At 42.4% G+C, this 273456-nt stretch overlaps 1 protein-coding gene across 1 annotated transcript; it reads left to right on the forward strand.

The window, feature by feature from the left end:
• Positions 1-127618: 127618 nt before the first annotated feature.
• galnt9 (polypeptide N-acetylgalactosaminyltransferase 9) lies at positions 127619-241651 on the forward strand (the record flags this gene model as incomplete). Its single annotated transcript, XM_079516512.1, has 11 exons — positions 127619-127859; positions 142553-142736; positions 157342-157508; positions 166527-166701; positions 186579-186776; positions 196171-196288; positions 225487-225672; positions 230442-230579; positions 233418-233513; positions 240212-240379; positions 240985-241651. 11 exons carry the CDS (start codon positions 127619-127621, stop codon positions 241129-241131), a joined length of 1818 nt encoding a protein of 605 aa, XP_079372638.1. The 3' UTR covers positions 241132-241651.
• Between the last annotated feature and the right edge of the window lie 31805 nt (positions 241652-273456).

A 273456-nucleotide genomic window follows, 5' to 3' on the forward strand; every position in this document is an offset into this window, starting at 1 on the left:
TAATTCATAATAACAGGTTTGGCATATCAGGATTATTAAATCAAAGGGAAGCAGAGCTCTTTCTTAGAGACCAGACAAGCCATACTTGAATGCATATCTAGAGAAGAAGTGGGCAGTTAAAGGTATATTCAGTGATTTCACTAAATTCAAATATAACTTCTTTTTTTGTTTTGTTGTGATAGTCCTCCCTACTATAGAGTGTGCTGACCATAAAAGGAGTTCCTCCCTGTCCCCAGTTAAGCCCTGGGGTAAAAAAAGATACAGTAGGTTTCGTTTTTGGCTAGGTGGCCCAGCCTTCATCCAATCAGGATAGAGAGGGGCCTCCGCCAATCATGATCGAGCGGGGGCGGGCCTTGGTGTGCGTGTTGTTGGCCTGTCGCGTGTCCCCCCACTGTAGTGCGTGCATGTGCACATGTTGTTACCGGGGCGGACCGGGGGGTTTTCCAAATCACCCAAATAACTCAATGCTCCTTAATCCCAAGTAAAGCTATGTTAGTTTACAAGAGGTCTTAATCACCTGAACATTAATGTGCACCAAACAGGCTACAGGAGTTATATTAAGATGTTCGCCTTAAGAAAAACTTGCAACCTTCTTGGCCTTGAGAATTCCTCGAGAGGCATCCTACTGTGGCTTCCAACATGCAAATGCATGCATGCAAATGCAAATGCAAAGATCAGAGGTTAACTAGCCTTTATAAAAAACAACTGCAGCAACAACACGTAAAGCCCCTTGGGCTGGGTTAAGTGCTTTGTGTTATTTGTTCACTTCCCCCTATGGCATATATGCCAATAAAAACCTAGATGACTCATTGGTCGCTGCAGTTCATTGGGGCGACATGTATCACATGCACTGTAAGGTGGAAGTCAAGCAGAAGTGCGGAAGGCATGCTGCGTCGCTGCCACTCAAGTGACTACTGGCCGAGTGTCTGGCAAGTTCCAGCTTCTAGTTCCAGTTCCATCCGGTTGCTAATGCAGCCTCTTAAGAGCTGCGTACGAAAAGACCCGCCCCCACCAGGCTCTGATTGGCCTACTCCGCTCTGTGATGCAAGCAGAAGCTTCAATGACACTCAGAAGCTTCCACGTGCATCACAAAAGTGTACCTCCTGAGATACCCACGACCCAGAGTCGAAGGAGGCGTCTACCTTTCTATGTCTATGTCTATGATATATATTCTGAACTGGGGACTGAAACCAGTGACCTTAGGGTTACAAACAGTGTTAATTTGGACATATTTTAGTCTTAGTCATATTTTAGTCATCTTAAATGTTTTAGTTTTCTTCTAAATGCCATATCATAAGATTTTAGTTGACTAAATCGACAGTTGATTATGGCAGGCATCGTAATGCCTGATTTAAAAATTGCCGATCTATAAGCTGTGTGACACATTGTGATCTACTATTTTCAGAGCGCAACACTCAAGCACAAACCAAACATAAAATTACTTGTCTCCACTAGTCCCTCCCTAACATTTTAGTCTCTAGAAATTGTCAATATGTATTACGTTTTAGTCATCATAGCTTAGTTTTTGTTTTGTTTTTGTCTGTGAAACTTTAGTTTTAGTCTTCTTCACTTACTGTTCAGTATGTCTTTTTAGTGACTGGTCACAAACCTGCTTTTATCACCTCTGGTCTGCAGTACCATGGCCCCCTAAAAAACAACAAGCATTCAGGCATTCAGAAGTAATGAAGACACTTCCTCAAGTTACAGCTTGGTTATCATGTCTCTCAGCATGAACTGGCATCGGCACTTCGACCTTGTCAACTAGAATAGCTTTTACCTGCTGTTCAGGGACATTGTAGAGCTGTCTACCATGCTTTCCCTTTGAAAAGAAACGATGGATTGACTGAATTTTGGGAGGAAAGCAAAATACAATTTAGCGGCAACAACCCTCTCTAGCTTTGAACTCCACGTCAAAGTGAGATTTGGTGGAATGGAGAAGGTGTCTGTAATAGAATTTTACTTCTCTTAACCCACAAGGACAGAAGGGGAATGGCTGTTGAGAAACAGTATCTTAAATGCTGTAGCTACTAAACATAACTCAGACAGTTTTATCGCTAGTGTGGCTTTTGTCAGGTTCCGTTTACAGCGAGTCCTGGAGCAAGAATAGCAAGAATTCTTGGTTGAGGCTTTTTCTAGAAGCAATTCAATTGGAGTAATAACGCCAAGACTGAGGTTCTGCTCTGTGAAGGATTACTTCTTGCGATCACAAATACAACTTCTGGCATTTCAGATGCATTTTGACACTAGCCTCTGCCTCGGTATATTCTGCGCTGTTTAACGCCTGATTTGGTTGGGCACCATTGTCACACACACTGAAAATAACTCACGGTAGTTACATACGGTACTTTTCAGTATGCGACATGATGCAGAGTCAAATATAAAGCTGAGATAAAAATCACCAATAGGTCATGCAGAGTTGGTTAGAATTTGATGCAAATAATGAGGCGTATTCTCAGCCATGCCATCAGCATCACTTCCAGAGAGACTCGTGCTCTTTCCAAATTGTTTCTCATTGAACATTGAGGAAACCCCCAAAATAAGACATTTGACTGGATTGGACATTTGATTAATAATTACCGGTAGATCTTGAAATTTCCCCAGGGGCTCAATATACTATAATCTAAGCAATCTAGGCAATGATGAGCATTCATAACTAATATACATGGCCATTCCTGTGGGTTTAGCTGCCTCTGTTCCTCAACTGCTGTTATGAGCTTCCCCCCACCACCTCTCTCTCTCTCTCTCTCTCGCACACACACACTCCCACTTCTCTTTCTAAAATTAATTTCAAAGGGGCTTCAATGGCATGAGGAACAGTATGTTTACATTGCTACAGCAAGTGTGAAATAAAAACAATCAAACAATAAGAAATGTTAAATCCAAGCCCTACTAAATAAATGAGTTATGTAACATTGCAACTTTGCAATCAAGTAGGTACTGTATAATAGGTGCAGTACAAAACTCAATAACTTTTGTAAAAAAAATTACAAACCCCAAAAAACGCAAAAACATTGCTGTTGGAAAATACGTGTGTGTGTGTGTGTGTGCGTGCGTGCGTGCGTGCATGCGTGTGTGCATCAGGTTCCTTTTCATTGGCACCACCTCCCTAATCCCTGCCTGTCACTCCACGGTATTCACTGCTCTGCCCCCTACGCCTTCACACACTCACGCGGCGCGCGCTCACACACACGCACGCACGCACACACACACACACACACACACACACACACACACACACACACACACACACACACACACACACACACACACACACACACACACACACACACACACACACACACACACACACACACACACACACACACACACACACACACACACACGCCAGTTTAAAAGGGCTTCTCTCTGGGCTCTCTCTATTTCCCCCTCCTCTCTCGTTCCCTCTTTCTCTCCCATTGTGCGTCTTCACTCTGTCTTGAGTCTAACCTACAGCATAAGCGTACTCCATCGTAGGATGGTGTCGCTCATCACAAATAACAGATTTTCAAGCAACACTACATTATCTTGAAAATCTATTATTTTCATGAACAACGATGTCATGGTATGGAGCATGAATTATGACTATGAAAGATTATTGCTTTCTCTATAACTCCAACTCATGTCCCGGGTTGTCCCCTTTCTTTATCACTACTCGGTTACTTTCTCTCCCCTCTCCCTCCCTCTCTCTCTTTCTCTCTCCTCTCACTCTGTCTATCAGTGATATGGTAATGCACAGCAGCATTCTTACATTAGCTCAGCTACCATGACAACTCCCAGGGCTTTCTCCTGTGTGAGTGCGCGTGCGTGCGTGTGTGTGTGTGTACTGTATATGTGTGTGTGCATGTGGAGTGGGTTTCATTGGGGGGGAAATGCTATTCATTTATTCATTTGGCAGGCGAGAGGACCATTGTGTAATATGGACTCTAGTACTTTGTATGCATGTAGAATGAAATGTATCAGTGTACCAGTCCAGAGGGTGTGAAGTTCTTCTTGTTGAAACGTCTCCTTAGTTTTCCCTCTACATAATGTATTCATACTCTGTCATGATACTAAAATGTACAAGTTTGGAATGTTCTTTTTTATCCTGTTATTATGTATGTACTACAAAACACAGCATCATCTGCACAAAATATCATGATCAACTCCTCAGACAACTTGTTCCAGAGCCGAGAGCAGAGACGAAATGTTTTTATAATCGTCATGGGGGCCCGATCCGATCGTCCGTTCACACTAAACCCAAGCGTTTAGGTTCTAAACACTTATTTGTAACACTTTTTAAACGTGTCACAGTGTTTAGATTATAAACAGAAGAGCATGTTTAAATGCCATGATTACAGGCTAGTCCTGTCCGCCTCGGCAGGTTCTGTAGAACTGTCGCTGGGACGGCGGAGGGTTTCAACGGCAGGCTGGCATCGCTGTTGCCAGCCAGGGTGTTCTTGCTGGTGGTGGTTTCATATTGTGAACAAGTAGCCTAAGCAGAGTAGCCTACAGTACTGTATGCATGTATACCCATACCTGGTAGGTGAAAACAAGCACCCAGATTAGCATTTCAATGCCTGATCTGGATGTGTACAAGGGACAGGCAACACGGTCCACCCCCCACCCCCCCCCCCAGCCCCGTCCCGTCCCGTCCCGGACAGTGAGGAAAAAAGAGGTGTTAAGGTGCCAGCCTTGGATGGTTAGAGCGGCGCGATTACATACAAAGTCAATGCAAGATGAGAATTGCGTGAACGGGCGCGGCGCGACCTGGTGCGGTACAAACAGGACGAACCGAGGCGAATATAGGCTATATATTCAGGTCCAATTCCTCATGGGGGCCGAGATCCCTGGTCCAATTCCTCATGGGGGCCCTGGCCCCCCGGCCCCCACAGACTCTACGTCACTGGCCGAGAGCCCCTGACAGCAAAGGCACGATCATCTAGCCTGGCATGGCCAGCAGACTAATGGACAATTTTCTTTTCTCCAGGCTAACGATCACCCATTGTCTTGAGTCTTCCTTTGCTCAAGAACAACCGTCAGGTTCCTGCTGAAGACCTCAAGTTGCACACATAAGGGGTTAACAACTAACACATTTTATCATAAGTGTAGTAAAGGTAAAATAATATTCTCTTCTCCTGGATTCAGACAAAAGTCTACAGCAGCGTTCTGTACAGTTCTGTACAATAGGATTCTATTTATAGTCAAGGCATTCAATTTGTGGTGCCTTTAAAACAAAAAACAAAAATCCTGATCCTGGCTGGAGGTGATAAAAACGGTTTACTTACTATTTGGAATATGAATTATGCTATGTGTAAAGGGGTCCAATGCTGTTCTTTAGATAGGTTTGTCAAAACAGCCAAGGTGACTGTGGCTGAACACACAGAATGGAGCTGAGCTTTGACCCTTTAACTAGCTACAATAAATTGCTGACACTAGACTTCTACAGTTTTCTCTCTCTCTCTCTCTCTCTCTCTCTCTCTCTCTCTCGTGTGCGCGCGCATGCAATTGTTCTAATGCTTCTGTTTATCTCCCTTCTATCAACTGTCCATTTCCAATAACCATTCCATTCTTTAAACACTCAATTAAACCTGCAGTGTCGGCCCAAAATGACGCAGGCACAGGAACTGTTCATTTTTATAAAGTTAATAAATACCTTTCTTTTCAGCATTCCTTCTGGATAGACAAATACTGTAATAACATGAAACTACGATTAATAATAATAAACAACTGAAATGAATGTTACGTATGACTTTAAGTTACTGCTTATGACTGAGCTATCCACAACAGCTCCTTATGTTACCCTGATCAAGTTTGTTACTAGAATTAAGTTATATATATATTCCTTTAGGCCAATGAGAGACAGCATTGAGGAAACAGTAGGCTGACATTGCTTCCTATTTAAATTCAGTATTTCAGCCTTGACGTGAGCGCCCCCTCCAGAGATACTTCCGGGTCCTACTTTTGTGTCGCTTTTGTGTCCCCATAGAGTTATATTGTGTCCCGCCTTCGGACTAAATCTGAGACGAAAACAACCATGAAAGTCTCATTTTACTGCTTTCCAACAAAGCTACTGGTCTCCCAAATCTGGCTGTGACAGGCCGTCTGCCCCACACTGAAAACTATGGCCATTTTATTTAATTTCATTATATCCTCATTAAATGCAAACTAGATTCAACATACTCAACCCTGCACACATTCTAAATATGCCCCAGAAATATTGTACTGAGAAATGGACTGTTACCACCTTCAATAATAATGATAATAATAGTCTTTATTGTCTCCATATAGTATATTTTCTTCGTCATGGACACTTCAATGGCTGAAAAATAACGTCATTGTAAAAAGATTCACGCGATATTCTATTTACAATGAGACGCGGACGGGAGCTGGTGCCACTTGGACCCGGACGTAACGTAGGACTACAAAATGACGTCGGACTTAAATACAGAATAGACAAAGGCAACAGTGGGTGGAGCCTTAATGCAGACATGATCTATGCCATAGATGGCACCAATTGCATTAGGAGACATGTAAGTAAGAAAATCTATTATACTACTGCAGGGCTACGAGTAGTATTGTATGTACTGTATAGCATATTCTTCTATTATCAGACAAATGTCCACACTGCATTTAGCACTGTGCCAGACTGCCAGTACAGGAGAAAGATTGGACAGAGGTCATTATCATTCTGGACTATAGGTAAAGAAAACAGAATTCTGTGCTGTATTCTTAATATTAACTTTCTTTTATAATCTTTAAATGCATTTTCTTTCTTTTTTAGCTTGGCACATGAGGGCTATCTACATTGTCGGCACCAGGGTCTACTTGTTATGTTGTGCAATCAAGAGGATAATTCTAACAGAATTATTTGTAAATCTCCTGATGTTTTGTTACACAGTCGGCTATGGTTAGTCTCCTAAGTCTTTCTCAGCTAAATTGCTTAAGACAATACGGACATCAGTGGGAAAAATCCTTTATTCAACTAATTACTTCACTCGCCTGAACAATTTTCTTCTCTCATCTCAATTCTGTCTTCTCTGCTCGGGATTGTACTATTTCATCCAAAAGCGACTTGAGGTCACATGACGATCCACATTTTGTGAAATATGACATATGCTAGGGTAGGTGTCTGTGGGATCTTTTGGACAGTTAGCCGGTCTTACTTGTCTGACTTGTCTTGACTTTGTTGCAAAAGTGGATTGTTACAGTGTGGTATACATTTGTTTCACTCTCAGAGTAAAATGGACACAGGATTGTATCTCCCTGGTTGTCAATCTTCCGTTAGTAGAACATGCCAATGGCCAATACACCGGGGCCCTATCTTGTGTCACACCTTATACCCCTAAACATATTTGCCATATTTTACTATTTTGAAAAATCTTTTCAAATAGTTCAACTAGCCGATCTACATTAACACGTTGTGAGCTTGTAGATTGGCTAGTTGAACTATGTTAAAAGGTTTTTCAAAGTAGTAGAAAATGGCAAATACGTTTTGGGATAAGGAGTAAGGGTTGGCGCAAGATATAGCCCCAAGTGTTGAAGCTGCACACAATCTTCTTGTTAGGTCTAGCTCAAACAAGGTGTGTTTTCTCCTCCGAGTCATCAGCGCCCATACCCTAGGTGGGGTTGGGGAAAGGGCCTTTCTGTGTGGAGTTTGCATGTTCTCCCCATGTCCGCTAGGGTCACAAAAAACTTGCAGTAATCCTGGTCTCTATACATGATGGAGGGGAAAGGAACTGGTTGGAATAATGTGTTCCTTCCACACGCTACCTCTTACCAGGGAAACTCCCCCCTGTCAGGTGATAAAAAGCGGCCTGCTCACTCCTCATGCATTGAAGGAAGCATGAGTTCAATTGGGGACCCATTGAGCACCCAGCATTACAGCTTAGGCAATTGGCACCGGGTAAAAAATTAGCAGATCAGCAAATAGCAGATCTACAAGCTCATAGCGCGCCACCGTGTGGCGCGCTACAAGCTTGTAGGTCTGCTATTTACAAAATTCTGGGATAAAAAATAAATAAACACATGTTGTACAATTTAATGTTGTACATAACTACTTAAACCCTCTATTCGTAGTAAACAGAGTTGATCAAGTGGTTAAAGAGAAGACTTAAGATTTAAAGTGACTTAAAAGTCATTATAGCAAAAAGGGTCAATGGAAATGTGCTCTCTTGGCGAATCCTCCAAAAGTGCAAGGTCAGAAATTGCTATCTGAATACCAGCAGAGTTTATGCTATTTAGTCTCTCAAATTAAATATTGTAAAACGCACACTTAGAGATTCCTCTAAGTTCCTCTACTCTCCTTATTTCCAATCGATGGATTCAAATGGCACAATAAATAAGTGCAGGAAAGGAAATACAAAGAGATTTGTTTTATGTTGCTCAATGATGGCCAATGCATGTGTGCATGCAGCATACTGGTGTGCACTGTGCATGTGTGCTGTATAATTCACTCCTACAGCATGTGTCAGATAATTTTAGAGCTGTTTGGCGAGGCAGTGCATTTATCTGTGATTAACGGCTGTTCAGATGTTTTACAGCTGCCTTTTTACGCTGGGAATGAACTCCCGGTGTTTCTAATGAGCCCAAGTGTTGAGAACACCTCATCAACTAGACACCAGAACACATGACAAACATCACCTTAGTGAACTGAAGTGAAATGATCAGTAGTATTTGTATGTAGTTCAAGCAAACTTGTTGTTCTCCAGCCTGCTTCCTGCTGGTGTATTCAGATACGTAAAAGTATGGACAATGATCAATGACCAATTAAAGAAAATGGTAAAATGCACAGATTTTGATCACATCAACACTTTATAATGTACAGTGCATTTCATACACAGAAACCTGTCCTTCAGAGGAGGTACTGTATGCAAAGATGTACAAAAAAAGAAATAGTACAGACCTGAATGATTCAAGGTGCCATTGCAGAGAGCTTAGTGAGGATGTGTTGGTCCACATCAACGTTGGTGTTGGTGATATCTATCAGATCCCAAACGTGCTGATGAAGGCAAAGTAGAAGTATAAAATATAGCCATAACTCATACAATGAAATGAGGAGACAATCGACACATTACTGTACTATATATTTTGGATAGTCTAAAAGACAAGGGAACTTGTGAGTGTCTCTTCTGTGCTGTGGTTGGACACAAAGTTTATGTGGTACAATTGAATTAGTGTCAACCTTTCTTTGAGGAGCTCTAGGTTTGGACAGAGCTTTCTGGGGAAAACACTCACGGAAAATAGCAGATCTACAAGTTCATATAAATGTGTCACAATGCAACACAATGTGAGCTTATAATTTTGATTGGCTGTTGTTGGTAGAGAGAATTGGTGTAGGTGGAAAAAAAGCAGACCAGGTAGTATTATGTATGGTAAAGGTAACATCAATACAAATGAATACTTACATATCCGGATCAATGCTTTCCCAAGGAATGGGTGGTCCATTATCACATTGAAAGAACTTCAACATACTGAAGATGATTTGGGTACCTTAAAGGAAAAATAATCAGAAAGAGAAATTCATACTGTCAGCCATAATAATTAAACACTGAAAATTCTAACACACACACACACACACACACACACACACATAGTTCCTATAGGCTACCTGCCATATACTTGAAATGAGATATTACAGAAAACATTCAACAAAGCTAGCTAGTAACAAGGACCTTATTTATGGTGTGTGTGTGTGTGTGTGTGTGTGTGTGTGTGTGTGTGTGTGTGTGTGTGTGTGTGTGTGTGTGTGTGTGTGTGTGTGTGTGTGTGCGTGCCAATAAAGCTAATTTGAATTGAATTGGTTCTAATACTGTCTACCTCTAGTTAAAGTCTTTGTTTTTCACAAACTGGTCAGGCTCCTACTTGACCTAGCCCCCCGAACCCACCTCACCCCTGCCCACTTCGACAGGCTGGAATGGCTTAGGGTCGACGACAGAGTACAGCATCTTGCAATGGGTCTGGTCCACAAGATTCGATACACCACCAAGATACCCATGTACCTGTCTAGATACTTCCTTAATGTTAACGAAGTCCACACCCACAACACCAGAGGGAGTGCAACGAACCATGTACAACCCAGATTCGGCACAAACAAGGGACTAAATTCTTTTCGCTCCTATGCCACCAAAATGTGGAACGCCCTACCAACTGTCATTAAGACATGCGAATCCCTTGACTCTTTCAAAACCGCTCTCAAAGGGCACCTACGGACGGCTGCAATTCGAAACTGGCCCCTGTAAAATCGGAATCCCTCAAACACGAACGCAAGGACAACACAAGAGACGGTCGCGGCCACACAGCCAACTCAAGGTATGGCCACTGAGCCAACTTGGGGACCCAACGCAAGGACAACACAAGAGACGGTCACGGCCACACAGCCAACTCAAGGTACGGCCACGGAGCCGACTTGGGGACCCAACGCAGCTCCTCCAAGGAAAACAAACAAATGAACGGAGCTGAACGTGAATCCCCCCCACCGCCCACCCCTTTTTTCCCCCCTCACTGTATATGTTTCTTTTCCCTTTTTACCTCCTTTATGATGAATTCCTGTTCTGTCTATAGAAGTGTCTATTTGTACGTCTCTTAATGTTTTGATGATTTGAACATGGTGGACCCTATTGGAAACAAGTGTAATGCTTAATTGGGTCGTCCACTCACAGTTAACAGCCTTTGTATTGAGTTTGTGCTTGAAATGTACTGTAATTCTGCAAACTGTTAATAAATTCTTCAATCAATCAATCAAAACATGGGAGGCTCGTCAAACAGCTATCACCGTCTTCAATGCCCGCATAGCAGCATACACGACAAAACACGGTACAAAACAAAGAAAGAAATTCCACAATTAAAGTTTCCCCAGTAACGTCAAAAGCCACGCTTTGCCATTTAACACTCACTCAACAAGCTGGTTTCTTATTTTTCTTGATGAATCGTGACGCAGTATTATTTTCTTTTCAGAAGGACTCAGTCTCAAGGAGATAGTGTACCGTTTCGTTCTGCTCGTGAGGCTTTCGAATGGAAACTTGCGCGCTCTTGTCCAGTGAAGTGTACCTGTGTCGCTTGTCAAAAAGGAAAGATCTACAAGCTCACAACACGTCGCGTCGCAACGCTGTTGTGAGCTTGTAGATCTGTTCTTGGTACTTGGAGCCAACCAATAGGAAAGAACGAAGCTCTGTGAGTTTCCTGGTGATTCCAGGAGATACACCTAGGGGGTGCTATTCTAGGCTATTGATAAGCTTTATGATTAACTGTGTGTGTGTGTGTGTGTGTGTGTGTGTGTGTGTGTGTGTGTGTGTGTGTGTGTGTGTGTGTGTGTGTGTGTGTGTGTGTGTGTGTGTGTGTGTGTGTGGGTGTGGGTGTGTGTGCATGTGCATGTGCGTGCCGTGTGCATGTGTGTGTGTGTCTTCATGTCTGTGTATGTGATGTGCAGTCAATGGCAAGTCTGACCTTGAATCGTGTAACACACGCACGGACAAGATGCTCCAATGTGACTTACAAGTGTGATTATGTTTTAAAAAAGTGTCCGTGAGTTCTCTTTAGTACAAAGATAACAAGTCCTTGGAGTTCATGATGAGAAATACATTTCCCTTACGCTATATTCATATACCCACAGTTTATTCATATGCTATACCATATACCTCCTGTCCTCCTCTCAGGCCAAAGGGTAATGCCGTTGGGAGAATAGGGTCAATGCGAGACTCCACTTACATATATGTCAGTGAGCTAGGGAGGAGAGCTGGAGAGCAGAAGAGGTAGAGAGAGACAGACATTAAGAATGAGATTTGAGTGGCAAAGAGAGACAGTAGAGAGCCTGCCATAAGAGATGAGATGTGATTGAGAGAGATGGACAGTAGAGAGATCGACAGAAAAGACGAGATCTGATTAGTAGAGGGACAGTAGAGATGAGATACAGAGAAAGGGATAATAAAGAGAGACAGATACGAGAGCGGAAGATGGAGGAGGAAGGTCAGTAAATCTTCACCTCTCTCTGACATTTAGTTTGAGTTATTTCACTGCCTGTCTCTTTCTATTTGGCTGCTTGTTTTCTAATCTCTCTCTCTCCCTTCATACTCATATTCATACTTGCTCTCTTTCGACCTCTCCCCCTCCCCCCCATGTCTCTCTTTATACAAACCAAGAGGATACAATAATTCTTCCATTACCACCATTACGAAACATAACAGCAAGACATCTCTACCCAGAAGAACAAACAAGATTAACTGCTTCTCTTTGTCTCTCCCCCTCTATCTCTTCCTCTCAGACCTATAATTACCTGACAAGGTCAGCAGTTATCATTTCCCAGCAGTTAACAACACAACACCCACATTGTGTCTATTATAGTATCTCTACTGTACACATAGGCAAGTCTCGCTTTATGTAAAGCATGGTCACACTATATAATCTGTATGCGGTATGTACGCAGTCGGTGTATTACATCTTTGTGTAGAGAATAAACATACATGACCTTTAGTAATTCTGTCAGTTTTATAATGTTGAAACTGCCAATTACAATATTATATATTGTGCACTGTATCTAGAGTACTACCACAGACTCTGTAGTGTACTGTATAACAATGCAGTGTACTACCAAACATGTAGTGTACAGTATCTACAGTTTGTATACTACCCATTCCTGTATATAGTGTCTACACAGTTATTGTACTACTACAGCCTGTACTGTATCTCGATACAGTGTACTACTGTACCACAGCTTGTAAAATGTACTGTAGATCTCTCTACACAGTCTACAGAGTAGGCCTACTACCACAGCCTGTGTACTGTACGAAAGCCCCCAGCCTGTACACAGCGCAATGGCCTGTCTCACTATTTGGAAAGCAACAGTGAAACATGATGACTGTATTTGAAAAGGCTCTTTGGCTGGCCTTCCCATGCCTGTGCAGCGGCCCATGCAATATTCAGCAGTCCCAGATAGACAGCCCATTTATAGTAAATGAGCCGGGGCCGAGGAGCGTGTGTACCTACCCAAGGCCACAGACACACAACCATCTATTAGTGTACCCCAATACACAGACAGGACCTAATGGAACTATCACTTGTACTGTTTAACAAGGGTGAGATGCCTACTGCAGTACTACATAGTCAAATCATCAGTGTTAATTTAACTCAGAAAGTGTAAGTGGAAACAAATGGACACGTACAGGTGCATTTGCTATCAATTGTACACTCTCAGTGTTACATTGGCAATAGATTGCTCTGGCAGAGCGCATCATGGGAGGTGAGCTCCCTGCAATTCAGGTGTGTAGTCAGGGCACCATCAAGGACAATTAAGCACCACCCCAGCCACAAACAGTTCAAATCCCTACAATGACCGGGCAATGCTGCAGTATTAAAAGGGCAACCACCAGGTTCATGAACAGCATCCACCCGGCTACCATCAGACTGCATGATGATCACCGCCTGTCGCCAGGCTGGTCTTAGACTTTTGCTCCTACCTGTGGATTATACCAGTGTTAGTTACTTTATTTCAATGAAAGGAGAGATCAAGTTGTTGCAAATGAATAGTTTTTATTGTATGAAAGATAACATTTTGGCGATTAGACTCCATTTGCATTTATTGAATAAGATTAGCTTTTAATAGGGAGAACCCCCCCATTGCACTTGCAGTCTAGACAATGTGCATGGTGGCAGTGCAGATCAACCTCCTTCCTTCTCAACACTAGATGGACAAGGTGGAGTTGGGGGATGGAGGTGGGTTGCTTGTTGCAAACTGAAAAGAGAATGACAAGTGTCAGAGGCAGTGATATTTAAAGGCGGAATCCAATCAACTGATTGGCTGACTGCAGATTGGCTAGGTGTGCTGACCATAGATATAAAAAAAAATAGACGCCTCATTGGCCGCTGCAGTTCGTTGGAGCCATGTGTGTCGAAGGAGGGGCGGAACAATTTACACTGGGGGAGGAAGTACACCGGAAGAGTGGAAGGCACGTTACGTCACGCTGCCACTCAAGTGACTACTGGCCAATCACATCGCATCTTTTCCGGGACTTATCAGACCCGAACATGCACTCTGTGACGCACACTCATGCTTCCGCTATGCTTCGCAGGGAATCTCTGGAAAATGTTGCCCTCCCTTGAGCACATACGCTCCAGAGCCGGAAGGGGCGTCTACCGTTATATGTCTATGGTGCTGGCCTCTCAAGCTGTATGACAACAGAGATCTTCCTCATTGAACCTTCGCTAAAAGCTACATGTGGATCATGCGGCAGACACACGCTGACACTTTGTACATGTACAACGCAACTAATAGCATATCATATACAGTATATCTGCTGCTATGCTCACGCACCTTTATGTCTTACCTTAGGTACTATGTGTAAATATGTAGAACTTCTTCTTCCCTTTCATTTTTATGGAAATAACAAAAACGATGGAGTTTTAAACCTGTAAATTCTGTGATGTGATCCTGATTCTGATCGATAGATCAATAAGATAGATACACACATTCTTTATTATATTCATCATGCGACTGAACATGCTCCAACGACACAATTACATTCACCATGTACAACCAACCAGCTACTCCCCGTCAATCCTGCTATGCAAACATCTCCCGGCAAATGACCCCGATTAGCAACACAAAGGGCCCCGCTGGCCCCTCCGGCTGTGAGACAGACCACCAGTCCCTCTCTCTGTCCACATGTCTAAATGTCCCCTCCTCCTCAGACGGGGTCTCCTCCAAGGGACCCCGACACCCGTGCACGCGCTGCTGAGGGCCATAACAATGAGACGTGGGCTCTGCTTCTTTTTCCCAGTAGGCCAAGTCGCTGACAGCAGCAGACGCAGACCCCCCAAGCCCACCCGGGTCCCCTCTGGCCCTTCTGTTCTTCTCAGTGCATTGTGTGGTCATCATGACAGGGAGGGAGAATTGTGTGCGTGCGTGCGTGCGTGCGTGCGTGCGTGCGTGCGTGCGTGCGTTTCTGCTTGAGTGTTTATGAATAATGTGTGAGTCTGTGTGCACAAGTATATGTATACAGTATACACTATACAGTATGTGTGCTGGTGTGTACTCAAACCAGCCCAAGTGCATTTGAATATGTTGTACTGTGTGTGTGGGTGTGGGTGTGTGTGTGTGTGCATGTTGGCCATGCAGGGATGGGTGACTGCAGCATTCTCCCTACAATAGAACGCCTCTCCACTCCAGCCTCCTATAGAACATGTCCTAAGTGGGCACTTATAGCCGCCTTACTGGAGCATAGGAGCTTGATTAATGGTGTTTAGATAGACTAGCCTGGTGGCTCCGCGACACTAAATCATGACCCATATGCGTGTACGTGCGTATCTGTGTCATACATTTGTATGTCTGCGTTTATGTGTACGTGTGAATGTGAGCCTGTCTGCATGTTTACGCGCACACGTGCGTGCCGTGCGTGCGTGCGTGCGTGCGTGCGTGCGTGCGTGCGTGCGTGCGTGCGTGCGTGCGTGTGTGTGTGTGTTGTGTGTGTGTGTGTGAGAGAGAGAGACAGGGTTATTAGTGAAGATAAATGAAAACGCAGGTGTTGTGTGTTTTCTTGCCTAGCCGCCCTGGTAAAGTAACAATTTGTATTTAAGTGACCTTCCTGGCTAATAAAAGTTAAATAAAACACGACAAAACCATATTATATATCTTTTCGTTTTTCACGTAACATCTGAATCGGCAAACTTTGTCCAAAGTCTCCACTAGGCAAACAGCTGCCTTTTTGTTATGCAGCTCTTGAAACTCGCTCTGCAGGTGGTGCACAATGGCAGTATGAAAAAAACCCATCCAAAACTGACGACCAAGAGTTCTTTGAGGACACGGAGTATATGTAGGCCTATTATACAGCGCTGAGCAGCGAGGCTGAGTCTTTCTGGTCTTCCTCTCTGTTCTCTTCAATTATTCTCCTCTGATAAATGACTCTCACAGCTGCTCCCGATAAGAGCCATCCCTGCCTATTCATCAGTCCTCAATTCAAGGCTTTACAGGTTGGTGTGTGCACGTGTGTGCACGTGTGTGCGTGCGTGCGTGCGTGCGTGCGTGCGTGCGTGCGTGCGTGTGTTTGAGAGAGAGAGAGAGAGAGAGAGAAGAAAAAGAGCTAGCGTGAGTTAGTGACTCCCGGTTCAGTGTCAAGGAGAAAGGTATACATCCCCATACGCTGTATTCCTCACAATGGATTTCAATAAAGGAGTGATATATGAGCAGCACATCATTGTGCATTTGTTTATGTTGTGTATGCCAAGCTCAGGAGAACTGCTCCACTGCTGGCCCTGGTGATCGTATATCCAGGGGAAGGGAAGCAAACACACACACACACACACACACACACACACACACACACACACACACACACACACACACACACACACACACACACACACACACACACACACACACACACACACACACACACACACACACACACACACACACACACACACACACACACACACACACACTATACGCTTATTTGTAAAGCTCTACTCATGAGAGATTTTGGTATGTAAAACACGCCAAAACAGGTGAACATCATGTACATGAGTTTAGTGGTATGTTATTGGCTTGCACTGAATGAATGAATCCCGGGTGTTATACAGGGACACTTGGATTTCAAGATGGCCTCTTTATCCACTCAGCAACTGTACAACTTCTCCTACTTGCGGATGTGTGTTGTCATCTGAATTGAGTGTTTTGTCAGAGTGATTGTAATTTGGAGTGCTTTAACTCCCTCATGCTTGGCACATGGAGGGCTGTTAGCTCCTACTCTTCTCTATGGTGGATTGCATAACCTGAAAGAGTATTATAATGAAGCAAATTACATCTTTGCTCCCATGTCTGCCTCCGACTCTGTGATTTCAAGAAGGTGCTGTATTATTTACAATGCTGCGCATCATGATGTTGTGAGCTTGTAGATCGTCTATTTTCACTATACTTTTGCTTGATACTCGAACTTGTACGGCAAAGAAGGGCATTAAGTGACAACAAAACATAAAAATTAGTTAACAAGGTTTCTGACGCAGGGCCGTAGGAACCACGGGGGTCCCGGGGGTCTTGTCCCCGCGGCTCACGGGGCCGCCGGCCTCGGGGTCGGGGAAGAGAAAAGGAATAAAAAAGCCTCAAATGGGGCAGGCACTTGGACCATGCGGCCGCTGACTCGGAGGGGGAAGCGGTCCACATGACCCCCCCCCATCTGTGAAGTGCTGGATACGGCCCTGTTCTGACGGACAGACAGATCTTTTTTTTAAAGCGGATTCTTTCAGATTGGCCTAGAGTAATTTATGAGGTCACTGAATTGAATATGTGGACCCACAAACTGATCGTCATCAGCTGTGCAACTCTCAACTGGGTCGACCAACATCATATGATGTCCAACATTAGTAGGACATCATCTTTAACAGCCAGTGAAATTTACGTTTTTTACGTTTTCTGCTGTGATCAGCTCTGAGCAATAGCTAACAATGGCTAAATTACTCCAGACAGACAACCTCACATAGCTTACTAAATCTCATAGCCTGGAGGGACGATTCATCTCTGACGATCTAATTCGCTGTTGGGCCAATAGCGGATAGACGTTATCCCATAGTCTGGAGGGATGATTGCGCTATTTAAGGATTTTAATTTATGCCAGCTATGAAACTTCCAAATATTTTGAAGTTGTCTTAGTTGATGTCTTACCTGCAGCTACAGTTATATTTTCTTTACAGAGGGGATAGCGTTTTGCAGAAACCAAGAAGTGGAAGAGCCAATCAGTGTCAATTACAGGGATCTGAGTGCAGACGCTGATAACTATTCCACTTTTCGGTTTCCAAACCAGTGCTTCATGGGACCAGACCTGGGCCTGCATGCAGAAAACGCATGATAATTTGAATTCATGCGACTGGGATGCTTTACCAGGCTAGGGGATTACATCCATCAGAGTCTTTTTCCTGTTGAATCGACCGGAGAGGATGTCGTTCCCTTTCTTAAGTAGTCCTGACTCCTGCTGTCACACCGTTACTACGGAAACCTGCCTCCATAGAAAAACTTGAGCCATGAGGGGGGGAAAAAGAAAAATGAAAAAGCCTTTCTTTTCCAAAAGTGAATGTCTCCCAGCACATAAACATACAGTGGAGCGTGGAGAGAGTGGAGAGTGAGAGAGAGGGCCAAGTTATTTGAGCTTGGCTTACATCCAGTGCAGAGAAGCCAAAGAAGAAGTGAAGCCCTTCACGGCCTGGCTCACTAAAAGTCAAGGATCAAACTCTTATCTCTGTTTCTGTTGTTGTAAACTAACTACACAGTAAGTGTAGTTACTCTTACCTTGTAAGTGTTACTCTTACCTTGCGTCCAATTTTACACTTCCAGAGTAAAAGCAGCCTAACATGGCCTCAACGTTATTGTGATGACCCTAACTGCAGTGTGGATAATTGATTGTTATATTACAACATGCCATTTCTTCCCTTTTCATCACCAGTGAAACGTTGTGATGAAAGATTCCATGAATACTGGTAACACAATGCGGGTAAACCAATATTCAGTTAAAAGCCTTTGATGCACCACCAAAATAAAGGTGCAAGAATTTCAATTCAGCACCATGCATTGCAATACTGCACCATTTAACGAACGCTCACATTTGAAACAAATCAACTTCCATCAGATACACAGATTCGGTACATAAGGTGGGGTCCAGGGGTTAAGTAATTCAGGACAGGAATACATGGCAGTGATATTCTGTTTCGAGCCCTGTCACATCCCATTGCCCAGGCTTCACATCACTCCATTCACTGGAGAAACCGGGCTTTGATGTGCCTGAGTACGCCCTGGTAACACCGCAGCCGTCGTCTCTTTTTAAGCCGTTAAGTGGGTGGATGTTGCTGACACTTAATCTGTATATCTTACATGGCTTCCTTCTCTGTGATCGCGCAAGCTTGTGAAACTTCAAATGAAGCTGGGATGGGTGGGGGCGAGCCCACGGCGAGTGTGTTTGGCAATGGAAAGGCTTGGATTTATGAAGCATAATTACCCCTGCTAATAACCCCCAGGGCCTCGCAAGGTTTCTTTTCAACACTGCTTATGTAAATATTATCTTAAGGCCCTCTGTAAATTAAACAGCTCCTAGTTGTGTGTTGGCACAGCCCCATCTCTGTGCAGATCTACACGCTGAGGGCCAGCGAGGTAAGCCTGCAGTACTGAACAATATAATATGGAGCTATGTGAAGAGTTTAATTCTCCAAAATGAGATATACATCATTTGAAATACAGTATGTGACAGTGCAGGTGGTGCACAGTGTCAGCAGCGGGGGGAAACTGCCCAACACAGACTTCCTTCAGGTAGAGGATAGTTAGTCCTATAGTCTAAAAGGGGGGAAGTCTGCAGTAGCTCTGTTATTGCATGATACCAGAATACCAGAGTTTGGCTCCCAAAAACGAAATATGCATATGCAATAAGAGGTAACACCTGCCGCTTACAGAAGGAGTCGAAATGCATGGTGTTTTGATAATGGTAATTAGAGACATTTGTCTGAAAAAACCCTTTACAAACTGGAAGTAATCAAAAATAGATTGGAATGTCAGAATGTTACACACACACACACACACACACACACACACACACACACACACACACACACACACACACACACACACACACACACACACACACACACACACACACACACACACACACACACACACACACACACACACACACAGGGATATATATATATATATATATATATATACATACAGTATATAGATAGATAAGAGAATATGTATACACAGTACATGTATACAAAAGGTAGCTACTGTATAACGTATATTGCATTTGGGACATTAATTAATTATTATTGCCTGTGAACAGTAAGACATTTTCTATTCTATTTCTTAACATCCTTCAGCCAATGGTTGCTTGATTGGGCTCTGATCTTCAACTGTCATATTTCATTTGAGAGTGCAGAAAATCAATAAATCACTGTCTCTCTCCAAATTTCAATGTCTACCGCAGTGTGAGGCTGTGAGCGGTATCCATTTGGATGAATAAAGCCTACAATTTACAAATTAGGCATTCAGCAGACGCTAAAAGCCTAACCCCATGGGGTTGGGCTGTAACACCTGATAACAACCCTTGTACAGCATATTACTGATATAGAGGTATCATTATTGTCCACGCATGAACCATGTGTTGTCTGGCCAAGTGCCAAGAAGAGAGGGATCAATATACCACTTCCTCCTCAAGCATCTGGGGGTTTATGAATACTGCATTAATAAGAAATACATACATTGCTCCCTCTCCCCCTATACCCACTATTGATTTGAGACAATCAAAACGTCATTATGAGGAAGTCTGGTTTACTTTGAATGATCTTGCATGGCCGGTCAATTAGCCTAGTATTCACACCTTATTGGATGACTTATTATTGCTAAGAGGACAGTGATGATTTAATACAGCATATTGATGTAGAAGAAGATCTGCTCCACATGTTTATGGCACATCATTTTCATCTCATCGTCCTACAACCACAAAATGAATCGACAGAAACCTTTACCAACATCCTGACAGAGGAGGGTCATAAACAACCCATGGCCACATCATCATTGTGACATGATTATGCAAACCTGATGACTCATTGTGACATCATAATCAGCTCCATATATGGGCACAAAGGGGGGCATGCCAGCAGTGATTTCCATACATGGCCATAAAAGGTGCAAGGACTGACAGAAACAGAGATCTGGTTGTCCAGTTACAGATCCGACCACTATGCCCATATGTTCATGTTCAGTATATGGGACTGATATCCAGTTGTCCATTCCAACCAATATGCCCATGGTTATTCCAATAACATAGCATAACAACAGCGAAAAGGACAGAAACATACAGTATCTCCATATATGGGCACAAAGGGGACACAGACAGATGCCACCGGTATGCTGACAAAGCCCCAGCCACTATAACTAACTGACACATTTGTCAGATCGGTGATGCCACGTAGGTGTGACCTCCGCATAGCTTCCCGAACCTAGTCTAGACAAGTAAGACGCGCAAACGCGGGAAGCGAACGCAGCTCGTAAATTGCAATAACAACAATTAGAATAAATTACGTACTTTAAGATTTTTTTTTAAGTTACGTTTTTTTAAGTCGTTTTTTTTAAAGTTCTAGTGTGTGTATGTGTGTGTTTTTTAAAGTTTTTTTTAAGTTAAGTTTTTCTTTTAAGTTAAGTCTTTTTTAAGTTAAGTTTTTGTGTGTGTGTGTGTGTGTGTGTGTGTGTGTGTGTGTGTGTGTGTGTGTGTGTGTGTGTGTGTGTGTGTGTGTGTGTGTTTTGTGTGAATAGCTGCGCCCTCTGGTGGCGGACGGGTGGTGTTACAGCGTGACACACAGACACACACACACACACACACACACACACACACACACACACACACAGACAGACATGTTCTGCTAGGTCTCATAGTTAGTGCTCACTGCGTTCGCAATCACTGCGTTCGCAACTAGTAGTCCAAAACTGCTCTATAGCACCCGCTGCTGAAACATTATTTTATGTCCCCCCCCCCCTGTAAAAATAGCTACAATCATATTTTACTGTCTCTAATAACCTACAACATGAACCTTGGTTGAAAAAAACGTTAAGGTTACAGGGAACACACTCACTGGCACACAAAATCAACTTGAATGCTAAGAGAGAAAGACCCAACAGGGAAAACACAGCATATACCAGGAAATACAAAACAATTCAGAAATAGCCATGAGGGAAGACTAAGCCTACTGCTTCTGTTGTCTCAGTCTAGTGCCAGTGAGGAAATAGAGCATTTGTCTCAAAACAAAGCAATAAAACTAGCCAGCCAGGAGTTGTTAATTTCCTCTTTGCCTCAATTGACTCGATGTGCTTTTTCTCCCCATGGAGAGAGCCGCGCTATCAGCTCCAGAGGCAGCAGCAGCATCTGTAGTAGTAGTAGTAGTAGAGTAGAAGCTTTATAGGTGAAAAGGGGGTAATAGAGGGAGAGAGGAGGGATCAGATAGAAAGAGAATGGAGTAAAGAAGTGATAGAAAGAGATATAGAGCCAGAGGCAGAAAAGCTATTGCGAGCTTGACTTCCAAAATCGAAAAACATATAGTGCCGGAAGAAGTGAATCTGCTGTGGGAGTTTTTCATTAGCTTGGCAAGCTGTTCTTACAGAGGAGGTGTTAAGTTAAGTGATATCATTTAGCAGGGATCTAAGAGGCATCAGTGATAGAGGGATAGTTGCGTTATGATACATCATTCATATTAGAGTACCATTATACTCCCATGTTCAACTGTGTGGCGATGCATAGTTTGCGGACGACAATGAGATGGCATGCAGTCCTAATTTGTTGGTAGAGTAAAAGACTAAGGTGGTTAGTTGGGTGTATAGGGGTGGCAAGGTGCCTATAGACAGATAATACTGATAATTAGCTGTAATAAATAAGATAGCAAAATATGAATATCATAAACTGTAATAATGCATAATGTAAACTGTAATCATATTACAAATATATTCATAAATGGCAGTCAATGAGTTACGTATAGTCGTATATGTGCTTTAAATAAGATAGCAAAATATGAATATCATAAACTGTAATAATGCATAATGTAAACTGTAATCATATTACAAATATATTCATAAATGGCAGTCAATGAGTTACGTATAGTCGTATATGTGCTTTATGTCTCACTCATAGGATAAAACCTAAATTTTCGAGGTGAGAAATGCAAGTTTCCACTGCAGGCCCGGCTCAAATTGTAATCAGCTCGTAGCAGCAGGAAAGTCATCCTGTACTGCAGTTTAGTATGTTCTCTTGATCCTTGGCAACTTTTAATTAGTGTTTGTCCTTCAAGCCCCTGTTCCTCACAGCTATTAAGGCCCTTAAGCCCTGCACAAATTAATTATAAAAGCCTAAGCAATCACACTAATTCAATTTGGCCCCGGGGCTTCATAGCTGATCTTTGACCTAACCTCAGTGTGCTTTACTGAGGGGACTAAGAAAACTGTGCCGTGCTGTACCAAGCTGTGCCAGCAGTGCCTAACAAGTGTTTGAAAATGATACATAGTTAATTTGACCACATAGCAATGACCCTAATTCACCTTGCCTTGCACTGCAATTGCACTTACATTTTGCTGACCGAATTACAATTTCAATGGGTGAACTACCAATACAATAAGCGTAATAGTAGAGATAATAGTAAAGAATATAATTACTGTAAGTTACGACATTGTCAAGATAAAACTGCTGAGTAAAGAAATAACAGGAGCTCCAAGGTTGATGTTGGTTGGTCTTTCTGTCCATCCACCCCTTTGGTCCCAGAGAAGAGCGATTGACTGAATTGCTTGTTTGCTGTCAATCTAGTTTGCTGTAAACCTGCGTGCTCCCCAGGAGGATGACCCCTACTGATTGGTGACTCCATCTTTCTTCAAGCCTAGTGCCAGCCACAGTCCAAAATGTGAACGTTGCACACAAGATAGAATAATCTTTTAGGCAGACTGCAGGATAAAATCTTACACACGTAGAACACCTTTGGCCACGCTTCGACCAAAATGTCTGGTTGAGTTTAATGAGTGGTTGCTAGCAGGGCCTTTAGACTCGTTGCTAAGGAAGAGTATTCAGCCCACTCTCTTTTGTCTCTAGACGTACAAAAAAGTGTAAAAAAAAAAAAAGATTATGGCAGCTGGCAGGGCTTAATCAGAGCCCTAAGCAGAACCTCTAAAAATATCAATATATCCGACACGTGTTTCCCTGTTGAGGGATTTAGGTTAGAAAAGCCTAATTTGGAAAAAGAAAAAAACACTTATGTTGGTTACTGCCAGTTACAACTTAACCTGTGCTCACCCGTGGCTCCCGACTTGTGCGGCAGGTTAAAACTAACCCGTGGCTCCTGACATGCGTGGCAGGATACCACTAACCTGTGGCAGGTTTAAACTAACCCGTGTCTTCCTGTGAGGTTTGGTAGGGTTGGGTTCTGGATCGGGTGTCGGACTCATGACTGTAGGACTCGGACTGTTGGTATGTCTGACCAAACACATGCACCCATGTCTCCTTGGGGACCATCAACATCTTCTCTTATGATTTGCTATCTTATGTTACCTCATCCCATCTAATCTCGTATCATCATACCACCACTTACAGGTCTCCCACAGGAGTTGAACTACGCAGCATATCACACATCGGCCACAGCTGAAATCTAGCTGAGGTGTTAAAGTAGGCCAATTAGACTGTGGGGATTGGCTGGTCGGAGCCGGAGCTTCAGGAAAAGGAGGCCAAGACATCAGATGATGAGCATCTATTCTCCTCTGCTCTCTCCTGGCAAGACCTGCCTCCCTGGCCCTCTGATGTCAGAACATTTTCACACACATACAGTAGACAGATGTATGTGTAGTAGCTGGTAGTAATAATATGCCTGACTACGCCACCTCCTGCTTGTAAAGTGGGTAGGAGGAACCCTAAAGTGTAAACCGTATGCATAATCTGTTTAACTCTGTGAAATGTGATCAACTTCCCCTTAACAGGAACAATTTATGAGAGGCACTTTGTGGAAAAATAGAACATGACTTTATTTGTACAGTACCTACAAATCACATGATAAAAGTATCATGGCAATAGGTCAGTATATAAGGCAAGACTTATCTAATCAAGTGACAAGTTACAGTTACTGTAGGTTACTCTCCACTGGCTAAGGAAGGGCGGGTCAGCCTGTGCAAACGGTACTACAAAATTAACTATTGGGGAAAGGGAAGGCCTGGGCCCTGGCACCACACAACTCATGTAATATATTATATAATGTAATATTCAATACAAAAACATGCAGTGTCAACAGTCCTACAGTGCAGTCCCAAGAGAGAATGATTTCCATTATCTGTAGCAAAGTCAAAATGGCTCTCTACTGGGAGGAACTACAGTAGACTTTTATACTTCCTGGACATGTGACTATAGGTCAGGTGCAGTGGGTGTACCATTCACCTGGATTCCCACATACTGTATTCCCACATATGCACACATAGTCACACATGCATCTGTCCACGCACGCACGCACACACACACACACACACACACACACACACACACACACACACACACACACACGCACACGCACACGCACACGCCACCCCACCCCACTGAGTCCTGTTCCAGTTATGTCATTATATAATACAACGCCTAGTTTCAGCCATGCCCTCTGATAGGTCAAAGATGCATTCCAACTTTACTGTTAAGCCCGATAATGATTACGTTCATGGTGGCTTGTGGATCTTTCTTGTGCATATGACTAAAAACAACAATATTTCAGTCAGTATATAGTGTTAGTGTGGTCAGTGATTTGTATAAAAACAGTTATATGCAGTATTTGGCCTATTATGGAGCCAAATGAGCATGACTGTATGAGACATTATGTGTGTGATGTGTGTGTGCGTGCGTGCGTGTATTGTATGACAATAAACCTTTGCTGTGCTCACTTGAATAATCTTCAATCAATTGTGTTCCAGCTTGGATCGATGGAACCATCGTATTATTGCGACCGCAGGTATCACAGTGGAAACACATTCTTCATGGTTTTAAAGATAAAATGCCATGTCCTTGTTGAAACATTATTTTAAGAAAATATTAATGTTACACTATCATTAAAATCAAAGTGTTTGCCAATTATTTGGAGACACTTGCAATCCCCGGGGCTCAGGCCTGGGCCCACAGGTTGAGAATGGCTGCATTCTGTACTCTATGTACAATGTGGATGTGACAGGGGTGTGGAGGTCACTGCAGTAAATAGTAGTGGTCATGATGAATCCCCATGTCTGCTCTCTGTGTGCCTCTTTTGATTTATTCCCCCACAGGGCAAAAGGGGAAGGCAGAGAGAAAACACAGATAAATAATTCACAGGGACATTAACATCAAAGGGGACCATGGGGAAACAAAAAACATGGCTGCTGGGGTTGATATGGCTGTTAACCAGGCATGGTGTGTATGTGAACATGTGTGGGTCTTCACTGGTCTGTGGGTGGACTTCCTCGTGTGTGGAATATGATCTGGCAGACACGAGCGCAGTGCATTATGTTCGGAAGACACACAGAAAAGAAAATCCACACACACACAGTCACACACACACACACACACACACACACACACACACACACACACACACACACACACACACACACACACACACACACACACACACACACACACACACACACACACACACACACACACACACACACACACACACACACACACACACACACACACACACGTGTTGCATTCCAACGCATTGTTTGTACAGGTAAATCCAATTGTTAATTTTTGTCCGATCAGAAGTGGGTTAAAACATATTCACCCTGGTGATTATTGCGACTGTAGGTCGCAGATTACTATGAAAACCGGCAAAATCTGTCCGTCACTCAGGTCACACCTCCATACACATGGTTGTCAGTCCATTACGCCTCGTGACACGTCACACCACCATATATGGCCGTCAATCCATCACGCCTCGTGACACGCTCCATATATGGCCGTCTCCATATGAAGATCACGACACTGACCTCATCAAACCCTGGATAGCCATACATGGAGAAGACTGGATCATCACCTAGATCTGCAAATATGGAGCCGGCCAGCAACTCTACATCTGATCTCAAACCTCAAACCCTTAGATCTCCATATATGGATGGAGCTGACCTGTTCTGACATTCTATATGTTGATCCTTCCTCTTCGATGTCTCCCTTTTGACTGATACCTCCATTCAAACTCTAGACGCCCCAAAGTTATTAGTACAGCTGCACCCGGCAGCCGGCGAAAACTAGAGTTCTCATGAGGCCCGAAAATTAAGGCCCGGCCCTACCTGGGCCCTCATCAAACCCTGTACACTCAAGACACTGCCCCCGCTGCCACCCTTAGATCTCCATATATGGAGCTGACCTGTTCTGACATTCCATACATTGATCTGACCTCATCAAACCCTGTACACTCAAGACACTTCCCCCGCTGCCACCCTTAGATCTCCATGTATGGAGCTGACCTGTTCTGACATTCTATTATGTTGATCTGACCTCATCAAACCATGTACACTCAAGACACGCTCCATATATGGCCAGTACAGAATTTATTCTATATGTTGATCTGACCCCCCATGCCAAAGCACAAACAAACATGTGTGTGTTTGTTTGTGCACACATGTGGCTCTGGCTTAACACACCCTCTTCCCAATATACAGCAGTAAGGGGTGTCATTGTTAACTGCTGGCAGAAACAGAAGCATCATTCTACTAAATGGCTCCCACTTCCCTATGTCTGTGCAACACTTCGTAATGAGTGAGATTCCCCCCAGCCTGCAATGGTAACAATATCTAATTATGCTAGTATTTAGTGTACACAGTAATACAGTGCCAAACACACAGTAAAGGTTAACTGGTAATTAACTGGTGAAGGAGTTTATCTTTCATGTAGCATAAAAACTAATTATGTGTGTTATTTGAACTATAAATACTGTAAACATCTCGTAAAGCACAAAACGTTAAATAAAATGTTAAAAAATTTGAGGATTGTGGTGGGCAGCAGAATGCAAAAAGTTAACCTTGTATTAGAAACACAGAACTGTGGTCACTATAGAAACTCCAATGAGATGATGCTTCCTGTCCTGGGGAACAATAGGAAGTGAGGAGGAAGTGTGGGAAGTTGCAACTTAACAGCTGTGTTTATTCAGGAGGGAGCAACAGAAAGTGCTGCTACACGCACGCACGCACGCACGCACGCACGCACGCACACACACACGCACACACACACACACACACACACACACACACACACACACACACACACACACACAATAAGGACATCATGCTTCGTTACCTTTTGCACCTGTTCTGACTTCAGGTGAGGAAATTGCTTCAGTGCAGTGCAGTAGGTGTACATGATATGTATAGTGTGGGTGTCCATTCCTTGGTGGTTGATACTGTCTTTAAGCAAAGTGAGTGGAACGCTCACTTTCTTAATTCTCCTCGGTTCAATATACCGCCTAGATATATGTAAAGTAGGAAATAAAAAGGGAAGTGGACTGCGCACTCGTCCTAAAACAATATTTTCCATGAGACCGTGCCAAACGGTCTGTGTGTGTGTGTGTGTGTGTGTGTATGTGTGTGTGTGTGTGTGTGTGTGTGTGTGTGTGTGTGTGTGTGTGTGTGTGTGTGCGTGTGTGTGTGTGTGTGCACGTGTGCGTGTGCGTGTGCATGCATGTGTGCGTGCATGTGTGTGTTATACTCCTTAAAGCAGGCCACTAGACCAAAAGCATTGCGTCGTATTCACAGCAAAGTTTGAGGTAATAGTGAGATTTATTCACTTTAAAACTAAATGTTGATATAATTTCACTGCATTGTGATTGCTTTCCGTGGTGATTACCAAGGTTAAATGAGAGGGAGTATGAGTGTTTCTCTCTCCCTCCTCTGTCTGATGTCAGAGTTTTTCTAAATCTGATAACTTGGAGGCGAATGGCAGGTGGAATTTTCACTGCCGGTTCATTTCCGGTTGTATCTGTTGCTTAGCAACCGAGAACCATTCATACGTTGGCGAAGAGTGCGATCTATCATAGACTACTGAAAAGACCACATGACAGAGATCACCGGCATCGACGGTGAAGCATTGGATTAGACTTGACGGATATCTCAGTCAACGGCAGGGAATGTTTAACAGTCTGCACAATACAAGCAAATGCCTGGTGAAGTTAAACTCATAAAGATTGTGAAATGTGGATTATAGTTGATAATATATTAATGTATTTGCATATAAAACACTGGTATACTGTTGCAATTTTAAGTGAATAAAGATTGCTCTTTCCATTTGGCTGAACTCCGAAGGGGACATATTGACCGCCATCATGCTAGCCAACATGACCACAATCTGTCAGCCTGCAAGTGCGGCTTGTACAGGCTGCTTCGACTATACACATAGTAACCACTAGCTAAAAAAAACCGCATATAATATATTTAATTATATAATATAATTAAACCATTATGAAACTCTCTTGTTTTAATGGCTTAAACCCTATTTAATTAGTTGACCTGAGTTCCCCAGAGTTCTACACTAGGCCCCCTCCTGATTTCACTCGACACTAAATATCTCCACAGAAGATTGCCATGTTGTGCGTCACGTTACATGTTGGGAGCTTGTAGATCTGCTCCTATTTTCACCTAATGTTCACCACCAGTAATAAGTACGCTAGGTTTCATTCAGTGTTATCCACAGCATGTTTACTGTCTGTCACCTTGTTTGACTCTGACACAATTCCATTCATTCACACCTGAGAGCTCCCCAGGACTGTCTACTGAGCTCTGTTGAGCCGAAGGGATGAAATTGCCCATCTCAAGAGTCGCTGTTGTTGTTGAGGTCAGATATCTTCTCTTTTTTTGGCTGTCCTCTTTATGTTTCCACCACTGTAATTAGTATGAAGCAGTAAAAGTTTTAAATGCAGACAGTGTTCTCAAGTAGACCGCAGGGAAGTTGAATGAGGAACTGGAGAATGACAATGTGGACACTGTCACATCACTGTCCTCCCTTTTTTGTGCTCACTCACTTAATTCTCACACTCGCTCTCCATTCTTTCTTCACCACATTATTTGCTCCAGTGTCCTCTCTTTTCTTGTCTATTGTTTGGCTCGTTGGCCTCTATTACTCCCTCACTCCTGTCATTCCTGCACTCTCCCTTACCGTTTTTCCATACCCACTCACATGCACACAAATAAACAATGATGCATCCTACACATGCACACATGAACGCTCACACACAACTGAAGAGTACACATAAAGGGGACTAGCAGAAAATGCCTTGTCTGAATTAACCTCCCAGTCACACCGTCGTCTGGCCCTCGCCGATCTGCCTGCACGTCTTTCTAAACATTTCCATTTCCAGCAGGTCGATGTGCAGTGCTCAGGCTGTGGAGAAAGGATCGCTCAAAGGAGATGCTGTCCTAAAACGCCCCTGCTCCCGTTTCCATGACAACCAGAGACCGACACGCTAAAGCAGAAGCCCTAACCCGCTCCAAAACAACACCTCCTTTTGTTCGTACCTGACCACGAGTTCACGACACATCCTCCACTCCCCACCGCCATCAACAATGACAACTACAACAAGGCAACCCACGGGTGTGCATAGTTGAGCTGCATGGATCATTGTTGCTTTTCATGTAAGTCCAAGTTCGTTTTGACAATTTTAGTACCCTCTGGTGGACACATTTACAGACAGAGTGACATATAGACAACAGCCATAATTAAGGGACATTGACCATTACATTATGGACGTCTTAACGAAGCCCTTTTTTCTCAATTTAACACATTTAACATTGTTAATTAAATGTATTACTGAATTAATTTTCTCCATTGACTCCCATTCAAGTATTTTTTACTTGGAGACTGTAAGCGCTGGATTTACAAAACTTGGAGAGGATCGAGGTTCATAATAATAGAGCACCGAAGTCCTGATGTCACTGTCAGTAGAGGGCGTCAATCCACAGGTTCGTGTACTTTTTATTTGCATTGTAATCTCCATAGGGGGATTTTAGATCGCCTCATATAAGAACTGTGTTTGAAAAATAAACCGATCACCCCGGCCTTTTCACTCATATGGATATGAAGCATCGACTGAAGGTGGAAATGTACAAATATACCCAAAGAGTAACAAAATAAGCGTTAGAAACGACTCAAACAACCCAGAGACTACATTTCCGGTATAGGCGGGTGGCTGCATCTGCCCGTCGCACAACAGAAACTGGATGTTAATTACGTTTATTTTAATTTTAATTTTATTGATATTTAATGTTTCGTGGTTAGTACGAGTCGAGTCACCACCAGCTGAGCTTACGTCAACGAGGAATCTCAGGAACGCAATGTGATGACAGCTGGGCGTGACGTATATTAGCAGTGACATTGCCTTCATATGTAGTTTCAAGGCTTTTGCGGCCACATTAATTCCATTTTCTCCAGAAACTGGCTGTATCAAATATGAATGGACATCATTAACGACGCACAGCCACTCCCCTGACAGAAAGGCCGGGGTGGTCGGTTTATTTTTCAAACACAGTTCTTATATGAAGCGACCTAAAATCGCCCTATGGAGATTACAATGCAAATTAAAAAATCACACCCGTGTGAACTGAGTGGTGTAAGGTCTGTCTGACGTAATGAAATCATGTCTGACGTAATGAAATCACACCCGGGTGTGATTTCATTACCTGGCTTTGTTTGTGCAGAAAAAATGAGCATGGTTGCTATGTTCACCCTGTTCACCCGGGTGTGATTTCATTACGTCATTACAACAGGGTGAACATAGCAACCATGCTCATTTTTTCTGCACAAAAAAGCCAATTGTAGGAGTGGTTTACACCACTCAAAAATACATGAACCTTTGTATTGGCGCCCTCTACTGAAAGTGACTTCAGACTTCGGTGCTCTATTACGAAAATTTATTGAAAACGAATTACATCAGTCGGCCTCATGGTGGCACTATAACAGCCCACTTTACCTGTCCTATAACTGGACCGTAAGTCGTAAAATCAAACTTTATTTTTCTCTGGATTCCTTGGGCCATGACGCAGCTCCCCATATAAGTAGGTCACACCTAGTTCAAGGTTCAAGGTTCTTTATTATTTGTCTCCCGAGGAAGACATTTGTCTTAGACAAAGGGCCCGCATGAAAGCGTAGCCCTTATGCCCATGTCGCTGCAGAGGCAGAGCAGCGCCAATACATCTTTCTTGCAGCTATAGCCTGGGCACCATTTCATTTAGGGTATATGATCCTGTCGGGAGCGGATGATATCGTTACGTCATATTGTAGTATTGTTTTGTAGTCGACAGGCAGGAACAACGGGGCGGCAACTTCCTTTTCCCTCAAACCGATTTTTCTCAATAAAAGCTACAGGCTACGAGAGCTTTTATTGTTATTCTTCCGGTTTGAGGGAAAAGGTTTGATTGTTCCTGACTTTACATGACGTAACGATATCATCCGCTCCCGACCGGATCATATACAGACTTTTGAAACAGAGACCAGGCTTTCCTCCGAGGTGGTGGAAAGCCTGGTGAGGCGAGGTTAAGGTCACACCCATTTGCATCTAGACAGGTTTTCCACCATTTTCACCAATTTTCTTCAAAATGAAAAACATCCACCTACATTTTGTCCAAATCTCACAAAAATCTGTGCACATGATCTCTGGACCTATCCGATTAAAACACCAGAGGCAGAATATTTATAGTCCATATTGTTTGGCCGTAATCGGCTTCCAAAGTTAGTGGGAGGGGCCTATTTTACAAAAAATGCCACAAATCACGGAATGTCCAATCCAGCCCAAATTTTAATCACATGTTGAGGGTGGAGTAATCAACAGAGCCAAATGCAATTCCATCTTCATCCATATGGGGCATTTGTTGCAAAAACATGATTTTAGGGGGATAAATAACTCCAAAATACATACACATATTCACAGGGGTGATTTGACATTGTAATTGGCTAGTAAAATCAGTGGGAGGGGCCTATATTTCTGAAGGCATCGAGGCAACCACACTTTGCCATAGAGCGTCCCAGTCCCGCCCCCTTTCAAGATGACGACAGGCCCAGGAAATAATTCCCCATTCATTTTCCCCATAGACATTTCAAAAAGTATTTATTTAAAGATCTGTAAGCCTCGAACAAAGCCAACACTTTTTTATGTGGGCCGAACAAATAATTAGAAAGAAGAAAAAAATCACACCCGTGTGAAGTGAGTTGTGCAACTCCGTGTGTGTGTGTGGGGGGAAGTTCCAGACCCACAGCGGTTCCGGCGAGCCGCCCCGCGTCCAAACCGGTAGAGAAATTACAGAGTTACCATATGGGGGTCCCCGGAACATCCAGACCCCCAGGAACGCGCCCAGGGGGCTGGACCAGTTTCCGGCGTGCCGCCCCGCGTCCGAAACGGTTGAGAAATGACAGAGTTACCGTGTGGGGGTCCCTCTACTGTACCCTCTGCTGTACTGTACTGTCACTGTACTGTACTGGCACACCCGAAATCATCATATATACAGGTACACTTAATATGTGTGTGTGTTTGTGTGTGTGTTAGGTTGTGCACAGGTGGTGAAAAACAACCATGCTGTTTTCGTGCTCAGACCCAGCCAGCCACCCAGCCAGCCAGCCAGCCAGCCACCCACACACATAGCTCCGTAAGGGAAAAAAAGGGCAGGGTACAACACTTTTTGTTGTTGTTTTTCTTCTTTGTAATTATTTGTTTGGAGAAGAAAAGGGTCCGCACACGTACTGTCTTCACTTATAGAGCAGCAGTTTTATTCAGAGTGACCCGCACATTGTCTTCACTTATAGAGCAGCAGTTTTATTCAGAGTGACCCGCACATTGTCTTCACTTATAGAGCAGCAGTTTTATTCAGAGTGACCCGCACATTGTCTTCACTTATAGAGCAGCAGTTTTATTCAGAGTGACCCGCACATTGTCTTCACTTATAGAGCAGCAGTTTTATTCAGAGTGACCCGCACATTGTCTTCACTTATAGAGCAGCAGTTTTATTCAGAGTGACCCGCACATTGTCTTCACTTATAGAGCAGCAGTTTTATTCAGAGTGACCCGCACATTGTCTTCACTTATAGAGCAGCGGTTTTAAAGTGAAGACAGTGTGCAGGATCCTTTTCTTCTCATGATTCGCATTTGGTTGCCGGCTCCTACACACCTGTCCTTGTAGGTGTGCACAAGGCCTTTCTCTACATAATTACATGTGTTTGCCCCAAAATATTTTTTTATTAAAAAGTTTGTTGTCATGATTTGTCACGATTTGAGTTGGCTTTGTTCAAGGCTTACAGATCTTTAAATAAATACTTTTTGAAATGTCTATGGAAAAATTCATGGGGAATTATTTCCTGGGCCTGGCGTCGTCATGAAAGGGGGCAGAACTGCAACGCTCTATTTCCCCAGAATTGCACCTTTCCTATTACTTGCCCGACGGGCAAGTGCCTCTGAGACCACACTGATTAGTGATTACACCTCGAGTCAAAATACATACATCAATAATATTATCTATTAAATCACATTTCCCACACTGTACATCATTTGATCTGCATATATTCAAACGGGTAAGGACTATAGTTACAATAATCTTGCATTGCTTTATGGTTCATATAGATTATAGAATGTCAAGGATTGTTTCCCATGCTATAATACCCATCCACTGCGGACGTGTGGCAGACCAGGCAGACTCTTTCAACCTTCACAAGACATTTTCAGCAGCCGAATGGTTGAATTCTACAGGGAAATGATTGCACCATTTTAGAAGTGCATTTTGGTTCTTCCCAAACTGAAAATGTTTTCGAGCACTAATACCAACTTATCAACTGACTGGTTAAGTTAAGTAGGCTATAGTGGCTTGTAGTAGTAATGTGGCACAGCACAGGCCATTTTTCATGACTGAAAAAGTAAAGATTATCAACACCCTTCCTCAGTGGTTTGCCATAGCTAGCTTATAGCTACAGCTATTATACATTAACTCCATACCACAGCACAGAGGCATTCTTTGTTTTGTCAGGGAGGAAATGGCAATAATACTCCAATCCTTCCTGTTATTGTCACTTCCCCAACATGGTGGTGTGGCCCTCATAACCACATGTAATCGCTCTCTTAACACTTGGGCCTCTGTTCAATCTAGAGGCCTGTTAGCTTAACCAGCACAGTAATTAATGGTTTCACTCTTTAAACAAGCCCTACTCGGTTGTTTAACATCCATGTCAAGTGTGTGTGTGCGTGCGTGCGTGCGTGCGTGCGTGCGTGCGTGCGTGCGTGCGTGCGTGCGTGCGTGCGTGCGAGCATGTAGTGTATATGACTGTGTATTTGTGTGTCACTCTGTGTGCATTGTACTGTATTCTCGAATTCCCCACACACTTGTACTCTTGTCATTGCCCATACTATTACATGCCTCCTGAGTCTCTCTGATACATATGGAATCACCTGCTGTCTCTTTTAGGCTGCCAGCGTGTAGACACCCTTTTCACACCCCGGACACCCGAATCCTCATAGTTCAACCCTGCTGACAGCAGCCCTTGACGAACCCTCCCCTGCCCAGCTTCCCTCCCACTTGCCAATTGTGCCCGTATGGACACCGGTCTGGCCAAGCCAGGGTCATTACGGAGGTCTGGTCAAGCCAGGGTCACTACGGAGGATTCAAACCCCTAGTATCAGTGGTTGTGTGTATTTCTACATGTGTATGTTCACAGCGTGGCTACATGGACACTGAACCTTGACCGCAAAGCAAGCTGAAATCCTTTACTCCGAGCTTTAGGATGACATTTACTACAACGAACAGCCGAGCCAAGCAGCCAAGACAGGCCAGCACAATGCACTGGATCAATAGTAGTCAATTCACCTAGTGTGTTGCTTAATAACGAGCCTGATGCTGGGAAGAACATACCTGTATGCATCGTAAAGTCCTTTCATTTATCATAATAGAACGGTGGTCCCCAGCTAAATGATGGAGAGTTGGTAACCAAATGGACCCTTATTAGATATTTAACCTTCATACCTTTAACTCTTGAGTGTAAATGAAACCAAATGGACCCATTCATTTTACGCTCTCAAGAGTTAAACATCTGCATTACTTAATTTACAAGAAGTCTACACCATTAGAAAATGTACTGTAGAAGAATTGTTATTTTGCCAAACGTTTGCCTGTTCTGTAAAGCCTGGAATTGTGGACAAAATCGTATTCAACAAAAACAAATTATTCTTAGTTTTGGGTCTAAGAGGCTAGATCTCATCAAATGGTGGTTCGTGGCTCAAATGCAGAATATATAATGGGCCTTGATATGAAAAACTGTAATAGAAGACCAGCGGAAGCCGGAGCTCATCTACCTTACTGTGGGTGCACGTGGCAGCCGGAGCTCATCTACCTTACTGTGGGTGCACGTGGCAGCCGGAGCTCATCTACCTTACTGTGGGTGCACGTGGCAGCCGGAGCTCAGCTACCTTACTGTGGGTGCACGTGGCAGCCGGAGCTCATCTACCTTACTGTGGGTGCACGTGGAAGCCGGAGCTCATCTACCTTACTGTGGGTGCACGTGGCAGCCGGAGCTCATCTACCTTACTGTGGGTGCACGTGGCAGCCGGAGCTCATCTACCTTACTGTGGGTGCACGAGGCATCCGGAGCTCATCTACCTTACTGTGGGTGCACGAGGCATCCGGAGCTCATCTACCCTACTGTGGGTGCACGTGGAAGCAGGAGCTCATCTACCTTACTGTGGGTGCACGTGGAAGCCGGAGCTCATCTACCTTACTGTGGGTGCACGAGGCATCCGGAGCTCATCTACCCTACTGTGGGTGCACGTGGAAGCCGGAGCTCATCTACCTTACTGTGGGTGCACGTGGCAGCCGGAGCTCATCTACCTTACTGTGGGTGCACGTGGCAGCCGGAGCTCATCTACCTTACTGTGGGTGCACGTGGCAGCCGGAGCTCATCTACCTTACTGTGGGTGCACGTGGAAGCCGGAGCTCATCTACCCTACTGTGGGTGCACGTGGCAGCCAAGGCTCATCTACCTTACTGTGGGTGCACGTGGCTAATATTCCTCATCTGTGGCAGATGCCACAGGAACGATACCCAATTGAGGTGAGTCCCAAGATGTTCTGACAGCTTCAGGGATTAAAAGCAGTTTACTCTGTTCTTGACTGTATTCACCATAACATCCTGAGAGCTCATATAACTCTGAGATTGCACGGACCCTTTCGGGTCCATTTGTATAAACTCTCAGTTAAATGAACACTCAGTGTTTTCCTGTATGGGTCCCGACTTATGAGAGTAGGTACAATGTAGACTCAGGAATCTAGGGCTCAACCCCAGCCTAAGCAGCTGGATATTCTGTCAGAACAATGACAGGTGAGGATGGGATCAAAAGCCTCTACCCCCTGATTCTCAGCACATGAGCCCCTCAGGGATGTGTTCTGTTCTGATCTCCCTCCTCTACCCCCTGTAGGCCTACAATTGATCCTTGAACCTTGAATCTTCCAGCAAAACCAATTGAAATTCACTGATTTAAAGGAAGCAATGGATGCCAAAAAAACTCCATGATTAGGCACACGGGGCTTTTTTTTAGCAGCACCTTGTTTGACTCTGACACAATTACACTCATTCAAACCTGGCAGCTGCCCAGTACAGCCACTGTATCATGTTGGTCTACTGAGACATATGAGCTGAGATGCAGGGAAGAGGTGTCTGTCTTTTTGTCTTAAATTACTGATTACTGACTAATGGATCCCCTAGTCATTTTAACTAAACAAAAACTAAAATATCGCTCCATGATTATACTGCATTACCGTCATTAAATAACAACATATCAAAAACACGATCAGATCTACAATATTAAGGAGTGCTACATTTTGTTTAATCATTATCAAATATGTCGAACCAGGACCCCAGGAAGACTAGAGGATCAGTCATGTGTCTCTAATGGGGATCCTTCAATAAACATAAACATAAACATAATAAAATCATGGAAGAACACAGGTGGCGTGTTATATCTAAGTGCAATCGAGGATTTCACTTGGACATGACAATAAGGAAAAAACGATGACATGGGAATGTAATCATGTTGAAACATGTCCTCATAATTATTACAAACTATGATAGAATGTAGGAAAACACTACCAAAGCCTTGTCGGACCAACATGATGAATTGTTGAGGCAGAAGCAATACTTTAGCCCGGAGGTTGATGCCCCTAGATCTCAGATTAATAACTGTGTGAGTGTGTATGTGTGCACGTTTGTCAATTCTGAAAGTAGAGGCAATCCTTTAGAGCAGAGGTTTAGATCCCTGGCCCTTAACTGGGCCAGATCCTGCAATTTGATATAAATAACTAGGCTGAGGATGTATTGTTTCTGTGTATAGGGCTGTCTGTGCGTGCGTGCGTGCATGCGTGCATGCATGCGTGTGTGTGAGAGAGATATTGTGGACACTTTTACTTTCATTTTACAATGACAATGAACTGACATGACAGTTTACAATAATCAAATGAAATGAATAACCAAATAAAAAACAAACCAGCTTCACGCATGGCAGATTACATAATTATAATGATACAATATAAAATAAAATACAACATTGGGCCTGTTACTGTACCTCACATCATGCAGTTACTTTTCAAGTAACTATGTTCAAAATGGATCCAAATACTTTTCATTGGTTAAATATATTATAAAAACCCACAGGCAGACTTAACCACTTCCCACCTGGCATTATAGGCAAAATCTATCAAAATATTTTCTAAACTGCTCAGGTGGAGCAGTCCTTTTTTTTTTTTTTTTTTTTTTTTTTTTTTACTTTTGTGCGATACTGTCATGAAAACAAGTATCAAATCAAGTGCATTTATGGAAAAACAAAAATATGGAGATACAAGGTTTCTGACCGACAATGTATTTTTATGTATACGTGCTGTCTACTGTATGTATCTGTGTAGTCTGTGTGTAGATATCTAGTGTAACTATAAGTGTGGATGGAGGTTGTGAGGGCCTTAGCCTGTCATTCCACCCCCTGTGTGTAGATATCTAGTGTAACTAAGTGTGGATGGAGGTTGTGAGGGCCTTAGCCTGTCATTCCACCCCCTCTGTGTGTAGATATCTAGTGTAACTAAGTGTGGATGGAGGTTGTGAGGGCCTTAGCCTGTCATTCCACCCCCTCTGTGTGTAGATATCTAGTGTAACTAAGTGTGGATGGAGGTTGTGAGGGCCTTAGCCTGTCATTCCACCCCCTGTGTGTAGATATCTAGTGTAACTAAGTGTGGATGGAGGTTGTGAGGGCCTTAGCCTGTCATTCCACCCCCTGTGTGTAGATATCTAGTGTAACTAAGTGTGGATGGAGGTTGTGAGGGCCTTAGCCTGTCATTCCACCCCCTCTGTGTGTAGATATCTAGTGTAACTAAGTGTGGATGGAGGTTGTGAGGGCCTTAGCCTGTCATTCCACCCCCTCTGTGTAGTCTGTGTGTAGATATCTAGTGTAACTAAGTGTGGATGGAGGTTGTGAGGGCCTTAGCCTGTCATTCCACCCCCTCTGTGTAGTCTGTGTGTAGATATCTAGTGTAACTAAGTGTGGATGGAGGTTGTGAGGGCCTTAGCCTGTCATTCCACCCCCTCACACACCCAGAGTATAGGAGCTCTCTTGAACCTCCAGCGGTGCCAGAGAACAGAGAGTCTCATTAATCACAGCCAAAGGTCAGGAGCTAAAGCCAATTTATCCGCATGCACTCCATGTCACTCACAAGAGTAATGAATATGTTGCTACAGAGCAGAACCGTGTGTGTGCGTGTGTGTGTGTGTGTGTGTGTGTGCGCGCGCGCGTGCGTGCGTGCGTGCGTGCGTGCGTGCGTGCGTGCGTGCGTGAGGGTGTGTGCATGTGAGTATGAAACTGAGAGAAAATGTTCAAAGGGATTTAGTCCTTGTGAAAGATGTGACATGGTTGGTCTACTGCCTGAACCCAACAGAAATAGGAAAGAGAGGTGACCTTAAGGTGAATACCACAGTTAGTTATCTGCTCACAGAAAGGAAGTGGGCTTCATGTTTCACACTCATACACTAACATAACTAATGTGTGTCATCTATTCCTCTATTTCTCAACTGGTGGTCCCTCCCTGGACTTCTATGGTCAATTGCATAATTGCAAGTTGTCCATGGGAAAATGTTTTACATTTTACATTTTGTAAAATAAATAATAAAATATGTTTAAAAACACATTTAAAGAAAAAGAGACGGGTATAGTCTGCAAATATTGACTTTGTTGCAAGCAGTGTAGTGCACAGCCGTTCTACATGCTTGTAGATCGGATATGTTTGGTGGGTTGTCCCTGTCCTTGATGATTGTATGATATACACTAGTGGTGGCCCAGACTAAAAAAAACTAGGCATGGCAAGCAGTGTATTCACAAAAATAATGAAGAGATGTGAACTGAAACCTTGGCTGCAGTCTGTCCTTTGTTTATTACACACAGTGTAATAAACAATAGGTGGATTTTCTCAGATCCAAGAACTGAGAGTACAATAAGCGGATGGGAGGATCCAAACATCTACAGTCGTTCAGACCGATTAGAATCGGACTATTATTGAACAATTGTAGCAACAAAACCATTTGTGTTTATTCTACATCGAATCAAATGACTATATAGGATTGTATGTCAAAGTTGGGTTGAAAATTATTGGACCACATGATGAAGAAGAATACAACACAGGATCTCAATTCTTTAGGTTTGGAGTGCACCACACACAAACAAACTAAAAAGCAAGAGATGCTTGCTGGGAAAACAAATTAATTACTCCTAATTAAAGCAGTTGAACTGCACAGCACATCGTGTCCTTGTCCTCTCCCTCGTCCTTCAACCGTCTAGTGTTTGTCATGTGTCTGCAGTGCGTGCCGTCACTGATGTTGCTTCTTTCCCATCTCAGTGCCGCGAATCCAATGACTTTCCCCTCATCCATAATTGAGAAGCCAAGCTAGGTGCCTGGAGGGCCTGAAATGAATTAGCTGGAGGTATTAATAGCGGCCTAAAAATACTGCTGCTGGTCTATAAGCAAGGCCAGTTTTGGGGACACTGCTTTTAGAAGAGTTTTGGAATCATTGAATTTACAATGATGTTTTCCCTGTTGCTGTCTTCTTTTCCTTCCCACGATTTTGTAACCCATTTTTCACCCAGTGACAATATCTTATGTAATCGTGGGCTCTATACACTTCCTCTGCCAACCTGGGGAGAGCAACGGAATGTTACCCCGGTTGGATACATGCACGTGCAAGGAACACGTTATTCCAACCAGTTCCTTTCCCCTCCATCAGGTGCCCCGGCTGGCAGGGGGAGGCAGTTTAGAGGCCTTTCTGTGGAGTTTAGAAACTCCACACAGAAAGGCCCTTCCACCAACCCTGCTGTCTTCTTAAGGAGAGAGTGAGCAGGTGTCACCCTTTTTGCTCATTTCCCTTTATTTATCAGATAATTAGAAAACTGGCAGGGAGTGTTACGGATGTCACAGCAAGACAGCAGTGTTGTAATTTTATCCGTGGCCAGCTTGGTACACGAAAATAGCTTTGATCGTTGGATGTTGGTAGAAAAGAGACAGATGGGTGAGGGAAGGTATATCAATGAGATAATCGTGTTGTGCACACAACTTAACAGAGATAATTGATGAATTACAAACCAACAATTTAACAGGGATAATTGATGAATTACACAGCAAGAAAACCTGCATGTTAGGACATACTCCTGCCAGTGACTGCTCAGTGGCAACTGCTCCAAATTGTTAGGATGACGGGTTAAATGAAATAGATGAGTCCCTCACAGGGATCAATAATGTATACAAAGTCATTACAATATAGATGAATGTTGAAACACATTAATTGAATCTGTGCACCTTTTCCATTAATGTAACGTGAGTCGATGATAGAGAGGAAGAGCCCTAGGAATACTTGAAAACTGGAACAAATTTACATCACATAACTGTTATCAGCCATGTCAGCAGTCCTCATAATCCCATTAAATAATTTCAATAAATCATTCCACTGTTGATTAAATCTGCTTCTCTTTCCATTCATAATCCCTCAATCTACACCGTGCCATCAACAGCACCTCAGTAGAGACACAAAGAAGAGAGATCATCACTGTAATGTGGGTGCATGACTCTGACAAGCTAAGGCAGGCCAATTTTTGCTCTAAGGATTCAATAAACTGACTCTGATGCTCTCATTTTACTTAGAAGTATTACTAATAATAATAATTACTAATACTCTCTTTCACCCCCCCCCCCCCCCCCCCCCCGCTCCTCCCCTGCATGTCTACATCATTTATAATGCTTGAGGCATCACTTTAGGTTTTACTCCTGAGTCCTGGCTTATCAACATCTAATGCCAAAGCTGTAAAGTCATTCCTTTTCTGCTTATGCTGCATTCTTTTAAATCATGCCATGCCGTTCTGACTGTCCACTTTCTTTTTCCATTGTTCCATTGGCAAACAAAACAAACCTACACACAGAAAAACAGGAATCATAGTAATGTTCCAAGACTTTCACATCAACATACAGAATATCTGTTCACCTTAATGGACCTAGTTTAGGCTAGTTGGTACATTCTTATCTCCTGTCCTCAAGTAACAGTCTTCTGTTAAGCCAAACCATCTGTATAATAAGCATACACTCACCTGGTTTCCAAAAACCTCCGATCAGGCTCCAAATTGTATTAATAATGACTTAATTCACTTTCACCCACACGTTGAGCAAAAATGCTACAAATGTTCACCACCACCAAATACGCGTGTCATGTGACAATGACCGTTAAACAGGTTTTTCATACTCCATACCATTTGCTTGTATGGAATTCACAAACTGTGGCCTAGCTATTTCATTTAATCCCAAAATTGGAATCAGGGAGACTCTACAGAGCGCACCTCCAAAAGCATTTCTCCAGGCGAGCTCTAAGCAGCACAAATTTCTAGTATTTTCAGTTTTTTCACTGTCCCTTCCTCCATGCTTTGTTTTCCTTCCTCCCATTCTCCCTCTCCCCCACCATCTCCCTCCAACTCCCTGCCTCTGTCTCAGCAGTTGATCTGCTGTAATTACACCTTTCATTAGCCATTAACAGGGCTAGCCTCCTAACACTGGCAAGTAGATTGTCGCGGCACAGGAGCGCTGTTTAAAAGCCTGCAGGGAACACACAGAAAGGGACAGGAACAACATGGGCGCAGCTGATAAGAGCAACATATTTTGGGGACGATGGTACTAAAATAATGGAGGAACTCAGCTTGGAAGAGTTATTAGGTGTAGTAAATCAGATTTAATTGTGATTCCATAACGCTGACAGGAGAATGACACTGACTAATGATGTCAGTGCTTGTCCACAAATATCCACAAATCTCTGCATTACATTTTGTCCGTCTATCTGCCTGTGCCCCTTTTATGCCCAATGTTGCCCATATATGGAGATCCCTGAGGTCATCAATATGACATCACAGTACTGATGTCATAGACTAGTCATGATGAAGGATACTGCACTAAGTAGACAACGGGTAAAAAAGGTACAGTGGTTAATGCAGAAGGGCATACACTCCCAACATCATCGCCCTAGTATTATTATCTCTGGCTTATCGATTGGCATACAACGTACGTACCACTGAGGATTAAACTGTATAGACGTAATGGAAGTTATATTATTCCATGATGCAGGAATAACCAAGGGTGCCAAGAGGTGCTGATCAGCTTCAACTGGTTGCATGCATCAAGTAATTCTTTACTCTGCCAAAATGCATCCTGTGTGCTCTCCCTCTTCCCTTAACCAAAGCAGTCGGTTTGACTCGGTTACCGTGTGATACAATGACAGGCCTTCTCATTCAGCATCACTCCATTATCAATTCTCATTTCAGGGCAGCTAAAGCTCGTTTCAGGTTTTTGGAATGCAGCGCTTATAGTATAGGCGTAGATCACCTGTCAGCTGTCACTGCTTTATGTGGTGAAATGGAGGAGGATAGAAAGCATTGTGAAGCTCTGGGCAGTGTGCATGTAGCCGCCTGAGAAATGACTTCATTTTACATGGAGGAATTAGGGATTATAATGGAAGTGACAGGAGACAAAATGAGTCCTGTATGTTTAGTTCAGAATGGCAGCCGGTAGAGGTTTTGTGGGCTGGTGACAGTAACAGATACTGTGTGTCTGCAGAAAGGACTGCATATTGAAACATCAATCGTCTGCATTCTGAATGTCTTGGGTTTCTTTTCCTCAGCAACAAACATAATTGCTTTTGGGACATGCCTGTCGATTGCATATAGTGGTTAGATGCACAGAGAACCTTGCACAGTCCTGCTGTTCTAAGCGCCTGCTCAATACTGTCTCACTCTCAGGTTACCTCTAATACTGATAGCTGATCAACAAGCTTACAACTCTTTGTGTAGTGAGCTTGTAGATCAGCTATGCTCCTGCTCCTGTTACATAGGATGGGTTAAATGCAGATACCTAATTTCACTGTATATGCAAATATATGTGTGTGTGCGTGCGTGTGTGCGTGCGTGCGTGCGTGTGTGTGTGTGTGTGTGTGTGTGTGTGTGTGTGTGTGTGTGTGTGTGTGTGTGTGTGTGAATGTAATCACAATCTACTATGTAAAGTGCCTTGGAAAGGCGCTATATGAATGCACAATTTACCATTATAGTATCTCTAGGGGAAACATTAGAATTAGAAGTAATTGGCAGAGCAGACCACAGCACATTATAAGAATCCTGTGACTGCAAGATACCATCCAATCACATCAATACAATTAACTTGCATAGACTTGTATAGTGATAAGTCATTCATTCGCAGCACTTAAAGATGAGTGAAATACAGTGAAACCACTTGTGTTGTCCTTTAGCTGAGTAGAAAGCACAGAGAGCCCTAGTCTGGTCTGTGTTTCACATCCCATAATTGTCCAATTGAAGAGATGGGAGTTCATTTTCCTGGCAGTTTCAGACCGGATTGAAAGAAATGCTCACTACCACGTGCTTGCCACTCATCTGTGCTGATGGACACATCACATCTCTCACTCTACCTCTCTCTGTCTCTCTCATCTATCTTCATCCCCTTTTATGCCTCTGTCTTGTTTCTCTTATTTTCTTATTCTCTCCCTCCCCGATCTCTGATTTACTCCAACTCTCCTTTAATCGCTCTTTCTTCCAGTTCTTTCTGACAGTTCTTCTATTCTACTGGCTTACAGCTGTACATTTTCAGTTACTTGTCAGGGAAAAGAGCAATTTACCAATCTGCTGTAACCCTTGACAACCGACATGACAACTGCCAACTGTCACACACCTGGAGTGGAAAGACAAAGCAGTGACACAGATTCTCACCAGTGTTAATTGAACCATTTATAGTGATCTGGGTCAGTTTACTCCATGTTGGGTAAACATGGCTTGTTTTCCAAGTTTGTGAATGTGAATGGATGTGTTGATGCTGCCAAACATAAATTTGCTCAGTGTCCTGCTGAGAGCAGGATTGGCTATTATGGCTCTCTCTCTCTCACTCACTCTAAATGCCATATCTGCTCCACTTTGTGTTCAACCTTGCCCCTAATGTGAAAAAGAGTGGCCTCCTTTTATTTATTCATCTCTTTATGAGGGCCATGTTTTCATTTATCGCCACTGGAGGCGGTCGGTGGAATATTGATTGTGTGCTTTCTTGCAGGGTTTTTTGTGTGTGCGGGAATAGGGCATATATCACCACTACGCTGTAGCCCACCCATGTTATAGACAATAGGCTTTCACTGGACCCAGCCACCCCCACCCCCCCACCCCATAGGATTGTTAAGGCAAACGCTTTCCCTCTTCCCTGTCCCCAGCTGGACTATGAGTTGGAGAACGCCACAAAAACAGAAAAAACGGTCCTTAATCCTTCCTGACTTGGCTTAATGCCAGCATCCAACAATACAACCTCCACACTCAAACACAGAATAAAACAAATCCTGCTATTTCCATGAAAGCTCCCTCCCCGTGATTATAGCTCCCTGGAGGGGGGTTTGTCAGGCTTGTAGTTGGAGGAAGCAAGCAGATGGGAGGTCGAGAGGAGGCGATGATGCAGGAAAAACATGTGAACTACTAATCCATTTCTTCAATTGATATACTGTATGTATGGCAGTCTTAACAGAGATTTAAATAATTCAGTGCACTTGGAGTGCCAAAGCTCCATAATCAGCATGCCAGCAAAGGGAGGCCGTGTGATGGACTACACTGTGTTGTGTAGAGAGAAAGATTGCTCGGCCCACATGCATAATTAAGCAGAGGCGGCAATAAGGGATGGTGCTTGCGTGCGTGCGTGCGTGCGTGCGTGCGTGCGTGCGTGCGTGCGTGCGTGCGTGCGTGCGTGCGTGCGTGCAGGTTAATGACAACTATGAGGTCAGATGGCCAATGGGGGAGGCAAGTCTGCACTCCATCGGTTGCATAACGATCTGACAAGTGTGTCTATGAGGAGAACATTCCACAGAGTGTCTTATGAATGTTAAAGTAATGTAACGTATATGTGGTTTTCCACATCCAGTGTTTGCCTCCATATGGTTCATATTAATAGAAACTTGGTTGATGATCACAGCTGGTGTTGTTTAAAGCCTTATTAGTCAACAGCACAAGGCCTGCTGTACCGTACATGCTGAAACACTCAAACACACAAATACAAACAGACAGCCCACGGGTCAGGCTGCCAGATAAACAGTTAGCCAGCTAGTCAGTCTTTCAGAGCGCGGCTGGCCGGCCGATTGGCCAGTGTGTATGACCTTACCCAATGACCTTACCCAAAGTCCTCATGGCCCTCCCCTTCCCTTGCGGTAAGGGGAACACAGATGGCAGGGGGCTGTGGTGACCATGGCAGAGGCCTGTCTGTCTGACTGCAAAAAGGACAGCTCAGCACTGCAGTCTCATTACCATCCAACTGCAACAAGAGCATACTCTACTGCAGGGGTTCTCAACCCGTGGGTCGCGACCCCTCGGGGGGTCCCCAAAATATTTTATTTATTTTCAGTTTTTTTGCAACTGAATGGCTGGAAAATGTAAATTAAGAGTTTACATATAGTACACATAGTGCATGCATACACTTTCCTTAATGATTATATCTGGTTTCAGTATTCATTTATGATATATTTTCTCTGTTATTAAGGTTATTTTTGCTCTCAGTTTGTATTGGTGCATGGTGGGGAGGGGGGCGGGGCGGGGGTCGCGAGACATGGCCAAAGCATTTCCGGGGGTCCCCAGCCAAAAACATTGAGAACCCCTGCTCTACTGCACTCATAATGTCCTTGTTATGACTTCAAATAACTCCCCTTTTTATTCCTCTCCATAGCTTTATATTTATATATTTATATTTATATTTATATTTATATTTATATTTATATTTATATTTATATTTATATTTATATTTATATTTATATTTATATTTATATTTAGCTTTATATTTATATCTGCTTTATATTCTGTCCTGTCCTGATGCTTCTATCCCTGTATAACTTTAGGAGATTAAAACCTGTGATGTGACAATAAAGATGATTGATTGTGAATGTAGCCTACTCCTTACAATTATAGTTACGTGTAATATTGATAAATAAAGCTTATTTCAATGTTTTCTTATTTGAAGTTAAAACAAATGGTGTAAGGCACTATAGGGTGAAAACTAAAATAATAATAATAATAATAATAATAATAAGGTTAATAATAATAATAATAATAACTAGAACTGCACTCTGTTGAGTGCCTACTTGCGCTTTGCACACAAGTAGGCCATAAATGACCTACTAGTGCGCAAGCAGAGCGCGCAAGTACTGTCAACCGCAACGAACTTTCAAATCTCTGGCTCGCAATGGTGACGTAATAAAGATAGGTTTCAGATTACATATATGTATATGTAAGTTGTAAATAGCAGTATACTATACGAATGTCCATGATTGTTGCCACGCTCCTAGAATAACCCACCCCATCTGCTTTGATTGTCACTATGGGCTGATCAGAGTCACACTGCACTGTATGAACGTGTTATTGTAGGCCATCTTCCTATTAGATTCTATTATATTTAAGTATCTTCTTTGGGTTTATCTGTTAGACTGAAAGAAAATATTGCTTATTTGACAACTCTTGAATGAACCTTGAACCTTTTGAACCTTGTAAATGATCGATTTAAAAACTGACTGGTTACGTAATTAATAACAACCAATTAAGGTTGTTTTATGCGTATGCCGTGGCTGCGTATGACGTAATGAAGATATGTACCAATGCCAGGATATAACTGGCTCTCAATGGTGACGTAATAAAGATATGTTTCAGTGTCGGGTGGATTCAAGGAAATGCTTCTATGTATATATGTATATGTAATTTAAGTATATGTAAGTTGATTAGCAGTATACTGTGGTTACTTGGGTCGTTTGCTGCGTATGTCCCGTAGCAGCATATGACATGATGAAGATATGTACCAATGCCAGGGTATAACTTGCTCTCGATGGTGACGTAATAATGATATGTTTCAGTGTCGGTGTCGGGTGGATTAAAGGTAATGCCCCTATGTATACATGTATGTAATCTGACACCAATGCCATATCAAGCACAAATTAATCATTACGTCATATGCTGCCATGGGACATACGCATCGGAGCACCGGACAAAAAACATTACTTGCACGCTCTGCTTGCGCAAGTAATAATAATAATAATAGTCAAGACTTCAATGAGTCTTAATTATGAAGCCAAGGTACCGTGGGCTATGGCACCTTGAAGGTTGATATTGAAAGTACAGTAGTAGTGTTATTAGTTATATTCGTTGTGAATCACTCATTACTCAAATCTGATTTCTTGCCCGTCCAACCCAGGCTTTATAGTTGTGGCGTTCGCGTTGCTTGCCGTTGTCGTGGCAACAATAATGAAAACGAATGGAACCTAAGAAATAAATATCACACCCGTGTGAAGTGAGGGGCGCTAATATATTAAGTGCCAACAAAACATTAAATGCCATTAACAATAAAGAGACAATATGACGTAATGAGTTACAAAATGACGTCAATTGTCAATGGCGTTTATTAAACAAACATTGAACTAAAGACAAACATTAAACCTGTATATAGGAGGGGCTAGCGCCCCTCAAAAATAAGAAATGAAGCTGGTCTCTGTGACACTCGAGCCTGCTAATGAGGCTGCCATATTCACTTTCTAGTGCAAGGAAAGCATTACAGACAGCCATTCAATTACAGCCAGTCTTACTCCACACATTAATCTGGAGTTTAATTATGAGTCAAAATATAGCTGGGTAAAGCTGTTAGGCTTGAATGTAGTTGAACCACCAGCAACATACATACAGTCTAATTTATGATGTTTGAATGGCACTCACTTGTGTGTTTGTTTCTGCTCAATGTCAGCTCAAAATGACATTAAAAGTGCAGACAGTGTTGTAAAAATAATAACAATAATGATAATAATAATAACTTGAAATGTCAATAAGACTTATACATGTCACTGAAGAAGCTCAGCTTTGGTCCAATTTATTTGGGAGTTTGTTATCTCTTATACATTTTCTCTAATCATCTCCTGCTTTTATCCATGGCCATTCTGAAAAGCAGTTTGTGGCAAACATTGTCAAAACATTGCCTCATCATTGAATTTGCCTTAGATTGACTGGATAGGAGACAATTCTCGATAACAATATTTAAGCAGAGAGTAAGACAGGAAGCAGTGGTAGAAGAGAGAAGGGGCATATACGTTCATGTAGTAGGGGTCTTATTTTTAACCATTACATTATTATTATTATGTCTGACACACACACACACACACACTAAAACCAGTGATTGGTGCCTGAATGCTGGTATATGACAGACCTTTCCAAGAGACAGACACTTGTGCTCTACAGAGCATGTTATGAGGTCACAATATCACCAGCCAAACCAAAGTGCTCATGCACGCGCACACGCACACACAGAGCAATCTCTCTCTATACTCTCTCTCTCCAGTCAGACAGATCACAGCTGTGAGCCCTGCCCCTGACCACTGCTCAAGCCAGTAGCTGATTGACAAGACCAAAAGGCTCTCATGCCCCAAAAACATATTTTCATAATCATCTTAATTATACCTAATAATAACCTAGGGGGTAATTTGCGGCTGCATAGTGAGGTTAGCCAGCATACTTGAATGCGTCTGCTTGGACAGCCTAGTTGGAAAGGCCCGATTGCTTTAAGTGGAAAGCCTGTGGCCTAGTCAGACATAGACCATGGATGGCCAAATGCAGCCCAAGTACTGTAGTACTAAGTACTGTACTGTAGTAGTAAGTAGTCTGCCCTGCTTCACTGTCCTTCTCAACTAAGTATTTGTTTGTTCTTCTATTCTGTTTGTCTTATTGTGAGATAATATTGGTTTTGTTTTAATAATTATTATCAGCAGGACCTCACTTCTTCAATATTATTTATTCAAATCTGCCAAAGACAACTCTGTAATTTGACAAATGTATAATCACAGAGCAACCCTCTGGGTTATGGGATGAGCATCCTGCCAGGCTATAGACTGCAACTCATGTATACATATATAACAACTAGGCAATCGCAGCAGGCTATGGGATATGTAATAGTCGTGCCGTGTTATTGCTTCATAAACACAAACGTACCCTCCTACAATCCTTACAGCAACTATAACTACATTTGTGGTTGTCGACTACCTTATGTTTTATAATTTGCCCGATTTGAAACAGATTTAACAGATAATACTTGTTGTGCCTGCTTCAACACAGCGCCTACTGACGCAGACAGAGACGGAGAGAGAGGGACTCTTTATATATTTATTTACCTCAAAACATTTAAACATAATAAGAATCTTGTTTGAATAATAATGGACATATTATAGAGTGCTGTTTCACTCCAATACCTGAGATATTTCCCACCTGCCGCTTACCTGTTCCCAGACTTCCCACATAGCAGTGCCTTTCATCAAGGACAAAAGGAACAACATATCTTCTCCCTTTGGCTTTATATGTGGACATTAAAGACCAGAAAAGTCATGAGTGCTGCACCACAAAAAGGCCGCTGCGGGACAGTTCTTCCTCTGGAAATTTACAGAAGCGTTTGTGTGATCAGCAGGTCTTAATTAAGGGTCAGCCTTAGGGCCTATGTGCTGTGTTATGCACCAGACTAAAAGAAACCTATGAATATATTATATCTGTGGGCAGAAACCTTGTATCTCCATATTTATTTTATATATTTTTTTACAGAAGGGCTCTAAAAGAGGCTATAAACTGCCTATAAGACGCTCTGTCTGTCCGTCTGTGGGTCTGTCTGGAGTGTGTGTGTGGTGTGTGTGTGTGTGTGTGTGTGTGTGTGTGTGTGTGTGTGTGTGTGTGTGTGTGTGTGTGTGTGTGTGTGTGTGTGTGTGTGTGTGTGTGTGTGTGTGTGCGGGTGTGCGTGTGCGCGTGTGCGCGTGTGCGTGCGTGCGTGCGTGGTGTGTGAGTGTTGAGGGGACATTTTGCATGGGTAGGTGAAAAATACAGGAGCTCTCAGACACGCCAGCTCCACTTCAATGTGAATTTATGGGCAGATGGAATTCAGTCTGCTGCAGAAAACACACGTGGCAAGTTGGAGCGTGGTGGGGAAGCGTCCACGGGTATGATTCCTTGACAACCACAGAGTCTGTGCCCTGATGGTAGTCGGTTGCCACTAATAGTCCAACCCTTCCACTCCCCCCGCCCCTTTCTCCCTATTGCAAAGTCAACATCCAGCGTGGGTCTGGGAGTGAAATACCTCTACCATCGATGTCGTAAGTCTGTCAGGGTGGGCTTGAAATACAGCCCTCCACAGACCACCTCGGAGTCGCGCCCCTGAAGAAGTGCTGATGTTAGTTTTATGGTGCAGGGTAGCGGGGAGGGTGTGTGGATTGCCTCTTTTAATTCAGCGAACTCCCTCCTTTTTATTTACCTATTCTATTCTATTTTTTGTGGGCAATCCACTCCCTTATGTCTTTGTATTTCATCATTGAGACAGAAGGCAGAAAGGCTGAGTGTCAGACAGCGTTGAAGGGCCTGATGGCTGGGATGAGGATACGGTGTCTGTGAGAGTGTTTCAGGTGGTGGGCATCTCAACCAGTGTGATGCTAACCACTTAAACCAATGCTTCTCAAAATCGGGTGCATATCTTTGGTCCGACGTACTAATGTCCTACCCACATCACGCGGAAGCCACGCGTGAGTCTTAACCGGCCACGCATGTGTCTTTACCGGCTGCACGCATGTGTCTTAACCGGCCACGCATGTGTCTTAACCGGCTGCACGCATGTGTCTTAACCGGCCACGCATGTGTCTTAACCGGCCAATTAACGGTAATGTTTTTTTACCTGTGTACGGGACCCCCTCTAAAATGAGATGCCACATCTCAAGGGGCTATCCTTTCAATAAAGTCAAAGTCAAAAGCCACGCATGTGTCTTTACCGGCTGCACGCATGTGTCTTAACCGGCCACGCATGTGTCTTAACCGGCCACGCATGTGTCTTAACCGGCTGCACGCATGTGTCTTAACCGGCCTGGCATTTTTAAAACAAACATTGAACTAAAAACAAACATTAAACCTGTATATAGGAGGGGCGCCCCTCAAAAAAAATATATGTATCATATAAACAAATTTCCCACACTTTTTTGAGGGGTGCTAGCCCCTCCTATATACGTCATATGTAGACGAGCAAATCGGCGAACCAATCACATAAATTCAGTTGTTCATTAGATGATGATGTATAATGATAAGAGCGCCCCTCACTTCACACGGGTTTGATTTTTACCTTGTAAACCTGAGATGTGACAATAAAGCTTGACCAAGATTGACCAGAGTCCCCCAGGGGTTTACACTAGGCCCCCTCCTGTTTTAATGTTTGTTTAGAGCACTTATGACCTAAATCGTTTAACAGCCAAGTCTATGGACTTTAATGTTTGTTTATGGCACTAATGACAACGTAAGACGTCATGTGGCCGATATAAATACATCATGTAACTAATTTTGTTGGGTAAAGGAAAACAAAACGTGAAGTGTGAATGTTAGCCCCAGAATAGGCATGCTTGCGGCTAGCGGGCTCGGGCCAAGTCACCACCGGTCCGATACCACCTTTTCTGTCTTGTGTTCATTATCCTTTCCACTTGACTTCTCCCATTTCTACACCCACTTTCTCTTTCCACAGCACCTGCCCTCTCCTCGCCCGCAGCTCGGTGGATAGTTTGTACAGCAGTTAAGAAAGAGAAGCGTGGCAGCATGAAGAAATGACTGCACTGTACCAAAGCAGTTAACATATCAAAACAGTGGTATTGATTTCAGCCCGGTTGAGTTCTTCCTCATGTACCATCCAGTGGAACATGTCTACAAAATGAAGTCATAAAAACACATTTTGTAGACATTTTTTTTTCTTCTTTTGGACTGATTATTAACCGCATGAGCCCTAGCGTCCCTATTCTGGTGCACCCATTTGGCAAACATACCAGATCTACATGGTCTGCAGATGTTGATTTGCTGTAGAGAGAAGGGGGTAGGGGGGGGGGGGGGGGGGGTATACAGAGCAGTGGGGGACTCCAATCAAAGGAGTATAGGGTTTAACTGGTTGATACATGTGTGGAATATATTTCTTCTTCTTTTTTGCAGCGATAGCTTCAATCACTTCAACAATGGTTTTGTTCATGGTTGTGCTGTTTATGTTTCCTGTGGGTTTGGCGGTGATGGTTTGAACAGTCGGTATGCCTGGGAAATCTTGAAAAAAGAGCAGGAGCAGAAACACCCAGAGATTTCCAGGAGAAAGTTGGGACTGTGAGACTGACCGTCTGACATCAGCAAGCGTTTGATGCCCTTGTGGCCTTCGCTTCATCCTTTGCCAATCTTCTCTGTTCTAAGACAGAGACTCTCTTTGTAAGTTGTCAACACGTCTCACTGCAGCAGAACTTCCCATGCATTCACTGTACATGCGGTAGTGATTACTTAGAGCAGAGGAATGGAAATCATAAAGGGGGAAGACAAGAGCATAAATCCCCGAATGGGAATTCCCAGGAACTGTGCTGTGCTGCTATTTTGTGTGTCGTCATGCAGGGTTTGAAAAATTCAAAAATAGCTCAAATAGCAGATCTATAAGCTCACAACACGTCACAACACGTCACATCATGCACGCTGTCAGCTTGTAGAGAAAAGTCCTTGTTCTTTTACAAATCGAACCCTGGGCATATGACTTACACTGTAGAGCCTGATTTATGCCTCTGTGTTAACGTGCTGTACTGTACGTGTTGCTCCACAAAGATTATATATTTTCAGCTGAAAAAGTGATGCATCATGTGATGCACTTGGTCATGGAAGCACACTGTAAATCAAGCTTCACTGTTATATTTATGGTCCATGTACAGGATGTGTTCAATGTTGATTTATACTTTGCAGTGTGTCATTGTCACACGCCTAACATAGCAGTTCTACACATTGCATATAGCCTAATAGCCTATATACTTAAACTCTGTTGATTGATGGACCTCTACAACAGACCTCAACACAAATATGCCTTTACCTTGCTTAAACACGGTATGAAATGTTCATATGTCACATAGTACATACTCTGCATGCTTCTTCCTGTGCTTGTCTTTCAATGGCTCCCTCTCAGCTTTCTAAACAACCTATATAAAGTACACATACAAAGGGGAGCATCTATCTCTGTCGACCACACTCCCCATAGGGAAATTCATGAACTCTAGTACTCAGTTCTTTTATCAATATATTCCTGAATCAATGCCACCACAAGAAAGAAAATGTATTACAGAGCTTGGCAATTACTTGCATTCAGTTTTCAGCCAGAAAGCAAAGTCTTTCACATGGGTTTTATCATAAGCAGCAGACCCTCTTATAGCGACAAAGCCACAGCACGAACCTCTTTGCGACAATAAGGAACATTTCAGACCCCCTGACAGGAGTAGGGATAAGATCCTGACTGGCTGAGAAGTGCTTGACACATGCTGTTAGCTTGTTTTGTCACCCCCCTCTGTCAGGGAGGGCCCCTCAGCTGCTGTCACACTGAGGTTATCACTGCCATGAGCTAGTAAACACTAGGACCTTTTGACCCCTGGCAGAAGACCATCCTCTGGCTCACGAATTCCTCCCCTGCTGTGTCCCTGTTTCGCTTTCACCTGCAGGGTCACTGCCCTGTGCGTGTGTGTGTGTGTGTGTGTGTGTGTGTGTGTGTGTGTGTGTGTGTGTGTGTGTGTGTGTGTGTGTGTGTGTGTGTGTGTGTGTGTCTGCCCAAGTAAAAAGCCTACTGAGAGCTATAGCAATTTATGCAGTGTGCAGAATAATTAAACCACACTTTCTTCTTATCTGGCACACCCTGCACAGTCAAGTCAGCTTCTTGGATTTCATCACCACACGATCTGCAGCCACGCTCACCAACTTCTGTCACACCATCAGGTGTTTTATTCTAAGGCCGCCGGCGCCCACGCGTACAGTACACAGTACAGTACACAGTACAGTACACACTACACAGTACATCTCACATCTTTATTCTGCCAGTATGTACACTGTGTTTGTATGGGCAAGCCCTCGATCCACTCAAATAGGCGGTCGTTGCACCTCACTCCACACCCACCCACACACACACACACACACACACACACACACACACACACACACACACACACACACACACACACACACACACACACACACACACACACACACACACACACACACACACACACACACACACACACACACACACACACACACACACACACACACACACACACACACACACACACACACACACACACACACAGTACAGCAGATGGGTATTGGGTAGGGTTGGGAGGAAGGAGTTCTCTAAAAGACACTGAGGAATCCCACACCCAATTCTTATGATTATTATTTTGTTATACAGCTTAAAATAAGTTCCATGCACGCCATGTTGTCACTTGCCAGACAGCATGAGAGCCGGCAGAGAGACCGCAAAATGCAAGGAAGCTCTGCTTTGATTCTATCCGAGGGCTGTGGGTTTTCAAAGACCTTCTTCTGTGGGTATGAATAACTCTTTAGAACAGTAATGTTTATCTATAATAGCAATCACATGTTGGCCAAAATATCCCCCTTAGTGAATAATAATATCTATCACCTGAAAATGGGTACACTTACACTGTACATTTGCAACTGTAATGGGTAACGGTTAAGCAGTAATTGTTTGAAATTCCTCTTCATTTGCAGGATGTATGCTGTGACCTGAAGCAAATGCAATTTACTTAATGTTACAAGAGTTTCTGTGCCGTATTTAATTGCCATTATACCCTCTCACTCTCACATCATACAAAGTAATTTAGATGTGTAGTTTTAGGTAATTATAAAATTGCAGTTTGAAAGTAATATTGCATTAGTCAGATATTTTCTACCAGAGAAAATGGATGGATCAGTGATCAATATTAATATGACTAAGCAGCAGACATTCTCGGGAATGATGCAAGCCAGGGACGATGTCTTTTGCAAACGCATGCTCCTCCATCGCGGCCACGGAGCACGGGTGTAGGCAGTGCTTCTGCATGCTCAGCAAAGCATGCATCACGGCCTATGACTTGCCGAACTGAACTGCGCACAAAATGTTCGTGGACAACTTGTTACTGGCTCAAATGTACATACAGTATGCACTGTATTGCACTTGTTTGTTTTCCTCAACCACTGGTTGAGGAAGGTTCATGCCTCATACTCCAAACCTGCACTTTAAAAGACACTCAAGACAAGAGTGTCTGCTACTGAATGTCTAAATTGTAATGGTTAAGCACGATTCATAAACTAGATTTAGTTACGGCTAACGGCTCATACTGTGTATATACCTTCCTTCTCCCTTGATCTTCCCCATCTCTGTCACACTTTTCTAAGCCCCCCTTCTCTCACTTTTCTTTTCTTTCCGCTTTGCCCTCTCCTTTTCCCTTCCCCTTGCTGCCTTGTTCTCCCTGTCACCCCCAATCCCCACCCTTTCTCTCCTCCTGTCTCTGTGGTGTTGTTTAATGAGCTCTCTCTGAGCTGTTTAAGCTCATTAACCTTTGCGAGCTCTGGGCCCCACAGAGAGGGGAAAGCCACGATACACAGACAAGAGAGGGAGATTCTAGCACTTCTGACATAATGGAGATTTTCAGACAATTAACAGTTGGAGGGGGTGCTTAAATTCCTCCTGCTTTAAATACTGAGGGTAGCTATTGGTGATAATTGCTTTAGACTAATATTTATGTTATCTATACACATATATAGGGTAGCAATAGAGAGGTGCAAGAAAGTGACAGGGCTAAAGAGAAAGCGATAGACTCTGCCAATGGCATACAAGCCATGGACTGGACCTAATTTAAAAAGGGAATATGTCTGACAAATTACACCTGGGCTTGCCTTTTGAGTCATTACAGTGACTTTCTGTGATAATATATTATGCTGGGTGCAGAAAGAAATGTCAAATCTGTGGTCTTGAGTCATCCATTGTACTCTAGAGCTTATTACAACACCATTTGTCAACAACATACTGTATTGTGTGGTTGGGCGATATGGACAAAATCAAATATCACAATATTTCGGACCAAAAAAACACACCACGATGGGATGTGTATGTGTTATTTGTAACTTTTTAAAGTATATAACACTTACGACATATCACAATATGGTATACCCAAAATCCCAGATGATACATTTAGTGCATATCACAGGGAAATTTCACAAAAGAAAGAAAGAAGAACAGTCGGTCGGTCGGTCGGTCGGTCGGTCGCACGCACGCACGCACGCACGCACGCACGCACGCACGCACGCACGCACGCACGCACGCACGCACGCACACACACACACACACAATGTGTTAGCCTGAATACTGAGATTTATCAGGAGCAGGAAGAGCATGGTGGAAGTGAAGTGAAAATGGTGTCAACCCTACATTGTCACATACGCCTGTCTAGTCGTCTGCTTTTTGAACAGAGGAAGTAAGTGGCCATCATTCACTCCACATTCAGTCTGAGAAACCACATGCTCCCTGAGACAGTGACTAAGTATAAAGGGAGTTACAGCATTGTTTCCACCATGTATGTTATAATACTGTAGTGTAGGCTACAGTATATAATCTCTTAGACTCTTAGTCTGTAATCGAATCATATTATGTTATAATACTGTAGTGTAGGTACAGTATATAATCTCTTAGACTCTTAGTCTGTAATCTAATCTGATTGTGTGTTGTTCATGTGAATTTTTGCGTGAGTGTTTCTATTGCTTATCTTGAGGTGAAAGCTTTACATAAGTCATGTTTTAAAGATTTCATTCTTTAATCACATCTGCATTAATGTAAATGTAATTCGTTTATCATGTTTCTGTGTTTATTTTAGTTAGTAGGCTACTGGAGTTGAATATTTAGCATCTAATAATAATAATCAAAACAATGTATGAAGATATTGAATATGAAACAAAATGCACCACATGATCCAGCCTGAATGGTGCATTTATGTTCTTTAACACCTACACTCTATACTTTGATTGATTGATTGATTGATTGATTGATTGATTGATTGATTGAATACTTTATTTAGTTTATTAGACAGAAATGCAAACAGCACAAGGTCAGACATTTGGGCTAAAAGGTGGGACAAAAAAGTCCTTTGGACTTGTTTCCAATATGGTCCCATACGTACACAGAAACTGCTCGCCACAAACAGTCTGCTAGAGTTGCTGGAATAAGTACAGTACAGTACAGTACCCATTGTCCATTTGGTTACTTTTGTAGTAAACAAATGGATAAATTAACGCAGGTGATTTGACTGTGTAATTGAATCATTATTCCCACTGATGTTTTCTTTCCAGCCGGGCCTGGGATCTAAAACATGACTGTATGTGGGGTCAATCAAAACCCTGCATCCCTGGTCCAGTGCCTACTATCTTCCCATTGGTCCAAGCATCAATACCCTTTTATGACCTCTGAGCTTTGGCCAATGATTAGGGAGGTCATAAACAGTCACTTCACATCCCTCTCACACCAACAACCAAGTGAATTGCCACAGGTTCAAAGTCAGCTTCCTGCGTTATGTATGTTGTAAGCACTGCTGTTCCAATAGTAACTGACTGTTAGTCCTTTCAAAGAGATTTGAAAGGAAGTGATTGTTCGTTTGTTCTAAATGGAGACATGGCAGTTTGTCAGTCCACTCCCCCCTGTGTTTTTCTTTTCTTTTCGTTCAGTTGTCTTTCAGTTTCCGTTGTATAGGAGTGGACAGACAACACACTAGACTAGAGTGTCCATTGATGGTCTGATCTCGATAATATCTAGAGGCGAGCCACTTTATAACTGATGATTCATTCATGTTTTCCTCTAGAGCAGAGTAGGCTTTCTTTTTACTGACAGTAAGAAAACAGACAACTGGTGGGACAGCAGGTGTATATGGAAGCAGAGGCAAAACATTTAGTGATCCTGGTAATGTCAGTGTAACAGCTTGAAACAACAATGACTATTACGGTATGTTTATGGTGACACATTATTAGCAGCAAACAAAACACTGGACTATTAATGAAGAATAATACCATTTTTGTTTCATGGCCAGAAGGATATAGGCCTAATAATAATAAATAGTAAAGTAAACATGAATCAAGCTCATTCACATCAAATTAGAGTGACTCTGAAGCTATATGAGAAGCGTTGTGGAGTAGGCCTAAGTGGTACACACATTACATTTCTACACAGAATGACAAGGAAGTGATAAAACAAAGCTGGTCCCTCTCTTCACAGCACTAAGTCCCTAGAGACTTGTGGCAATGATGGCTCTATGTTTGTTGTAGTTCGTTCCATTCTCTGGTGGCTGTCTCGATTCCTCTCTCTTCCTCCCTCTCTCATCCTCCTCCCTCCCCCTTCCCCCTCTCTCTCATTGTCTTTTACGGGCGCCCTCTCCCAGGAGAGCCGTCATATTGTTTTCTCCCTCCAGCAGATGCTCTCCTCGCGCAGTAATCTGTCTGTGGCTGAGCCAATATTATCACACGCGTGGTTTTTTACAGGGAGGAGGAGGGGAAAGCTTGCATATCTACACACACCTCTACATGTGCGTGCCGTGGACTCCCGGTGACAGCCAGGGAAGGTTAAGAGCTAGCGAAACGGGAACCGGGGCAGAGGATTAGTGCAGAGTGAATTGCTTTTTATCACTCTTAAGGTCAGAGAGCCATATTTAAAATCCATGAGGCCGAGGGAGGGTGGTGGAAATGGGTGGGGGTGGACCGTGGCCGGTGGCGAGGTGCTCTAGCTGTGGCCAGAGGAAACATTACCAGTGATGAGTGATTACCACTGAGCCTCAGCCTGCGCCTGCGAACCGCTGCAGAAGCAAGCAGCAGCTGTGGCTTTGATTTCATTAAAGAGATGCCTCCTGCCTGCCGCAATGCTTCTTCTTTTATGAATATGAGATAACAGCAGCAGAGTAATCAGGGAGATAAACTACACAATGGTGCAGTGAGCAATCAGAGGAAAATCAAAGTAGGCCTACACTGACACAGCTGAAGTGTAGAGGAGGGGGGTGCATCATGCATGGCGGGGACCGACTCTGTTGGGTGATATTTATAACGGTCTGAAAAGGATTACGTCATTGCTTGGCAGTAACTGGGAGCATGTGGAGAGACAGAAGACAAGACCGCCACCTGGTGGCTGTAAGGTCAATTCAATTTTAAATGAGGAGATGCTGTGAGATCAGTAACACAGACCAGCAATGCTGGTCCAGCATGCCACCATTCTCAACATTTTTTTTTTTTTAAATGACGCCACTTTTGAATGCAACGACAGAAAACCTATACACCATGATCATCGCCGGTGGGGAGGGTGAGCAGTTTCAAGTACCACTGTGCCAGGCAGTGCCTGTACCACTGTCCACTGGCACATCACAAAATCAAGGTCTCCTGAATCCACACAGAATATTCTGACAGGGGCGATAACCGTCTAATAGTACAGGGAAAAAGAGTGATGCTCTTCGCCGGGCCAGTGCACCAGCGGCCCAGTTCCCACCTTCCCTGCACACCTCACTGTCAGGTGTTTGAGGGCAAACACCACTCCAGCAATTCATACTGTGTACAGTACGGTCAGGCAAGTGTCTACATGCGCTGTCACTCACAAGGTCATCACAGAGCCACACAGACCTTTCTTTCCTAAGGCTATCACAGCCATGAACAAGGACCAAACTGCCAGGTCTTCAACTTTTTGATCACAACAGGGCACACATGCTTTTCATTATTTGTTATTAATTCAACTTTTGTGTCAAACCTTCCAGCGCCAATTTCACGGCACATACTTGGTACTACCTGGTGTTGTTTCCAGATGTGTTTACACAGTTCCACCGAATAGATATAAGAGACTATACAGATCCAATTCACCGCCAAACCAAAATAAATATATTGCTCATTTTATATTCAATACAAATATTGTAATCAATTTGTGAGTTGACTGACTGAAATATTTTTGAATCTTTTTATTAATCAATTTCTCAAAAATCTCCGTTTTAATTACCTAAAACATCATTTGCATGTGGATGAGAGAGGCAAAAAACATGTGTTGTGGAAAATGTCCATGCTTGTTGAGCAGCGGGTTTAAGGAAAACATCACAGGTTTCACATTCTTAGATTACTCCATGGTTTTGGATGGCAGGGTAGCTCAGTCAGCGTTTAGAAAGCGATGGTCCAATAACTAAAAGGTCACAGGCTTAATCCTTGTGACAGGCATTGTGACCTTCAACAGCTGTGCTCTGTCAAGGGAGTCCTTAAGGAAGCCAAAAGACTATAAAGGGAAAAGCTATGAGAGAAGGAGCACAACAGTAGAGATGAGATATAAGAGTAAGCTCTTATAGTGTTTTGCTTTTCTATTTTGAGGGGCTCCTATGTCCAGCTTTTGGTGTATGTAACCCAATTTTTGTCCCAACGCAAACATTACATGCCATTGACAATGAACGGACAATTTTGAGTGTTTGTGTAAACACAAACATTGCGTAACACAAACATTGATGATTGGTCGGAATGAGATGCAAATTGTGATTGGTCGGAATGAGATGATGTATGATGATGTACGATGATAAGAGCGTCCCTCACTTCACACAGGTGTGATTTTTTGTAGATCAAACCAGTAGGACTACATCACAATATATGCACACTTACTCAAGTATGCCATTTCATCGGAACTTAAAGCATTACACGCTTCCTTCCTGCCTCTATGTATCACTCTGGGTGAAGCGTTTAGGAGAACCCTCTGGAGAGGGAACATGTTTGGTGGCACCAGTGTCATAACTGTCATTATTAGCGACACTATTGCCACCACCATGGTAGAGGCAGTCATTAGTCAGGGATTAGGGCTCATGTTTGAAGTTGTCTTTGAGAAGCTTTCTACACATCCCAGAGGGAGTGATCTGGCCTCCCTCCCTCGTCAGTTGATGACTCGACATGCAGGCTCTCTCTCTCTCTCTCTCTCTCTCTCTCTCTCTCTCTCTCTCCCTCTCTCTCTCCCTCTCTCCCTCCCTCTCTCTCTCTCTCTCTCTCTCTCTCTCTCTCATGTTTCCTCACACAACATTGATTTGTGCTTGTGTTTCATTTCCAAGCCTCGCATGGAGAGTGGCAAATCTCAAAAGAGGCTCTTAGTGGCGTTTTACAAAGCTAATCGAAAAACGGCTTAAAAATAATCTGGCTTCCCCTTCAATGCGATTCTGAGAGGCACTTTGCAATACTAACAGCATGGAGTCTGTTTCTCTACTACTTAATTAATGTGTGGTTCCTCTGACAGTATATACGCAGTCAAACCTCAGAGAACAAGGTGGCTCTTATAATTGATTGATTTGGAGATATACAATCTTTTCAGAGGCTTATATGCTATGTTAGTGAGTAGTACATCTGCTTGATAAAAGACATAAGACACCATGAGGGAAATCTACTGTATCCTTAGTTGCTGAATGGTGACTATGGCCTTCAGTGATGAAAACACACCTGCTGAGCCAGAGTCAGTGCCTTGCTAAAGGGCACATTAACAGAATTACTGCTTAGGGCTGGTGGAGCATCCCAACCTTCCTAGGTGGTTCAGAAGCCACTCTATCCATCACATGGACCACCAGGCCAGTTTGGGAGTTTTATCCCATTTATAATATACGGTAAGCAAACAGTAAGTAAGAACTTGCATTTAGCAGTCATATGAGGACACTGAATCAGGGAGCTGCAGGTCTATAACAGTTTATATAATGAATGTACGGTATACTGCATTGAGCCTGTCACATTCGAACATAAAAGTGAAACTGACTGCTGAGAACACAAGAGTGGGGTTTTATGTGATTTTCATCATTTTTACATTTTTCAAGGCATTCGCCTGGTTGAGAGATCCCGACAGCGGCAGTGGTGGCGGTGATGTAAAATATGTCATCTCAGGCCTCCTCTCCACTCGGCACTTGCTCATTCTATGAGAAAATGTAGCAGAACTAATAACTCTAAATATTAGTTCAATCATTCACAGCAGCTAACTCCCAGCTCCGCTGGCTTTCAGTACTCGAGTGGCGGAGAGATATTTCATCCATGCTGTATGATTTCACAGCTACATCGCAAAAAATGCAAGCTTATGATCTCATTTCACTTGCTAATGCATTCTCTCCCTTTTCCTTTCCTGCTTTGTTCTCAGGGAGGAAAAGTGTTTAGTGTGTCCGGGTAATGATTACTGAGTACAGTGTGTTTACAGAGTTTAACAGCAATGCCAAAAGCAGAGAGAGGGGGGGGGGGGGTCATGGGTGCCTTATGAGGCCATGTGTAAATTGAATTAGGTTTTCCATGCTGGTTGGTGTTTTCTGCCCCAGCCTCAGACCTCCAAATAGAGATGACAGCTGGACAATGTGTGTTTGCACAGTGAGCAAAGCCACAAGTCAAATCAACAGTTCAAACTGTATTCCCTTTTTTCTCTCTGTAGTCTATATTGTAGGAGTGCATAGAATTATAACGATATATAACTTTCTTATAAAAAATATTACACACACACACACACACACACACACACACACACACACACACACACACACACACACACACACACACGCGCGCGCGCGCACGCACACGCACACGTCACAATATACTGTATATTGCTGTTACTGTAAAAAGGCACACATTTGTCTTCGTTTACTTTTGGTTTGAGATTGCCATTGAAACTTTGTAAAAAATAAATAAAAATAAAGGTCAGACAAAGCCCTATGTAACAGCACAAATTGAGGGAACGCTAAAATTGTTATTCAGGTCAAGTGTACTACCATGCTATTGGATGAGCACATTTTAGCCCTGAGGCAACAGACTGAAATTCTAATTCCAAACACATTGCCATCATTTGCTGACCTTGAGGAGTCTTGCTTGTGCAAATTGAAATTAAACAGGGAGACAATTATTTTGTAGTTTAATTTCCCCCCGAAGAAGTAAACAGATCATGCTGTGTGTGGTTGAATATTGCTTTCCATCATAACTAAGATAATGAACATTAGCTGGGTGCTTATAAATAAAGTATAGAAAGACATTAAAGCGGCATCCATCAGATGGACAGATAAATGCACTCTGCGAGTGTAGTGGAATGCCTAATGAGTGCTGGGAGGCCAGAACATGTTTCAGAAAATGTTTTGTAGGCTATATACGACTCATATTATATATGTCACTGAAATAGAGGGGCTATGTCATGTGTGTGTGTGTGTGTGTGTGTGTGTGTGTGTGTGTGTGTGTGTGTGTTGGGTAGTGTCTCCAGAGCTACTATAGCTATTAAGACTGGATCCACAGGCCCCTGTATACTATGTCACTGAAGTGAAGTCCTGCATTACTCAGCTGCATGCCTGACCCCCCCCCCCCACACACACACACACACACACACACACACACACACACACACACACACACACACACACACACACACACACACACACACCCCTGGAAATGTCAGTGTGATAAACCCCCACCAATGGATTCCAATGTGCCGGACCCATCCGTGTCAAACGCCATTACTTTTAATCCTATCTGCGCTGAAATTGCTCTTGAAAGGTAACTGGATCTATAACTGTCTGGGGGCTGGAGCCCCCCGATCCCCATCTATAACTGTCTGGGGGCTGGAGCCCCCCGATCCCCATCCCATCTCTACCCAGCTCTGGATCTATAACTGTCTGGGGGCTGGAGCCCCCCGATCCCCATCCCATCTCTACCCAGCTCTGGATCTATAACTGTCTGGGGGCTGGAGCCCCCCGATCCCCATCCCATCTCTACCCAGGTAACTGGATCTATAACTGTCTGGGGGCTGGAGCCCCCCGATCCCCATCCCATCTCTACCCAGCTCCCACCCTTGGGGGCTCTGGCAATACTAAATCTCTCTGTGTGCTGACGCTTGGCCTCCTAAAGGTTTATAAGGCTAGAATGAGAGAAGCAGCCAGCAGAGCGGGCTGGGTGAAGGAGTGAATGTCGTGTGCCACACTTTAGGGCTAGTGCACTGTTAGCTCAGTTAATGGAGCCACTTGGCGGGCTGAGATGAGATTGTTTTTGTTTTTCTGAATGCCAACAGAATACAGAATACTCCATACACTGTAAATTAAATCCTAGAGTGTTAATTGTCTCCACCAGGCCGAAGGCATGGGGAGAGAGTATGTTTTGCACTCCGTCCGTGTGTCCGTCCTTCCTTCCTTCCTTCCTTCCGTCCTTCTGTCCGTCCGTTATCAGCTAATCTCCGGCACCGTTGGCCCGATCCATGCCAAACTTTGCACACACACTCCCTGGATGCCAACAACGAACCTCTGCCCCAAATATTCTTCAATGGCCTGTTATAGCGCCACCATGAGGCCGATTTAGGCAAAACACATTTCTGTGTTCGTACACATTTTATCCATACATCACACAATTCGGTATACACTATCTTCATAGTCATGTGATCAACACGGATCTGCACCATTTCCCATCTTCCATCCTGATTGGCTAAGATTGGCTTCCAAAGCTCACATGATTGGTCCGTTTCGAACAAAATGTCGCAAATCACAAACACAGTGTGCAATTTCCGTGAAATTATACACGCACATTTCCACTAGGCCGAGGACGACATGCCACTCATTCTTTTCCAAATCAGCCTCATGGTGGCGCTATAACAGGCCAATTCCTGTTTTTAGCTATAACTGCATCGATCTGTATACAACTTATGTATGCGCACTCCCTAGAGGCCATGGAAAAACATTGTCTCTGCATCCCTCCACATCTACCGGTTATAGCGCCACCATGAGGCCGATTTCTGCAAAACACATTGCTTATGTTAGTCGCACAGATTTCATCCAAATCTCACGCAAATCGGTACACATGATCTCTGTAGTCATGTGAACAAGACTGTCTGTATTTCTCAGATTCTACACTGATTGGCTAACATTGCCTTCCAAAGTTTTCAGGAGTGGCCCGTTTTGTTCAAAATGCTGCACATGTCCTGCTCATCCAGAATTCTATCCTCAGAGATGCTATGAGTGATCTGGCTCTGCATTTCCTCAACAAAAGAACATTGTTGCAAAAAACAAACAAACAAACAAACATGTTTATATTACTCCTAAACATTTTGCCAAACATCTCACACAGTCCTATCCTCCTGGTGGAGACCTGTGCCCGGAAGGGCACTTTTTCTAGTTTAATTCTTAAAGTGTATACATGGAACCAAATGGGCCAGTACTGTACACTCTGAGTTAAATTAATACTCTTACGACTTGCTGTACAGTATATGATGTGGCACATTGGAGCCTCTTATGGGATCAAATGGAATAGACAATCTCTTATGGGGGTCCATGGCACAATTATTTTGGGTGTCCTTGACATGAAAATGTTTGATAATTATTTACTTATCTAAACAAAAGTTTAGAAGCATAGAATATATCAAAACAGAACCGAACAGAACAGCTTGTTGTGCAACTTTACCCTGTAAAAGAACTTTGGGCTTCAGGGTACCGTACGTAGCTCCTATCACATTCTGTGCTCATAAAGTGGAGACCTAGTACCTCCTGACCTACTGTATCACATTCCGTGTTCATGAAGTGAAGACCTATCTCATTCTGGAGACTTTCAGTCATCCTGTAGCCTAGCAGGTCTGAGCTTGGGAGAAGGTATTTATTTACAGACACGTTTGTCTGTGTTTAGTCATTGTGCAGTCGCCACAAACTGCTATCTGGCCTCATTCTACTGTATGTCTGAACCACTTCCTGCCTGAGACACTTAAGCGGATGGGAGCTACTCTCCACTTCCCCTTTCTGTGAGGAATGTGGTTTTCCGGTGGCTGTCATGTGTGCACGTATAGCTCTTAACAGATTTGCACCCGCAATCGAGTACAGATGCATTCATACCAATAGTAAACAAATAAAGGATTTACAGAGGAAGTTATAAATGAGCCTAACTAAGCTAATGGATTTGTTAAGTTACAAATGTTGTTTACTGAGAATGCATAACAAACAGTAAAATCTTTATCTCTAGTATATATTTACTTTCTAGCACTTTATTGTTTTCTTTGCACTATATTTACGTGACCATTTATTTACCATGATTGTTAAGGTCCACACTTACTTGCACTTTACTCTAGAGCATTTGCTAAATGCCTAAAACCAACAAATGTGAAGTTTGTGGCAGAGAGACTTTATTCAAAGTTTTTTATTGAATGACTCACAGTCACAACAAGATGACCATACTGTACCATACAGTTGACATAATAAAAAATGAATGTATTTCCTAAGAAGATAAAGCAATTTGTAATGTCTGTGTCCACTTGACTTCTGCCTACCATTCCAAACAACATGCACGCACACACGCAGCATAACATCAAGAAGGCCACAGCTGCTGTCTGCATTGTATGGCTGACTTCACCATCCAACCAGACACGAGTAACCATGTTTGTGCTTCACCCTCTCGCTGCGGTTGCAGTGATTGCATTAAAGTGCTGGTGAATGGAACATCGGCCAGCGCAAGCCAACCTATGCCTCTTGCCTCTCTTTCCACCTCCCTGATGTCATATAAAGTCCTCTCAGACAGCACAGATGCTGCTCAGTGGGTGGGTGCAGGCTGCCAGGAAATCATCATTGACTGGGCATCACAACATGGGTTGAGTCTGTTCCCTTTGCGCTGTGTGTGTACTGTGCATGTGTGCAGACTGCACAAGCTTTCAGACACACAGTGTGTGTGTGTGTGTGTGTGTGTGTGTGTGTGTGTGTGTGTGTGTGTGTGTGTGTGTGTGTGTGTGTGTGTGTGTGTGTGTTGAAGTATACCGGTAGTAGAATTTGAGACATACTGTAGAAAGGATTGTCGTGATCCGATCACGTGATCGGAAATCGGGGCCAATCATGTCATTTTCAAATGATCGGAAGCATCGGGAGCAAAGAACTTCATCAGGACATCCCTAGTATCAACATTATATCCATATCATGATATTAGACTGGATATTGTCTGTGATTTTGGATATTGTATTGTACTATTGTGATGTGGCATAAGAGTTCTATAAAAATATAAATATCGGATAGGGATAAATCAGTATCGGCAGATACTCAAAATCAAATTATTGGAATCAGACCGGGAGCAAACAAACGTGATCGGGACATCCCTAGAACTTAGGACCATTTTCCTGGTTCTCGCAAGAGGTTGTTTTATGGTAAAATAAAGAAATGTGGTACTCGCAAAAGGTTGTTTTATGGTAAAATAAAGAAATTGAGTATACCTGATGAAGGCCACAAAGGCCGAAACGTGTGTTTTTTCCGCTTTTGGTAATACACTCCGCTTTTGGTAATACACACATAAATAGACTAAGATAGGATTTAGGTTGGGGTTATGATTAGGATGAGGCATTTAGAGGTTAGGTTTAGGGGTTGGGGTGAGAGCAATGCTTTGATTTATACTTACTGTAGTTGCATGCCATGTCGGTGTCACACATCGAAAATAGTGGATCAACAAGCTCAAAACGCACCACGATACGATGCGTTGTGAGCTTGTAGATCAGCATTTCTTCACACAAAAAAGTAAGTACCCCCAAAAAGTTTGAATTGCATTCATAAAATCGCCGTCCTAAAATGTTGACTTCCTCAAAAGTATAGTTATACAAGCGTACTGTGCGCGTGCGTTTGTGTGTGTGTGTGTGTGTGTGTGTGTGTGTGTGTGTGTGTGTGTGTGTGTGTGTGTGTGTGTTAGGCAGGGGTAACATAAGCCATTGGATATGTGGGCAGACACACCACATTCACTGGCCACAACTACACACACATAGGAATCATAGTAACGATTACTGAAGTCCTAATTTGGGACATGAAGGCTTTCTCCCAGCTGGTCTGAAGAGCAGATGGCCCTTCTAAAGCTCTGAGGTTTCCATATTGGACTCTGATTTGGTTTTGGAAACAAGCAGGCTTCACTGGTAAGTCTGTATAAGACCAGACAGGAAAGTATGTACACACAAGGGAATTTCCACTGTCCCAATATATTAAAGGCCCTTTTGCAGCATGTTGGTGACTTGGTGCTAGGTATAGGCAGTAAGGCAGTTTGCTATTCAACACTTCACCACATCAACCACTTGCCAATGCCAACTCAATTGAGCACAGCCAGCCTTCATCTGCCTTTGCAATGCATATTGCCCCTAGTATTAGTATTGCATGCACAAGGCTAATTGATTACCACAAGAGCTAAGAATACTGGCTTATGCAGTACACCAACTGAAACAGATCCACTACAAGATACTAAATGAGGGCATTTTAACGAGCGAGTTCAAGGGGAAATACTCCTACTTTATATATAAAATATATAAGATATGTGATCTTGTGTTCAAGTAAAAAAGGGAACTTGTTTAAAGAAGGTGGGCTGTTCGATGCAGTGGTTCTCAAACCTTTTTGTCTGGACGTGCACACCCATCTGAAAATATTTTCTGCGCTGGGGGATCCCCAGAAGAGAAGACTTGTCAATTAATTTCTTTCTACATTATTTAAACGTCTTCACATTTCAACATTATTTTCTTTCAAAAATAGCAGATCCACAAGCTCACAACATGTGGCATCACGACACATTGTGAGCTTGTAAAAAACAAAATATATTAGGTACTGGTACATTCATTTAGGCTGGTAGACTTTTTCAAAGTTTTGTCAAAGTCCAGTGTCCCTCTGTGATACAAAAACCTGGCTTGTCCATAGACAATTGGGAGTTGGTTGGGGCCAAATATAGGCACCAATCAATGGTTTCAGAAGTACTTTCCTGACAATCTATTTAAAGTCCTGGAACCCATTTCGATGGTTTAATCCTTGAGCAGAACTACGTGAGAGAGCTGATTGTGATTTGTTTGTTGTTTTCTTAATAAAGAACCTTAAAGTGTATAGTTTATTGTGTCTGTTTGTCCATACTACCCAACAAGTATGCACCATTGAAAAGAACATGTAAAGAACAAAACATGGACAGTGACAGTGTTTGGTCACAGTCGTCTAACCTCACTGTGTCGTCATGGCTTAGGTTCAAACAACTCAGTCAGCTCCATATAGAAGTATAGTCACAAAAGGGGCATGTGCATATAATGGGCGTATACTGATGACATCAGAAATCTCCATATATGGGCATAAATGGACACAGACAGACGGGTACAACGGGTACTCTGAAAATACACTGTGACTCAGACATATCGGATCGGCAGTGCGACATAGGTGCGAGGGTCGCATATAGCAGCCCAATTGCAAGATGTGAGCTCCGCATAGTGGCCCAAACCTCTAGTTTCCTAAGATAGCAAGCAAATAGCTGATCTATGAGCTAAAAGACTGGCTATTCAAGAATGTTTTGAAAATATATTCAAATTAATTAAATTAAATAAATTAATTAAATAATTTGCCTATAATATGCCCAATAAAACAGGGAAAGCTGAGAGGGCGACTCATGAGAAAAGGCTCTGGCAGGATTTGATCTGAGTCCAGGAAGGAATGCATACAGTGATTGTTTGTACATGCACATAACTGCCAAAGACTAAACGACCTGAACAGCAGGCTACTGCCAACACTCCAAAACAAGCTGCAACATTTCGTCGCTCTCGGGTGGAAACCTCTGTTATTTTTAAAACAGTGAAAATAGCAGATCTAAGATCTACAAGATATCAATACATCGCAATGTGACACGTTGAGATCTTATACACCTGCTATTTTCAATACTTTTGTGCAGCACTCACACTTGTATGAAGAAGTAGGACATAAATTTACAAAAAAAAAGTTGGAGAATATGGAGATACAAGGTTTCTTCCTGACAGTGACGTTTGCATTAGAGAGCAAACCCCGGGCCCTCACCCACCCCTACTAAATGTACAAATAAAATCCTTACACCTTGTAGTCTAATAAATCAATTGTGAAATAACACCCCAGCCCTTCTGGCAAGTTAAACAAACAACCATTCAAATGTAACACTAGGATAGATGAGAGAGTGAGAGAGAGGGAAAGAGTGCACCGCTTCAACAACAAATCACATTTAAACCATAATTCATTCAGATTGTGGTGTCAAATGTATTCAAATTCGACATTGGATATTCTTGCGGTTGCCAGCCTTCGTACATGATACTGAATAAAACATTTCCCACCGCCGCTTGTCTGGGTGGGCGGTGGAGGTGTGTGTGTGTGTGTGTGTGTGTGTGTGTGTGTGTGTGTGCGTGTGCGTGTGCGTGTGCGTGTGCGTGTGTGTGTGTGTGTTGGTTGATGGTTATGGTGGTATTGCATGAGGTTGAGTAGATACTTCCATAGTAATTTACTCAGGCCTTGGGAATGAAAAGAAGGGAAGGAGAAAAAAAACATTCAGCTGCAACCTCTTGTGGTCTCTCATCTGAAAAAACTCATATGGAAGCAAACAAATAGGAAAACAGGAGGGATGATTTGCTTTGGCTCCTCTGTGGTGTTTGTTTTGCAGTGTAGGCTCGTGACATTTTGCACTGTGCTGTTGTATGGTTCAACTGAATCTGTTGTGATGACAACTTATTTGGTATTTATGTGGTTCAGTGAAACGGCTAGGGACAAGGCTTCTGTTCCCCCAGAGAAAGCCAGCTTCTCGAGCATGACACATCACTAACACATCCAGGGTTTTCCATTTTCTTACCTTAATCTTTTAATATCCAATAACCGTACAGGCGCGCTGGGTCTTAGGCTAAATCGCTTATTTTGATCGCTCGAAAATAACTTATTTTGTCTCTACACAGATATCTTTCATAATGACCAAAGACGTTGCACATGCAGTGTTTTGTACCAAAGGGGCTTCTGTAAATAGGCGAACGAGCCTAAGACCCAGTGCACATGAGCTGGGTCCGCCTGGATGTTGTGTATCCCATAGATATAAAAAAATAGATGCCTCATTGGTCGCTGCAGTTCGTTTTAGCCATATGTGTGCAAGAGGGGGCGGAAGTGCGCAGGAAGAGTGCTGAAGGCACGCTGCGTCGCTGCCCAAGTGATGTCAGTCACGTCACTCATGCGACTCCTCCATGTCTCTCGCTGCCACTCTGGACTACTGGGCAATCACAGTGCGTCTTTTCCCGGGACTTACGTTACGCTCGCTTCCGCTATGCTTCGCAAGGAATCTCGGGCAAATGTCTATGGTGTATCCACTGATTGTTGGATATAATAAGATCAGATTACGGTAAGAAAAGCGATAATTCTCCTTTAATGGGGTAGAAATAGTGGTTCTCAAACCATTTATTTTCAAGGACCCCAGTTACAGACATAAAGTGTCCATTTAGACCTAGACCCCCCCCCCAGGAACGGTGATAGTAGAGCTCACTGGAGTAAGAGCATATGGCTCGAAACGGTAGGGGTTCCACTACTTGCACGGCTCAATGGGCAAAGCAATCACACACCTTAATTGTTCATAGGCTCTGGAGCAAGGCATCAGAGGCTCTGGAGCAAGGCATCAGAGCTCTGGAGCAAGGCATCAGAGCTCTGGAGCAAGGCATCAGAGCTCTGGAGCAAGGCATCAGAGCTCTGGAGCAAGGCATCAGAGCTCTGGAGCAAGGCATCAGAGCTCTGGAGCAAGGCATCAGAGGCTCTGGAGCAAGGCATCAGAGCTGATGATAACATTCCAAGTATTGCATTGTGATAAATTATTTGAGGAAACACTGCTCTCAAGTGTTTATTGAGGGAAGTACAACACATCAAAACCAACACTGCACAAACTGCTTTTCTCAATTTGCCAGACTCATGACTCAGACTCTCATGCCATGGCCTAGGGTGCATTAGGAGTTGCCATGGTGGATGCTGGGCAGTCATGGACTCATGGATCACCGCAACATAATCATTTGACCGGTGTTCTTTATACTGTATGTGTAGCTTCCTCTGTAGCACTTGTTTGTTCTCAACGTGAGGTCCGGGGAATATACCAGGGGTCCCCAGCGCCAGTGGTCCCCAGCTAGCCTATAACCAAATGTGTGTCTATAACTCGGACAGGATGTTCAAATGGAACCAGCGGGGTGTAGTGGGGGGGAGTGTGGGGAAGTGGCGTCCCCCCACTTCTAAAAGTAGCACTACAACACTGAGAACCACAATCCATTTGTACACCGTCAGAGTTAAATTAACACTGAGGTTACCAATTCTACCATACAAATCCATAGTAACTTTGTTTAGCGGCTCTGATAATAATCACATTATAACGACATTGACAAATTATATCAATAAATAGTAAATTAATTAGTTTTAAGTAAAAACTGTGAAATCCCATGGGGGCCTCTGTCAATCCAGGACCTGATATTATGATGTTGTCCCTGACTCCCTGCCTGTCCATAATAAAAGTATTATTGGTGCAAAATTTGACTTTCTAGCTGAAGCTACTTTGCGACCTTTGCGAGTCTTTCTGATTATCAAATATACTCTATACTATAGATAGATAGCAAATGATAATATCAAAAATTACTAGCCTATATTTAAAATATAGATACAGTACATGAAAAGTGCTCTAATTAAAATAAACACATAAAGGTAATACAATTCTTAAAATTCTATCTTGCCTCTCGCAGTGTTGACTATTTATTCACTGTGCTAAGTGGGGTCTGTGTAATGGAGAGTGAAGTGTGGAAATCAATATGCTCTCTGCTGGCTATGTGAAAGAGTCAGTGAGTTGTCACTTGTCAGCACATCAAGTAGATATGGCTCTAATATGATTCTATAACAATTGATACTGAATGAGGGGGAGAGAAGAGCGAATAAGACTAGAAGAGGGGATAAACTAGCTCATTAGTCTAGCTCTCCAGCTGCTAGACTTAAGTTCTATATCCAGTGCCAGCAGGGGGCAGTATCATCCTGTCTTCCATCTGCCATTCCAAAGTCTAACACTACAGTATGCATATGAATGAACCCTCTCCTCAGTCCTCACCGACTTAACATGTCCACAACACACCTGTGTGTTGGCTTCATTAATTTGCTCATTCTTGCACCGTCCCTCTCGCACGCACGCACGCACGCACGCACGCACGCACACACACACACACACACACACACACACACACACACACACACACACACACACACACACACACACACACACACACACACACACACACACACACACACACACACACACACACACACACACACACACACACACACACAAATTATGTGCTCAATTGATCAGCTGAACCATTTCCGCTCTGTCTTCATTAGTGGCTCATTAACAGACACCTATAAAAGTGGACAGATTGTCTGCTGTCACCGTGGTCCCTGGAGGAACACAGGAGATCGCTGCCCTTTAACACTGAAGCCCATGGCACTTTACATTTTAATTCTATATGGTAGGCCTACATTTGTGGTTAGAGACCTGTTTGCTTTTGCTCTGTGTGCATGTGTTCATGGGCTATAGATTAGCCATATCCACTGAATGTGTGTGTTGCATAAATGGCCCATCAGACAATTACTACCGTATTATTGCAGATTGATCAATCTGTATTTCCAGGTGCACTAATGAAACGTCTGGGACAGCCAATCACTGCACAACATAACACAGGGGCCCTGCTCCTCTTAAGGGAGTCAAGGAAAACATAGACATAAAGGTCTCCTCTGGGGCACAACCTTACAGTATAGGGCACAACTTGCAGCGTCGGTCAGAAAACCAGAAATGCTTTGCCCATGCTCCACCCAAGTTGCAGCGTGGGTGGAGCTTCATTTCCATGCACCAGCTGTTTAAAAACCAGGAAGTGACTCCTGCTCTAAGCTGCATCTTGCATCTTCGTGACGCGACTGTCTGGATGCAGGTTATCTCAGGCACCCTAGACAAGTCCTGGAAAGGACGCACTGTGTTATTGGCCAGTAGTCACTTTGAGTGGCACTGTGGCAGCGTGCCTCCCCAAGTATGGCAGCCACGATACAGGTCGCTCCAATGAACTGCAGCGATGAATGAGGTGCATATATATATGAAGGAGAAGAGTCTGCTTCAATTTCTTCTGTATTCAATACTTTTACTTCTACCTCACTTACACCTCAGAGGAAAATATTGTAGGCCTACTTTTACTCTACTACAATTTGTGAAAACCTTAGTTAGGCTACTGTTACTTGTAGAATAAAGATTTTGAGTATCATTACAAAACACGCTAACCACTTCAGCCGTAGGCCATTTGAAAATAGCAGATCGGCTATTTTCAAAAGATTTTTTTAATACATTTTGACAATTATGAAATGGGACACTCTGCGCAATGAGTGCTTTTACTTTTGGTACTTTAGGTATATTTTTTGCACTTTAGTAGGCTACTTTTAGTCAAGGTTCGACTCCCGATCCCGACAAAAAAAAACAGATTCTTCATCTTGATAATCTAATTGGTTTAAGAAGCATAAAGGAAGGGAATATTCCATTAGTGTCTCTTTGCCAATGAACAAATAGTACCCTCGAACTGGCCCCATCCAATCACGCCGGTCACCGTGTCCAATTTCCTGTAAACAGACGAGACTGTCAGGAATTTGCAGTGGTAGACGGTAATTAAAGTACATTTACTTGAGTACTCTTTTGAATACTTACGTTTTTTTTTAGCATGCACTTCTATAACAAAAAATGTGTGAACTGAGTTGTGTAAGGTCTTATATAGACTGAACAGCTGTGGTCTGACGTAATGTCTGACGTAATGAAATCACACCCTTGTGAACTGGGTGACCATAGCAACCGTGCTCAGTTTTTGAGCACAGACAGACAGACAGACAGACACGTAAACTAACAAAGCCAGTCGTAGGAGTGGTTTACACCACTCAAAAACATTGCATGGATGCACCTATGACGTATCCTCAGTGATGTATCCCAAGGTCATCGGGGTTTTGGGTCTGTCGAACATCATACCCCTCGCTCAGGCGACCCAGCCAGGGTGATCAAGTCCCGACTTACGTCCCAGTAGCTACCCTCGATCAGTCCCATTAGGGAAAGACCAGGGCCACACAATCCGTTGGAACTACTCCAGAACTACTCTGCCAGGGCTGGGAGGTACGTTTCTGGCGCATGGAAGGACTAGGCTCTGTGGGTTGACTCCTGTCCAGGCCCCTCTTACGTCTCACCAGGTCCACTCCTGCCCATACCAAGCCCAGGACCTGTGCGTTGCACCAGAGTCCCAGCACCAGGCACTTCATTCAGGAGTGGTGGATTCCTAAGCCGCAATGTAACACTTTGCAATTTTTCCAAAATTGCGACTTTTCTAGTTAAGATATGTCTCTACGCATCACACACCATAGGTATAACTATTATGCAGGCATGTTTGACTGACTGCAGGTGAAAAGAGTATACTCCTACCCCAGCGGTTATACTGGCTGGTCTCAGACCTCGCTGCCCTGTTTCATCGACAAGGTGGCATCGTTGCCGGAGGTGCTAAAGGTCCCTGACAGCCACCACTACCCACTGTTTGGTTCTGCCAACAAAGCGTCACTTAGGGAATGTGCCATATGTTAGCTGATTACAACAGAGATTGGCTTATAAGCCTAGTCTTATAGCACCTTTATTACCAAGGCACTTTACATAGATTGTGCATTACAGTACATTCACACATTGACACACACACACACACACACACACACACACACACACACACACACACACACACACACACACACACACACACACACACACACACACACACACACACACAAACACACACATATGGTAAATGGTGCATTTTATATAGCGCCTTTTATCCAAGGCGCTTTACATAGATTGTGCATTACATTCACCCATTCACACACACATTCATACACCGATGGTGGCGGAAACCATGCAAGGCACCAACTAGCACATCGGGAGCAATTAGGGGTTCAGTGTCTTGCTCAAGGACACTTCGACTGCAGTAACTCTGGGGGAGCCCGGGTTCGAACTGGCAACCTAGCGGTTGCCATCCAGGCACTCTACCCCTGAGCCACCGCCGCCGAGGAAATGGCAGAGGAAACCGTGCAAGGCACCAACCTGCTCATCGGGAGAAATATATGGGGTTCAGCGTCTTGCTCAAGGACACTTGGACTATAAACGCTGGGGAGCCCGGGATCGAACTGGGAACCTTCCTACCTCCTGACCTGTTTCCATAGATGAAGCCAGATGGAGAGGAGGAAAAGAGAGCGTATATGACAATATAATAATAATCTTTATGTCAAACCCATACTGTAGGTCCAAACTAATGAAAACAGACTGGCATTATAAGCCTATGTTCAAGCACTCTCCATCGTCTAAAATGTTAATCTGTTGGTTTCATAAGTATATGAATGTCAAAATTATTATAAACTGAAAAAATAAATGAGAGATTGCCAGAGTTGAGAAAACAGGATGAGAGAGAGAAGAGGAGACAAAAGTAAATTAGATCAGTGAAAGCATGCAAAACGAATTTAGCTCATTCGGCAAATGAAGCAGATGTAAAAAACACATTACAATTTAGGCTCTGCGGTAAGTTTAATTATAAGGTACACTAACTGTGTGTATTTGTGTGTGTGTGTGCATGCGTGTGCGCGTGCGTGTGAAATGTATTGGTTTTAACTTAAGATAGAAAGATATATAGATCGATCTCTTTCTACAGAATCTATCAAACCTGCATGTTGTATCTTCTGAGAAGACGGGAGTCGCCCTACGATATCATGGAATACTGAGCCTCCAACTGTCCATCTGACCATCTCTAAACACATAGGAGGCTATGTACACACACACACACACACACACACTTCACTTGGTGTATGTGTGTGTCCCCTCGTTTCAACCACCCGTGGCTGCACGCTGAGCTTGTTTCTATTGAGAGACGAGATGAGACAGAGAGAGAGGGAGAGAGGGCCCTGGGGTGGAGAGGTGAAGAGGTGGAATGGGGGTGAAAGAGTAGCAACTACTTAAGAACTACAGAAGAACTGAGACCATGTGAAGGAGGTGTGTGACTCCAACTGGCCCTGAAGTGTGATCGCTCGCACACACGTGCACGTGCGCGCGCACACACACATGCACGTGCACGCACGCACGCACGCACGCACGCACGCACGCACGCACGCACGCACGCACGCACGCACGTGCACACACACACACACACACACACACACACACACACACACACACACACACACACACACACACACACACACACACACACACACACACACACACACACACACACACACACAGACACACACACACACACACACACACACACACACACACACACACACACACACACACACACACACACACAGCCTTTATTGCGATTGCCCTTGCAGTATTGTGTCTGTGGACATACGCACTTTCCTCCTCTGTGTGACGCATTGCAGTTAGCGTGCCAGCACTGTCTACGAGAGTGTCTGTGTGTGATAGCCGGTGACAGAATAATAAAGTCACGCCAGCCCGTGTTTGAAGGTGAACACTGAGAGAGGAACACGTGGCTGGGAAAGGGAGGAGACACACTCTCCCACTTTGAAAAAAAGAGCAGTTAATGCCGGCCCTCTGTTTTATTGATCTGCAGGGACATCAGGAAGGCACACATTAATTAAAGCTGCACATGTGGGATTAATTCAAAGAAAGCGACGAGTCTCCTTCTGTCTTCATCACCAGCTAACGTCTCTCAAGAGGACACTAATTAATTCTGGTTCTTAAAACAAGCATCCTGATTGTATTAAGCAGATAAGTAAACAAGAAAAGAAGGGCAACCCAGACTCCCATAGTTCTGCAGATTTGAGCCATGTGGCTCATTGCACACCTAGACCGCATCATCCGCTGCAGCAGCATCCGTTTTTAAAGCTCAAACTATCAGGATGGAGTCTGAAAAATCTGAAAGACCCATTTTGTTGAATGGCTATAGAGTGACTGTGTATCAATTTGCGTGATGTTTGGACAACATCTGTAGGTGTAGGCCTACTGTCAAAGGCGGCCTCCTGCGGTGGTGCTATAACAGGCCAATTATACCGCATTATAACTGGGCTCTTTGTTGCACAATGACATTGAACACAACATAAATGCTCAGCCACGCAAAGGCCCCTAATAGCCTTCAATGTCTCTTCATTACATTCCAAGGTGTGTTGTTTACAGGTCAACCTGTATGCATTATTTTGGCTGTGTGTATATGTATATGTATGTGTGTGTGTGTGTCTGTGTCTGTGTCTGTGCGTGCGTACGTACGTACGTACGTGCGTGCGTGCGTGCGTACGTGTGTGCGTGCGTGCGTGTTGCCCATTCATTTTCAAAGGTGCTTGATTCCAGCATTTGCTGCAAAGAATTCTGATGCAATTCAGAGACATAACTCCTTCACAGCACTGCCTTGGATGTGATTAGTAATAAACAGTGTTGGAACTAACTTATTTTGAAATTTCACTAAAGGATACTCTTGAGTTGCAGCAACTCGTTTTCAAGGAGGTCCTCAAAACATGAAAGAAACTTTTTGCTGTAACTAGTAAGCTAACTACTTACCGTTTACCATTCAGTAAGGCCGTTATGTTCAGAGAAGAGGGCTACTCAATTAATACCAGCGTTGAAAGAACTGTCATATGAAGAAAGGTTAAGACACTTACAGTTACCGACGTTAGTGTATAGGAGGCACAGAGGAGATATGATCGAGGTCTATAAACTTGTTCACTGGATATATGACTTTACAGCCGAGCCTGTTGTCCAACAGGTATGAGTTGAGAGGGAATTCCCTTAAACTCTTACCACTAAACTGTCATTCAGAAAAGAGAAAGAATTTCTTTACACTTAAAAAAAATCCAGAGGAAGTGGTCCAGGCTCCTTCAGTACACACTTTTAAGAATAGATTTGACACATTTTGGACAACAAAAGTTTTTTTGTATAATCATAGGGCTGGCTTGTAAGGTCATGAACTGGTAAATATGGGATTTTTGTAACTGTATTAGGTATATGTATAAGAAAAAGAAAGAAAGAAAAAAAGAGTGTGTGGGTCCATATGAACTTACGTTTATTTTAGTACATACATCATTTAAATAAATGATGTATGTACTTGTGAATTTTAATAACATTGTGTTTACACATGAGTCTGGCGTAGAGGATTTTATCCTGTGCTGGAAACCTTTTTCAATAAATTTCAAATTCAATACATTTCAAATTCAATACATTTCAATTTATGATTGGATGGGCCCTAAACTAGCCCTCCTCTGATTGGCTGGGCCCTAAACCACCCATTACAATTTCTGATTAACACACACACACACACACACACACACACACACACACACACACACACACACACACACACACACACACACACACACACACACACACACACACACACACACACACACACACACACACACACACACACACACACACACACACACACACACACACACACACACACACACAGTAATACCGTAATACCGTAACACAGAAATCCTGGTCGAAGTGGTCGAAAGTAACATGGCATGGCCAAAGCATGTCCGGGGGTCCCCAGCCAAAAAGGTTGAGGACCCCTGGTCTAGGGGAACACATACACCCTGTAGTCCCTCTAGGTACCCTTAGGCCCTAGGGGTACACACAGTACCTCTAGGTACCTAGCCTGGGAAGCATTACTTTTCAGGAAACCACAAACCGGAATCAGAAGTACCCAAAATTCCCCGCGATCAAGGGCATCATCATTTTAAGGCCTACCCAATAAGCCTTGATGCAGGGTATGAATCCGACAAGTTCAAGTACTGTTTGGTATATCCATTTTATATTCCAAATCCTAGCGACTGGCGAAACTAAAATAAAATCACACCCGTGTGAACTGAGTGGTGTAAGGTCTTATATAGCCTGATCAGCTGTGGTCTGACGTAATGTCTGACGTAATGAAATCACACCCGGGTGAACTGGGTGACCGTAGCAACCATGCTCATTTTTTCTGCACAGACATTCATTTGATTGTTTGTTTCCCTATTTTGTACACCTTTTTTCACATCACTTGCCCATGCATATATTGAAATTGTATTTAATTTAGAGGATAGTAAGCGCCTTGAGAATGCATTATCTCGTTTTAGAGGGGGTCCTCTAAAACGAGTGAGATACCCGATAAATCGATGTTGTTGGGCAACATGATAAGTGAATGACATCACATATCCATATATGGAGATCCACAATTACGGAGAGAAGAGTAGGAAAGAGGGAGAGCGTCAGTCACACTGTAGGCCCTACAGGGGTGGTAATTAAGTGATGGTGGAGGGAGCGAGCTAATGAGAGGGAGAGAGAGAGTGAGAGGGTGTTGAGAGAGTGAGAAGAAAGGGAAGACCTTTTATCTGCAGTCTGAGCTTGTTTATGTTTTGTCAGGCTCAAGGTCATCCTTTACGTATCAAGAGTGTGATGAACAAACAATCTGAAACACTTACTGTAGTTTTTTGTTCCCCTCTTGCTTTTGACTTTATCAGCAAAGTTCAGTCTTTGCCCTCCAGGTATACAGTCTGGGAGTCGTGCTCCCTTAGATGTTCCACTTCAGAATCCAAGAAGAATTTTATTTTAGCAAATTTGATATAATAATAAAATCTGAGTGGTGTAAGGTTTTATATAGCATGATCAGCTGTGGTCTGACGTAATGTCTGACGTAATGAAATCACACGCGGATGTGATTTCACAACAGGCTTTTTTTGTGCAGAAAAAATGAGCATGGTTGCTACGGTCATCCAGTTCACCCGGGTGTGATTTAATTACATCAGAAATTATTTTGAACATAGCAACCATGCTCATTTTTTTCTGCACACAAAAGCCAGTTGTAGGAGTGGTTTACACCACTCAAAAAAGAAATCACACTCGTGTGAGTGAGCAGCACTCTTATCATCATACATCACATTCCGTGCTCAGCCAATCTGAGCACATTCCGTGCTCATACAGTATGTGTGCATAGGCCACTCAAAAAAGGACAACATATTTTAGGAGAATAATTACTATAATGAAATTGAGGATCTGAGCTGAGCTGATTGCTCCCCCCTCATCAAACAAAAATGTTTGGTCAAACCATGTGACTCCCATTGAAAATGAATTGGAGCAGCAATCAAACAGCAATCAGACATCACACACGGACCGAACATTTGTTGTGTAGGGCCTAGTTCACACCTACACAACAAATGTTCGGTCCGTGTGTGATGCCTGATTGCTTTTTGAGTGCTGCTCCAATTCATTTTCAATGGGAGTCACATGGTTTGACCAAACATTTTTGTTTGATGAGGGGGGAGCAATCAGCAATCAGCGATCAAACACAAATGTTTGATCAAACCATGTGACTCCCATTGGAAAAGCATTGTGGTGCCCCAAAAAAACAAAAAAACGACCAAACATTGCTTGATTGGTGTTTGGTACGTGTGAATGAGGCTAGGTGTGTACGAAGCCTTAGCAGACATTCTAATAATAGATCACAAAATTACATTTGATGTAGTCCTATATCATGTTTGTATAGTGTACTGTGCGTGTGCGTGTGTGTGTGCGTGTGCATGCATGCGTGCTTGTGTTTTCCGTCTGCCCTTGTGCCTATGCGTTATGTATATGCATGTGTTTTTATCCTGTGTTTGTGAGCATATTTTGTGTATCGGCACAAACACAGACACTGTGTATTAGATGTGTGTGTGGTACTGTGTACAGAACTGTTGGTTTCTATCTGTCTATGTCAGCCTGCTCTGCTCTGACACCCGAGGACCTCAGTGGGGACACCTGACCTTGAAAAGCATCTGAAAACTATGCCTGCCATCTCACACCAGCTTCCCATGGTGCACTGCTCACCCATGCATGAGGCCTTGAAGGACACCGGAAAATGTATGTGTGCAAGAGAGAGAGAGATAGAGAGAGAGAGAGAGAGAGAGAGAGAGAGAGAGAGAGAGAGAGAGAGAGAGACACGGGGGGATTGGGGACAGGAGGAGGGCAGTGAGGCAGAACAGGAGTTCTCTCAACTCAGCAAACCCACCGAACGTTCCATGTCTCTACCCCTTCCATGCACCGATCTCACCTTTGCCCCCTAATCACCAACACCACCACCAGCAGCTGGCCAGCGTTCTCAACGTTACCATGCCCTCCATCACCCCTCACATCCAAGCAGCGGAGAGACTGATCGAGAGAAGGGTGAAAAAGAAAACGCACAGTTCATGCAAAGCCCAGTGATTTTAATGGTCTGCTGATAGTGAGATGGAAGTTGAAGATGACTACCGCCTTCGCCTTCCCCTCCCTCTCTCTCTCTCGCTTTCTTTTTTCTCTCAGTCCCCCGCCCCCTTCCTGCTGGCTTGCAGCTTTGCTGTGATTGAATTCCGACGAGGGAGGATTTACAGTCGCAAGCCCAGCACCAATACAGAGCTCTATCTTAGAACTACACACCCTCCTCTGTGCCCCCCTACGCACTCTGTCAGCCTTTGTCCCCATTTCTTTCATCTCCAGATCTTTTCTATCTTTCTCAGTCTCTTTTCCTACATCTCTCGTCTTCACTCTCTGCATTTCACTCAATCTCTCTCTGTCTCCCTCCCTCCTTTGTACCTATATCCCAAGGAGGCAAAATGACACGCTGATGCACTCTGGGTAATGGGCAGAAGAGATGGAACAAGCTTTAGCTGTGTGCCCTTGAGATTCCAAATCAAATAGCTCCTTAACCCTTACACAAATTGATTTCTTAACCCCTCTCAGCCTGTAGCTCTTGAACCTGCCATTATGCCACTGAAGGCAGGAACACGTGAGAACAACGTTTTTGTTTTTCTATTCTGCAATACAATAATGTGGAAAGTTGAAGGAAGGGGAAATCAGTGTCTCGCTCCTCTTCAAACAGAGACTTTTTTGGTTTTTCTTTCCTTAAATAGCTGTCAAGGGAGCCTGCAGCCTCGAAATTATAGCTTTTGCAAACCCGCTGACACATTCACATTTTTGTTTTGTTTTTTAACGACTACATTATTATTCTGTTCGGTATGTCTTCTTTATTTAGTAAGAGAGAGACAAAAAATATGGGATAGAGAAAGAGAAAGGGATGCCATCCAGTAAAGAGCCTCTGGTGAGATTTCAAAGCTGGGTTGGCTGCGGTAAGGTCAATAGCCTTATTTATGGTATGCAGTATGCACTCTTACCATGAGCTTTCTTAAATGTGGGCAGTCCTTTTCTCTCTTTTATTCAGCATACAGTAGGCACAAATGGAAGACAGAGACAGCCCAGCAAGCTAAATGACGTCATGATGACGTTATGATGACGTTATGATGACGTCCTCCGGTGACTCCGGTGACGTTCCAGGTCTAGGCCAGATCACAGCCCATATGGGGATGATCTTTACGTCATTTCCAGGACGTCTTCACCAGTTTAAATAATATAGCTTATTCGGGGCCAGATCTGACTAGTTATGATATGACTTAAGATGATCTGGCCTCGATCAGACTCTCTCTGATTCATCCATGGACGTCCGTCTTAGTGGGTAAGATTTATGTTGGTTGAAATCAGGTGATATTCTGGGTCAGATGTGACTAGTCTTGGTTTGACTTGATCTGGCCCCAATCGAGACGTCACTAATTCGTCCAGGTCCTGACCGTGCTTGCTGGGAGTGATTAAGTCCTTTTGAGTGTTGATACAACAGGCCAATGTGACACAAAACCATTCATCAATCAGCAAACACTGAATTTGTCACTTTCCCAGTACATACACAATCACAACATTGTGGGTCGTGTGTAATATCTTTTGTTACAGGTCACTGTCTCTCCCGTCAAATATAATTTTGGTTTCCCTCCACTCGACAATCAAACACAGCAAGCATCTTGAGGGGGTATAGACAGAGGATAGACAGATAGTTTCCTTCAGTTTGAGGGATCTCAGTGTCAGCCCTCAACGGTGCAGAGAAATACAATTCCATTGCTCATTTACTCATGTAACCTAAACCCCCCTCCACCATGTGATGTGGTAGCCTACGCACCCCCCCCCACACACACACACCTCCCAAATGGACCTGCAGAGAAAACAGGATTTCCCCACCACATCAATAAGTTCAGGTTGATGCAGCAGTGTGGCCGGCTCCTGGGCTGCCCTTCCCATGACAGGGGCTTTATTAGAGCGAAGGGACGAGGAGTCAGAGAGATGGATGCTGGTGGGCTGACAGAGGACAAACCACAAATGGCTTATCACTGCTGCTTCATGGCTCTAGGGGAAAACCATGTAACATGACATTCAGGGTATTTTCTCTTCTTCTTTTTTTCTTGACTTGAAAGTTGACACGGTAATTTATATGGCTTAATGAGTTTCACCCCTAAGGGGTGTAATAAGTGTCAAAGCCCTCTTGTTTGATTTAATAACCTTTTCTTTTATTCTTTCCTTTAAAAAAACTTTTTCCCCCCTTTCCAGATACAAGCTTTCCATACGACAACAGTTCTTCCTTCTGAGCATGGTGGGACCTGGTGGGGCTAACTCCAACCTTACCCTACAACTCCCAGGTGACCCAACCTACTTACTTCCTGCTCCCTGCTGTTACCGGGGCAAATTAAGGCCTGTGCTGAGAGACACACAAAAACAAGACTGGGATGCTATTTAAAAACTCCTGATCCACATTTGAGGCCTTTTCACGACCTTCCAAGGGGAGCTGTGAAATGCAAAGTTCATTGCTGGAGGGGAAAAACTGCTGTACACAAGGGTCCCTCTGCCTTTATTTATCCTGGGAAAGTTGACTGAGCTTTGGATGCTCTTTTACAGGCAGCGATGCCTGGTTTCACAGACCATACAGTTCTACATGTCTACACACCTGGGAGCCGCCCAGTACAACCATATAGTCTTTTACTATTGGCCACAGTGCAGCTCCACTGGAGCATTTGGGAATTAAGCATCTTGCCCAAGGACAATTCAAAAGTAAGTAATCTGACAGAAGAGTATTCGTTTTTTTATTTACTCTACTACTCTAGACCTCTAGAAATATTACAATATTTGATGTATTACAAACTTACATCCTACACTTAGTTGATCAGATTCCCAAGGGCTCCCCTCCTGTTTTCACTCCACATGCAATATATCTTTGCCAAAAACAGCTGATCTACAGTGCAAGCTCGCAATGCATTTGCGATACGTTGTGAGCTTGTAGATCAGCTATTTTTTCAGTCAGGCGGTTATCCAGAGGGAGATGGCTGACTAGTGTTTGAGTTAACGTGTTTTGAGTTACATGAACCGCTGCAGAGATCCCTGCTGGCAGCCTCGAAATTATTAGTCAATGACGACACAAACTGAACCTGCTCAATGAACTCAACTCTGTCACTTCAATGGCCACTGAATTGAAGTTGGCAGGTATAGTGGCTACATTCAAACCCAAACACTGCGGGGACAGTGAGTGCTGGGGCATGTTTGTTCCAAATTTTAACACAGGTATTTTGAGAGGCTAACTGAGACATTTTTTCTCCCACTTGGTACGCAAACAATGGAGTTTTCAGCATTACTTCCCACTTTTTGACTTGCAGTCACAAAATACAAATAGATAAGGTAAGTAGTACAAAGTGAGATAAGTATTCAAGATTAAAATTGTTGGTTCATAATTAATATACCGGTAGGTTATTTCAATCGAGAAATGACAAATGCTACTCCTTGTAGTAATAAATACAGTATCATATCCATTACACAACTATTACACACTACATAGTCTAGACAACCAGGTCATTCACTACACTTGGCACGTGGCAACATTACCTCAGGAAAATGCCTTTGCCGTGATGAGGCAGAGCCATCAAAGAGCTTGTGCGATGGTCTTACCCAGAGCCATAGAGTAAGACAGAGTTACGCAAACTCCGTTCACTTCATGGGGCCAGTCCAATGGCGGCTCCTCTACATAGACTTCTATTGAATGGGGACAACGAATGGGGACAACCGGAAGCTTACGGAATGCATTGGATTCTATGGGCTCGCGTGAGTACATGAACCACGTGACCGGGCTGTTTTCTGCCCCCTCAATATCACAAATCTTCTATTAGATGGCTCTGGTCTTATTGCAGTGTCATAGCAGGGTGAATGCACCTGCAGCTAATACAATTAATTGTGGGTACATTTGATTTGGTGTTGGCAAGCAGTGACAATACTTTTAACTACTACACACATGCCTCCCTTTGGCACAACTAAATCGAACAGAGAGAGTCATTATCAATGCTATTTTATGCAGCTGTCTGTCTTTACCCTGCTGCAAAGGGTCCATTGTTTTGAATGATTGCCTTGCATTGTGTGATACTACACCCCAACAAAGGTAGGGAGCTGCATAGGTCTACTGGACAATGGACCTTTTCCCACAGACATGTGTAAACACAGGTGTGTACATATGATGTAAGTGTACCAAGCAGTTAGTGAGCATTGACTACCGGTATACTATTGACCACTGTCAGTTCATGCTCTTTGGCATACCTTAATCAAATATTTGCTTTTAACACTGTCGTAGTTTGCTTTAATTACCACAAACACTACATTGGTTACCCAGATGCTCTTGGATGATTCCAGAGTTCCACTACTACAGGCTGCTGCGTGGTTTGACCGAGGCTCATATCAGCATAGATGAAACCAAATACACCATCTAGTATATTGCAGCTCACTCATGCGCAACGTCAACATGGGCCAAATGTGCACCATTCTACCTCTGGGCTGAGTGGGCTCGATGATGTGGGTATACTGTAGGGAAGGCTATATGCTATTTACATGTAGTCAGGCGAAGCAAGTGGCTGTGTGGAGTATACTTTAATCATAATTCTTGCCTTTAGTTGTTGTTGTGGTATTTCCTACAGTACATTTGCACTTAGATAGAATGTTTCCTCTGAAGTCTGCACTTACAAATCCTAACTATTAGGGGCAATGTTTACTGAAAATATTGTGCCTGCATGGCTACCACCAACTTAGCATGTTCTTCTTCTAATATAAACAAACCTTTCCTTTATACCTGGATTGCTGAAATTAATGAAATATAAGCTAAAACTAGAACAGGTCTCCACCAGGGCAGGTCAGGTTGTGGCCTCCTGGTGGTGCTATAATAGGTCAATGTGAAAAGGGTGACATTTCTTCTTACGCCTTGGATGGTATTTTGTTCCAGAAATGTGTTTTGCAAAAATCCACCTGTTGGTGGCGCTATAACAGGCCAATGTGAAAAGGGTGGAATATATTCCTCAGCCTAGTAGGAAAGTCGGTGAAAGATTTCACGTAAATTGCACGCTCCATTCATGATTTGAGGCTTTTTATTCAAAACGGCCAATCCTGCTAACAATGTTAGCCAATTAGGATGGAATCTGAAATATCAGACAGATCCGTCTTGAACACATGACTATAGAGGTAGTGTGTAACAATTTGCGTGATTTTGGACAGAATCTGGAGGAGTAATATAATTTTTTTTTCTTCAAAAGTCGGCCTCCTGGTGGTGCTATAACAGGCCGTTCTGGAGATTTTAGGGCAGAGGTTCATCGTTGGCATCCAGGGAGTGTGTGTGCAAAATTTAGCTTTGACCGGGTTAACGGTGCCGGAGATTAGCTGTTAACAAACGGACGGACGGACGGACGGACACACACACGGACTCACACACACACACACACGGACGGAGTGCAAAACATACTCTCTCCCCATGCCTTCGGCCTGGTGGAGACAATCAGTAGGGCTTCAAGTGATTGGCCAAATGTACGGTATTATGCAGAGTGTGAATTAAAACATGGCATGTAAATATACAATTTATTGCAGTTCAAGCAATCATTTGTAGTGTGTGTGTGTGTGTGTGTGTGTGTGTGTGTGTGTGTGTGTGTGTGTGTACGTGCGTGCGTGCGTGCGTGCGTGCGAGAGTGAAAACATGAACAAAAAAAAATCATTGGGGAGAATTGTGTATTGGAAACAGATGCATAGAAACTCCTCATACACCATGACAGCTATGGCTGGAGCAGGGGTTTTAATGGGGCACTAAATCAGTGTTTCTCTTGGCTAAGCAGGCTAGTGTGTAAAGGTCAAAGCTTGATTACATCAGTTCCTGTTACCAGGAGCAACATTGTTGCAAGCAAAAGCTAGCCATATTTCATTCTGTATAGCAGCAAAGCACAACAGTATAATGAATTTTCTGAGGAGTTGATATAGGCTAGCACAATATATAATGTTTAATTATATGTTATAATATAACATAAAAATCACACCCGTGTGAAGTGAGGGGCGCTCTTATCATCGTACATCATCTCATTCCGGCCAATCAGAATTCGCGTCCTCACCTTCGTCATTTCTGTTACGCAACGTTTGTGTTTGGACGGTTTCTGAACTGCCCACAGCCCTCCTATGAGACACAGACTGAGTAGAAAAAAATTGCGCCATTTTTTCATGATTATTAGTGAGGACCTATTATATGAAGTGGTGAAGTGGTCCTTTAACATAAGTCTACGCCTACCAGGAGAAGTCAAATGACGCGTTTTAATTTATTTATTTTATTAGGGGCCAATCCCGAAGGGGCCCCTATTGTTTTTCTACCGTCTTTTCTGCCACTTTTTGCAGTTCTGGCAGTTATGTGCTGTCGTTTTCCACTATATGGTTCAAGGTTTCTTTATTTTGTCTCCCAAGGGAGAAATTTGTCTGAGTATGGTAGACTCACTAGAGGGTCATGGGACACGATCAAGAGGAGTCTGGACCCTGCTAATGTATAGTTGGCTGCGGGAGTACAGCATTCACAGATAGAGATAACCCCTTCAGCCAGTCAGCGTAACAAAGAAGGTCATGTCATGCAGTCTCCAATTATTGCTTTTATGGCTTGGCCCCGTTGCTTGGCTACTTGCACGTGTGTACAGAATTCAAACTGTAGGATTGGTTCTTTTCAAGGACATAAGTGATTCTTTCCTTTTCCAACTGATATTGACTTCTATGGTCACTATTTTGCAATTTCATGACTGCTTTGGCTTGATCATAATTATTCATATAAAATAACAAATGAGGTTTGAGGGCAATTCAAATTCCAACGCTGAATTCAGTTTCCAGTCTGCCCCTGCTGATCCATGTTTGCCTGGACTATGAATTGGCTGCTTTACACTATAATGTCATGTCATGTATGTCCTAGTGATGACAACATGCAACATAATGTTTAGATCTATTCAGTCTCCCAAATCCCCATTGCCCACATGCACACACACAATGCGAAAACATTGTCATCACATGTCCCAGACAGACAGAGGGAGGCAGGGCATGCCTCGTAGGGGAGCGCAATTATTTCCCCCCCCCATTAGCTCCCCAGCATAATGGTAAATGGTGCATTTATAGCACCTTTATTCATCCATCCTTCATCCCATTGACACCTGAGGTCAGAGGCAACCATGCATGACCCCAACATCAGGAGCAGTTAGCGGTTAAGTGTCTTGCTCAAGGACACCATCAAGTCAGAAGGAGCCGGGGATTGAACCAGGAACTTTCCAATACCAAATTTAAGTGTCTGGTCTACGTCCTGAGCCATTGCTCCACATACAGTTTGTTTGTTTGTGTTTGTTTGTCATGTTTATTTCGAATATGCCAATAAAAACAACCAATTCTTTGCATTTTTGAATCACAAAGAAAAACAATTAAAATACATAGATTAAAATATAGCACAAAGAAAGACAAAGAAAGAATTGTAAGCATATCTGAAAAGGAGTGAGAAGAAGTAAAACTTGTATACTCCCACCCCTCTGTAATTAAATAATTACTCGCCGACTTCTGTGCTTCATACAGTAGGCTAAATACATATCCCTGTGTGTGGTAAATACAGAGACTGCCTTTCCTGTCCAGCCTCACATGGTCAGACTCAGCACCAAACAATTTGAATGCTACATCGTATGCTAGCTATATACGTGTGTATTCAGGGAGTTTGTTTTCTCATCCTGACCAAGTTAGCATTTTTCATATTTCACATTCCTGTGTCAGGTAGTAGATAGGGAATAGGGGGCACAATGCTGAGAATATCTGCCCTTAAAGACAGTCAGTGGAGACAGACTAGCTCTAGATCTGTTGATTTAGGCATCCCTCATGAATTAAGCCTAGCAAGTTTATTGTTTTCCTTTTTTTAATTACCTTTTTTGTGAAACACTATTTTTTAACAACTTCCTTGCAAAAAGAAAAACAAATCTACATATTTGCAATCTTTGGTTGTCTATTCTGTACACCTAGCCCTCATCCAAAGGATGATGGTGTTCCCCACCAAATTACCTTGTGTGTAATTACTATAAATGGGCACAATATACCTAAGGGATAACTCAAAACCTTAACTCAAACAGTTAGTGCACATACCACTTTTGAGTTGCGATAGGGCTATACCCAAGTTTGAATCCCCCCCAGAGTGGCACACAGTATGGGCCATCGTGCTCTGGAATCTAACCTGCGCCTCGCTTTCATGCATTAGAGCCTATTGTATGTATGTACCTTAACCACTAGGCCATCTTTCTGCACCCTTGCATCTAAGTAAAGTAATGCAATATATTTTGATGATGGCATTTCACTCATTGTCCAGTATCTCAAACCACATTTAGTGCATAACATATGACATGTGGTGCAATGTGTGTGGAGTGTGGACCATAGACTGTAAAGGTGTGGACAAACGCTAGATATAAAGCCAGTCACAATTCTCAGGTGTCAACTCCCATGTCCAACTATATTGTTCTATCTGCGAGTTATCGATCCACCTCACCTGGCAACAACCTGACAGCAACCAAAGTAATTGCCTTCTCCTTGCAGAAAGTGGACCTTGCTGAATTTAAGATGATGGATTGTCTTTTTGCATTGGTGTGGACTATTTGATGTAGTTTCAAATAGAATAGGACAACATGAGGACAACAAAGTGACTTTGATGTGAGCATCTAATGGCAACCCCAGTGCACATAATCTCAAAGACAACTTAAGAAGCAAACTTTCTTTTTTCACATGCATATAGTTTATAGCTGAAAATAAAAAAAATTGATTTATCAGGCCCAATGAACACTAAAAGCTATCAACACAATGTATGTGTGTATTGTATACAGTGGTGGAGTACAGAATAAAGGTAGAGAGAGAATGTAAAATTCTAAAATGGAGAAGAGAGGGACTAATGAAGAAAGGAGGGGGTTGCTGTATCTGTCTCAGTGTTGCAGTCTTCAGTAACTAATGGTCCATAAACTATCATGTCATCTGATTGCAAATAGAATCAGGGAAGATTACATTTATCCAATTTAGTAATACAGTATAATTATTGCAATCCCTTTTAATGTAAGCATTCAAGATTCAAGATGTATTTATACTTATGAGAAGATTTTGTTTGATCCTTAACATTGTAACAATAATAAACCACATCAAAGACATAATGAAGGATAGCATCAATAGTTGCGACCGTATCGCAGATTACTATGAAAACCTGCAAAACCTGTTTGTTTTTTTCGTCCGTCCGTCACGTTCCATATATGTCCGTCAGTCAGTCACGCCTCGTGACACACTCCATATACGCACAGTATGGCCGTCTCCATTTTTGAAGATCACGACACTGACCTCATCAAACCCTGGATAGCCATACATGTAGAAGACTGGATCATCACTGTGATAATGCCAGCCGATGGTCGGAGGCTCCAAGGAGTAGACCTTTCAGGCATTTTATTGACCTCCAAAAGTGTCTTTAGACAGTGCAAATACAAAAATAAATAATAACTACTGGCCAAAACAACGTTCCAATAAAACAAAACAAACACTCGAACTACAATCAAGAGACAAGCAGGAACTGGTACAGGCTTTTCCCTGGCTGGCAGTTCTCCCCTCTCCCCTCAAGTGAGACTGAACTGCCTCCACCTGCAGCAATCCTGCTCTTAACCAGGTGGGGCAAACCATCCTCTAATCAGTAAGTGATAATTAACTCACCACACGGCTAACTAAAGCCTACAAGTAATCTTTCACATTACTATCTTTTAGAGGAATATACATTAAACTACGTTTCACACATTTCATTTACTATAGACAACATAATACAATGAAAATGCAACATAAAGGAACAAACACCCCTCCTCCTCCACAATACTTGGCACCCTCCAATCTAGAGGAGTGCCAGCCCTGCAGAGGGGAGACAGGTGACAAATAATGCAACCTCAGTGTCAATACAAATAAACATATTTAAACCTCTTGCAAGCATTGTGTGGAATAATAACAATGTCATTTGTACAATATATATATAGGGCACGGGCTGCCCCGTGACAATCACCTAGATCTGCATATTTGGAGCCGGCCAGCAACTCTACATTTGACCTCAAACCCTTAGATCTCCATGGAGCTGACCCGTCCTTCCTCTTCAATGTCTCCCTTTTGACTGATACCAGTCCATTCAAACTCTAGACGGGCCTGCATGCCCCAAAGTTATTGGCACAGCCACGCCCGGCAGCCGGCGTATCAGCCTTGAGAATGCCCCTCTCTCCATCCCGCAGTGATTTTTTTTTTAAAAGAAAGAATACTTCCTATTAAGAAGCCCTCCCATCAGAGCTAGCTGCCAAGAAATGCCTTTGTACATTTGGCACAAGTGAGGTACTTAAATAACGGTAATTTAGGTTTTACTCAGTACAGTACATTAGCAGCATTGTAGCAGTACAGTACATTACACTGCCAGTGCCACCACTACAAAGTGCAATTGATAATGACCTATTTTTTTTAAATCACAAACAGTGCTAAAGTATAATATCACTATAGTATGTATCTCACCATGAATGAATAAAGCATCACCATTAAACATGAATTACATTTCTATTGATGTAATGAATTTTTATATTCATCATGCTCTTTTTACTGAGATGAATGGATGGCAACTGGAGCAGCTGAACGCAATACTCTGTCTGTCTGTCTGTCTGTCTGTCTGTCTGTCTGTCTGTCTCACCCCCACAGCGCAATTTAAGACATTGCATATGGCGTGAAACCCAGTTATAAAGATCCTTTGAATGAACATCATTTCACCTGACAATGCAAATATGACAATACATTTTGTTTTACTTTGTTTTTACTGAAGGTTTACAAGCATGGATGATAAATAAAACAAAACAAAGACCGACTTTGTAGACACACAATAAAACACAGAAAATAAAATACAAAATAAATAAATCATATAAATAAAATGACAAAATAAATTATATTCAATTAAAACCTTTACAGGGGGGCACCTTTAACACTCTTAATGCCCAGCAGCATTTGGAACCATTAAATCAATGCACCCAGCGATTTGCAGCTTCAGAGGCTATTTCAAGGTGGCACAGCGCCATCTTGGATAGTGCTAGATATAATAGCATGTAGCCAAAAGACCCAATGGAGGAACGACAACCAACTGAGGTATGATTACGTCTAACGTGACTAGCAACGGGACCGCGATGGGCCGTCAAAAACACAATCTTTAGTTAGAATTGGAATCATTGATTTAGATTGAGTTATTCACGTTTTAAGATTTTTTATCCCATCCATTACATGTTGCTCAATAGACGCTCCCAGGCTGTAGACCGGTGCGCTGTGTTATGAAACGAGTAATGTTCCGTCTTTTGATTAATCTCTGCCCTGGGCGATGGGCGTAATTATTTGATAGGGCGGAGATCTCCGTCTTGGCTTCTCCATATTATTTCACAACTCTCCTCTTTTCCATTTATACATTAACCATTTTCACCATCGTTTTTCAAAGAGATCTTCCCTTATTCTTCAGTATTGTCCATGACGGTTCACCATTGCTTATAGTCCGGTATGACAGTCTTGAGCCAGTTCCTTGTGATCGCTTTTTTCTCAGCAGCTAGGAAGTTTTTGACCAAGTATTGGTCTCCTGGATGTACAGTTTCTTCCATATGACCCAGATATTGTACAAGACAAGAACGGGAATTTTGTATCCTACATGTGTAACCTTGAGTGATTGTACTATATCCCGGAAAGGCTGTATCTTTGTACAATTCCAGAAAACATGTGTGATTGGTCACACTTTCTCCAACATGGTTGTTGACTTTTAAGTTGTTTACTTTTTTTTTTTTTTTTTGAGCGTGATAAAATACAGAATTTGTTTTTTCCATGTGAATGTTTCCGCAACAAATTTACTACAAAGGACACCATGATCAGGCAGATGATGGTGAAGGCTCTCATCTTGATGCTTTTGTCCCTGTCACCCCTACCTGGACCGGGCACCTTGTCACCTGGACTGGGCCATTTCAGAGCCATCAGACCAGCCAGGTTTCACAAGAGAATCACTGAAGAATAGATCCAAATAAAGATAAAAGGAACAACTGCCATCAATCACTCTACAGAGATACAGCCCTGGAAGACTGGAAACCCAGTGAACAGGAAACCATTTGATAAGTGAGGACGAGGCGTAAATGATGAATACTCTTGAAATGAATGAGAAGATGCAAGCTGAAGACGATCTCAAGTGTGCTCAGATTAAGAGTGAAGAACTCTAAGGCCGTTGTACCAGCTGCTCTGGTAAACAGAATGCGTGTGTTGATGTGACGTTCCAGGACCACGTTGATTGTGTGCTGTCTATCTAAAATGTCCTCTCTGTTGCAGAGGGACGACTTCTTTGATTTTGGTTATTGTTCTGGGCTCTGGCAGTTTGATGACAGTGGAAGTCTATTGTACTGACAGACAAATGGACAGAAAAGGGACTCAAGGAGAGACAATGATAGTGTGGTTAAGTAGTGGTGCTGTAGTAGTAGTAGTAGTAGTACAAAGATCTTAATAGTGGTAAGATATACTTGAATAGTGAAAAACCCATAACATAATATTAACTAGAAAAAGTGCCCTTCTGGGCACAGGTCTCCACCAGGAGGATAGGAGTGTGTGTGATGTTTGGCAAAAATGTTTAGGAGTAATATAAACATGTTTTTTTGTTTGTTTGTTTCTTGCAACAATTTTCTTCATTTTGTTGAGGAAATGCAGAGCCAGATCACTCATAGCATCTCTGAGGATAGAATTCTGGATGAGCAGGACATGTGCAGCATTTTGTACAAAACGGGCTACTCCTGAGAACTTTGGAAGGCAATCTTAGCTAATCAGTGTAGAATCTGAGAAATCCAACAGGCTCGTCTTGATCACATGACATGACTACAGAGATCATGTGAACCGATTTGCGTGAGATTTGGATGAAATCTGTGCGACTAACATAAACAATGTGTTTTGCAGAAATCGGCCTCATGGTGGCGCTATAACCGGCAGATGTGGAGGGATGCAGGGAAAATGTTTTTCCATGGCCTCTAGGGAGTTCACATACATAAGTTGTCGATGCAGTTATAGGTAAAAACAGTAATTGGCCTGTTATAGCGCCACCATGAGGCTGATTTGGGAAAAAAATGTGGCATGTCGTCCTCGGCCTAGTGGAAATGTGCGTGTATAATTTCATGGAAATTGGACACTGTGTTTGTGATTTGTGGCATTTTGTTTGAAACGGACCAATAATGTGAGTTTTGGAAGCCAATCTTAGCCAATCAGGATGGAAGATGGAAGATAAATAGGCCTCATGGTGGCGCTATAACAGGCCGTTGAGGAATATTTGGGGCAGAGGTTCGTCGTTGGCATCCAGGGAGTGTGTGTGCAAAGTTTGGCATGGATCGGGCCAACGGTGCCGGAGATTAGCTGATAACGGACGGACGGAAGGAAGAAAGGACACACACACACACACACACACACACACACACACACACACACACACACACACACACACACACACACACACACACACACACACACACACACACACACACACACACACACACACACACACACACACACACACACACACACACACACACACACACACACGGACGGAGTGCAAAACATACTCTCTCCCCATGCCTTCGGCCTGGTGGAGACAATTAAAACACCCCTTAATATATATAAATTCTACAACATTGCTAATTAAAACACTCTACAATATAATACTAATTAATACTAATAAGTTACTACATTATGAGTTCCTATACACCATTTGTTCCCAACCTTTTTATACTGAAGTACCACCTAAGAAAATATTTGTCTCTCCATGTACCACCATAATAAATAACATGCATTATTTATTTATTTAAAAATACAGGAGCGTATACCTGCCCTTTTTGTTCCATTCCTAAGCCAATAATGCTGCTGCTCTAACCACCACTAATCAGCACAACTGATGATATTTATGTGATAATCCGTTCTCAAATCTTCTATTAGCGGCTAGATGTGCTGTCATGCCCATGTCAGCACGGCTGGATAGCTTATTTCAACCAATTGCATGGTTGGAACTACCTATATAAATATTTTAAATATTTTGTCTTTTTTCTCCTTTTTTGGGCGACTCCTGTGTACCACCACTCCTCTGTGTACCACCACCACTCCTCTGTGTACCACCACTCCTCTGTGTACCACCACCACTCCTCTGTGTACCACCACTCCTCTGTGTACCACCACCACTCCTCTGTGTACCACCACCACTCCTCTGTGTACCACCACTCCTCTGTGTACCACCACTCCTCTGTGTACCACCACCACTCCTCTGTGTACCACCACTCCTCTGTGTACCACCACCACTCCTCTGTGTACCACCACCACTCCTCTGTGTACCACCACTCCTCTGTGTACCACCACTCCTCTGTGTACCACCACCACTCCTCTGTGTACCACCACCACTCCTCTGTGTACCACCACTCCTCTGTGTACCACCACCACTCCTCTGTGTACCACCACTCCTCTGTGTACCACCACCACTCCTCTGTGTACCACCACTCCTCTGTGTACCACCACCACTCCTCTGTGTACCACCACCACTCCTCTGTGTACCACCACTCCTCTGTGTACCACCACTCCTCTGTGTACCACCACCACTCCTCTGTGTACCACCACCACTCCTCTGTGTACCACCACTCCTCTGTGTACCACCACCACTCCTCTGTGTACCACCACTCCTCTGTGTACCACCACCACTCCTCTGTGTACCACCACTCCTCTGTGTACCACAAGTGGTACAAGTACCAGTGGTTGGGAACCTCTGCTATACCACTGTAGTGCCTACAGATTCCATATTTGACATTACAATCATATATCATAAATTAGCTCACACGTTGCGGCGTTCAGAGTGTGCAGCAAATACGGCTTCACGTTGCGGCGTTTAGAGTAGGGTTTTATGCCGTTCAGACTATGGGTTTTATATGAGCAACAATATTATGTAGTTGTTGGTTCTTTTTATTCAAACAAGAGTATACGCATTCCCTGATTCCAACCCTGTTACCATGGTAGCACAACACGCACACACACACGCACAGACACACAGAAATCTAACTATTAGACAGTCTCTCTTTGAAACACCTTCAAATAGAATAACTAATGCCGCAGCCCACAGGAGGACGATTTATTGTGTGTGTAAAGGTTGTCTTAAGATAAGGAAAGGAACATATACCTTAGATTTTTGTATTTTTTATTTTGGGGGGACCGGGTAAAGGTGAAGGTATTTTTTTATGGTGGTCATATATTAATGCAGTATAAAATGACATTTGTAGTCAGCCGTAATAGCTCTATAAATTGATGATGAGTTATACCAGCCCCCTTGTGGTTACTGATGAGAGAGAGGCGGGGGAGGGGGGGGGGGGGGGGGGGGAAGAACCACATAGCGAGAGACAGAGGGTGAGAGCGCGGAGAGAGGACGGAGAGGGGATGAAAGCCAAGAGAAAGAGAGAAATTGGGAGAATGACAGAAAACACGAGTACCATACAGAGACAGACAAGAGACAGACAAGAAGAGTGTGAAATAAAGAGAGAGTGACAAACAGAGAAAGAATGAGATTCGTATAGGGTGAGAAATAAAGGAGGGGGGGGGGGGGGGTAAAAAAAGGGTAGGAGAGTTTTATGGGGTGAAAAGACAGACAACCAGCCCAGCACAACCAGATCTTCACATATCTCCAATTCAAATGGACTCGATTTCCAATAACTGTAAGTCATTACTGTATCAAACACACATTATAATAATATGAAAGATTTCATGTTTTGAGCACGCCAGCACTGTTTCATGCTGAGTTGCTGCATCATGCATAAGGCTCCACTATAAGGATTTGAGTGAGGGTACACATTGGCATTCGATAGCACCGCCGGTTTCTCCTAGATTGTTGGTAATAGGGTGTTTCTTTCCCCAGTGAGTGTTGTGGTTAAAGGGGAATTACACCAAAAACACTCTGCAAATGAAACACGACAACCAAATAATTGATTTAGATAAACTTAACTAAACATCATCATAGTCCCAGGCTTCCAGCCTTCAGTATAAATGGCAAAATCCAATTATACAGCACTTAACTTTGAGATACTTCATGGCCAAGTAAAAATGACAATGAAAGACTCCCTCTTAAAAAGATAAAGATGGGTGGGTGAAAAATACCCTTTTTGTCCCCCTCCCCCCTGCTGTGCTGAGTGGGCACACCAGCAGCTGAATCTGCACTCCGCAGCTTAAGGCCTTTTCTCTCTCTATCTGTAATATTTTAACACATTAAAGCTATTAGCTTACAACTCCCATCCCCTCCACCCCCTCTAGCTAGCCACACACCCTGATCTACAGTATGAACCCATACTGTAAAAAAAAAAAGAGGGGTTTTCTTTTGCTGCTGAGCTGAATCTGTCTTGAGAGATTATTACACACAATCACACATCCTGAAATGCACCTGCACCCAGTCTACTTGCACACATCCATGTGCACTTGCATGTTACACACGATACACCTGCACATACTCTGCCCTCCTGCTTCAAATCATCGACTACTTTCCCGGTGCAAAGCAAAAAAAGCAAAGTAACATGCTTAAAATGATTGCTGTCCTGTTGCCCACGCTTCAAGTGTGCAATTGCTTGAGAAGAATGTAAAGGAGCTAAGTAGCATGTTACTACCCACCCAGGATTCTCATTAATCTGCTTACTCGCAAAACAGATGCATGGAATATTGGAATAGCCATAGCCACAATTCTACTACTCTCACCCATCGGGAGAAGAGCGAGGGACTCTTATGTGAGAATGCTGTTTGTAGACTTCAGCCTTCCACACCATAATCCCACCCACAGACCTCTGTCTCAACCCCAGCCTGTGTAGCCTCTTTGACCCTTAACACAGGAGCCCCCTGCATGGCCAGTTGGCCACACACAGCTCCAACTTGGTGATTTAGTTCCCTGACAACACAACAGTGATAGACCTGTAATCAACAATGACAAGACGCAGACGACCTATCGGTGAGAGGTCAACAACCTGACATGTGGTGCCAGGAGAACATTTGGCATGTCAACGTCAACGAGACCAAGGAGCTGATCATGGACAACAAGGAGAGAGTGAGACTCCATTGCCAACAATGGGTCTGCTGGAGAGAGATTCAGAAGCTTCAAGTTTCTCTTCACATCACCATAGGATGAGCTCACCAGCTATGCAATGAAAGGCAGTACAGCAACGCCTCTTTCACCTCAAATGGCTTAAGAGGTTTGGCATGGGGCCCAAGATCCTACTGGCCTTCGACAGAGGCACCACTGAGAGCACTGGATGCATCAACGCCTGGCATGGGAACTGCAATGACCTCAACTGCAAACCACTGCAGAGGGTGGTACGGAAATCCCAGAGCATCAATGGATGTATAGCTTTCCTCCATCCAACGTGTATACAATGGCCGGTGTGACAGTAACTGTAGGATTGTCAAAGACTCCATTCTCTCTACATTCTCTCTAGAGGTGTAGAGAGAATGTATTAGGGGCACAAAAAGTGATTTGGCAGTGCCTGATTGCCATGCATATGGTAAAGATGCACTGGTGAGCTTCTCATCACAGCACTAAGCACCATGATTAAGCGTGCTCGACACCCAGCTTTTCTTGGCGAAAACAATATAGTTAAACATTTGTAGAGGAGCGCTGGTCATTTGATCCTCCTGATAGTGTCTGACAACCTCGTAATTCACAACCCGATTTTGAATCGTTACCGCAATCCACAACCAAGTCAATTTGTATGTTGTTTCAGTTATTTTGTGATAATAACACAGATGACAGGACATTCAAGCACAGCAACGGTTGGTCGGTTCGAACGTTGTGCGAATCAATAAAGGCTGTGTGTGAGTGCTCTGGACATGATATCCAAAGTGCTCCTCTGCTCAACAACACAGACATATTAGCCACTTATGTATTCGTTATTTTATTTTAGTACTATTCTTTTATTATTTATTTTAAGATGTTTTGGCAATGTCAAGCAATTATACACTATATTAACTGTATAATGGGATGTAACAATAACACACACACACACACACACACACACACACACACACACACACACACACACACACACACACACACACACACACACACACACACACACACACACACACACACACACACACACACACACACACACACACACACACACACACACACACACACACACACACACGTAGCCACACCAGCAAAATAAATGGATCAAATGACCACTACCAACATGGAGGCTTAGAGGAAATCCAATGGCTTTCTTGGGGCAATTGATTTTGACCCTCTAGAGCCAAAGTCTATCAATCTGTCTATGGCTCCAAGGCTTTTAACAACAGAAAGAGAAACTGACTGTATAGTCTACTGTTGTCTCCTTGACAGCAATGGAAAAAAGGACATTGATTCCAAATGAACCGCTTACCTCTTTAAGAGGTATAAATTGCTTAGTGATTATTGAGGCCTTATGCAAGGGTCTGCGAGTATGCCATGCCAGACGGCTGTGTGGGCAGCCGATAAACATTCTGCTCCACATGTTTCAATGTGATAATGGAAAATTGGAATTCTGTGCAACATGTTGTGTTTTCCTCTGCAGTGAATTTCCATTAGCATGAAATTAATATGTGTACGTCGATTGGAGGAAGAGGGAGGGAAAGAAAATGGCTGAGCACTCAAGTTAAACTCATTAGCAAGCCCAGCAGGAACATTTGTTCCACAGCTATCAGGGAATGCTCAGCAGCATTTCATTATGCATTCTCTTCCAACGCTTCCAGTCTGTGTTTGGTTGGATAAAGACCATTTAGCTGCAAGAGACGAGGAGAGAGAGAAGTGGGTGTGGGAGGTGTGAGCAACACTGCCTCTAAGCAACACTTTTTAAAACTCTATACACACACACACACGCACACGCACACGCACACACACACAATTATGTAACTTGATAGCTTCCATTAATTCCCCTCTTAACCTCTCCATCATCGGACCAGAAGAGTGTTCAGTACTTGTCATACCCTTGCTTCATGACATTCAGTTTTTCGTGCCATACATACGGTAGATTACTGTGTACTTATAAAGGTCACCTGGACAGAGGCAACCACCTAACATTCAGCACTTTACAAGAAGTGGCTCCAACTGGGCACTCTCCACTCATCAGTACTGCTGAGTCTGCTGCCATTTGACCAAGTTATATTTCATAATTTAGTAGGCCTAATTGAATGAGTTGAAAATCCCCACTATCTGAACAAGTTGTCCTAGTTCTTTATTTAGATAAATTGGGTGGAAATTGACATTCTAACCCCAATAATAGGATAGCCTAAAACGTTATAATGATGCGTTAGCCTGAGATTAGGACAGTATGCTACTGTATGGTTCATCTCTGTCTCTCTCTTTTTTCTCCTGCACTGAATATATTTTTCAGCCTGATTGGGTTTTTGTTATCTCACCAGCAGGTACCTAGCCTACAGTATTAATTATGTCTCTCATGTTATTTTCATCATTGCACAAATACATTAATCTACACTAAATTAAAAGCTTGTCTAGAGTGAAAAATGTAAGACCTGAGTTGCCACTCTGCATCTGAGTGCTGCTCAGAATGCATCTGCAAAAGTGTAAATGGTTTGACAAATGTCTTGGCAGACAGGCACTCCGGCACTCAGGCTCGCAGTGCGCACACATTCCTATAGCCCATACCCGTAAATACAATGTCACAGTGAGAATAGCCAAAGTGACGAGGCAAAGACACCCACTTCCTTATTTGTTGTGCTGCAGACGGTGATATTCAGGGGATCGATCAAGGACAAGCAGCCATATTTAGTTTGGTTGGCACTTCTCAGGGATCAATATTTACCTGTTTATGATGCCATGGAACAGTGTTTCACACGGCATCATCGTTAATGGTTCCTGAGGCCAACGAGTCAAGGACACAGTTGATTAGATTGATCAACTGTGTCAGTAAAATAGATTTTCAATACATGAATTACATGTTGATTATTTTCTGTATCTCTAATCTCCATAGTACAGTGTACTATCATCTGCATGGAGTAAAATAGGCTAGCCACATTGTGTTCTCATGGGAACCCACTGAGCATTTTTTTGATTAGATGCCGGAGCGGCAGGGGTGGTATTGCAGTCGCTGCACCGCACTGTTGTGACGAAAAGAGAGTTGAGCCAGAAGGCAAAGCTCTCTGTCTACCGAGCAATCTTCGTTCCTACTCTCACCTATGGTCATGAAGTGTGGGAAATGACCGAAAGAATAAGGTCGCGGATACAAGCGGCCGAAATGAGTTTTCTCCGACGGGTAGCTGGCATCTCCCATAAAGATAGGGTGAGAAGCCATGCGAGAGAGACTCGGAGTAGAGTCGCTGCTTCTTCGCTTGGAAAGGAGCCAGCTTAGGTGGTTCGAGTATCTGGTTAGGATGCCTCTCGAGCGTCAAAAATGGCTGTCTAAAATGGGTTATAAATGGTCTAGGTTTGAAACAACGTCTATATATGTAGACGTTTAAAAAACTGCTAATCAACGTCTAAGCTAAGACCGCTAAAAACCTTTCATTTTGAGACCAGTTATAACCCAATTTTAGACGGACGTAGCTGGTAGCCGACTATTGTTCAGTAGGAAGGGACAGTCAAAAAATAAACGTGGTGCACAAAATGCACTGTGTGTACCCATTTCGACTCCGAGTGTTTGCTGTGTCATTCCCTTGCTCCCTTTCCTGTTTCAGTGTTTCTGCTGAAATAAAGCAGAAACGCCAGACATCTCTAAGAAAGATGCAAGAATGAGAACTAGAAAATAATGTTCCTGAAGAAACAGTGTGCTCGAGTAGCTCCCCATTCGATGATGATGTATTGACCCACATGATGTCCCTCTGTCTTCCTATTGGTTCCACATGATGGCCCAGGAATAAAGATGTACGATGACGTTACAGCCTAGCAAGAAAACAGGCCTGGGAATAAAGATGTACGATAACAATAGTTGGCTCACTACTCATGCCCACAATTACTTAAAATATACAGTATCTATGCAGAATTTTCACACAGAGTAGAGGCCGAAACACAACCCCATGGTGGCCCAGCAAGGCTCAGCAATGCCTGCATTGCCTCCGCCACCGGAAGAAATTCAGAGTGAGTTCCCGCATCGTCAGGTTGCTTTACAACAGCAGCATCAAGAGCATTCTAACGGCATCAGCAAGCTGTATCACCCTCGACCGGAAGGTCAAGGGTGATACAGTCATAGGATACCACCCCAGGCACAATCTGTTCATGCCACTTGTGCGGCCACGGCCAGGCAGGCGATAAGTTGTAGCCAAAGCAATAACATCAGATTTCCAATGGAAAAAAGGACAAGCTCCAGAATGAATGAAGAATTGACTATTTTCTATGAGAATTTGCATTCACCTCCATTTGTGGTCTCCGAGCTAATAGATGATTATTCAGGCCAGTTTAGAAAGAAACCAGAATTGAGGATGTGGGCTCACCAATGAGCCATCAGTGGATTCATTTGTCAACACTTAGCCTACTGTGTCTGCTCAGTCTAATTTATTGTTGTGCTGTTTTTTTCTCTCCTTTCTTTTCCTTTCTGTATTATTATTGACTCCATATAATAAGTTAATCAACACTGTCCTCCTGGGTGGGTAGCAACACGTAATAGGTTCCCTGAGAATGTCAAGTTAATTTGCCTAAAACAGAGACAGGCAGTAGTGTCAAGGTTGTCAGCAATAAAAAGGAGAGGATATTGTGCGCGCGGGCACGCGCGTGCGTGTGTGTGTGCATGTAGTGTTGGGGGAGTGGGGGATGGAATTCAATTGCATGAGATGAGTTGCAACACTTAATGCGAGAAGTCAGCTCTGCTGATGAAATGGATTCATTGTGACGGCCGCAGATAATGAGCTTGACTCAATCAGCTAGAGAGTGCTTCCAAATGCCATCTTTGATAGTTACCGTAGCGACAGTATAGGCACACAGACGGTCACGATCAGGGTGCAGAGGCGGATTTAGCCATGTTTCAACCGTGTAAAGATAAAACCACCAGGGGACCACCCCCACCACCCACACACACACGCAGACACACGTCAATTACTCATCGCTATCTGCTTTGTATATAAAACCATATACTTAGTTTAGTGTTGCAGTCCAGGGGTTTCCAATAGGCCCCTTTATTTTTTCCCTCCACACTAAAATATATAGGATCAGAGGAGAATGGCCTGAATGTTTTCAGCTGAAGCCGTGAAGTAATTATTTACTATCACTACTGTTTTTTTAAACTATCAGTATCAGAAGGGGGAAACTGATTTAGTAAATTAAGTACACAAATCCACACGTCTAGCATACTAAAAGATTGTAGTATGGCCCGAGCAACACCTGCATTAGTGGCACACACCATGACAATTAAATGTCATCATACTGCACTGTAGATAAGTCTGCATTTGGTAGGATGTTATTAAATATGAACACACCACTGGTCCCTCGCCCATTGCATTACTGAACTTTTACATCATTCTTTTTTGTTTGGGAGGTGGGGGGTCCTAGGGACAAGGCTAGCAATGTCACAGAAGGAAGAGTTGGAACAAAAACATTTATGCTGGGCGAGTGAGGGAATAATTACCTGTGTGTGGTTTAGAAATGGAAACAGCAGACTAGAAAGGAGTGCATCCTCCAGCACCCATTAATCAAACACAATGGAATTAACTTTCAATTGACTTTCTTGCCCCTTGGGTATAAAATAGATGCCACGGCTGAAAAATTGAGTAAGCAAGCAATCTTAGGTTAGTCATGCTGGTGGAAAAGGGCAACAACAAAGGGAGCTTATGCTTTCATTTGGGCTTCAAAGAAACCATGTTCCAATCTGAGACTCTAATGGGTGCTTTCATTTGGTGTAGCCACACTTTTTCACATTATATTAAAGCACAGTCGGGGTATTCCTTTATTGATTGATTGAATACTGTAGACGATGATGTAAACAGCACGGAAGTAACACAGTGTTCACTTGGACTGAAATCATAATACAAAAAAGTACTGCAGACTTGTTTCCATTGTGGTCCTTTATATGTATTCAATTCATCAACAGAGCATAAAATATATTAACACATTAATACATGTCATAAAAACAATACACAGCTAGAGTTTCAGAGGAGGAAAAAGGAACAACGGGGGGCGGCCGTGGCAGTTTTTGTCCCTGAACAATCTGGGAACCGAGCTGAATCTGTTTTGAGAGATTATTCCCCTCATAACAAAGGGATGTAATATCAATCTCCACTTGTAATTTTCTGACATAGGCCATCCTTTTTCAGAAAGCGGCCAGTGTTTTGCATCCTTTAATGGATGATGTCAGGGAATTCCACAATTTGGTGGCAGAGTAGAAAAATGCATTTTTGCCCATGTTTTTGGTGGGGGTACCAGATTGTAATCCCTCCATCTGGTGTTATGACTGTTCGTCACTCTGGAGAAGGGGGATTTGAGGAAATTCCATTGGGAAGAACAGTGACAGAGAACAAAAGAAGAAGAAGATGGCAAAGAGAAGAGTGGCCGACCCATGGGCCGACCGGCCGACCCATGGGCCGACCGACCTATGGGTTGACCGGCCGACCCATGGGCCGGCACCCTGGGCGCGTTCCTGTGGGTCTGGAACTTCCGGGACCCCCGGGGACCCCCACACGGAGTTGCACCACTCACTTCCCACGGGTGTGATTTTTACAACAGAAGAAGACATCGCTGCATTGTTTTAATGGCTAACAACACAACAGGTGGTCAAAGTCAAAAAAGTCAAAAATCACTAAAGCAAAGACAGTGAACAGAGCGCTAAAATCAGTTACACGCACACTCAGATATAGATATTAATGTTTACTTTCTCACTTCTTCTTTCTTTCTTATTATAATATTTTGCCAATTCCTCAGCAAGCGGACAGCCACGCCTTCGGCCTGGCGGAGACAATAATTAGTGTGCAAGCCCACGTTCAATTCTCTTTGCCATCTTTGTTTCTTCTGTCACTGTTCATCCCAATCTAATTGTCGTCAAATCCCCCCCCCCCCCCCTCCCCCGCCCTTCTTTCTCTTTTTCTCTCTTAATCAATCTCAGCTTTAATCAGCCATCACCATTGGGACCATAGGGGTATCACGTGTATGTTTGCACGCAAGCGTGTGCGCTGCCAATGGCAGTGAGTAGAGATGAGCAGTGACATAGAAAGAGGTCTCCTATGATCCCCTGAACACGCACACACTAACTTTGTCTGTCCACCCTTCTACTTGTCACTCTACCAGAAGAGCACTTGCAGATACTCCCTCTGCACCTCTAAGGCCACTATTAGACTTGCAGCCCAAATCCAGCCTATAGCTATAGGCCTATATTATATAATTATAAATGTTTTAATCAGATTAGTGCAATTTGGTCCATGTTTTCGTTTGTTCCCGCAATGTGAAGGATGCACACTTAAGTGGGTGACAGAGGGTAAAGATTCATTTTAGTGAAGAGGCCGTTAGGTGCGCTATGCAAGTGTCAAAACCATTATGGGGTGTCATATCGTAAGGGGCCACATGTGGGTACAGTAGTTTGAAACTTTGTTAAAGTTCCAACAATGTATCTCTGAAAATCTCCTATTCATGTTGCATTATTTGCATTGTTTGCATGTGTTTTTAGTCTTAGTTTTTGGTCTTAGTGGAAACACAATGCAAACAATGCAAATAATGCAACATGAATAGGAGATTTTCAGAGTTACAAAGACCAGTGATGCCTGCCTGTACGATGCGTGAGGTGACTGCATGCCAGTAGATTTAGCATATTAAATATTTTGCATATTTTGCATGTCTCGCCAAATTGAGGTGCTTACCTGTCAGGCGGTTGCCCAGCGAGACTCCACAATATGGATCGGGCCAATAGGTTCTGCTCAATGATCTGTGGATAGGATGGTTAGGAGTTGGAGATTCTTAAAAGTAGAGTCTTGGTCGTGTTGGAGTATTGTTAGAAATTTGTGAACTGAAACAGAGCAGCAATCATTCATTTCATTAAGTTGTTCCAGGAAAAAAGTATGATACCTGTGTGCATCGCTAGGATGAATTATTCTCATGTTGACCAAATCAACAGCTCTGTGACTTATTTCAACTGTTTTTTGAATGGAGTTCTATGACTAACGGATATGAGCTATAGTTGGCTAGACCATATTGTTAGTACAAATGCATGTAGCTAGTTTGAGAGCAATAAGGAAAATGTTTTGATCCCCTGCTGAGAATTGAATAGTGGACAGTGGACACACAGAGCACATTGTACTATTTCCCATCTGTCATTTACCATAACATATAGTATTTCCAGACCATACAGACAGAGTGCAGTACAGTACAGTATGTGTCTTGTTGTTCGATCATACCATACGTGTAGTGGTATATTGGATATGACACTCTAGAGCCAAACACCCCTGCTGGCAACAGATTGAATGTACCGAAGCCTTCACTAGATTGAGATTTTTTTGTATTGTGGAATCAGAAATGTAAAAGGCAAGCAGTTCTCTTTGGCCATAAAGCATTGGGTTTCATTTCAATGGCCAAATGGTTTTGAGACAAGTATGTCTCAATACTGAGTGAACTCTTTCAAACCTCTTCACAGATCACAGCAGCAGTGGGTGTATGTGGATGCATGAGACTGTGTTTTTAGATCACAGCAGCAGTGGGTGTATGTGGATGCATGAGACTGTGTTTTTAGATCACAGCAGCAGTGGGTGTATGTGGATGCATGAGACTGTGTTTTTAGATCACAGCAGTGGGTGTATGTGGATGCATGAGACTGTGTTTTTTTGTTATTGCTTTGACATAAAATGCATTAAGTGACTGCACCATCAAAACATCATCTGTTATGTTACAAGACGACCACACATTGTCACCCAGACAGAGGGTTGAACCCCGTCGATTTCTCATAGTCTGCAAAAAGAAAATCTATTTTTAGCACAAAAATCCTATTTTTTGGACACCTCGTACCACATTAGGTTGGTGTATGGACAAACGGCAAGCTACAAGCATCTAGCCTGGCTTCCAGCCTGTCTTCCAGCCTGCTTCGCTGCGTTCCGTGTTTTGTCACTGCTGACAAAACAAAGCACGGAACGCAGCGAAGCAGGCTGGAAGCCAGGCTAACAAACTTTAGGTTCTTTATTCAAGCAAACATAACATATCACCATCAGCTCTCTCACCGTAACTCTGCTATGGGTCATTAAACAGTCAAAATGGGGTTCAAGAACAGGTTTGCCAGGATGTCAGGAAAGAGGAAACACACCTGCAACCACTGATTGGGGCCAAATTGGGCCAAACCATTTCCTCATCTGTGGACAAGGTTTTTGTGTCAAAGAGGGACACTTAAAACAAAGTGAAAGCAAAGTTAAATATCTACAACTCTAAATTAAGGACTGAACACCTTCCCCATGTTGTCAGTTTGCTGCAGCTTGGGTGTACTGAGGTGATCAGGAGCTGATAAGTCTCCAAGGAAGTGTGTTATTTTGATTTTTGTATTTATTTTATTATAATGCTTGATATTATACGTAAGAAGTATTTGAGTTTGATTATTGATGGAAATAAAATTCCGGCGACCCCAAGGATCGTATTAATGGATAAAAATAAATTATATCTATTCTGTAATGCTAATTAGAAAGGACTGTAATTATATATATCTTCAATAACCCAGCAGGGAGACCAAATACCGTGCTGTATTTACCTTAAAAATGAGTGAGTAGCCCTTTAAATCTTGAATGACAGTCACTCTACCATAAAAAATAGAAGGATACCTTAAAAACGAATTGGAGACAGACGAAATAAAGTTCTGAGAGGAAGTTTAAGGTTTTAACTGTAATTTTTAGTAGGTAATAAAGTCAATTTACATAGAGAATGTGCTACATGGTTCAGATAATAATAATAATAGTACAATACATCACTATAATTTAGAGTATTCAATTGTTCCAATATGGATCCGAACTGCCCCTCTTCACAGCATCTTCCTGGCTTATACTGCATCTGACGTCAGTTGTTGATAAACGTCCATTGGCTGAATAGATAGTTCATTTCCGCAATATCCACGGTGGTGCTGGTTGTCGAGTACTCATTGGACCAGCACATGGATGATGAGTCTGGTATCGTGACATCTTCCTTGGTTCCGTCATTGATAGCCATAGACCGGGAAAGCACAGAGGCTGGCGTTGCTATGGCAACCTGAAGATAACATTCTTTCCCGGCTAGCGGTGAACTCTTAACAGAGAGAAATACTCCCTGAGCAGCTATCTCTTTTCTCACTAGCCACCAAGGTCAAATACATGCAGTGTTTATCCAAATAGACCTCTCAATATGCCAGCTAACTTGACTGGGGAAAGACAGTATGGAGACCGAATAAGGAGTCAACAAGATATTAAATGGGACAGATGAAAACATATTTTGGCCATAAACATGGATGACATGACATTTATGATGATAAGAAGAACAACCCGGAGTAAACAGGCAGTAGGCTAAGAGTAAAATGATGATAAAAGGGCAAGATGACCAAATATGACCTATATGGAACACGGTCTGGGCCCAAGTTCTATCTGAGTTGACCAACAGAATATGATGGAGTGGCCAACTTGACATGACGTGTAAACAACATGTCAGAATTTATCTATCAACTCCGCCCTTAGTTTACAAATAATGTCAAGGTGGCAACAAAATAAACCTACTTAAAAATGGGAAAAGGTAAATTATAATTTATGGAATTTAGGATGTCCGAATGTGGAAAAAAAATAAAACAATTAAAACCTATTTTTTTTTTTTAATAAAAAATAATAATAATAGAAGCATAAGCTAAGCAACTAGCAACAAAATAATTATATAAATGTACCTAACAATTGAACAAGGTGTTGTAATGTAGAAAACCTCAAATGACTTTCCCTATACCACAACAATAGAACTGATTATTGATTGAATGGTGGATCTGAAAAATGAGAATGATTAAGAAAATAGGAAAGATAGAAGGGGGGAGAAAGATGTGCATGAGATTACAGCTAAAAATGGGATTGGGTGTTTAACAAATTGGGATGGTAAAATATATCTCCATTGAGGTAAGGGGCATTGAAGTTAAGGTAAACAGAAAAATACCATGTCATGGTCCACCCAAAAATGGGTCTTTATAAAATTAATGACCGAAACAACCTACAATTTGGAGCCAAGGTTCAAATGGACCACAGTACCTTCAACATGGGGGCTTTGTCAGCCAGGTGCACTAATCACATTCCTTCAGATCACATCAGTGGGTCACATTTCAGAGCTCTCAAACAGCAAACGACAGTAAACTTAAGAGAGGCTATCATTATGACAGGAGAAGTTAGTGAAAAGTCAAAGAATTTAGTCTAGGGTCCTGTGGAAACCTTACTAACATTATCACCCACAAAGGTGGGTTCTCGTAGCCAACAGGCCTGGATACAAGTCCATAGGATCTATGTCCATGTATCCTCAAAATAATTTAGACAAAACTCACATGAGATGGTATATTCCTCATTCCCTTTATTCAATACTTCCTGAGTCCTCGTCGGTCCTAATGGGGAGGCACACCAGTTCCTTGAGAATGGATGAACAGAATGAAAGGGGAAAAATTAAAACATGTTTTGGAGATATGAACTGGGAGATATGTGGAAGAATTATTGAATTCAGAATGGTAACTTAACTATGGAATAATGGCAATGGAATGCCACAGCAGAGGTTTGGTTCTGACTTCTTTGACTACCTGCGATATGAATATCAGAGGAGAGAAAGGAGAGAAAAATACTTTGGCCAAGGCCCAATATTAATATCAAATCAATAACAGTAATAACAAATTACATTAAGTGATTGAGACGGTGGATGTCCATGGTAAAAAATGGGAAAACACCCTAAAACTGAGAGTGTCAAAAACGGTATAAAATTAACCTTGAGTGTCATGAATGGACTACATTTAACCTTAAGTTGGGAAGGCTGCGTTCCCGATTGGAATGCACCCAAAACTGGGAGGGATGGTGATTAGATAGCTGTTTATATAACAAAGAAGCAAGTGTTCTCAAAACATAAAAACAAATGAAGAAAATAAGAAATGGAAGGACAATGGGTGAAGGGGGGAGGGGGTGGGGGGAAACAAAAAAACAACTGTACGAGTATGAGTGTGGTTGGTGCAAAAATAAAAATAATGATTGAATCAGGGTAATAAAAAATAAAAATAAAATAACCATTAGAGGCATGGTGAAATAAAATTAACCTTAAAGGCATGGTGAAGTAGAAAACATAACCAATAATCAAAATGAATAATGAACTGAGGCTGGGTTTCCAGTACTCACTATCACTGGGAAATACAGTACTCAAGGCTGAGGTTCAGAGAGAACAAGAGAGTGCACTATGACCAGCATATCACTCACCTCGATCCTCTGAAACCCCGCCCTTCACGTCAACGCCAGTGATAGTGGCCAGAAAATCCTGTGGGTGAACCATAAAGAAAACAAAATATCAGAATTATACAGGGAAAAATATCAGGTGAGAATGTATAATAACAATGTAACTGGGTGTTTAAAAAATTAAATAAAATACAAAATACAATACTTGAGGGTTTACTGTGTAGTTTGGCAGGCAGAATTCCATATAGGAAAACTATAACACATTGGTGAGACAGGTTAAATAGGGGCAAAAACATGACTAATAAATGATACATTTTGATAAATTTGATTGATAATAAGGATAATATATTTGTACTTAAGAGAGAGAGAGAGAGAGACCCAACGTTCTCACAGTATGCATTTCACAGAGATTAACCCTAGAGGGAGGATACTTAGAGAGGCAGGGAGAGAGAGAGAAAGATATCTCAAAGTATTCTAATTCTTTTCTATATTTTTTATATTCAATTGTTTTAATTGCAATGATTGATCCGTTAACACAGGAAATTACAGCTGATGATGACAGAAATAAACGCACAAGTCTATTTTGCCCTGCATTGCACTGGACTTTAAGACTATCATGCATAATATGGCATGGCAAATGCAACACGGACAGAAATAAACAAAAAAGTAGGTCATCACTCCTCAAAAAACACATGTATGCAAATGTACTTATCAAATACGCTATTAATGACGTAGCTAATGTCGCGTATAAGACGCCAAAAAAGAAATTGTGAGATCACAAGTTCTACCTGTCAGAGCCTTAAGTTACTCGTTCCAAGCAGAGAGAGATTTAAAGTACAAAAATAAATCATTAAAATAAATAAAGACCGGTATGAAAGTATTCAAATGACAGAAATTAAAATGGGCTCCATAATCTCCCTCCTGTAGTAAAAAGAGAGGAGAATGTACTTTAAAAAAAATGAATGGAAAGAACAGTGTGATCTGTTCACTTTGGAAAATGGTGAAATGTTCCTTTAAGGGGGAAAAATCTAAAAGGGAGAATAACTAAGAGTTTACACTATTGAGGGTCGTGGTCAAGATAAAATAAGTAAGAACTCTTTCTATTCTCGTGTCGACTCAAGGCAGGAAAGACATCTTGGAAAGGAAGAAAACAATAAATATATGCCCTAGGCTGACATACTCCAAAAGAGCTATGTCAAAGTCTATGTCACAAGATATGAAGTTAGGAGAGGTATAGCCAAACTAAAGAGATAGGACCTACGTATGTCCTGAAACGTTATAAAGTTGGATATAAGATAGACAACCTATTGTGACCATTCATTAGTTGGGGAAAATAAATAAATAAATAAATTGGACAAAATAAATGTAGTAATAAAAATGATAAATAGGGAGAATAAGTTCTGTCTTGAATGTTGAACTTTTATGACTGAAAATAATTAATTAAATTCAAAAAGGGAGTATTCCACACATATACAGGGAGAGAGAGAAAGAGACAGACCCAGCGTTATCCCCGTAAATCTCACCTGGAGGGAGGACAGACAGAGACAGACCGTTCTCACTGTGCATTTCACATGAGAGATATTACGCAGATAGACAGACAGGGCTGCTCTTTCAGGCATACAGACACAAAATAGGATACACTGAAATTTGTACCTAATGTTACATGTAATATTATGAAAAATATCCAGATGTAATCTTAAGGCAATGATAAAAAAATTGTAAATGCAGTAAAAACTGTAAAAAGAACTATTCCTAATACACTTCTGAAGTTATAAAACAAGATGGCGTTCCCACAGCACAGACTGGGAGGGGGACACGCACGCACACACACACACATCACATTCAGGAGGGCATGGATGGACAGGGAGGGAGAGACACGCACGCACACACGCACACTGAGACTGCACTGACATGCATTACAAAGTAAGCGCACGCTAACGGGAGTGTAATGGGAGACACAAAACAAATGTAGATAAGAAAAGCGTAAATTAAAACAGTCGGACAGGGAAAAAATCGCCTCAGCTGAGGAGGGGAACGAGATAAATGAATCATAATAATCATAAAACTATCTAGTACAAAGCAAAAGCTACGCTATGCCACAGCGCTAAAATAAAAAAGTACGAAAAGGGAAAAAGGTGTGTGGAGGGGGAGAGGGAACAGACGTCATATCTGACGTGGCCATGATAGCTCCGTCACATAATTAGTCTGCTTTTATTTACTAAAGACGTAAATAATTTCCATGATGTAAGTACTATATGGAGCACATTTTCTCTGTAAATCGATTCCTACCTTATATCGTTGTTCACGTTGAAGGAGTCAAGATGGAGAGCAGCTCTTCAAACGAGGCAACACAAAAATGTCTAATTAAAAAAGAATTATAATGGGTAAAAAAAATGGGGGAAAAAAAACTGTAAATTTGGAAAAAAACGGATTCTTTTTTCTGTCCCCCTGTCTAGTGATTAACACTTGCAGGGTTCTGAATCCGGCTCGATCGACCAATTGATGGAAATAAAATTCCGGCGACCCCAAGGATCGTATTAATGGATAAAAATAAATTATATCTATTCTGTAATGCTAATTAGAAAGGACTGTAATTATATATATCTTCAATAACCCAGCAGGGAGACCAAATACCGTGCTGTATTTACCTTAAAAATGAGTGAGTAGCCCTTTAAATCTTGAATGACAGTCACTCTACCATAAAAAATAGAAGGATACCTTAAAAACGAATTGGAGACAGACGAAATAAAGTTCTGAGAGGAAGTTTAAGGTTTTAACTGTAATTTTTAGTAGGTAATAAAGTCAATTTACATAGAGAATGTGCTACATGGTTCAGATAATAATAATAATAGTACAATACATCACTATAATTTAGAGTATTCAATTGTTCCAATATGGATCCGAACTGCCCCTCTTCACAGCATCTTCCTGGCTTATACTGCATCTGACGTCAGTTGTTGATAAACGTCCATTGGCTGAATAGATAGTTCATTTCCGCAATATCCACGGTGGTGCTGGTTGTCGAGTACTCATTGGACCAGCACATGGATGATGAGTCTGGTATCGTGACATCTTCCTTGGTTCCGTCATTGATAGCCATAGACCGGGAAAGCACAGAGGCTGGCGTTGCCATGGCAACCTGAAGATAACATTCTTTCCCGGCTAGCGGTGAACTCTTAACAGAGAGAAATACTCCCTGAGCAGCTATCTCTTTTCTCACTAGCCACCAAGGTCAAATACATGCAGTGTTTATCCAAATAGACCTCTCAATATGCCAGCTAACTTGACTGGGGAAAGACAGTATGGAGACCGAATAAGGAGTCAACAAGATATTAAATGGGACAGATGAAAACATATTTTGGCCATAAACATGGATGACATGACATTTATGATGATAAGAAGAACAACCCGGAGTAAACAGGCAGTAGGCTAAGAGTAAAATGATGATAAAAGGGCAAGATGACCAAATATGACCTATATGGAACACGGTCTGGGCCCAAGTTCTATCTGAGTTGACCAACAGAATATGATGGAGTGGCCAACTTGACATGACGTGTAAACAACATGTCAGAATTTATCTATCACTGTTGTTTCTATTTTCAGATATGGTCTCCTTTGTTTGTTTGATAAAAAGGATAAGAAAAAAAGGAGAGTAGCCATACACAAAGTGACATCATCATAACGTGCTATAAACATCATCATCATCATCGTCATCACCACTTTTCCTTTTTTCTTTCTACCTTCTTTCGGCAGCATTAGCTGCTCGGATCGAGGCAGGGACAAAAGAGATTTTGTACCTGTTTTTTGTTGTCCTAGGGACACACAAGCGAAGGCTAGATGGCAGCAGCATATACTCTGAACTGAGTGGGTGGGCACTATTTGAGTGGATGGACAGGGCTTTTTTGAGCAGCTGTCTATTGTAGAAGAAATCAAGGCTCTCAAATTGGATGCCAGTAATTTTAGAAACGGTTTTCACAATTCTCCCAAGGGAATTTCTATCTTTGATAACAAGGTTACCGTACCAACAGATACAGGATAATGAAATAACGGAATGTATGTAGTCACTATAGAACAGTTTCATTAGGCCTTTGTCCACATTAAACCTAGACAAATTTCTTAGGCAGTAAAGACGTTGCTGGCCCTTCTTGCGCATCATGTTAGTGTTTGCGTCAAATTTCAATTTATTATCGATGATCGTGCCAAGATACTTTACCAAGATTCTTTGGTACGATTTCCACTGGCTGGCCTTGGATGACACTGTTCAGGGTAGGACGGGGGGGGTGCTTCTAAAGTCGATACCGATCTCTTTCATTACAGAGCTAATATGTGCATCTGTGTTTAATTGAAAGGCTGTATACGACAGTAGAGGAGTTCCATGTGTGTATTTTAATTCACATGGGGAATTAATGTATTTGTGTGTGTATACTTGTAAATTTGTGTCTGCACATGTATGTGTCTGCACATGTATGTGCGTACATGTTTGGTGTGTATGGGTGTTTACAGTACATGTGTTTCATGTACAGTATGTGTGCTCTGAGCATGCAGGTGTGCTTGTGTGAGCCTGTAGATATGCTATTTTCACATGTTTGGGTCCAAAGGAATTTCTCTTTTGAGTCTCGAGCTAAAACGTTTGAGAACCACTGGTCTATAACTCCTGAGAAACTGTGTATACGTGACAAACATAGTGTACACTCACATGCACTAATCACGCACATTCTGTTGGGCCAAAAGTTACAGGGCATAAGGTCACAGACAGATAAATATTTCATTATGTAAGTTATAGTTATAACTTTTAGAAAACTTCCCACTAGGCTTTAATTTCCCCCTCTTAATCTTTGGGAGTGTTTACTGGCCATACACATCCAAGACTAAGGACGTCGGCAGAATAATGACTTTTGTTTGACAAAGAGTCCATTGCTGGTGCAGACCAGGGATTCAAAACAACAATCCTTCTGGCATAATGACTAGGCAATGTGGATAGTCTATTTATCTTTGATTACATTTTTTTTTCTGATGTGGGGATTGATTCCCTTGGCTAGCTGTTTCATCATTCTTTCTAATTACCTGCACCGATTCGCCCATCAAGCATCAGTACACTGGCGAAACCTAATTGCTTCTTCCATAAATCAAGAAACATTCAGGATGCGGTGACGGCCTGTGTGGTGGTGGTGGTGGGGGTGCTGGGGAAGGGAGGGGCGCATGGGAGTGGGGGTTCTGGGGAAGGGGGGGGGGGACTGTGAAGGGAAGTGGACCTCTTGCTCCATTAATTTAAACACATTTTGAGAAGCAAGCTATGTTGTATAAATCCTCATCTAAAAGTATAATTGATCATTTATGGTGGTAGATAGTACAATTTTGATGCTTGCAATGAAGGAATTCGGTTCACTTTGGTGACCCATCATCATATCTGCCTTCTGTTTTTAGTCAACTCTCTTCAAAAGGTTCAAGACTCAACCCTCCCACTTATTATTTAAAATATATGAATGGAAATGGAATTTATATACAAAGTACATTGTGGGCTCATGCCAGGGTTGAACACCAAGGTCAAGGAGCACATTACTTCTTAATGAGTCTTGAGAAAGGCACAGAGGTGGCTCGTGGTGAAATATAAGTTCAGTCAGACAACTCATGAATAGATTTAACCAATATTTATTATAGAATGAGAATACAAGTGTGCATATAATATATTATCTTGGCGTTCGGCTCTGCTGCATTTTCTCCCTGCTCGGCACAATCAAACACCATCATTAAACATTAAAGCTGCTATAAGCAATAATATGTCAAACTTTTAATGACCTTTTTGTTATTTGGTATTCAGACAGCCAGCAATAGGTAGAACGCTCCCAAAGAAAATGTAGTCTATGTGACACTGTAACAGAGTGGTCCTCTGTCCTATGTTGCACAGCATATTGGCACTTTATTAACTTGCACAGTTGTTTGCAGTCATGATTTTATTGTTTAATACTGTTTCCTGTTTAGCTGAGATGGCCACTCAGCCAACGAGTTCCACCTGGGGAAATGCTTGGTGATTAACAAACATGAGGGGCAAGTGCAATGTGGGTTATAGATGCAATATGTTTGTGAAGTGCAATAATGTGGAGTTCTATTGTTGAGGTTTGATTGAATGCCTAACAATTATTGCCTGTGATGTGTTTCAGTAGGATTGGGCTGGACCATGTCAGGATAGCAGGGGGGGTTAAGATGTGCTGTTGTGATTGCTTATTTATGTTGTAGTGTGAAGGACTTATTATATAACTTGTATAGTTCATGTAGTTCACAGAAACTTGTAACATTTGTATGGTTTAAGGTTATTTATATGTATTTATTGTATGCTTATTTATGGTATGTTCTCATTTGAAGACACCCCTGTAAATGGGATAGTCCATTCTCATTATCTCCAGCTGGGTAAAAAGGCTGCCATTTTGCCAGTGAACTGAAGTCTGTGCTGGGAGTAGAAAGCTTATTGTATTTATGCCGGTTTGGAATGCTCCTTTGGTGAATAAACATACCATTGGTTATCCTTTACCAATGCCTCTGTACTGTTTCTCCAGCTACTAACACGGTCATTCCTACAGACACATAGGGGCCACAATCTGCATTCAAAGATTTTTACTAAGAAGCTTTGTCATTGGTCTAAAAAAACCCAGTCGGACTAACCAATCAGGAAGTAGACAGGCAAATCGACCAATATGACAAAGCTTCTAGGAAAATCTTTGAATGCAGATTGCAGCCCCTAGATGTGTCACAGAGACTCAATTTTTTTGGGAGCGTTCTACCCATTGCTAGCTGTCTAAATACCAAAAAACAAAAAGGTCATTCAAATTTTGCCATATTATTGCTTATAGCAGCTTTAAGAGCAGGGAGATAGATATACAATGCGCAGGAAGCGCATGCTGTCTAGTGAGCTTAAGTAGCCCGCCCAATGGTCAGCTGACTGCCACATCAGCGAATGACATGTGGGTCTTGCACACACTACGTCCACATAGTAATGCAGAATATTAACCCCTTGAGTATATGTATGCGCCCTTGAGCACAGCATGAAACCCCTCGAGTATATCTGACTGAACTAACTCCGCAAGCTACGTATCATTTATATTAGGGCAGACAGAACTGGGTCTAGGTAAGCACCAGGGTCAACATGATAAAGTATAAACTATAAACAGAAACGCTATGGACTGACAAAGTCTCAGATAGACCTGGCACCAAGTCTGTATCAGCTGGCTACAGATATTAACTTGACAGCTTTTATTAATTCAACCATATCCACGGTTGAGGTCCAAAAACCAAGCCTGAAAGGTGAATCATTTTTTTGTTTCTCTGATCATTAGGAGAGGAAAAACTTGTATAACTTTAAAACTAACAACAATATTATTCTGGGCACAATGGACATTACCTGCTCTTCCTCTTTTATCTCAATCACCTTCCCTCTTTCGTTTTCTCTCATTCTCTTCATCTTGTCCTGTAAGTAAGTAAGTAAGTAAGTACATTTTATTTATAAAGCACCTTTCGAAGCAAAGCTACAAGGTGCTGAACAATAAATTGACACAGTAAAAACAAATAGAAACACAGTTGTGACAATATAAATGAGCAAAACAAAAACAAACAAGGCAGAACAAAGACATAGGGCTATAAAATGAATCAGGTCAAAGGCACATGCATGGGAGAAATATTTACGGAATAAATGAGTCTTTAGGAGTCTCTTAAAACAGTCAACTGATTCAGCAGTTGACTGTACCCTACAGTATCTCTTCCCTTCCCAAAGCTGGGCAACCCGTTTTGGGCTTTAAAAACAAACGATAACATTTTAAAATCACTTCTGAAGCTGACAGGGAGCCAATGGAGTGAGGCAAGGACTGGGGTGATTGCCAGTAAGGAGGCGAGCAGCAGCATTTTGAACAAAGCTGCAGACGCCTGCGAGCAGATTGATCAATGGCTACGAGCATTGCAGTAAGCCACAAAGAGATGAAAGCATGGACTACCCTCTCTAGGTCGGGTGCAGGTTGATAGGCCTTTATCATGGCCTGCAGCATCCTTAGTTGCAGGTAAAAGCTTGTAACACAAGGTTTTTGACTGACGGGCGGATATTGTAAAATATATTCTGGCACCAAAGTAAAGTTATTTTAGTCTATATCTACAACTAATTTTTTTTTAATGTTTTTTTTTGTGGCTTTCGCCTTTATTTTATGTTTTTATGGAGGGACAGACAGTAGGCTGACAGGAAATGGGGAGAGAGATGGGGGGAAGGCATGCAGTAAAGGCCATCGGGAGTCGAACCCGCGGCACACTGCCAGACTGGATTACCAGCCAAGGTGCCTGGACCACTGAGCCATGGCCCAGGCCTATATCTACAACTCTTATTATACAGATCAGAAAATGGTGAGTATGGGCATGTCAAATGTTCTTGTTACTTTGCTTTGTCATAATTACAGTGGTCAAACTGACCTTCATGGCTAGTGGGGAATTGTGAAAAAGTGTTTGTGCCAGAATAATAATTATATATGCATGCTAGACCCGTTGAACAATAATAGAGGTCACAGGGTTGTTCTGGCAGAAAATCAACAGCTTAGTTTTTTCCCAATGGTGATTGGTGTCTCCATTTGGTAAATTGTATAGTGTTTTCATAATTTGCTTTTAGCTATTATATTTCTGTAAATAATTTCGTAGTTATTCTGTGTATATTTCTGTGTATCTTATTTTATTCAGAACAAACCTCATTCTATTCAAATTGTCATGAACTGTATACTTTTATTGTGTAGTTATTATGTTCGCTAGTGTTTCCTGTCTGCTCTATTGTTTGCTACCTGTCTTGTCTCACAGTTGAGACGAATAACTCCACACTAATTATCCATAATGTATACATTATGGATGAGGGGCCAAGACAGCTAGGCCTTTTCGGGGAGGGGTCAGAATAAATTATGGACATAGACTGTTATTTGTCTCTGCTTTATTGTAATTGTATATTTCACCTGTGTCCAGTTCAGTTAGCCAATCATCATCAATCAAGTACACCCCCTGGACATGATGTACAAGTACACCCCCTGGACATGATGCTGGTATGTCGCAGGGACTTATACCCTTGATGCTGAGTGCCAAGCAGGGCACTGGGTCTCATTTTTCTTTGGTATGACCGGCCTGGGATTGAACCGAAACCCTCCAGTCTCAGACAGGGAGTTTGTTGTAAGCTCAAATTCCCTTAGTATATTTCCATTGTAACTCAATGGTAGTCTTAAATCACTACGGATACAGTACCTTGCTCGGCCAGTGTGTATACAGGTATATGTCTATGGTAAGTCTGTGGTGCCGGGAGCTCGCTCTGTCGAGTCTGCCAGCCACTCACAGCCACTCACAGGGCCAGCTCCGCTTTGAGAAGCAGCCACCTTGCCTTTGATTTTGTGCAGACAAGAAATCAAATAGGTGAATGAGTTTTTATTTAACGATAGAACGCAAAAGTGCACTTCTAAACACGTATGACATAAATTAGTATGAGATGTAGTAAATTAGCGTAAATTCGAAACGGATTTCCAATTTGCTTTCGGTTTGCATATCCTTTCTAGACTAGAGCGGATACGGAAATAGGCTTCTGTATTCATTCAATTACTGGATACAGTAGGCGGGGCTCTAGACCGGACTAAACTGTAGATATAAGCATCCGCCATCCTAGGATTTTATTAGACAGGGGGAAAACGGTATTAGAATAGTATTGTCAAACTGACAGTCTGTTTAGTTTAGTCAGCATGAGGTTTTAGCATTTTATTTTGTATTTCATTACATTAAATAGTTTTTGGTATTGTGTTGTATTGGACAGTATTAAGATGTTGATATTGATTTTGAATTCATCCTTAGCACCCAAAATCACACCTTAGAAAGCACGAGTGTCTATTTCAAACAAACGTTTTTTTATCTGGGGAGTCATACCTCCAGGGACAGCCCTCCATGTTTACGCACGACAGACATACAGAATATTCTACTGCAGTGGTTTTTATGTGTTTCCTTAAGCAATAGATTAATGTGCTCGTCCTCATATTTCGATGAGGGCTTCGGTCTCCTTATTTGACCACGTCACATGGTAACCTAACGGGACATCTTTGAACTGCGCGTAAAATTAATATCCCTTCTCCGTCTGTGTTTAGCTCCTTATCCGCCACATAGTTTGCTTAATTTGCTACGGATTGCATTCCCACCTGCAATCGAAATCAAGTTCGATTGGAAGCGAAGCGAAACCCCCGTTTTTGAGTAGAATGCGGTTCTTTGATGCGCACTTTCCGACAATGTGCAGCAGGATTCGTTTTATTCGCAAGTAAAGCTTGCTGGTGTGAAGACGTCCTAAGGTACGCTTCAAATAGTCAATAATGGGTCTAAAGGATTTAGAACAGCAGTTGTAATAGACATTAGTTAGTAGCAGTAGTAAGTTGGCACCTCCACAGAGTGCATTTCTAGTTTATTTATTATATTCTGTTGCTATACAAATCTTTCTGTATGCATGAGGAGGCTATATGATCAATAATTTTGAGTGCATGTGACACTAAATACCTTGAACAATAGTCAACACTATAATACTTGGCACATTGGCACAACTAAATCTGAACTGTCATTCATTTACACAACTGCAGCTGTGTTACTTAAAATGTCCACCAACACATTAAACCACGTTGTCCAAAGTCAAACCAAGCCCTTAGTGCATTTTCACAAACTTTATACAAAAGTTCCCATAAGGATTCCGTTCCCCTTTAGATAACATAAGCAAAGTTTGTCTCAGGAAATGTATTGTTATAAACTGTATGTATCACTTATGACTTATTAGAAGCAGTATGCAAGACAGACATTTCTCTTCAATTTGCTGGCTGTACCAGGCTGTGATTCATGCAACTAGTCAATTTTTCTTAGACTCCATGCCAAATCTCTTTGGTGTGTGGAATAGCAGCCGTTGTCACATGGCCTTGATGATGGTGATGTCTGCATGTGATTGTGACCCTGAAGAACTTGAAACTGCTTACTCTCCCCACTGCCCAGTTTCTATGAAAGGAGTCACGTGTTCCCTGCAGCCTCCTGTTGTTATCCTGACACTGGGCTCATCATGTAGTCTGTCTTGTCTGTGATCAGACTGATAATGGTTATCGTAGTGGTGTCATCAGCAGACGTTCTAATTATAATGTAGTTTGAGCTGTACATGGCATATAATAGAGAACAGAATGGGGCTTAGCACACTTTCTTGGGAGGCACCACTGCTAAGAGTCAGTGTGGAGGAGGTGCTGTGCCGTTCCACACTATACCTGGGGTCTGGCTATCAGCAGGAAGTCCAGGATATTTAGAAATCTACTGTTTGGATTGCCATGAGGTTTGCTACATCTTCATGCTCGGTATGGCCCTACTGAGTTTGTGACCCATGCAGTTGCCTTTCCTCTTGCCTTTTCTCATTAAGCCAGAGTTTCCACTTGTAATCAAGTTCTCTCCAACTCTAATGGACAGATTGCTGGAAGAACCATGCAGAATTTGGTGGAACAATGGCCTGCCCCTCTTTTTCCTCCTGTAGTCGTGTTCGGCAGAAAGCTAATTGCCTTGAGTTATAGTTATAGTTACCCTTTAAATTCTCCCACAAGCCTTTTTCTTACATGCACTAAATGTTTTCATGATATATTACTTTTATCAGTTATATTAATCCTTCATACTTTATTTTTGTGTTGTGTTTTTGTGTCAAATCCAATTGTGGTGTATGAGGTGAATGCTATGATATATTGTCAATAAAAAGAATGAAAAACGTATGGTTCGCATCATGCCCTTGTGTTCCCACTAAATCAAACAAACGTTTTAAGAGGCTTATATAAATGGATATGGATACACTTGCTGAAGGAGTAAGGTTCAGGCTGGCACTCACCCAGGTTAATATGTTTAAAACACTTAAGTGCCAATGTCTTCCATAGCAGAGGAGCAAGAGCACTGTGGGTGCTGAATAAAACAAAACACAACATCCGCTCTGGGATATCCAAAGCTGGGATCACACATAATCTGTATTGCATTGATGCTGTTCTAAGCTAGTACTGTATGTCTGAAGTGCTATGCAAGGATATTGTGCTGGAGATTTAATGAGCTTAAATAGATCACGCTTGGTTATTTATTTCTATAGTTCACTGATTAAATGCTTTTAGTATGAAAATCTACCAGAAATACAGCAATAACATTAAGTAAACCACTTCATTTTAGTTTAGATATGCATTGCAGATGCATACAAAATCCAATGCATGTGACACCTATATACAATGATGCATCAGTAATGGGTTCTTTGATTTGAAATGAGTCATCTTCGATTGGAGAGCAACACATTATTTTGCCGCACAATGGAGAGACAGAGCGAGAGAGATTATGTGTGTGTGTGCGTGCATGCGTGCGTGCGTGCGTGCGTGCGTGCGTGCGTGCGTGCGTGCGGAGGGGACTAATGACAGCATGAATCCAGTGGAGGTGTGATGGTGACTGAGGTGGCTATAACTGTGATTTCCCTGTAGTACTCTTTTCATTTATTTATTTATGACTCAAACCAAATCAGCGTATTTTTGGAAATGGATCCATGTGCATGAGGAAAACCTAATTAAGCCCTTGCATACAAAGCCAAACACGGCCTAACTGTTTGCTGTAGGGAGCAGGGGAGCAGAGGAGATACAGATGCACATGGATGTCTGCTGCAGGCACCACAGGCCAAATCAAACAGACAGAAGACCTAATTTGTCCTACCACGTCTCCTAAACTCAGCATAATCGCACAGATACTATGAGGTGTATTTGAGTATTTTTGTGAGCAAGTTATGTATGTTTTGACAGAGGCGAATATGGAAGTGCAGTATACAGAATGCATGTTTTCAGAGACCGTCACAGCTCTTTCTCCACACGAATAACACTGCTGCTGGACTAAAGAATATCTGCAAATAGTAGACCTATATATTATTGGATGGAGGAAATGACAACCCTTTTATTAGCCCCTCTAGTCTTGAAGATGGAGATGTTGGTCGTAATGGTTGTCTGTTCATCCATCCGTCCACCACTTTAGTCGTAAACAATATATCTAAAAAAAAAAGCTGGCTGAATTGCCATAGAAATTGAGAAATTAGGGGATAGACACCCTCTGTGTTCAGTTGATAGCAATGATAACCCACTCCAACCAACTTACTACTGTATAATTGGCATTTTGCCATTAAACTTTAGCAAGAATGAATCATACTCATTTTGGTGACCCCATGAACTTTCTTCTTAGCACCACCACCCTTAGGCCAACTTTCCCCACTTGCACACAAGTTAACTCAAATCTAAAAGAATCGCTGAGCACATTCTTATACTCCCTGGAGGAAGAACTATTTGAGTAACCCAATGACCTTTTCTCCAGTGCCCCCTCTGGCCAAAATATAAACTTTGCACAAATTGAATCAGACTACATGAGGTACCCTACATATCTTTGGTGACCCCATGACCTTTCCTCTAGTGTCTGCCAATACTTCCAGCTGTTTTAGTCTTGTTGAAATCAGCATGGACGTTTCATAGAAGAAATCCTAGAGAGAGACAGGGGGTGGGGGGTTGTATGTGGAGCTGTCAAATAAAGCACTTTATGGGCTGCTGACCTACTGTCATATCCAGCCTGGATCAACTCTGTCCTTACCTGCCCTCTGCTTTCCAGCTCTTAAGTAGCTGGACAAAAGGCCTCTCAGAGGTGTCAAAAAGATTTGTGTTTGAATGCTACAGCTTTGACTAGTGTAGTAGAGTGCATATGAGCGTATAGAGGATACTGTCTTCACTCTTTCACTTCACGTTCTTTTCCTTTTTTTGTTGTTGATGGATACAGATACTGTACATGCCGATACAATGGATAGGTTTACACAAATAGGCCACAATACTATATTTGAATATGTTACTCCTTGCCTATAGTATTCAGAGCAATGTCAAATTCTGGTGAAGTAGGCCTATAGTCGTGTGATGTTGATTATAGTAGCCTACTAATCAGTCTGGAACATGTGCAAGTTGGCAGGCCCCTGCCTCCCAGGGGCAAAACAATAATTATGCAAATAGAAAGCCAATGCATTAGGTTGTTCACTGCATGTAGGATATACCTGCATGTGATGAGTTGCCGTTGCTGGGATATCTATCACAATAGAAAGAATATGAAGAGTGTGGAATATTTAGCCTACATATTTTGTGTGAATTGTGTCCAGTGGGTTATATCTTAGGTTATGCATTGTAAAATAAATGTCAAATTTAGAAAACATACTTAGTTATGCAGCACTATTTTATGCTCAAAACGTGCGTATAAGAAGCTCATACCATTTTCATTATCAACGATTATTTTATCCCTCTGCGCTCGAGACAGCTCGTGCATATTCATGATTTGCCTCTTAAAAACGTCACAGCGCAGCAAGGCTTTCTCCTCTCTCCCATACCCTCTGTCTTCCTCCGCGAGAGCCTGAAAGAGGGAGCGCGCGAGAGATGGGAGAGGAGGAGAGGGCGGAATGAGAGACAGAGACAACACGCGAGAGAGCATGCAGTTGGTCGTGCACTGTGTAGAAGAGCGGGAGCATCGGATTCGTTTGACAGCATTTGAGGACAAACCTCCGCTCTCTCAACTTCTAACCCGTCGTGCCCCGTCGAATTAACACGACGACACTGCGGATCGATGGTGGTGAACTGACAGCAGCAATAACAACCGCCGCTTGTTTATTTGAAGTCATGTGCATAATTTGTCTGGATTCTGGAACAGGACCAGTCGTATAGCACCACAACGCCTTTGAGAAAGGAGATGTCAGAGCGAGGCTGTGATAAAAGAGGAGACTTGGTAGAAAACGGGCTGGCGCAGCAGTAGGCAGGCTAGGATGGACGAGAAATAACCTGGACTGCATGGGATTTCGGCGACTTATCACGCCGCAGAGACGAGATGCTTTGCCACTGCCAAGATTCCCCCGTTTGGCAATTCAAGAGGGCGAATGCCTTCCCTGGCATAATTCGAGGCTACATGTAGTGGAAACGAGGCTTGTTTTGAACAGCCGTTCGAAGCCCATGAAACATATCTTTCCGAAGCCAGTCAACACATCTTACCGCGTTGCTTATGATCTTGGGGAGGAGAACAAAGCACGGCGTCCGTCAAGCGTCAACATCCGTTTCCACCTTGAACTTCCACCGCGGCTCTCTCTCTCTCTCCTCCGGTATGTGATGCTTGTTGTAAACTGTGCGCTGCCTGCTGAGCTGTCCGTGGTGCTGAAAGGATAGCACTGGACTGGAGGTCTCCTGAAGTTCACACAGCATCACAAACCCTCTCACCGCTGCCTACACGTAGGTGATAGGCTAAAGGAAGCCGGCTTGCATGCATGGATAGCAATTTGGCTTGACTGCGTCAGCCTTTTCCTCTTATATTTAATGGCTGTGGCACGCAAAATAAAAACTTTGCTGACCGTCAACATATTAGTTTTTGTGGGGATTATTTTGTTCTCGGTCTACTGCAGAATTCAAGACCGCTCAGAGGAACTCATTCAGATAAGTCGGGTTTCTGACCAGAGACTGCGAGCCAGAAATGGCAAAGTTTCCAACTTGGTCGACAGACAGTCGATTCTACAGCGGCTGGAGCGGCTGGAGGATGTGGTCTACAATCAGCTGAACGGTAGGTCATTATGGGTTCCCTGCATCTTGACAATGAATGACATCATTCATTTCATCCACATGACATATAGTTTAACTCCCTATAAACAGCTTGTAAATCTTGTTTTAGCACATATAACGTCTATAGCGAAAAGTGAGCTGTATACGTGTTCATTATCCCCTTTCATTCTCAGGAATAGGCTATTCACTGACTGTGGGCCCTCATTTCCACTGATGACGATAAAACATAATAGAAACCCAAAACAATATAATGGCAAACGTCAGGGATGATCATGGTTTTAAATTGTCCATATACTATAAGCAAAGCTTTTTCATTTTTCCTTATTTGTTGCTGTTGTTGAAGATCATTCCAAGAGATTGTGGCACTTAAATGAAATGGTTAGAAAGGGTCCAAACTTCCAAGAATCCATTGCAATACCATTCTGAAAAATGGCCATTATTATATAGATAAACAGGTATAGCTGCAGTGTTTATTTAATGATTAGCCTTTCTGCCAGAGAAGACAACCCACCTTATCATACAGGATACAGTGATGAGTATTGAGTGCCATAGCTATCACCAGTAATACATCATGTATAGAAGGATACACAGTGTCTTGGATGTGGACGGAAGGAACATAATTCTACGATTATGTTCTAAAATTACCTCCCCATAATCCAATACTGCAAATCCATGTGTAAAAAGATCCAATTGTGTATGAAAACACAGGATGAAAACTGTTGGCTCTATAGGCCTACAATACAATATGTGCAAATAAAATACAAATAATGAAAAAGTAATTATAACAATAACAATTTGGCTACCGATTTAGAGCAGCCGGGATTGACCTCCACATCACATGTGACCTCCACACATCAATGCACAATTATAAAACAGTAAATAATCATGTTCTTTAATTATGATTGAGTTGGAGGTGGCTTGATTTCTGCTAAGAAAAATCACAGCTTGCGTATAATTGCATTGCAAAAATATTGCATTGATCTAACACTGCTCTGACTCAATGAGCTGTCTGAGACTTTGAAGGAGTGTCCTATACAGTATGTAATAGTGATATAACACAATGCCAAAGACTTGAATTTTATTATGTGGCTATTAGTCTGTGAAACGTACAGTATTGGGGAGGGGTTGGCCTCCCCTGCATGGCAGCACCCTTTAAATCAGGTTAAATATGACTTGTCTTCAGCTGACTCATGGTCTAATTAATTCCCCAGGGATGCAAGATCCACAAGGCCAAAAATATAACCTGGGATTTCTTTGCCAAAGTTAATGCGTATGAGAGCTTTGTCTGGAATGAGAGGAATATATATGCCTTTTGTTAAACCTTTACAGTATAACAGTAACATTAATTCAAAACCCATACATATATTGCCAGTCTCTAAACTAAATGTCAGTTAGATTAAGAGTGAAAATATGCCCTTGATCCAGATAAATCAAGACGTAAACAGAACCAGTATATACTGTAGGTAACAGCGGCCTGTTTAGTGTTTAAATGAGAGGGTGTTATTGTGAAATAAGACTGTATGCATGCATACACTATATTAGCATGGGAATAAAATAAACAGCTGCTGTTATATTTCATTGGTAAATATTGACATAATGCATGATATATCTTGTCTGTACCGTTTCATAATCAACATACTGTAGTAGGGCCCAATGACAGTATCTTTCTTATACTTACCTTCAATCCATGCCAGCTAATCTTATCTAATGGTGATCTGTGAATAAAGAATCTATATTCAACACGAGATAATAGTCCAGGAGAGGTATAAACAGCCAGCTAGACATCTCATAATGATCTTTCTGAGTCTCATTAACTCTCCCTCTGTCACAGTGAGCAACTTGGAATTTTCTTTCCATTTTTTTACTCAAAATGAAAGTTTAGGGGGGCACGGTGGCTCGGTAGCACTGTCCCCTCACAGCTAGAAGGTCCTGGGTTCGATTTCCGCTGGGGACGCTGGGGGCGTGTTGTCTCCTCCACGCCAACAGTGACCATGTGGGTGGGTTTGGCAAAAGGTGTCTGTGTGGAGTTTGCATGTTCACCCCGTGTCCCCTATGGTAGGTACCCTCATAAAAACAATCCAGTAATCCTGTTCTCTATACTGCATCCCCCTGGCCAACTGGGGCGCCTGCTGGAGGGGACATGACATAACATGTTCCTTTCCATGTGCTACGTCCAACCGGGGGAACTCCCCCCTGTCAGGTGAAAAGAAGCAGCTTGGACTCCTCATGCATAGAAGGAAGTATGAGGTCAGTCCGTTGCTCTCCCCAGGTTGGCAGAGGGTGTGTATAGTGTCCAGGATTCTATTGATAATTGAGTGAAAAAATGGTGGGATAAAAAAAAAGAAAGAAAAAAAAGTGAAAGTTTACATGATCAGGTTACTGTGTCCTTTGTGTCCTTTGTAACCTATTAAACCTCGTCTCAAGTATTGTGAAATCGGCATCAATGAGAAAATAACCATTCATCATTCAGTCCAGAGTTCCATGGCAACATGGCAGGGAAACATAACTCTTGGCCAGTCCTGTGTGATCTTGTTATTGTGCCTGAGATTTGGCATCATGTCTGGAGCTTAGTCAGCAGCCTTCATAAAAAAATACTTCCTGTTGGTGTCCTGCTTACACTAACAGTACCATGCAGGCACTGCACCTGTAACAGTAGCCTACAGGCTCAAAACCACTCCTCTTTCCTGTACTGCCCAAAGCAATCTACCTGCACCACCCCTCTTGCGTGTACTGCCCAAAACAATCTTCCAACCAATATGCCCATATATAGGCATTCCAATATATGGGCATCAGGGATGACATCAGGGGTCTCAATATGGGCATAAAAGGGACACAGACAGACGGGTACAGCGGGTACTCTGACAAAGCCCCGACACTATAACCCAGACTTAGTCAGATCGGTGGTGTGACGTAGGTATTCAATGGCCTAAAAAATACACCATACATTTATGAATTCATCAACCACTTTAAATGTAAGTGTATGAAGGGGAAAAAAGATAATTACTTGCGCGAGTACTGTTTTTGGCTGCGTATGTCTGTGACTCCTTCGGCCAATCTGGGATTGTGTATTTTTGGTGGCGTCGCTCAGCCAATCAGAGCGCAGGTTGGCAGATTGCTGCGTATGTCGGTGGCCCCTCGACCGATTAGATTGGGTCCGTATGTTGGTGGCGTCGCTTGGCCAATCGTATGTATGTTTATCTAAAAACGGACGTAACCAATTTGAGTATAAGTTGCACGCTCAACTCGCGCACAAGTAGGCCATTCATGGCCAACTTGTGTGCAAAGCGCAAGTTGTCACCTCGACAGAGTGCTTTTCCAGTTGTCAATGCATTCCATGTTTGTGTTTGCACAAACACTCAAAGCTGGCCATTCATTGTCAATGGCATTCAATGTTTGTGTTTGCACAAACACTCAAAGCTCTATTCATTGTCAATGGCATTCAATGTTTGTGTTTGCACAAACACTCAAAGCTGGCCATTCATTATCAATGTTAGGACAGCTGGACATAGGAGGGGCTAGCGCCCCTCAAAAAATGATTCAATTGGATTTCAGCGCAGTGTCAATGATTTCAAATTGTCATGCTTTCAACTCAAGTAACTCCATTATCTCGTTTTAGCCTTTTATTGGTGTACTTAATCATACACTCACATCGCAAGTCTTTGGCCCTTTTTTAAAGTGTGCAGTCTACAAATTGCACTCTATAGCCACTGCGAAGCACTATAGTAGGTTGGAGAGAGAACTCACTCAGTGACAATAACTATTACAATGTCTGGCAGAAACATGAAGTAATGTTCCTATGTTGTTTATTGTCTAACGGTGGCATGTCAGGGGACTTATAGGGAAGTCCAATTTGATTTGAAGGACATGGAAAGTCGGGAAACAAAATAAACAAACAAATAGATAAATAATATACTGTATACGTTGTTTTGACATCAGGTGGATGGTCACATGACTCCCAAAAAGAAACAACAGTAAGGATTATTGTCAGCACACCATTCTTTGCAGAAATGAATGACACACAAGGGTTATCAGTGGGTCTCACTCTCCACTGCTTAAGGCTCTGCCATGTGGATAAGGTTGTTGTTTTAACAGGCTTATTAATAAGCCAGGATTTTGACCTTCAGCAGTGTAGAGCTGTCAGAAGTATAGACAATATTAAGGCCATTTAACCATATAGGAGCTGTGAATAGCTGAAACAAAGAATGTACCATATTAAAATAATATTATACATGCAAATTAGTATAGAGTTAGTGTTATAATTGTACAGTAATGTATTATTGTGAATTATAATATTATTAAAGGTAGGACAGATAATGCTAAATGCTAATAGCCCTTCTATTATAATTTGGCATTCTCATGAACAATGTTTCATACATTTTGGTAATTGGTGTTAAATCTTCCTCCACCCCTAACATTCCAAAATCATGCAGTTGAGCAGTTTTGGAGTGGAAGAAGTCCACCCAAGCAAATTTATCTGGTTTTGAATGCTAGACATTTACAAATGATGTACATATTTATAGGCCATATATATATGTTATAACAAATAGTCAATACAGTATGTATAGTCTCGGGTGCCAGACACTTTTCAAACGCCTCCGTCATACAGTATATGAGACAGATATCTTTATCTTCTGTCTGTATCTGTCTGTGTCCCCTTTATGGATACCCTGAGACTTCAATATGACATCATAGACTGCAGGCCTTTATAGATAATGATAAAGTACTGCATATAAGTACTCTGACAATGGGTACAACATTTCAAATAAAATTCACACCACCGCACCCTGCTGAATTTATGTTATGAAAGGTGCTATTTAAATAAAGTTTTTTTTATTATTATTATTACTATCCCCACTGGCATTTATTGGGGTCCAACTTATCTAGGCTTGCCTGGACTTGTTAAATTTTCAGATGAGCTATTTAGATGCAGATCGCATGTAAAATGAATTTGTAATTGGTGCAGACTCAAAATAAACATTTCACTATCCCATGAAGGAAATAGTGTTACTTTACAGTTTGCTTCTCTGACCGGCCCTGTTCATGAGGTTTTAATTTAACCATTGACACTAGGCACAGACAGTACATCAGACAGTGGGACTATTATCATATCATATGTTTATGATTCCTATAAGGTCAAAGTTGTTATCGCTGCTAAGAAAAAACAAACTACCAAATTAAAACATTCTGATGAATAATTAATTATACTCTCTATGTATTAAACATAATGAGTGCGCACCGGGAGCGCACTCACCTATTAGTTTGCATTGGCAGTGCGCTCAGTGTGCCTACTGGCTACTGTATATCCGAACGTACCCAAAATGGCTCATCTGTTCGATAGAAATGCATCATCATCATCAGTGCAACATTAAGGCCAAACATTAATTATTGATGCACAACGCTCACCGAATATTATTTATGTTCAATTGAGAACCGTTATGTGTCAACATAAATTAGGCTTTAGGCCAGCTGTTTGTCCTTTACCAATAAGATATATTTTGTGCAATAAACAGTAAGACTAGTAACAACCTATTTTGATATATGTAATGAGAGTCCTGGCCCCCTCCTGCTGAGGAGACAGCAGCCTCACAGGCCCAGCTGCAGCTCCAGATAGGCCTCTTATCTATAATGCCCAATGATGTCAAAGAAACCATCTATGTTTGCATGCCAAACCCACAGGGCTGTTGATGAGGAATATGTCTTCATACATCTCTTCAGCATTTTTTACAATCAAAACACTCTTGATTCTCTGTCAGTGTCAGTGAAACGGTGTGTGTGTGTGTGTGTGTGTGTGTGTGTGTGTGTGTGTGTGTGTGTGTGTGTGTGTGTGTGTGTGTGTGTGTGTGTGTGTATGTGTGTGTGTGTGTGTGTGTGTGTGTGCCAGCACACCACAGCAGATTGTGCTGCGGCTATAGCGAGGGATGGATGGAGCGCTGATGAAATGAAATCTATTCAAATAATGATATGTAGATGAGCCAGTGGTCGACAAAACAGTTTCAGAAACAGATGAGAATCAATTCTGCTCAGCCTTTAGGTAATCGCAGTAATGCATTTGCCGGCTCACCTGACAATCTGCATTCAGTTCTTTCCCATAATGAAATGCCAGAGAAGGTTGCAGGGTTGAGATGGATATCTCACGTTGCTGGTATGATTACATAGGCCTGCAGACTTGGGGAAAGGTCTTAGTATGTGATTAGGACATCCTTTGAAGGTTGGCCATGTGTTTTGTACAATTTAAAATTGAAATATCCATATCCAAGTGCGGCTGCATAACTGTAATTTCACGTAACAGATATTCCCAACTCAGATTCCTGAACAAAGTGTTCTGTGGCTGAGCAGAATACTCAAATCGAGTCACACATCATAGAAAAACAAATGGTCCTATCTGACACACTGGGCAAAATGGCATAAGCCTAGTACAAGTGTCATTACTATAGTTTACAACCAACACATTGTCATTTTCACATCACCCACACTGTTTAGAGAGCGTATTATCCCAATTAAGATGCACACCTACATTCACAATGTGCGTATACACCATACAGTGCTTGAGATTCTATTTCAACACAACTCTCACATTCAGCATGGCAGATGGCATTGCTGAGAGACTCAGCATTGAGGTTATAAAAATAATTAATGATCTGAGCTATATTATCCATACATTGCACTGGGAAAGTGCCTGTTGCCAATTTGTCGTGCTGGGAGGTACCAAAAACGTTAATCGTTTTTGTGCTACGAAACGACAGATAAACCACGTTTCAAGCACTTGATTTTTCATTATTTATGTAAATAAGAAAATAAGCATGTGTCTTGAATAATAATGAGAAGGTCTTGGTGCGTCTTTGCATGGAGAGGAGAGAGACGGGTTCATTTCAATAAAAGCAGACAATGTATTGCTGATAAAAATGTTCAAATTAGCACACCTAACCTAACCTTAACCCTCTCCCAACCCTTAACGCACCCCTCACCAACCTTAATCCGGTCATTTTAACGCACCCCTCACCAACCTTAATCCGGTCGTTTTAACGCACCCCTCACCAACCTTAATCCGGTCATTTTAACGCACCCCTCACCAACCATGTCTTACCAATGACTAGTCTAAACTAAGTATGCACCCCCATCTCACCATGTAAATCCATAGCACGCTTGTTGAGATTAATGACGTGCCGTCATCTGTTTATCGTATTTATAAAATAAATCACAACATTGAGGATTCTTTTTTTTATTTATTTTTTATGCTACTATATCTGCATTCTGCGACCTTCTGATTAGAATAGTCTGCCAAAAAGCTTTTCACCCAGTGCTTTACACCTGTAAGACTGTAATGTGGCAAATTAAACTGATTCTGATTCTGCTCTTTTATGGCTTCGTAGTACATCATCGGGATAATAATTTATTAACAAAATGAACTGTTGACATCCCAATATTCGTCAAGATTGGCAAATAAAGCATTCTGCAGCTCTTGTCTGTCAGCAATCTTTTAGCGATATTTGTTTTTGCCTTGAAAAGCTCTCTAAAATGTGTTATTTTCCTCTTCTCGAGCATACCACTAGACCTTTCCATTATCATCAATATTTAGATATCACTTTGTTCGTACAAATCTACTCTTGCTCTTAAATCATTCACCAATTGTACCAAAAAGTGTCTTAGAAAAATAAGACACTTTCAGATGGTTGCTCCATTATTTAAGTCCTTTATGGACTTAATGCATTGGGTCAAAATAACGTGGCCAAATGGATTTTTGAGTGGCCAGTTGTAGGGAGATGTTATGGATTTGGACACAATACAAAACAAGAATTGATTCAATATGAATAATAACCAGCTTCCGTATAGATGTGTTTAATATAAGGGGGGTCCCTGCGGAGGTTGGTGCGGTGGTCCGCGGCAATGTTCCCTATAATTTGTTTTCGGTCTCAAACCTCCTGAGCAGACAATAGCAACTGCTGAGCAAACATACATCACCTTGACACCAACTAGCCCAACATGAGAGAATGCGAAGTTTTTGCCAAATGGATTTTGGGAGTGAATCAATGAATAGTTAGATAAGGCAACAAGTTACAATTTTTTTTTTGTAATATCAAGGTGGTAGGCTAGCAATTTTAGGAGCCTTTTCAGGCTGTGACCCGCCAAAGTAATCATATTTGAACTGGGGACCCCCCACCCAGACAAGCAACAGAATGGTTCCACAGATAAATGTTGTGAAATTCAGATGTCCAAGGTCGTTGTGAACTTGTGGATTGGCTATTTGCAGTACCACAGACGAATAACAGTCTAAGTCCACACTATTGATCCATAATATATAAATGATAAATAAGGGTTCAGGACAACGAGGCCTTTTCATGGAGGGGTCAGTCTGAAATTTGGACTTAGACTGTTTTTCGTCTGTGGTACTCAATTGTTGCCTCTGTCATATAATAATAGGGCTGTCAATCGATTAAAATATGTAATCGCGATTAATCACATGATTGTCCATAGTTAATCGCAAATTAATCGCATATTTTTATCCGTTCGAAATATACCTTAAATCAGTGGTTGTCAAGATTTTTCATATCAAGGCCCATTATTTATTCTGCATTTGAGCCACGGACCACCATTTGCTGACATTTAGCCTTCCAGACCCAAACTAAAGAACTGTATTGATGTTGGTACCATTAGGAGAGATAACAGGCCAATGTTGATCAAATTAATTTTGCTACATTCTGAAATTGTGTAGAAGTAATGCAGATGTTTAACAATTTTTCAACTGTTGAGAGTGTGAAATTGAACCAAATGGACCCACTTGGTTTAATAAGCCTATCTCACAGAATTTCCCCGCCCCCCTAAATACGCCCCCTTTCGGGGTTAGTGGTGATAGCGTGACGTCACTCCATAGACGCTCCATGTTAACAGAGGTAATTTAAGAAGTCTACAACTTTTGTTTTCTCAAGGTAAGGTTTGTTCTATCTGTTCGACCTGATTTACCATCTTGTTTGCTTCATAATAATATTGGTCTGTCACATTTTTACATTAGAAAATGTACTTAGATTCTCCAGAGAAAAAAACGTGTAAATGCTCATGTTAAAGACACCACTATTTACCGGAAGTGGGCGTGGAAAGCGGGCTGTGAGATAGGCCTATTGTACTCGCAAGAGTTAAAGATCTCTAAGGGTTCATTTGATTACCAAGTCTCCATCATGTAGCTGGGGACCACCTGGAACCCCCTCAAGGACCACTGGTGGTCCCCAGACCACAGGTTCAGAACCACTGCTTTAGTGCTTTTCAAAATACTCTTATCAACATGGGAGAATGCTTTTTTTTTTGCAAATGCCATGGAAGAGGGCAGAAATTCTCAAAGCATAAACTCCACACACACGCTGGGGCTGTGGTAGTTAGCGATAGGGTCAATTCATAGAGACTGGGGTGATGAATAATTTAGGGTACAGTCACACATACAGAACACGAACGCACATGCAGGATTGACTATCGCCTGCCAAGGCAACATCCGTCATAGTTCACCAAAGTTGATTTCCACAAAAGAGAGGAAGAGAATGAAAGTGAACGGGATGGAGGCAAATCAATTCTGCAAGGGACTGTAGCCTAATGGTGCGCATGCACACAGACCATCAGGACAAGGCGGTGCACATGTGCACTATTAACCCTTCTCCTTCTGTATGCTTTGCTTGAGGTATTTTTGGCGAGACAAATTGACAGTCCTTCACGTCTGTGTTCCAGATTAAGGTTTTTAACAAAATCACGTTGCTTATATTAGGTCATGTGGAGGGGTTGGCCATTGAGATTGGATACGTCACCAAATCACGTGGCTACTGTAGGTCACAGTCACATTGATTGTATATGGACTCTTGTTTTTCTTTTCTGGCCATAGAATCGAGAACCCGTTAAGACCTAGTAAATAGGCTGAAAAGCAATGAACTACTTTACTAGACAATTGCAAGGATGTAGAAAGGATTGTGGACTGAGTTTAAACTAAACTAAAACATGTAGGCAGCCCATGTGAAAACAGACAGAAAACTATTTTTTTTGTTGTTGACCAAGTTGTCAGTTTTAGAACCATGGAGGTGCAACATTTAGAGTTGATATTGGACCAGGTTTGATTCTGAAAGATATACAAGTGTCAGGTGGGGGCCCATACATAGTCTATGGAATATATATAGCTGTGGGTGCAGACTATATGTTGCCAGGGCTACAGAGGCATTTGCTTTTTGTTCTTTATCATCATCCCCTTTTCTGCATTCACTGTATATTAGGGAATCCAGTGTTTACAATAGAAGGGGAAGCAGATGTCCTGTAATTGGCTCATACTAGGATAATAAAGATGTTTTGCTAATGTTTTGCTAATTCCAGATATGAAAGATACTGTACTGCAGTAGGTTGAATGATACCTTCCTAGAATAAGGATTGTTTAATTGTAAACACAGCAGGTATTCCAGATAGGCTTTTGTTTTGTGTGATTACTAATTGTCCCAACCCATGATGAAGAGCACAGCTTGTATTCAGTCTACCTAATGAGCTGCACTGAATAGAGTTCTGTTTGTACCATTCTTCTTTTTCTTCTTCTCCTTCTCCTTCTTCTTCTTTTGATTAGCTACATTTATAATTCAGTGGTTTGTTGGTATTCATATTCGAAATGTACACAACTATTTGTACATTTTAACATTGCATTAAAAAATGCAACATTGAAACTCTGGATAAACTACAAAGCATATGCAGTAATATAAATGCATGGATTAGCTGCAGCTTGGGTCCAAATCTAGAACCTACAACACATCTCAAAGCTTATGTACAAGTGCTCATCTTGATTTTTCTAAGCAGCCGGTGGAAAAAGAAAGAAGCATAGAGGGGAGGCAGGAGATAAAAGGTAAAAAAAATTAAAAAAAACAACAACAAACATGGTGACCAGAAAAATTGTCAGGGCTTAACTCACAGAGAGTCTCTAAGACACACAAATAGGGACACCGTCACCGGCTTACACAGCAGCACACACAAAGAGACGGATGGACGGATATAGACTTTACTGTACAAACACACAGATACAGACTGACAACAATGAAATGGATGTGATGACTTGTAAAAAAAGAAAGATGTAAAAAGAAAATCCTTCTGTCTCTCTCACTCCTCTGCCTAAAACCCCCTAATCTTGTCTCCCCCCCCCCTCTATCTCCTAATTTCTAAAGAGCATGTCTCTGACTGTCAATGTGTGGCAAAAGTGCCTACTGGAAGGTGGCAGATGGCCGTCCATGCTTTGAACCCCGCCCATGCTCCTCACTAAATGCCACCACATCAACCAGTTAGCTCGTGCAAGGGCCAAGGGGTAGGGTAGGCAGAGCCAAATCCATCCCTCTAGTGGGAGGTGGCAGTTTGGAGCCAATTACAAATCTACAGTAGAACCCTAGGATTTGTGGCCATCCTAACATGGTGATTAGTTTTTGCTATATATTTTGCTAGTCATTGCTATACACTGTCTTCCTCACAGATTTTCTATCTATCTAGAAAAAGTGCAAAGGCACATGAAAAACAGGAAACCTAATTAAATGGATAGAATTAAGACCACCAGTGGCAGTTTACTTACTGTCTGTGTCCATCTCTGTATAAAGGACACAAAACGGTAGTTCAATTCATATTTTTATGAGCTTCTGCTGCAACCTATCTTATCTGTCAGTCTGTGTGTGTGTCTGTCTGTGTTTCAAGACCTAATCATGCAAACTGCTGTCCCAATCAGCACAAACTTTATTGTGCACACTACCAGCAGGCCACAGAAGTACCTCCACGTTTTTCAAATGGGCCTATGTTTTATATGTTTTGAAATATGTAACATAATTGTATAATGTAAGTCAATGGGGCTGTTATTGGGCTGAAACGTCAAATGTGGTGCCATATCATATATCATAGAGTAGGCAACTCAAAGAAAAAAGGAACGCACATCGTCCGTTTCTTGGTGCTGAGCCAAACTGCAAAAAACAAATCATGAGAAACAAAGCCGGGGCTCGCAACTCACTTGTGAATGCTCGAAAAAGTTTTATTTTATTATAGCGACAAATAGCTGATGATAGTATACAACGTTTGGACCCTTCGGTCTTTTTCAAGTATTAGCCTATAACGGCTTATGACTGATAACCACATGGAGATCCACATCTAGCTATCTCGTTCCATTGTGGATCCCAAGAGCCACATCTAGCTATCTCGTTCCATTGTGGATCCCAAGAGCCACATCTAGCTATCTCGTTCCATTGTGGATCCCAAGAGCCACAGCCGCATGATTCAATATTTTCCTTTAAATTTGGAAGCTTCAGCAGAAGGTCAGAGACATTCTCAGACCAGTGATTCTAAAGATAGAGCCAAGGACCAGCAATTCCAAAGGCAGAGGCGAGTAGACATTGCCGGGGAGCCACAGGCCCAAAAGCTCAACGGTTAAGGATTAACCTGTGATGTCATGCCGTACTTTTTTTTGTGTTTTCTCTATTCACTTGGTCATTAAGGTCCACAGAATGAGAGGCCTGCTCTGCCGAAAACATCGCGAAAAAAAGTTATGGCCATTTTTGTATACCACACCATAGACAACCAATCTAAGGCAAAATTTCCCAAATTTCAAGTAGCATGTGACAATTGTGACATGTCAAACTAAGGGGTTTTCATGATTCCATTCGTTTTGCACGAAAAACACTCCTTGGCCTAAAAACGGCATAGCCGTCATCACAAATGTGATGAGGTCAGCACATTTGGGCACATTTTGGCAAGTGGCTATGGCCGAATTTAGGCCAAGAAGTGTTTTTCATGCAAAACGAATGCTTGGAATGGATTCAGAATCATGAAAACCCCCTAGTTTGACATGTCACAATTGTCACATGCTATTTAAAGCATGATGAAATTTGGGAAATGTTGCCTTGTATTGGTTGTCTACAGTATGGTGTGGTATACAAATATGGCCGTAACTTTTTTTCGCGATGTTTCCGGCAGAGCAGGCATCTCATTCTGTGGACCTTAATGACCAAATTAATAGAAAAAAGTAAAAAGTACGACATGACACCACAGGTCCTGTCCAATTTTGGGCCTGTGGCTCCCCGGCTAACAGCAACATGATGATGAGACCAGCCAACAAATCCCCATTGTCCGTCATGGCTTATGCCTTCGATATTATGTCAGAAGTTACTCATTTGAAGACTGAATACAGCATGTCCTTTGAGATTTCACTTCTGACAGAATCATCTTTGCCTTTTTGAAAATGCCATTGTCATGCTAAACGGCATGAGAGTCTGTTCGGAATCACATTACTGACATACGCCTTTTTAATAAGAGCAGCGATGGTAATTTAAGTCTGTGACATTAATGCCATTAATGGCAGACTCTAGGGTCCTCTTCAAAGTACATGACAATGTGAGCTGTTGCAGGTGAGATATCATAAAGTGGGTTAACTTAGACACGTGAAGTAGTAAATTATCAGGCGGTATTTATTTTGATGATGGAAACATTGTCTGTTTGTCTCCACAATGGTTGTTTTGGTGTAGTAATGTCTTACTTACAGTTTAGCAGCTAAAGCTATAGTGACTGCTGCAAAGGCCCCTCTGTTTTGTGAAGAATTAATTTATTGCAACTCACTGTAATATAGTATATACTATTTTATATTTGTTTAAAAGAGATTTGTGTTTAAATGATATGGACTCCACTCATTCCGTCATTGAAGTGTGTAACATACATTACATAAAATGTAAAAATTGTTTGCACTCAACATATTTTGTCATCTTCAATGCGGTTCAGACAGGCAAAACCTAAACGAATTATTGCCACTGCATGCTGACTGTGTTCCTATTCTTTTGAGCATATTTTTGGACAGACTAGAGTAGACCAAAAGCAGTTGCCTATTTATGAACAAATCTCCAGGGTCTTCTTGAACAAGACAGGGATGGCTGACATTTGACTGCATGTCACTCAAAGCAAAGCTACAGCACAACACACAAAGGCCCCTGTCTATGTTTGGATGATTGATTGTTATGTGTGTGGTAAAAAAAATAGGAAAGGGCTCTTTAAAGGGAAATTTCACACGTGATTTCACACAGGAATTTTAGGCTTGATATTGCGTAATTGACCTTAGACCTTAGGCCTATAGTATAGATTCAGAAAATCAACAATGGCATATTCATCCACACATATGCGTATTGCGTACACGCACGCACGCACACACAGACGCACGCACGCACGCACGCACGCACGCACGCACGCACGCACGCATGCACACCAGCGTCTTTTTGCTTCTGTCTTGCTGATGTGCTGTAAAATGGCAAGCAATGTCAGGAGGTTTGGGGTGGCTGTTTTGCTGCTCTTTCGTTGACAGACAGTGTAATGATGCCCTACAGAGGAGTCCCACTAGGTCTCAGAGCTGCCATACACTCTCCCTCACACAGCCCATGAATGCCAATCAGCTGACACTCTCCAAGCACTGGCTTCTCACCTGTCTCTCCTTGTGTGTGTGCGTGTGTGTGTGTGTGTGTGTGTGTGTGTGTGTGTGTGTGTGTGTGTGTGTGTGTGTGTGTGTGTGTGTGTGTGTGTGTGTGTGTGGGGTGGGGGGGGGGGGGGGTGTACGTGTCTGTGTACACACCCATGCATATATATGGCTTACTGTGTGCATTTGACTGTATGTTTTCTGCCTGTCTGTGTGCTGCATGCGTACAGCCGTTTGATTGATTTATCTTTCTGTTTTTTTGGCAGGCCTTGCTAAGCCAATGGGGCTGGTGGAGGGTCCTGGGGGTTTGGGCCAGGGCGGAGCGGCAGCCACTCTGGGCGAGGACAGTGTGAACGACGGTGAGGGGAAATACGAGGAGTACGGCTACAACGCCCAGCTCAGTGATCGAATTTCCCTCGACCGGAGCATCCCAGACTACAGGCCCAAGAAGTAGGTTCACTATATTGCCGTTTTCTCTATGTGAAGCTCTTCTCTTTAACCATTAAGGACTGGAACACATCTGTGTCATCTTAGCTTTTCACCACTTTAATGAATAATGAATGGCATTTTTATAGCGCTTTTCCAAGTGCTCAAAGCACTTTACAATGGTTCATTCATTCATACATTGGGAGGTGAAATGGCGAACAGTCGACGCCAGCGTCAACACTTCACACATTCACACACCAATGGTGGCAAGCTCACACGGACCAACTCATTGGAGGCAATGTAGGGTTCAGTGTCTTGCCCAAGGACACTTCGACATGTGGATAGGAGGAGCCTGGATTCGAACCGCCGACCCAGGGATCATTGGACGACCTGCAGTATACCTCCTGAGCCACAGCCGCACTTTAACCATTATTTGAAACTTTAGCTGTTGAAAAATAACAGATCTACAAGTCGCTTTTAGATCTGCTATTTTTTTTTTATCTTGAAAATGTGGAGCAAATCTTTGAATATATATTCTTTCACAGGGTGCAAAACATTTTCAGATGGGGGTTGGTGGCCGAATATATATAATTTTGGGGGTCCTTGACATGAAAAGGTTTGAGAACCACTGACATCAAGTTTTTCCAGAAAACTGTCATGAATTAGAAGACATTTTGTAGAATCTGGTCTCAGGTCTTCATGGGTTAAGGTGCTTGTATATAAACATCAATTGAATTGAATCCACCAGAGACCTCTTTCTGTTCGTGTCCCTGCTACATTGTCTTCCTCCCACCTTCTTGAAAAAGTGCTCATTTGGGCCGTGAACTACTCATGCCACCAAAAAAATTATAATAATCGAATGAAATGGATAGAATTAAGACTCATGCACATGCACTTTGGGTGGCCTATAGCAATGGTTCCCAAACTTTCTTTTTTTTTAATCAATATATTTATTGACATTTTTTTCTAATTATATAAAACATTACAGTTATAGCTCTCTTGTTAATAAAATATCCAGAAAAAACACAAACATACACAACTTCAATAACAAAACAAAAACAAAGAAATCATAACAAACACGGTTCCCAAACCTTTTAGCTCAAGATCCAAAAGAGATCTCCCCGGGACCCAAACTAGTGAAAATAGACGATCTACAAGCACACAACGTGTCACATCTCTTTGATTTCATGTTTTATTTTATTCATGAAATTCCTTTTTAAAACCCATTTCCCGCCTCCATTAACTAATCCCTCGATCGCGTATTGCCATGGTTTAATCGCGTGTAACACTTACTTTGAAGAGCCAAATATCCGTAACCGGATGTTACAATGACAAACTGCTGTGTTGGGTCATGACCGGTTGTTGTTGTCTCGCTAGGCGGTGGAAAAACCCGACCGCGAGTGTCAGCGTGCCTGCTACCATAGATATATATCTATGCCTGCTACAGCCTGTTGAAAAACCTTGTTTTCACCAGAAACGGCCCCCTCAATGTCGTTTCTGAGATACAGGCCTTTGAATGCAGGGCTTAGAATTGAGGTGGATGCGCGCGCATCTTCAAAAGGGCCGCGGCCACTGTCCCACTTGATGTTGTTGGGTTAGCAATAGTAGCTAACGATGCGATTAAAACATGGATTAAAGAATACATCGCTGTTAAAACGAGAATTCCGGGTTTGGCGCGGTAGGGTACTAATTTAACCATACGTTTTCTATGTTTCTGGTGGGCTTCGTGTTTTAAAATGGGTTATTTTGGGTTAACATTTTATAAATAAATAAAAATATGTTAGGCCATGAGGGAAACAGTGGACTACACAGCATCTACAGCATCTAATCCTATCAGATCCTTATCCCTTTACTTGTAACTTTCCAGTAGATACATTTAAGCATTTAATGCTTCGATTCCCTCCATACTTTTACTTTCCTTTCTGCATGTTTGTGCATTCTTCATACCTTGGAAAGGTGGACAAAGGTCATAGTTTTGATCAATGCCTGGTCCACCAATGTCTTTTAGCCACATACTGAATCTGTGGCACTTCCAACCTCTCTTTCCACATTTTACTTTCACTCAGATAATATTGGTTATTACATATCAGGAAGTATGCAAAGCCATAGACTGGCAATATATGAGTCATTCCAGAACTAACATTTTCATTTCACTGATAGGGCTAGTCTGCAGTGTTTATCCACTATCAGCGTGCAGTGCAGACCGGTATTATTGAAATGCAGGCTCAAACTACAGCCTGTTAACTCGCTGTTTACAGTACATTATGTGGTCCCCAGTTTTATTCTGTAAATAATATCTAAATATGCTTCGATGGGGATATTCTGAAGGCTTCTTTATATTTTATTATCCCATCTTATTGTTTTCATTTTTTTATTATTATTATTATTATTATTGCATATTGCCATGGTTTATTATTATTATTATTAGTATTATTATTATTAATAATAATAATACTAATACAATTATTATTGAATGTTGTTGCATCCAGTACATTGAGGATCTCACAAAATGTGAATAGTGAGAAATAAACCTTCTTGATTCTTGACTCAAATAACTTCCATTATTGTTTAATAATATCGCTGCTCATTTTCACGTTGTCGCCAGGCGTCTCAGCCGTCCATATCACTCAGTGTAGGCTAGCTGCTATTGGAAATGAATGATGCTTTGCCGCTTGTTGTCGCTGCCGATGTGATTGTGGGGTTATTCCATTTGCCTCTCCTGTTGCCTTTCTTCCGTCAGTCCAGCTCAGTGCAAAAGGCCAGAGGGAAGTAGGCCTATATCTCAGGGTGCCTCGCCTACTCAGCCAGAGGGAAGTCTATATCTAGGGTGCCTCGCCTCCTCAGCCAGAGGGAGCTGCACAAAAAAAGAAATTGCTTCAGACACGCATAATCCTGTCATGAAATGACTGTCAGTCCCGGACTGCCATGGTGACAGCGATAGTCGCAGAGCACAAGCTCATAATGTAATGGGAAAAACAAAAGTGTCCTGGAAATTGTTTTCCTTTTCATGAGAGACAACCCAATGGATTCCCACAAAGAATCGTAATGGTCTTTTTAAATACATTTTATATTTAGGACTCACTGTGATACAGTGACTTGGGGGAGGAGTGCTGTAGGAGTCAGGGCGTAGGGGGCTAATCAGGCTGCCAGTGGTGCTTAAATCAAGGTGTAAAGAGAATAATGCTGAAAGGCAGAGAAAGCCAAGCAGAGGTAACATTGATGGGCCAGGGAGAGAGAGGGTTTCTGTACAGGTTTTCGGTGGTCGGTAACAGGTTAATTTCATCCCACATCACTTTGTTCTCTGCTGTTGCCTTTTTTGAAATGTGGGAAATGTTATTCTTTTGAACAGAGACAAGGGAGGAGGAAGGAAGAGAGAGTAAAAAAGAAGCACTACTAATTAATAACGTCAGCTCAGAGCCAAGGCACTGCTACTGGAACGGACGTGCATGAAGGAGGGGTGGGGTTAGCCAAATGACCCTTTATTCAATTGACTAATTCAACAGGAAATGGAAGCTGTTAAAGGAAAAGTCAGTACCCAGTGTGCCCTTTGATGGTCGAGGGGTTGAGAGACCTCTGCTTGCAGGCCTACAAAATCAACTCTTAAACTGCCTTCGGATTGAATCGTGCATTCGAGCATCTCTCCACCTGTGGTTAAAATCGCTCAAGCTGGCTACCTAATTAAAGAAACAAATTATATAAAAGACAATTGCGAGGACTGCCCAATCTCTCTTTAAATATATAAAGGAGGAGATGCGCATGTGTCAGCAGGTTTGCATCTAATATACAGTATGAAACTAGTGTTGAACTAGTGTTTCTGTGGACACATTTGGCACTTATTTCACAGGGCTGTGACCACATAGTATGCCATCCCTTTTTCTCATACTGCTGTGGTTTTTATTATGTTTCCTACTGCTCAGTTTGTGTGTGTGTGTGTGCGTGCGTGCGTGCGTGCGTGCATCTCGCCTCTGTTCCACAAACTGAATTGTTTACGCTCCCATAACCAAGCACACGCATGCTGAGGTGTGCGTATGTAAACAGAACATGGAAGCAAGTCATTTCTGACAGTAAATAAATAAATAAAAACATCTTACTATAGGAACAACCTCTATGGCAGGATTCAGGAACATTTGTCATGGAACACAAATATATAATACACCTCAAAGAGAAACTAGAGAGTCTCTTTTTCTATCTCTATATGAGTAGATTTGTGTCCACACTCCACAGAAACCGTTTGAGTTTCCAGCGCCTTTCCATGGTAAAGATAAAGATGCACTGGAGCCCTCCTCTCCCAGTGCCACATTTTAGCTCTCTCTGCGTCCAACATTTTCTGTAGAAAATAGTCTGTACAATTTGACCTGTGCATTTTATTTGTATTTGCATAAAAAGTATGTAATTTAATATTTTCATTGAGAACTTGCACATACTTTTCCCACTGACTACCGGTAAGTCAGAGAATAAGAGATGACAGCAGTTTGTGACACCATCCTGTAACTGGACATTACAGTATAAGACAGAAACACCTTAACCTAACCCATATCTGTCACATGTTATGTTACTGTGGATACTGTGGATGGAAATTGTCATTCTGATTCAGGAAATACATTTCTTGTATCTATAATTTTAGAAACATGTGATGGTCTTATGCAGAGTGACTTTCAGAGAGTAAAATAGCAGCTCAAGAACTGACAGGTCTGAAAAATATGACCTGATACACACAGTTAGATGATACAGTAGATTACAATGCCGTATTCAGTACAATGGGAGGTTCTGTAATCTGTAGGCAGTTGCAACGTACTGTAGAGGTGCAGTCTAATGGGCTTTTAATTGAAATGTGTGAGTCATTGAACAGAGAGGTCTTTGATGACCGTAGGGCAGGCAAGGCCTCACTGCCATGATGGAAGATCTTCTCTTTTGGGGCCCTACTTTCTGCCCTGGCGCAATGCGGTGCTGGGCACAGCGCAACTGTCATATCATTGCTATGTCCCAAGCGATCCAGTTGTCATCTTTACAGTACACCCAGCGCTGATGTTGTCTAAATACCAAATGATCCTGCGCATATTTAGTGCCCATGGCGTTCTGGTCCTAAATGAGGTGTGGTGTCGTCAGGGCGTACTGCTATCTTTGCACCAAGACCAGCTTCAAGGTGTTGTTATCATCCAAATTCAACACAATAACACTGAATGTTCAGCACTGATGACATTTCTGAGGGACTCCGCATTGAGATAAAATTAATTAATGATCTGGATCAGATTATCAATATGAATATGAATATGAATATTAGTATTATTATTAATAATATTAATATTAATATTAATATTATTGTCAATATTATTGTCAATATTATTGTCAATATTATTAATAGTAATAATAATACCAGTAATAATAATACCAGTCATAATAATAATAATAATAAACAACACACAGGACGTATGGCTATAGGCTTAGTCATGGTTTAATTGGTGGTTTAAATAAAATTTGTTGATAGCTAGTAGTTTACATTTTAGTTGGTTCAATTGGCCTTGTGACATTAAAATACATATCTCCAAGTCAGAGAAGTTTCTCTTCTTGGCCTTATTCTGCTTATAATGTCCTAAACTTGAGGGCCTTGAGGTCTCTGGAATGAGAATATTTAAGGGTGCGATATTTTAAATTGTCATAAATCACACGTGAGCTCTGTTGTGAGATGATTCCTGTGGTTGGATCTGCGTTGGTTTCTATGTTAGATTGATGAATGAGTGTGTGTCTCTCTCTCTCTCTCCTCTCCTCTCTCAGTCACTAGATAAGATATTGATTGCATGCCCCCCCCACCTTCCTTGCAGTGGAGGGCTTCCCCCTCCACTGCACATTACTGTGGAACCTAATCATACTAATTACAGTTGCTATCAGCTTTTGCTGCGGTTTGGATTTGTCAAGAGACCGTTTGAGGTTCTATATATAAACCTATTATCCCCATTCACTGCCTGCTGCCTCACCAGTAACTTCCAGTGGTTGACCTTCTTACCTGATATATGGAGGATAATAATCTGACTGAGGCTAACATGACCATGGCTCACCCAAGACACTCTGGTCATGAGGATAGCATGGTCCCATCTGCGGCATTGACATCTCAGTGATATCTGATGTTTGTCCATCAGATATATGGCTTGAGCAAGACACTGACTGAAGCCATTCCTGCACACTTGCTGTAAGTCACCCTGGAGAAGAGTGACAAATGACTCAATGAAAATGGTGTAATTTGTGTCCTGGTGGCTCAAATCCAGCTCTTGACCTCTTTATGTCCCATCCCATGTCCCTTCACTCATTGCTGTCTTTCCTGTATCTCTACACTGCTCTGTTAAAGGAGGCAAAAAATAAAATAGAATCATAATGTACCTAATCATAATGTACCTGCTATGTTTGTGAGGAGGCATTGGATCAAAGTAGGTGGAGGAATGCCATCAACATGTATTGGTTTGATTAACAGTTTGACTCCATAAAACGCTTTACCCGCATTTTAATCAAATATTCTACGCTGCCGAGATTGTTCTATTACCTGTGCAGCATACGCCAAAGAATTTGCGCTTTAGATCCGTGAAAATCCGCTAGTAAACAATGCCCGCATTGGTTATTGAGCCGACAAAAAAGCCACTTCCTTGATCCGGGTCAAAGACAAAGAGCAAAGCGAGCCAAGATTGTCTCTCCCCTCTCGTTCACTTGCATTGGCCTCAATTTCCCAGAAGCCCTAGCAGCCCAGATGATGACTTGATTTCCGGTTTCGTCATCATAACGTGACGGCCTCGTCATCAGCTACCGGATAAATCCGCTGTTTCTTTTTAATTATTTTAAAACGGCGAATTAAACAACGCATTAAACAAATGTCGGGTATAGCGTTTTACGCGCGGTGGAACACTGGATTAAACAATTAGTGGCCGTCAAACTGTTAAAGAAATGTGGACTATCCTCGCCTGAGCTTATGGCTTACTTTTTATTTCCACTTATGTAGCCTAATATCAACGCCATAGATGTTTGTGATTTGTATTTTGTCAAAATTGTGTTTGAACCCCCAAATCTATTGAAGCATGAAGGATGATGTGCTTCCCAGAGGGGTGGGGTGGGGTGGATGGTATTTGTCTATCTGTTGAAGTGCGTTAACCAAATACGAGGAGTGCAGGTGTTGGACCTGAGAAGTAGGCCTACCTCATTTCCTAAGCCTCTGATACCCCGAAATGGGATCGACGAGGTCACAATGGCGGAGAAGCAGGACATTTATAAACAAAAGTATCTCTCTTTCAATCCCCTTCTCTCTCCCTCTTGCCACAAATTGTTGCTCTTTTCCGACATCTGCATTTATCACTCTGGACGGGGAGCCGCAAAAATGACAAGCCAAACGATTATCTTTTTGAGAGGAGCGCTTCCCCTGATTCGAAAGTAGCTTCGGTCTTTCTTGTAGCCATGCAGGTTATAGGAGGTTAATGTGAAATTTCAGTGAGTAACAGTGCCCAGTAGAGTGGGGCGAAAGGCGGATGGGAATGGTTGGGCTTTATAGCAGACCGGCCACGGAAAGGAGGAGGAGCAGCAGGAGAAGGAGGAGGTGTGATGGGGATATGTCTTAATCTAGCGCTCTGTTTCTGTCAAAGCTTGTTCCAGGTCAAATTATGAGCACTGGCCGGTGAGCTCAGTCCCATTACAAACAGATGAGCCGATCGCTCATCCTGTTACGGCCTTACAAGGTTCCACCACGCTCCCGCAGACAGGTACAAATTTAAGGTTGAGCGATGTCCCAAATTGGATCCAGTAACTAGGGCAATGGAACAGCAATATCACTTTACGATCTCGACACTGAAATCCGGGGGCTGGAGAACCACAGCTCAACTAGGAGCGATGAGAGGGCTGCCAAGTGCCCGTTCTCTGATTCTCACAAGACATTACTATGGTAATATTCATTAAACATGGGCTTGTGGACGCAACTTATAACCAAACGGGAGCGAAACATACATCATTCTTTTGCAGCACACTTGTCGTATAGCCACAATGGGAAAGATGCAGCGCCCACAAAAAGAGGGGGAACAATCCCCCCTCCTCAGTACTTGCTGCCAGATTTGTCATCGTATTTATAGAGCTGGCAAGCCTGATTGAGAGAGGCAATAGAAAATGCCATGAGCGGGAACAAAGGAACGTTGCTGAGGGAGAGGCAGGGAGACATGGGAAGGGATTGAAGTGATACAGTGAAAGGGGTATCAATCAAAACACTTGTGTGTCTACTCTCATGTATACAGAAAAGTGGCAATGGGCTCAATAGACAGACCTGAACAGTATTCTCCAGTATGCACTGTACAAGCACTGTGGTTCAACAGTTCTTTCATGAACTCTAGGTCAGATTTATGTATTTCTATTATGTAATGTAGGCTACACTTGTGCTCAAGAGGAACTTGACTACATGTAGAAACAGCTTAATATGGAAACAGACTTGTAGAAAGTGGTGCTCCACAGAGCACATAACTCCACCAGTCTAGCAGTCGCCAGGACCAGAGGAAGCTGCAGAGGGAAATAACTGTCATAATGTCTATGACACACAGTGAAACCTTTCACATTTAATCTGTACTCGATATAAATATAGATTACAAGCTGAAGCGACATGTTGATCAGCTTGTCTAATTGGTAGCCGTTTGGAGGTGAGTTTATGACTCCAGGCCAGGCACGCTGGAAGCTGTAGGGTGGCTATAGGGCTGGGATTGGCGGTTCTGGCGAACCAGATCTCCATTATGCCTATCACGCATGCACGTGCTTTTCTCTCCTGTTCAGCGCTGAGTACGGGTCTTCTCAGATCCACTGGCACTGGGGTAGATAAACAGACCTGGGACCCGAGGTAATGAAATCTGAACCAACACAGACCTGATTGACCATGGACCAAAGAATGTTGTCCCAGGTTGGATAATGAGGGCAATGTAGATTCTTGATTCTTGAAAATTGGATGATAATTTCGACAGATTTACCATTTGATCAGCACATGTCAACAAGGAACTGCAATGGCAAGCAGACAGAATATCTTGTAATATGTAATATGTAATCTTGCCAATAACATTTATTGTAACATGTTGCATTGTAAGACAGTTTTGTTGTCCATTTCACTATAGTTGAATCATGCTCTTCTCTTTTTCCTTCATAATTGTAACGTTTGCTCTTACCAAGTCTCATTGTTTGAAGATGAAAACCTGCTTACATGGGCCACACATTATTACAAACACAACACACATGCATGCATGACAGGGATCAACAATATAAATAGCCTGCTGGCCCGAAGTACTATTTAAGCAGAACAGACTTTGCACTTGCCCGCTTGGGCCAGTAGAAATAATGCTTTAAAAATGTTCCCAGAGGGCCAGTGCCAAATTTCCCTTAATGTCAACCCCAGCTCACACACACACATGCACACAAACACACAGGCATGCACACAAACACACAGGCATGCACACAAACACACAGGCACGCACGCACGCACGCACGCACGCACGCACGCACGCACGCACGCACGCACGCACGCACGCACGCACGCACACACACACACACACACACGCGCACACGCACACGCACACGCCCACGTGCACGCACACGCACACTCACACGCACACGCACACGCACACACACTACAACTCCCATCTGAACCACCTAAGCCTCCGGGGGGTTGAGATGGAAGGATGTAACATTAGCACCACACTGGGATCCATCTGCTGTGAGGCTGTCATGTACCACCTCCTGTCCCCCGCCCCCCTCTGTCTCCACTCATGTCTTCGGATGCTGCAGACACAAGCTCATATCTTGCTCCACCATGCAGGGCACCAGGCCACTACACACACTCAGAGCATGGTGCCAGGCCAGCTCCTCCCAGATGGCTCATAGACAGAGAGATAGAGAGAGAGAGGGAGAGAGACCTGCATACTTGTTACTTTGACCTCACCACTCACTTTACATTGGGAAGATTGAATGGGACTGACAGCTTTGTATTTGTCTGGGAACCATTTGCAAGCATATGCCTCTTGTTCATGCTGGCATGTTGAGCGCAGTCATGCAGTAGTAGCCATTATAATAGTCCCTTATCCTATCCTACATCTCCTGCCTCTATCCTAGGCGCCACCAGTGGGGCAGCAGCCACCACGGTCTATTCTCTCTGTTGCAGATGGAGGCGAATACGTGCACGGTTTCATAAAACACTCAATCTTTCAAACTCCTAATAGCAGAGCATTCAAAGAGGCAACAGTTTAGAGTAGCCTAGATGAAGATCAGAAGAATCAGAACCATTAAATAATAAATCAGAGAATCATTAAATAATACATTATTTAATGCAATAAAGTGTAATCCACTTTGTAGATGTGCATTGGATGAGTTCGGAGAATTGGTAATGAAACACTACTAAAGTATCACAAAAATTGTAAATAAGTAAATATACAGTATAATTGCTTCATTGTAATTCATGGCAAAACACTGAATAAGATGAGGTGAAAATATGCAGAGACACATAGTGTGTATGTGCGGAAGCGTTAGTCATAGCAAATTAGCATGGTGTGGAACATTGAACATGTGTGTTCATGGTTACCATGGTAATCAGCCAGGCGGTTCTCTACATCCAAGGCCATAATGTTCTTAAACTTCAAAGCTACAATATGCCTCTTGGAAAAGAATAACAGAAACCAAAACAAAATAATGGTACATGACTGAACTTAAAGGACCACTTCACCACTTTTCAACTTCTCTTCCTATAATTGGTCCTAACTAATGTTTAGGATAAAATACCAAAAAAATTTCCTACTCAGTCTGTGTCTCATAGGAAGGCTGTGGGCAGTTCAGAAACCCGTCCACCAGTGACATCATCGATGGTGAATCCAAGCTAATAGAAACGGCAGGCTTTCTTTTCCTGAAAAGTTGCAATGCAAAAGTTGAAGCCATCGTTCTCACGATAATAAAAATCTAAATATATTTTAAAACAAATCTTGTTTAAAAAAAATCTGCCTAATGATGATGTCACTGGTGGACGGGTGTCCGAACTGTGGTGAAGTGGTCCTTTAACACAGAGAATTCCCAACGATAGGGAGATTAGGTAGGCTATTATTATCAACAGAAATCATTTACATGATCACATGTGTTTATGATTACATGCATGCTCATGCATGAGTTTGCATATGTGTGTGCGTGGGATGGAGAGAGAGAGAGAGAGAGAGAGTAAGAACGTATATTTATTCATTTCTGTGGTTGTGTGTGTGATTTTTTTCATTAACTGGGTCATTGAAAATGGCATCATAAAATTGCATTCCAATCAACAAAGCAGTTACCATGACATTCTGGCATGAGGAGAAAGTGTGACACAACGAGAGAGAGAGAGAGAGAGAGAAGGCAGATACAATATTTTAAGTGAATGGCAGACGATGAGAGCCTACAGTGGAGAGAGAGAGAGAGAGAGAGAGAGAGAGAGTAGGGGTAGAGGGAGGTAGAGAAGCAGAATGAGAGTGGTAGAGAGGCCATTAGCAAATTAGAGTTATAGAGAAAGAGAGTAAAGGTAGAGAGCCACTGAGCCAGAGAGAGGTAAACAGAGTGAGCGAGGCAGAGGTAGAGAGAAACCGAACAGCCTTCTAATCAGTGGTTACAGTCTGTTTTCCGCTTGGGAGCAGATTTCTCCTGCTGGCTTCCTGGATTGTGAAGGGAGACTACGACAAAGAGAAGAGATTTTTCCTCTACACAGCTCGTCTGCCTCTGACATCCTCGTCTCTCAGACAGTCATTTAACCATAAGCTCTAGGGGTCTCATTTCTGAAAGGCTTCTGCACTAGGTCCGTTTGGAACCTCAATATCTACGCTTTTAGCTCCGAGATGAGGTTCTGTGGCAGGATATCCCTGCACAGGTCGAAATGGGATCGAGCCGTCCACAAACAGTGGCGAAAACCCTTTTCGCAGTATCGTTTCCAAAAAGTAAAGGTATCTGAACCGAGATACAGTTGATAAACTTAACACAGGAACGTAACATTTTAAGTCAGGGGTGAAACAACTGCTTAAATCAGGCTTAATTAAAATGTAGTCCAGTCAACCCCGTCCGCATGCGCAGTACTGCTTCTGTAAGATTACATTGGGAAAACATGGTACTCGCTGACAAACAACCGCTCTGTAATCGGTTGTTTCACCCCTGACTTAAAATGTTACGTGCCTGTGTTTATCAACTGTATCTCGGTTCTGATATCTTTACTTTTTGGAAACGATACTGCAAAAAGGGTTTTCGCAACTGTTTATGGACGGCTCAACCCCATTTGGACCTGTGCATGGATATCCTGCCACGGAACCTCATCTCGGAGCTAAAGCATACTGTAGATATTGAGGTTCCAAACAGAGCTACTTCTGCACATACATTTTTGGTGCTTGCGGTCAAATCCAGACAAAGTTGTGACTTATGGAACATTGATTTTTGTGGCAAAATCAACACATTTTTTTATGATATCAAAGGACAAAACTATGGTATTCTCTTTGGAATAACGCCTCAAGTGAAAGAATATTTATGTATATAAATGAGCCCTATAGGCTCCTACTTTAGCTATCGTAGCTTGCATGTCTAATGCTACTACAGTATAGTGTGTGTGTGTGTGTGTGTGTGTGTGTGTGTGTGTGTGTGTGTGTGTGTGTGTGTGTGTGTGTGTGTGTGTGTGTGTGTGTGTGTGTGTGCGTGCGTGCGTGCGTGCGTGCGTGCGTGCGTGCGTGCGTGCGTGCGTGCGTGCGTGCGTGCGTGCGTGCGTGCGTGCGTGCGTGCGTGCGTGCGTGCGTGCGCGTTTATTTATCCAATTAAACTTCAATCTTCGTGTGATTAATCTATTGAGAATGAGCTTTAAGATCCCTGATCAGAGCCCTCTAAATGCATACTGATCATATCATAATACATAATCTCCACATAGTTTATGCAAAGATTGATTATACTCTCTGATACTGCAATGTGAAGTACTATCCCCATACCATGCATTGGTACAGTATGTTCTTACTCAACCATGCATATCAATATACCCCCGTAACAGTGTCCCCAAGATAAATGCATGTACATGTACTGAGCTTTTCAGAAGAAAGCTTGTGATTTACAAAAAGAGAACTGATGGTGTAATTTTAAAACATATGCCTCAATGAGAAATTAAGCATTCTACTCCAGAGTTAGTGTCGAAGTGTCCTTGAGCAAGACACTGGACCCCTAATTGCTCCTGATGAGCAGGTTGCTGAATGTGTGTGTGAATGGGTGAATGTATGTAAAGCACTTTGGATAAGTGCTATATAAATGCACCATTTACCATTTTTACTCTTTAGTACCTACTACTTACTTCCTGCAAAGGAACTTTTGTGAAAGTGTATGTACAGTATGTCACATACTGTATGTGGTGTGATAACACACAGTTCTCCCATCTTCCAAGAGTCACAGTGCAGCCAAGGCTGGGAGCTGGGGCATCCGGGTAGTGCAGGCCAGGGGTAAAGCTCCTTCCCACTATGGTGGACATTGGTGTTTGATTCCTCCATGGTGCTTGGCTGGGCACTCAACAAAACACAACAAACACAATTGGCTACTTTTGCGGGTGAGAATCTGGCAGGGGAGGGTGACCTCTGTCGCTGCACTAGCACCTGATACAGGTTGGTTGGGTTGCATGTTCAGCAAGGGAGCAGAATTGGGAGGGATAGCATGTTCCTCCTGGTGAAACTACTCACTGTAAGGTGAAAATAAGCCGACTCCATGTATATCAGAGGAGACGTGGTTGTCTCTACACCCTCCCAAAAACCAATATAGTACAGCATGTGTTGGCACGGCAGTAACAGGGACTATGGCCTATGGGGGAATTGGCAATGACTAAATTGGGGAGAAAGAAGAAGAAGAAGAAAAAGGACTGGGAGCTATTGCTTATTTATGAAATGGAAGTGGGTCTTCAAACTAAATCTTAGGAGAGTGCTGTACGTGCTTTTGCCCTGAGGGCTTTGTTTCCGTGAAACAAAATGATGTTGGACACATTAAATCAAAAATTCAAAAGCTACCCACATTGAGCTGGAATACCATTTATTTTTTTCATGTGTGATTTATGTGCCCTTCTCTCATCGTGTATAAATGCAAATGATTTTGTTCTCTCATATTTTTAGAATTTGAATGATTTCACTTTCATAAGTTGGCTTAATTTTGTGGATGTCCTCATCAATTTATTTTCAAAGTAATGTAAGATGTGTTCACACAACTTGCTGCAGAGCTGCAGTAAGGCAGTGTCTGCAAAACGACTTCCCCACTGCAGATATTATGGCCTGCTTTTCATTTCAACCATATGCCTCATTGCACTAAGTGGTATTGGTTTTTTTTCCTAACTGAAGGAACAAGGTACTGATCTACTGTACTGCTGTCCCTAACCAAATAAACCCTAGTGACCCTATTCTGGGTGTATCATAAATAGGCCAACATTCAGCAAAAATAAGCAAACATTCAGCGACAATGACAGATCTACAAGCTCACAGATCAGCTATTTTCCGAAAACATCACAATTTTGTTTGGAGGGGAAAAAGTAGGGGACCATGTATAGTGTTTTGGGGGAGCCCCAGTCAGTGAAGTACTGTATATGTAGTTGAAGTGCCTAATATTCATTTCTTAATCTCAATCCTCACAGATGTAAACAGTTGACGTATCCGGAGGACCTGCCGCAGATCTCTGTGGTCTTCATCTTTGTGAACGAGGCTCTGTCAGTCATCCTTCGCTCTGTTCACAGCGTGGTCAACCACACTCCTGCCCACCTCCTCAAGGAGATCATCCTGGTGGATGACAATAGTGACAGTGGTAAGAGACATCTTCAATTCATAATCGGAATACATATCATTGCTGTCGGACAAAACGGATACTTTGACAACCTACAGTATAGCAAAATGTTCAAAATGTAATTATGCTTTAAGTAGCATGTGACGTGTCAAACTAGGGGGTTTTCATGATTCTGAATCCATTCCAAGCATTAGTTTTGCATGAAAAACACTCCTTGGGCTAAAAACGGCCATAACCGACCGGCATCACATCGGGCACATTTGGGCAAGTGGCTATAGCAGTTTTTACTTTTGTGCCAAATGGGAGTGTTATTTTCTGCACAGGACAAACAAACTTCCAACAAATACTGTAAGGACTGCTGGAGTAGTGTTCTGATAACCTGTTTGTATTGCATATGATGTTAGAAGGATTATCTGGGTGGCACAGTCGGTAGTGCTGTCGCCTCACAGCTAGAAGGCCCTGGGTTCGATTCCCGCTGGGGACGCTGTCGTTGGATAAAATAAAATAAATAAATAAAATAAATAAAATAAAAAAGAAGGATTCTCTGAATTAAACAAGATACAGAGAGCAGTAGGATGCTTTTAAAACAGACATGAAAGTTTTGAGCAAAATATTTGTAAGTTTTATACCATTACGCTATCATATTGTATCATAATGTTCAAATAACGTCAAGAACCTTTACGTTTTTAAAACAAATGCTGAATTGAAGCTGATTGGCACAAATATAATTCTAAAAGTTCTTATCTCTGAATCCAGATGTGTGTGTGCCGTGTGCGTGTGTGCATTTAGGGAGTGCGTAGCATCTTTGCTATGGCACATCTTTGCTAAAGATGTGCCATTTGAGAATTTCACACGTCATGCCATTGGCAAGACAGTGAATTGTTAGTAAATTGTCAGAACATTGCCAGTGCACAAGGAGAGCATTTGCAAAGGTGTTGTTATGCAGTGTTTCCCCTATATGCATTATTGTGTGGCGGGCCACCACACAGATAAAGACAAGAAAATACTCGCACACTGTGGGCTCCGATCGTCGTGAAGTGCCTTTATTTGCACAAAAAATTGACTGTGACGTTTCGAGCGCAATGCTCTTCCTCAGACAACCACACAATCATGACCAACCACCACAATATGTAGTAGGCGGCCGCGAATAGGCCAAAAAAGTCAAATGACCGCAAAAGACCACAAACGACCACAAAAAAATGCCAAAAACCCACAAACAATTTACACACTCCCCCACTATCTCCCCCATATCAGCTTCTGGCTGTTATGTAAAAGATATTCAGATTCTTTTTTTACAATGAAAAGAAGTGTCGAAAAGGGACAAAAGAGAAGAATTAGCAAAGCTAAACAGTGAAAAGAACTTTGGGAAAACATGTATTTCCAGAAGAAAATGGAATAGTACAGGAAAGCCTGATGTGTTGGAATGGCATATCTGTGTACATTGATTTGAACCAGCAACCTTTTCCTTCACAAGTTCTCTCTATTCAATCATAATGTAGTTTTTCATGAAAGGCATCATACACAGCTTCACATGATGCGTTTGGCAGATTTCCAAAGCTGCCAATAAAGTCAGTATCTATGAAGCCTTGATCCACCTACAGGTAGTACAGTATTGTGGTTTGAGCACAAATGTGTACGAGTGTGTACGAGTGTGTAATGGTGTGTGTGTGTGTGTGTGTGTGTGTGTGTGTGTGTGTGTGTGTGTGTGTGTGTGTGAGTGTGAGTGTGTGTGTGTGTGTGTGTGCGTGTGTCTCTGTGTGTGCGTGTGTCTCTGTGTGTGCGTGCATGCGTGTGTGTCTGTGTGTGCGTGCATGCATGTGTGTGTGTGTATCTCTGTGTGCGTGTGCGCGTGCGCGTGCGTGCGTGCGTGTGTGCGTGCATGTGCATTAACTGTTGAGAGAGAGCTAAGACAGGGAAGTGAAAGGATATAGAGAGCCCCTAGGGGCATGCTCTTAATGTAAAAATAGCTGGGGGAAAAAAGACAAAGGGAAGAGGAGATTCTTCTTCTTGTCCTTTGCCCCTACTGGTGCCTGCCTACAACAGTCTCCATGGTGATGTAGGCAAAGACGGTTTGAGTTTGCCTCCACACCTGCGGGGCCCATGGCTGTTGACAATGCTAGCTAGCATCCTCGTCCAAACAGCCTGACTGTTTGGAGAGGCATGGGACTACAGTATGAGCAAGATTCCAGATAACACTTGGCCCCTCCATTACTTGGCATGGAGCACTGGCCCCTGCCTCCCTCAGGCTGCCAGTAGACAAAGAGCGCATAAATAACATACTGAAAGAGGACTGAGCAAGAGTCAACATTGGCCCACCAACCACTCTCCCCTTTGAGGCTCTTAAATTGCCAGCCATTTAAAACCAACGAGCAGGCGAAAATGGCAGCTGAACGCCTCCCCTAATAATGCTGCTCCAACCCGCTCCCTGGCAGGCCTCCTCCCATCCAAGGTTGGTATAAAGAGGTGAACAATGATGATTAATGGGACGTGAGAGTACATGGGGGGCTACAGTGTCATCATCAATTATTTTCCATTATTGTTTCCATGTTGAAGAATGCCCAAATAAAAAAGAAGTTCTACAAACGTACAAAGCGCCACTTCGTGATGTGTTGTAAGCTTGTAGATCAGCTATTTCCGCTATTTTGTTATGTTTTCTTGTATATAACATTATTAAATGTCAGTCATTTCTTTGTATATTTAAGTTATTTGTCATATCTGCCTGCCCTGTGCAATTTCTAATTAAGAAGCATAAAGGCAAACTGAAATTAAAATTGTATTCATATTTTCCAAAGTTCACAATTAAATCGTTAATCACAATTATTTGTGTGATAATTAATCGTCAACTTAAATTTGTAATCGTGACCGCTCTTTCATCAATATGTTTTAAGGCGACCTGAACCAAATCTACAGTATGCATTGTTTGCTCAATTTTATTTACTTAGCATTGTTGCTGCCATGCGTGTATAACTGTGCCTTCTGTATTTTATATTTGTATTCTGTAAAATATATATTTAAGGGACCAAGAAGTCACAAAGTGTGTTTGGTCACTTATTGTTCTTGTGTTTTTTTCTCTTCTCCTTCTTCTTCTTCTCCTTCCGCCAAAAATAGCTGTTCTGGCTGAACCGTGCAGTCGGTTTTCGCGAAACACTGTAATCTGGTAGAGGGCCATGCCAAATGGTGACTATGCGAAGCCCATGACCATTGGCCAAATGGTGGCGCTGTAGCACTCAATTGAAAATGCAAACTTTGAACGTGCATAGCTCATGAACCGTTTGACCGTTGGCAATGACACTTTGATACACATATGTGTCTCCTCATGCCGAACAACTTTCGTGTTCTGACTTTTGACCTCTGACCTTTAGATCACCCGCCATTTTTAATTATATGTAAAACAGTTAAAATGTATCTCCTCCCAGAATCTTTGATCAAAATGCACGAAAACTGAAGTTTTTATGAGCCAATGAAAATTGCTGGTTTGTGAAAATTCTTCTTTTGTCCCTAATACATACATGCAGTATCATATGCTGCAACTGTACAGTATGGTAGAGGGTCATGCCAAATAGCACTGAAAGCAGTCTTACTCCAATAGGTCAAAGGGGGGCGCTATGGCAATTCTTTGAAAATGAAACCTTTGAACAGGCATAACTCATGCCTCATTTGGCCAAAAGTGGTGGCACTTGTTTCCACATGTTCCTTGACTCATGGGGAACACATCTGTCACTTTGACAAGTAAGCTCTGCCCTCAGATTTTCCGCAGTTTAAAAAATGCTCTGCCTGGATTTTTGAGCAATTTGCGTGAAACACCCTACACACAATCTATGGACCATTACCTGAAATCCCGGTTGAAGAGAAGTTTGTATGTGAAAACATGAACAACAAACACACTGTAGAAATGGATAATGACATGCCCAAAATCAGGACACACATACTACCAAAACACTGAATGTTACTGTTTAAAATGTAGTAACTGATTGTCTCTGTGTAGCTCAGTCAGTAGAGCTCTTGCATACGGACCACAAGGTTGTGTGTTCAAATCCGGGTCCTGACAACTATGCTCGTCAGTCTTAATTGTGCATATTGTTCTTATTGCGTGTTGTCTTCTTTCTTGGTCCCGCCTTATCGCTGCTTGCAGCTATATTTTTCTCATTCTATTTTACTTAGCATTAACTACTTGAGCCATATGTACTTAGTCGTACGATAAATTGCAGCAACGCTGATGCTTCCAGTGTGTTCCAGGTGTTAGCCATGAATCGTGAAACCCCAAATGATATTATCACCAAATTACCCCGATGATTAACGACTAGCTCACTTATATGCACTTTCACCAGCATTAGATTTGCATACCAAACACCCTGTGAAGCAAATAATTCTCAGGTACTGCATGCATCTTTATTAACCACTTAAGCTCTATTCAAGATTTGGGGGGGGGGCGGCCCCTCCTATGTCCAGCTTTGAGTGTTTGTGTAAACACAAACTTTGAAGACTAAAGTGTGTAAACACAAACATTGTGTAAACACAAACATTGAAGACAAAAGTATGTAAACACAAACATTGAAGATGAGAATGAGGACTGTCTCAAAGTGTGATTGGCAGGCGTGATTGGGTGGGGGATGTGCCATTGGTTGAGAATGAGATGATGTATGATGACGTATGATGGTAAAAGCGCCCCTCACTTCACACAGGTGTGATTTTTGAGGGCAGCTTTTGACCCCACACGTCTCAATATTTGCCATTGACAATGAAATGAGAAATTAGGTCAAATGTCCGCCAAATATGACGTAAATGTGTGACAACAGGCATTCTGATTGGCCAGTATGAGATGATGCATGATGATGTACGATGATAAGAGCACACCTCACTTCACACGGGTGTGATTTTTTAGGGGCGCTAGCCCCCCCTATATACAGGTTTAATGTTTGTTTTTAGTTCTTAGTTCAATGTTTGTTTTAAAAACGCCATTGACAATGAAGGGAAAATTTACGTCATCTTGTCCCTAACACAAACATTAAATGCCATTAACAATAAAGAGAATTTAATGTTTGTTTTGTCACCGTTTGTTTTATATCACCATTACATCACCTAATCTAGCAACATGAGTTAGACTTTAATATATTAGCGCCCCATATTAGCGCCCCTCACTTCACACATATTAGCGCCCCTCACTTCACACGGGTGTGATTTTCAATAATAGCTGCTCACGTGCCACGTTGTGAAAGTATGGTTAAAATCCACTCCGAGCTGTGCTGTGTTTTTTTCATTCATTTTTTTCCAATGGGGTAATGCTAACCATAGATTAATGATTTTCCATTATTTATGTTAAAGGAGAATTCCATGCTAGAAGGCTTTCTTACCTTTCTTTGTAGTCGTTACGTCCCCACCAAAGAGGTCCAGGTGTTTTTTTGTGCAAAAACTGCTTATTGGCTATTTCCCCTACCATAAGCCCTCAATGAATTGCATTGCATTGAATGGGAATTGAATGGGGCTATGGGGTGTTGTGCTAATTCGCTTATTTCCATCGAAATAAGTAGTAAAGTGTGCCGCTTGGGATATTATTTACATTATGAAGAGAGGATATATACAAAAAAATTATACTTTTGAGCGATGGAAATAAGCGAATTAGCACAACACCCCATAGCCCCATTCAATTCCCATTCAATGCAATTCATTTAGGGCTTATGGTAGGGGAAATAGCCAATAAGGAGCTTTTGCACAAAATAACACCTGGACCTCTTTGGTGGGGACGTAACAACTACAAAGAAAGGTAAGAAAGCCTTTTAGTATGGAATTCTCCTTTAACCTCTATGGGAAATAAATAAAAGCATTGGGAACACGTTTTAGAACTAAAAAGGGTGGCATTCTTCTATATCCTTCACTTCAGAATACTGCTGTATGATGTTGCCCTTACTCATTGTATTGGCTGATGTTAATGCGTGCAGATGTGTGAGTTTGTTGCTGAGGGAGCGGTGTTGCTTTGCTCTGACATTAGACAATAATTATTAACATGCAGGCTGCTGGATCGCTTGACCTTTTCCGGACGCTTCTCACCTGTCCCCTCTTGTTTAAACAAGGGCTCCACGATATGACTTGAAGGAACTAGCCGAGCTCCTTCTCAGGCATAATGAATCACACTGTTGGAATCATGTTTGCCTTGTCGCCATGACACATATCCTTTTCCGGGGCAGCCTGTGATATTTATTGGTGGCTAAGGGGTTTATTTATTAGATCGTCTCTGCCGGCGTTGAGTTAGATTCACGCTCCCTGTTGATAAGCTTTAGCTCTCTGTCTATCACACAGGATAACTGCGGGTTCATTGTTGTTCCAGTATTAGCAAGCAAAAAGGGGAAGGCTTAATGAGCCTCGCAGAATTCGATTCTTGCAAATACCGCTATCAACTTGATAACCTAATGGTTCACATAATGAAAACAGGGTATAAACCGAAGCCCAGCAGAGATCCCAGCTTGTAATATTAATTTCAAATGGAGCTGAATTACTGTAAACATTGTATATTAAAATCTTATTAAAAACTCTACAGTATGTGTAGGATTTCCCCTATTACCATATCATTGGGAAGATGTTATGATACATTATAATGATTGCTAGAACATGTTTCTGTTACTGTTACTGTACAAATGCAGCGTGAGTTGTGAGCTTGCCCACCTGCTGCAGGTGGGCACCATCGTTCAGTATATATCATGCTTAAGGTCTCCTAAAAAAAGATTGCATCTAACAATCTCTGCACTGTTGCCAAAGAAACCTTACATCCTTATGTCATTAGCGTGTGCGTTTCAATTGACATGTAGGCTGAATGGTGCTGCAATTATAGGTGTGTTAGACCTCCCCTTTGTATGAGCACCCTCCCTGACCTGTCATGACAGCCAATTATCTCTTCATCGTCAAGGTCTTAGCACTCATACAGACGATTACAAATCTCTCATTTATGGCATTGCGATTTAGAGGATAGCTTTTGCTAGATATTTTGAGACTATTTTGTTTACGCATGGGGATGATGGAATGTCAGGCATTTTGATTTTAAACAATGAACTCAATTTAGTTTTCTATGAATATTGCATGCGCATCCCATTACTCGCTTCGGGCAGAGTCAAACCGACACGTTCTCCAGTGTCAGTCGACTCGTCGGTGTGATTTATTGATTCAATGGGTTTCCGACCTGTTTCAACATATGATTATCACAACATATGTGAAGACAAAGATTATCATCGTTATTTGCTTCATTATGGTTTATACAGAACTGTGTAAATGTGCATAGTCCTCTTGCACACATGGCTTCCTACATATTGTTTCTGTCAGATTTGCATGGTGAATTACTTACAGCAATGTAGGGATTCACACAGTGTCTTGCCTTAGGGCATTTAAATAGGAAACACTGGGGATTTAATTTGTGAATTTCTGATTACAAGGTCAAATATTGCATGTCACCCCCCCCCCCCCCCCCCCTCTCTCTCTCTCTCTCTCTCTCTCTCTCTCCGCTCCCCCATGCATGAATCCTGCCAGTTTCACTCCACAAGGCATCCATAATCTTCCATTTGATTGTTAGTCTGTGTGTGTGTGTGTGTGTGTGTGTGTGTGTGTGTGTGTGTGTGTGTGTGTGTGTGTGTGTGTGTGTGTGTGTGTGTGTGTGTGTGTGTGTGTGTGTGTGTGTGTGTGTGTGCGTGCGTGCGTGCGTGCGTGCGTGCGTGCGTGCGTGCGTGCGTGCGTGCGTGCGTGCGTGCGTGCGTGCGTGCGTGCGTGCGTGCGTGCGTGTTATTTTATTTTGGGGGGGGGGGGGGGGGGGGGGGTATGGGGCATTGTAGTTAGTAATTCATATCCTTCGTGGTCTGTAACTCTGCAGTAGTACTGCCAACTATTTGTTTGCTGAATATCAAAGAGTGTCCTTATTTTTACGGTTTCTCAGCAAAGCCCAGCAATTGCTGCACTCTTGGCTTTCATCATATTTCAGTAGCCACAGGGCTTTTTGGTTAGAGAGACCATCCTGTGCCTCTCAGAGGGATATGCAAATTTATTTTGATTCCTAAATACATTCCGGTTAATTACGTGGCTACAATTCTTCTGATATAGCCTTCATAACATGCAGGCATCACAGCAACTACACCTATCCTGTCAGCATACCCACAGTAGTACCTCAATAGAAATGTAAACAGCAGCCCAGCAGAGAGATAGGCCTACATCTGCTTTTTAAGGGTTTTAACGGTTGTTATACACACCAAACATAGCAGATCTACAAGCTCCCAATGTGTTGCAGTGTGGCGTGTTGTGAGTATGCAGATCTACTATTTTTGGTACACGACACAATGAAGAACCATGTATAATTGAGGCAATGCTAGTTGCGCGACAGTAAAGCAGATCTACATAAGCTGCCACGTGCTGATCTGCAAGTCGAGCTTGTAGATTGTGTGACACGATGCACAGCGAGCATAAATCACGCATTGGACTGACAGAGGCCGCCCTCTCATGACTCACTGGTTGCCCAATGGCGGTGTCATGCCATTGATGCCAAACATTCCCTCCTCTGAGCTGTTATAGCTAAAAAGAGTAAAGAGTAAAGACCCTCGGTCAGACGTGCACGCACGCACGCACGCACGCACGCACGCACGCACGCACGCACGCACGCACGCACGCACGCACGCACGCACGCACACACACACATACACACACGCACACACACAATCTATTGACAGATGATCCTTCCAATGACAGGTTTTTCTATGTCGCTGGCACAGGGATTGTGCTGCATTTTTTCCCCCCACTGACTGATGTCTGCTTCAAAGCCAAAGTCAGGGCAAGCCAGAGCTCTGATGCAGAAGTCTACACCACAAGCATCATTTCGTTCTGTACTTGTATGGAATGACAATAAACTCCTTGATCACGTACCCCTCCCCCAGTGTAAAAAATCTGTTAATTCTATTGAGTGTTTCAAAATGATAGAACCTCTCAATTGCTCGCAATATTAAAGAGCGTCTCTTTCATTTCTCATTTTTGCAGTGGAGATTTTATTCTATTGTATTGTTTTCTGCATTACAGTTGAGCTGAAGTTTAATCTGGACCAGTATGTGAACAAGCGCTACCCAGGCCTGGTGAAGATTGTGAGGAACAGCAAGAGAGAGGGTCTGATTCGAGCACGGATTCACGGCTGGAACGCGGCCACTGCCCCCGTCGTGGGTTTCTTTGATGCGCACGTCGAATTCAACTCTGTCTGGTAAGAGAAAGGTCGTGTGTTTTACAACACTGGGTTTCACCTTTTTTTCCACAACCACTCCTTACCTTGGCTGTTGACTGTGGGGATTTTCATGTTTTCAAACGCAGCACATGTCATCATTAATGAATAACTGTGAAATATGCACTGTGTTGTCTTGCCTAAGCGTTTTGATGTAGCGCCAGGCCTGGTGGTGAATATATTCCCTGGTAAATTCTACCTGAGGCAGCACTTTTCAACAGAATGACCCCTATTATGAACAAGCTAATAAACTCTCTCCCCCTCGATCACCCTCTACACCTCCCTTTCTAATCTGTGAATAATGGCCAATGGGTCGGACTGGGCGAAAAGACATCTTGTTTAATGGCACGTCCTGTCCAGCAATATACTGTAGACCACTGAGAAAGAAAAACATTGCATCTTATGTGTGGGAAATAATTAGACAGAGCGAAAGTGTGAGACTGGGGAAGGGGGAGAAACAAACATGCTTTTATTACATTGTTTTTCCTCTGTGATTCCTGGCTTTCAGGCTTTCTGGCATGTTATGAAATTACTTCTGGGGGTCTCAGCCCAATGTCTGGGCTGCCACTTAGGTGTTGCCACCAAAACAAGTTGCTCAAATGTGTGTAATTGGCACCTAATTTGAGCCTGTCACCCAAAACCTGTCTGCATTTGAAGATGGAGCAGGAAGCTGCCTGGCGGTGGAAGGCAGATGGGGTTGTGCATTGATTGTGCGTGGTGTGGTGTGTACGTGCAATGGGGGCGTCTTATAGTTAAACGTTTGTTGGCTTATAAATTGTTTACTGCTATGCGTATGAAGCAAGGGGGAAGGGATTGCCAAAAAGATTTCGCCAAAGATTTCAGCACTTTATAACATGTGATGAGAATATAAAAAAAAAATAAGTAGGCTATAGTACAGTACATGAAGGTACAGGAATGCCAGGCGTACACATGCCAGCACAAATGCCAACAAAATGTAAATTATAAAACAGATAGTTCTGGTCCTTGATTTGAGCGGTGTTCAAAGCCATTGTAAACTGTTATATAACAAATAACGGGGCGGCGGTGGCTCAGGGGTAGAGTTTCCGGATGGTAACAGCAAGGTCGCCAGTTCGAACCTGGGCTCCCTCAGAGTTAGTGTCGAAGTGTCCTTGAGCAAGACACTGAACCCCTAATTGCTCCTGATGTGCTGGTTGGTGCCTTGCATGGTTTCCGCCGCCATTGGTGTGTGAATGGGTGAATGTAATGCACAATCTATGTAAAGCGCCTTGGATAAAGGCGCTATATAAATGCACCATTTACAAACACACACCTGAGACCACATTAGATCAGTATTATCGTGCCAAACAAACGGTTTCAAAATGTCAAAAAAAAAATTGTTCATTTTGATTTAGAAAAATGCCATGCAATTGCTCAATATTGATTAATTAAAAGTTGCAATGGTTCTAACATCACTGACTTGAACATTTGTATATAATTTTCATGTTTTGATTGATGAATTTATTTAATACCTTGTCAGTAAAAACAAAAAGGAAACGGCATTGGGCATTTGGTAACTATTTTTGAATGAACGCAGGAGCCTAGACTGTGGTTTCACATCACGTTTACAGGTGTAAAGAAGTGCACATGGTTGAAATGAGGTTTTGTGCAAGCTCCATCATCTTTGTTGTTTTCAGGAAGAGAAAAAGAAAAAGAAGAGGGGGGAGGGCAGGGAGAGCAAGGAGAAAGCAAATCAAACAGCTTCTACAATCACTGTTAACCGTGACCTTTTGGGGCCTAATATTAGCCAAACGGGCACACGGCCAAGTTCAAACCTGGCGTCCGCTGTGCAGCCGAGCAGGTCAGTCATAACACCATGAACTTTGACACCCTTTGTTAAAGGGCATGCTTGTATGCGCCATGTGCCTTGATCCTCGCCTGTCTGTGCTGTGGGGTATGTGATAGGCTCAGTGGAAACAGCAGAATCAAGCAAAGCCAGGCAGCAAACAGGCAGCAACACCGAGAGAGGATTGCATTATTGGCCCAAGCATCATGCGCTGGTGCTGCTGATGGTAATTGATACCCCGATGGTTCCCTCATCTGTTCCCCCATCTGCTCTTTGTTCGGAAAACGGAAGTACATCTTTGCCTCTCTGCCATGCACACACACACACACACAACACACACACACACACACACACACACACACACACACACACACACACACACACACACACACACACACACACACACACACACACACACACACACACACACACACACACACACACACACACACACACACACACGTGCGAGTGCACCCCTGTTGCCTCAATATGGATGAATACATCCTCCTTTTCCTGTGTGTGTGTGTGTGTGTGTGTGTGTGTGTGTGTGTGTGTGTGTGTGTGTGTGTGTGTGTGTGTGCATACAGTACATTATCTGTATGCATGCACGTATAATATGGGGCAGCTCCTGTGTTTGCAGAATCTACAGATATAAAATGCATCATGTTGCCCTTTCGTAATATACAACTGTCCCAACATGTGCAAGTTGTATGGCTGCCCTTATTGAAATAGATTCACTAGTGGTATCTACCACGTCCCTTTGTTACAGCAAGGAAGTCAACCTATTTATCATTATAGGATTATTCACTGTATGGCACATGCAGTGATAAGTGAGATGGATGAGGCCTCAGGCTCTTCATGGTCCTGAGCCATCCTGAATGACCTTGTACACACAGTCAGCGGTGGAAAAAACGTACTCGCATGTTTTACTTAGGTAAAAGTACCAATACTGCAATATAGTTACGACTCACGAGTATATAGTATCGGCATCAAAATGTGCTTAAAGTACCAAAAGTAAAAGTATTCATTATGCAGTGCTGTCACGATTGTGACATTTTTATTTGATGATTAATTGTCACAGAAATACAATTGTGATGAACTATTTAATGGTGAATTTGTCATTAAACATTAGAACATTTCAGCATGAGGTCTAAATGGAAACAAGACCGCAAGGACTTGATCGCAGTTAATGGCCTAAATGGAAACAAGACTGCAAAGGCCAATGAATGAATGAATGAATGAATCAATCAATCAATCAATCAATCAATCAATCAATCAATCAAACAAACAAACAATGGCTCGGTTTCCCAAAGGACACATGGTGTAAGAGGTATGGTGTATTTCATTGGCTGAATTTAATAATATTTGGACTGCTGGACAGCTGACAGTAGGCTCTCTTTACTCTTAAAAAAAATAGTAAAGGAAACATGCCTGGGTTCTGTGTGCTCTGTGAGAGCCTACAGTCAGCTGTCCATCAGTCCAAATATTATTTGGACTGCTGGACAGTCCTGAGGCCTGAGGTAGACCTGAGACCTGAGGCCTGATGCCTACCATTGCGTGGCACATCTATGCACGGAATGTCTATGTTCAGGCTTCTTTGTGCGGCCTAGAGGGCATCTGAGCATGTTCTACACCTGGTTTGGGAAACCAGGCCAATGGCTATAGGCTCAACAAAAGTTGCACAGCACAGGGTAGATATGACAAAATAAATGGCATATTTAATAACTTGATACTTTCTAAATGTGCGTGCGTGCGTGCATCTGTGCGTGCATGCGTGCGCGTGGGTGAGTACAGTAAAATCCCCAAACTTAATTTAACATATGAAAGTGTACACTCTCATATTAACTCTGAGGTGCAAATGCACAAATAATGGATTGTGCTCGCTAATAGAATCATGAATTGCATATAAATTTCCCCCATCTAAAGATCCGATTCACAAAAGATGTTGTGCTAATGACATGCGGTTAGAAACATGCCCATGAAGAGTGCAGTTTGGCCTCATTTTGTGAAAGTTTGGGTGAAACAACCCTTATGAATTTGCTTCAGTTACCACTACCTCTCTAGTGGTAGCTGGTGGTGACCTAATAGCTTCCACTGCATGTGGCTATTAGCGCTGTTGTTTGTGAATTGGAAATTGTTTTGCTCATTTTCCTAGAAATAGGCTGACGTTGTGCCAAATGTGTGGCTAATTATTAGCTAATTTAAATACGGTATGTGCAAATAGCACTGGAGCACAGAGACACTACTTGCTTGCCAGCGTAATTAGTGTTGCATTTCACATTTTGCGGGTTCTTTGAGAATTACACAGTTTCTATATTTTTGCGTAGGTTTAGTGGGCGCAAAAGCTGTGCAATGCCTTTGTGAATTTTCTCCTGATGATTTTACTGTGTGAATGTGTTGCAGTCGCTATATTCCTATGGTCGTTTGTTGCATTTGCAGTAGAATTGTTGATTTGCATTGCTGTTAATACAGACATAATTTCATCATACTGTACAGTGCACTTTACAACTGCTTCAGTTTTCTATGAGAGGCTCCCACTTCTCGCATAATTTGGTGCCCAAGCAGTGAAGCACTGTCAGTTTTTAAGGTGTTATACAGAGATACAGATATGCAGTTATGTACAGTAAGTAATAGGAAACCCACACACTATCACAAATTAAGCTTGGGAGAGGCCTGGCTCACAATGTTTTTCAGTTGAAAATAAGATACTTTCGTTGCTGAGTGCATGGTTCTGCAGCACATTATGCATGAGGCCATATACTCCTATTTTGAAGATTATTTAAATAAATTTTGGCTTGATTATATAGTAATGTCAATGTGTAACGGTATCAAAGTGATAGTATAAGAACCGCTCTGAAATTTTACTCAGGTTGCGAAACAGATTTTAACCCATGAGCTTATGTATCACATATGTTTTTCTTATAAATTATATTAGAATGTTTGGGCACAAATGAATAAATAAGGGTTAAAGGAGGATTCCGGACCAACTCTTTTCTTACCTTAATCTGATGTTATAATATCCAAAAACGGTTGGGTTTTAATGGCAGATCACCATTTTACGGCAGCCACAGGACAAAACACTGGAGCGTATCTAGTCATTATGAAAGACAGATGTCATTAAAAAAAGAGGAGGGAGTTATGTCATTTTTCACCTGTACCACTTGTTCTTGGATATAACATCAGATTAAGATAAGAAAAGGCTATTGGTCCGGAATTCTCCCTTAAGTCTTTGACTGAGTTGAATACTCATTGATATTTGATAGATTGTTTATGATTTATTTGTCTTCTATCGTATTGTTTATCTCCGGCATCCAAAGGATTATGTTTCAGCCCTGTCAGTGAGTGTGTGTGTTTGTGCATGCATGCGTGCGTGCGTGCGTGCGTGCGTGCGTGCGTGCGTGCGTGCACTCACTCATGCGAGTCCAGAGCTGAATCAGACCTATCAGCGCCAAACATTTTGAGCTGCCAGTAGGAAAAGGAAGACACTCCCTGAATTCTTCCAATCCGTCAGTAACAACTGTTATATATTCACAGTAGACGTACCGCCATAGCACAATTATGAAGGAGTGAGCAATAGTAGAGGCCCGTTCATAAGGAAATGTTTCTCTCAAGATCTGGTTAAACGTAGAGGGGATATCTTTGACATTCTTTTATTTAGAGTTATAAACTGTTTGGTCCAACAGTGGTTGTATAATTCCTCGCACAGTTCACTATGATGCACATGGGTACGCGCTCCAACACACAAAGATACATCGTGACACATGCTGTGTATGTGCATGCCTTCAATTGAGGGTGAGAGAGAGACACGAGGCAGAGGGAGAGAGACAGTGAGTTGTTGTGACAGGAAAAGGATGTCCAATGAAACCCTAAAGACCATCAATCATAAGTGTATTTCGGCACTATAGGTTTGCACCATAGTGATCTCTGTGTGTGTGTGTGTGTGTGTGTGTGTGTGTGTGTGTGTGTGTGTGTGTGTGTGTGTGTGTGTGTGTGTGTGTGTGTGTGTGTGTTTGTGTGTGCGCGTGCGTGCGTGCGTAAGTGTATTTCGGCACTATAGGTTTGCACCATAGTGATCTGTGTGTGTGTGTGTGTTTGTGTTTGTGTGCGTGCGTGCGTGCGTGCGTGCGTGCGTGCGTGCGTGCGTGCGTGCGTGCGTGCGTGCATGCGTGCATGCGTGCGTGCGTGCGATATACTACAGCAGCAGGCCTATATTCAACTGCGGGCCAAATGCGGCCCGAAGGGCGCCCCCTTGTGGAACCCTTTTTTTAGGGCTAATATACAGGTATTGTAGTGTGTGTGCGCGCGGTCGGCTGGTGCTCGTTGACGCTCGTTAATGTCATGTCAATTATGTTTATGCACTGTCAAATAGGTCTACATGTTAACATGCGTGCGTTGGTGCGTGCGTGTTTAGCCACACCGCCGATCCGACCATCAAGTCTGAGTCAGTGTTCGGCAATTAAGCATGTTCATGATTTGAGCATGGCTGGCCAGTCAATTTGGACCAGTCCTAATCATGTTTGGCCAGAACTCGATAATAGGATTTTTGACACGTGAATCCCTATTATGGTAACTTTTCTGGTGTGCAATGCAGCAAATTCCACAACCATTTTAGTTCATGAGGGGGTAACGAGCAGTGCAGCAGTGGAGTGACAGTGGAGTCTCATTTCCAAGATCGGCTTTGCCTTAATACGAGGATATGAGATCATTGCTTATGGTTAATGTGATATTGCATCAACTAAATGTGTGCAATTTATCTCCTCCGCCACCCACACAGACACACATGTGCATGCACACACGCACACACACATCGATGGCTGTGACATGTGCTCGTCCATTTTAGCTGTTCTCTCTCTCTCTCTCTCTCTCTCTCTCTCTCTCTCTCTCTCACATTGTCACACTCTCTCTCTGTTGGTTGAAATGAATAGCATTAAACGAATGGCAGTGATTGTAATGAGAGACCAACTGTTCACAGGTGCATGGATGGGGAGCTAGATAAATGCAAATACATTTATATTGTTTCGTTTTTTTTTTTCTTCTTCCCTAAATTCTGCTGTAGGCCTATTGCAATCCGCCGCTTTATTCATGATTACTGATTAGCAGTGTAGCCAGAAGCGACTACCCACTGAGTGTGTGCTGCAGATAAGAGAGCTTCTCTCGTCACGGCGAGGCTTATAATGAAATACGTGGTTCAGAGAGCGGCTCCTTGATGACTTGAATGGTGGGCAAATTGCTCAGCTACTTTGTGACCTATTGAGCTTTGGCTTTGATTTAGAGTGAGTCATAGAATGAAGAAAGAAAGAAAGAAAGAAAGAAAGAAAGAAAGAAAGAAAGAAAGAAAGAAAGAAAGAAAGAAAGAAAGAAAGAAAGAAAGAAAACTCAACAAAGTTCCTCTCAATCATTAAGGATTATCGTTTTTATTCTTAATCCGTTTTTGAATCTTTTTTTAACCCATTTAGACATGAGACCGATTCTAAATCCTGACCTGAAAAACTCATTTTATTAAAAAATTACAAAACATATATGTTGCTATATACTGTACATAGCAACAACAGCCCCAAAAGGGGTTACATAATATTATAGGTTCCTGGTCTAAATGGGTTCACTTCATATACACAATATTTGTCAAACAAGACTTAACAGTTTTCAACACTGGTTCCAATAAATCATGGATGTTGAGTGTATCTGTGCTATCTATATTTATCCTGGCCGATGTCAACTGTGCTATTGTTTTAAACTCTGCATCAAGGAGATTTCCTTCTGTCCTCGAGAGCTGGGAAATATCTATATTTTTTAGCTAAAGTGAAACTCTAGCTCACTGCGGTTGACTGGCTGTAGCTCTAGTATGGTTTCCATCCGTCTAGGAAAGCGGGGGAGGATGCAACGGCTTACACGGTGAGTGTGTGCTTCACAGAGCACACAGAACCCAGGCATGTTTCCAAAAACAGTGAAAAACGATGACACATATTTATGGTGCCTTTACAGTGGTATCACACAAAGAGCAAATGCATTTAGCGGTAGTATGAAATCTTAGCTCGACACAGGATAAACCTTTTTCATGCCTCTACATCACAGAGGTAGTCAACTTCAAAAAGGCACCATAGTGGAAGTGGTATCCTGTATAATAATATACAGAATATCAATTATTATTATTCCGTACCTCTACCATCTTTGCATTCTTTTTTTTATGGTGGCGGCTGGGGATTGGGCAATTCTAACATACCGGTATGCTCCTGTATAGTCTTGCCGATACAGTATAGTCAAAGAAGGCAGAATGCATAGCTGACTGGATGGCGTCAGATCTGTAAAATCATTAATGCGCTTGAAAATGGCTATAGGCGATGGAGGCTTAGCTGTTCCACAAAGGCTTGTCTCTCACACGCTCCTATATGTGTGTATGGCGGTGCTCGTATGCACATGCAGTGTACATCCCATAGCATTTTGGTCGCAGAGGCACACATGTGGCATCATGTTGAGTTGACACGTGTATCCTTGAAGCTCATACATGGAAGCTACAGCATAGCATGTCAAAATGAAATCTCCACCCTTCTGCGTCGTGCGACGGACAGCTCACATGTTCACGGCGAATCCAGTGAAAGGCAGAATTACTAAAGAGGATCTATTTTCATCACTCTAGGGGCATGATGGTCTCAGGGCATGGTTGTGAATGCAGCTAGATCCCATTATTTGATAGTTTCTATGTTTGAGAAGCTTTCCCCAATTCAAGATGAGTCACAAGGTAATTCCATTATTCTAGAGGGGGTAAGTAAATAAAAATTGGAGTTGTAATCTCAAAGGCGATGTGCGGCTGAGCACTCTGAAGGTAGAGGACAAAGGTAGGGCAGATAGCAAAGCGTCCTCAGACACCATGTTGAATGGAGTACACAGGTGCTGAGATCACAGGGATGTTTATCTTGGCGTACTGTATGATGTGCTTCTATGAGATGACCATGTGTTTGTTTAAAGGTAGGGGGAAGTGTGTGCTCAGCTTGATTTAAAGCCATCCTAAGATACATGCCATTAAACATGATATTCAGTGAGATAGAAGGAGTTCATATTTCAAGACATGATAGAATAGGATAACATATTAATCCAAATCCAGGGTGTTAACAGCAGCAAAGAGTAAACTAGTGTGAAATAAAACATACATCAATAGCTACAGGAATAACCTACAGTATATTCACTTGCAGACACACACTTTTACTCCCCCCCCCCACCCCCTCATATGTTATGCAAAACATTCCCAGGGGGGGATGCACCATTGTGCATTCTGATCCAGTCTATGATTCTGATAGCCTTTGGGCTAATACACTTTTTACCGAGATCTGATCAGGCTCACAGTTTCAAAAAGGTTTCAGCCATGGCGTTTGAAATGGAAGTCTCCCACACCATGCTCCTCTTCCTATAGAGCACTGAAGTCTGACATTATTTTACACATCCTACCTGGGTCGTGTTTTTTTTCCCCCATTCTGAACTCCCATAGATTTTTTTCTAATTGCGTCAAATAAGAACTGTGTTCCAAAATAAACAAAATTATCCTGTAGGTTTGACTCGTATTGAAATGAAGAATCAACTGACTGCGAGAAGACGCTGATGTTACTTCCGCCAAATTTGTTAAAGTTTGGCCAGAAACAGATTGTATTAAATACATGTATGAGTGACTGACTGAAGGCATGTGCACAGCCTCACATTGAGATCAGGCCAAAGGGAGATGCAATGATTGCTCCTCCCTTAGTCAAGTGACTACGTCCCACCTCTTTAATATAACCCCCTCCTTTTTTCCCCCAACCTGTACATATATTACAGTTACACGATATTACAATATATTTGTGTTTATGTTTCATGTCATGATTATGAATTGAATACCCAGGACCGAAAGGACTTTTTTTTTGGTGATATCCATTTGGACTAAGTGTCTGTCTGACTGATCAATCAATCAATCAATCAATCAGATAAGACTCTTCAAACTCACACTCACATTTGCATTCATTCTACCCTTCTAGTATTGGCATTTGCAGTAATATTAATACACAAAACACAACCAGTTAGGTTAGTAAATGTTTATTGAGAATATGCACTGACTAATGCTTTGCTCTTTGTTCCTGGAAGGGCAAAAGATGGTGTTGAGGGTGGAGCCAGCTTTATGCAGATTACCATACCAAGAGGCTTGATTGATGGGGGGATTAGGAAATGTGTGGTTGATTTTACTAAATTCAGAGTGCTGTCCTCCCCTTTATTGGTTTGGTCCACCACTATACGTCTCCCGCATGTGTCATTGTCTGTTAGTTGAGTTCACTTCCTGTTGTGTTATTATTACGTTATTTTAATTTCATTTTCATTCATGTTCTGCTGACCTCTTAATGACCATATGACTTGTTTTGTTTTTGTAATAATTTGTTACTTTTTAAAATTAAACAAACCTTGAGTTTGAAAACCTGTGTTACCTTATGCTTTGACTGCTTGGCCCCTCACACTGACTATCGTAAACAATACAGAACCACCTCCCCGACAGTATCGACAATATTGTTTATTTTTGGACCGATTTTAAGATTTTAAGATGACAAAACTTCCATGACCCAGAGGATGAACAAGTGACGTCAGGACTTCGGTACTACAGTATATACACACAAACCTGTTTGTGATTGAATGTGATGGCCTTGAAGATTGATCCACTTGGTTACCACTGCTTTTCTAGACCAGTGGTTCTCAACCTTTTCAGGCCAAAGCATTTGCGGGGATCCCCAGACAAAAAGGTTGAGAACCCCTGCTCTAGAATAACAATAATACTGGCCTTCCTCAACAGCTTGTTGAGTGGTCCGACAACGACAATCTACCTCAAACCCTAACCATAACCGCAAGCACGGAGCAGCGCATGTTCTTAATCCGGTCGCCAACCTTAACGCATGTTCGCCAACCTTAATCCGGTCGTTTCCCGCATGTCGGACTATTGACATGTCGGAAAAGTGTACGCACCCCGATATTTTAAGATTAAGCGCAGCGACCTATGATTCATTGGTTGCTATGCCAGCTCTTCTGATTTAAAGGGAGCTAGTGACCTTTTCTGTTTTCTCCGTTTCTTTCTCATTTCTTATGTATATTTATTCATTAGGCATAAAGTGCATTGGTAACATTGCATAAAGGGGTTGAATCATAGGGTTTAGAATCGGAGTGAGCTGATAGATTATATTTTGTACAGATATTTAATTACAGTAAATGCATACAAAATAAGTTTAATAAAATAACTTAATTACAAAAAGCATGTTCCCTGCAGGCACTAAACTAGACACACAAGGGAACCGATGCATGTCATAAACGTAGATCAACAGAGGAACTATCAAATCAGCGACAATAATTTGCCACACTAACAATCGGCCGATGCTTAGCATAAGTCCTAATATCCCTGCAGAATTCTTTATTGTGGTTATTATGTGAAATTCAGTTCTGCCAAAGGTACTGCTTCATTCCTATTGTACCAGTTTGTATCTATAATTACAGTATAGAAATCCTCTCTGGTATTTCCTCTCTGGTATTATGAAAAAAATAATAGTTCAGATTTAAGGCTTTATTTTGGAAATTTGGAAATTTGCATAAAACACAATGCATACTCAAGTATGGTATTATGAAAGTAGGGGACATGAAAAAGAGTATGTCTTTCATGTTTTTCGAAATGAGAGAGAGATGGCAACTTGACATAATGTAGAAGGAGATCAGCCGGAGAATCAGAGAAGCAGGGGCGGTATAGAGTGTCGCAGTCCCGCCCGCTTTCATGATGACGACAGACCCGAAAAAGAATGTCCCATGCATTTTTCCCATAGACTTTTCAAAAAGTATTAATTTAAAGATCTGTAAGCCTCGGACAAAGCCAACTCGGATCGTGACAAATCTTGACAATAAACACAATATCTTGGGCCGAACAAATAATTACAAAGAAGAAAAACAACAACAATTGAAGTATTGTACAATTGAGCAATTGAAAGGGTTTCATTTCAGTGTATAATCCATTAGTTATTCATAATTTGGGGTGTTTTTGCTAGTCCATGTATAGAGGCATTTACGGGTTCATCGTTGGTTTTGTCATTGTGTATGCGTTGCGTAAATATATACACTATACACATAGTGTTATTATACACCTGAGGTACTGTATATGAAGGTCCTTCTATCTATTCTGTAGTAACAGCTACAGTATTTAGCCTATCTCTTAATTACTGTGTTGCTGAAGTGTGAGTGTCTGTATTACTGTATTATAGCACACGGCTCAAGTACTTTTATCATATGCTGAAGAAATCCTGCATCATCCATGACAACATAAAGCTGCATACCGTTGGAGGCCATCGATATTGTCCTTTTCTTTTTGCTGAGGTTTGCGTGATCTGCGCAAAAGGACAGTTAACCCATTTTGGGCGGGAACCCCTTTTGGTGCTTTAAACATTGTTATAATTTAGCTATTGAAAAATAGCAGATCTACAAGCTCATAGCGCGCCACTGAGTGGCGCGCTACGAGCTTGTAGGTCTGCTATTTTTGAAAAATCGTGAAAATATTTATTTCAGAAAACTGGAGGATTTAGAAGGATTTTTTAAAATTTTGAGGTCAGGCCTAAATGGGTCAAATGATAAGGGACAATATCGGTGGCACCCAACTGTATCTTTCCATACAATCCCACCATTCTAGCTATGGAGTTTTCTCTATCAGAATCTACACGGTGGGGAGATAAAGTTTTGCTTTCCTTCCCGAGTCCTCCTTGTGCCTTGTTGTCAACAGACACATTGGGGTGATGTCTTCGGAAATAAGGAATCATTTTGGAAGTATTGCTGCTAGCATAAGACGTGTGTGTTGCGCAGTGCTTTAACACAGTCACTGTTTTATCCACACTTTTGGTCATTCTTAAAGGGGAATTCCACTAATTTTCAACATTTTACTATGTCATTAATATACCTTAGAGCTGTTGTGTGGAAATAATAAAAAGTCCCCCCATTCTGTGTTTCCTAGAACTGGAGGTCTGGAAAAAAACATTAACATGGTGAAACACATCTTGATGATGTCATCAAGATGTGTTTCACCATGTTAATGGTTTTTTTCATAATTACAGTTCTAGGAAAAACAGAATGGGGGGACCTTTTTATTATTTCCACACAACAGCTCTAAGGTATATTAATGACATAGTAAAATGTTGAAAATGAGTGGAATTCTCCTTTAAGTAACACTATCCGTAATGCTCCCATACAGCAGACTGAAGGGATGCTGGGGGATCCACTTGCTGTTCCATTAACAAGAATGACTGACAGCCATTGCCAACTGAGAAGTTTCATTGGGATACTGGTGCAATTTCAGAGAGCTGTTTAACACTATGGAATATCATTGGGAGAATACATTCAAACTAGACCGGTGCCCGGCTGTAGAGCACCGAGTCGGTAATGATGGAAGCACCACCCAGCTATGCAATACCCGTTGTACCCGTGTCAGAGTACCTGTTCCACCCATTTGTCTGTATCCCTTTTATGCCCATATATGGAGATTTCTGTATCTGTCTCTCTGTGTCCCTTTATTCCTATGGAGTTCTAAATGTCAGGCATGAAGTTGTGATGTCAGAACAGGCCAGCTCCATATTTGAAGCATGGCCCTGTCCAGAGCCCGGACAGAGGCCTTTTGTGGTGGTTCTGGACACCGTGGGACCGACCAACTCGACACCGGGCACTGCACTCCTTGTGGGGGTGTGTAACGTGTGTGTCGACTTTGAAGTAGGTGGGGCTAACGGTTCTCGAGTTACGTGCATTACAGCCGTACACACGTACGTACGTACGCACGTACGTACAGACAGACAGAGACATGGTGCATTTATACTGTAGTCATAGATAGATGACTGAATGTTCTGAGTCAAATTACTAAAACTGAACTAAGAAACTAAACAATTGTAATGAAAATAATTGCAGGTGTTAATTCAAGTCATGACTAATTGCTAAAAAGGTTAACATTCAAATTTTTGCCACAGAATTGATGTCATCAAAATTATATATTTTAGCCCATTTGCAATGTCAGAAATGAATGGCAGATGACAGTGTAAATCAATCTCAGATGGATATCATAGCTATTATACCAACGAGGTAAAGAGGAGACGGGGTCTTTCATCTGCCAATCTTTAAGAACAGTGATGGTGATGTACTTTTACTAAGCACTCCTGCTGTTATTAAATTATATTTTTTCTAAAGTACTGCTTCTCAGGGCCATATTTTACTGGCATTGCTACTTACAGTTCCATTTGGACCCATTCCCTCTGTAACCCCTGTCCTCTACCTTTATAGTGTGATAAGGAAAATAGAAGAAAATGCTTTTAGAAGATAAATGGCCCAGTCTTTACGAGGGAGAAAGTAGGAGGAAGAGGAAGAGAGCAGAGAAGACAGTGGGCAGAGAGATACAGTGGTGGTTGAAAGTATAGGCGAATATGATACAGAGAAGATGGAGTGTGGGTATAGATTTATCACATAAAACACGCAAATGCAGCTTCCATTTTTCCCTAAGCAATTTGGATTCAGCACGATGTAAGTGTGCCCTCCAGACATTTACGCTTACATGATTTTTTAAGCTTGTATCCAGAGCGACTTGCTGTAGACTGTAGAGAGTAACCATCATTTCCTATAGATTTCCATCATTACAAGCAACCAATTGCAAGGAGTACAACTTACAAGGGTCAGACACATAATTATACTAGTTTCCCCCGGCCAATATCACAGTGAATCTGGAGTGATCATATATACTGTGAAAGAGGGAAAGCTGGAAGAGGAAGCATGTGCAAAGGAGATGGGTGGATATGCTGTCTTTCCTCAGTCCAGATGGTCACATATAGAGGAGGAAGGTGTGTGAGTGAGTAGCCAGACGATCAGAGACCACTCCCTTACGGAGCTATGTGGGTGGTGCAATATTATAACAATATTCAGAGAGACGCCGGTTCTGGTGTTATCAGTCAGCCATCTTTATTTCAGTATCCCCTGCCTCCCCGCAGGGGGGCAGTCTTATCACAACATCTCCCCTCTCAAAAAAAACAAAAACAAAAACTAGTGTAACAACAAAGTCATCAACTTTGGGATAAAAAGGCTAACAGTGGGCACACCTTGAGATCACTCGAAATAGAGAACAAACACTCATAACAACACCTGCATCAATCAGTACAATGTTGTCTTTTTCTTTTTTTCTTCTTGAGTGCCTTCAGTCTTCTGCTCATCAGCATTTGAGCAGGAGAGCCACAGCTGCCTATGGGGGTATTGCGGTATTCAAGGAACCCTATGTGTGGGTCAGAACCCTCCATGTGAGCCTTCTCCAGTATGCGTTTAACGATCTGAACACTCTTCTCCACTAGGCCGTTGGCTTGAGGGTGCCTTGGTGACAACGTGGTGTGCTTGAAGCCCCACTCTCTGCTGAATCTCTTGTACTCCTGTGTGTACTGGGGCCCGTTTTTTACGAGATCGGGAACGCCATGTCTCGCCAGTATGGTCTTTGTCTTCCGAATCACTGTCGCTGCCGCTTCTGACACCATGCAATATTATAACAATATTCAGAGAGACGCCGGTTCTGGTGTTATCAGTCAGCCATCTTTATTTCAGTATCCCCTGCCTCCCCACAGGGGGGCAGTCTTATCACAACAGGTGAGTGGCTGGGTGGGTGGCTGGGTGCCTCTGAGCACGAAAACAGCATGGTTGTTTTTCACCACCTGTGTGCAACCTAACACACACACAAATACACACGCACATATTAACTGTATATATGATGATTTCAGGTGTGCCAGTACAGTACAGTACAGTACAGTACAGTACAGTACAGTACAGTACAGTACAGTACAGTACAGTACAGTACAGTACAGTACAGTACAGTACAGTAGAGGGACCCCCACATGGTAACTCTGTCATTTCTCAACCGTTTCAGACGTGGGGCGGCTCGCCAGGGGTCTGGATATTCCGGGGACTCCCCGGGGACCCCCACACGGTAACTTGGTCATTTCTCGATCCCCACGCGGAGTTGCACCACTCACTTCATGCAGTGTGATTTTTCATTTTTGTCTCCACCAGGCCGAGGGCATGGGGAGAGTATATGTTTGGCAAATTGGTCTGTCCATCCGTGTGTCCATGGGTCTCTGTAGACAGCTAATCTCTGGCACCGTTGGCTTAGCCAAACTCTGCACACACACTCCCATGGATGCCAGAGCTGAACCTCTGCCCCAATTTTTTCACATGGGCCTGTCTGCGCCACCAGGAGACTTATTTTGCAAAACACATTTTTTGACAGTACACCTACAGACATCATGTAGCCATTACACGAAATGGGTCTTTCAGATTTTTCATAATCCATCCTGCTTGGCTAAAATTGGCTTCCAGTTCACAGGACTGCTCCGTTTGAACGAAATGACGCAAATTATAAACACATGGAAGGAAGAAATGCCACTTGAAATGTCTCAAATCAGCCTAATGGTGGCACTATAACTGGCCTATTTCCTGTTTTTACCTATAACTGCACCGAACTGTGTACAGTAAAACTTTGTATGCACACTCCCTAGAGGCCAAGGAAAAACCTTTGCCTTGTATTTTTCACATCTGCGCCACCAAGAGGCCGACTTATGTAAATCAATGTTTTTGATATTTCTCCTCCAAATTTCACGCTAATCGGTACACATGATCTCTAGTCATGTGATCAAGATGGGTCTGTTTGATTTCTCATATTCCATCGTGATTGGCTAAGATTGGCTTCCAAATTTTCAGGAGTGGCCCGTTTTGTACAAAATGCCGCAAAACACGAACACAGCATCCGATTGCGGTGAAACTGTGCATGCCACTTGACATTTTTCTAAAAACGCTCCTATCCTGGAGACCTGTGCCTTTTTCTAGTTTAATCTCTGAATTGTTTCCATCCATCGAATTTAGATGTAGACGTATCAGTAGGCAGTAGGCAGAGATCTCTGATCGTTTGGATATGGGAGACACGTGTGTGTGTGTGTGTGTGTGTGTGTGTGTGTGTGTGTGTGTGTGTGTGTGTGTGTGTGTGTGTGTGTGTGTGTGTGTGTGCGCGTGCGCGCTGGTGAAGGGGGTATAAGTCAAACGGTTCATCAATCACAGAAAAATAACACCTGGGTACTGACAATATTGTCACAGTGACTGTGTCCCTCTTTGTGTGTCTTGTACACCTGTGGATCTGAACCACCTGAATGCTTCAGGCACACGGCTAGAGAAACAAAGTGTTACAACCCTGAGGACGTATGTTTACATTTGTGGCTGTTCATTGTCTTGTCTGATTTCAAGTATAGGTTGTGTGATTGGTGAACTGTGTGTATGATGGGTTCCAGTTTTATTGTGTGATGAATGGTGGACTGTGATTGAGTAGGAGGTGACCTGGTTGCTGATTGGCCTGGAGATGACAGCTTCTAGCATATAAGTAATAAATCATCTTTGGACTGTTAACCAGCATGTTGGTTATCCTTGGGTCATCCTTTGAAGGTTCCCCTAGGCTGGGGAATAATAAAAGGGAACAAGCTTGTGTGATATGACGAGCGAGGTCATTCCACAGCTTGGCAGCCTGGAGGAAAAAGAGTCTACAATAGGTTGCTTGGAGCATTGTTCAGGGTGTTGTAGGGAAGGCAGGGACAGATGTCCTGATCAAAGTGTGCAGAAAGGGTTGCAAAGCTGGATCATTTCCGACTGGGAATGCCATGCCCTGGGTTGATTTTCAGTCATAACCTGCAGTGTTTTGGTTGCTGTTTTGGAGCCATTGGAATGAGCACAGAAGTGTGCTCATTTTTTGCAGCTAAATAGCATTTTTGACGTTTTTCAATCTGGGTTTAAAGCGTTTCACAGCACGGAGTCAGCATTGTTGAGGGTTTTCAATGACATTCTATTGACCACTGACTAGTGATTCTGTGATTCTGCTGCTCCTGGATCTAAGCTCTGCATTCGACACTCTTGATCACAATACTCATATCTCTCGTTTAGAGCTTTGTGTTGGTGTCAGAGATACCGCTTTAGCCTGGTTCTCATCCTATTTATCGGAGAGATGCTTCTCTGTTAAATTTGGTGACTTTGTATCGTCCTCCACCCCCCTGTCCTCTGGAGTCCCCCAGGGCTCAATCCTTGGGACAATTCTCTTCTCCCTATATCTCCTTTCCATTGGCATATTTTTAAGAAGCATGGTATTTCTTATCACCTTTATGCGGATGATTTGCAAATCTATATGCCCCTTAAAAAGGACAGAAACGGCTCCCTGACACCTCTGCTTGATTGTCTAAGTGACATCAAGGCGTGGATGGCTCTAAACTTTCTAAGTGTCAAAGAAAGTAAAACTGAGGTTATAGTGTTTGGACCTAGTGGTCCTGGTATCGTTCCCACTGACCAAGGTTCCATGCAGCCTTATGTGAAACCTGTGGTCTCTAACCTTGGCGTCAAATTAGATAACGCCCTTAAACTTGATAAACAGGTTAATGCGGTGGTTAGTTTTTATCACCTAAGGCTGCTTGCAAAAATCAAGTCTGTGCTATCCTTTAGCGATTTTGAGCGGGTTATCCATGCCTTTATGTTGGTTTAAATCAAGCCTCCCTTGCTCGACTCCAGCTAGTCCAAAACTCTGTCTACTAAGAGGAAGTCGCAGGCGTGAGCATATCACACCTGTTTTGGCCTCCCTTCACTGGCTCCCTGTCCGTTTTAGAGTTGATTTTAAAATGTAATTGTTTGTTTTTAAATCAATTAATGGTTTGGCTCCTCTATATCTGTCTGACCTTATTAAGGTTTATACTCCTCCAAGGTCACTGCGGTCTGAGGGCCAGCTAAATCTCAGGCTCACTAAAGAAGACCCGCTTAAAGACCAGAGGCGACCAAGCCTTCTCTGTTGTAGCCCCCAAATTATGGAACGCGCTCCTCCCACGTCAAATTGGCCCCTTCCATCGAGACTTTTAAATCTCGCCTTAAGACCCACCTTTACCTTGGCTTTTAACCCCGCTTGAGTGTCTTCGGTCCATGTTAATGTTTTATTTCACTGTCTAACGCTGCTGCGTTTTGTACATTTCAGTGGTGTCTCAGTTGTTTCACTGTTTGTACTTTGTATTCTTGCTGTAGTTTGTTCTGTGTGGTAGCTATAGTGTATTTGATTTTATTTCTCCTGTACAGCACTTTGTAAACCCTGAGTTTTGAAACGTGCTATATAAATAAAGTGGATTGGATTGGATTGGGGAGAATGTTTTGGTAGGTTGGAGAGCAAGTGCATGTGTTGTGCATTCTGGATCAGTAGGTCTAAAATAGACGCACATGGCCTAAATTATAGCCTGAAACTGTCCACCCCAGAAACATTATGCATACAAATAACAGTGAGTTGTGAAGCTGAAGTCCACTGCCTCCAGACCCACATGTACTGTACTGTTAGCTGCCCTTTGATGGAATCCCAGCAGAGCCATTCTCCTCTGTCTGCCTCTCATCTCTGTAAACTATTTGGACAAAGCTCAAATGGGAATAGACTGGACACATACCATCATAAAGATTATGATTACTTTATTCAGTAACTCAAATCCTTGACTTGTTTTTGATAGATTTCCAGACCTCAGCTCACCTTGATGGAGGTTAATTAAGTATTATTAATACTTACTAATGCTCTCTCTCTAAAATTAAAACAAACATGCATTTAGCTGGGAATTGCCACAGCTCAGCTGCTGCACAAGTGTCAGCTTTTGGTACTTTTGGAAAACGGGATGCTGATATTAGGAACTAGGAATCAGAAACCTTTGAACATAGATGTAATTTCCTGAATTCTGCTGCATCTAGACAACCTCACAATACGTTGTGAGCTTGTACATCTGCTATCGTCAAAGAAGTCTTGACATTAACTATTTTTCTAACAGAAATTTTGTTTGGGACAAAATATGTTCAGATGGTGGTCCACGGTAAAATGCATAATAATTAGGTACTTGACATGAAAAGGTTAGAGAACTACTGCTCTATATGCTGTACCTGAACTTGATGGAAGTCACACATGCCTTACGTGCAGGCAAGCACATTTTTAACTCCTTGTCTCCATGCCCTTTTTCTCGTGTCTGTATAGGGCAGAGCCCATTCTGACCAGGGTGAAGGAGGACCACACCCGCATCATCCTCCCCGCCATCGACAACATCAAGTACAACACGTTTGAGGTGCAGCAGTACGCCAACGCAGCCCATGGCTACAACTGGGGTCTGTGGTGCATGTACATCATCCCTCCGCAGGAGTGGCTGGACAAGGGCGACGAGACAGCACCTATCAGGTGAGTTGCAGGATAGAGATAGTAGATGAGAGAGAACTGAGCAGGTCAACTGGTGTGTATCATTATTGATGACATCGGTATGTGCAATCATGCAGCTGACTTGTCCCAATTTGTAACCACTTTCAACCTGGCGTCCCTGTTTTGAAAAGTTTGAACGTTTAGCTTTAGCAGATTGGCTATTTTTGAAAATGTTTGAATAGGGGTAAAATTAAAAAAAAAAAAAGTTTCAGTTTATGTGTCTATTTCTGTCATAGGGGCGTTATAATGGATCCCACCTCGGTTCTATGAAAGCCCTGCTGTGATTGGCCAGTAGTCACTGTGATTGACAGTTCTTGTTTTTGCAACTATGCTTAAACCCCAAACCTCAGTAAAACTATGACTAAACCTAACCCTAACCTTAAACCTAAACTCATTAAAACTATGCCTGACCGGGAGCCAATCAGACACATGGCAAGGTGGGTCTATATACTGTATGTTGGTGGGATTCATAATCACGCGTCAGAGAGGCTTATTGTCGGTATCCACCAGAGTGCGGGAGTCTATCCCCGTTTCACTATACGCTATAGAGCGTCGCAGTCCCGCCCCTTACCATGGACCAGGAAATGATTCTCCGTTCATTTTCCTCATAGACATTTCAGAAAGTATTTATTTAAAGACGTTTACGCCGCGGACAAAGCCAACTCGAGTCGTGACAAATCATGACAACAAACACAATTTTTGGGGCCGAAAAAATAATTAGAAAGAAGAAAAAAACGGCAGGTTACAACACTTTTTGTTGTTTTTCTTCTTTGTAATTATTTGTTTGGTCCAAAATATTGTTTGTGTTGTCATGAGTTGTCACGACTCGAGTTGGCTTTGTCCGCGGCGTAACCGTCTTTAAATAAATACTAATAGAAATGTCTATGGGAAAAATGCATTGGGATTCATTTCCTGGTCCATGGTAGCGGGACTGCGACGCTCTATAGACCCCTGGGAGATGGACTGCAGAGGTGGAGTGCAACACCTCAGCTCCCAGTATATTGCATGATTTGGAGGACCAGTCGTACTACTCATGCATTGAGTTGCAGGCTGCGCCTGGCATAGAACCCATTATCTTGTGGTCGAAAGGCCACACAAATATTTAATATTTACTTGCTTGAAGATCAAAATCGTGATCGGCATCGGTCCCAAACATCATTCATCATTGATTGGGCCATCCATAATGGATGAGGGTGTGTGAAGAAATATGCAGAAGCTGCCATCAAAACTAAAAACAACTCAGTACAAACACACTCATATACATACAGTACATGCGTATTGACGCACACACACACACACACACACACACACACACACACACACACACACACACACACACACACACACACACACACACACACACACACACACACACACACACACACACACACACACACACACAACACATGTGCATACTCTCAGAAATGTACACAACCTGGGACCAAGCGGGCCTTCCACCGAAAGCTGAGTCTAATTCCAGTGATATATTCATTGTTTGATGGTAGCACACATGAGGTATGCCATAGCCATGTTATTAGGATAATTATGTGGTACATTACTAGCAACGTGTTCCTTTAACACAACAGCATGGACAGAAGCACTGACTGTCATCATAAAGATTCTTCATGATTTATTATTGTTTCTGTAAAACAAAAAAAACAAAAAAGCATAAATGGGCATATAGGCTAGCATGTCAATTATTATTGGATTTGAAAATATTCAGCAGTTTGAGTAGTTTTATCCAAATTATTGCAGATATCCAGTGTTCCATTTGAGATATAGACGTAGGTTTGGCTGGGGCAAGGTCAGGGCAACACTTACAGTACTATGAAGGCCATTGCAAAGATCCTATATATTATTCATGAAGAGGGGAACGCGGTACGAGAGGGACCAGAGGTTACTATTTGAGCTTATGGAGCGTTTTAGTTGAGCATTAAACAATATTAGCCTGTGATTGAAATTTCACACATTGTTGGGTTTTTCAATCAGGCGGCTGTGGCACTTCACTTGTCTGCTCATTGCTCTCTGTCTGCACAGAATGATACAGACTGGCCCAGAGATTTAGCAATATAGCGGCATAATCACGATGTCAAAGGTTCTCCTCAACAGCCAGTATATCCATCCATGCTTAAACGCAACAAATTCACCTGTTTGTTCGATGGGTACCATCCCGGCTGTCATTTGCACTTTGGTGTGTGTGTGTGTGTGTGTGTGTGTGTGTGTGTGTGTGTGTGTGTGTGTGTGTGTGTGTGTGTGTGTGTGTGTGTGTGTGTGTGTGTGTGTGTGTGTGTGTGTGTGTGTGTGTGTGTGTGTGTGTGTGTGTGTGTGTGTGTGTGTGTGTGTGTCATCAGGTTATGTACAGTTAACACGTTCCTAGTACAGTACATTGATCAAAAGTATTGTTACATTCTTAAAGGTTTCATGACATGCTGGTTTTACAAAACAAATGAAGTCTTTACCATGGTTCTTCAAACGTGTATTAAAAGGTTTTAACTGATAAATCCACTCCAGTGAGCCATGGCAGGTTTGTTTCTCTTTGTGTTCTTAGGCCTTTTCAGCTGCAATGAATACAAAATCGATATGCCTGCGGGTGTTGCTGTTGAGGGATTTTGCATGTCAATCATCTCCTCTTATTTATCCTGCTTTACCTAGTAGGAAGAACTCCGTATCCACACTGAAATTGGGAGGTCGGGGTTCAATTCCCGGTTGGGTCATACCGAAGACTATAAAGCCTCCCTGCTTGGCACTGCAGGGTTGGATTGGGGGTGATTCACTGCAACATACTAGCGTCATGTCCAGGGGGTGTACTTCACTTCATTGTCAGTATGAATGTCTGTTTCCCTTGGGCATTCACACACTCGAGAGATGTTCAATAGACAATGGCAGAAAACTATAATGCTGGGCAGGGCGATGCAAACTGAAAAAAAAAGATAAAAAGGGGAGAGCATGCACGCTCAGCAAAGCTATTTCCTGGGTAAATATTAAAACCGAGTAAATTGGTGTCTGAGAGGAGCTACACAGGACCAAAGGTGCTTACTAAAGATATACCAAAGTCGGCTATTTATGCGAAGAAATTTGGTGAATATGGAAAAAAGCGGTCCAAGTACTGCTGTAACTCACGTTTTACTAAGAATACAGGGTTTAAGTGTTTAAGGTGCAAAGAAAGAAGAAAGAAAGAAAGACAATGCTTCAAGTTCACACCACAAATGGGACAAAAGAGATTGTTTCATTGGACATGCATGTCTTTAGAAGGTGATTTGTGTGGGATCCTGGGGTCTACATATTTGTAATGTTCCAGCCAGAGGGCATGTTGTCTAGATAGGGTTCTTAAAAGCAGACTGGGTCAGTTTACAATTCCAAAGTCTTTGGAGCTTAAACTTATGTAAATAGTTTGTTGACTATTGGACTGAAGGTGAGGTAAAATGAATTCATCTGATCATCACTGTACGTTGCCCAGCATTGGGAAATCAATAATTATTATTATGAATAAATAATCAGATCAGGTGTAATCATTTGGAGGAAAGTAGCCTGATATTATCAGACACCTTTCCCTATCGTAGTATTGAAGTACTACGAAAGTCTGGATGTTTTCTTGAATATCAATCCCTTGGCTGAGATGGAGGCAAAAGATAAGAGAGCGGTTGCAGACAGCAGTGCTGTTTTCTGTTCTGTCTCAGTATTGACACTTTGCTGCAGATGGACAGAATGCCTCAAGGGCCAAGTGAAGTGTGTCGGCTTTGTGGATTGCTATTGGAAATCATTTCTCCACTTGTTTCCCCAGCTTTCTGGCCATCAGCAACCAAAGTCCTGTGTTGTTGTGCTCCATTCAAAAGCCTTTTCTGGTTGCTTGGATGCAGCCAGCGAAAGGGTATAAGAAGTTGCATAACAGTGTTTTTATTGAATCAAGCCCCCCTCCCCAAGATGTTCCTAAATATGTATACAGACCACCGACTTTTTTGATGAAAGAAAGCAAGTATGCTACAAACATCCTTAAGGAGTGTTTGTTCCTGGTTCGCTTTCCTACTACCTTACTGCTGTTGCGGGAATCACGAACTATGTGTGCTGCCCTAGCAAATGTGTAATTGTTCTGTTATTTTTGTTCTGTTCTGTTTGAATTGAAAATTCAGATGTCCAAATAATCTCTATAACCAAAAAGTTATCCTCCTAAATTTCATCAAATATGCTCTCTATTAGATATGTATTTATTTAAAGCAGTGGCTCTCAAAGGTGTGATCCAGGGACCCTCAGGCAGGGTTCCTTGAGGGGGTTCCAAATGGACCCTTACAGGTCTGTAACTCTGAGAGTGTACAAATGGAACCAAATGGACCCTTACAAGGTCTGTAATTCTGAGAGTGTACAAATGGAACCAAATGGACCCTTACAGGCCTGTAACTCTGAGAGTGTACAAATGGAACCAAATGGACCCTTACAGGTCTGTAACTCTGGGAGTGTACAAATGGAACCAAATGGACCCTTACAGGTCTGTAATTCTGAGAGTGTACAAATGGACCCTTACAGGTCTGTAATTCTGAGAGTGTACAAATGGAACCAAATGGACCCTTACAGGTCTGTAACTCTGAGAGTATACAAATTGAACCAAACGGAGGGTGAGACCCAGACCCTGTAGGCTAAGGGTGAGGGTCTGTGAAGGAGGTACTATAGGGAGCTGCCATACTGTGACTCAACATGTCAGTTTGTCACCTCCCCCTTCACATTCAGTAGATCCTGTGATCTTTTGTGACCAGATGTACATTTCTGGGGTCTAGTAGGACTATAGTAAATAATAAAACAAAAAATTGCTATAAAATGTTGTAAAAAAAGAATACATATTTCGAATGCCCCCGCCCCTCTGTAAAAATAGCTACAATCGCTAAAAAGAAAGAAAGCAGCAAATGAAAAAAAACAACTAATACTCATCTTTTGCTTTCTCTAATAACAACCTAAAACATGAACCTTGGTTGAAAAAAACTAAAGTTGTACTCTAACATAATTACAGCATGCAGGAAATAGTATACTTATTAAAGGGTTTGTTTGAAAACATGCAATACGAGCAAGGAAGGGGATGTGTTAATAGAGTGGTGAGGAGAGGACAAAGACAACAGGAAAGTTACTCAAAGGGCTTCCTGTTATCAAGTCACAATTCACAAACAAGGCTGCATACAGTACACTTATCAGGCAGCAAACATTTAATTTACAGTACACTATGTGGGGGGGAATCTATATATAGTTCTGTTGAGTATATAGAAGGCACAATGCCTTCTCTGAACTATAATTAAAATTGATGATACCGTCATTAGCTGTGACGTCTTGAGGTAGTTGAATTAGCTCTTGCAGTAATATACTGTAGGTAGGGGTTGAAAACTGCATTGAGGCTGTTCCATGTGTTTGTCCGTGTGCATGCGTCTGTGACAGAAATTTAAATATATAAATATTTATCTGCTATACAGTATGGCGGACGGTGTCTGTGCAAGTCAACCTCAGTGATGATGACCAGTCATGTCGGCAGTGGTGGGGACTCCCTCCGGGAGGTTGGTGGTGTTAACCTCCAAAGGGGGGTAAAAGCTGTAGGTCTACAGCTCATCTGGGAGGCAGGCAGCGTGTTAGCTGCACAGACAGGTTTTCCTTTCATGCCCGATATTGTGTGTCGTCCCTGCCACGTATTATGGGGGTCATTATCGCTTATCAGTGTCTTAATCTTCTTGCTGTAGTCCCGTTGGACTGCCATGATTGCTCTGCAGAGATCATAACAGGCTCTTCCCCCCCCCCCCCTCTGCTTCGTCTCCTCTCATTGTATGTCGGCTTGTGGCAGGAATGGATGTACACAGCTTACAACATAAGCCGTGAATTCCCTGGGCAGCCAGAATGGCAAAAAAAAACAAGAGTGTGAGATATTACCGGTCCATGGAACAGACATTCTTGAGGGAATAAGGGTTCCTATAGGATCACATCAAGTATTTTGTTGACCATGAAACATACCTGTACAACATGGCACGCGCGCCCTCCCTTTCCTTTACACTTTTGAAATGTAAGTGTCGGGTTCTTGTTCTTGCTGCCCCACAGTCCAAGTGACATTACAAGTAAGCTCTGTAATGCCATTGACATTATGACTACACAAGCTGACATTCAATTGTACATGGAACTGAAAAGGAATGTCATAGGATGAGATGTACACAGTTACTGTATATCTGAAAGGTGGCAGACTATGTCAGTATACTCTCAGAGCTGTGTGTGTGTGTGTGTGTGTGTGTGTGTGTGTGTGTGTGTGTGTGTGTGTGTGTGTGTGTGTGTGTGTGTGTGTGCGTGTGCGTGTGCGTGCGCGTGCGTGCGTGTCCAAGCGAGAATGTGGGGACTACGGATGTAAATTAGCATCACTGCTAAATCCGAAAAGTGTATTTACGCTATACATTTATATGTACTGTTCATTAATATGCTCATTAATATGCTCTGCAATATGCTCTGCAAATAAAGTAAAGTAAAGCGAGAATGTAGGCGTGCGTGGTGACGATCGTCTGAAAAGCCTAACCTCTGACAACGGGCTAAGTACTGACTTAAGACAGTGTGTTTGTCGTATTCCTAAGCCAATAATTGACTGGTGGGAGACTCAGGGGGATTTTGGCATGTTTATGAATGTAAATTTCAGTGTTAATCTACCATTGATTTGTGCCGGCATATTTTGCAGTTGGTTAGTACCACTACAGTATCCCATAGGCCAGATAAGGACCGGAGCCTGATTGGCTAGTTCCAGACTATAGCCTCACAGAACACATATCCTATAGCCAGAACAATTATAGAGGGCATGTGCGTGACATCATCATTATACCCGGAAGTTATGCGGGAACACCTACTGAGTGGCAAAACACTACTTTCTGGCCTTGACAGCCCATACATCCACACAGAAAAGAATCTGATTGCATTGAACAACGTTAAATTCACTTTGCCACTCATTTATGCATGCGCAATTGCGCATACCCTCTATTAGTTCACAAAGATTCAACATAGCATAGTTGTCATTGACCTATTTGAAAAATATGGCCTGCTGTGAGGGTGCAAAAGAAATATGATTCTGATCAGTCAAATAGTATGCGAGTATTAGAGTATAGTATTTGCTTAAGTTATTACATGCAATGAATAAAAACATGGGACAAGGTATGCGGATGATTATGGGTCAAAGATCGACTACATTGTTAATTTGTTTCACATCAAGTTAAAAGCACATTTCTCTACAGACTCAATGACCCATAATGGAGGTCCCCACTTTAGCTCCTACTGTAACACCTCTTCAACACAAGTGTTTGGGATCTTCTGGACTGCGTGCGTGCGTGCGTGCGTGCGTGCGTGCGTGCGTGCGTGCGTGCGTGCGTGCGTGCGTGCGTGCGTGCGTGCGTGCGTGCGTGCGTGCGTGCCGTATGCATGCCCTGGCCTATGTGATAGCATTATGGGGAACTATTACTGCAGGCATCATTCCAGAATTCAGCACAGAGCCTCTATGTGGTCATAATGAATTGAACCTTTTAATTCAGCTCACCATAGCAGCTCACTGCAGTATGAATGTAATGTTTATGGATCTTTGACCCACAGTACTTTACACACTGCAGTTGCAGTAAGAACCGGCCCAAGGTGAAATTGACCAAAGAAGAAACTTGGCCATGGAATGTAGTACAATGTATAGTGAAGTATTTTATGGGAGCTGGTCCACTGGGAGCTGGTCCACTGGAGATAAACAGAGGAGGGTGTGTACATTTTAGTCCGAGGGAGTTTTTCATATGAGTCCAGGAGAGGGTCATACAAGATCAATTAAAAAATAATATAGTACACCCGCACGCACGCACGCACACACGCACGCACGCACGCACGCACGCACGCACGCACGCACGCACGCACGCACGCACGCACGCACGCACGCACGCGCACGCACGCACACACGCACGCACGCACACATGTACACACACACACACACACACACACACACACACACACACACACACACACACACACACACACACAAATAACCCAAATAAACTATTTTTTTTACTTTGGGAGAGTAAAAAAAAAATCTAATGTGTGAAGTGAGCGGTGCAACTGTACCGTGTGGGGGTCCCGGGGGGATCCCTGCAACATCTAGACACCCATGAACGCGCCCAGGGGGGCGGCCCGGTTCCGGCGAGCCGCGTCCGAAACGGTTGAGAAATGACAGAGTTACCGTGTGGGGGTCCCTGGAACATCCAGACCCCCAGGAACACGCCCAGGGGGCTGGCCCAGCCTTCCCGCGTCCAAAACAGTCGAGAAATTACAGAGTTACCTTGTTGAAGCTTTCCGTGCTCGGACACCGAGACAGACACACACATACGTATAGGGACACACATAGCTGTGTAATGGAGCGGAGGCACTGCTCAAAAACAGATCCATTATTTCAGAGCACTTTTCGTTCAGTGCCTGGTCTCTTAGGAGCCTTTTTTATATCCATTCTATTTATTTCAAGAGGGAGATAGCACGGGGGAGATGCAGCTGGTTTTTGGTTTGATTCTTGGCCCACATGTGGGTTTGAAACACTACTACAATATACTGTATGTGGGCACTCAGTGTACCATTATGCATTCCTCAAGCGGGCATATATGACACATACCATACAAAAATGTATTATTGAAACCTACGCTTGCCATGTTGAATAATATATAATTTTCATGTAATACTTCAAAAGAACCATCACACTGGATTTCTTACCTGCCAACCTGCCTGTATGGGCTGTAAATCCCAGAAATGTCTTGTATAGTACTGTGTGTGTGTGTGTGTGTGTGTGTGTGTGTGTGTGTGTGTGTGTGTGTGTGTGTGTGTGTGTGTGTGTGTGTGTGTGTGTGTGAGAGAGATTCTGACTACAGCTGATTCTGAAAAGCCTTCTAATATTGTTCTGAATCAAATATTTTGTAAGGCCTAACCCAATGTGCTAACCATCTTGTATATGCAGTAAATGTTCTCTGTCTTGCATTTTGCCGTTTTTTTCTTTTCTTTTGTTAACGATGATGAACAAGATTATCCGTGCATGCAGGGCTTCTAAAAGATCAGTGGTACCATGGGAATATCCTTCAGAAGCTCTCCATTCTCCATTCCTCTACCCTTCTCTCTTTACTCCCCCTCTGTCTACTTCTTTCTCTCTGCCTCTTGGTCTCCATCTGCCCATATCATTTTCCATCACTCCGACTTTTCTCTTTTTGACCAGTCCCAATGATCTATATTCTCTCACCTCACCCATGATTTCAACACCTCCCTTCCGGCATGTCTTTCTCCTCAACCCCCTCCTTCTCTCTGTCTCTTACTTTGATATCTCTCCATGTGTTACTCTAACCCTCCCCCAACCCTCTTTCTGTCTCTCCTTATTCAGAACGCCGGCTATGATTGGGTGCTCCTTTGTTGTTGACCGTGAATACTTTGGAGAGATTGGCCTGCTGGACCCTGGAATGGAGGTGTATGGTGGGGAGAACATTGAGCTCGGCATGCGGGTAAGGACTGCTTTGTAATTCCTTAAACACGTTCGCTTTCCACTGTTAGATTCATGATGACTATTATTATGTATTTGATGTATTACCATGTTTTTAGTTCTTGCTTACTGTAAATCACGCTGGTCTGCTAAATGCCTAAATTGCAAATTGTAAGTTAGTTGATACAGTAATTACGCACTGGCAAAATCCCTTTGCCTAATTTGTTATTGTTGTTGCTCTGTTGGTGTTGAACTGTGGTGTAAAATTGGCTGAGCGCTGAGGAGCTCTCCATGGTCCTGGAACGGACACTGTGGAGACGCAGGTTTTTTCTTTTCCTCACACAGTTGAGGTGATTGTTGTTTTCTGTATGGATGACGACTTTATGATTGTGTTTAAAGTTTGAAGTAAGCCAACATATAATAATACCACTTTGCACCTCGACTTGTCTGCTAAGGTTTGCGCTTATACCTCATTCTTTTCCCCCTCCCCATTATTAAGTGTTTGCACATTATCAGCCCACCTCTTCAAATCCATTTTATCCATTTATTTATTCATTCTTAAACTTTATCACAGGGAGTTTCATTGAGCATGAATGATCTTTTTCAGCTGCTCTCTACTTCACACACAGACATTACAACCTGGCAACTGCCCAGTATAACCACAGACATTACAACCTGGCAACTGCCCAGTATAACCACAGACATTACAACCTGGCAACTGCCCAGTATAACCACAGGCATTACAACCTGGCAACTGCCCAGTATAACCACAGACATTACAACCTGGCAACTGCCCAGTATAACCACAGACATTACAACCTGGCAACTGCCCAGTATAACCACAGACATTACAACCTGGCAACTGCCCAGTATAACCACAGACATTACAACCTGGCAACTGCCCAGTATAACCAAAGTCTTATACGCTACTGTTGGAAACTGTGCTCAGGGCACAGAGAGGAGTAAGTGTTGGTTTTTCTCACACAGATGTTTTTCTGCCACTCCAGGGAATTTACTGGGAACACTTTAAGCTGTGGCCCTCAAATAATATATTATAAGTAAGGCCAAACGGAATCTGAGGGTTTTTTTCTGTTTTTCTGCAGTGATTCCGGAAGAAAATCTGTGGGAGTGTTTGTTTTTCTTCTTTTAAGGTTTTATCCAGGACTATAATCAATGTGTTTAGAGCGAAAATAACTCTAAATATGCTAAATAAACCTTAAAGTACCACAACAAAGTAATTAAGATCTATTAGTCAAACCTTTGGCTTCATCCATTTTTATTCAATAATAATTCACTCCTTCATGAACATTCTTTAGTACAATTCAAATAACAAATGTGAAATGAAATTACAATGGGTCCAACAAGAACATACATATACTTAGCCAGCCAGCCAGTGGCTTTCCGTCAGTCAGTCATTATACCTGTGAGTGGGGAGTGTTGGCTGGGAGGAGGAGTAGGACTAAGGCCCTATACATCCTCTCTGGGGGGGGGGGGGGGGGGGGGGGGGGTAACTACCTGTCAGTGGGGAGTGTTGGCTGGGAGGAGGAGTAGGACTAAGGCCCTATACGTCCTCTCTGGGGGGGGGGGGGTAACTACCTGTCAGTGGGGAGTGTTGGCTGGGAGGAGGAGTAGGACTAAGGCCCTATATGTCCTCTCTGGACGTATAGGTATAGTTCCCAAACCACTCGCACTCCTGTTGCTTCAGAATGCTCGACATTTCTGTTAGGTAATCCATGGGCAAACAACACGGGCGAATAAAAGTAATTGAATGACAACGAAGTCACTCAGCTCCTCTGCAGTAAATCCGACAGGACTTCCGACAGCTTTTGATAAAGTTTAGTTATATTAAATATTCTCGTCCAGAGCCTCCAGACCAGCACAACATATTAGTCAGCAGTAGAGAATGAGGGGAGGCCGCATATTCCGTTCGGGCCTGAGTAAGCCAATGTTTCCACAATGGCGCAGTTTCTTTGTCACTAAATTAGTCTCTGCCAGGTCTCCTCTTGTTTCAACACATACACTGGGTCAGATAAATGATGATGTGTCATGCTTTGTAAACAACATTTTTTTTTGTGTGAAAACGACAGTGAAATCTGATCTCCCTGTGTTTCTGGTCGGTCATTCTTTTTGCAGGGTATTAGATTGTTTTGTATTTATGTTCAACTATAGCAGCCACAAGATGTTGTACTAAATGTGAGTGTCTCTACTGCAAACAACACACTACCACCGAGTCACCTACAGGATGTCTCCAATGTGCATCGTGTCTCATGATGACGATTTCCGTTTCAGTCGGTACACATACAATATGTACAATCAAACTGGTTTAAGCTCATATACGCCAAACGCATGAATTCCGTTTGTGTCCGAGCATACTCAGCATAGGCTAACCTCGCCTCACCAGGCTTTCCACCACCTCGGAGGAAAGCCTGGTCTCTGTTTCAAAAGTCTGTATGATCCTGTCGGGAGGCAACTTCCCGACAGGATAAACTTCTTCCGATTTTTCTCAATAAAAGCTCTCGTAGCCTGTAGCTTTTATTGAGAAAAATCGGAAGAAGTTGCCGCCTGTTGTTCCTGCCTGTTGAACTACAAAACAATACTACAACATGACGTAACGATATCATCCGCTCCCGACAGGATCATATACCCTAAATGAAATGGTGCCCAGGCTAGCATAGCCATGGCTGAGGTATGGTAACGCCCCGCCTGCCTGTGATTGGTCTACTGACACTGCCCGTCTTGACTGTCCTCCGAGATGCAGGTTACTCCGTGGTGAGATTGAGAAATAAATAATAGGCTACAAGAGAATGACAGCTTGACACGTGCGACACGAGCCTTGTAACTAACTTGTAAGTTTTATTTTTGTAGAAGAGGCAAACTTATTGTTTATGCCGTTTGCTTTGATACTGTTGATTATCGTGTATTAATCTAATTATAGTAAACTAATACTATTACACTAAAAAGGATAAAGATGAAGGGAAAATAGACCTTTTTATAGTACAATAATGTTTCAAGTTTACACATACAAACAAATTACACAACACAAACACTTTATTTTAGAACACACCCAAATCAAATCATATTATGGCATCCATGTTCAATCAATTATTCCATCAAAGCAAACGGCATAAACATACTATCCCACCACCCTCGCATCAGACTATGCAGTCATCAGCATATCCACCTCAGAGGACAATCCACCTCAGAGGCCAATCACAGGCAGGCGGGGCGTTACCATGCCTATGCTCGGACACAAACGGAATTCACGCACATCAAACCGGGCAATACAATTCTGAGAAATTAAGACCACCAAAGAGCTTGCACAGGCATTCAAAACCATGAATTAATTACATAATCTTGCGATAAATGCAAAGTGCGTAGGGTTGTGAATTAAAATCTCAACCACATTTAGATAGGTCAACTTCAAGTACATCTGTTCTGAGTCAACCAGTCGAGATGCATGCTGCATCAGCAAAACTGCATTTAAACCCCTTTAGGATCCAGGTAAAATAAAGGCTTTCCTTTTTTCTCCAAGTTCAAATAGACCACCATAAGCAGAAAATTAAATGGCTGAGAGAATTGCTGGGAGAATAGATGCAGGTTTCTTAAAAAGACATTCCTCCACACGCTGGAGGGCTCCAGATGCCGTTTTAAACCACAAAGAAACCAACATAATTCAATATTTGGGTAGGGTAATATTCAGATGAACACACAGTAGTGATGGAAAACAACTTGAAATGAAATCTATATTCAGAGTTTGTAACAGCTTATGATGAACCTTCCTTATGTTTTCTACCCTGAGGCAGATGCGGCTTAAGATACAAAACCCAGGGGCGTCAACAGAAGCCATTATTAAACTTCTAAAAGTCAGAAAGTCTTAGATGGGAGTGGAGGAAAAGAGAGGGTATGATGGTGGGGTTAGGGGTGGTGGGGCAAAGCTGCCTTAATGCAAATCTTCATCCAACCCAAAGGCTCTAAAGCCTCTATAAGGAAAATGTAAATCTGTCTTTGCCAGCGTTTGAGTTGAATTTAACGCTTCGCGTGAGCGGAGGGGCTGTCTGAAGAATCAGTAAGTGTTTAAATTCAGAAAATGTTTCTCTCCAGCCGAGCGGAACTTCTCTGAATCTAACCCCCCCCCCCCCACACACACACACACACACACACACACACACACACACACACACACACACACACACACACACACACACACACACACACACACACACACACACACACACACGCACACACGCACGCACACACACTCCTTGGGCTTATAGGAATGAGAAATGCTTGAGAGATCGCCACTGCTTCATTTAACGGTGTCCCCGCATCCATTTAATCAGATCTGGAGATGGCTCTGAACGAAATCTCAGAGACGTGTCACAGCACCTTTTCGAAACAGCAGTTGAGGTGACGGCAGTGACTGCAACTAGAGAATTGATCTCAGTTGCACACACTGCTTTATTGGCGCACACGACAGTTATAGTTGTTGATGGCCATTTCAGAGCTCTCCCGTGACTCCAAATGGACTGGAGTAGCACCCACATACACCCCCCAGCACCACCCCCCACACCAGCCTCATCAAAAGCAAGTTCCTTTTTCTGCCATTAGTAAGCATCATCTAGCCTCTAGTGTCTTTATCTAGAGCTTGTTCTTGCATTACTACATTGTTGTGAGTCATCACTAGAGGGAATGCTCTCCACCTCGATTGCTCACACTCAAGGTTACTCAGTGTTTTCTTATTCAAGAGGTTTGCTTTTGCTGTATAGTATGTGTGCCTAACAAATCGCAGAGGTGAGTTAGAGGTGGCTTATATACTGTAGGAGAGATTTATCCATCCGCAACTATATGAATGAAGTCAGAAACAAACCTATTGAACTTTGATATAGTATAATATTGCTAGGATTTACATTCTGGCACAATCACACAATTACTTCCCATCGAGCCTCTGGCATTTACACTATGGAATATTTATCTCTTTAATTTGTTTACGGCATTTCACTGAGCGAATATGCCCGTGAACACGAATGCAATTACCTTCTGTCCTGTTCGGCCTTAGAATCATGTGTGCAGGAAATTAGGCACACAGCGTCCCAAAAAAGGGGGTCATTCAGCACGGGCACAAGCTTGAATAGATCCATAGTTAACAGCCTGGCTTCAACGTTCAACCCATTCATGTACAGCTACTAATGGAATGGAGATGGGCCCCTGCCTGACGGAGGGCAATTATTCCTCTAAGACGATTCTACGGCCCACGCTCAAGCTCAATGTGGTGTCAGCTTGAGGGAGTTGCCATTTGGGACACGGATGATTGACAGGAACATGTTTAACAATTAGCCCGGTGCCGCTCTCAATAGCCGAGGCTGCCCAGCTCCGTTTCACTGCAGGGGGCCGATGAAAGGAGAGGTTATGCCGTTATTTATCATTTATGCTCGTTCTGCCTTCTGCAGAACACTCTCTGAGTACTAACCATTGAACCCTATAGTGTCCCTATTCTGGGGCGAACCATCGGCAAAAATAGACAATCTACAAGCTCACAAGCTTGTAGATATTTAGCGTGGATCGAAAACAGGAGGGGGCCTGATATAGAGTCCTGGGGGACTCCAGTCAACAAAGTATAGGGTTTAAGTGGTTTTAAAGAGCTTCCTGAAGCCTGGGCACTGGTCTCCTTATACACAAGCTTCTAATTTATTAGAAAATATAATGGGTGGTTGGAAGTACATAGCACTGTGTGGTGGTGGTTGGATGTGCATAGCACTGTGTGGTGGTGGTTGGATGTACATAGCACTGTGTGGTGGTGGTGGTTGGATGTACATAGCACTGTGTGGTGGTGGTTGGATGTGCATAGCACTGTGTGGTGGTGGTTGGATGTACATAGCACTGTGTGGTGGTGGTGGTTGGATGTGCATAGCACTGTGTGGTGGTGGTTGGATGTACATAGCACTGTGTGGTGGTGGTTGGATGTACATAGCACTGTGTGGTGGTGGTGGTTGGATGTACATAGCACTGTGTGGTGGTGGTGGTTGGATGTACATAGCACCGTGTGGTGGTGGTTGGATGTACATAGCACTGTGTGGTGGTGGTTGGATGTACATAGCACTGTGTGGTGGTGGTGGTTGGATGTACATAGCACTGTGTGGTGGTGGTGGTTGGATGTACATAGCACTGTGTGGTGGTGGTGGTGGTTGGATGTACATAGCACTGTGTGGTGGTGGTTGGATGTGCATAGCACTGTGTGGTGGTGGTTGGATGTACATAGCACTGTGTGGTGGTGGTGGTTGGATGTACATAGCACTGTGTGGTGGTGGTGGTTGGATGTACATAGCACTGTGTGGTGGTGGTTGGATGTGCATAGCACTGTGTGGTGGTGGTGGTTGGATGTGCATAGCACTGTGTGGTGGTGGTTGGATGTACATAGCACTGTGTGGTGGTGGTGGTTGGATGTACATAGCACTGTGTGGTGGTGGTGGTTGGATGTACATAGCACTGTGTGGTGGTGGTGGTTGGATGTACATAGCACTGTGTGGTGGTGGTGGTTGGATGTACATAGCACTGTGTGGTGGTGGTGGTTGGATGTACATAGCACCGTGTGGTGGTGGTGGTGGTTGGATGTACATAGCACTGTGTGGTGGTGGTTGGATGTACATAGCACTGTGTGGTGGTGGTTGGATGTACATAGCACTGTGTGGTGGTGGTGGTGGTTGGATGTACATAGCACTGTGTGGTGGTGGTGGTTGGATGTACATAGCACTGTGTGGTGGTGGTGGTTGGATGTACATAGCACTGTGTGGTGGTGGTGGTTGGATGTACATAGCACTGTGTGGTGGTGGTTGGATGTGCATAGCACTGTGTGGTGGTGGTTGGATGTACATAGCACTGTGTGGTGGTGGTGGTTGGATGTGCATAGCACTGTGTGGTGGTGGTTGGATGTGCATAGCACTGTGTGGTGGTGGTTGGATGTACATAGCACTGTGTGGTGGTGGTGGTTGGATGTACATAGCACTGTGTGGTGGTGGTGGTTGGATGTACATAGCACCGTGTGGTGGTGGTTGGATGTACATAGCACTGTGTGGTGGTGGTTGGATGTACATAGCACTGTGTGGTGGTGGTTGGATGTACATAGCACTGTGTGGTGGTGGTGGTTGGATGTACATAGCACTGTGTGGTGGTGGTTGGATGTGCATAGCACTGTGTGGTGGTGGTTGGATGTACATAGCACTGTGTGGTGGTGGTGGTTGGATGTGCATAGCACTGTGTGGTGGTGGTTGGATGTGCATAGCACTGTGTGGTGGTGGTTGGATGTACATAGCACTGTGTGGTGGTGGTGGTTGGATGTACATAGCACTGTGTGGTGGTGGTTGGATGTACATAGCACTGTGTGGTGGTGGTTGGATGTACATAGCACTGTGTGGTGGTGGTGGTTGGATGTACATAGCACCGTGTGGTGGTGGTGGTTGGATGTACATAGCACTGTGTGGTGGTGGTTGGATGTACATAGCACTGTGTGGTGGTGGTGGTTGGATGTACATAGCACTGTGTGGTGGTGGTGGTTGGATGTACATAGCACCGTGTGGTGGTGGTGGTTGGATGTACATAGCACTGTGTGGTGGTGGTTGGATGTACATAGCACTGTGTGGTGGTGGTTGGATGTACATAGCACTGTGTGGTGGTGGTGGTGGTTGGATGTACATAGCACTGTGTGGTGGTGGTGGTTGGATGTACATAGCACTGTGTGGTGGTGGTGGTTGGATGTACATAGCACTGTGTGGTGGTGGTGGTTGGATGTACATAGCACTGTGTGGTGGTGGTTGGATGTACATAGCACTGTGTGGTGGTGGTGGTTGGATGTACATAGCACTGTGTGGTGGTGGTGGTGGTTGGATGTACATAGCACTGTGTGGTGGTGGTTGGATGTACATAGTACTGTGTGGTGGTGGTGGTTGGATGTACATAGCACTGTGTGGTGGTTGGATGTACATAGCACTGTGTGGTGGTGGTGGTTGGATGTACATAGCACTGTGTGGTGGTGGTGGTTGGATGTACATAGCACTGTGTGGTGGTGGTGGTGGTGGTTGGATGTACATAGCACTGTGTGGTGGTGGTGGTGGTGGTTGGATGTACACAACAGTTCTACAAGCTTGCGATGCGACGCACTGTGGGCTTGTTGATTGGCTATTTTCAAATAGCCTACGTTTAAATAGGGCTGAAGTGGTTAATGTATGTTTTGAAATAATAATTCAAATAGTAACTAATGTTCAAATAGTTGCAGTGGAGTAAAAGTAAAGGTATTGAAATTTGGAAATACTCAAGTAAAGTAAAACTACTCCAAAATTGTACTTAAGTACAGTACTTGAGTAAATGTAATTAGTTACTTTCCACCGGTGGTACATAGCACTGTGAAGTGTGGTGGTTGTCAATTTTGAGTAATGATGTAAGAGAATAGTACACAGCTGCGAGGAGGGAAACTAGATCAGACAGCTCTCGCTGGAGTTTTATTTTTCTTTCTTTAGAAAGGGACAATTTACTGGGCAGGATGTGAAAGAGAAGTGATGAGCACAGAGAAGTATGGCAAGACTATACTACAAAGGCTAGTGGTGGAAAAATAATTACTGTAAGCACATTACTGAAGTACTGTAAAGTATAATTTTGAGGTACGTTTACTTTACTTTAGAGATTTACATGTATTTTATGTACATATCTTTATGTATATGTATATTTATTTATACAATCTGATAAGGTCAATATTACACTTTTTACTCCACTACTATTTATTTCGGTAGAGTATCTGCTATCTGGTGGTCTCGGCCAAATGTCAATGCTGAATTTCTGACCCAGTCCAGCCCTGAATGCTACTTGTACTTGACTAATACATCACTGTGCCTACAGTAGCTCACTGAGATGTAACAGAGTGCAATTCATTGTGTTGGGCAGACACATGTAGTGACTATATTCCATCAAGATGACGTCTGTATAGATTGCAGGCTGCCAAATAACTGTTAAAATATGAGCCAGACTCTTCTCCATTATACAGTATTTATCTCAGTTGCAGGTGCATCTTGTTTTCTATAGCAAGACAGTATTAAAGCAGCTTATTTTGCCGCATGTCCCAATGGCATGCGATTTGGGATTATTATGAAAACATTTAGCTCCCCCTTCAAAACCTTTTTCACAACCTACATGTCTGGAAATTAAAATTCTGCTTACCACGAGGATGAGTTTAGAAACAGGGCAACAGCCAAGGATGGAGATGATGATTTCTGCCAGAACTGTCAATACACATTTGTCGCATCATGCGTCTCTCACCTCACCCTTCTCTGTCTCGCTGTGGCTTTGCTGATATAGCAACCGCAGGAGAGCAGAACATTGCCTTTTATTTCCATGTCCCTTCAGGCAGTACTGTACAGTGGGAAGTTGGAACTCTCTAGCACCACATGCATGTAAATATACTCTATCAAAGGTTAACGCTACCATTCCAAGTAAAACTGAATTACACTGTGGAATTAAACATATTTATTTATTGTGTTCAGAAAACACAGACTGTGAAGAATGATGAAATGTGACAAAGATGACACTTGGCTGCATTCACCATCAGGGCATATGCACTGTGGTTAAAGCCTGCATGCACCTGACCGACAGGTCTCACAGACAGTTCTTGTGGACTATTCCCATAAACAAGTCTCATGTAGACAGAAAAATGACCACAGAGGACACATACTGTAACTTTGTGGCAACTATATGCAATGACTACTTGTGACTCTACTTGCAATGATCTGCTCACAAAGCAAGATCATTTCACATATTAGGGAATGAGGCCCATTTTGAGCACAAGGAATGAGCCCCATAACCATAAGTTCTCTGAGCCACCCAGGCCCACCATCCATCCGTTTAATACAACCTAATGAGCTTTGGGGTGTAACGATATAGTAACTGCATCGGAAAATCGATTTTAATTTCATGAATCGAAGTATATCGAAATGAAAACAGCAACATTGATTTTGTATCGTATCGTTTTGCGATGCAAATAATCGGTATCGAATCGTTTTGCTATGCAAATAATCGATTGTATCAATACTACATTTTTGGTACATTTGGTATTTAGCAATTTTTAGAAGATAAAAGAGGGGATTAATTACTTAGTTTAAAATAATGTCAATGTATTTTAAATAGTTACTGTATCGATTTCAAATCATTAAATCGGATCGGATCGCCATAATGAACCAATATCGTCCATGTATCGTATCGTCAACCATGTATCGTGATACGTATCGTATCGCTGTTAAAATGTATCGTTACACCCCTAATCATAATATTTCAATAATCAATATGAACCTCAACTTCCACAGCACAAGATGGCCCACCTTCCTGCTGGAGAACCCTTAACAAAGTTCTTAGTTTTGGCATAATGGTGTCATAGAGTCCTCTGAGGTTGACACCCTTGACACACCACATGTGCAGTTACAGTATACTTCTTTAAGCAAGTAGAAGTCTTTTGCACAGTAATTAATAAACACCTTGTTTTAAGGCCTGTGTTTTTAACCTCATGGGCTGTGCCTCCAGGCGCCTGTGCTTATAATCTGTCCACAGTGAAGAGAATAAAGCTAATTAAAATCTGCTGTAGCCGGAACACAAGGTACCACAGAGGAGGATTGTAATTAAATTTCACTTACACAGAGCATCTAAGGTTTATTACAGTTTGAAACAGTTTTTTGTAACCATCAGAACTGATTTCCATTTCAGTTTCATTTTATTTGTCAAAGGTCAAAGGGCTTTGATACTAATTATATAATATATATTTGATCAATTTATTATTGGAGGGAGATCTTGCTGTTTTAATTTCATAATTCTTTTCACAAGTTTATACTTAGTTTTATGCTTAGTTAGGATGTGTTTAACACACAAACATTGAGACAATTTTCCAGGCCGACACACCACACTCATTTTTAAATGCTTCTGGCCTGAAATTAATGTGGACTTGAGTCCATATTAATTTCAGGCCAGAAGTCCATTTAGCTAACCATTATTTCTGTGTAATTCTTAACAGGTGCTGCTTCAAAACAGAAAAACGTTGGTCAGATGCTATCTGATTCTGATGTTGCTCTTAGGTTGTTGTGACATCTGCTTCACATCTGGATCTGCTGAGCTCATGCAATATGATAAGGAGATGCAGATGGTTTACTGCTGTTGTACAGTAGGGAGAATGGGGTAGGTGAGCCATTGGACAACCCTACGTTTCAAGGAATCAAAAAACAATATGTAGTATGCAGTACCAAAGGAACATTCACAGCAGCCATGTCATGGTTTGGATCATGTAGTTTGTAAAATAGAGCCAAAATGTGCTTTTTGCAAACTAAAGTGTTTTTATTGAACTCTCGATATACAGTAATGATTCATGTGTCTGAGGGGAGTAGATGTAAGTAAGGTTGATCAGGTAGTGTTTATGCTAGTTGCAACTTTAGATTATAGATCAGAGGTGATATTTGCTCTGTCCTGCTAACAACTTCTTTCTTCTACAAAGACTGTGTCTATAGCAGGGATGGGCAACATTGATGATGGAGAGGGCCTCTATAGTTCCACACTCACTCCAGACTCCAGAGGGCCACATTGCATACTGTCGTAGCAAAGATAGCCGATCTAGTCATTAAGCTCCATATTTAGACTGAAGTAATTAAAGTGGCTCATGTTTGCATGTTTGGAATTGTAACAGCCGAAATCAGTAATTTATCAGTATTCTGATATTAACCTGCGGGCCACATTAAGTGATGGTGGGGGCTGCATGTGGCCCACGGGCCGCCAGCTTCCCATGTAAGGTTCTATAGGGTTAGATTAGTAACTTGGTTTGAAGTAAATTGAGCCTATATTAAATCAATTACAATCTTAAAATATATACTGTAGCCTACGTGAATAATTACGTATTACATATAGTTTATGAAGACAGATAAAAGCAATGTTTTTCTTTCATTTTGACTTATTCTATGATGAATAGCATGTATTTTATTATTGTTTTGAAAGTTGTATTTTCTGGCCACAGTAATGGAAACTGCAAAAGAATGGCTCATCTTACCGCACTCTCCCACATTGTGATTTCTTAAACACAAGTTAAACACAATCTCAAAAACATGTTGGTATTTTAGTACAGAGTCGGTAAACATAGAGAGACTTGAATAACTACAATACTAAAGTATGAAACAAACAACATGTGGGGGTGCCTAGTTGCACAGCGAGTTACCGCAATGACCATATGCTACTTGTGAGTTGTGAGTCACAAGGACCTGAGTTCAAACACAGCTCCTGTGACGTCTTGCATGTCGCTTTCCATCTTTGTAGCCATTTCCTGACTCACTACACTGTCCTAATGCAAAACAAAACTTTGAAGATAAAAAGAAAAGAAAACTAGAAAAAGTGCCCCTCGGGGCACAGGTCTCCACCAGGGCAGGTCAGGTTGTGGCCTCCTGGTGGCGCTATAATAGGCCAATGTGAAAAGGGTGCCATTTCTTCATACGCCTTTGATGGCAATTGGATGATTTGAGGCATTTTGTTCCAAAAATGTGTTTTGCAAAAATCAACCTGTTGGTGGCGCTATAACAGGCCAATGTGAAAAGGGTGGGATATCATATATTCCTCAGCCTAGTAAGAAAATGTGTGAAAGATTTCACGTAAATTGCACGCTGCGTTCATGATTTGAGGCTTTTGTTCAAAACGGGGCAATCTTGCAAACTGTGAAAGCCAATTATAGCCAATTAGGATGGAATATGAAATATGGGACAGATCCGACTTGCGCACATGACCATAGAGATACTGTGTAACGATTTGTGAGATTTTTGGACAGAATCTGGAGGAGCAATATCAAAAAATGTGTTTTACAAAAGTCGGCCTCCTGGTGGCGCTATAAAAGGCAGATGCGGAAAATGCAGGTCAAAGGTTTGTCCTTGGCCTCTAGGGAGTGTGCATGCAACGTTTCACGCAGATCGGTGCAGTTTTAGGTAAAACATGTGAAAAGCTGCCTCATGGTGGCGCTATAACAGGCCGTTCTGGAAAATGTGGGGCAGAGGTTCATCGTTGGCATCCAGGGAGTGTGTGTGCAAAGTTTGGCATCGACCGGGTTAACGGTGCCGGAGATTAGCTGTACACAGATGGACAGAAGGACGGACACACACACACACGGACGGAGTGCAAAACATACTCTCTCCCCATGCCTTCGGCCTGGTGGAGACAACAACAACACTGTGAATACACACACAAATGTAGTTAAAAGAAAAAAAGAGATTTCTCCTGTCACCTTGGAAAGGGCAGCTATGTCATTAGGACCCGACATTAAGTCCCAACCATCTGTGGACACCAACCATTTGGACAGCTGCAAACTCACCACCACATACTGTACAGTACGCATCTAGTGAGCAGCAGATGATGGAGGGGGCCCGGGCTATACCTGGGCCTTTTCTAACAAACAGAGCCATTCCTGAAGATCGGTACAAATCTCAGGCTGCTGAGCAATTTGGCTATAGAAGTTCATCAGACTGCAACGATGGAAGCGGAGAGTTATTGGATAAATGCCATGATGAGGAATGCTAGTGGATCCTCTGCATGGGAGGGGTCATTCTAGCAGAAAACCTGGTCGTTTCCATAAATCAATTATTGACTTCTTGCTGTATGTAACTGTAATGTGAATTCCCTCTATTGGCCACTGTCTTACTGGCCTGGTGCATGACCAATTACATTTTTCCAGAATACTTTCCTTCATATAGCTGGAACATGGGAGGAGCTTTTCGTCAATTCACTCCTGTGTACAGGTAACAATAAGGGAGAACATCGGCTATTGATCAATCATTTGTCTTTTTCAATGCCTGCATTATTTAGTGGCTTGGATCAATCCACCGGGGCTTAATGGAGTGAGAGTTACTTACTCCTGGTTCAATACTATATGCCTTTCAGCTTGCAGCTCTGAAACTGATGATAGACAGGAAGAACAGATACAAATATGAAAACTGAGTGTTCAGAACAACTGGATATCTTCTCATTGCAAATTAAATTAGGTGTTGCATAGTTTTGTACTCTATCCATTCTCGGAGTGTTCGAAAGTTGTTTTTCCACATAAATCTACCATAGGCTTGCAATTCTAAAACACTGTGAATCTGCAGGCAATGTGCTTGGATAACTCAATCAGATACAGTATGCTTGTTGTTTGTTGTAGTGGCTTCAGATTGCGCTTTTGCAGGAATGTGCCATTGCATTTGGAAAGTGCAGTGATGGGTAGCACATTCCTTCGACTTTTTATCCAACTGAATTACTGTTGTATGACATGACTTCCTTAAGCTATACCGTTACCTCAAAGACAGGTTCCAGTGGTGATTGGGCCCAGAGGGACAACTACTGTAATTAGACAGACCTTGTCAGTGGACCTACTATCTGGCATGAATCATAAACTTAATTAAGGACCTCTTTCGAGTGTGACTGCATGTATTTCCCACCTAAGGTATCTTTAAACACACACTCGTGAGGTAATTAACATGATCTCAAATGGATTGTGCATTTTCCTTTTAAATGAATAGTAATTCACCATATTCACATGGCGCCAATCTTGCCATTAAGTTAACGAAATACCACCCCGTTGCCAGCCTACTATTTAAATGCAAAATGTCAAGACCGCCGTGTGAATATGGTCTATTTCGAAGCATCAGCCTCTCTCTCTCTCTCTCTCTCTCTCTCTCTCTCCCTCCCTCTCTCAGAGCATGAACACCAGGAAATAAACTTTTGACAAGGGCAAATAGTTTATTAGCTCGTTACAATTATTATATAATTGTTTTAATCTGTATGCTTAATTGGCACTGTAGATGTCTTAGTTTTATTTGGCAGAATCCAACAAAAGGGCCAAAAATGTGAGGACCTGCCGCGAGATGCACTGATTCAGCTGCAATTTCACAGGCCCTTCTGTTACAAGCAGCTTTTAGGAATATGGGGCACTATGATAGAATTGGCTCTCTGTGTCTTTCCATCTTGCCCTTTCTCCCTCTATATCTGTCTGTCAACACAACCCAGCTGGCTAACACTGGTGTTTAGATGGAGGCTGGCTCCTTGAGCCTAATCATTTGGAGTGTACGTGCTACAGATGGAGGGAGTAGCGGGGCAGCCTAACATCGCAGCACTGCCTTCTGCAAGAAATGAATCAAGCCAAAATCAAAACTTTTGTGGGAAAAGAACTGACACAAATTCTTATAAAATTATTGCTAGCATGAATTAAGAGAATATTCCTTTGTACTTGTCGCTGTTAGAAGGGCGGCAAGATCATGATATAGCAGACTGAAGCCCTTCGTTTTGTTTTTTTTTTTTTTTTTTACCTCTACTTGTTCACACAAGAATTTTGACTGACTTTAACTGACTGTAACTGTGAATGCTACAGAAATCTTAGCCAACTGTGAATGGTAAATGTTATTCACAGACTTGTGGAAAAGAATATCAATCAAAAGGGAAATGAGAATTAGTGTGAATGAAGGGACAATACACAGATAGTACACCTAGGTTTATAGTACAGCAAGGACATACTGTAGGTCTTTCTCTGTAATGTCAAAAAGATGGATGAAGGTAGACGTGCATGCACATCATCTATGCAGCTTGGATATTCCATGCTTTTAATGAGCATTTCTTGGTGTGCCATTGAAACAGAGTAGTTCTGCGTAGAGAAGTCCCTTGGGCACAAAAATAATCATTTATATTAAAATGAGGGAAGTGTTAAACTCCCCAGACACAAGTGAGCGCACACTCATTAGCTCAAGTGTGGCTACAACCAGCCTGTGGATGTGAAGCTATTCTTTATTTCTTTCTGCTAATTGTAGCTTCAAGTAAATCCTCTAGCTTGGGTTTGCTTAAAGATTTGTCCACCTTAGTTTGGAATAAGGATTTGGAATTCCCATGTAATCCACTGGGATCCACGCAGTTATTATCTTACAATGACAATGTGCAGATAATGTGCATCTGTGAAGCTCAATGTGTAAAACTTGCCAGGGTTAGACCTTGATCGAGCCTGTCTCTATTGTTTAGAATGGTTTTGGTCATGGTGGCAGTCTTGTGTCTCCTCCAGCAGTGTGTTTTTGAGGGTCTGGGTTTTAGGGGCCTTCTAAGTTGAAAAAGTCTCGACTTTAGCTGTGCCATATGCCACATCACCCTCTGGTTGAACGAAGAATCCAATCAATAGCAAAACATCGTGATCAGGGCCGAGATCAATTTAATATCAGTTGGTGAAGGTCAACATACATACAGTACAAAAATGTTGTATTGTATAGCAGCAAAGATGTTGTACTACTGTAAATACTGTAACATTCAACTATTTTAGTTGACTACCACATTGCACGGCACTCACTGAAGCAGTAGGCTACTACACTCCAAGAGAAGCTAAAGCAGCAAACCTGCACAACAAAACAGATCAACACTGAGGAGTTCTCTGCATGTAACTGAGGATTTATGTACAGTAATACTAGTAACTGCTAAAGGGATTTATGAAAGGGACACAGAACTATTTGTGGGTTTATTTTAGCTTTTTGATTGATTGATTGATTGATTGATTGATTGATTGATTGATTGATTGTGGGGGTTGTTTGAATAGGACCAGCACGTGCCGTTTTTTCCCCACAACATGCACTGCATAAACTTGAGGAAAATGACCAGTGGTGTAAAGTAACCAAGTACATTTACTCAAGTACTGTATAATGCTGAGGTATTTGTACTTTACTTGAGTATTTCCAATTTCCAATACTTTTACTTCAACTCCACTACATCTCAGAGCCAAAATGTTCTCCACTTTTGCTCCACTACAATTATTTGAAAACTTTAGTTACAGGTACAATAGTTACTTTGGAGATTTAAATTTTGATTAGAAAACATACATTGCCGACGATTAAAGTCAATTGACGCCTAATTTTGATACTGACGCTTACCGCCATTGCCGACAGCCTTCGGCAATTGCGCTTTTATGGCGCGTTCGATTGCTCGAGCCATAATGCTACTCACGTTAGCCGGTTAGCTAGCTGTGTTGTTAGCACAGCACTGGATCGCCCATCTTAGATCGTCGTCGCCATAATAATCCATTCTATCCATTTCTTTCAATCGCCTGTATCTCCTATTCCTTGTCCCAGATGGCATTTTGGTCAAAACAGCGTTTCTTTGACGGCACAGATATGACGATCTGGAGCTCTGCAGAGCTCCGGTCTGGCTTCAGATGGTAAACAAGGCCTGTCCGCTCCGTGTAGCTTCCGAGGTTATGACTACTGCTCATGGACCGGAAATGGCGGCTTTTCAAAATAAGAGCTCAAATAAAAAAAATGCTGGCGTGAATTAGATCCTAATTTTTCAATAAATGATAGCGGCCTAAGTGTTAACCACTTCAACCCTATATACATTTTGGCCATTTGAAACTAGCCGATCTTGTAGATTGGCTATTTTCAAAAGATTTTGTATACATTTTGAACTTGGGTGTACTCATATTGCCATTCTGCAATATGAGTACTTTTAACCGTAGTACTTTAAGTACATTTTGATGCCGAATGTCGATACTTTTGTACTTTTACTTGAGTACATTTTTAATACGGGACTTCTACCTGTAACGGAGTACATCTACATTGCAGTATTTACACTTTTACTTAAGTAAAACATTTTACTTAAGTACTTTTTCCACCACTGAAAATGACTAGCCAACCTTATCAAGACTACGGGAGATGTTCCTGATGGCATGCCAAGAAACCCAACAGTGATTAATGTGACCTTATTGAGAAATAGTGACCTTGACTTAGACTGCTTAATGGAGAATCATGTCTGCCATAACTATACCCATAGCATTGGCTACATCTTCATTGATTTGTGCATGTGTCAAGAGCATATGGGTCCATAATGCCAATTATCTGATGTGTGTGATGGCTCATATGAAGAAGCTGTTAGCTCAGCCATTGATTTTCATAGCAGTATGACAAAATGTCAAATGTGTTTGGGTGTGCATACATATGAGTAACCTTGCATGGACAGCGCATGAGCATGTTCATTGATATACTTTTACCAAATCAATGTTCAGAACAATGCATAATGTATTACAATAACTCTCATGAGGGCAGCACTAGACAGAGGCTAACCTGCATTTTGAATTTCTGCTTTATTTTTTGTTTGTTTGTATGTTTTCAGATGGACTTCTGCCATCTTCATTTCAAAGACAAACTAGAAAAAGGAGACCTGTGCCCTTCTGGGCACAGGTCTCCACCAGGAGGATAGGAGTGTGTGTGTGTGTGTGTGTGTGTGTGTGTGTGTGTGTGTGTGTGTGTGTGTGTGTGTGTGTGTGTGTGTGTGTGTGTGTGTGTGTGTGTGTGTGTGTGTGTGTGTGTGTGTGTGTGTGTGTGTGTGTGTGTGTGTGTGTGTGTGAGACGCGGCTTGGCCTGTTGTAGCGCCACCATGAGGCTGATTTACAAAACGGGTACAAAGCGGGCTACTCCTGAAAAGTTTAGAAGCCAATCGTAGCCAATGAGGGTGGATTATGAGAAATCAAAAAAACCCGTCTTGATCACATGACTATGAAGAGAATGTGTACCGATTTGCGTGAAATTTGGATAAAATCTGAAGGAGTAATATTACAAAATGTGTTTTACATATGTCGGCCTCCTGGTGGCGCTATAAAGAGCAGATGTGAAAAATTCCAGGCAAAGGTTTTTCCTTGGCCTCTAGGGAGTTGGCATACAAAGTTATCCACAGATCCGTGCAGTTAGAGGTAAAAACACTTTTCGGCCAGTTATAGCACCACCATGAGGCTGAGTTGAAAATGTTCATGTGGCATTTCCTCCTCGGCCTAGTGGGAATGTGCGTGCACAATTTCACGTAAATCACACGATGTGTTCATGATTTGCAGTATTTTGTTTGAAACTGAGCACTCCTGCGAACTTTGGAAGCCAATCTTAGCCAATCAGGATGGAGTCTGAGAAATCTGAAAGACCTGTTTCGTTGAATGGCGCTAAAGAGACTGTGTACCAATTTGCGTGATGTTTGGACAAAATCTGTAGGTGTACTGTCCAAAAACTTGTTTTGCACAAAGCGGCCTCCTGGTGGCGCTATAACAGGCCGTTCTGGAAATTTTGGGGCAGAGGTTCAAAATTGGGCATCGACCGGGTTAACGGTGCTGGAGATTAGCTGTTCACAGACGGAAGGACGGACGGACGGACACACACACGGACACACACACACACACACACACGGACACACGGACGGACGGACGGAGTGCAAAACATACTCTCTCCCCATGCCTTCGGCCTGGTGGAGACAATAATATCAGACAAGCTATACTTCATTGCCATTCAACATCACTAGCCACCATGACAAGTTTTGTATTTATTCGTGGGTGCTTTGCGGTCACTTCCCCAATCCCAAGTCTGTTGCCCTTGACGTCAGTCATGCATAGAGAACAGGCAATAAAAGCAGAGATAAACTCTGTGCGACCCCCTGGCGACAGATCCAGTGTCACTCAGACACATCTGAGGCCTCTCCCCTCTGTTCATTCCTGCAGGACATTGTTCCACCCTGTCTGTCAAATCACTCAGCAGCCTCGCAGAGTGAGGTGAAATATTAAGACCATGTGATGTGACCCTGGAGCAGCTCTCTCTCTCATCATCCAGGCCAGGGTCCCACAAGCCGCTTCTTTCCTTTCACCGCTGCCTCCTTTCTACCTTGACTGACAAAAGGACTCGATAGCTACTTTTTATTTTGGAAAGTACCACTAGGCAGGTGACGTGTGCTTAAGCATGACTCCTGTTGCTCAAAAGAGTGAGCATGACACCAATATTACCAGGATCAGGGGTTCCTAGGACAGTACTTCAGTGAAAAGCACATACGGCACAAATACATCCAGAGTTAATAGGTTCTACTCCCATTGGGACCACCCAAGCTGAAAATGTTTGCACTCACAGGTACTACAAGGCAGGCACAATGGATAAAAATGTGCCTCAATGATATGTTCATTGCAACTAGTGGAGCAGGATGCCCTTGGGGGACCTCAAGCTGTAAGAAGCTGCTCAGAGAGGTGAGGAGAAACCCTATTACTGCACTAATACTGACAGACTGGGGTGAATTTTTAAAGAGGGGCGGTGGAGGGACTTCCTGTAGACTGGCCCAGATCCAGCGACGGCTCGAGAATGTTTTGACTGGGGGTGCTATGGGGGTCCTGGCTATTTAGAGGGCGGGCTAATGCATCTTGGTTTACATCGAAGTCAGTCAATTGGGCTTGTTTGGAGGGGAGACTTAAGGGTGGGGGCTAAGCCTCCACCAGAGGGGGCTAAAGCCCCCCCTTGCCCGCCTGGAGCTGTCCCTGCACAGATCATATGCTGTACTTTACAGTGAGCAGGGAGATAGGTCGGTGCATGCGACTCAGTTGACATGTGCTGAATAGTACTGCAGTGCTGAATAGCTCAATAATGAATGAATTCATTCATTCATTAATGTGAAGAACTCAGGTTGACGTCGGAACTTGATTGTTTAGGTTATTGTGTTGTGTTTTTTGTACACTTTGTGGGCCAATCTTGTGTGGTTTTTTTGGTTACTTTTACTGGTCAGACTTTTGAACTCCCATATGTGTCCCTCTGGGGATTGTATTCAGATTTAGGTCATACGATCATTTGCATTGCTATGTGCACAACATGTTACCAATAAGTCTCACAGCAGTGATACAGGCCAAAATGTGCCTTTCCATTCACAGATCCCTACTGACTGAATGACTGTAAGTCAGCCTCGGTATTGATTATTACTGTGTTAACTAATTGAAGCCTGTTTACCTCTGTTAACAGCACTTTGTGCTTTCTTTACAGCTCATGTTTTCTGCAGTCGACGTGGAGCATATCACCCAAATGGCCCTGTTCCCAATTAAGTAACTGTGTACAGTGGCAATCAAATTAAATTAGCAATTACATTACCAGTACATCAAAGTGAATGCTCTCTTATTAAGTGCTTGCCTTTTAATGATGTGCTCTGCAGTTTTATCTGGGGTCAAAGCCAAATGGGCTTTTCTAAAAATATATACCACCAATGACCTACAGTGCAGGATGTCAAAAGAGTAAGTTATTATTTGGTATTTAGACTTTATGATGTGCCTTTGATGCTAATGCAGTGCATGTGGTGCTCAACTGTTGCCCGTCAAGTGGCTTTTATTTCCTATGCAAGCCCATTTCCACCAATGTGATGCAAAAATACATTTTATCGAAATAATGACATAGTATCTCAAAATAATGAGACATGTCTCAAAAGAACGAGTTAGTGTCTCAAAAATGAGATAACTCAAAAATAGTGACTTAGTGGGAAATTCTTTATTTTTTCATACAAAGTCATCATTTTTACATACTAGGCCATTATTTTGAGAAAGTTTCTCATTATTTTTGAGATATGTGTAATTATTTTGAGATAGTTATGTCATTGTGCGTGTGTGTGTGCGTGCGTGAGAGTGTGTGTGTTAATCTCGCAAAACAATCAGTCCCCGTTTGTGCAATCATGTCCAATCATGCCCCGTTTGCAGTGCATGCTGTGCCAGTAGGCCAAGAAAGACTCTCCCTAGATATGTTTTTCCAAACTATCAATGATAACTATGTTTTTTATTTTTATTTTATGAATGCATTACCACATACTGTACCTACATTTCTTTTTCTAGGGATGATTTGGCTACAAATACAGTACAGGTGTGTGTATGTTACTAGACAGCTGGAGAGATGAGGGGACCTCTGTTACTGAGTGAGCAAACAATGATTGCTATCGGAATATAGATTTTCTTTCTTTTTTATTTCCAAAAACAAATCACTTGCTGTATACCCCCTATATAGAAGAGGCACAGGTCTTGGCAGAATAAAAGACTGACATCACAATAAAGAAAATGTTTTTTATACAATAAAATGTTTCAACTGAAAACCTTTCTTCAAAACCACAATGAAAGATATCACAGACCCTTGCTTAAGTGAAGTAACTGATAGTTTAACTCAGCATACTCAATATAAAACGTGATGTCAGTTTGTGAATGCCACTTCATTTTGCAGTGACTGGTTTAATTAATACAGAACAAACATGCTGTAATGTGACTTGTCAGCTTAGATAATTGCACCTTCAGATCAATGATTTACCATGCGAGTGTACAAGGCGGGAGAGACACAGCGGTAAAGGTGCTGTCAGCAGGGAGTCAATGTGTTTTCCAGCAGAAGGAGTATCAGGAGCAATCATTGCATTATCATGATGTCTTTTGTGCCCAGAAAAAAAGGACATCAGCCATTTGGTCTGATTTGTTTTGCTAATAGCTTGGCGGGCTGGAACCACACTGTGCGTGCGTGCGTGCGTGCGTGCGTGCGTGCGTGCGTGCGTGCGTGTGCATGGAGTAGAGTGATAAGATAACTCTGGAGCGTGACATGCACGGTGTGAAGCCAGTATTGTGCTGCATGCCACCTGTTTCTCCTTCCAAATCTCCAGCTAATGCCTTGTGGTTTCGGAGAAAGGTCGGATCAGAGTTCATGAATGTTCAAATGTGGGTTTTCCACAGACACCGTGTTCCAGGATGTTGGCTGTATTGTCAGTAAACTTAATTTAGCAACTACCGGTATATGGTTCTCTTCTCTTCCCTCCTTATTAAGTGCCACTTGCCCCATTTCCTCCTTATACTGTGAAGAGCTCCTTTTTCTATACAATTTGCAACGAGGAGCGTCTTCTCCATCCAGGAGGCGCATGCTTACACATCATACACATCCTGCAGGCTAATGTGGTACTGTATTTGGTGGAATGATGTTCTTTTGCTCGGTTTGCTTTCTCTCTATCCCTTTATATATTTCTCTCTCTCTCTCTCTCTCTCTCTCGCTCTCTCTCTCTCTCTCTCTCTCTCTCTCTCTCTCTCTCTCTCTCTCACACACATGCGTGCATGTGCATGTATTACACCGAGCCACTCACATCCTCACACTTGGTATCACTGCCGATCAACAGCAAACAGCATAAGATGAAAGCCACACATAGATGACTTACAGTACTTACACACAGACTCTTAAAGTCTGTTCTGCTCCCTGATGTAAACAGGTTTTAGCACATCAGACAGTACAGCAGCAAACTGACCCTTATGCCCCTGTTTTTAATGAGGAGTAAATGGATGCATTATTTTAATATAGAGAATAGTTTGCTCATTTTGGATAAAGGTAAGCCTACATTCATAATGTCATCTGTTAAAGCTGGTTGCTTTGTGACCTTGTGAGAGAGAGAGACCCCTTGGCCCTTACTTGTAATAATATGTTTTTTTATTATAGTGCCATGGTTGGGATGTGCCAATCCTTTTCAGGGAATTAGGATTTATACAGTACCAGCCTGAGGGGAAGTGAAGTGATACTGCACCTGAACTGCATGGCCGGCGGGCGCTGAGTTGTCTCTGTGTTCTGCCAATGGAATTGTGTTGAATTTGGTTTCTCGCGCTGTTGCAACAGAGGAAGGTGATTCATGAGGAAAGGATTGAATGCAGGAATTACTGCTCATGGCAAACAAGACATGTTACTGTGCCAAACTTGCAAACTTGTATACCGTAGTATTGCTTTAAAGATTGACATGGTGTTCAGTCAAAGAGCATTCCTGAAATGCTTGGTTTTGCTAGATACTGTGGGTTCTTTGTGTCTAGCAACCTGGCATCCATGCTTCTTCTATAATGTCATGCAGGGAAATTGTAGCTCACACAGACCCAGCTAGGTATCTGACCTTCTGGAAATGTGCATAGGGCAATTATTGATATTCAATCTGCTTTTAGTGCTTGGCTGCCTGCAATTACTCAATTATCTATAAAAGAAATTCACCTATATTCAAGGCCACATGCACCTTCGCACACAGATATGTGCACATACATGTATGCGTACACAATAAAGAGTATTGATTTTTAAACAAAGACCTGGATAATGAAACCCAAGAGATAACACATTGCCAAATGTATGTCTCAGCCATCAAGGCATAGGCCAATAGCTGAATTTACAAGAGGCTAGTTGTTTTCAACCCTGACACACATGTTTAGCATTGATAAGTACGTTATGGAGCATACTTATACTGTACAGTAGCCTGTACAGTATTGTAGCCTGTATGGCAAAACCTTTTGTTTCCCCACTCGATCCCATCCAGTGGTTTTGAAACGCATTTGTTGAAGCAAAAATGGAGGAAGTCTGATAACGCTTTCTACTAGGAATCTTAGAAGGTCACTGTGAATCATCAGTGGGGAATATGGGAGGTTGGTGGCTGAGGTTACTGTTAGCAAACAGCAGTACTCAATGACTGAATGAAATGACTCAAATTAAAAGCACTAAAATTCAAAGATCTGGTTGACCTAAAAACATGTACAAAGCAGAACACAAATCATTACCGGAAAACATCCAGAAGTTGTTCCAAAAGAGAGAAATGATCGGAATCAGATCGGGAGCCAATAAACGTGATCGGGACATCCCTACTATCAATGTTATATCCATTTATTACATGGCTTGGTTGAATGCTTGATTCTGATTGGTCAATCGCTTAATTCAGCAGTGAATTATGTGTCAATAATGACCACTCCGCTGTATAACAGACCGCTGCCTAATCAAACCCTCTGAGCACCAGCTGCGCGGCTGCGCCCCGCTTGATTTACTGCTGTTTCCAACATGACAGCCATGTAAACACACACACACACACACTAGTGACACACAATGTCATTTACAGCTAAACATTGCTCTTAAAAATGTTTTTGAAAAGATTTGAGCGAGAAATAGACGAAGCAGGACCCGAAAATGGATTCTATTTGATCAACTCACTTCCTTGTTTTCCGACAGTGCTGCAGCCCTGCAGCTGCACACACAGCCAGCGCAAACTTATGGAATACTTTTTTTGTTGTGTTTTGGGTCAATGTATTAATTTATGTTAGTTACCCATGTAATAAGCGGGATAATATCTGGCTAGGTGGTCATTGTCGGGATATAATTCACCTTCAGGGAGTGTAACTCCCTGTCGGTGAATTATCTCCCGACAATGACCACCTAGCCAGATATTATCCCTTACATCATGATATTAGACTGGATATTGTCTGTGATTTGGGATATTGTACTATTGTGATATGGCATAAACATGTTCTAAATATAAATATCTGGAAGAATCTGTATCGGCAGATGCTCAAAATCAAATGATCGGAATCGGATCGGAAGCAAAAAAACGTGATCGGGACATCCCTAGTCATTACTATTACTATGATTATACATTGTAGTGTATTCATATATTTAGTTGTATTATCTTATATCCTTGATTGTTTTTGTTTGTATTTTTTCTATTTCCGCTTTGTTATTAATTGTGAGTGTGTAAACACTAGGGCGGAAAGCCAAAAAATCTATCTGAAGATCATTATGATGTATTGAGATACACAAAGAAGAGTATAGGACATGATACGTTTTTCCCTAAACTTCTTCCTATACTCCTTTTTCGAACATAAACATAAACTAGAAAAAGTGCCCTTCTGGGCACATGTCTCCACCAGGAGAATAGGAGTGTGTGTGTGTGTGTGTGTGTGTGTGTGTGTGTGTGTGTGTGTGTGTGTGTGTGTGTGTGTGTGTGTGTGTGTGTGTGTGTGTGTGTGTGTGTGTGTGTGTGTGTGTGTGTGTGAGACACAGCTTGGCCTGTTGTAGCGCCACCATGAGGCTGATTTGAAAACTGTCAAGTGGCATTTCTTCCTCAGCCTAGTGGGAATATGCATGCACAGTTTCACCGAAATCGGACGCTGCGTTGAGTAGTTGTGGCGATTTGTACAAAGCGGGTACAAAGCGGGCTACTCCTGAAAAGTTTTGAAGCCAATCGTAGGCAATGAAGGTGGATTATGAGAAATCAAACAAACCCGTCTTGATCACATGACTATGGAGAGCACGTGTACCGATTTGCGTGAAATTTGGATAACATCTGAAGGAGTAATATTAGAAAATGTGTTTTACATATGTCGGCCTCCTGGTGGCGCTATAAAGAGCAGATGTGAAAAATTCCAGGCAAAGGTTTTTCCTTGGCCTCTAGGGAGTTGGCATACAAAGTTATCCACAAATCCATGCAGTTGGAGGTAAAAACACTTTTCGGCCAGTTATAGCGCCACCATGAGGCTGAGTTGAAAATGTTCACGTGGCATTTCTTCCTCGGCCTAGTGGGAATGTGCGTGCGCAATTTCACGGAAATCACACGATGTGTTCATGATTTGCAGCATTTTGTTTGAAACTAAGCACTCCTGCGAACTTTGGGAGCCAATTTTAGCCAATCAGGATGGAGTCTGAGAAATCTGAAAGACGCGTTTCGTTGAATGGCTCTAGAGAGACTGTGTACCAATTTGCGTGATGTTTGGACAAAATCTGTAGGTGTACTGTCCAAAAACTTGTTTTGCACAAAGCGGCCTCCTGGTGGCGCTATAACAGGCCGTTCTGGAAATTTTGGGGCAGAGGTTCATCGTTGGCATTCAGGGAGTGTGTGTGCAAAATGTGGCATCGCCCGGGTTAACAGTGCCGGAGATTAGTTGATCACAGACGGACACACGGACGGACGGACGGACACACGGACGGACGGACGGACGGAGTGCAAAACATACTCTCTCCCCATGCCTTCGGCCTGGTGGAGACAATTAACTATGTACAATATTCTTTGGCGCTATTTTTTTTTTAAATAATCTAATTTTCCTTTTATTTCCTTTGTCTTTCCTCACTTATATTTTAATATGTTCGGAATAAATAAATAAATAAAATTAAATGATGCAAAATCACACATTTCTACTTGAGCATTGTTGTAATCGATATACTATAATTTACCAAGTGTGTGTGTGTGTGTGTGTGTGTGTGTGTGTGTGTGTGTGTGTGTGTGTGTGTGTGTGTGTGTGTGTGTGTGTGTGTGTGTGTGTGTGTGTGCGTGTGTGTGCGCGCATGTGTGCCAGCCTGCCTGCCCTCTGTCCCGGGCATAACTCGACCAATCGGTCTCAAACTTGGCGTGTGTCTCAGACCCCGAGGTCATAAATCAGATACTGTACAAATGTAAACAAATACATAAATAAAGGGCACATTTCGTTACATTTGTATTCTCTCAACACCCAGGATTTTACAGTAACTGTAACATACCATGAAACTCACTTCACAAAATGCCACTAGTTACAATGGCATGCACTACAACACCACTGCATCACATTCTACTGGTGTGAATTCTCCATTTACATCATGTCATCACACCGTGTTGCCATTTGAAACAACACAGTACAAACAAAACACATACAGTATACCACACCACATACTTATCACACAATGAGACTGATTTGAATCCACAAGCTGTCCACCGTATGCCGTTTATCCTAATCCATGAGGAGGTATATTTACTTGTCGGTCGTTAAATAAACATGGCCGACACAGCAACGACTTCCCCCTTGCTCTTGACTTAATTGAGAGTCTGTGGTTTTGCAGCGCTTTCTTCCCACACATTAACGTCAAGCTTCGGGTACAGTTTTTAGGTTCAGAGAAATGTTAATTGTCAGAGCATCTGTTAGGCATTGTGGTGATTGTCATTGAGAGACCGCCGTTGGTGGAGATTCAGCAGTTAATTTGTAAGGCTGGGAGGATATTACCATATGCTGTCCTATTCTTATAGTTGTTCTGTTTGCCACTATAGGTGCTAAGCCTCTTTCACACAGTGTGGGATGTTTGCCAAATTTGCATACTCTACCTGTAATGTTTTTGCCCTCAGCTATTGCAACACAATTTTAAGGGTGTGGAAATATATTTTTAGAGAATGCAGAGAGAATCCACTCAATCAGCTGACGTCGTGCCTGCCACTATTTACAAACCTTCGGTATCAAACCTGTCACAGTCAGATCAGATGTCACACTGCCTCTGAGTCTAGAGTCAATCAATACCTTGGTGGATCTATTTTGGCCAAAATGGCAAGAGTATATTACTTCCCTTTTTACACTCTGGGGGTATTCCACACTTTCTCTACATGCATGTATCTCATTCAAATGTTTTTTTATTTCTATTTTGCAGTACTGCCGTTACTATACAGGTTGCATATAGAATAATGAACAGTCCACTAGTGTTGATAAATATTTTAACAAATCAGATGGAGACTGTAATAGTGACACAGGACTTATGCGTTTTTTTTGGTGTACTGACCACGAAGATTAAACCAAAATATGACTTCATACATATTACCCCAAAGGTTTAGGTGTTGTTTTAATGTACTGTAGTTTATTTCTTTTTTCTGGCTTGTCACTGAACGACTCTCAGGGGACACTCGTATTTACAGGCCATTGGTTTACAGAATCATTTGTCATGCGCTTTTTCACTCACTTCAGCAGAAAATAATGGGCTGTAACACCTAATTGCTGTATCAAGCAAATGTGTGCCGTGGTAAAGATAAACATAGGAGGGAGACTAAAAAGGGAAACACCTGACAATACAGAATAGTGACAGCGTTAAAGTGGAGTCTGCAGATTTTCTCTCTTCTTAATGTGTCAATCTGTTTGGTAGTGCAACCTTATTGCTGTGTGTGTGTAGTGTACGCAATAATATACAGTGGTCTTCTTCATACATTTATCCTGCGTCTATCAATGCTGAAGGTCTAAATAGTTCAGACGAAGAACAATCTAAGTCCATAATAATTATCCATAATGTATATAAATTATAGATAAGGGGTCAGAACACATAAAACCTTTCGGGGAGGGATCAGAATTAATTATGGTCTTATATAGTTATTTGTCTCAACTGTATGATGATGATGATGCATGCTATGTTTAGTCTGCTGTTCTGATACATGCTGCTGTACACCTGCTGGTGCTAACAGCACAACAACAAAAAGATGTGTCTAACAGAGTTCTGGGTAAAGATATCTCACCTGTCCACATGGCGCCTACTCTTCCGAAAGCAAATAACCAACATTGCTGTGAACTCATTTTCAGTTACAGTATGTGTGCAGTGTGATGCACTGTGCAAAGGTAACCTCGCATCACCAGGCTTTCCGGCCTGTTCCGGCCGCCTGATGACATAAAGTTATTTCAGCTCCGACCGAATCAGAAACCCGGAAACGGTATTGATCCCAGGCTAGTGCAAAGGAGAATCTCTGAGCGTTCTTCTCATTACGTCTCGAACATCTTTGTTCTTTAAACACTAGGTCAAGCAGTAACAGTCCATATTGGCTTGTCATTTGTGAGCTCAAGCTGAAACCTTGTGTTGTTTTTCTGTTTGTGTGGTGTAGGTGTGGCAGTGCGGGGGCAGTATGGAGGTCCTGCCGTGTGCCAGGGTGGCCCACATCGAGCGCACCAAGAAGCCATACAACAACGACATCGATTACTATGCAAAGCGAAATGCCCTGCGCGCTGCCGAGGTCTGGATGGACGAGTACAAGTCCCACGTCTACATGGCCTGGAACATTCCCATGAACGTAAGTTCTTCCATTTAGCGAAGATCTCTCCATTCCTTTCAATGCATGGCTTCTCAAAGTGGGGACCCAGGGGACCTTGAGTAAAATCAGTCGCCAACTAAATTTGTTAATGCATTAAATCAAAATCAGTTGAACCACTTTATCTGTTCTGTATACATCGGCCATCTATAGTCGATATAACAATAGCCGATCTACAAGCTCACAGCGCATTGCAAACTCTCTCTCCCTCCATTGATTTTTCCTTCCCTTACTGCAATCCCTACCTTCAATCCATCTCTACCTCCATCCATTCCTTGACTCTCTTTCTTCATCCCTTCATCCCTCTTTCTGTCTTGACATTACCTTCCCTCTCCCTCCTTCCCTGTCTTCTTTTCATTGCTCTCTCTCTGATTCACCTCCATCTGTGTTCTCACTTGTTCATTCAGACAAGCAACTCAGGACTCCAGTCAATAGGAATTGAGAATTCAGATTTCATCCGACTCAACCTTCAGACTGCATGGGGTGTAAAGCAGAGCAGAGTGGCAAGTTTGAAGTCTCCCGTGCAGATTGTGTCTCGAATGTACTAGAATTCGGCTCCCACCCACACTTAGTAGGCTTTGTGTTTTATATGCATCAGTCGAGAATAATTGGTTTCTAGGGATCATTGTCTGATGCCCCGCCAGATATAAATATATAGTATACTTTCCTTAATAAACAGAGTTTAACATTGAATACAAATTGCTTCTTGAACCGCATGCCAAATAGGAGGATTTTCAGTAAGGGACATGTGGCGTGAAAAGTCTTATAAAACCCCAGGATGATAAATACAGTAGGGGTTAATTATTCCAAAAACTAAGTTTCTGCCAATTTTAGAATTCATGAAAAAAGCCTGTGTCTAATAGAATTAGATAACCTTAAAATAGTCCAGCGATGCCATTGCATTATTTATTCTGCTACAAACTGTGGCAGTCGCTCCTTTGGTCCCACACATCTGTGAATACTTAGAAAAGCACTATATCAATCCCAGATAGTATTGTTATTAATAATAATTAGCTTTCATTATTGATCACAAAACAATCTTTGATTCCTCACTTTCAAAATGATTGTTTCCACGCCACCCAATGTTCTCTGAATGTCCCCCTTTGAGAAACACTTGAACAATGCTGTTGTTCTTTAACTTCTAGCCACTGAAGTGGAAGTGCACAGTCAAATCTTCAGTGTTCATTTAACTTTGATGCCCCTTTTTTGAGGCAGGTATTACCATACATATATCGACACACCAGGCCACGGACTCCGCTTCGCGTCTGTCTGTTTCAATATCAGAGGCGTGTGGTTATATTGGACAGCTCCCAGGTGTGAATGGAATTGTACTATAGTGTTTTACCAGAGGACAGTTGTACAACAGCATTTGTGCTGTTGGCAATTTTGTCAAATAAGAAGGGGTTAATATGGAGAATATGAAGAGCATACCCAAAAGGGGGAAATGAAAACATCGTAATGTCTAAAGTGTCACTGTGGCATCGGCCAGCTATATTCAGTCGCAGTACCATCACCATCTCTCGTCCAATGTAATTACAAACACAGCATCGGCCGCGCTAGCATGCTATTACCTCGGCTGTCCTGCAGTGCAGAGTTATTTGGTGTACAGTACAAAGAGCTAATGCTACCACTAATCTGTCTCCCATCTCCTCTCCTCCATGCACAAAATCATGGAGTCGTGTTATTGGTTTGCGGGCGCCTGCTGAGAACTCAATTATTGTGCGTGCGTGCGTGCGTGCGTGTGTGCGTGCGTGCGTGCGTGCGTGCGTGCGTGCGCATATGATGGTTGTGTCTGTGTTTGTGTGTGTGTAACAGGGTTTATGACTCTCCACATGGAGCAGCAGGTCCCCCCCCCCCCCCCCCTGAAATTGAATGCATTTGTTAGCAGTGTTACTCTGCGGTCATAAGCACCAGTGGACAATGGGTGAATAGCGTTCATTATTCACAGATGCTGAAAGGAGCGTTGGCAGCTGGCTGCACACTCTGACAGATAGAGGCGAAGAAAGAGATGAGAGGTATCTAGGTTGGAAATGCTGGGGCCATTAATGAAATGATGCGCCGTGTGCGTGCTTTTTCTTCACCCTGTGTCAGATTAACCTCCTTTGTACGTATAATTCTTTGTGATATCGGAGGACAGTAGCGATTCTCAACCTTTTTCATTTCAAGGACCCCCAGTTTGATATGCGTTAGGCCACGGACCTCCATTTTGTACAATTGTCATCACTGTGACCCCATACACAGTAATAGAGAGGGTTTTACATGCTCAAATTGTTTGATTTGTGTTTGGGTGTTGGCCTAAGAGAGCAGAATTGTTTCCCCCTTTCAATTCTATCTCAAAGAGATTTGTTTGCATCCTTACTTCTGCACACTGTAAAATTCTTAGTGTTAACTCTGAGAGTGTACAAATGGAACCAAATGTGGGTCTATTTGTACATTCTCAGTTACTGTAGTTACAGACCTTTAAGGGTCCATTTGGTTCCATTTGTACACTCACAATCCCATAAATAGCAAGGCTTTTGCACACCTACAGGCGACAGGTGCGTAATGTAAAGTTTTCAACTGCATTTGAAGATAGTGTGTAGGAGTTTTTTCCTTTTTCAGTACACTCACAAACCGATAGGGTCTATTTGGTTCCTGACTATCAATCATTTAGCTGGGAACCCGCTGGAACTCCCTCAAGACCCCTGGGGGTCACCGGGCTGCACTTTGACAACCTCTGGGAGGTTGAGGGGAGGCACGAGAGGAACAAACAGACGTGATTCAATCATAGATTATAAGGGAACATGTGGTGCCAGAGGCAAGTCTTAACTACTGCACCATTAATAGGCACTGTGTCTTTGCATTTCTGTATGCACATTAATGTATCTTTATGTCTCTCCACGGTATTGCCGCAAAGTGTTTATGTGCTGTGCATAAAGTATGTACAATATGTTTGCATATCAATGCACAAGTATATGAACATACAGTATGTGATAATTGTCTGTCTGTGTGTGTGTGTGTGTGTGTGCATGCACGTGTGCGTGCGTATGTGTATGTGTTGTCTTTTTGTTAAGAATTATTCATGGCCCAGCTACATGTTTGTGCGTGCGTGCGTGTGTATGTGCAAGCGCGAATAATTTGTGTATGCATGTGCAATACAATTTGTCTATAATCCATGTGTCTGTGTGAAAGCATGGCTCAACATGGCTCGGGGGGTGTGCGTCTGTGTGTGTGTGTGTGTGTGTGTGTGTGTGTGTGTGTGTGTGTGTGTGTGTGTGTGTGTGTGTGTGTGTGTGTGTGTGTGTGTGTGTGTGTGTGTGTGTGTGTGTGTGCGCGTGCGTGCGTGCGTGCGTGCGTGCGTGCGTGCGTGCGTGCGTGTGCATAAATGGGACTGCAATGCAAGTATGCATATGTATGTCACGGCTGGGCCACAGCGTTGCCAGGCAGTGAGGGCTATTAGGCATTCCCCTCCCATCAATCAGGGAAGGCTTCCTCCATATCGCCAACAGTGAGGCTGTGAGGGCTCATAATTAAGCAGCTGATTAGAATTTGCTCAGCACAAGGATCATGTGTAATGAAAGAACAATGAAGGTCCCACACGACAGACACATCTATCCATCTCTAAACCAAACACTATCAGCACTCTCAGCCCCCCCTCCCTCTCTCTATACCCGTCCCTTTCTCCTAAGCCTCTAAAGCCTTCCCGCCCACCCCTCCTTCTCTGCTACTCATCCTTCAGGGTCTTCCATTTTTCTAACAACTAGCATTGGTTAGTTTGAGTAAAGTTCCCAATGGCTAAGTAGGTTTACTTTTACATTTCATGGCAGTTTCCCCCCCCGGATTCTATTCTATTCTATTCTATTCTATTCTATTCTTCACTTAACATAACAAAGTGGATGACTTCCTTAGGGCATAGTTTGTTGATTACCTTTGACTCAATTATTTTTTTTTCTTTCAGTGGTATAAAAAAGTCTTAGAAGTTAAGATACCCTGTATGTATATGTTGGCGAGCCACAAGTTGTACCGACCCACAAGTTGTGAACCACTTCCTTAGGGCATGATCACACTGACACTGAGACGAATCACTACAGGCGCAGACGCTTCAGAATTGGCTCGGCAAACAGGTGCTGTGTCCACAGAAAGCATGTTTTAGCTACCAGTGCTGCCACTGTACTTGGCACTCTTGGTTAAATGCACTGTTATGTGACGAGCGCTGTGTGTGAGTATTACATGTTCATGCACTAAAACTGTCTAAAACTGCTAGACAAACGGGACGCACAATGCGAAGGGAGGAGGAGCCCATGCCACGCCAGACATAAGTAACCATTAGGAAAACGATGTTTGGCAAAACATTTTGTTGGTGACATATATATCGTTGCCTACGTGTTTCTAGTGTCTCGCTGTGATCGCCCCCCTATCCTAACCTAGTCAAAAACAACTAGTGTTGGGATGCCGCAATGACCATAATGCTGTGTGAGTTGTGAATAACTAATTTCAAATACAGCTCCTTTCATGTCTTGCATGCCTCTTCCCATTCATTAAGATTTCTGTTTATCATTGCTGCTACAAGGTCAAGGAACCAAAATCAAATCATTTTACTCTTGTCTACTTGTATATAAGATGTAACAATATGAATATTATATCACCACCTCTCTCCTGTCTCACTACTGTCTTACACTAAATGCTGCAAAGAGGCGCTACACTTTGTATTGTCACATGATAGATAACCTACTGGCTAAATAGGGATTTGCCTTTGCTGTTTTGCTTAACAGAACCCAGGGGTGGACTTCGGGGACGTGTCGGAGCGCGTGGCTCTCAGGAAGAGGCTGCAGTGTCAAAGCTTCCGGTGGTATCTGGAACATGTGTACCCAGAGATGAGAATCTACAATAACACCATCACGTATGGCGAGGTGAGATACTATAAATCCCTTTGCATTATGTGATGTAAAGTATGTACGGTCGGTTATAGGTATATCTAACTCACTATTTCGCATGAGCAACTACGGAGACACATATTAGAACGTTACGTGTATTGTAGAACATTAGAGGAAAGTACGTATATTGTACAGACACGTACCTTCGAGCATAACGCATCACCACACATCACTCACGGGGAAACAAACTGAGCTGTGCCATAGCAAAAGTAGGCTAAATAGACAACCTTTTCTATCCTCATCACTTCAACATTATTATGAATTCTATTCATAATTATATTATTCAATATTATTTAAGAATTACTTGAGTAGTCTATTCCCTCAATAGAGTACATTGAAAGATTGAACATTGTTGAAGAAAATGCCTTTATAATAGATAGGACACTAGGCTGACAGGAAATGGGGAGAGAGATGGCGAGTGGCACGCAGAAAAGGCTGTCGGGATCGGGACCCAAACCCGCGACATGCTGTCGGCTACATTGTAGCCTATAGGTGCCCGGAACGTTACGCCAGCAGTCTGGGCCTAACTACAGTATTTTCATCAGTGTGCAGTACTATACTGTAACAATATCTCTGGGATAAACATCAACCCAGATTATGTCATTTGAAATGTTAAAAGCGTTTTAAATAGCACAGCTCTATGTAATTGGTTGAAACAGAATCAGATCATATGAACTGTATGAAAATACGATGACAAAATTGGGGTTTTTAATTTTGCAAAAGCAATTATCATCATTATTATTATTATTTTTGAATGATTCTATCCAACAATATATCCGTATTGGTTTCTCCAGCAACACATAGATAGTACAGCAGACGGTCATGCAGACTTTTGACAAGCCCAGAGGCGTTTCTAGGAAATACATGTTGGGCAGGCAAGATGTGTTGTTGTCGTCGTTGTCCACCCACAATCAGAAGCACTCAAAGAGATATACCTGCCAGACAAGTACAAAGGCTGAATTCAGCCTTTGTACTGCATTCCAATGGGTGATTGAGGGTCGTGCTCTACGCGCAACGGCCAATCAGCTGCCCAATAATAGTTCTCAGGTCTGGTGTTTGTCCTCTCTTTTTTCTCAGTATATGGATTTTGGCCAGGCATAAATGGATTTGGACAGGCGGCCGCCTGTACTGGCCTTATTGTAGATACGCCACTGGACAAGCCCCATGTTATAGAAATGTTTCATGGCCGTCTGTTCAAGGTCCACAGACGCCCGTCTATTGTAGGTCTGTGCAGCTGTCACTTTGCGGACGTCTGTCCATGTAGTTTATTTGGTGAATAGGAATTGCAGGCTTATATGAACCCAGCTTTGCACAGAGAGATGCTTCTCAGAGGACCGGTGCCAGATGTAACTGCATTGTTAACTTATTTCCTCCCAAGATAACTTTACATCAAATAAAATAAAATAAATAAGGTATGATTTAATTTTTTAATTACAGAACGCAGTCATGCAGTTTTATGCTGTAATGGTTTGTGGTTTGTGATGGTTAATTCAAAATGGGGAATCGGGATTTAAAGAGCACCCGTGTGTACACATGCATATGCAGTTAATTTGATTCCACAGCTGAGTAAAATTAGCTGCAGAGAGCTTATTAATTCATGAGACACATCTTATTTTTGTATTATTTAAATGTTTTCCATACCAGACTTGTATTGAATTATTCGAAGGCTGTTTGTGGAAAAAAAAGCAGCAGCAGATATCTGCCTTGCTATGTATTACAACCATTTATTTGAACAGAGGGAATGTTGTGCAGTGTTCTCATGCAGCACTGAACTGTGTGTGTGTGTGTGCGTGCGTGCGTGCGTGCGTGCGTGCGTGCGTGCGTGCGTGCGTGCGTGCGTGCGTGCGTGCGTGCGTGCGTGCGTGCGTGCGTGTATATATTCACTCCAGTCAGCCTGCAACTTAAAAGTATCCTGTTGTTGTAGTGTCATGACATGATGTGACTGACAGCAACTTGACACAATGTGGGCATACTCACAATTACAGTAGGTGCAGTTTCTTTAAAGATAAATGTATAAATAAGTTAAATAGATTTGTTTTCCTTGCCGACTATAGGTTCATTAGAGCTCAGCTGTGTGATTTCTTTGCACGATGGTGGGAGAAGAAAGTAGCAAAGGTTTTAATAACAGGTTGAGAAATGATAAGCCAAACATGACATTAAAATGTTTGTTGAAATATAGAATCTCTTCTTCAGCCCCCCTCCCCCAATCCACCCATCTTGCACTCTTGTCAACCCCGGTGGTGCCTATTGCGGTGGCACCGTTTCAAACTGTCCCATCCTGACAAGTGTGCGACAAACCTTTGCCTTTGTTGTCGGCTTGGCAGAGGAGCAGTGGCTGCAGCAGCCCGAAGAGCCGTGAGGCTCATCTGTCAGCCGCCACCACACAGCTGTGGCTCTTTACTTTCTTCCAGCACTGACCGGCCCCGGCCGCACGGAACACCCTCTCTCTGACAAGCCTTGCATGATAGATGGCACTCACAACCTGGAAATGAAGTCATATGTATTCAAATCACACCGCAGAGACATCTGAAAGCGTGGCCCCGTGCTCCCTCTTGTTCGCTGCACTGCCGCTGTGCCACGCTGCCACCATCTGGGCCCTGGAGGAGATGAAGAAACAAAGAGGGATAGATAGAATGGGGATCTGGCCACTGAGAGATGGTTCTGTACTCTCTGATAGTCTAAAATGACTACTTGTGGAGACATAGTAACTGGGAAACAAGCTGCATCAAATCCTGTAGTGTAGACACGAGACGGATAATACTAAACAACGAGAGGTGTTTATCTTCCTATCTGTCTGTCTGGTGTGTGTTTCAGGTCAGAAACAGCAAGGCCAGTGGATACTGTCTGGACCAGGGCTCCGAAGAGGACGACAGAGCCATCTTATACCCCTGCCACGGCATGTCCTCGCAGGTACTTTGAAACTTTAAAGATTATGCAGAGGCATTCTCTGCTATGACAGTATAATGAATAGACCAGAAAGAAAGAGAATGTTACTATTACCCAAAACCAAATATATATTCAAATGTATGCTACGGATAGTTTCATTTCAATTTACTTACTGTATAAGCTAGACCATTGTGATGCAATGCCTCAATGCTGCTAGTAATGATGATTAAAGATTAAATTAAATTCCCTCTGACCAATCAGTAGTCTGCAGTGTTTTCGCGTCACCTTTTGGTATCACGTACCTTAGTTCAATTGGAAGCTCTATGTAGGTAACTTTTGCTGGATGGAAAAACTAAAAAGGGTAGCATAGTTGAGTATATTCGATCTGAGCCGGTATCATCCTGCAGTGAAAAAGGGGCATACATCTGCACATGCAATTACGTTTTGGATTCTTGGTGAGATATAATATTGTGCTCAGGCAAGTAGAAATGCTGTTGAGCTGTTGTGAGTTGTGGTAATTCATTATTCTTGCTCTCTGGTCTCATTAGTTTTTTGTTGTGTTTTAATCTACTCCGCTGCTCAGAGCACCTTGGAAGGTTCATTAGACCATGTCCAATAGGTTGTAGTTGTAGCCTGAAGGTTCAGGTAGTGATCTAGAGAGAATGGAAGATTGCCAGTTCAAATCCCCAGTAGGAAAATAATAAGAGGAGAAATCTACAGGACCTCATGGAGTAAATTAGATTGAATAATGCTCTGCCCTCCCTCAGCAACTATGATGTGCCTCACAGGGGCATTTGAGTGTTGCACTTACATTCATATTGCCCCTGTGGAGTTGCACAGTGGCCAACAGAGAGGACAGTGGTTGCATGCTGCCGACGCTGGGCAGCTAATTGTAACGAATGTGAAGCGGGACAGTGCTGATTGATAGCATGTATGCTTAAAGTAGGTCTAGTAAGACTTCCTTGCAATTTACAATTTACAATTTAGGCATTTAGCAGATGTTCTTAATCCAGAGAGATTTACATTAAGCAAGAACAAAAAGCATGGCAATACTTGGATGAAGAAACTATGTATAAAATATAGCTGCATGGCTGCCAAAATGACAAAATAATGTTATGAATGTATGGATGAGTTACTGGATAGAATACAGGAGATTCACAACAACAACAACAATAATAATAATAATAATAATAATAATAATAATAATAATAATAATAATAATAACTAGAAAAAGTGCCCCTCGGGGCACAGGTCTCCACCAGGGCAGGTCAGGTTGTGGCCCCCTGGTGGCGCTATAATAAGCCAATTTGAAAAGGGTGCCATTTCTTCTTACGCCTTGGATGGCAATTGGATGATTTGAGGCATTTTGTTCCAAAAATGTGTTTTGCAAAAATCCACCTGTTGGTGGCGCTGTGACAGGCCAATGTGAAAAGGGTTTCAGAAAAAGTTTTCCTGCTTCGCAGCGGAACCCTAAAAGGTATTGGTGCTAAGCTGTGCACACCAGAGCAAAGGGGATATGTTCATGTGTGGGTGGAAAATATGGCAAGGGAGGGGGGTGTATTTATTTGTGGATATTTTAGTTAGTGTGCAAAAGAGCTTGCCATAGTCAGCATGCAAATGTCACCATGGCAGATTCTTCTCATCCTCTTTTTAGGATTGTGAGTGACATATTTATTGTAATCACAGTATAAATCAACAGTCCACCAGCTCACCTTATGTAAAGCTACACCGACTCTTAACACTGTGCCTTCTGCAGTGGAGGACAAAAAAGCCAAACCAAGATGAACTTTATTCCATTGTAATATTAAATTACAAAGACGAGTGACATTACCTGCACGGACCCAATTCAATTTGGTTGAGACCCAGCCAATTTTGCATTCCTAGCAGCATCCCTTTCTTTGCATGAAAAGCAGTAATTGTATGGAATGAATATTTATTGTGCTTCTGACGAATGAGGCTTTTCTCTTTGTCGGTGTGGGAGCTCGAGTAGAAATCGAAATCATGGTGAATGTATCGCCTTTGTCCTGAAGCCTAATGCGCTACACAAAATAGCTCAAACATACAGCACTCTCACAAGCAAGCACATACTGATAAATAAACGTTTGTACTCTCTTACCGGCAGGACTCTCAGCTATGTATGGTGTTTATTACCATGTGTAGCAACACTGGACTTCCCTTTAGCAACTCTTACGCTCTGGGGCCTCTTAAGTTGCTTATGGTGAATGTGTAATTTCTGATGGTTGGACACTCACATACAGTAGGTCGCACCATAGAGCACCGACGTCCTGACGTCACTGTCAGTAGAGGGCGTAAATCCCCAGGTTCGTCTACTTTTTATTTGCATTGTAATCTCCATAGGGGGATTTTAGATCGCCTCATATAAGAACTGTGTTTGAAAAATAAATCGATCACCCCGGCCTTTTCACTCATATGGATATGAAGCATCGACTGGAGGTGGAAATGTACAAATATACCCAAAGAGTAACAAAAAAAACGTTAGAAACGAGCCAAACAACCCAGAGACTACATTTCCGGGTTGGTGGGTGGCTGCATCTGCCCGTCGCACAACAGAAACTGAATGTTAATTACGTTTATTTTTATTTTTATTTTATTGATATTTAATGTTTCGTGGTTAGTACGAGTCGAGTCACCACCAGCTGAGCTTACGTCAACGAGGAATCTCAGGAACGCAATGTGTTGACAGCTGGGCGTGACGTATATTAGCAGCGACATTGCCTTCATATGTAGTTTCAAGGCTTTTGCGGCCACATTAATTCCATTTTCTCCAGAAACTGGCTGTATCAAATATGAATGAACATCATTAACGACGCACAGCCACTCCCCTGACAGAAAGGCCGGGGTGGTCGGTTTATTTTTCAAACACGTTCTTATATGACGCGACCTGAAATCGCCCGATGGAGATTTCACTGCAAATAAAAAAATACATGAACCTGTGTATTGGCGCCCTCTACTGAAAGTGACGTCAGACTTCGGTGCTCTATACAGTACCACTCTCCTTAGGTAACACGGGTCTCTGACAAAATAGTATTAAACAAGGCCGGCTTAAGGCATAAATGCCATAATCTATAGAGTAACACAATGCCGTGCCATCGGTTCATGGTGGAGCAAGGCCCTGGGGAGAAAGAGAGAGAGACAGAGAGATTACTGCCAGGGCAAAGGGCTCTCTTTACAAATAATTCTGCAGTAGTTCAAAAACACTCACATCCAGAACAACAGGATGCCAGCTGTCCTACTGCATCCTACCAGTTTGCTTTAAATAAAGGAGAGTGGATTCACCTTAAACTTGAAGAAAAACACACACAAGGACAGATGGACAGGGACAAAATCGTAGTCTCTCTGCCACGCTTTCGGCATGGCAGAGACAATAAAGAGACGAGAGTTATTCATAAAGCAACAGTGACTGTTTTCCACTGTGCAAAATTCCACTGTGTTTGTTCACCTTGATTCCTGTCACTGTGAAAATGTGACTGTGGCATAACAGGCTATTTGTAGTGCACAGCTGTGGGTACTTAACACCTAGGAGGGAGTATACCTTGAGCATATTCCAGCCCAATGCACAACACGCTGCATCACATACAATACCCCATCAAGTTACCGCTCCATTAACAAGGTAATTAGGAAACTTGTGATTAAGTTGACCCTCAGAAAGTGTCTCTGAAACTTTTTTACGATGCCAGGAATGCAATGGAGCGTCTAATGGCTCTGCAGAAGGAACAGGTTAATTGGCTTGGTAGAGTCATTTCCTTGTGTTAATTATTTGTTATAGTCCCATTTTCTACATATTAGCATGTAAAGAGGCTCCCGGACTGAACCGTGAACAGGTCATAGTAGGGGATTATATAAGGGTGATTTCCCTGTATCCGGCCCCAGTATACACCACATAAATCTGCTTACACATACTATATCTAGCCCCAAAAGGCCCAAATCAGTTTAAGGCGGCCATTGAGATCCTTGTGGTTGGGATCCCATGTGACGTTGCCTGTTATTGAAACCAGGTTTATATGCTTAGAGAATTGGTGTAATAGTCGACTGCTTTGGCACTTACACTTACCCCTCGGTAAGTGTAAGTGCGGTACTGCTGATCAAGGATGATTGAAATGGAACAAGAGCCAGAGTCGACAGAGAGAAGGATGTCATTGTGAACTTTCACTAGGGAAGACTATAGAGCTCTAAAACCACAGGACAAGGCTGTTGTAGTGCATTCATTCAATTCAATCAGGTTTTTTTTAAAAGGTAGCAATTGAGCAAATAGAATATTGCTCATGTGAAAGCCTTCATTCTCAGTTATTTTTAAAAACTTAGATAGGACTGCTTTGTCATGTCAGTGTTTTTTCAGTAATAGCATTTGGCAAGCACCATCCAAACACTTCTCTTGTTGCCATATGAATTATATTCATAATTTGGCGCAATTGAAAATAATGGCATTGACCTTCATCAAGGTCAAAATCATTACAAAAACAAGGGCCCTGAATGCCCTCTCAGTGTGTAATTGATGTTTTAGTTTCTTAAGGGCAGAACTGTGCTTAAAAGCCTCTATGTTCTTTTCTCATTGTACCCACACAGACCACTGAAAGCTTGTTTGGTTTCTGTGCCTTATGCAAAACAAAAGAGGCACACATAATAATTACACTAATTGTTACACTTACACAGAATATAGTGACAGCAGATTGCAGAGAGGTGATTTGATTTGAGTGTAAGGCCTAATGTTACAGTATAGAATTATGTCTCAAAGCTCCAAACGCTTTGTTTGCATCGTGATTCTGTACACTGTAAAGTGTCGATTTAACGGAGGGTGTACAAATGGAACCAAATGGACCCTAAATGAACGCAGAGGATTTTACTGTGTAGACAGCTGGGAACAGGGCCCACGTTGAGGAGAATGTGAAACCTGTAAAAAGCTAATTTGCCATCTCGTATTTCCTTTCCTTTCCTCCCCATCAAACCATTTGAGAATCCAAAGCATGTTTACGGTTGATTGAAATACTCCGTTGTTCCATTTCATTGAGCTCCGACACATGTATATACAGTATGTCTGTTTACCAGTGGTCTGGGTCTAGAGCTATTCAGTTACACTACATTGATCCTGATCCTTCAAATTCCCTGCATTATACAGATACCAGCCTTTGGCTTTTATGGATTATTGTGTGAGTGTGTGCAGTATGTGTGTCTGTGCATGCATATGAATGCTTGTCTTTTAGCATTTTGTCTGTTTGCTTATATGTGTACAGTAGATTTGTGTGTGTGTGTGTGTGTGTGTGTGTGTGTGTGTGTGTGTGTGTGTGTGTGTGTGTGTGTGTGTGTGTGTGTGTGTGTGTGTGTGTGCGTGTGCGTGTGCGTGTGCGTGTGCGCGTGCGTGTGCGCGTGCGTGAGTGTGTGCGTGTGCATGCATCCCCATCACCACCACCACCTCCATTCCCTATCTTTGGCATCTCATTTTTCAGAGAGGATCACTGCTATGAATAATAGATGTTATCTGTACTGTATCCTTACGTAATAGATACACATAGCCTTTCATGTACAGGATTAAACGGTGAGGGATCAAGTTTTAGTTGGGGGGGGGGGGGGTCTGTAGCATTAATAAACTATACACTTTTTTTTTTTTTTTACACGCTGTCCTCCCTGCAACTGTATTCTAGAAAGTGTAATATAAAAGTCAGCAGCAAAATGGCATGGCAGCGCATTGAATTATACCGAGGGATAATACGATTCCAACAGGGGCTCTCCTGTGATGCTGCAGTCACACTGACACATTGTCTAAAAAGTAGTGGATACAGTAGATACAGTCCTTCTGCTCTAAAGTTGCACACATTTCCTCTTTCTTGGCCCCATTAACATTATTATCCTCATTTGCCTATAGGACCGAATCGTGGCAGATTCCGCTTGCTAATTCCCTTTTTGGCTTTCCCACTGTGTTTGAGTGGACTAATTAAGTGTCCTTTTAAGGAGGAAGTATTGGATTTTTGAGCATGCTATTGTTGTTGTGACTGCACTATTGTAGCTTGGAGAAAAACAATAACTGGATACATGCCAGTGTCCTGGTGTGAAAACGCTGGATTGCTTTACATTTTAAACTATACAGAAAGTTGTGACTCTAGCTCAGTACAGTAGCAACCATAATGGAAACTCTTAAATATTGTTAATATACTTTTACACCAGCGAATGTAAAATTGATAAAGCCTGAGCCTTATTAATTTGAGCATGGCCTATTTGTCAGCTAAAATTTAATAAAACAATGTTTTTGTTGGACTGTCGTCTAAAATGTCATAAAAATATGTTTTTGTTAGATTGTAGTTAAGATGGTTTCTATTGTTCTTAGGATGTTTTAATCCCATATCTTGGAGGGCCACCCAGTGCTGTAACTTCATTACTCAGTCTATGTATCCGTGGTGCATGGTGCATGTTATGGAAAGTCAGTCATCCAAAAAGAAGGATATGCACATTCTCCACGGTTCTTGGAAAACGGTGCTGGACCAAAAATACACCACATGATATACTATGATGTCAGGTTCGAACTTGATTAAGCCCTTAAGGGGCGAAACGTTGTTCTTGTTTGTTAATTAAATAAAGCATGGGCAGAGCACGTAGTATGTGGACATTTATTTATAATATTTATTTCCTATGCTTTTCATGTAATGGTTAATGCATGTGCATTTATTTCTTTTGGGTTTTCATGCTATTGATTTAACTTCTGTGTTTCACAGCTGGCCCGCTACTCCACCGAGGGACTGCTTCAGCTAGGACCCTTAGGGTCGACCACCTTTCTGCCCGACACAAAATGTCTAGTTGATGACGGCAGAGGGCGCACGCCCAGCCTGAAAAAATGTGATGCTGTTTCACGGGTTTCCCAGAGACTCTGGGACTTCACACAGGTAAAAACAAGCATAAGAAACAAGCATAATAATCCTTGATAAGTGTGAGCAGCTACAGTACCAGTTTGTGTTTGAAAAGGCCCAAACTGAATGACTTGCCTTATATTATACTATTTCTGTGGTTGTAGAAGGAATGAAGGAAGAAAGGAAGGCAAATCTCTCTCGAATACTGATCTGAATGAAGTGGCTAGCATTAGAATGTTTTCACACAATGACATATTTCACACTTCCATCAGAATAATGGTATTCCGATTTAAACGAGGCTGAATTTAGATATGGCACATGCATTGATTTGTCTTTATTGAATGATAAGAGCCACTATGCTGTAAAAGCAGGCCTGAGCATTCAAGGTTTATGGTGAGAATAAGGGCAGTTTTATTTTACTGTATCCATCTGCTGTTGCTTTAAGTGCTTACTGCTTACGATCTTTCCATCAGCAATCTTCTCTCTCTTGCATGTTTATTCTGGGAGCCCAGGGAATTGTCTTGGCAATAATGGCTGGTGATCATCAAGGACGATGTTGAAAGTTATTCTACAGAAGGGCCCATCGTAAGTCACTATGGATGAAATGTAAAATGTTAATCACGATTCTGGCTTTGTTGCAGAATGGTCCGATCATTAGCCGGGATACTGGCCGGTGCCTGGAAGTAGAGATGTCCAAAGATGCCAACTTTGGCCTCCGGTTGGTGGTCCAGAGGTGCTCCGGTCAGAAGTGGATGATTCGAAACTGGATCAAGCACCCCAGACACTGAAAACTATACCAATAGACTTTGACAAAGAGTTCCAGATTGAGTCATGGTTTGGATGGTTAGACTTTGGATGCATCAGAGTATGATACTGAGGATCTATAGTTTCTGGCTTGAAGCTCACATCACTCAGTTCAAACCACAGACACACAGAGACTCCCTCACTTTCGGGGCAGAGAGATTTCAAGCACAGAGTTTTAAAGAAGACTGTGATGAATGATTATGTTCTGAATTCTACTGTGCACTCCCAGAGACCATACCATACTGCACTGTTTGAAACATAATGCATTTCTTAGGCCCAGCTACAAATACACTATGTACAGAAAGAGGAAACAAGACACCCGAGTGCAGCCACCCAAAAGTGGTTAGAGAACTCTACCAAACGGAGATTGTCTTTCTGCTGTAAAACCAATTAAACTGTTTGTTGCAGAAAATGAAGGATTTTCTTTTTTCTTTTTTGAGGTATCTGAGCAAAAAAAAAGATAATATTGCAATCAGTTGCCGCATCAGCGTTTAATTACTTCAACCTGGGATTTCAAAAATGACTTTGGACATTTTTTGCTACCCTGACTGGAGACTTAATGGGTTTCAAAGAGGCTGCTTATGGTCTGAACAGGACGTGATTGGCCTAAACTCACACAGAACCACCACAGCTCTTTATTTGTTTCTTTTAAACTGTATTGCTCACTGGAATGGGAGCAATCATGTGCCTTTTTACTTCCATCTCTCTGCTTTCATCTGACCAGGGAATGTTCAGTCCCAAACAAGCATGTACAAAATGATTTCAAAAGTGATTAATATATGAAATATGATGTATAAAACAGTCTAATGATAGTAATATATTGTAAAAAGAAAGAAAATTGGTATTTGTCCTGAAGACAATTAAGATAATAAAACTGTTTTTATGATGATAAGCCCTGTGTTTCTCTTTCACTCATTTGTAGCCTGCTCTTCCAAAAATCTGTGTCAATGAAACAGAAACTCTTTTGGAGACAAAAACACCTCTGTATCAACATGTTTGGTTCTTTGATATAGCACCATCTAGGCTTTCATAATAAAAATATGTTCTCATCCAATTTGGATGAGAACATGTGTACATGTAGTAGAATGTATTCTAGCAGAACATAATAAAACTAGAAAAAGTGCCCCTCAGGGCACAGGTCTCCACCAGGGCAGGTCAGGTTGTGGTCTCCTGGCAATTGGATGATTTGAGGCATTTTGTTCCAAAAATGTTTTGCAAAAATCCTGTTGGTGGATGTGAAAAGGGTGGGATATATTCCTTCTCAAAACCTTTTCAAGTCAAGGACTCCAAACATTATATGTATTTGGCTGCGGACCCATATATCAAAATATTTTGTTCCAGGAGGGACCCCCAGATTTGAGTAAAAAATGTTTGCACAAATGTTCTAGATTTTTCAAACAATTGCAGATCTAAAAGTGAGCTTGTACTGTATACAGTCAGGTATCTGCTATTTTTGAATAGCCAACTAAATCTAAAATGACACAGATGCTTTCCCGGTTTTAACGAGTTAAAGGCTTGTGGCTTCATCATCAAATCAAATCAAATCAAACTTTATTTGTATAGCACCTTTACAACAGCCAAAGCTGACCAAAGTGTTGAACAGAGTGAAACAAGACAGTAGTATCCACTGAAGAATCATGGATACTGTATACAGTATACTATACAGCCTGTTATAGTATAAACATCATGAGCTGCTCCTTCCTTGTTTTGTAACATCAAATTGATTCTGGTAGAGCGCCAAGCGGGTCACAAACGTGTTTGTCTACTATAACAAAATCACGTCTAACACTTCATGCACCCTTGCACCCCATGTGTGTTACATAAAATCTATCCACTTTCTTTTGTTACTTTTGTGAAATCCAGTTGCTACCAACAGACGTACAATTACACCCCTTTTGTTGCCGGCTGCTCTTACAGCCTCCTCTTGTACTCCTACAGAGTCCGAGCTCTATATGGTCTAATTGTGCCAAACCACACACAGGACAACCCGCCTTCACAATGCTTTCCGATTTACTACAGTCAGCAAGAAACAACAAAATGTTCAGCTCGTGAAACTGGTTAACTTAGATTTCTTTTACCCATTCCTTTCGATTGTTGAAAGTGATGTGAGCTTGACATGGCTCACATCAGGTTACATTGTACTAATGTTTACATAGACATAAGAAAGTGCTGAGTGCTGACATCATGCTTGACGTGACGTCACAGTGCTGATACCATGATGACATCACAGTACCGATGTCATCGGTACTGTGCTGACTTACACTTACTGTACTGACTTACAGCTTATTGAGTGATGGTTTGAGGCCTGTCTATGATGTAAGTCATAGACAGGCCTCAAACCATCACTCAATAAGCTGGACAACACCTATTCTGACAATGGGTACCTGGACTGCTGTGGGACGGGTGCAGGCTGCAATGCCATCCACCTGTAGGCTACAGGAGTGTATTGTTCTTTATACCAATCGGCAGTCGGCACTGGCACTCACTTGGCTAAAGTCTTGCTCGCGTGAATCTCATGGAGCTCAAGCCAGCTTCTGATGCCACGCTTGCCTTTTCACCTTGTTTTCAATCTTTGTAATGGCAACATTGCTTTGATTTCAATACGGCCTGGCTACAATCTGTTGTGTGTCACGTGATTTACCAGAAGTTAGGCTTGTCAATATGTTGGCTGTGGAAGGGACCACTCTAATAATATTATGATTTCCAGCTGCTTTACCCTGCTGAGAGATTGCTCATGCCCACATAGGTCATTATCCTTTGCCTTTAATCATTTTATTATATAAACAATGCATCATCTCTGTGTCCTCTAAACGAAGAGCATCCCATGGAAATATCTTACTCTTGCTCTCAGACGAGGTGTATAAACACAGCACCAGATCGAGCAATGTCTCACTGCACCAGAGTCACTGTAAAATTAATGATTCAAATAAAAAAATATAAAATTAATTGATTAATCTATCTATACGAGAATTCCCCTACACAGAATAATCCTAGGCCTACAGTACCTACTGCTACTGTGGTTTCATTTATACCTACTGGTTTGTGTGTGAGTGCATGCGTGCTGTATTCGTTGCATCCACAGCATATGTGTGCATATATCGCAACTTTGCAAGCCTGTGTGGAATGGATTAGCATTTTGTGCACCTGAGCATCAAACAGAAGCTATTGTGCCCCTCTATTGGGGATAGACAGACAGGAAAGGTCAGTGTGCATTACAGGCTTTGTGCGTGCGTGCGTGTGTGTGTTGGCTTGTATGTGTGCATATGTGCATACGTTGGCTTGTATGTGTGCGGACTGTGCGCGGGCGAGCACACACACAAGCCTGTGGGTGACAGAGAGATGGTAGTGATGAACCCAATGTTTGAGAGGTGGTTAGGTTGGGGGTGCACCGTGGGTGGGAGGGGTATCGGTGGCATAAAGAGGGAGGGGGTGATGCCTTATGGACAAGGACACATGCACGTATCCTTCTCTCAGGCATGCGACCCAGGGTACTTTCTCATTGTCATGCTGACAATGGTATTTTTAAGCCTGGGTCTCGGCCAAGAGGGAGAGGTGACTTCATTATTCCGACAGCTGCAGGGAAAGAGAGAGAGAGAGAGAGAGAGAGAGAGAGAGAGAGAGAGAGAGAGAGAGAGAGGACAGTGGGTGTGAGGGAGTGGTTGGGGTTGAGATAGAGATTCATCAGAAAAGTGTTATGGGATGCATTTCCTCCACGGTATGAGTGAAAGATGGTACGGTATGAGATGGTGGAGGGCTGCGTGCGACAACAGAATCTGACAGGAAGGTTTTCAGAGCAAGCCTATACGAATTCCACATTTTACATGTAGACAGTATACAGTATCAGTTCTTTGCACAGCAATGTGTAAGGATGAGAGAGTCAGAAGGGGGAAGTCTGAGTTGTTCTGTAGAATGCACTGTCAGCAATTACGGGAATGTGTTGGTAAAGCAGAGTGGGGGAGAAAGAGAGAGAGAGAGAGACAGAGAGGCGGGGGGAGACACAGGCACGCACGCACGCACGCACGCACGCACGCACGCATGCACGCACACACACACACACACACACACACACACACACACACACACACACACATCTGGACAGGCAAAAAAGTGAACATTTTAATGAGCAAAGTTTGATAAGGGCCAAATGCAGACACAAGCTACGCATAGTGATTAGTGACTGCAATGTGTCAAAAATAAATACATAAAAACATTCTCATGTGTGCACCTCCACACACGGCACAGCTGGAGGCTATGTAGGCTATGTGATTGTCTGCCTGTTATGAAGAAAAGACGCTGCCTAAAGCACTTTTTCGGCTGGAAATGAAAATAAGGGGATTGAGCAATGCACATTTTACAGAACAACATTGCTTACACAATTTAACGACTATCGGATAGTGATATGTTAGCTTAATACTTTTTCCTATATCGCTGTGTCCAGATAACAATTAAGAGGAGAAAATGTGCACAATATTTTACTTTTTTAAGGCAGAAGAGGAGCAGGAAAGTGCTGGTGGTAGAAGGGTGTGGGTGCATAATTGCGGTATTGGGCATATCACAACATCTGTCTGAATGAAGCTCATTTTAACTGAAACACTGTCACAGTCTGTCTCTCCACAGACCGTCTCAACCCTGGCCACTCCCAAATTCCATTCCACGACACTACAGTCCCCAGCGTCGCAGTCCGGCCCCTTACCATGGACCAGGAAATGAATCCCAATGCATTTTTCCCATAGACATTTCGAAAAGTATTTATTTAAAGACCTTTTAAGCGTCGTACGAAGCCAACTCGAGTCGTGACAAATCATGACAACACACACAATATTTTGGACAAAACTAATAATTACAAAGAAGAAAAACAACAAAAAAAGTGTTGTAACCTGCCGTTTTTTTCTTCTTTCTAATTATTTTTTCGGCCCCAAAAATTGTGTTTGTTGTCATGATTTGTCACGACTCGAGTTGGCTTTGTCCACGGCGTAAACGTCTTTAAATAAATACTTTCTGAAATGTCTATGAGTAAAATGAACGGAGAATCATTTCCTGGTCCATGGTAGAGGGCGGGACTGCGACGCTCTATAGCTCTTTATGTGAGCTGTAGCAAAACATAGAAATTACTAGAAGTTTGAAGGGGGGTGGGGGGGGGGGGACTTCACCACAAGCCAGCATGGCGATGTCCGCTGAGCTATGAAGAGAACACCAAAAACCACACACACACATGTTGCTGCTGATTTTCGCCAAATGTGCAATCTTGAACAGGAGAGCAGCAACATGGGAGCACGACTCTCCCAATCCAGCCTGCATTTGGGTTCTACCTAGCTCTGGTCCATAGCTCTAAATGCTGTTGCAATGTTGGCCAACGGCATTGCAACGGCATTAGAGCTATGGAATCAGATCAAACACACAGCGGAAAGCCTGGTTTTCGTTCTGAACAGCCTACTCTGTCATAGCAGCACTATATTATTAAACTAGAAAAAGTGCCCTTCTGGGCACAGGTCTCCACCAGGAGGATAGGAGTGTGTGTGATGTTTGGAAAAATGTTTAGGAGTAATATAATCGTGTGTGTGTGTGTGTGTGTGTGTGTGTGTGTGTCACGGCTTGGCCTGTTGTAGCGCCACCATGAGGCTGATTTGAAAACTGTCAAGTGGCATTTCTTCCTCAGCCTAGTGGGAATATGCATGCACAGTTTCACCGCAATCGGACGCTGCGTTGAGTTGTTGTGGCGATTTGTACAAAACGGGTACAAAGCGGGCTACTCCTGAAAAGTTTAGAAGCCAATCGTAGGCAATGAAGGTGGATTATGAGAAATCAAGCAAACCCGTCTTGATCACATGACTATGGAGAGCATGTGTACCGATTTGCGTGAAATTTGGATAACATCTGAAGGAGTAATATTAGAAAATGTGTTTTACATATGTCGGCCTCCTGGTGGCGCTATAAAGAGCAGATGTGAAAAATTCCAGGCAAAGGTTTTTCCTTGGCCTCTAGGGAGTTGGCATACAAAGTTATCCACAAATCCGTGCAGTTGGAGGTAAAAACACTTTTCGGCCAGTTATAGCGCCACCATGAGGCTGAGTTGAAAATGTTCATGTGGCATTTCTTCCTCGGCCTAGTGGGAATGTGCGTGCGCAATTTCACGGAAATCACACGATGTGTTCATGATTTGCAGCATTTTGTTTGAAACTGAGCACTCCTGCGAACTTTGGAAGCCAATCTTAGCCAATCAGGATGGAGTCAGAGAAATCTGAAAAACCCGTTTTGTTGAATGGCTCTAGATAGACTGTGTACCAATTTGCGTGATGTTTGGACAAAATCTGTAGGTGTACTGTCCAAAAACTTGTTTTGCACAAAGCGGCCTCCTGGTGGCGCTATAACAGGTCGTTCATCGTTGGCATCCAGGGAGTGTGTGTGCAAAATTTGGCATCGACCGGGTTAACGGTGCCGGAGATTAGCTGTTCACAGACGGACACACGGACGGACGGACGGACGGACGGACGGACGGACGGACGGACGGACGGACGGACGGACGGACGGAGTGCAAAACATACTCTCTCCCCATGCCTTCGGCCTGGTGGAGACAATAAGCGTCAGACAGAGACCGGACATCTTCAGCAGCTCAACATATTTATTCTGCTTCCACATTACAATAACTCCCACTAGGCGGCGTCATATCCCCAGATTCTCCACACAACTCTCACAACACATCCTTCTAGTCAGGGAATATTATCAGTATAATGTCAAATCTGGGAATACATTTCTTACCAAGAATTTTCTTCACCAATGTGTTTGAAAAGGTGTCTACTAACATATCCCACATTGATTTCTATTCAACCACCCTAGGGGAAGTTTTGACAGCTGCTGAAAGTTGGGGTGCCATACAACCATTAGCCTATAAGGCAAAATTATTTAAATTTCATTATGCTTTAAGTAGCATGTGACGTGTCAAACTAGGGTGTTTTCATGATTCTGAATCCATTCCAAGCATTAGTTTTGCACGAAAAACACTCCTTGGGCTAAACATGGTCGATGAGGTCAACATATTTGGGCAAGTGGCTATGGCCAGACTAAACTAAGGGGTTTTCATGATTCTGAATGTTGTCCATTGTCCTGGACATTGACTCTTAATTGACTAATTGGATCATTAACAGGCCATCACCACTTAACGATGATTGACACCTGGCAATCTCCCTACTCAGGATAAAGTTGCCACAGGTGTGTCACTCGGTGTGGGAGAAACAGTTTGCATGCTGGCAGCAGCTCTGAAAGACAGTGTCCAGCACTCTCTCTGCATTTTCTCTACCTGTTTGTTATTTTGATCATTTAAGTAGCTCGAGTTGGAGCATGTTTTAGAAACAAATTCACTCACTGCATAAGAAGGCCTGCCGAGATTGTTCCAACTCCACTGTGCTGAAATCCAGGGAGGAGAAGTAAAACTGAGGAGGTGATTTGCTGCAGGAGGATTGTTTCCCTATTTTTGAGTTGACCTAGTGGGTCCAAAACCACTCAAGGTAACCCAGACACTGACAACAGGCGAAATATGCACACTTTAACATTTGGATGAAAAACACTTAACAGCAAGAGGATCTTTTCTTAACCACTCCCTACAGCAGGAGGATCTGTGTCCCTTTTATTTTGTGTAAACTGAACTCTCAAGGACCAATTTTGCTTTATTTCAAAGTGGTGAATTTAATTAATAACCCCATTTGTGCCCAAGATTTTGAGTTGAACATTTATTACATTATTTTGTTGGTTTTGTTATTTGTTTTTCGTTTGAATATTGAATGCCATTTGATGCTTTTGTTTTCCGTAAAGTAAATAATGTTGTAACCTAACCCATGCACCCTGGTTTCAATAAATACTGTTCCAATCCAACATTTAAGGGTTATTTATCTTTTATTGAGTCTTTGTTCGTTTTCCTTGACACCACCTGGCTATACAGAAAAAGGAGAGGCTAAGTTCCTCTCTGGTAGGTACACGCCTGCCTGGCACCCCAAATAAGCTACTGAGGAAACCATGGCATGGAGATGGTTAATCAGCTTGTGGAAATAAAACAAAATCATGCCCTCCGTGGAGTTTCTGACTAAGTGACACAATGTATTTTGGCTGGTAGGCTCTTTTGAGGTCTAAAGTGTACAAAAAATAGCATTTTGTAAACTTCCAAACTCTGCTGTAGACGTAATTTGTCTTCCTGGCACTTGTTCTGAGATGTACAGTACAATAACATTTACTGAATTAGGCCTCACATTTATTGAAGGGCTATCATTACTGCTGAACAAAATGATCCATTCAATGTGAGAAAATGTAACTCCATGTCTATGACAGCGTGCTACTGCATACAGTAGAAAGGAATATGAGAGGGAAAATAAAAAGGTGTAGGGCTTATATTGTAGATACGGATAGATATAATTACTGTAATGTGAATTATGAATAAGTAATATTGCGCCTTTGGAAGTAATCTGCCTCCTGACATCACACATCTACAAAATATATGAGCCACCATGATGAATGGTAAAAGTAGGCCTACAAATATTATAAACCCTGGTGCAACCTCCACCACTCTGTCAGGGCTATATGGAAACAAAACAAACTTTCTCTGGTACAATGGTTAGACCTGGTGCATTCCATTGGACAAAAGTTTCACGGGTTGAAAGACCACGCTGTCCTCGGGTAGCTAAACTGCAATAGTGGCTAGTGGCACAAAATCAAATAAACTTCAGCTTGTGGCTTATGTCTTTGTGTTTCTGCCTCTCTCTTTAGGTGCTGTGGCACAATTTCCTAATCAACAATTATTGCTTTATTCTATCAATACCACATAGGGCCGGGGCAATGGAGATTTCAAATGGTTCTGCCGTACAAGCTGACGGGATGAGAGATTGAAGAGAGCTGGTACGTGCCTGAACAGCTTGTGGATCTTATAATGAGATCTCCAGAGATGAACAGCGCACTATAGCTCCAAGACACAATTAGGCCCTGCGTTTCTCTACCTCCAAGATAGAACTGTGTGGAAGCAGCACTCTTTGCTTTACTCTGCTGCCACTGCTTCTGCTGTTTTTGGGTGTGTGCACGTGTCCACGTGTGTGTACTGTGTGCGTGCGTGCTACCCGTTTGCGCGTGTCAGACAAAGAGTTTGGATATGTGCATGCCTGTGCCCGTGCCCGCACTGAGGAAATCTGTGTGATATTTGAGCAGTGCGTCTGTTGTTTAGTTTTGGCTGGAATGCAACGTTGGGGACAATCCCCCCCCCCCCCCCCCCCCCATAGACCCCCTGGGATGGTATATTAAATGGTTAATTGCAGAAAATAAATTATTTGTGTTCAAGTGTGTTCAACAGTCATTCTCTCTGTTTTTGGCTTATAGATGATGTTATGGAGCAAAACAAAGGCTTTTGTCCTTGAAGTCACCAAGAAGAGAAACTGTTATGTTACTCTGGAGGACACTCATGGGCTCTGTGCTGGAAGAAATGTACGCTGTGCAGCCTGATCTGTACAGCTGTGGGCAGGAAGGCAGCAGTGGTGAGACTAGAGTTTTAGACTTGATGAGATAAACATTGCAAGTATTCTATATAATGGTGGATGGTTAAAGGCCTATTCCCTGCTGGGCTGATACTGTGTTGTTTAACCCATTTAAGACCTGAGGTCGATTCTAAAAATGTCTTCTAAATTATTTGTTTTCAGAAGAAAAATAAAACGCATGTTGCTATATCAGTGCATGGTTCTCAAACCTTTTCATGTCAAGGACTGAATGAGCTGTTGTTGCTGTTGTGTGAGATGTTCAAACATGTTGATGTCGGGTACAGAACTTTACATACTGACCTCATGCATCCATGTTTCATTATTTCAGAGGTAGGTGTTGGGTGGTGGTGGTTTCTGCATCATGGAGCAGCACATCAGTATTTGAATGTCACACACAGATCAGTGAAATACGCAACCAGCTCTATGAAAACAAGACCAAAAGGTGTGATTATAGGGGCTACATGGACTATAAAGCTATCCATCGGATATTTAAAAATAGCAGATAGTTTTCAAAAAACTATTGGAGAAAAACATTTTTGAATATTTTTTTGAAACATTTGAACAACACATTATGGTTCTCAAACATTTTATTTTTGAGAGTCGACCCAAGAAGAGAAACTTGGTGTCTCCTGGGACCCAAACTTACAAAAATACACCACAAAATAAGCAACTTAATCCCTATTTAAAAGAAGCTTTCGAGAAATAATGGAAATAGCATTTTTCTTATCTTCTGAAATAATTGCATGAGTCCCAAGATGTGTTACGGGGCAATGGGTGTGTAATAAACAAATTATCGCTGCATTGTTGTTGCCCTTGGTTATTCCAACCAAAGGCAAAGTTTGCATATAGTGACCGGGTAATTAAATACATAAAAAAGGGAAAAGTGCAGTGTACAACAAGCAGTGCAGAGGAAGGATTTGGAGGGAAGAGGGAATGGTTGAGGAAGCGAAGTAGACATTTGCAGTACGTATCGTGCTATCAGGAAGAGAGTGACTGAAGAAAATACTTCACCTAAACACCTCAGAGATCTGAGACACTCTGCAAAATGTGAGACCACTTTAACCTTGTTGTGTCCATTGTCCTTTAGAATAGTTTTTTTTCTTTTTTTTCCAGAACACAAGAGTTGTTTAAGATGTTTAGTTGTATCATGTTACATTCAGATTAATTTACATTCAGTTAACCAGTGGTGGAAAGAAGTAGATCTACCAAGTACCAATTAGTAATGTAATGTATATACCAATTTTCTATACTTTTTCTCCACTACATCTTAGAGTCAAATATTGTTAGTTTTTGTAGATTTGGATTATTATTACAAAACACACATTGGCAACTTCAGCCCTATTTAAACTTTGTCTATTAGACAATAGCCAATCTACCAGCTCTCAACGCGTTAAGAGTTTGTAGATCTGCTGTTTTCAAAATATTTGTATTCTTTTTATACATTTGAAAGCTGTGAAATGGGACATTCTGGGGTACTATTACTTTTGGTACTTTAAGTATATTTTTATTTCAATACCTTTGTACTTTTACTCAAGTAAATGTAAAATTCTAGACTTTTACTTGTAACAGAGTATTTCTACATTGCAGTATTGATACTTTTACATATTTTGTATTTATTTTAGTACCTTTACCACCACTGCTGTTAACTGCACTCAAATCTATCCATTATGTTTTCCTCTTCTGAACCATTTTTTTTGCATATATCCTCTCTTCATAATGTAAATAGTATCCCAAGCGGCACACTTTACTACTTATTTCGATGGAAATAAGTGAATTAGCACAAAAACCCAACCCACATTGAGGGCTTATATTAGGGAAAATAGCCAATAATGCACTTTTGCACAAAATAACACCTGGACCTCTTTGGTGGGGACATAACAACTACAAAAAAGGTAAGAAAGCCTTCTAGCATGGAATTCTCCTTTAAAGGACCACTTAACCACTTTTCAACCTATCTTCATATAATAGGTCCTCAGTAATAATCATGATAAAATGGCACAATTTCTTTCTACTCAGTCTGTGTCTCATAGGAGGGCTGTGGGCAGTTCAGAAACCCGTCCACCAGTGACATCATCATTAGGCAGATTATTTTTTAAACAAGATTTATTTTTACAAACATGTTTAGATTTGTATTATCTTGAGAACGATGGCTTCCATTTTTGCATTGCAACTTTTCAGGAATAGAAAGCCTGCAGTTTCTATTAGCTTGGATTACCCATCGATGAGGTCACTGGTGGACGGGTTTCTGAACTGTCCACAGCCCTCCTATGAGACACAGACAGAGTGGATTTTTTTCTTTGCTATTTTATCATGATCATTAGTGAGGACCAATTAGGTTGAAAAGTGGTCCTTTAATGTTGCTCCATTAAGGTCTGCCAGTCTTTTCATTGTTTCCCTGCAAATCTCTGTTCTCTACATCATAGACAGTGATGATTTATGGTGCCATTTCCCAAAACAGACCGGTGACTTAGGGAGAATGCATTTAGAAGGATTTTGCATTTGAGGTTTGCCATAGTAAGGCCTCCCTCAGCCCTGAACTTTTCATCATTCAGAGACTTCATAAATGTGCTTCTGGTTCTATTGGTACGTACATGTACATTAGTGTACAGCCTTGGTACAGTAGGGTGGCCTTTCTTTTGTTATCGGCTTATTTATATTTTTGTTATAGTTTATCTTGGGTCAGATATCTGTATATTCTTTGACTGACTGTTTTGGGCTATTGGAAAGGAGGGAGACCATTATGTTTGCGTGGTGACCCTACAATTAACAATTAACCACAGTCAAGGAAGTGCTACGGTTGGGATTTGGGAAGCTATATTTGTGAAAGCATTTTTCTGCTGGCGTATCAAAAAGTGTTTATTCACTTTTTGTTGGTTTAGCGTCTTTTGTTTGTTGTTTTGTCCATGTCCACCTTGACATCTACACTTCTGGGTTAGGGTTTTTAATAATTAGCAAAATCTGGTGAGTGGATGAAACTTTCTGAGCACATTCATAATTTTGTTTCAGCCACACATGTATACAGTACTAATGTTAATTGGTTCAACTTTTAGAAATTCTGTCTTCTCTTGTTTTAACATGCAGACCCAGCGTCCCTATTCTGGGCATGTCAGAATTGGTGAACATTCACAGACCACAGCAAATCATGTACCTTATTCACCTACTGTATGCATTCATAGCTTAGTCTAGTATAATATAATGCTGATGTGACCATCAGCATGATATCACAAGCTTATTAGACTACTATCTCCAGTCCAACTTGCACCTCAAGTCTTCTGTAAAAGACAGAGGTGAATATTCAGTAATATAGGCTGAGCTGTCCTAGGGCACTGTAATAAAACATAAAAAAATAAATGATATTCAGCTGTCTTCCCCTTTTTAATGTGATGGGAACATGCAGATAACTAGGAACTAGGATGAAGAAATTCACCCAGTCAGCCTATATAGTAAAAACGTAAGTGTAAGATAAGCGGCGCATTCAATTACAACAGGAATGATCAATTTCCACTTCTTCTGGATGGCAATAAAAGGCCATGATTTAATTATAGCGGTTACAAATTACCTGGTTGCATTCAATGATGGCTGTAAGTAGACATTTATGTTTTCTCCACAGCCCAAATAGGAACTTGAATTCCTTTGTATGTGCAAAATACCTTTTATATTGGCGAAAATAAAGACTTCTGGTAATCTTTGTGGATTTCTTAAAATTAGGTTTACTGTTCTCGTAACATCATAGACTAAAGTAGTTTTGATTATCATCTATTTTCTTTACACAAATAAATAATACATCTTGCTTGATAACCGTTGATTCTAATTACTGCTTACAGATGAGTTGATGGTGGTGTAAAGATGGAGGCAGCTAATTGAATTGTCACATACGGCCCTCTGTGCCATACAGTACTGCCTGGCTACCCTCCAGGCCTCTAATAACACGGATGACTGGAATCAATCTCAGCATACCGTGATCTGGTAATGGGGTGATCATACATCTGGGGGTGTGCAATGGGCTGTAGTGAAGCCAGGAAAATGCCCAGTGCAGTTTGTCTAGGTATCCAATGTCATAACTCTACGCCATATTAGAAATAAGAGGATCAAGAGTCACTTCACCTTTCTTTTTTTCTTTTTTTGAGAAACCTTTACCATTAAAAGGTGGTTTCTGGGCAGGTCACTCTCTTTTTCTGCTTTAATGCAGCCGATATAGCATGGAAGCAAAGCACTTGGAATTGTACAAGAGTCCAGGTGTGTGTGGTAGATACGCAAATCACCCCTACACCATCATTGGGCTCTTCAAAGGCTTAATTCATACCTTTGTTGTACTACCGCATCTACAATTACACATTTATTATTACATTTATGACGCGTCATTTTATATATCGTCATATAGATTTGCCCATAGTTGCTTTTGGATGTTAAAGATAGAATGCCATGATTTTGTTCCCCCCTTAAAGCATGATCATCAGGTACTATATGATACTAGGAGAAAGATTTCTTTCAAAAAAAGTGTACAGAAAGTGTTAAAATTATGATTTAATTAGTTCATTAAGTATGCCTGGTTTGCCTGGTGGGTGGAAATGGGTGGTGAAGTGAAGCTGCACCCACAGCTGTTGTTGTATGATAAAGGGGAGGGGATGATATTGTGATGTCACTATATCACTTATTTTCGTGTTTTTCATTCAAAAATCACAGCACTCCATCTTTAAATGTACTATGAGAGGTGCAGTTCTTTCTTTGATAGCTATTTATCAGTGAAATGTTTTTTGTGAGGACACACTCTTTTTCAGCAACACCCTAACCCACACAGTGACATTGTAGTGCTTGTTGTAGGATAAAGGGCAAACAGTCTTCTAACCCAGACAGTGACATTGTAGTGCTTGTTGTAGGATAAAGGGCAAACAGTCTTCTAACCCAGACAGTGACATTGTAGTGCTTGTTGTAGGATAACGGGCAAACAGTCTTCTAACCCAGACAGTGACATTGTAGTGCTTGTTGTAGGATAACGGGCAAACAGTCTTCTAACCCAGACAGTGACATTGTAGTGCTTGTTGTAGGATAAAGGGCAAACAGTCTTCTAACCCAGACAGTGACATTGTAGTGCTTGTTGTAGGATAAAGGGCAAACAGTCTTCTAACCCAGACAGTGACATTGTAGTGCTTGTTGTAGGATAACGGGCAAACAGTCTTCTAACCCAGACAGTGACATTGTAGTGCTTGTTGTAGGATAAAGGGCAAACAGTCTTCTAACCCAGACAGTGACATTGTAGTGCTTGTTGTAGGATAAAGGGCAAACAGTCTTCTAACCCAGACAGTGACATTGTAGTGCTTGTTGTAGGATTAATGGCAAACAGTCTTCTAACCCAGACAGTGACATTGTAGTGCTTGTTGTAGGATAAAGGGCAAACAGTCTTCTAACCCAGACAGTGACATTGTAGTGCTTGTTGTAGGATAAAGGGCAAACAGTCTTCTAACCCAGACAGTGACATTGTAGTGCTTGTTGTAGGATAAAGGGCAAACAGTCTTCTAACCCACACAGTGACATTGTAGTGCTTATAGGGCAGTGCCATATAAGTCCTCACATGGCTTTTTCAGAAAAACAAGAAATGATATTAAAAAAAATGTTCTGCTTAAGATCGTAGCAGTGAATACAAATATTGAGATACAGGAAGCCAAGGGTAGCGAGGGGAAAGACTTGCAACACATGGTGCCTGCTGGAATTGAACCAGAGAGACTGTAACCAGTCTTCATACCATGGATGTCATGCAGGCTATATGCAGTCCCAGTTGATCAAAATGACTAGCAGGAAATAAGTTGCAAATATTGTCCACCGACACAGAGATTCGGTGCGTCCGCCACAGACTCGCTGACAGAGGCTTGACTTAATGAACACTCGGCACTGCACCCCAGGTCATCAGCAACACACATGTCAGGTTTGAGGTTGAATGGTCAGACAGTGACTGAGTTAGATAAATGTACTGTTCGTATACACACACATACACACACACACACACACACACACACACACACACACACACACACACACACACACACACACACACACACACACACACACACACACACACACACACACACACACACACACACACACACACACACACAATTTATAGACAGATTACTGTCATTTCATAACTAGAATTTGCCAGGACCTGAAGTGGGAAACTGACATTGTCTCCATCACAAAAAAGGCTCAGCAGAGGATGTACTTTCTATGTCAACTGAGGAAGTTGAACATATACCTCAGAAAATGGTTTTACTCAGCTGTGATTGAGTCTGTCCTCTCCACCTCCATAGCAGTATGGTTGGCACTGTAGGACACACCGGCTGCAGTTTTGCAGAAAGGATTATTGAACCAAAACGGCCTTCACTCCGAGATCTCTTCACCACCAGAGCCAGGAAGAGGGCGGGGAAGAGCATTGCCTACGCCTCGCATCCTGTCCTGCCCACCACGTCTTTGAATTCCTCTTCGAAAGGCGCCTCACAGCACCTGCATAGAACAGGACAGACACAGGAATAGCTTCTTCCCACGCGCCATCTCTCTAATACATAAATAAACCACCCTGACTGTTATTGCCTGTCCTCAGAGACTGCCTTTCAATAATATACCGCCCCACACAGCCATGTATTTATGTATACATTTCTTATAATAAGCACAAATTCACTTTGTATGATATTATTGTTTACTGTATAGGCTCTTGAGAGTAAAAATCACACCCGTGTGAAGTGAGGGGCGCTCTTATTATCTTACAACATCGAGGAGGGAATTTTATCCAAAAAATAAGAAAAAATAAGTGATAAATAAGTGATATTCAGTGAAATCACTGAATATCCCTTTAATGGCATTTAATGCTTGTGTTATGGACAAGATGACGTAAATTTTCCCTTCATTGTCAATGGCGTTTTTAAAACAAACATTGAACTAAAAACAAACATTACACCTGTATATAGGAGGGGCTAGCGCCCCTCAAAAATATACTCTTGCTGTCATTGCTGACTAAGATCCTTCGGTGCTAGTAGACGGATTCTTCTTTTGTTTTTTGTCTCCACCAGGCCGAAGGCATGGGGAGAGAGTATGTTGTTTTGCACTCCGTCCGTCCGTCCGTGTGTCCGTGTGTGCGTGTGTGTGTGTCCTTCCGTGCCGAGGAAGAAATGCCACATGAACATTTTCAACTCAGCCTCATGGTGGCGCTATAAGTGTTTTTACCTCTAACTGCACGGATCTGTGGATAACTTTGTATGCCAACTCCCTAGAGGCCAAGGAAAAACCTTTGCCTGGAATTTTTCACATATGCTCTTTATAGCGCCACCAGGAGGCCGACATATGTAAAACACATTTTCTAATATTACTCCTTCAGACAAATCGGTACACATGCTCTCCATAGTCATGTGATCAAGACGGGTTTGTTTGATTTCTCATAATCCACCCTCATTGGCTACAATTGGCTTTTCAGGAGTAGCCCGCTTTGTACCCGTTTTGTACAAATCGCCACAACTACTCAACGCTGCGTCCGATTGTGGTGAAACTGTGCATGCATATTCCCACTAGGCTTTGGAAGAAATGCCACTTGACAGTTTACAAATCAGCCTCATGGTGGCGCTACAACAGGCCAAGCCGCCTCTCTCACACACACACACACACACACACAAACACACACACTCTAAACATTTTGCCAAACATCACACACACACTCCTATCCTCCTGGTGGAGACCTGTGCCCATAAGGGCACTTTTTCTAGTCACTTCTGTTATTATGAGTGTTCTTCAGTACTGTAGTACCACCTGGTATGGATGTTTGTCTGCAGCCCTAAAGTCACAAATGCTGCAACAACTGAACATTTGTTCAAAGATTGTTGGACAACAACTTCCGAAACTTTATACATCCACGTATGATAACGGCATCCTAAGGTTAGCAAAGAATATCACCTCTAATACTAAGCATGTGTTGTATGGAGAATATAGGTTGCAACCTTCAGGAAGGAGATATGGTGTACCAGCATACAATAAGGTCAGACTAAAGAGGTCCTTTGTCCACCAGTCGACCTTGAGGCTTAATCAGGAGTCGTAGTAGCCACAGGATAATCTAAGCGGTGGATATTGCTCTTGTCTTCATGTCTTTATGTATGTAAATTGTCTTGTTCTTTGTGTTATGTCAAATGTGTGTATATGTGTTCTGCATACTTGGCTGCTGTGTCGCAAGACAAATTTCAGTGTGAACTGACAATAAAGTACTATATCATATCATATCAAGTACAGTGTGAGTCACTATGAACCAGAGTCAAATTCCTTACTGAACAACAAACCCTATTCTGATTCTAAAATATGTTTTTTTTTTCACATAATGTTTTCCCTTCCCAGTATCTATTACGTACCTGCCTGCTCACCGTGAAAGGAGGCCCCCTCGTTTGTGATCTTCCCAGAGGTTATTTTATTTCCTTGCCAGATTGAGGTCTAAGAAGGTGTTGTTTTGAAAGGGTTTGAAAAGCCCTTTGAGACTATAGCAATGATTAAGAGCTATACAAATAAATTGTAGTTTAAGTTTAGGAAAAAGCTAACAATCTCAGTATTAAGATGTAGTAACTTTATCCTTCAATCAGAGATGCATCAATAACTTGTGGTGGTGTTTGATATTGAAAGTGACACTTCTGAAATCTGATAATGATAGGGTATTGATTTGACCCATGGGTTGTTTTCAATTGCAAGTAGACCGTATATCTATCCTTGACTCAAGGCCATGAGATGTGTTAACTTCTCTACCTCCCCCTTTCTCTCTCCTTATTCATCTTTGAATACAAATGAGTGTGCCTTTTATCTATCCAAAGTATCGCCCCTGTTTACTCAGATGCAAGTAGCTGCTGATGTCCTTGATGTAGTGTATATCCGTACAAAAACTGCAGTGTAAAGTAGAGGGGACATCTGCACCACAAACAACAACTATATATTTATCTATCTATCTATCTATCTATCTATCTATCTATCTATCTATCTATCTACAGTATCTATCTATCTATCTATCTATCTATCTATCTATCTATCTATCTATCTATCTATCTATCTATCTATCTATAAATGCACCACGTCTCTGTCTGTCTGTTCTGTCTTTTACTTTTTACTCCACTACACTTATTTGAAAACATTTGGTTAGTTACAATCACAGACTTTGCATGTTCTTGTTCTAGTTGTTATGGTTCTATGTTCATGTCTTCTCCAGGTGTTTCTCATGTGTAATCAGCCCTCCTGTGTATATTAGTCTTGTTCCCCAGTCAGTCCTTGTCGGTTCATTGTTTGGTGTCACTGCATCGGTTAGTTAGTCAGTATTTGTGATTTTTGTTCCGGTCAATCATTGTTTATTAAAACACCCAAGGGTTTTGATCACTACCTGCCTGGCTGTCCTGCTTTTGGGGCGATGTGTCCTCATCACCACACCAGTACGTGACAAGTTACTTTGTTGATTATTATTATTATTATTATTATTATTATTATTATTATAAAATAGTGAAAATACATGATCCCAATTGATCCCAACTGAATTGAAAAAGGTGTACCCTTTTGTAAACAAGTGTAATGCTTTAATAATCACGGTTCGTCCACAAAGTAACAGTTTTTGTATTGACTTTTGTCTGAAATGTACCCATTCGGCATACTGTGAAATACAAATATAAATGTCAATAAATCAATCAATCAATCCAACCCTGTTTAATACTTATTTGAAATTAGCCAATCTGCACGTCACATTGCAATACAATGCATGCATCTTCTATATGTGCTATTAAGAGTTGCATACAGAACTTGTGAAAAAAATGTTACTTATGGCATGCTCTAACTGTGTGCCAAATTTCATACATTTAAAGTGTAAGTAAAGTGCACGATTCCATCAAAGGCCTGTAGGGCCTCCGCTATACCTCTCTGATGGAAAATCAACATTTAATCACAATTCCTGTGTGCTCTACCGGCAAGATGATTATAATCATTGTTTCAAACTGTCTTATCATCTAAACAGGGACAAACACTAAAGAGTAGGCTACAAATCTAAGATCTCCATTCTCTGCAGGGGAACAACAGGAAAGGACAAATAATAAATAAAATACAAATCTTTGGGGTTAGGAAAAGGTAATGAATATCACATATTATATATTTTATAGAAAGCTGCTGGATCATAGCTCCCCAATGGTGGAATATTCATCTCGGCTTTTACTCATTTTTACTCTTTACTCCAACTTTGGACTTTAGTCATTTGTATTCGCACTTGACCTTGCTGTCTGAGCGTTGCTGCACCTGGTTTTCACCTTGTTCATCATACTTTGTTTACCACAAGAATAAGGGCTAAAGGAGTATTTGTTGCTTACCGTATGCTGGCCGGTTGTGTGGCTTTAACATTCACATGATTTATTATTGGTTGCTTTAAATGTTGGTGCAATGAGGATAAAGAAAACTTTACCCTAAGCAGTTTGGCTGCCCACAGCTTTTAAAACGTTAGATGTGAATCTTGAATGAGCATTTAAGCACACAGTGTAAAAGGACATTTCACCAGGGGAGCCAGAGTACATCAGCCTCCGAAGCAGATAGGAGCATTTTAGTGGTTGAACTACTTCCTCTTTAGAAGTTTCTTTGTTTTTGATCAAACTTTACTACCTCTTGAAAATGGGTTGCTTGTATCGGTTGTGGTGAAGCGGCTATTACTTAGTGGCCTTCCTATAGCGATAACCACACTGTCCAATCAGCAATGATTTATGGTTTGTTTGTTTCATGTGGAGGGAAAGTGTAGTAGTCTTTGATACAGTTGTGGCGCCGGGTTCTCCAGCCTCAAATTGATTCTCTGTTGTATCTGGCATTGCGAAATGCACCTGCACCACCTCAAAGATCACTTGTTTTTCAGCCTACCATATTCAAATAAATATTGAAATATAGAAAGAAACAAAGACAAGGGGGAGGGGGAATTTTACAAAAAGAAAAGAAGATAGATAGATAGATAGATAGATAGATAGATAGATAGATGTAATGGCTTTTGGCATACAGTTCACAGCTTTAGATTCAAAGTTTACATCACTATTATTGTTGTGTGGACACAACATCGCCACCTTGGAAATGACAGGCTCATTTAAGTTTCAGGGATGGCATCATACATTAATTACTAAAGAATCACCGGAGGCAAAATAATGGATGTTGTGACTGCTCGTCTGAAAAGGGGAAAAATAGTTGAAGAATAAAGAGAAAGCAATACTAATGATTAAGTTAATTTCTTTGTGCGTGTGTGTGTGTGTGTGTGTGTGTGTGTGTGTGTGTGTGTGTGTGTGTGTGTGTGTGTGTGTGTGTGTGTGTGTGCATGTGCGCGTGCGTGCGTGCGTGCGTGCGTGCGTGCGTGCGTGCGTGCGTGCGTGCGTGCGTGCGTGCGTGCGTGCGTGCGTGCGTGCGTGTGTGCGTGCGTGCGTGCGTGCGTGCGTGTTCATGTGGGTAAGATCATTAATAAATCTCAGCAGGTTATCAGTGCTACAAGGCACCAGCTTGGAAACTGCCAGTGTAATGAAAAGGCCATTAACTGTCTAGACGTTTGAGGACTAATTTATGACATTGTACATTCAGTCTGTGTGGACTGGACTGTCTTAAAATACAAACATTAAGAGGATTGCTCAAATGGCCTATTCTGTATTTGACTGAAGAAAATATAGACACCATCTGAAGAAATATCACCAGTAAGACGCCCTGAGGGCGAGAAGCGACCTAGGTCCCGTGCACGCATCCACCTGCAGGGTGACGGCCTACTGCTGGGTGAGTGCTGGCGCTTTGGCATGGTCAGATCAATATATGGAATGAATTCTGTACTGGCCATATATGGAGCGTGTCACGAGGCCTGAGGGACTGACGGCCATATATGGTGGCGTGATGTGTCACGAGGCATGAGGGACTGACGGCCATATAGTGGCTTGACGAAGCGACGGACGGGTTTTGCAGGTTTGCAGGTTTTCATAGTAATCGGTGACCTACTGTCGCAACAACCCTAACCCTCGTGATTACTATTATTTGTATTTTATTTACTATAAAATCGTACATTTTTGACCGTCCATCTGTCACGTCAATCAAAATCCCCATGGGAAAGCCCCCATATATGGTGCCCAGGTCTCGTGACATCACGTGACATCATCAGGGATGGAGTTGCGACCTGCTGTCGCAGTTAAGCCCATATGGAGATCCCTGATGTCATCAATTTTGGCCAGCAACTCTACATCTAACCTTAAACTTCATCCCTTAGATCGATATGGATATATGCCAGAACCTGTTCTGACATTCCATATCGATATCTCCCTTTTGACTTATACGGTATACCGGTCCATTCAAACTCTAGACGGGCCTGCCCCAAAGTTATTAGGCCTAATGCAGCCACGCCCGGGAGTCTGCGAAAAGTAGAGTTTTCAACAGGCCCGAAAATTAAGGCCCGGCCCTACCTGGGCCTTCATCAAACCCTGTACACTCAAGAGAATGTCCCCGCTACCACCCTTAGATCTCCATATATGGAGCTGACCTGTTCTGACATACCATAATGTATGTTGATCTGACCTCATCAAACCCTTTACACTCAAGACATTCTCCTTATATGGCCAGTACAGAATTCATTTTCGAAAGGAAGAAGCACGCACAACTCCAGCTATCTCAGCTCTTGGAACATTTTACCGGGTGCACGGTCAGGAAACACATTTTAGAAGAAGGAATCAGTACAGAATTCATTCCATGTTGATCTGACCCCCCATGCCAAAGCGCCAGTGCTCGCCCAGCAATCTTCCGTCTACGAGGCGGATGCGTGCACGCAACCTGGTATTATTATTATTTTTTTGTGACAGAAAGCGGGTATGGATACTGGAGAAAATTCCGTCTAACTGAGATTAGATTTGTACCAGCAGGTTATTGCTGTTGGTACAAACATCTTATCACAATTCTTTGTTTAATCAGTCTGACGACGTCTCCAGAAAGCTCAACTGTAAATGTTGGTGTGCAAGAACCACCCTCCTCAGACCTACATTCACCAGCACTCCATTGTAAACAATACACTGACAGTTCACCCACACATATAGGCTATATTTAGCCTATAACACTTAGATTTACATATTCATGGTATGGAACTTAGACTATACTTGCCATGACACCTACACTTAGATTTAAAACAAGCTCCTCATAATTCATCCAGTATCCTTGTCTCAAATTAAGAGAACAAACCGTCTACTCTGAAAACGTCTAATTACCTTTAGATTATTTAAATGTAGCATGTTTTTTTCCATGCTAGTTTTCTAATTTTCTATTTCAGCCATATAGCATCTAAGTGTGATCATTTATATCAGCATGCCCAAATGTATTTGTTCAGAATAGAATACTCTCATACTGCTACTACAATTAGAACTAGGAGTTTGGCACTTTTTGTCCTTAGTCAGGTTGTATAAACATATTGACTATGTTTGTTATTTTGTATTCTTTATACTGTAAGTACAGTACAAATCAACTGCTTACATGCAAATGTAATGTTTCTATGTACGAGAGTAAATGACACAGATAGTGATTCTGAATGAACCGGAGCCTTTATCTAGGCCTGCTGTGTTGCAGTATATAACAGGTGGTGTATAAAGACTCAACATACCTCTGTCCTGGTTGCCAAAACACCTCAATGCAAAGTGCCATCCTGTATTGACAGGCCCCAGATTGTTTTCAGTGGCTGATTGATGACTACGTGAAGCAAGCAGTCTATCAACTCTCTCACAACCCCCCCCCCCCCCGCCCCCCTCCTCTCTCTCTCTCTCTCTCTCTCTCTCTCTCTCTCTCTCTCTCTCTCTCTCTCTCTCTCTCTCTCTCTCTCTCTCTCTCTCTCTCTCTCTCTGTGACAGCTAGCTGTATCTCTTCCATGAAATACTCCATAATTTATAAAGCCCTCTGTAGTCTGTACTACAAGTCCCGTGACTTAAATAGCAGTAACTCTGTATCCATTGCACAGTTGGGTCCATGCAGTCTATTGTGTCCCTCTTGATGTTGCTCACCCACTTATTTATTTTTTTACCAAAACGGCCCATTTTTTCCACAGCTCTAGTTAGAGGAGCTAACTGAAAGCCTGTAGTTTTGTGTCTGCCCAGTTATGCTCTGTCAACTGGGCTCACAGTCTCACATTCAACACAGTCGTCTATCAGAAAACCCAGCACATCATGTCCCTATGGAATAATTAATCACGGTGTTGTTGGTGTGTTGGTGTGTGTGTGTGTGTGTGTGTGTGTGCTGTGTGCTGTGTGCTGTGTAGTAAACAAAATGTTTTTGAAACTGATTGTATGAGGGGCGGTAATTAATTATCCACTGCCATAGTGATATGTACAACGATGCTATTCTAATTTGGGATCTTCAGGAATGCTCATTAATCTTTCCAAGGTACTGCGCAGTCCCCTGCCTGAGGCCATGATGCTTTCTGTTTACTCTATCCAGCATAGCTGAATATCTATTTTATATATATATTTTGCTTTTTATCGCTGCAGCGATATCCAGGTTGCTGTGGAACACACATAAACAGGCCATTTTCTCCCCAGTGCGTCGTTGTTGTTGGAGGTTGTGAAATATGTTGCAGTCTAACAAGCCTGCCGTAGCTGACATTGCTCTCTTAAGACTAGCTTATGAATGGCTCATAACTAGTCTGGGACACATTTATAACCAAACATTGCAAGAAATACAGAGTATAAACACATGGTCAAAAGCAATAAAATGCCCCCAATCCTTCACCCCTGTCTTCATGTGGGTAAAACGGCATTACACAGCATCATTGTCAGCATCTGTAGTTCATCCATGACGAAATTAGTTTTGACAGTTTAGTGCAAAGGGTTTGATCCGCTGTCTGCAGGAGAGGGAAAAAGGGGGCCCTAAGGTGTGATAGAGACAGCGATGCAGAGCCCAGGGGACAGGACATAAGCATCTAACGCTCTCTGTTGTGAACCAAGCGTTTTCTCCTCACTTTTCACATGGCCAAATATCCCCACAGACTGCAGGTATACGTAGGAAGGAAAACACACCATAACACACCTACAATAGATGCCCTGTAAAAAGGGAGCAAAAATATTTCACATACCTGTATACTGTAGGTGCCCACATGGCCTGGACTTGTAGCAATTGGGAAGGCCGAGGCACTTTTTAAATTGCTGTGCTTGGATATCTTACAAATTCTTTCATTGGAAGGGTACTCTCTCCAAGCTAGTGCTGTGTAATATTACTTTATTTGTTGTTTGTCAAGGTTGGCTTAGGCGAGAGGGGGTTTATTTCCATAAAGTCATCACCACATTCTGTCCCGCAAATGTAGAATATTCCATCAGAGGTGTCCTGCAGAAGGTTATTTCTTGACGGGAAAACTTAAATCATCTTGCCCCCAGCCTTACAGAGGGACACACACAGTCCCTATTTATTCACTTTCTCACATATGAGTCAAGTCAGAGTACTATGATTATGCAATAGTGCCGTTATATTCTTGGCAGAAGGAGAGAGAGAACAGGCGCCTGTGTTTAGCATGCAGTGCTCTACCGAGACACGAGAGGGGAGCGAGGATATTTCTGGAGATAGGCCTACTCTAAAGGGGAGCAGGACTGAGAATGATTTTTTTTTTTTACATTTTGTGATACTGATACTAGTTATGCTTCAGCTTTGACTCTGATTCTGATGGTGGTTCAGATTCATGTTCTATGCCATAGAACATGAATCTGAACCACCATCAGAATCAGAGTCAATAGAACATGAATCTGAACCACCATCAGAACCAGAGTCAAAGCTGAAGCATAACTAGAATCTATGTGACAGTGAGTCTAATTGACTATATTCACACAGTGGCCATTTTGCTCTCATGCCAAAAAAAAAATTGTATTCATTACAAGAAGGAGTGGGGTATATGTGCATGTCAATTAACTCTCCTTAGCATATCAGAGTAACATTGGTTAAACATACGTAGTAGTACTAGAATTTCGCGGGCCTTCGGCCCGCTCATCCCAGAGTTGCGTTGCCCCGCGTTGCGATACAGAAGTCCACAGGTACAGAAGTCCACAGTGACACGCGTTGTATGCAGCTGTTTTGTGTTGCAGCGCGTGCGTGCGTGTGCGTGTAGTGTTGTTGGTGTTGTTGTGATCCATATATGCGCCTTGGTTCGTCCCGTTTGTTCCACGCCAGGTGTAGATTTGTTCTGTGCTTGTTTTCATAGACGTGGCAACAAATTAACAACATAGCCAATGGGAAAAAAGGATGCAGTGTTGCCAGGTGCGCGAGTTTTAAGCGTGTTGTAGTGTGTGTGAGCAGGGCTCGACGCTTAGCATTTTTCCAAGTAGCACGCAAATTATTTTAGGAGCACGATGAAAAGTTATGAAATCATGTGTGTGAGGGCCCTCCTATCCTATATACAGCTTTAGTCCCCACATGTGTCAATATTTGCCATTGACAATGAACAGAGAAAGTAGGTCAAAATGCCGCAAAATATGACGTAAATTCAAATATATTATTATATATATATGTTTTGGAATTTAATTTGTTTTGTTTTGAATACTTTACTTATAAAAAAACCTGGCAACCCGCACCCCGCGGTCATTTTCCGCTAACCTGAGCGGGGCTCCCTAGCCTGCTGGAGGGGGTCACATCATCCCATGCGCCCTCGAGAGGGAAAAAAAGGGAAATAAATGCAGCGTTGAGCCACCAATGTGGTCTTGTGGAGCTTGATCACCTCCTCCTCCTCCTTTCCCCAAATTGCCAATACCAATAAATCCAAAAGTAGTCTATTGTGAATACTTCCACAGCCTAATTACTAAAGGATGAACTATCAGTCTTCTCCAAAATCTTGACAACGCATTGGAAACAGAGACAGGAGCCGTGTGTGTGTCACACCAAAAGTGGTGACCTATAGAATCCTGTACATATAAGCATCACGCAATCGTCACCCCTACACAGCAGTCATTAATTAATGGTCTTGACTTGATTGCCTATGCGTTGAAGTTATATAGGGTGAAAAGCGTGAAATGCACAGGCTCATGTTACATCGCTGCTGGCTGCCACTGCCACTCTCTCTCTCTCACTCTCTTCTCTCTCCTCCCTCGCTGGGGGGGGGGGGGGGGGGGGGGGATTAGTTGCGCTGCCTTCGACAGTGCTATACTTCGCCAGCAGCGGTGCAGAACCGAGAGAGTGACACATTCTTTTGGATGTAAACTGCGCAACGTTTAGCTTTAAAGATCGGATTGTGTAGTCGCACCGGTGCTGCAAAGTGAATTGTACAACTTGCACGGTGATATGTGAAGTCGCAAATGCGAGTACGTAGTCGCACTGTCGAGCCCTGTGTAGTGTAGTGCAATTTGCGCTGCATCGCGCGGCGATCCAAATCCCCCCCCCCCCGCGCGCGCGCGCACACACACACACACACACACACACACACACACACACACACTGTACGTAGCTTTTTGTTGTTGCAGCGCGCGCGTGTGCGTGTGGTGTTGCTGTTGTTGTTCGTATCCATATATGCGCCTCGGGTGTGGGGATCGCCATGTGAGGGGGCTAGCCAATAAGGGCCCTGTGTTGCATGTGGAGAATTGTGTAGGTTAGTGTGTGTGGTGTAGCCGAACGGGGTGGTGAGAACATGAGGGGGATGTAGCACAGCAATCGGTGACCCCTACATTAAGCTGTGTTGCTCCCAAGATGCAGTGCAAATGCGTGTTGTAGCAACCGTAGCCAATGGGAAAACAGGATGCAGTGTTGCCAGGTCCGCGAATTGTAAGCGAGTTGTAAGTAGCGTGTTGAATGGCATTTTTTCTGGGCTTGTTTTCATAGACGTGGCAACAAATTAGGCGGGGGTGTCGGTGCTTGTGGCGTGTTTGTGTTTATTATTTATATTGATATTGTTTGCGAGTGTGGACGGGAGCCGGCTTTAGTGGCAGTGCGATGACAATTTTTACGCGGGTGGTGTGGAGTGTGGCCGAGCGGCGCGACATTAGGAGATAGGGAACGAACGACGCGGAGGGTAAGTGTGTGACGTGTTAGTGTGTTGTTAAGTGTGTGACGTGTTAGTGTGTTGTTGCAGTGTGTGTTGCAGCGTGTTGCAGCGTGTCAGTGACGTAGTAGCTGGTGACTTTCTTTTCGTGGTTCGGGCTTTGGGGACACCTTCTCAAATGTATAATAGATAGTAGTAGCATGGAATGAGACCTAGCCTATCTTCATTGACATACTTTGACTTGCTCATGATCTATATGGGGATGAGGGCATCAGTTGTGTTGAGTTTAGACTTAAAGTTTATCTGCCTTTGGGGTCATAGCAGATAGCAGAGGTGCCATGTAGGTCAGAGGGCTACAGTCATGCAGCAATAAGCATGAGTTCTATGCTGTACATTTCTGGATGTTCATTAACCACATAACTCTGATAGGCCTATCCCTATTATGGACAACTTTTCTATAGTTTCTTTCACATTTTTGTGAGCTTGTTGCAAGCACGTTGTGAGAATGTAGATTGACTATCTATTGCTAAGTATATAGGCCAGGGCTTAAGTGGTTAACTTAATTGATCATTATTCTTATTGTTTATTTTCAGTCCAAATAAATCTTCTATGCAAGTGTGAAACGATATGAAATGTATAGACCACCATCAGTTTGATGGTTGAATGTTTTAATCAGTCTGTCCACAAAATATTGTTTTGTTTAAACCCTAGGTACTGTAGGTTGTTATGCATGAAAATTACATATACTTTTGGGAGTAATATAAATATTTTTTGAAGGGCGGTAGCCCCTCCAATACGTGGCTTTTGAAGATTACATCATATGGCAGCCAACTTGATTTAGAGGACTTTTGTTTGCCAGCCTGAGCCAAGTCTATGGACTTTAATGTTTGTTTAGGGCACTAAATGTTGACGTAATGTCACGTGGCCAATAGAAATACAGTGGGAGCCCCTCACTTCAGTGTGATTTTTGTCCATCAACAAATTATTTTTGCCTTCAGACACTGTTCCAGTAGGGAAACGTAGACAAAGTGCACACACTTTCCTCAACAAAAACACTTTCCATCTAAATATAATAATGGATGCTATAGTGTACCTGTAAGTGTGAGTGCTAAAATCCCCGTTTTCCTGTCCCTGCCGGAAAATGTTTGCCTGTAATAACACATGGTTGACAGACAAAGTACTCACGACTCAGTAGGAGAATGAGGAACACAAGCTGGAAAAGAGTGTTTGTGTTGCAAGAGCCCTGCCATCTCAGCTCTCAAACCCATTAAACCGCCATCATCGGTTTGGAGTCACAGGAACACAAATACAGAATGTTGAATAAATGATGTACAGTACTTTTATGCTTTAGTTTAGATGCTTTTCTACTATAGGCATACAAAACTTTGCCAAGCTTGCACGTATGGCCGATTATTATTACAGGACTCAAAAGGAAAAACGTCAGACAAAATGATGAATTACTAGTACTACATTGCACTATACAGTAGCTTGTGGCATATTATGTATATTCTCTGATAACGTAGTGTCACTAGTGTGACGGCCCTATGGCATCTGTCAGGGTTTGTGTGTTTCCTGTCTTTCGGTGTGCCCGGTCCTGGTGGGAGAGTGGTGGCAAATTGGAAATCAGGGATCGGAGGCAGCTGGCCAGGGCCTCCAATAGATATAAACGAGCCATACTTAACAGGACGCTTCCTCTTCCACCAGCCTTTTCTACTGCTCATCAATTGTTCTATTTTTAATAAAAGTATACATTTTTGCATTTATGCCTTTTTCCCTTTTTTTGTTGTGGTCTGGGAGCCGGGCCATAACACTACAAAGGAAACTATAAAGGCAAAGAGAGAGAGGAGAGACATGCAAGACAATTATAGGGGGTTCGGATTTGAACATCGGGTTCTACTCACTACGAGCATATAGTCTGGTTGAGCCACCAACTAGCTATTCAACAATGCAACACTATCACATATACTTTCTGCTTTCCACACATGGCTGTCTGTATTCCAATATTATTTGGCAGAGCTGTAGACATGAGACTCTGGACTTAAGTTTGACAACGAAGCCAGGAATTGAGACTTGATATCAACCTATCTCTTGATTGACTTGACTTGACATTGCGCTGAAAGATTTAAAAACAGTTCGGGCACATAAAGAACACAGAATAAGACCATAAACAATATAACATGCAGTATACTTCAGTTGACAAAGTCAGGTATATTGCACAAATATCTTAGAAATCTCATTTTATTTCTAAAAGATGTTATGGTTACGCATACTTCCTCTTGACGTTACAGAGATATTGTTAAATCACAATCATGGGTCCGCTGTGGCTTTGGTTTGAAGCTGTCTTCATGACAGCTGGGTGGGCAGCCTGGGGCTACTCATGCATCCATGGAATTCTAATTCTTATCCCAAGCCACATCTGACAGTATGTGAAATGATTTAGATAGCATCCTGTTCAATTTGTTTTGTGTGTGTGTGTGTGTGTGTGTGTGTGTGTGTGTGTGTGTGTGTGTGTGTGTGTGTGTGTGTGTGTGTGTGTGTGTGTGTGTGTGTGTGTGTGTGTGTGTGTGTGTGTGTGTGTGTGTGTGTGTGTCTTTGTGCAGCCCTCACACTTACACTTTTTGCACCGATATACCCTCTATCAATGCTAGTCCCTTTATACGCATATACTGTATGGTGAGTCATATAGTGACGGCCCGTCACATAGTGACCTTTTTTTTCTTGTAATACCAGAAATAAAATGTATCATATTCAGTTTGGCTGAATTGACAGTGAAGCCAAGTCTTGTTTCCCTGTTATAACTTATCGTTTAAGGCCAATTTAACTTTTTTCCCCCTCAGAAGTACAAGCAGGGTCACAAAAAAGTAAATAAATAAAAACTAGCGTTTTGCCAGAGGCAAGTCAAAATTTATAAGAGGTCCTAATGTCTCCACAACAAACATAGCTCCAAATAAATAATGCATAATCCCTGAGTAGAGAGAGACATGGGGTTGTGTACAAAATAATAACCCTGATCCACTGGGGAAATTTAAATTATTACAAACTCTCTCTCTCTCTCTCTCTCATTCTCTGACTCACTGTCTACCCCCACCCCAGCCCTAGTGTCTCTCTCTCTACCTTTTCTCCCTTCATCACCGCTTGATCATCTCCTAATTTCTAAAGAGCATGTCTCTGTCAATGTGTGGACTATGTTTTCCCAAGTTTGACTGTTGCTGCAAATGTGGAGCAGTTGGAAGTGGAAGAGGGCAGCATCCTTTCTTTCGCTACCCCACAACCCTGCTTGTGCGAGGACTTGGAGAAGAAGGCAATGTACATCCTGGGCGTTAAGGTGAGGCACTGCCAGTCTCTGCACGGCACAAAAGCGTTGAGGTGGACTGAGTTTTTTGGCCCAGGCTCCTCCCCGAAAGGCTGTTGGCGGTGCCTGTACAATTAAGCTACCGGTTGACAACCGGTCGGCTGACCTCCAGTGGAGGATAGTACAACATGGGGCGATAGCTACGAACAGATACAAGACGACACACATTGATCCTAATCACAGGGAGGGTTGTCTCTTCTGTTCCCAGACAGAATTTTTTTTTCATTTATTTGTCCAGTGTCCCAGGTTGCTAGGAGTGTTTTTTGGTCTACTGAGAGACGGGTTTATGGGGTTGGGGGAGATCTTCTCTTCTCAGCTCTCTTTTCATTTTCGGGCCAAAATACACAGTGGCAAAAAACATGTTCATACACTGATCAATATCATATCTGCAACCGCAAAACTAGCCATTTGGCTGAGCCGAAGGAACCGGGATCAAGGAGGTGGGCTGTGTGGACCCTGTGTAAGTAAGTAAGTAAGTAAGTACATTTTATTTATAGAGCACTTTTCAAAACAGTGTTACAAAGTGCTGTACAACAAGGTAAAACAATCATGTTAACAATAGAAGGTAAAACAATGAAATGCAAATAAAAAGTAGAGATACATCAACAATAAGAGGTAAAACATTGAAAACATCATAAAACGAAATAAAAACGTTTTTAGCAAGTTCTTAAAACCGTCGACAGACTCTGCATTCTTTAGTACAAAGGGCAGGGCATTCCACAAAGTGGGGGCAACCACTGCAAATGCACGCTTTGTTTTGAGCCTGGTTGCTGGAATGGACAGAAGGCCTTTATCAGAGGACCTGAGAGAACGTGTATTTGGTTTTGAATGCAGTAGTTCAGAGATGTAAGGTGGAGCCAGTCCGTGTAATGCCTTATAAGTTATTAAGAGAATTTTGAAGTTGATCCTGGATTTGACTGGCAACCAATGGAGTGCAGCAAGTACGGGAGTGATGTGAGATCTGCGGTGTGTGTTTGTGAGAATCCTGGCAGCTGTATTCAGAAGTTTATGGATTGAGGAGGAACTGAGGGTGGTGTAGAGACCGTTACAATAGTCGAGGCGGGAGGAGATGAAAGCATGGATGATTTTTTCTAAGTCTTGGGGAGTGAGGACTGGTTTGATTTTTAAGATATTACGGAGGTGAAAGAAACATGACTGGGTGACCTTTTTAACATGGGATTCCAGGTTCATGCGGTTGTCGAAGAGGACACCCAGATTTCTAGCGGAATCGCTTATGTTGGATGCCAGAGGGCCTAGGGAGAGCCGTACGGCATTGGAGATGCTTTCAGGGCCTATGATTAAGATCTCAATTTTGTTGGAATTTAGCTGGAGGAAGTTTTGGGCCATCCAATTATTGATTGCTGAGAGACAATCACGTAAGGTAGATAGTTTATCAATGTCTTTATGCTTGAAAGAAAAATAAAGCTGGGTGTCATCGGCGTAGCAATGATAGGCAACGCCTTCGAAGCTATTTATCAGAGCA

This window comes from Electrona antarctica (assembly GCF_951216825.1).
Source record: "Electrona antarctica genome assembly, chromosome: 12".
In the NCBI taxonomy this organism is placed as follows: domain Eukaryota; kingdom Metazoa; phylum Chordata; class Actinopteri; order Myctophiformes; family Myctophidae; genus Electrona; species Electrona antarctica.